The 282,109-nt window shown below is 54.9% G+C and overlaps 3 protein-coding genes across 3 annotated transcripts; 2 read left to right on the plus strand and 1 right to left on the minus strand.

The window, feature by feature from the left end:
* Window positions 1-10,086: 10,086 nt before the first annotated feature.
* Window positions 10,087-165,527, plus strand: ZMIZ1 (zinc finger MIZ-type containing 1). Its single transcript, XM_040976029.1, has 24 exons — window positions 10,087-10,210; window positions 26,251-26,346; window positions 41,203-41,287; window positions 72,937-73,045; window positions 78,474-78,587; window positions 84,528-84,633; window positions 137,576-137,720; window positions 143,599-143,713; window positions 144,252-144,469; window positions 144,999-145,197; window positions 146,139-146,411; window positions 148,844-149,026; window positions 149,790-149,867; window positions 150,245-150,419; window positions 150,836-150,977; window positions 152,449-152,659; window positions 153,877-153,982; window positions 154,626-154,786; window positions 155,609-155,676; window positions 155,862-155,930; window positions 156,290-156,534; window positions 157,451-157,617; window positions 160,238-160,504; window positions 161,699-165,527. Exons 4-24 carry the CDS (start codon window positions 72,986-72,988, stop codon window positions 161,804-161,806), a joined length of 3,210 nt encoding a protein of 1,069 aa, XP_040831963.1. The 5' UTR covers window positions 10,087-10,210; window positions 26,251-26,346; window positions 41,203-41,287; window positions 72,937-72,985; the 3' UTR covers window positions 161,807-165,527.
* Window positions 165,528-188,694: 23,167 nt separating this feature from the next.
* On the plus strand, window positions 188,695-195,219 carry PPIF (peptidylprolyl isomerase F). Its single transcript, XM_040976030.1, has 8 exons — window positions 188,695-188,970; window positions 189,956-189,986; window positions 190,453-190,541; window positions 191,381-191,477; window positions 191,650-191,725; window positions 192,770-193,104; window positions 195,072-195,081; window positions 195,209-195,219. The coding sequence occupies exons 1-6, from the start codon at window positions 188,782-188,784 to the stop codon at window positions 192,903-192,905; spliced, it is 618 nt and encodes a 205-aa protein (XP_040831964.1). The 5' UTR covers window positions 188,695-188,781; the 3' UTR covers window positions 192,906-193,104; window positions 195,072-195,081; window positions 195,209-195,219.
* A 10,026-nt stretch (window positions 195,220-205,245) lies between these two features.
* Window positions 205,246-255,225, minus strand: ZCCHC24 (zinc finger CCHC-type containing 24). The gene is made up of 4 exons (XM_040976031.1): window positions 254,893-255,225; window positions 243,923-244,123; window positions 209,895-210,059; window positions 205,246-205,381 (listed from the first exon to the last, which is right to left on the minus strand). Exons 1-4 carry the CDS (start codon window positions 255,136-255,138, stop codon window positions 205,268-205,270), a joined length of 726 nt encoding a protein of 241 aa, XP_040831965.1. The 5' UTR covers window positions 255,139-255,225; the 3' UTR covers window positions 205,246-205,267.
* Between the last annotated feature and the right edge of the window lie 26,884 nt (window positions 255,226-282,109).

Consider the following 282,109-nt stretch of genomic DNA (forward strand, 5'->3'; position numbering starts at 1 on the left):
TACTGAGGCCAACCAGGGCTGGACACAGAGTGAGCACCAAGCCCCAAGCATGATAGAAATGGCCACTATGCTATCAGGGCTGACCCCACAGGGGGACTGGCAACAGTCCATGTAATAATGCCTTATTCAAAGACAGCATGCCAATGACCCAGTATCCTAGTCTTTCCTGGATGGACATGGTGGTATCAGTGCCTCACTTGGTACATGGATTGTCCCCATGGAGTGGGCATGTGGCCTGTGGGCTGGAAATCCTGGCTGCTGTGTATGCAGCACCGGTCATGGCCTTTTCTCATGTTCTATCTCTCCACCTATGCCCTGGGGAGTCCCCTTGGCCTTCGTGGTGAGGGAATTGTGGCCCAGGGTTGTCGAGAGACCTGCCTGAGGTCACAGAGCCATTCAATACTAGCCATTGTCCATGCCCTCATCTTCTGGCCGTTTCATCCTGCAGTTGCCAAGATAGCTCAGAGCATTTGGTGGATCCTGGCATTTCAGCTTCCTCCATTCATTTAGTCCCTGCTCTGTTCACCCATTTAGGGTCTTTATGTAGCTTTATGGATGAGGCAGACAGCCTGCTTTGCGTTTCACTCAGTTCCTGGTCAGGTGGCTTTTGGCAAGTTCCTTCATTCCATCTCCCAGTGCCTCAGTTTCCTCATCTGTGAAATAGGCATGCATGCCACATGGGGTCTCATGAGGCTCACTGGGCTCAAGATGCAGGTTCTTTGGGCCCACCAGCACTCATTCCACCATTATATGGAACTGCACATGTGAGTTGGCTGGAGCAGCCGCAGGGCATAATGTGTGTGAAGTGGGACACGTGTGTGCACCAAGAAAGAGCCTTCCAGGGGCCTGTAATGTCAGTGGTGCACCGAGTCCCATGGGGCTGTGGAAGAACAGAACTGGGGAGCATCAGAAACACTCACTGTCTTGCAGGCTGCTTGGAGCCAGGCTGGCCAGAGGCAGGCGCAGAGAGCTCTGCCCAAGATCCTTGGCGCAGGGTAATGGCCTATTGTTTGCTGTCTGGTGAGCCTGCCTTACATCGTCTGTCTGCCTGCCTGCCTGCCTGCCTGTCTCTCCTCCCAGCATCTGCCCATACAGTATCTACAGTGTAGTCGCTTAGCTCTGCTCTCAGGCCGTGTGTCTCCGGCCTACCCCAGGACCTATCATGTCATCTCTGGGGCCTAGAGCCCCTGTTTGCACATGCCGGCCCCACCGGGACACACAGATGGCTGCATTATGAATCGCCAGGATTAATCAGCACCCATAGAAGGTCTGCTCTGCAGGCAGCCAGCTGCTCCTCACTAGCAACAGCAGTCCCGGGAGAGCATGTGCTCCGGACTCCACTTCTCAGACCGGGGATGGGAGGCAGGGAGGGGAAGAGGCAGCCAGGGACTCACCCAAGGGGGTTGAGTATAACTCCAGGCCTGCTGACAACCGGGCCATTCCTGTCCTCACTCACATCCTGTAGGCACCCAAGTCATAGGATGTGCTGGGTCCTAGGAGAAGCTTTTTGAGCTAAGGCGGATGGCTCCTGGACTCACTCATTGTTCCCAGGCTAAGGAGTAAGAAGGGCCAGAGGGAGGCAGGGCCCGGGGACAGGGGCCAAGGGTGGCAACTGTCAGCTCTGCTTCACTCTGCCAAACCTGCATACACACAGATGCAAGGCCAGGGCTGTGAATTCCTTCTAAGCACTGTATCCTGGGGACGGATGGGAACGCCTGCAGCAGGCGACTTCTTGATGGATGGAGCTGTTGTGGATGGGCCTAACAACGTCAGCAGAGTGGCAGAGGCACCTCCCACAGCTCTGCAGATGGCTGGCAGCCCACCTGCTCCCCTTGCCTGTGCTTCTGGCCTGGCTTGTGGAGGTGCATGTTTGTGCACACCTGACCCATGTGCTCTGAGCACATTCAAGGCCATCCCTGTGTCAGTGTCGCACACAGCAGGTGTTGTTCTTGGCTCATGCAGCGGCATGACCATGTGCCTAGGCATCCACACATGTGTGCCTGTCTGCCTGCCATGGGCAGCCCCACCCTTTTATCTGCCTGGGACTCTTGGGAGTAGATGTGTGTCAACACCCCCCTGCATGCATACCCCACTTGGGAGTGTGTGCTCAGGCGTCCATGTCAGAGGCATGATGGAGCGCATGTGTAGCATGCATGGGCTTTGCAGCTGCCATCTTGGCCTGTCTTCTGTGAGGCATGCTGTATGCATCACACACTCATGCACACACGTAGGCACACACACACACACACACACACACACACAGTGCCTAAGCTTGGTCCTTGGGCTCGTCAGTCTGACTCTGTCGTTGCCGTTAGGATGACCTGGCTCAGAAGTCCTGCAGAAGTAGAAGGGGGGTCTCATCTGGCCTAAATCCTATCCCTGGGGTGTGGGGAGGGGAGGCTGAGATGGGGAGAAGGGTGCCTGGCCTCAATTCTGCTCCCAAACTGCATCTGCTTCTCCCTGCCACATCTGTAAGCCCACCCTAAATCTGTGCCAGGCCTTAGGAAAAGCCTTATGCCAGGGAAGCAACTTGGGTGAGAATCAGGTTCTGCCACCTGCAGAATGGTGCTGAGTGGCTCTCTCCACCCTGCCATCCTCAGTGCTTGCCCACAGCATCAGTGGGGTTGGCAGCAGTACCCACCGGGGTTACTGTGAGAAGTAAAGGGGCACATAAATGGCTAGAGAAGTCCTGCTGTTTCTTGCATGAGGCCTCGGTTTCCTCATCTGTCACAGCTAGTCATTCTCAGTTGTTGTCGTCTCCTAGGTTGTTTGGAGGATCAGATGAGAAAGGGGTTGGGGATAGAGTGGAGGGGATGGGATGCCACCCACAGCACCTGCTGTAGCTCTGTGCACAGGTGTGGCAGGGCAGGTGCCTGCATCTGAAGTCCCTGTTCTGTTGCAGGTGCAGTTTCCTTCATCTTTTGCATTTCTTTGCACCTTACATCATTCATCTTTTCATCAGGCTGATATGCACCAAGTGGTGCAGCAGAAGGATTCAGAGAAAGGTGTATTTAGCACAGCCAACAGCCTGGTGGTGTGTGTGACTGTCACCGCCAGCCAGTTGCTGCAGTGCAGGTGGCTGCTCAGCCTGGAGCCCCAGGCACAGGCATGCTGAGTGGTGTTCTTCTGGGACATCAGAGGACTGGGCATTCATGAGCTGTCTTCTGTGTGCACCCTTCAGGCCCAGCAGGCCCACCCAAGACCTGGCTCAGGAGAGCTGTCTTGGGGTCCCCAGCTGCCCAATGTTGCCTTGGGACCCAAAGCGGTAGGAACTAATGTCTGGTAACTACTGAGAATCCATCTCCTAGGGTTCAGGGCACTGTGTCCCGGCAGTCACCTGGGTCCCCTGCCTTCCCTAACCTCCTACCACTTCTTTTGGGACACATGGCAGCTGGATTGGCCACTTTGAGAGGAGGCCTAGAAGGGAACATGCTACCTCACCTGAGCCAGGTGAGGAGTGTTCACCCCACCACTGGCCCTAGGACTATCCTTGTGGCTCCATGCAGAAGCTAGGGGCAGTGTCCAGCACATACAGGCTCCCCAGCTATACCTGCTTCGTGCTGGCCACCAGGGTCTAAAGGGGAAGGCAAAGGCCCGCTGCCAGTAGGGTGGATGGAGCCCTGGCATGAAGTTGGAGCTCTGCACTTGCAGGGCAGAGAGGAGGGAGTGTGCTGAAAGAGGAAGCATTCCAGAAGAACCAAAGCAGGGAGGCCAAGTTTACAGCCAGTTCTCTCCCAGAAGACATCTGGGCTACTTTGGCCTGGCTCTTGGTGACCAGTGGCCATAGGGTATGAAGCAGATGGCTGGCAGGGGCAACAGCAGGGAGAGGGGGCGGGGATGCTGTCCACAGGCCTGAGCCAGGGAAGGCCAAGTGGCCCACACAGGCCAGAGCCCAAGACCTTGGCACCAGCTCCTCTGAGCACTCGACTCGAAAGTTAATGATTCATTTGTGGCCAGTTTTTGCTGCCCTTTGCCTGGAAATTCCCAAGCCTGCCCTTTCCCTTGGCTCGGGGAGCCCCAAGAATACAGTCTCATTTACACTGGGCCAAGACTGTCTCACCTGCTCCCCAGGGACTGGCAGTGCAGCTGAGCCCACGAGGAAGGATCAGTTCTGGGTTGTGGACTGGAGGGGAGGGCTGGGGCGTTGATTTGAGTGCAGTTGCAAGGCTAGAGGCCCTTGTCTGACCTCTCTCTGTTGAGGGGGTCCCCCCAAAGGGTGTTCATGATGCCCCTTAATTTAGTTTGGTACACAATTTAGTTCAGTCTAATATATCAAATGCTGCAGCAGTTGTGGGAAGCTAGGGTGGGACCCCAAGAAAGAAAACCTGAGAGCATATGAAAAGGGCTTGGGACATGAAAGCTCAAGGGAGGTCCAGCCATCATGGCATGGCTGGAGTGTGGGGGATCAGAGAGACTTCTAGAAGGGTGAACATGTGGGGAAGGACTTGGAAACCTGGAGGTGGAAGTCAGGGCTGGTCTTTGGTGTGTTTTGGGATTCGGTAGGGAGGGTCACGTGCCCATTCAGTTTCTTCTGCTGGACAGCAGATCTTCTCTAACATTGATGCCACCATGAGATCTCAGTTCTGTCCCAGGCCTTATGCACATGGGGAGGTTGGGCTAGACGAGGAAGGGGTGACAGGTAGCAATTCAGGTGAGGGGTGACAAGGAGCCAGCAGAGCCACATGCCATTGATGTGAGCCTGGGAGGCAGGGGGCTGGCTCATCACTTCAGCCCGCTCAGCTCCATTGGCACTGCCAGGCTTCAGGTGAGCCGAGCAGAGGGGCCGGACTTGGCTTTGGGGACTCTGTTCTTGGCAGGATACAGTTGGACAGGCTGCAGATTGTAAGACCCACAAGGGCTGGTAGGGATCGGGCATTCATGTCTCAGACAGGAAGAGTGGTGGCAGAGGGCACGGGTATGCAGCCCAGGGACCCATCTCCCAGTCCTGGCACACACTCCATTCAGCCCACCCTCCCTGGCTGTCTGGGGCATCTCCTCCAAGCCAAGCACCAGATTCCCCAAGGTCAATCACCTGCATTCTAGGTTGGGAGGGCAGGGTGGGAGGGGGCTGGGGTTCCTTTGTATCTTTCACAACTTTGCAAATTTCCTCTCTTCTGATTATTTCCTGACAGTCCCAGGCGTTGGTGGTAAACAGGCACTCTCCCCAGAATGTTTCCCTCAGACTGCAGCTTTCTCTGGCTAGAGCCCGATCAACACTTGGCAGGGCCTCCTCCCGGCTCCCAGCTCCCGGTTCCTGGCTCCTGGCTTTCGGCTCCCCTGGCTCTTGACTCCCAACTCGAGCCGGAGCTCCAAGCAACCGAAACCTCTTAAGAGGTGTTGGAGAATGAAGAGACCCTCTAGGTGCTGGAACAGGGTCTGGGGCTCCAAGAAGGCATGCCTGGTCCCCCAGGTTTCTTTGTTACTCGCAACAGCCTGGCCTGACCTCTCCCCTCCCTGGGAGCCTCAAATGGCCCCACTTGTGCATGGTCCTTGGGAGTTAAGGCAGATGGTGTCAGATGTCTGCTGGCTCCCACAGACCTGGTGCCGCATTCTTGGCACAGCTCAGCGGCAGCAAAGACCCTGGGCTGCTCTGCCAGGCCCGCCTGTGGCGGCGAGACCAGCAGCGTCTTGGCCCCACAGCCGCTGTGGTCTGCGTCACACTGGCTTAGGTGTCCTGAGTCAGAGCCAGGAAATGGATCTGCCGTGTGTGGGGGGTGGAGATGGAGTCACTGCCGCCTTGCCGGGCAGATGGGGTGAACTCCACCCCTCCTGCTGCTTGTCCACACCTGGAATGTGGGGTGGGTAGGGCGGTGCTTGTCCCCCTGTGTGTCCCTCCTCTGGCCTGGCCTGGCCTGGGTTTGACTAGAGCTTTCAGAAGAGGCTGAAGTCACAGCCTGCTCCGTACTCTACTGCCAGGCCTCAAGCCTCCAACTTGGCATGACCAACAGCTGCCAGTCAAGACAGGCAGGGCTGTGGTTGACAGGAAGGGCGCTGAGACACATGCACAGCTGCCTGCCTTCGCCTCGGGCTGTCCCCCCTCACTTTCTGTGTGGTCTATTCTTCCTATCCAAAAAGTGACGCACATGTAACTTTTCCAGTGACATTCTTCTCGGCCCAGGCTGCCCGCTGCCCACCACCCTCCACCTCTGGCTGTGTCATGTCGTTTTCTCCCTGCAAGGGACTCTCCCTCCGAAAGAGAACAAGTTTGTCTGTGCAACCTGCAGGTCTGATATATAGTAGCAGGCACTCAGTAAAAGTAACCTGGGTTTCATCGGGTGGTGCTGGAGTCTCTTTTTGTTCATGATACCAGGAAGAGGGCAGGCAATGGCACATGGAGAAGCCAACCCCTGATCCTGCTCCCTCCTCGCTGCAGCCTCCTCCCCGTTTCGGGTGCTGGGGGAGATTGTTGGCAGAACCCTCCCCCCCCCCCAATGTCTACCCAGCTCCGCTTTCTTGCCAGCAGGTACTGGTTCCCCGGACTGCCTGAGTGATCACTCCAGAAAACACCCCAGTGGAAACTGCATGAATGATTGATAAGAGCTGAGAGCTGTTTAATTTTTTCCCCCTGTTTAATGGCTATCAATAATTTAATACGCTCTCTGTATGTTTTTAAGAAATAGCACCCATTTTGCCGTCTCCGGTTTAGCAGGCTAAATGATTTAAGTGTTGGAAATGCACTCCAAGGGTGGGGGCTGAGCCAGTCAGAGCTATCTGGAGGCTGAGGATGGGGGTAGGGGGCAGGTTCAAAGCCAGCCTAGGCATCTTGGCCAGGGCCAAGTGTGTGTGCGTGTGTGCGTGTGTGTGTGTGTGTGTGTGTGTGTGTGTGTGTGTGTGTGTGTGAAGGTGGGTAGGAGGGAGGGAAGGAGGAGGGAGGAAAAGGTGGGTAAAAGCCAGTACCTTGGCTATGAGCAAAATAATTGCTCCCCCCCACAGCCTTACTGAGCAGTGGCTGAGCTGCTGGCAGCTTTGCACCCCCTAGGAGGCTGAGCTTTTCTGGATGGCTTTGGCAGGGGTGCCCTGCGTGGTCTAGGAAGGAGCTGTTGGTGCTATCACCAGGGACTGAGAACGTCCTTCCTTTGTCACCACCCACCTGGTCACCAAGTGTCTCCAGGATGGGAGGACCTGGGCAGGGTGGAGGGGGCGTGGAGCATCTGGGATTACTCATCTCTGATCCCAGAGGGAGCTGGGCAATCGTCTGCCCAGGGCTTTCCCCAAAGTTTCCAGGTGCAGGTCACCTGGGGGGGCCCTGGCCTCCCACCGTCAGGGGACAAACCTGGAAGCAGTGATTTTGACCAACTGAGCAAGGTGACTCCATACCAGAGTTTAGCAAATACAGTGTCCAGTGCCTTCTGATGCTAACAGCACCTACAGCCCCCACAGCTGCTTCCCTGTGCTTGCACACCTCTGGGGACCAGGCACCTCAGTATCCCAGGACACAGCAGATATTCCAAATCTGAGTCCCTTCTGAGGTCAGCCCACAGCCTGCTTGGCTGCACTTGTGCGCTGTGTAGTTTTGTCTGCTGCGGCACAGAATGGAGTCCCCAGGGCCTTCCTTTCCCAGGCTGGCCACTTGGGTTTATCTGTGCCTCTGTTGGGCCAGGAGCTTCCTCTCTTTGGCACAGCATGCCTGAGACAGAAGGCAGGCAGGTGACGGGCACACCAAGGGGGCTGTAGCCACCTGCTGCTGACAGGCACTGTGGCTGGCACTGGGGACTCTGAGGAAGACGCTGGCCTATCAAGGGCTTGGACTCTGTAGGAGCAAAAAGCTGTGACTCATTGAAGATCCCTGAGTAGCCCAGGTCTTTCAACTGAAAGGAGGAGAAACTGAGGTTTCAGGGGGCTTCCCTAGGGGCTGCACCTCCATTTGGGACATAATTGGAATTGCAAAGATGAGGTCCAGAGGAACACTAAGGGGATCGGGTACCCCCCTGGAGGCTGTGGGTATGGCTGAGTCACACGGGTGGGTGGGGCTGTCTGCCACGGCAATGCTTCCTGGTCCTCACAAACAGCGTGTGTTAGTAGCAGAAGGTGCATGCTGTGTGACTGCCAGTCTGCCGGGTTTGTTTTCACAGGTAATTATGAGGGGAGGAGGGGGAGTGCATTGTCTACTGATGTCATCAGCCACTGCAGAGTGGGGAGCCCATGAGTCCCTCCCACCCACCCTGTTGGCTGCCAGTGTATCCCCCAACCTCAGCCCTGTGCCCTGAGCCTGGGCCCCCTGGGGGACTGCTGCCCAGGCTGGGGCTGGTATTGCACCTGCCATATGACTACTATGTCCCTCATCTGCTGCAGCCTGCTCTGAGCATCCCAGTCCAGCTATGGGGGGCTCAACCCTGGACAGAAAGAGGGGAGCAGCCTGCCCCTGACCAAGAAGCCTCTGTGTGGACGAGGCCCTGAAGGTCACGGAAGGGATCAGGGAAGTTGTCTGGGGACATGATAGAAAGGGGTGGGCACCCTAGGTGCAGAGACATGAGGGGGGCACTGGTGTGTGCAGGCAGGTGCGTGGAGCCAGTGCCTGGGTGGATAACTGGAAGGGTTTGTTTTTTTCTTTCTATTGAAGTGTGACATTCATGCAGGAGGGTGGTGTTTCTTACATGGGTGGCTCCATGCATTGCTTCCCAGTAACCATGCTTGTTCACCTGTGTACATGGACGCCCCCATGTTCTGGGCGGCCTCAGCCCCTCTCTGTCTTCTGATGGAATACACTGGAGGCAGGGCTCCTCGAGGCCTCCTCTCTGTAACTCCCCAGGCACCACTCTGACAGGATCCTCTGGATCCAGACCAGACTGAGGATGCAGAGAAAGTTGCAAAGACTCCGTGATCATATGGAGTCTGCTGTAAGCCTAGGTTTGCCTCTTCTTGACCTTTAGGAAAATGGGTGTCTTTAGAGTGCTTTCAGCTGTGTCTAGCTTTTTTGTGTCAACACTAAGTTTACCAGATGTATTCATGTGGTTGGCTGCAGTTTCATAGCGTTTCTTCTTAATGCTGGAGGGGGAGCAGGTAATGCACTGTGTGGGCTCACTGCTATGACCGCTCTGTAGGCGAAAGCCATTTGGGAAGCTTTGTTTCTTGGTGAATATGGACTGTGTTGTTGGGAACATTCTGGTGTGTGCCTTTGCATGAACAAATGCATCTGAGTAAGAGATGCTTGCCAGCTGTTCTCAGATGTGGGGGTGCCAATGTGCACCCCAGCAGCCATGTTCAGGAGACCCACACAATGACCTGCAGCCTGGGGAAGGCAGAGCTGTCACACAGAGTGGCACTGCTCAGAATATGACCTCCCCTGGGGACCCTCTCTGCTCTTCCTAGGAGCTGTCTGTCTCTGATGGTTCAGGACAGGGGCAAGCCCAGGGGACCATGGGTTCTGCTCCACCCAGGCCTTTCCTCCCTCTCCCTGTAGGATGGTGGGAGAAAGTGTTTCTTCTTCATCTGAATGTGCTTTAGCAACCTGGCCCCCATATTCTAGAACCTCCCAGGGCCAGGACATGGGGAGGTCCTGGAGGTACCTGTGGACTTTCTGGTTTTGAGGTGTTTCTGTTCTGCTCACTCAGCATCATCACTGTGCCATTCATTCTTGCCTCCACCAAGCAGTCTTTGGCCCTCGCTAACAAGCTAAGGGCATGGAGATTGAAAACATACTCAATTCTGGTGTCTAGGAATTTCATCCAGAGAGAGACTGACCTGCAGAAAGCTAGGGGAGACACAGTCAGCTGGGTCCAAGTACAACGGATAAAGACAGGGAAAGGCAGGTCGGGAAGGGTGCCCAGAAGCTTCAGGGCCATGGTTCGAAGGCCACTAGAACCTGAAGAGACCGAGATGAGTGGGGAGGCAAGCTCAGAGGTCTGGGAGGCCAGCCATGGGCACTGCCAGTGTGGCTCTTGCTGTTGTCCAAGGCTGCCTCTGGGGCCTGACAGGTCACATTTAGGGGGAGAGATGGAGAGTACACCCCATCTCCAGCATAACTCCACTTGGGCGAGCCAGCTCCCTGGATTTGGCTAGATGGGGGTCCTAGGCAAGCGGGAGAGGCAGGGGCTGCTCCCAGGGTCAGGGTGTGGAGCTCACTGACCCCTTTTCTATCTTTGCAGGACTTACACCAGTGGGGCTGGGCTGTACCCAGGCTACTGGGCAGCTGCCTTCTTCACCCAGCAGCCTCCTTTCCTGGAACCCTCCACAGTTTCAAGTCCTGGCCCACTGACAGAGGTGTGAGCAGGTAAGTGGGAGGGACCTGCTGCCAGGGCAGAAGCATGTGCTGTCTCAGATCCAGAGAGCTGAGAGGGTGCGGGCCGGAGCTCTCCGTTTCTGCTTGTGTTTTGGCATTCTCTTCTCTGCAAAGGGTGGATAGGACCCTGACCTGGTCCTAGGACATCTGGTTTTACTCTGATGCTAACTCGCGTGTGACCTCGGGTCACCGTGTCTGTCCTCCCAGCACTGACAGGCATTGGTGTTGGCCATCTAGCCTGACCACAGTACCCATGATGCTATGAGCTCGGGGCTGGCCACCAAATACTGTACTGAGTACTCCACAGTTACTGACATATGTGTTCATGACAAGCCTGTCCTCACCACCAATGTACAGTCAGGTGGGAACTTGCATACACCTGCTGAGCCTGGGACACTGTGAGCTGGGGTCCTTGTTCTCCAGCATGCCAGCCCCTGGACTCCTGGCCACTCTGCCCATTCTGTGACCATAAGTGTCATCAGTATTGTTCAGTCTCAAGGCTAAGGGAGAGGCATTTGTAAGAGTAGTGGCCACTCTTGGTCCAGGTGAATTTGAAGTGGCTCCAACCAGACCTGTCCCCCAGGGTTCCTCCTCAGTGGTCCCTGGCGTACCCTCTAGAGGAATGATGTTGCTGGACAAAGCTCTCTTTCTATCCCCACCTTGTGTCCCCAAGTCTGTATTTGGCACTAAATGTGCCTGACTTACAACATAGGTAATGTGATGCAAGGGAAAGGAAGAGTGTCCTGATAGAGCTAGCCGTGCGACAGCAAGGTGCACAGGCTTCAGAGACTAAGGGGGGCGTGCAGGGGAGCTGGCCCAGAATTGAGGAGTAGCTGGTAGGTGGGAAAGCATGGCAGGATGGGAAGGATGTTGGCCAGGGGATCATGCCACTCTGACTGCGTTTCCAGCCTCCTCCAGCCTCCTCCAGCCCATCTCCCTCTCTACACAGAAATTCTAGTTATCAGGAGTGATTCTAGAGGATTGTAAAGGGCCCCAGCTGTCTGGATTGGGTACTGGTGAGCTACTGAGGGTTCTAAGTCAGGGAGTGCTATCATGGGTGTGTGCTTTAGCCTGACCCCTGTGGCTGACACAGAGGGGCCTTGACTGGATGCAGGGGGACCAGTAGGCTGTCCCTCTCCTGGTGGGTGAGAAGAAGGCTGAGAAATGGACAGAGTTTGCAATGGCTGCTGGGGGTAGGGAGTGATGGTACCTGGTTAGGACAGTGACTGTGATGTGGTGGGGGATCCTGGAAGGCTCCTTGGAGGAGGTAGGTGCAGGTTGCAGCCCACAATATCTCGGAGACATCCACAGTTGTCCTGAGTATGAAGAGAACTTAGATGGCCTTTCTGGGCCTAAGGTTCTCCCTTCAAGTACAGATATACACACAAGCATCTTCATGTGTGTACCTGGGCCTGGGACTTCCTCAACTCACAGGCTGAGCTGTGCCCATGCACCCTGCACACACACATGCTTGTGCAGTGTAGACACACAGTCTCCCGGAATTGGGATCAGCTACTTGGTTGAGAATGTGATCCTGTTAGTAAATGAGGATGGCGACAGCAGAATGGGGTCCTTCTAAGTGTGGGATCCTGTGCACCTACCCGTGAAGGGGAGCCGAGAGAGGGTGAAGTACCTGTGTGGGCTCCACCTGTTTCTTGCCGGCCCAGAAATGCTGGACATGTCTCCTTCACTGTTGGGAACATCAGCTGCCAGGAGCATGAGGATGCCCTCCTCCTTGCCACAGGAGGCTCCATGGGATCAGCATCCAGCTTGTCTTACATTCCAGGGACAGATGCCTGGGCGAGGGCAGGATGCAGTTTCCCTATTGCCCAGTCACTCGGTGGCAGTCAGGGCTCCCCTGACCCACCCCTGCCAACCTCCCAACCTGTCCCTGCATCCCTTGGTGGCCTGGCTTTTCTGTGTTTTTGTGATCTGTCAGGCTTATCCGTGGTGGGGCCTAAAGGAGTGTGCTCTGTTCTGGGCAGAGAGTTCTGCTGGACTGCCTCTTGCCAGCCTGCTTGTTGGTGCCTGGCAGACTCATTCCTGCATGTTACAATTCTCTGGGCCCCCACCTCTCTCTCCTGCAGCAACTACACTTACCTTTTACACCTAGCATTTGGTATCTGGTGCAACCTATTCCCATTTACCAGATAGGAAAATAGAGGCTCAGAAACGCCATTCCCACCCCAAGCTTCTAGGCTATGGTCAAGCCCATGTCATACTTGTGGTAGTGGCAGTGCTAGCCCCTGGGACAGACTCACATTGCTACTTTTTGTAGAGGCTGCAGCCCACGGCCCACGAGAGGTGCCTCTTGGGCCCTGGAGGTCCAGACAGCTGGAGTAGGTAAGTCCCCAGGCCTGTCCATCCTTGCAAGTAGCATGGCTTAGTTCACACAGTCAGTGGGACAGATGTGTGAGATGCTTAAGGTGGGATGAGCTCCACACCAGGTGTCGTGAGAAGGCCCCAGTTAGCCCAGGCCATAATAGCCAGTCTTTGCTGGTCACAGAAGAGGGTACTTTGTCAGGGATATGCCCTACTGTCCCCACATTTGAACAAGGCACACCATTGGTGACTGGGGGAGCAGCCGCTGCCATAATTCCATATCTGGGCACATCGCCATGCCTTTCTTTGTGGCCACAGATTAGTGACTTACCCTCTCTGTGCCCTATTTTCTCTTCTGCAAGGTAAAGGGACTATGAGGCTAGCTTGCTGCAATCCATGGTGCATACCTGCATGGTAGCACCCGGCAGTGGACCAGCCACTTTGTGGTGTGTGCCCAAAAGTGGACACCACATGCATATGAGCACCAGGCTATCCCCAGTGCCCAGTGGGCACACGGGTGTGGGGCTGCACAGTCATCCAAGAAGCAGATAAGAGCGTGCTGGGATTGGGATGGGGCTGAACTTGAGTTTCCCGTACGGCCATCTCAGGCAGCTGTTGCTCCAAGCCCTGTGAGTGGCCGCCAGGGGCGAAGGCCACAGTCCTCTCCCCCGGCAGGGAGTGTGGCCTCCTGCCACCAGTGTCTGTCAGCAGGCTTCCAGGATTACGCACGTGGGTTGAGGACTGACCCAGCCCAGCTCCCAGCAGCACTGGCTGCAACCCAGCCCATGGTCCTGCAGAACTGGGATTCCAGGGTCCACATGTAGCATGCCTGTCAAGTCGACAGTGCCAGCTGAGAATGCAGACTCCCCCTCCCCTCCCTGGCCCTGAGGCTGTTTGTTTGCAGGCTGAAGCCCTTCAAAACCTGCCCTATACCCTGCACCCTGTCCCAGGCCTGGAGCAGAAAGAACCTGTGGCCCACTGCTTGCTCTTTCCTGGCTGCATCAGCAGAGCAGGGCTGTTGTCCTGGTGGGCCCTCCAAGTAGGACTTGCATCCAAGCCCTGGGTCACTGGAGGCCTATTGGGTGACCTTGGTCAAATTACTGCCCCCTCTCTGATCTGTTGTCTGTTGGTCTGTAAAACCAAAGAGTTGGGTCAGGGGTCACCAGCCATAGTCTTCCAGGGCACCAAGAACCCAGGGAACGGGACTGTCCTGTTGTGCAGATGGGCACACTTGAAGCACACAGAGATAAGGTGATTTACCCAGAGGTACAGAGCTGTGGCTGTGATGCCATAATGTTTTGCCACTAGGTCAGTTGGGCACTCCCAGGTCTTTGTATGCTTGCTGAGTAATCCATTCCTTGCATCAGCTGGGGGTAGAACGAGTCCTTGAATCTCAGCAACCTACTGAACATCCTATGAAAGCCAGGAGGGTTGATCTCTGTACCAGCAGGAACAGGGGGCAGGTGCCTTTTAGCCTCTGGGAGGTGGAGTAGGGGGGTTGCACACCAGTGGAAGAGTTAGTCTTCCAGGAGCTGTGAACAGGTACCAGGATTCTAAACAAGAGAGAGCTTGGGGAGTTGGTGGACATTTGGCCATGGATGCTGAGCCCAGGCCTTCTCTCTGGCTACAGAGAGTTGGGCCAGGACTTGTGGTTTTTTGGGGGCCTGGGGCAGGCCCACCCAAGGGCCTAAGGCTGGGTTTTCTAGGGTAGGCTTCACTTTCCTTCTCCCTAGGTCCATGAGATGAGTCCTCCCAAGGGTATGGCTGGCTTAGCCTCCATGCCAAGGGCCACTCATGACAGCGTCAGGCTTGCAAACTGCTGTGGGCACTGAGGATGCCCGGTGCCCTCAGGGGAGTGGCTGTTCTCCACAGCCCTAGGCTCAGCCCAGTATACGTTTGCTGAACCACTGCAGATCCACAGCAGCCTCTCTCTCTTGCCTTGCTGTCATCAGCAGGGTCACAGCCATGGGAGTCTTGGACACCGAGTACCTAATGTTGCACAACCTACCCTGTCCCCTCCCACTTCTCTCTGCCCCAGGCAGTGTGCGCAGCGGTCAGCTCCGGGCCGCTGGCACAGGCTCCTGCTAGGGAAGCCCAGAATTATTTTCTGGAATAATCCAGCAGCCAGCTCATGGCAGGATGGCAGCCACAGCCCCACCCTGACTCATCTCAGCCTCCACACATCAAGGAGGGGCTCATGGAGGCAAAAACAAGAGTCACAGCAGATAGAAGCCTAGCTGGGACACGAACCAAGGATCCAGGCTTTTGGTTAGGCTCCTCAGTGGAACCAGCTAGTGTTTGCTGTTGAGTCAAGGGAGGCAGTGGCAACACACCACCTCACTCCTGTGCCCCAGCAGCTTTAATTAGCTGGGTCTGCCCGTGGTGCTGACATTTACCTGGTGGGAGGAGTGCTGGGCTCTCTTGAAAATGGGGCTAAAAATAACCAGGCCAGGCTTCCAGGGGCCCCTGCAGCGACCTTTCTCGTAGGTGCTGGAAGCTAATTGCTTTGAGAGCTGAGTGCGTGCAACTCCTTGTGGGGCCAGAGAGGCGTTAGGTCTGAGGAAGAGTTTTGCCAGGTCACCTGCCCTGCAGGTAGCAGAGCCTTGGGCCACTGCCCAAACCCTCCAGCCTCTCTCCTCCTCTTCAATCTGTGGGTGCAGTACCTGGAAGCTAACTGCCCTCCCTCCGGGCTGCTTGGGCCACCTCCTGGAGCTTCCACAGTTTCTTCTAGGTTGCCTGGGTACTAAGAGAAGGGCCCATGAGCCCCACCTCCTGGGGGTTATCCGATGCTTAACTCTCGGCCTGCCCCTGGCCTGACCCAGACAAGTACAGTGCAGCCTCCTGCCTCGTACTGCTTGCTCATCCGGTTACACAGGCGACCAAGAGGACGAGTTCAGATCTCTACCCATGTCTGAGCCACTGTGTTCTCGTCTCTGAAATGGGCAGCATCATCTCACCTGGTGTTGCAAGAATGCCTTGAGGCAGGGTGCACAATGTGCCAAGTCTGGAGTAGGCTCCCTCCGACATCCTCCCCAGGCAGGTATGCATTGTGGAGCTTTCCTTTCTCCTGCTGGGTAACCAGACCCTGAAGTCCCACCCCTCACCAGTCAATCACTATGATGTCTGTGGAACAGGAGGGAATGATGCCAGTGTCAGAGGAACTCTCATTCCCTCCCCCATGAACCTGCAGAGAGGCCCACCCTGTCCGTGCGCATGTCCCTTCCCTGTCCTGGGTCACTATGATGATACTTACCAGCATCTTGGCTAGTCAACTGGCTGACTTTGTAGGCAGCTCAGTGGGAGTAGAAGTGTTTTCTGAGTTCTGCATTCACCCAGCTGAAGGAGGAGCCCAAGCCTCATTCCTGCATGCCTTGGTTTCCTCATCTGAAACTGGGCATGATCGTGGTACCCACCACAAAGGGGACTGCATAGAAGAATGTCTGGTACAGCCAGTGCTAGGAACGTGTTAGCGGAGACTTGGAGTAAGACCTGTGCAGGGAGCTGCAGTATTGACTGTGGCCCCTGTTTCATCCAGCCCAAGGTTCCACCCCACTGGCAGCCACATACCAGGAGGGTCTGTCATACGCTCCATGTTCCAGGGAAGGAAATTAAGCACGAGCGCCCTCACATCCCACTTGGACATGAAAGCTGCAGAAAACCAGAGAATTGGTCCCAATCAGTGGCTCAGCAGGTGTGTGTGCATGCATAGGACAGTCCTACTGCCATCCAGACAGTCACTGCCTCCTGGGCCCTCTTCCTGGGCCATCCGGGACACTGGCCACTCTGAGTGCCCTGGCCCCACTTCTAAGATCTCTGAACTCTTGCTTGGCTCAGGGGCTGCTGCTGCTGTTGGGCTTTGGGCACTCTACTTCCTTCCATGACTCTTTTTTCTGTCCCCTCAAAGCCTAGTTCCCCCTGCCCCAGCATCCTCTTGTCCTTCCCCTTGCTAATGGGAGGGGTCTGGACATCCCTGTTGAGACCTCTATGTCCTGCACTGCCCCTCACCGCTCTCCATCCTGCTCTGCTCCCTGGAAATCTCTTCCTTAAAGGGGGGGACGGAGGATGGAAGGAGCCCCGCCCCTAGCTGCAGCCCTAGGGAGATGGCCATTCCAATGCATTGCATGGTGTATTGATGGAGGCACTGCTGACAGAGGACGAAGGTTAGCAGGGGACAGAGCTGAGCTGCTGGTGGCCTACAGTTCCCCCCACCCCCACCCACATCAGGGCTTCCTGGAGGGAAGAGCCTCTGCTCCCCAGGGTCCTGAGTCAACAGCTAAGTCTTCTAGAGACAGCAAGGAGACGCCTGGTTCATCCTCCGTGGGTCTGACAGTTAACTAGTTGATTGCTTTATCTACCCCTGGATCTGGGGCTCCCTACCCTAATTGCCTCCCCCTCTTCCTGTCTCCCAGTCATTTTTTCCAGCTCTCCCGGCTTCCTTCTGTCATCAGGAATGAAGTCTTAATTCTAAGGCTGAACTGAAAGGCCTTCTCCAGCTTCACGAGGCACCCATGGCTACCCAGGCCTTACTCAGGCCATCAGCCCACCCATGCACCAGGGAACTTTGGGGCCCCTGAGTGCCTGCTCTGTGCCTAGCTCATGCCCCAGCCTTGCCCAACATGCAGCAGACCCAGGCTCTGGAGCCCTCTCAGGTGCATTGGCCACCCCATGCCCTGACCTCTCACCCAGACACCCCACCTCTCACATTACTTAGCAGTGAAATTTCTGGGTGCAGTCCAGGTCTCAGCTCCTGGAGGGTGGAAGCACTTAACGCCCCCAGCTTACAGGCAGGCCAGGCCCCGGTGCAAGTGGCAGGCACAGTGTTTTGTGACAGACTCTGGGGGTCATACACAGAGGCCTGTCCTCCTTGCCCCATTGCTTCTTAGCTGGCAGGTGCTCTGCCTCTTGGGGCCCCTGTGGCGTCACTGATGCAGTGTGAGTAATGACACACCCTTCTTCACAAGCTTCAGCAAAGTGACATGTAGAGGGTGTTTACAGGGTCCTAGGACATGCTGAGAATCAACCAGCCAGTTCCTCTCTCACCACCACCATCATCGTCGTCATAACCACCATCATCATCATACCACTAGCACTATCTCGTCATCAGGGCAGGTGGCACCACACCCAGGACACCAGGTGTCTTCAGAGAGCTCCCTGAGGGGGCCCTCCAAGTCTGCCCTCCTTGCCCACTCTTTGGCCTCTGTCCCACCTTGTACCACAACCACACTTCCCAACACCTTGAGCTCCTTGACTCCTGAAACCTGCACTGACTCCTGCCTCCCAGACAGCTGACATGGGTGCCTGGGCCCCAAAGAATGCTTGCAAAGAGTTCATGGGTGGAGCTGAGCTTCTCTAGACAAAGTCACTTGCAAGAACAGCAATGAGCCAGCCAGGCCTTGGGGCCCCAGGTTGTCAAAGCCATTTCCAAGACCTAAGTGGGGAGGTGGGCTGGGGCTGGGGCCCGGCAGCCACTTTGGAGAGGGGTGCTGTTTGCAGGGTGGGCAGTTGCCCCATGTTTTGTTTGCCACTGTCCTCTCCTGCCTCGCAGTTCTCTGTTAAATTGTGTTATTATATTTAAACAAATCAATTCCATTGCAGAGTTTTTCCTGTCCTAATGATGAGTTTGCAGCACAAATGCCATTGATTTCTCACAGCCCTGAAAACCAGTTGATGAATAGCACCAGGCTTGCCTTTGGAGAGGCTCTCAGAGCAGCCTTGTGTACTGTTTCCCAACTTACACCGTCCTCCAGCTCCCGGGCCCACACCTAGCTGCTGTCTGTCCTTCTGTCCGCAGTTGGGGCCACAGGCCAGGGTCCTGGGACAGAGAGGTGGAATGTCATCACTAGGCTGGGATCGGGGGTAGTGGGGAGGGGGCTGGCCCCATTTAGAGATTTTTATTGATTTTGATTTGCGCTAGGGGCACAAATTACAGGGCAGGGAAGTGGTGCAGTGTGATCTTGTCTTCCCCTGCAGTTGGCAGGGAAGGAGGGATGCCAAGAGAGGCAGGTGGCAGTCAGAAACTTGGGCTCCATGGCTAGATATTGCCTGGGTGCAGGGTCAGTAAGCTTCTGAGCTTTTAGAGATCTGAGAGTCGTCCAGGGTTGGGGAGAGCAGGGCAGTGAAATCCAAGGTCATGGCTAAGCCCACAACCTCCTTCACATCCAGGGCTGCCTTTCAGATCCTTGCCCTGAGCATTATGACCCAGGAGGGCTTAGATGGGCTTATATTACTGTGTCCACTTTACAGGCCAGCAGGCTGAGTCAGGGCAGTCTTTGGAGGACCAGAAGGGCTTCTTGTCCTTCATGGGCGAGTTGCTCCAGGCCCTGACTCAGTCCCTGCAGGGGTACAAAATGACAGGGCAGCCACTCTGCCTGCCAGCCTGGTGGCCCGTGGGCTCTCTGTTTGCCCAAGGCCCTGTCATACACCAGAAGGGCTAAGGGGGTCTGCGCAACTACCTGCAGTACATGTGACAGTCGGGCTAGGGTGAAGCAAGAGGGGTAAGTTGGGATGGGGCAAGCTGGGCGGGGCTTTTCCAATCTGAATTTACCAGTGTGGTGATACTCTATGCCCATAAAGCTTTGCCAGATGGGGCCATGTTTGCTGTCTCGCCCACACATTCTGGTGCACACTCTTGTTTTTTAGAGACAAGAATGTGGGGCCCAGAGGCAGGAGCGCGAGGCTGTGGAGGAGCTGGGGGCTAAGACTGGGAGAGGGACAAGCTCCTTGCAGCCCACAGTGCTATCTCCCCTCATCTCCTGGTAGTCAGGGATGAGAGGACCAGCATAGGCCTGGCCCTCAGCAGACCCAGTGTGCTCCCCACATCAGGTTAGACTTCACTCCGAGAGCACTGGCCCAGCTACCTAGTGGCCTGAGGACCTGGGCAAGGGCAGGGTGCATGGGGTAGGGGGAGAGCTAAGAAAAGAGCCAGTGCTGGGTAGGGGTTGCCTCTCTCGGTCTATTCCAACTTTTCCATGGTGGTTGGGGCCCCATCCAGTTCCCAACTTGGCATCTAAGACCCTGATCCCTGCCCATGGCACAGTCAATGTTAAGGAAACACTTCAAAAGACTCATGGAAAATGGAATGAAAACATCAGTTTATTTTGGTGGAAAAAAAAAAAGCTGAAATCTATGCATAGTGTTTTCATGATATTCACTTCCCATGAACTTTTTGAAGACTCCTCATATGCATGGGTTTCAGAAAATTTTGCACCAAAATAAACTGATGCCTTTTAAAGAAAGATTTATTTATTTGAAAGAGAGTCACGGGGGTGGGGTGGGGGGAGAGACAGAAAGAGAGCTTTGATCCACTGTTTCACTCCCCAAATGCCCCACAGTGGCCAACATGCAGCCAAGCCAAAGCCAGGAGCCTTAAACCTCCATCCACGTCTCCTCATGTGGGTGTCCAGAATTCCCAAGCACTTGAGCCAATATCTGTGGATTTCCCAGGTGTGTTAACAGGGAGTTGGATAGGAAGTTGAACAGCTGGGATTCGAACTGGCATCCACATGGGATGTTGCGCCATAGGTAGTGGATGCTGGCCACCAAAACTGATCCTTCAGGGCCCAGTGCGGTAGTTTAGTGGCTAAAGCCCTTGCCTTTCCTGCACCAGAATTCTGCAAGAAGCGGCGGTTCATATCCCGGCTGCTCCATTTCCCATCCAGCTCCCTGCTTGTGGCCTGGGAAAGCAGTAGAGAATGGCCCAGAGCCTTGGGACCCATATAGGAGACTGGGAAGAGGTTCCTGGCTCCTGTCATCAGATTGGCTCAGCTCTAGCTGTTGCAGCAATTTGGGGAGTGAGCCAGCAGACAGAAGATTTTTCTCTCCGTAGATCTGACTTTCCAATAAAATAGACAAAGCTTTAGAAAAAAAATCTTAAAAAAATAATCCCCAAAACTGAACCTTCAGTTGCTTTTTTTTCCCCCATGAGCCCCATGTTTTTTTTTTACCCCCATGAGGGTGAAGGATTTTTGTGTTTCTCAGTGCCTGTGTTTTTGCAGATACTCCTAAACTCAGAAAACTCCTAACCAACCTTCAAGGCCCATCTGAACCTCTTCCTGTCTGCTCCTGCTGCCTCAGTGATGCCCTGAGTGTATTCTTGACGGAGCTGACTGCCTTGGAGCTCCAGGGGGCAAGAAGGAGCCCAGGGCGCAGCTACGAGACGTGTTCCATGGCAGGTCCAAGGACCAGCAGAGAGCAGTGGGGGCTGCAGCTGGGAGAGAGAGCAGGAACAGCTGCTCCCAGCCCTCACTCACGCCACTCCAGTCTACTTCCTGCCAGGGAGGCTGTCCGGGTGACACATGCAGGGGGGCCTGAAATAGACATGGGGCAGTGGTGGTGCGCTTTCACAGCCCAGTGCCTGGCAAGCCCGCTCCCTCCCTTTCCCTGGCCACTGCCCCTGTGGCCACGGCCCCATCCCCCAGCAGTGCCCTGGCCTCGCCCCTGTGTTCCTGTTAACTTCGTATCATAAATAAATTATATAAATAGACTCCCTCTGATTCCTAACAACCCACGGTTTTAAGGCCTGGGGACCCTGCTGCAGGCATAACTGTACTACAGAACCCATCAGCTGCCTAATTACCATTCATTTTGCATTTATTTCTGCTAATTAAAAAGAGAGAAACTCCTAACAACTTTTACGTAAATACTATATTTGTTCTATGTAAAGATGGGATGCTAATTTGCTGGTGATTAGCTGATTAGTTCGTTTTATAGCTGTCACACAGGATGGCCCTGGCGCCCCATCCCTCCCCCACCATGCCGTGCCAGACTCCTGGTCAAGTGTTGGGGGAGGAAATGGGGAGGGCCCCCAAGTGAAGTGAGGCTGATACAGCTGAGAGGAGACTGTGGCCCACCCCGCTGCTTCTATACAAATGGGGAACCTGAGGCACCTCCCATCAGACAGGCACTGAGCTGGATGCCAGCACAGGTGCTTGGCTGCTTCCCCTGGCCTCATCCTGCTAGTGCCAGAAGGACCATGCCAGAGGCTAACTATGGCCGTGGACCAGCTCCAGCCCAAAAGGAGTAGAGTGATAGCCAGCTCTGAACCCATGGCCCTTCTAGAAGTGTCCACCTCCTGCTTCCTGCCCAACATCAAGCTCTGCTCCACTTTGCAGCCCCCTGACTGAACCTAGCAGGAGCCTCTCCCAGCCTGGATGGCAGATCTCTGGATTGACTCCCTAGGGAACACCAGCTCGTGGGAAGGTCTGCATTCTGCATTGTGATATTACATATTTGTTTTCATAAGAATTTAAAAAAAAAAAACAACGTGTGATTAGTATATCACACACTTGCTGTCACCAATCCTATCGCTTTTACATTTGGTTAAGTGAAAGGAAAGTGATTGATTTAAAATAATTTAAAGGAAACCTAGATAAGCACGGTGGAACCTTGACAGCCTGGAACTGAAGCCAGGGCTCATTGGAGGAGGGGAGCAGTCTGTATCAGGTCAGAGGTCAGAGGGCCAGGCACTGAGGTCAGACACAGCAGGCCATCCTTGCATCCATGCCTGGGGCCCCTCCATCAGGCCTTCCTGCTCCAGACCTGCAGGGGGTCAGGAATTTGCCACAAAGAGGAGTCCTGGCCCTTCCCATGGATGGTTGGAATGGTCTGGCTGTAGGGAACCAGGAGGCTTCTGCTGCAGCCAGTGATCAAGTTCTGGTTAGGTCACTTCCTGGGAACCTCCAGACATGGGTCTGTGATCCTCACCAGGCCTCTGCCCCCTTTCTCCCTGGCCAGTCTAATAATGGGAGCATGAGTGGTTTTGAGCAGCCCCAGAGTTCAGGGTCAGAGTTGAAAATCTAGGCTATCCTAGATCTGTGGGCCGACCAGTCCCAGAAGCTGTTTCCTACAACCTCAGTGTCCCCCATCTGTAGAACGAGGTGCTTTGAGCTGATGGGATTCCAGGAGTGACCAGCAGAGAAGCCCCAGAGAGAAGCAGCCCTCAGCCCTCCAGGCCCCCCCAACTGTCGCCACCATATCTATGTAAGGCAATCCTGCCGCCAAGGGCTCTCCAGCTCATCAGCCCTTTTATCGCCCTGGACACAATTAGGGGAAGCCTGAAATCAGGCAGAAGGAAAACAAGGGCACCTGCCCTCCTCCAGGTGCCCAGCCAGCCCATTCCACCCGCCCTGGTGGCCTCCTGGGCCATCCCCAGGCTGCAGGAGGCCTAACATTGGGTCACCCCCACCCCCCACCGACCCAGGCTGCCTTTGAGAAGTCACTTCTCCCTAAGCATGAGAGCTGGACATTGCCACCCCCCTGCCCACACATACATACTGCGATCTCTAGGGTTCCCCAACCAATCCAGCCAGCCCTGGAAAATAGAGGTGGTGCTGTCTCAGCCAACACTGGGGACCCCACTTACTCAGTGATCAGTGCTGGATGCCCAGGGTGTTGGTGTGTCGGGGGTGGTTGAGTGGCTTGTACTCTCCTGCACCTCACCCACTCCCATGGAAATGAAGAAGACAGGAGTAATGAGGGCTAGCCCTGGCACCAGTGCCAGGCAGTTGGTCTGGCGTCCTCTTTCAGCTGTGTGCGTTTGGCTGTGTCGTGCCATCTGTTGAAATGGGTACCAGTACCTACCTCCTATGTGAGAGAAGATACATCCATCTGCAGAAAGACCTTCAAACAGCCCAGCGACCAATCCTTTCATGTTGGATTTTATTACCTTTATCCGCTTCTTCCCTGTTGTGACAAGTGAGCACATACTGGTGGCTCACACGGCTTCACTTCCAGGCCCTTGCCCTGCTTGGCTCCAGCACTGCTGGGAGGAGGGAGTCGGGGAGCTGAGAGCTATAGAGTGTTGTAGGTGGGGAGGGGCAGCGGAGTGCAGTCAGGAGCTTTTCCGCACCCACGTGTTGGAGAAATTATTTAAGGCGGCCTTATGAGAAAGGAGCCTGCCCCTTGAGCCCCTGGGAGTGAGTTAGGATTTCTTCACTGAGTCTGAATGTGACTTTGTCATTTTTGTATATATTTTTTAAGTGGTGTGGGTTTCAGGCCCGGCAAACCGGAAAGGCTCCCGGTTTCTGTTATGGTGATGGTATCCTGTGGCCCAGCTCCACGCTGCCCACCTGGCAGAGCCGACAGGACCAGGATCCTGCCTCTGGGGGTGGGGGGTGGGGACTGGTGGGAACAGAACTTGGGGAGGGGTTTGGGGAGGAGCCTGACTTTTCACTCGAGACAGCTGTGTGACCTACAGCCTCGCTCCTGAGCTGTGGGAGCCCCCAGGAAAGCAGGGGGGGAGGATGGGACTGGGCATGTGTAGGACACACCCAGCCCTGCTGCCTCTCCATGCCCCTGCCCAGTGGGTGGGCAGGCCCCACAGGAAGTTGGCTGCTGAGCCAGAGCAGCCGCTCTGTGGCCAAGGTTGGCGTGTCTGGCTGTATGCCAAACCTGGGGCCATCTCTGCACCTGGAAGAGGCCAGTAAGCAGGGCCAGTGGCTTCAGGCATGTCAGAGAGAGCCAGCCACAGAGGGAGTGGACAGGCCCTTGGCAGGGGGCGGGCCTCAGGGTGGGTGGGTGCCCTGGACCCTCAGTGCCTCCCCTGCCTCCTGTCACCAGGGCCTCTCAGCCAGGGCCCCGACAGGGACATTTATAACTCACAGCTGTGCCGTCCTGGGCCCAACTGACTGTGGTAAACCGATCTGGCTTCAGGAAGTCCTGTCTCCAAGCCACTCCCCGATCCGACCCCCACATTCTCCTTCTCCTCCTGACACCCACATCCTGTTCTCAGCAGGAGAGGCGGCCTGTGAGGTGGGGTGGTGGTGGGGTGTCGGGGGAGGAATTGACTGACCAGTCCCAGGCCTGGCCTGGATCTTCAACCTGTCGGGCCAGGTACCCTGCCTACTCCTGTACACACACACACACACACACACACACACACACACACACACACACACACACACACACACACACACACACACACACACACACACACACACACACACACACACACACACACACACACACACACACACACACACACACACACACACACACACACACACACACACACACACACACACACACACACACACACACACACACACACACACACACACACACACACACACACACACACACACACACACACACACACACACACCCACCCACCCACCCACCCACCCACCCCAACTGCAGAGAGGTCTGGAGGCTCCCAGGGCCCTCAAGAACAGGTAGGGATGTCCCACCCACAGAAGCAGAGTCTCCTTCTGGCCTCTGCTCCCTGCAAGGAGGAGGGGCTGACCCAGAGTCCTTGGCAACTGCCAGGGTCTCCTCCTGGCCACCCTCCCTTGGGGCACCTGCCTGTCCGCCTGCATCCTCAGCTCAAGTAGGGGGTAGGCAGTGGGCTGGCCCAGTGCTTCCTGAAGTCCAGCCACCCAGCATCCCAAAGCTGGGATCTGTTCACCTTTGCAGTCCCACGGTGCCAGCCCTGCTGCTCCCTGCCATCCCAGCTCCTCTGTGTGTCATCTGCCTGAGCTGGGGTCTATGATAAGGCTCTTGAAGAGAGGCAGTACACGGGGCAGATGATGTTTTGTTAATTACGTGTCTATTTGTTCTGAAGTTTTATTTATTTGGAAGGCACAGTTACAGAGAAAATCAAAGACAGAGAAATCTTTCATCCACTGGTTCACATCTCCACGTGACCATAACAGCCAAATCAGGAGCCTGAAACTCCATCTGGGTCTCCTACATGGGTGCAGGGATCCCCAAGCATTTGAGCCATCTTCCATTGCTTTCCCAAGTGCATGAGCAGCAGCTGGTTTGGAAACAGAGTAGCTAGTACTCGAACTAGCACTTACACACAAGATGCGGGTATCACAGGTGGTGGTGGCGGCTTAACCCGCTGTGCCACAACACTAATCCTAGTTATATTGTTACTAAGGCGCGTTAGAAGTAGGTAAGTAGCTTGTGATAGCTTTGGACAAGGACAGATTTTTGGGGGCTGATCAGAGAGAGAGATTTGAAGGTAAATTTTAATGAACTCATCCACCAGGTTGCACTCAGCTCCCACCAAGAATCTTGAAGCGCCCAGGAGAAAGCCTGAAGTTTTAGCAACACAGATGAGGTCACCAGGGTCCTGCTTTGCTCTCAGCTGTTTCTGGGTTTCCTCCTTCCAGCTGAAGCAAAGCAGTCGGCCCTAAACTCCGGCAGGTGGACAGGCAAAGCAGGTGCTGAGCGCGTTTTCCCTAGGTGGCCTGCTCACAAATAAAATGGCTCCACGGGTGGGCCACAGCTCTGGTGAGCAACTCTCATGGAGCAAAGAATTCAAGTAGGGGTCACAGGTTGACTTTGGAAGTGACTGAGGGCTGGCATGTGAGGTAATTCCCTGAAGCCAGGCGCTGGGTGAGAACAGAGCAACAGAGGGCTTCATGTGTGCAACTAAAAATACCGCCCTGCCGGCCTCTCCCGGTCGCCCTGCCCTGGGCTGCCTAGGGAGCCATGGCCTTCTGCTTTTCTCACCAAGAAGGGAAAGAGCACGAAGCCCCCAAGCCCCAGAAGAAACCAAACTTAGGCATTAAAAACACACGCACGCACACTAGGAGGAGTTGGCTTATCGGAGTGTGGCTGGGTGGGGAAGAAACAGGTGGCTCTGATAAATCAGGCCCAAGAGGCCACTGAGATTAGCCTAGTGGTGGGACACAGGTGAGAGGGAGTGCCTGGTTGTATCCCTGGCTGCTCATATGTGTCTTATCTGTCCCCTGTGTATCCAGGAGGAAGTGGAGGTGGCCTGGTGACATCAGGCTAATGCTGCAAGGGGTGTGAGAAGAGGAGCCGCTGTGCACTGCTGAGCTGCCAGACTTGAGAAGGTAACATCATACATACCTCTCACCCCCCGGCCATGTGGCCACCTTGACCTGATACCTGGGGCAGGATGAGGTTGGCAGAGTGGGACATGCCAGGGCTGGGGCAGTGCTATAACTCTGCAGTCTCCCCCTCTTGCTCCTCATGTGGTGTGCATGTCAGTAGAGTGCTTCTGGGGATCAGTTTGTCTGTCTGTGAAATGGGCACTTGATTCTCCACATCCACTTTATCCAGTTCCGAACGCCTCTGTGAATCCTTGCAATCTGACTTCAGTTTAGAATGAAGCCACTGTAGCAGCTTGGCTTGGCTTGACCTCTGGAGTGAAGCCAGGGCACACAGCCCTGGTGAGTGTTGCATTATAAAGGCCACAGGTCAGCAGGAGCAGGCTTGGGAAGAAGGGGCTTTCCAGGGTGTACCTCGCTGGAGCTGTGTGTCCCTGGAGATGTGACTGTGGTCTCTGGCTCAGCGTTCAGGTGTTCTCCAAGGCAGCCCTGGACAGTTGTTGGCATCTGCATTTTCAAACCAGGAAGCTAAGGTGCAGGGAAATGAATGTACCTGCTGGATTCCCACAGGAGCTCCCTGTGTACCAGACAGCTCTACTTGGTCCTGGGGGCCTGTTTGTCTGTCTGGGTGCTGCACGACACTGGGCTCCCCTGGCTTCCCCTGAGAAATCCTGCAGTCGACCCCATGTAATCCCATTAACTTTTTTCCCCTAAGATCTATTTATTTTTATTAGAAAGGCAGATTCACAGAGAGACAGAGAGAAAGATCTTCCATTTGCTGGTTCACTCCCCAAATGACCACAACAGCTAGAACTGAGCCAATGTGAAGCCAGGAACCAGGAGTTTCTTCCGGGTCTGCCATTTGGATGCAGGGTCCCAAGGCTTTGGACCATCCTCCACTGCTTTTCCAGGTCACAAGCAGGGAACTGGATGGGAAATGGAGCAGCCGGGGCACTAACCAGTGCCCATATGGGGTGCAGGGCTAGTCAGTTGAGCCAGCATGCTGGCCCCTCATTGTCTATTGAGTGGCTCTGGTAGAACCCACCCATCCTACCGATCATCCATCCAGTCACCCAGCCATATCTCTCTCTACCCACCACTTTGTTCACCCATCCAGTTCCTGAACTGTCCTTCTTGCTCACCCATGTATCCATGTAGCTGTCCATCATCTATCCTCCCTCTATCCACCATTCCCTCTATTTCACTCATCAGACACTCACTGGCTCTTGCACCAGGTCAGACCTGCTCTAAGGACCAGGTTTTGAAGCTGGGTCAGACACAGCCTTTTCTTGAGAGGATCTGGGGTGGGAGGGAGGCCAACTCGGGACCCCAGAGCTGGGTTCCCTTCCACGAGGGCTGTCTGGTATCTGTCTGCACAAAGTGGAGGTGAGAGGGGCTGTGGGCTGATTCTGCAGCCAAATGCTCAAGAGAGGAGAGGGACCTTGCTCATCTGTTCATCACCCAGGCTTTGTCAGAGAAGATCTCTATAGCCAGAGAGCTCTTGGGTTGGGAGGCACAGGAGCAGAGGAAACAGACAAAACTCCCTGCCCACATGATGCTTACACACTCGAAGATACAGGTATCGTGGATGTGTGAAAAAGCAAACTTGCAATTATGTCAGGTGACGCCAAGTCCTGAAAAAAGTCCAGGTGTTCTATGGCAGGGGTAGTCAAAGAGGGCCTTTGGCAGGTGGCATTGAACTTGCCCTTCATGCAGCAGTGGGAGTGAGCAGTGATATACTCAAGTTCAGAGAAACACAGGGAGCTTTAGGGCTGGAGGCGAAATCAGAGAGAACGCAGCCTGGAGATGGCCAGGCAGCTGGTGTGCAGTCCTGGTAGAGGCACTCGTGGCTTGGACTGGGGTTGGCAGCCAAGAGGTGAGACGCCATTGCAGTCTAAATATAGTCCACAGATGCAGCAGATGCACTTGCTTGTGGATTAGAAGTGAGGGATTAAGAAGAGCAGGGACAGGCGGGGAAGGCTCCTGGGTTCGGGATAGGAGCCAGGGGTGGTCACTTACTCTGCCAGCGGATAACAGCCAGGGGAGGCTGCTTTGGCACACGGAATCTGGGATGCCTTTGAGACACACAGGTGGAGAGGCCGAGCAGGCAGCTGGATAAATGAAGTCTGGAAGGCACAGAGAGAGATGCTGGCTAGAGTTATAAATCTGGGAGATGTTACCCATGGATGGTGTCACAAGCTCCCAAAGCCGATGGAGTCACCTCGAGAGTGGATTAGAGGGTCAGAGCCAGGATCTGAGTCACGTGCATCCATCCTTTAGCAGGGCAGGTGAGGGGTGGGGAACAGGGAGCATCGAGGAGGGGGCAGCAAAGGACACATGCGATTCAGGCAAGCAGAACAGGAAGAGCTGGCTTGGAGTAAGCAGGAAGGTGTTGCTGGGCACAGTGGGGAAAGACAGCATACACAGAGGCCTAGGGACTTGATACATGAGGGATAGAAGAGAGGGAGGGAGTGCCAGAGCATCTACCTCCCACACCTGGCCACCCAGGAGCAAGAGCCTGTGGGTGTCCAGCTAAGCTGTTTGAGCCTATGGCCTGGAATGATGCTGGGAACTACATCCATCCTGAGGTGGCAAGGCATGGGTTAGACCCCCTCAGGTACTCTGGGCCTACTGAGCTATCTTTCTACTCTGTCTGAGATCTGACCCTCCACCTACCTTCCAACCTGTTTGGTGCCAGCCAGCCCTTTGCTAAGCACCTGCAGTGTGCCAGGCCCAGGACTCCGAGCAGGACATCCAGTGATGACGACAGTGAGAGGGTCCCTGGGTCCAGTGGGATGGTGGAAGAGGGACAGGGAAAGAACCTGAAACTTCTGGTAGAGCAGAGAGCATCATTGGCACCTGGCCACGGCTCAGGCATGAGCATGCGTGCATCCCGAGGCCTACCCAGTGCTTTGGGGTCCCCTTGGTCAGGAGAGCTGCAGGAGCAGCGAGGGGTCCAGAGACTTCTCTATGCAGAGAGTCGGGTGAAGCCCCATAGGGTCTTGGGAGTCCTTTCCCAGGACAGAGTCAGGGGAGGTACCCTTCTGGCTGTCGCTGGGTATATAGTGTGTGGCCCGTGGCAGGAGCTGCAGGTAACTCTAGTGTGCCAAGCAGTAATCCGGCGCCTTCAGACTCACTTTCCTTTAAGCCTGTCTCCACGATCCTCTCCCTAAATCCTGCCGCCACCTCGGTCACGACTGGCTAGCCGGGCTGATCTCCTTGGAACAGATGGGTAAATCCGGGCTTGCGTGATGCTACTGCCAAGAGTGGCAGAGAGGAGTTTGCAGCCGGGTCTGCTGGACCCAAAACCCACACTCCTGCCACCTCCCACCTAGTCTCATCCTGGCTGGCAAACCGCCTCAGTGCAGGTGGGGAAACTGAGGCCAAGAGAAGGAAGGATGCATGCCCAGAGCCACACAGCAAGTGAAGAGCGGAAGTGACAGCAGACTGGAGTCTGGTCCTTTTGCCTCCCGCCCTCTGCCCCCAGCAGGTGCAGGAGCCCCAGCCCTCGCTCTGCCCCCTCACTCCACCCGTTCCCCCTGTGTACAACACCCATGATGCTGGGTCCTCCTCATTCAGTTCCAGCTCTGGGTGAAGGCATGGGGCTCCACATCGGGAGGCTCCATTGTGCCTATTGTTTAAATATAGATTACTAATGAAATGCCTTTTCATTGCCTTCCCAGTGAATAGTTTCTGTGTAAAGTTAATTTGCAGTGTTATGTAAATTCTGTTTAACTTCAATCAAGTTTCTAATTATGTTTTTACCGCAGTAATTCCCATTTGATTTGTCATCTCCTGTTAGGTATTTAACGTTCGGTGGGCGGGTTCGCCTTCCCTCTCTGTCTCTCTCGCTTTTCCAAGGCCATCCTCCTCCCCGAGAGGCCTCTGTGTGCCTTTCTCCCTGCTCCTCCCTTCTTTGCCCCCTCTCCACTATCCCTTCATTTCCTCTGCCCCACATCAGCCTCACACTGTCTCTTTCCCTTTCCTTCTCCCAAGTCAGCAACATGCCTCACTCTCCTTCCTGCCCTTTTTCTCACCACTCTCCACCCTCCAGATCCCTGTAGGCCCTTGTCTGGCATTCTCCCTCCTTGTCAGTGCCCACTCAGAGCCCTGCCCTTCCTGAGTTTTCCTCGTAGGGGTTGCTTCGTAGGGTGCTTGGCGCAGATGGAGGCTGAGAGCCGGGCTAGCTGGGTGTGGGTCAGGGCTGAGGGCTCGGTTCCACGATTGGAGGACCAGCCACTGCAGAGGCTGGATGCTGGTTGAACATTGCAAATGCTGAGGTTGTGCTGGGTGGGTCCAGACTCTGCCTGTACCCCTTGGGTTGTTCCTGTGCCCATGTGAGAGCACAGAGCACATGGGCGGTTATCAGGATGCTTTGCTGTGTTTGGGAGTCCTGGCTGGTTCCTCTCTCCATTCCCTGGGTTTCTACGGTACTGTGGTCCAGGAAGGTCACACCTGAGGCCAAACCAGGGTGGGAGCTTGCTATGTGGTGGTCTCCCCAGAACTGGGTCTCAAACTTTATATAGCTGGGGCATAATAAGAAGCTCTGCTGTGGTCAGAGCTGATAAAGCATGTCAGACACAGACCATTGACCCTGGGACAGCATGCCAGCCCCTGGCCTGTGACCTTCCCCAAACACCAGGCTGCTCCTGTCACAGCATGCCCGCCACACCCTTCCTCCCAGCACAGCTCATCCTCAGGGCTTTGGCTTGCAGTCCAGCAGCCAGATCCCACACCATATTGTCCTTGTTCCCACAGGGGCCTTGGCTTTTGCTTGTCCAACCCCATCACTGGGTTTGTGGTTGGGTGAACAATATTCCATGGTGAGCATCTCCCCTCCCCTCAGGTGCCCCTTTGGTCCTGCTCAGCTTCCCATCCACAGAATCTCTGGCACATCCAGGAAGCGGAGAGCAAGTGTTTGTAGAGGGCATTCTTTCAGGTGCACAAGGGCAACCCGGTCGCTTGTCCTGACCCAGCCTAGTCCAGCTGGGCCACATGACCACCTGACCTGCAGCTAGTGTGTGTGTGTGTGTGTGTGTGTGTGTGTGTGTGTGTGTGTGTGTGTGTGTGTCTTTGTCCCTGTACCAAGAAACCATAGGCATCACGTGGTCGCTTCCTTCCCTATTTGTCTAAGTAAGCAGTTCAGGCCAGCTGCAGCAGGGAGCTGTAACAGAGCCATGGGAGAGGCACTCCCCCTGCCCTGGTGCCACCATGGAAATAAGAATGAGCTTGGGCAGCTGGGAGCTCAGGGCCAAGAGCTGGGCTTGTCACAGGGAGACCTAGGCTGGGGGACAGTCTGTCCTTCCCAGACCTGTGACTGTTCCCCTGTCCCCTCAAAGATGAGGGCAGCTCTGGGCCTGATGGCAGAGCCTCCTCCCATTCCATGCTGTTACCAGAAGGAGCCCAGGGGCAACTTCCAGACCACAGAAAGGTGCAGGCATGGACAGTGCCACCCCTGCTGTGACCTTGAAATATGCTCCTCTACCCTAGTCTCGGCCCCTCCCATGTGTCATCACATTATTGAGGAGTGCAACAGATGGGCCTTAGGCACCCACTGTGGGCCAGGGCTTGGGAGAGGCAGGGGTGGAGGATTCAAGGGGCAGGACTATTTGTTTGGGGTCATCTGGACAACTTACAGGTGTCCCATGGACGGAACTGGGCATGTCACTTTCCCACCTGTCAGACAGGAGCCCTGGGACCAGGAATGGTTGTTCAGGACTTGGCTATTTGGGGAGGTCATGGGGTAGCACCATCTCCACAACCCTGTCTCTTGGGTAACTGCAGGCAAGGCCTGGCCCTGTGCATATCCCAGCCCTGCCCACCTGTGTCCCCAGACCCTAAATGAGAAGCTTTGGTTTGGGTCAAGGTCTTCTCCTGGTAAACAAGCGATTGGCCGCCTGGAGGTCAGAGGCCAGAGGTCACTGAGCTTACCAAGGCCCACTTCTGACCCTCTGGAAACTAGTACTTGGGAAGAGGCCTCTGTGGGTTGGCCCTGTCCCCTGGGCTGGGTGGGGCCAGCAGGACAGGAAGCTGAGGGCTGGCTGGAGTACGGGACTCAGGGTGGCCTGGGACTGAGCCAGGGATGAGGCGAAAGCCTTCCTGGCGTGGCCCCAGGGTCACAGCGACACAGGTCACCCTACCTCTGTGAGGGTTACCACCTCCTCCACCAGCCCCAGCAGGAAGCCCTGGCCAGGCCCCACCTTAGTCCCACCCTGTATTTCCTGAGACTAGCGCTTCTCCCACTCCCGTGAGGACTATCACCAGGAATCCTGCCCACTTGGGACAGGAAAGGAGGCACTGACCTCAGACTGGCTGTGCCTCTGACCTGCCCTGACCCCCTCCATGGAAGGACCATACTCCCCTCTTTCCCCCATTCTCTTGGTACCTTTGCTCTTCCTTCACACAACCAGTGACCTAAGGTGACCTGGGTGTCAGAATTCTAGGTCCAGGCATAGACTGGCTTGCTGGCACACCTGCACAGGTCACTTTCCCACTCTGGGCCTAGTTTGTAGGAAGTGGGAGAGGAGGAAGCTCCTCCCAGCTATGAGTGTCCATTGGGGTGGGCTCTTCATAACAAGTTGGGGCACAGAGCTGGCCTAGATGTCTGCTCTGCTCAGGCAGGTGGGTGGTCAATGGGCCGATAGTCCAGAAGCTAGGGAGGGCACAGTGCTGAACAGCAGGCTCCCACCCCTCACCCCATGTCCTCCTTCCTTCCCCACTGCCTCCTGAAGGGCACCCCAGTACGCATGACTCACTCCCACCCAGGCAAGCCAGCCCCAGTTCCACTCAGTGGAACTAGCAACAAATAGCAGCCTAGAGTGATGGCTGGGTCCCCAAGGGGACCAAGAAGAAGGTCAAGATTAGCCTTGACTTTGCATGGGTTAAGATAAACCAGGAAGCCACCTTGAACTCATCAGCAGGGCACCTTGCACCCGAGTGGCCCAGCCCTGGCCCTGTGCCGTGGCGACAGCTCAGATGCTGGCTGTCTCCCTGTTCACCCTTGGAGCTGCAGTGTCTGTACTGTCCCATGAGCTTTTTGGAGGTCACTGCACAGCCCCTGGCTCCTGCCCTGCCTTTCCCAGTCCCCTGTGAACAGGGGCATCCTGGCGGCAGCCAAAGCAAGGTCACGGTTAGGCATGGCCCTTGAAGGTGTTGGAGAGTCTGTGAGACTTCTTCCAAGGAGGAGACATGGATGCCAGGGGAGGAGCTGGTAGCAGGGACACCCAGCACTCACCCAGGCCCTGGTTCCAGGAGTCACATGACTGAGAAAGTTGGTCCAGATGAGCCAGAGCAGCCCTGGGCTCAGGCAAGCCCTGCTGGGGAAGGGAAGACCCCCCACCCCCAACATACACACAGACCGGGGGTCAAAGCGAGCGCTGGCCAGCACCACGCCCCTTGCCTCTTCCTCTGGGTGTGCCTGTGTCCTGCCAGCGTGAGGCTGTCTGGGTTTCCCACTCAGCCCTTGGGTGGGGTGGGCCCTCCCTCTCCTTCCTCCCTCTCCTTCCTCCCTCTGTGGCTTTCTGGCTTTCTGCTCCAACAGGGGAGGGAATAGGAGGCTGTAGCGGACTGTGGGAAGTGAGCCAGGGTGGGGGCACTGGCCGTGGGTGGAGTCACGGGATGGGTGGCCGTGAGTCAGGAATTGCTGGGTCTCTGTGTCATCAGGCTGCTGGCTGAGCCTGTTGCCTCACTCCCTCACCCACAGCTGCGCCCCGCGGGCTGCTTGGCCCAGGGGTGGGTGGAGATGCTGTGCAGTCTGAGAGTGCTGGTTACAGGATGGAGAAGTTAGGCTCCCCGCCCCGGGATGGGTGCCTCCCAAACCAGTGTCAGCTGGGTTGACCCACGACTCTCAGGGCTGGTCACAGGTGAGAATGGACAGGCGATCCACTCAGACCAGCTACATCACGTCTCTATGTGACCTCTCCAGCTGACCAGACTTCCAGGCAAGGTAGGCAGAGGGCAGAGACCCTGGCCCCTGGATGGATCAGCCTGTAGACTCTGGGGCCTAGAATTTGTTTTTAGTTTTGCTCTGCCACTTGTCAGCAGGGGACAAGTGACATTCTATCTCTGTACCTCCATCTCCTCTGGGAAACAGGGGTGCCATCATCCCCTTTGCAGAATTGCAGAGGGGAGAGGCTGGCTGCATCTTGTGTACGTGAGCAGTATGCACTGGGGCAGGCCCTGGCATGGCATTGTGCTGTGGATGGGTCAGCTGCTTCCAGCTTTGGGCTGAGTAGAGTGCCCACCTCTCTTTCTGTCTCCCTCACTGGTCCATCCAGCATACGTCCCAGGGCTCAGGTGCCTACTCAGCACATGGAGATGTGGAGGCTTCAAGATATGGAGAGGGACTCTCCCCAGATCAGGGTCAAAGGCAGGACTGAGCCCCACCTTGGTGCACACAGGATCTTTGGGAAAAATCCCAGTTGACGGGGAGTGTCTTATGTAGTGACAAGTATGGTGGTCAGCACACCCTGAACTCCTTCCTCCCCTGGCCTTCCAGCAGCCCCCAAAGACCACCTGTGAGTGTAGAAACTGCACATGCCCTTGACCCCAGCTTTTCTGAGTACCAGAGACCTGACTCTTGCCCTCACCAACCACTTAAACTTTTTCTACTACCCACCTCCATCCACATTGTACGTTATAGAAACTGAGGCAGGGGGAGGCATGGATTCTTGGCTAAGGCCACGTGGGCTGGAAGCAGCAGAGCTGGGGTTTTGTCCAAGCCTGGATGACATGAGGGCCTCTAGTCAGACCGCCCCCCGCCTCCTGCCAGCAAGAACACCGCTTGCCTTTGTCTGGAGTTTCTAAATCTGGGCCTCGGCCATGACTACAGGCTGGCCAGGCCTGCATGTGGCCAGAAGCCCAAAGGGATGCCTGTTTGAGGAACGTGACCCTTGGGGCTGGCCCTGGCCCAGCAGAGGGCCACTGGGAACACTCCGTGCTGGGCCGGCTGCCTGTGCCACCGACAGTGCTCCATCCATGCCCTTCAGCTCCACGACCTTCCTGTGCCCAGTAAGGATGTGACGTCATGCCTCTGACCTCCAACCCATGAGGGGCCTGAGCCTCCAAGGGTCATGTGACTGAATGCCCTGCCTCCACATCCAGCCACCCACACCAGAGCTACCCTTGTTTCAAGCTTGGCCTCAGGCCTGGCCCAACCCCTGGTTAAGCTGTGTCCCCTCCCCTGCAGGTGACAGGTTTGGACTTCCTGGAACTCTTGTGAGAACCCTGCCAGTTCTTAATAATACAACAAGAGATTTTAAAAATAAACAAACAACCCTCCTGCTTTTATTTACTTATGTTTTAAAATATTTATTTATTTGAAAGACAAAGTCACAGAGAGAAAAAGAGTGATATCTGTCTGCTGGTCCATTCCCCAAATAGCCACAACAATCAGAAAACAGTCTGGAGTTCTCTCTGGTTCTCCCACATGGGTACAAGGGCCCCCAAGCATTTGGACCATCTGCTGCTGCTTTCCCAAGTGCATTAGCAAGGAGCTGGGTTAGAAGCAGAGCAACTGGGAACTGAAGTGACAATATTATGGAACGCTGATGTTGCAGACAGTAGCTTAACCCGTTGTACCACAACACTGGCCCCAGGGATGGGTTGGGGAGGGAGTTTTCCTGCTGGCAGTTCTCCGACAGGTGGGAAGGGTGGAGGGAAAGCAGCCATCCTCAGAGTGGGCAGGGACAAAACTTCAGTGGAGGCTTGAGGATTGAGAATGATGGGTGTCCGGGGCCCTGATTTGGCCCTCTCTGACCCAGATTCCTCTTTGAGTAAGGCAACCCCAGAAATGCAGCAAGCCAGGCTGGGAGAGGGGATTGTGGTCTCTGCACAGGCCCTGCCTGGGGACACAGTTGTCCCTGCTCCCAGATACCACCACGTGCCACCTGCTACCTGGGCTGCGTTCATCTTCAGCATTCTCCTCCAAGCCTCCAGGTCAATCTGGGCCTTTGCCTGGAAGGCTACCGAGGGGATGTTGCCCCAACTCCTGCTCACCAGCCCTTTGGCCCACCTAACCCTAGTCATTCTAGAACCACCACTGCTTGGTTCTTCCTACCTCCTGTTAGGGAGTATGGGCACCCTGGGCAGCCTAAAGATGGTACACATTGTGACCTTGCTCCCACCCCTCCCACTTTCCCTCCACTGGCAGCTCTTGGTGCCCTCACCCTTTCACAGCACCCAGGGTACCATGTTGTGGCCCAACTTTGCAGCATGGTCTTCCCTCAGCACGTGGAACATCCTTGAGGGCCTGGCAGCAAGTACTGGCTCAACTGCCTGTGATCCAGACATGCCAGACCTGCACTTTCCCTCACTAAGGTTGGCTGGATGCAGCCAGGCTCCCTCTGCCTAGTCGGCTTGGAGGATTCCACCCAGGAAGGGGGGCGGGGGTTGTTGCTGGGAGCTCAAGGCTTGTGTCCATGTGGACTGGGCTTGCCTGGGCCGGTGTGGCAAATGTCAGAGTTCCTCCAAGCTCTCAAGCAGGAAGAAAGTCAGGGCTGGTGAACTGAGGGTGCCTTGTGATTCGTAGACCATCCTGCCTAGGGGTTCCCAGGCCCTTAGAACCAGAACCATCTGCTTGCTCAATTTCTTGATTCAGCTCCACTGGGCTCAACTCTGCTGTGTGTGCCTGAAGTAAGGACAAGGTTGCTGTCTTTGTGGTCCTCGTGGCTGGAGAGATAACCAGGCCCTCCCAGTTTTAACTTTACAGGAACAAAGACCCACACTGGCAGAGTATTCTGGAAGTTCAGGGAGGGGGAGGAGAGATCACTATGGGGGGAGGGGGAGCTGTTGGTTATCAGGGAAGGCAGGCTGGAGGAGGTGGTACTTTGGAAGGATGGGCCGAGAGTACCCAGGATGGGGACAGTGATATGGAGCTCCTTGGAGAGGATTGGGGTGCTCTAACTCATTTCTACCATTTACAGGTGAGTGGTTTCTGGTCTGCAAGGGCAACATGATAGCTGCCCGGTGACAGGGAGATATGAAAGTGGAAGGAGGTGGTGGGAGCTGCTAGGATTGCTGAGGAGGTTTCTGGTAGAGGGGGCACTCGCATGTTGGTGTGTGTGGAGAGGAGGGGGTGTCAGCAGCCAGTGTGAGGCACTCAGGCCTGCTGATAGGAGCCCTGACCTGTTCCCTCAGAAGGCATAGTCCCCAACTGCACCCCCACCCTGTGGACAGTGGATCCCCTCTAGCAGGAGTCAAGAGCAGGCCCATGTCTGCTCTCCAAGAACAGCCTGCAGCCTCCCCTGGTGGGTGCATGGCCCGAAGAGCACTCTGCCAAGGCCGCTTCATCCGAAGCTGGTGGGCCTTGGCCTCTGCCAGAGCCCAGCAGCCTGGGTCTAACGCTTTCCCTGGTCTGGTTTGGGGCCCCCAGCTCCATGAGGTCAGGGAACATGTATTCCAGGAATGCAGGAGGCGGGGAAGCCGGCTGGTTTGGATGAGGCTTGGATAACCATCAGGGGTAAATATTTGCCTTGCTCCTGGAGCCAGCGCTGGCCGCCAGAGGACGGGGCCTATCCACAGGGGCACTTAAGGGGATGCAGCCCCACACAGGTCTCAGGGGTGGAAAAACCTCTGCCAGCCCAGAAGAGTCCATGTGGGAGCCAGAAAGGGTCCCCTGGACCCTGGCCACCAGACCAGCAGCTGCAATCTGTGAAGTGAGGATAAGAACAGCTCCTGGGTCTGACTCAAGCCCTAGCACTCACTGTGACAAGGGGAGTAGTCCTGGTCAACTCAGCCAGGACAGCCACTGGTGCGAGTGAAAGCCATGTGGCTGTGCTTCTGGACCCCATTTGGCCACTATGATCTTGAGCCTCCTCTGCGATCCACCTGTCACTGAGGAGTTAAATTCTCCTTCCATTTCACCTGCTTTGACATCTGTGTCTCCTGGAGTCCCCAGATCCCCCAGGACGTGTGTGTATCTTTGTGTGTATGTGTGTGTGTGTCCAGCTGACACCGGGGGAAAGGGTTTGGGACATAAGAGCCACAGGTTCTACTGGCATGACCCCGGCCACTGAACAGCCATGGCTGTCCCCTTCCCGGTGGTCTGTGGGTCAGTCTATGCACCTCACCCCAACCCAACAATGTCCCCCTCTACCAAGCGAGTTGGGAGCCTGGCCCAGTTCCTATATGGGGAAGAGCTGGGAGCTCAGCAGAGTCAAGTGCCTCGTCCAAGGTCATCCAGCAATAAGCAGCCAAGCAGGGGTGTAAACCCAGCTTGGCCAGGGATCCAGCCAGAATTTAGACCCCACCTCCACTGCTGTGTAGGGCAGCTGGTCCCTTAGCTGCAGGCCAAGTGCCACAGCCCACAGCCATCACAGCACTCTTGTCCTGGACACCCTCTGTCTCAGGCACCTCTGCCCTCCTCAAGTTCCGATCTACCTGGTACCTCTACGGGGCCAGAACTAACCCCAGCTCATTTTGGCCAGGTCCCCCGTCCCTCTCCAGGGATCCTTGGAGAATTGGAGAGGGAAAGGAAGGTGAGCGTGATTGGGGCCAGCGGCCTCCCACAGAGCCTAGTTGACCCCCATTTCCTCCGCAGCACACAGTGAGTTCCAGCTTGCAGTCGACACAACTCTGAGTCCCCAGGCTCGCCCCCGAAGTCAGTCCTGAGCCTAAGATATCCCAACTTGGTTGAGGAGTTTGAATATAAGGTGCCTGTCATGGGGAGACCAAATTAAGCCTCTGCCAGCCCCAAGGCTCAGATTGTATCCTGTCCACATCCTTGGAGTGTTCCAGGAGGAGAACAGGACCCCCAAGCCCACGTTGTTTACCCTGTGGTCTGCTCAGGCAGGGAGCCGCACCGAGCCATCTCCTGCTCGTTCTCCCTGGTCTCGCCGGGTGGCCCGGCCCACACAGGTTGTGAGCCCTGGCTGAATGCATGAGGTGGGGTGCATGCTACTGCCTCTGTGTGCACAGCCTTACCCGGGTTTCTCGTGCCACAGGCTGGGCAGAGTGTGGTAGGCACAGAGTGTGCACACACAGAGCCCAAGGGTGGTCCCTCCAGCTGTGTGACCTGAGCAGTTAGAAACCTTCTCCAGCCTTGTGTAGGAGGGGGAAGCTCATTTCTGCCACCTGCATTTCACTGAAGGTTAAGAAATAGACCCCACTGTCTTTCCTGGGTGACCTCAGGTGGCCAGGCAGGGCCTGTATTGCAGTCCTAGAGGCCCCTCGGGTTGCTGTGTGACCTGCACAGGTCCCTCTCTCTGATCTCACCTGGTCCCTTTGCACGGGGCCTGGATGGCCAAGGCTGATAAGAGACAAATGCTGAGCACCATGAGCTAGTGCCTTGAGAGGCAGGATGCGCCAGTGGCATTCCTGGGACCAGGGGATTGACGGGCAGCCTGGGCAACACTCATCCAGAGAGCGAGGACTTTCCGGCTCTGGCTTCCGTCTGAGCTGCCAAAATAATTATTTTTCTCTTTACAAGCTGCTTTGCTGGTCAACTTGTCTCCAGAAGGATAGACCTGGGCCGTGGGTGATGGGAGGCACAGGGCCGATCCAGTTATGTCCCAGCTGCTGTCTTGCTGCACTGACAAGGCCATATGCTGTCCCTCTGCGCTTCAGTTTCCTATTCTGTGAAATGGGAGAACTGGGCTCACTGGGCTGTGTTGTCAAGGTGAACAGTTTGGCAGGGGGATGGGCGGCACACAAGTCAAAGGGGAAGGAGGTAGGGCTAGATTCTGCAGGGATGGAGTTGTAGGGACATTGGGCCAGACACTGGGAGCCCCAGGACATGGGGGCCTGGAGTCCAGTGGTAGCCCCTGTGAGATGCTGCAGGCCTGGCATGCTGTGGATATCCACAACATGTATGAACCTTCAAGGAGACTCCCTCCTTGTTTCTCTGTCCCACCCTGCCATTAGGGCAACTGAGGCAGAGAGGGGCTTCAGAAATGTGTCTGAAGCACACCGTTTAGAAAGAGGTGAAGCCTGTTTGAGATGGACCAGGCTTGTGGCTGAACCCATATCCACATGCCAGGCCTCCATGTTTCTGGCTGAAACCATGGGCACCTGGTACTCCCTGGGAACTCCTGCTGGCTATACACTGAACTGGGACTAGGGCTTGGGCCTCTGCCTGCCCTTTTGTTCCCCGATGGCCTCCCCGTCTCCTTCTGTCCCTTCCATCCGTCCCCACCCCCCAGCAGCCATGGGGCTCTCCCAATCTACAACCTGGGCTGTGACCCTGAGCTGCCCAGATGCTCCTGTGGCTTATGTCTAGGTCCATCCTCTCCATGATGGGCTCTGCCCGCTAGCTCCTCCCACACCCTGCTGCCTTGCCATTTCTTCTGCCATGCAACTCATTCAGAAATCCTTCCACAAGGGGCTAGGGCAGGCTTTTTTCCCCTTGCTTTGAGGTTTCCACATGTACTGTTTACCTAAAATGCTTTCCCTACATCCTGGCCCATCTCTCTTGGGTTCATCCTTTACTTCCCCTGAGGGGGCAAGTAAGAAATTAAAGTCTGAACATCGGGGGCGGTTCCACTTTTAATTGTATGTGTTGGAGTCTGTGCTGGTTGAGGCCCCGCCAGTGTAGAGACCTCTCCCTGTCACAGCCTGAGATGCCCATTGTTTGTTGAATGAAAGAGTGAGGGCCAAGAGTGCCTATGCCTGTGCCTCCTGCCATCCTGCCCACAACTTTGAAAAAGCTGCAGATCCAATTTTGACACCTGTGGCAGCTGAAACCCCCGAGAGCCCGAAGCTTAGCAGGGGTCGCACAGTCAGTCATTAGTGGACCCCGTTAGACTTCTCACCCGTCACACCCTCTCGCAGGTGATGGCTTTTTCTGGCTGCCCGCTTTCCTGTGGGCGGCAGGCTCAGGATCACGGTTCTTGCAGGAGGCTGACCACCTGCTTGTCTTTGTAGGAGGATGGAGCTGGAGTGAGGTGACTGGGCCGCAACCTGCTGACCGGCACATTGCTGGGGCACTGCTGACTGGTGGATCACTGAGGTAGGAGGGCAGCTGGGCTGTTGAGGGTAGAGATAGGACAAGTGCATCCTGATGGGGAAATGGGATGCTGGCCTGCCCTAGGTCTTGGACTTGACCTTGGCCCTCATGAGTACGGGTGGATGCAGGCCACCTGTGCTGGCACCTCACTGTGCCCTGTACAAGTCTCTCCTCTATTCAGCATCCCGGGGCCTTTCTAGGGAGGCTGCTAGAGCCAGGGCGAGGGGCAGGCCTGGCCTCCTTGCGGGCAGCTGTGCAGGGACAGGACATAGCCTGGGTGCATAGAGGGGTGTGATCGCTGCTGGGAAATGCCCAGCCCTTCTCTTGCATGAGCATGCAAGTGGGCGCACCCTGGGATCCTCCAGGGTCGCACTGGGTGGGCAGAAACCCTGAGTCTGCCTCTGTGCCTCAGTTTATTCATCTGTCCAATGGGGAAGGGTTGGTAAAGTCTGGTCCCAGTGCTGCAGTGAGGGAACTGGGCAGCCAGCCCACAACAGACACCTGGAGTTTATCAGCTGCCTCCTCCAAGCACCCCCCTCCCACCCTCTTTCTACTGGCTGGGATGAGTATGTACTGGTCATCTGCCCAACTGGTCCCCCAGGGGCATTGAGCTGCTCAGGGAGCCTCCAGAGGCAGCTGTGGCATGGGGCCCAGAGCCGGGGGCATGTGTTACGCGTGCTGATAACAGCAGCATGTGTTATCACTCCCATGCCTCTCCAAGGTTTCCACACACTTGGCCTTGGGCCAGAGGGTGACCTGGGCAATCTCCACAGCTCAATCCAGAGACCACAGAAATGCTCGTGAAAGATGGGGAGGCCTCATCTATTGCCCTTAGCTTCTCTCCTGGGGCTCCCTGCGGGGGAGGGCGGCAGGACAGGGCTGGGTAAGCTGCAAGGGCCGGCCCTGAGACCAGGGAACCCAGCGGGAGCTTCCTTCCTGTTACAGGAAATCCCGACTCCTGCTTATCACCCATGTGACCTTGGGCCAGTCCCTGTACCTGGTGTAGTTGTTTTGTTCCCTGCCAGCCAGGATGATTTCCAATGTTGCCAGCAGTGCAGGCTGAGGATTCTTAGAAGCCATGAGCGCTTTTAAGTGCTGTGGCTTTGTGCAGCTGCTGCACGCGGGCGCCATGCTCCTTAAATACATATTTCTGCCCGCACGAGTCCCCCAAGGAGGTCTGTTTAATGCCTGAGTCTCCAGAGACCCTGCGTGCTTAAGAAACCCTTAGAGCTCTAAGTGGTGCAGTGGGGATTTGAACTGAGGCCTGTGGGAAGCCTCAGCAGTGCTCAGTGCCATGGGGAGCCAAGCTGGGGCTGCCAGGGCAAGGTGCTTGGGAAACTGCTCACAGTTTCTGCCGTGGGCTGAGGCTGGGGATCCCTCTGCTAATTGTCACGTAACCTTTGCAATTCTCCTTCACGGTGGGTTCTCTTTCCGGATGTTTTTCAAGGTAATTCATTCCCTTTCCAGAAATTGCCAGTGGCGGAGCACTGGGCAGCTGGTCATTAATCATGGGAGCAGCTTCTAGTTTGTTCTTTTTAAGAAGCGAGGAACAGAAAGCCGTGGTGCAAACAGAAAAGGAAAGACACTCACTCCCGGGTCAGGCAGAATCAATACCTCCAGGTTCTGGGGATGGTGACGGTTAGAAGCGGGGGAGTAGGGAGGAGATGGGATGAACGGCACATGCACAGCCCTCCCCCTTCCTCCCTGGGCCTGCCAGGCTATCCATCTGCACCTGCAACCTCAGCCTGAACTCTCCTCTTGACCGTTAGCTGCCTCTAACTTGGAGATCTCTTCTGTGTTTCTCTCTGGACTCAGTTTTGCCACCTGTGCAATGGGTGAAGGGCAGGCATTTGAACCAAAAAGAATTTCATGATTTTTTTTTTCCTCCATCACCTATACATCCCACTGAGAAAGGGAGCAGTTATCTGGGGGTCCTAGTGAGAGAAGAGGGATTCCTGGCTATACTGCATTGTTGCTGCAGCTGTTAACGTGGAATGGGCAGCCAGGGTGGTCGGGCCAGCTCTGTCACTTTCCAGATCGGTAAGGACAGCACAATCTTGCCTAGTGGACTCTGGCAGTGAACTCTTGGGTTGAGTTACACAGGCCAGTCCAGCAGCAGGTGCAGGGGATGGAGTCTGAAGCATCCCAGAGTCATGAGGCCCTCCAGGGTGGTCCCCCAGAAGGTTGGGCAGACCAGGTTGGAGGTGGAGGGGCTGTTCCCTTGGGAGTCCCTTTCCAGAGACCTTTCTTCTAGCCTGGCAGTGCATGGAGCAGGCGTGGAGAAAGATTCAAGCTGGGTGAGGAGAGCTCCTTCAGGGTCCCAGGCTTCAGCCTGATCTATAGGTCACACTGGGGTGGCAGTGACAGCAACCCCCTTTCCTAGGATGTGGACCAGGGTCTTCAGCAGAAGACAGCAGATGGGGAGCACATTCTGTAAGGCCCCCTCCCCTGCTCAAGGGAGCACCATGCGGGAGTCAGAGAAAGGCCCGATGCAGCCCAGCTTCCCCGGTCCCTGCTGTTCCCTCCCTTGGTGTGTCTCTGGACCCTCTTGCAGTGTGTATCTGTGTGTGAGTGCGTATGTGTATGTGTGCACGTGAGTGTGTGTGCATGCAGTGGCTCTCCCCTCTCTGTGTGTCTGTCTCTCTGCGGTTCTCTCCTCTCCAGTACTCTCTTCCTCTCCCATGGGCCCCAGGCAGCCTCACTTCCACCTGCCCTTTGGGAGTATACAAGGAAGCACCCCACAGTGGCAATCCTGGTGATGGGCCATGTAGCCATCAACCCTGCCCATCCCTAGGGCCAGCATGGCCCATGGGGGCTTCTGGCTCCCGTGTGAGGAAGGCAGGAGAGGACGCCTGCACCGCTCCTTCCGGGGGCAGCTGGAAACCTGGCGCTCTTTGGAAGAGTTAATGAAACCCCTGCTGCAATTAAAAGTGAGGTGTGGGGCCCGGCACGGTAACCTAGCAGCTAAAGTCCTCGCCTTGCATGCGCCACGATCCCTTATGGGCGCCAGTTCTAATCCCAGAGGCCCCACTTCCCATCCAGCTCCCTGCTTGTGGCCTGGGAGAGCAGTTAGGGATGGCCCAAATCTTAGGGACTCTGCATCCACGTGGGAGACCCAGAAGAGACTCTGGGTTCCTGGTTTTGGCTCAGCGCAGCTCTAGCCATTGTAGTCAGTAGCTCAAGAGGTGGGTCTGAGACCCCGGCATTCACCTGGATGCCCCCTCCCTCCCCAGGATTATGCCCTCCTTCAGCCCCATCCCTGGCCAGCCTGTCTTCCTGGAAGGGCCTGCTGCATGCCCAGCCGACCTAGCCTGGCATGTGGAGTGGCCGCTCTCTGACCACAGCCACGCCACTTACCGGCATCTTCTGCCTGTACCCTAGGCCTCCCGCTTTCCTGCCCTTCCACCTCTGCACCTTAACCACCTGTAGGTCCCATCTCTGTTGTCGTATGGCTTGACCCCTCTGCAACCATCCTGAACCTGGGCTTCCTTGAAGAATCTCGGACATTGATCTGTATCTGTCTACACCCACCCTGCACCCCCTGGACCCCTACACTTGATCTTAGCCAAAGGCCAAGAAGCGATGACTCCCTGGACTCCTAAGCATTGTCCTCCACACCAAACATCTGTCCTTAACTCTACACCTTTAACCCCCAAGCACTTGTTAGAGCACCTGCCATGTTTTGTGCTTCCAATGGACTATGCATTGGATGGATGCTATGTGCAGAGCACACCTCTCCCCTCTGGGTGCTATGGCAAGGTTGAAATTGGGCACAGTTTTCACATGCACCTTGTATGGTGTTGCCTGCCTGTCTAGTGGGCCACGTGGATTTGTGGGCTCCTAAAGGCCATGGCAAGGAGTCTTCCTACCCCCTGGACACCCAAGGCCACTGTCATGGACGGTGCTTCCTGTGGGCAAGTCCTCTCCCGGCCCTCCCATCTTTATGTTTGGCCTCGAGGGACTGAGCCTTCACCCTTCTCAGGAAAAAACACCTCTTGAGAACCCCCCAACACGTGTCTCCTGCTGGAAGGAGGACCCCCTATTCTGGGCCTGCCGCCCACTCCCTGTTAGCAGTAGGTGTCTCAAGGCTAGCCCTAAGGAGCTTCTACCATCGTCACGGCCACCATTACCCCCAGCCCTATCCCTCTCTGATTGATTCATAGCCCCCTCCAACTGCACTGGGCCACGAGCTCCATTTCTACCAGCTTCCTCTGTTTGCCTCCGTTCAGACAGCATGGCAGGGAATCAAGGAAGGTTCCAGGGCTGGGCTGCCCTCCTTTCATGGGTTCCTTAGCACACAGAGACTAGGACCACAATCCAGGGAGGAGCTTTCTCCTGGAATCTGCAGGGCCTGAAACGCTGAGTTGGAAGCCCTCAGCCCAGTGAAGTGTGCTCTTCTTTCTCAGCCCCACACACCCTCGGCCATTGCTTGTCCTGCCCCTGTAAGCCAGTGTCCACCATACTGCAGCTGGATACGACTCAACTCCTTGCAGGCCCAGGGCAAGCTTGAAGCCACATCCCAGGGCACACATCCCAGCCTAGAGGCCTGAGGAGTGCAGAAAGCCATAGGCACCCAGCCTGCATGTCTTCCACTTCCTCCAGGGAGGGCAGCAACGTTTGGTCTCATCTTCTACTTCCTGTGCTTGGTAGACTGGGCTAAGAAGGCTTCTGAGGCAGCATCATGTGCAACATGGCTCATTCTCACCTTTTCAGCCTCTGTTCTTAGAGTGTCTGGTCAGTTTGGCAGGTCTGTCAGTTCTGGTAGAAATGGCCAGGGCTTCCCAGCCGCCTTCAGTTCTGCTCCAGGAGGCAGCGTGCATCTCCCTTGCAGGACCCTCCCCCACCTCCAGTGCCTCTTATCTTTGGGGGTTGCCTGGGGGAGCCGTGGGAACATCTCTGCTCCTTACCCTCTGTGGAATGTTCCCATGGTGCCACCTCCATCTGCCCCCAACACCTCGGCCAGCAGGATGATCTATCTTAGATGGCTTTCCCTAGGTGGCCCCTCTGAGCTCTGTGGGCTCTCATCTCTCTATCTCCACCACCCCAGCCCCCTGGGGACCAACCCTCTGTTCCCACCACCTGTGCCCCTACCCTGCAGCTGCAGTTCCTTCTCTTTTACCTGGCAGCTCCAGGGTGGCTGAGGATGAAGCCAGGAGGATGTCAGTGAAGTAGAACCTGTAAATAATCAGGATCCCACTATAAAAAGTGATGCCTGGTGTCAGCTGTTTAGGCCATCTCCAGTCACTGATCCTGCAGGGCTGGTACAGCGCACCTCAGACCTGCCCGCAGCTTGAACCCAGCCGTTGCTGGAGGCCTCATCCACCACCTCCATTCACCACTGTTCCACAGTTGGGGACACAGATTAGCATGTTGGCAGGTTGGCATGCGGTTCATGCTGCTTTAGGGACAGTTTCCAGTCCTTGTGCTGTCACCTGCTATCTGGGTGAGTCTGGACATGCTCTTTTGTCTTTTTTCTTCTCTTTATGTAAGATGGGGAGTGCTATTCCCATCCTGATGCCTCCTGCCCTTGAGCTAGGAGCACCTGACTGAGGCTGGCACCCATCAGCTCTGGTACTGGGACACTTCCCTCCCTAGAGACACTGCTTCCCAGGTGCTCCCTAAAGGGTGCAGCAGGCAACTTGCAGGGGATACAGCACTTCTAGACAAGCCACGTGGGGCCCTATTCAAATGCAGATTCTCAGACCCCTAGTCTGCTGGCTGGCTGGCATTGGAACCACTCCTCTGAGGTTTTAACAGATGTCCCCAGTAATATCTGTGATAGGGTTGCTCTGGGACTTACTGGTCACCCACCTAGAGAAGCTGGTCTGGAGGCAGGATCCTGGTCAGCATCATAGCCACCCAGGGCGCATTTGGGTAAGGCCATCCCTCTCCATAGCTGAGCACTTTTCTCTAAAACACCAAGGGTTGAGATGCCCGGTGGGGACTCTGCACCTCAAGGCCTGTGATAATCAGATGGCTGCTTCCTGAAGGCCGCACAGCCTTCAGCTTGGTGGTCCCTGGCCAGCCCAGAGCCCCAGATTAAGGAACCGATGCTACCATATGCTGAATATCCTTTGTGTGGGTTTTCCCAAGAATCCTGTGAATTGGCAAGCAGGGGTGGAGTGCTCTTGGCTCTGTGACTTTGGCTGCAAGCAGAGTGAAGCCACTCAACTGGAGGTATCATGGAGCTGGTTGAATAAGGCCAGCTGGGAGCTGGCATGGAGAGAGGTTGTCCGGCTTCTCCAAGGGGCCTTAGAGTCTGGCCCCCTTTGTCCCAGGGGGAGCTTATGGCACCAGAACAGAAGGGTGACCCTACAGAGATGGTCCAAGTCCTGCAGGTCACTCAGAGAGATGGCAGGCAGTACCGTGAGCGCACTTGGCTCATAGCCTCACCTCTGGGGCCATGCATGCTGCACACCCTTCTGGGACGAGCAGCCCTACCAGGCTGACGCCTTAAGCCCTGCAAAGTGGATGGAGCCCTCTCAGGGTGGCTGCCCAGGAACTGCCTGCTGCTAAACACTGTTCAAGCCTGTCTGAAACAGCAGCCCCCATCTCAGGCCCCAGAGCCTCCCCACTGCCAGGACCACCTCCAAGGAAGGATTCCAGGAGAGTCCGCCCAGAGGGCATTGCCAGAGCTGCCCAAATGAAAAGGCCCTCACACTCTTCTCCCACCCTCCCTCTTTCCACTGACCGCCGGCTCTGGGACTTAATAAGCAGGGGTGGAAACTCGGGCTCTGTCCTAATGAGACCTCGCTGTGTGCTCTGGGTCCTGGCAAGTGATCTGGGGAGGAATTCTTCAGCGCCCACCTGCAGTGATGTCAGGGCCCCAAGGTTCAAGATCTGGGCTGTGCTGTCACTCAGATGATGGACAGAGCTCTCCTCCTGCCACCAGCTTCCTGCTTACATGGCCATCCTTGGATGTGGGGCCTGGGTGGATGGCTCCATCTCCTCCAAGGGTCCTCCTGGGTGCCTGGCACAGGGTCTACTCCCAGGCCTTTGCCCAGTTCATGCCTTTCTGCCTCACTCTCCATTTGCAGCCAACCAGGCTGCAGTTTTGAGTGAGTGCCTCCTGTATGTGCTTGGCTCTTGGGGACAGCAAAGACCTCTGTGCCAGCCCTGGCAGAGCTCAGGGTGCAGGCTGTGTGCAGGAGTGATGGTGGGTTGAGTCAGAGCATTCCTTGGAGAATGAGGGCTTATGGATGACTTCCTGGAGGAGGCAGGTTCAAGTGTATTGACACTCACGGCCTTTTTAGGATTTGGGGCAGGTATTGGTAGCAGCATATTGGCAGCCAGAAGCTGGCCCTTTCTTGGGGCAGGGAGTGGACAGTGAGGGCACAGCTGATGGTATGCAGCTATGGGCAGACTACAGCTGACTGAATGTGTGATTGGCACGGGGTGGTCACTCTAAAAGTGATGGAGGAGGCCCTCCATTCACGCAGATTGGATGAAGGGCACATAGTGGCATACTGGGGTCTGTGGAGTGCCTGAGAAGCCAGCCAGGAACAGCAGGGACAAGGAGAATTGAGTATGAGTCGTAGCAGTGAGGACAACCAGGATGACAGCAGTCCCATGCCCTGTCCCTGACCGAGTAGCAGCTCTTACTATCTGTGTCCTCTGGATGAGGAAACTGAGCCAGAGCAGTTAGGAGAGCAGCCTCAGCTGCTGCAGGTGGCAAAACTAGGAAGGGACTGTGTGTCCCCTGACCAGAACATCCACGCTACCCTGCCTGTCACCCCATCGTCTTGTGCCATCCCCTCTGCTCGCCAGTGCAGGGAGCTTGGGTGCCATGATGTCATCCTTTCAAACTCCAAGAAGGAGAAAGTTACAAAAAAAAAAAAAAAAAGAAAAGCTTGGAATTCTTTCATTGCAGATGTTTACACCGTCTTTCCAGTGTCTTCTAAGCTCTGTGGATAACTTGAATGCCCAGTGGTGGTTGGCGCCCAGACGCATCCCTGGAAACCAGCTGCTGCCAGCCTCGAGTCCGGCAGTTTGCTCATGCAGGTGATTAGATGCTAATGACTCTATGAGTCAGCTAAGCTCAGGACCATGGCCTGTTTCTCCAGTCGGCCAGCTCCACACCCAACAGCAGCAGACCCGAGCCCCCAGGCTGCCTCTGTGTGGAGCTCCGGCTGGGCTCCCTGTGGTCTGGGCCCTTCAGGGAGCTGAGGCACTCCCTCACTGATGCTGGCAGTGATGCAGCCTCTGTACATGCAGAGCAAGGCCAAAGGGTAAGGGGGCGACGTGGTGTCACAGGTGCCAGGGACCCTCACAGAAGTCAAGTGTAGCATGTGGGGGTAGAGGGAGTGGAAAGAGACCTGCAGAGTAATAAGAAAGAAGTTTTATGGTTCCATCAGCAAGAAGAGACAGAACAAGTGGCTTGCTCAAGGCCACACCACCAAGATTTAAGACCCAATCCTGGCTGTCAGTCACCATGTTTTACTCTGGTGTGTGTGTGCTGTGTGTGTGTTGTGTTTGGGGACTTGTAATAGTCAACATGTTAATTAGCACTTGCCACTGTTAGTTGTTGTATATTACTGAATGTGATTTTCATAGACAACCTGTTTTGGAAAGCAAGCGAACTAAGAAACAGCAAAGTTAGGTCACACATCTATGGTTGTACAGCCACTGGAGGGTAAGGACTGATTTTAAACTCAGTTCCATCCTCTTGTCAAGTGCGAGCCTTCAGCCACATCTATGGCACAGAGCCCCTAGCCAGCTGGAGCGACAGAGGAGGGGTGGGAGGACATGGTGGAGTTTGCCCGCTTGGACTTGATGTGTAATCTTTAAATCCCTGACCTCCCGAAAGTCCAGAGGTGGGGAGCTAGCCAGGTAAGGCTGGGAGTAAGAGTGGTGCTCACATCCGGCTGATATGGCTGTGGTGGCTAGGTCCCACCTGCCAGGTGATGGAGTGAACTCCGGGCCTCCCCCAACCCCCAGCCAGGTAAGGTCTGCTGCAGGGCTGACTGGGGCCTGTGGGGGAGGCGATGGTGGGCCCGAGAGCAGTGCATGGGTGAAGATAGAGGCATCAAGTCCTGAGTTCCCAGGGAGCTGCTACAGGCAGAAGAGCAAGTAGGAGAGACATGGGATGAGGCCTCTGGCAGGGGGAGGTGGGGGAGCCAGTGGAGGCTCTGGTGAGGGGACGCATCCAGGCCATGTTTCTCCTGTGGCTTGCATCTGAACATAGTGTGCCAGCCAGAGGCTGTAGGCTGACAGGAGAATAGTTCTGCTCTCCTAGGTGCTGGCGGGGAAGGGATGCAGGCATGGTGTGGGGATCCCTGTGCCCTGGGGATGTCCCTGCAGAGTGGCGTATAACCACTGAATCTCAGGCATAGTTCAGAAAGGGGGTGCAGTGGGAGGCTGGAGCCCCCAGACCACTGTGGACACGGGGAATGAGGGTAGAGAGTGAATTTTGGAAGACAAGTGGAGTCAGAGGCTAGCAGATCTGTGGGGAAACTGGGTCCTGGAGGTGAGAAATGGCAGTGCGTCTTAACTGCAGGCTCATGGTAGAGTGGGGAGCAGCAGCCCAGCTCTGGCTCCTGCGTCTATTCCCTTCCCCTTCTGGGTTCAGGCTGAGGTACAAAGGCTTTAGAGGTGGACGTGAAGGAGACAAGGTCTGTGTGCATGTGTGTCACCTGGGGCACCTCCCCAGGCTGTGCAGGTGCACAGCATGGGTGTCTTGGCAGGAGACTGGGGACTTCTTCCTAGATGGAAGCATCACAGCTCTCTATCAGGGAAGGAGACTGCTGGTGTCTGTGCATCTTCCTCTCACATTAGACTCCGAAGAAAGTTTGCAGCATCTGGAAGGGTATGGAACCATTGCATCCGCAGTGAACTCTTCCTGTTTCTGGCCAGCCGGCCACCTTCTTGCCCGTCACTTCGGCCTCTCCATCCATCTGCCTGCATTGTGCCTGTTCCGCTTCCCTCTGTGTATGGCCCATCTCACTTTCAGCATTGCTCCACCTGCCCAGTTCTTTGTCTCCTTCCCCACCTCTCTTCTTTGAGTCTGTCCTGCCCAAGCAGTTAGGGGCTGCACAACCCCAGGGGGCACCCTTCCTGGCATCCATATTGTGCCATGTCTTGGCAGCTGGTTTATCACGTCCTCTGGGCACTGACTCATCTCTGAATTCCTGTGTTATGTCCTTCCCTCTTCAGTCACGTTCTTTTTTCTGTCACTGGGCTTGGGCCGTTCCCACTCCCAGGAGGGAAGCCTGGCTCCCCAGAAGCCTGCCAGCAGGAGGGCCACCTGCAGCCCATGTCAGTCAGGAGTGCCCACCGGCTGCCCAGGTACCCAGATTCTGCAAAGGGGCTCTTGTCCTGGCTGCACGGAGACCTGGCCGTCACCTGGCTGGGAAGAGGCTCCTGTCTGGGAGCGGGGATGCATTGGCCAGGAAGAGGCTGAGAGGGGTCAGTCCATGGAAACTACCAACAAGCGAGGGATTATGTTCCCTGAGAATGTGTCCTTTGTCTGGGCCTCTAGCAAGGCGGGGAGTCCCAGCAAGTGAGAAAGAGGACACAAGGGAGGGCCCTGTGTGTGTAGGACTGGGGCTGGAAGACTCAGTGGCTCCAGGAGCCTGCAGGGGCCCGGCCCTGCCTCCTGTCCTCCTTAAACATGTCATCCATGCGTGACAAGTGGGAAGAATTCCCAAGCAGAGCCCCCTGCCCAGCTGCCACCCCTCCGTCATTCTGTGGATGCTTATTTAGCACCTACTGTGCTCGGGCACTCTTCCAAGTGTTTGGGGAAGGCAGCTCCTGGCGCCACAGAGCAGGCAGTCCGCTGGAAAGGGAGGCAGTACACGGATGAGCTCCAGGTCTTCCCAGCTCACACCTGTCCCTGACCAGGCAGCTGGGGGTCTTCAGGCTCACGGCAGTGAGGGTGCACAGGCTAAGCTCCTCCTTTGTGCCAGGGCACAGCCTGCTGCCCGACAGCATCATTCCAGGCACTTTAGTGTATCCTGACTGAGGGAATCCAGTATCAGCTCAGCAGGAATTTGCCAGAAGCACTTGGGGATTGGAGAGGCCGGCTAGATCTGTTTGGAGGCAAAGCTTCGGGACAGTTCCGGACACTGGCAGTAGTCCCAACAGCAGTTTTGAGCAGCGGCAGTCGTGGAGAGGACAGCTTTGTGGTCAGAGGTGCCTACTTTGTTTGCCAGCCATGTGACCCCTATGGGCTTCGGCCTCCCCATCTGTACACTGTGAAGGAAGGATAGAGAGCCCTGCTCCTGCTTCATGGCATCAGAAGGATGCGGTCAGGTGTGTGGTGGTGGTGACCAGTTGCCATGGTCACTCAGTCTCACCATGCTAGAATCCATCAGTGTAGGATGAGATCCTTCTTGGTTTGTTAATCATCTAGTGATACTAGGAAGCCCGTGCCTCAGTTTCTCCACCAGTCCTAGAAGAGGGTAGGGCTGCTTGATGGGGAGCAAGGAGCCACAGGACAGAGTTGGCTAACACACAACTGGGCCAACTCTGCTGCCAGCAAGCCATGGCCAGAACTGTTGGGAGGAGAGCCCCGGGGGTCCCGTCTTGCAGCTTCGCAGCTGCAAAAGGCCCTGGGCTTGCTCATGGCACAGCAGGGCCCGTGGGGCACAGGCCCTGCTCACAGTGTTTGGCAGGGACCTGTACATTGAAAACATGAAGTTTCCTGTTGGAGGCCGGCACAGGGCTGGACGTGGTATGGCCTTGGAAAGCTGGCCCTGCTCCCCACAGCACCACCACACAAACAGTGGAAAAGTGAAGCCTTTTTGAGTCTGTGTTTCCACTGTAAACAGGGGGGTGGAAGCTGGCCCCTGGTTCCTGTTTCTGCCCTGGCCAGGCTCCTCCACCCTGTCTTTGGAAGACCTCAGCTGCCTCCTCCACCCCAGACAGCAGCCACCCCCGCCACCCCATCGTTGGAGAAGCCTTGTGACCCCAATGCATGGAGTCTCACAAGCCCATTAGTCCTATGAGGAGAGAAGGGCAGGTGAACACCTAGGCACAGAGAGGTAGCGGTACTTGCCGAAAGTCACACAGCAAAGGGAGGGCAGGCTTGGACCCCCTCTCTCCCTCCTGCCCTGGAGGGAGGCCTTGGTGAAGTCCTCCCCATACCCAGCATGGTGGGCAGCACAGCACAAGTAGCACTGAGTGGAAGTGACTTACCAAGTTTGAACTTTAATGGCATCATTTTATTTTCCTCGTCAGAAAGTCATGAGTGCATATTAGAAACAGCGTGGAGGTCATAGACAAGTGAAAGAAGAAAAATAAAACTGCCCATAATCCTTGCCCTGAGATTCAGCCTGGCCCACATGCTGGCATACATCCCTCTAGTCACTTTCTGATTTTCTTTTTTCTCTTTTATTGTCTTAGGACCAGGATTCAGGGTCAGTCAACGTCTCCAGAAAATGTCTGGCCACACAGAGGGGCTCACCTAAAGGCCATAGAGTCTCTATATTCCCTTGTGGTCAGCTGCCCCATGGCCTGGGAAGGGAGGAAACACTGTGGGGAGCCCCAGAGGGTAGAAGCCATGACCATGAGGCTTAGTTCATGGTGAAGTGGCCTGGCCTGCGTTCCTTGCTGTAGAGCTCAGTGACTCATCCTTCGTGTGACCCTGGTTTTGTGGAACTAGTATTTCCATCTGTAAAATGGGCAGATGGGCCTATTCGAGCTGCTGGGTAGCTCGCTGGAGGAGAGGAGGGGGGCCTGCTTGCTGGCTGCCTGAGACTGACGCACCCAGGCATCCCTGCACTGATCATGCCCATAAGCAGACCCTGAGTGCCTGCCTACTGTGTGCAGGTGTTGGTGTCAGGTTGATGTGACTCCTCCTTCTTCTAGGTAGTAGCCTCTCCCTGCCCTGTTGATCTGAAAACCCACCCAGCCTCACTCCTCCCAGACCCCCTCCCCAGGCAGGATCTGGAGCCCAGCTGGGTACAAGGAGCGGTGGTGGAGCAGGGAGGAGGCACGGGCGTCCCAGGAGGAGCCATCTCCAGCTCCACCAGCCCCCGCCCACGTCCTTGGTGGCCTGCAGACAGCTTTATGGGGGACGGGCTGAGGCTGTCTCCGTCCTGGCAGGTTTATTTCTTCATTTCAAGCCCTGCTCTTAGTTTTCCATGCTGGCTCCCCCTGCCCTCTATCTGTCAGTCCAGACAGGAGAGAGGTGCCCTGGCCCTTGAGGTGATTGAGTTATGGGGGTGGTGGGGAGAGTGGGGAGACAGGCCAGTGCTTTCTGCCTGACTGTTGTTGGCCTCCTACCCTTAGAGAGGGGATTGGGGGAGGCCTGTGGTGACGGTCACTGTGGCTCTTCTGAGTCCTATCCTCCGCCCTGCCTAGACCTTGCTGAGGTCTTGATTTTACCTGCAGAGGAATGGGTGGGTCTCCACTCAGACCCAGTAGAAAGAAGAGAAGAGACGCTGACACTTGCACAGCACACCAGGCTGTGTGCATAAGCCCTGTAGCCACAGCTGCAAGTTAAGTGAAAGAGGGACTGTTTCCAGGCCTCCCCTCTCTAGCCAGGGCTCAAAGAGGGACTGTTCCCCGGGAGCCGCAGCCACAGGTAAGGGCTCATTTTTTTCTTTTCTTTTCTTTTTTTTTGCAATTGGGAGTTGTGCCCAGTACAAACTCTCTCTCCTGTGGGTTCCTGGGGGACAGGAGTCCTGCATGGACTCCTGGGGACTGCAGAAGCCCAGACCCTAAGATAGGACCCACACTTAGTGCTTGAAATGAGAGCCTGAAGGGGTGTAGTCTGTAGCTCTAGACACGCATTCAGAAATGCACCCTGTTCAGCCCGGTGTGTGTTTGTACCACCTCTTGCTGTGGGTGGCACTGAGTTGGATATCATCTGCCTGCTTGCACAGAAGCTCCCTGACCTGATATTGCCCGGCCACACCCCTGTGGCCAAGGGCTGCGAGTGGTGGCCCCAGGTGCCAGCTCCTTCCCGCCAGTGGCTGTTCCTGTGCCGATCAGGCCCCCTCTCTCGCTGGCTCTCTATCCAATCTGCCTCTTCCCCCTCTCTCTGCGCCGCTCCGCACTCCAGCTCATGGAAATGAAAAACACATTGGCTTCATTATCCCTGGATTGAATGAGCAAGGTTGCCATGGCGACAGCCATCTCAGGCCTGCGAGGGGGCAGGGAAGAGGCTGGCGAGGCCGAGGCAAGTGGGGACCGGGCAGCGGGTGAGCAGGCGGGCCGGCCAGGCAGGCCGCAGGGACAATTGGTACGCGTGACATCTGCCCTCTCTCGGGGATCTCAACTTCCGGTCACCATTCTGCGGCAGAGACAGCCAGACAGGGACCTAGCAAGCAGCCACATCCTCCACTGACCTGTCCTCTGTCCACCTGGCCTACTGCCTGCCCATTTGTGCTCTTCCTGAGGAGAGTAGAGGTCTCCATGGGTGGAGGCTGGCCCTGAGCCCACCACATCCCCTAGGGTCAAGATGATGGAGACAGTGAGGGAACAGAGACAATGGGAAACCAGGACAGGGCAGGCATCCTCAGCAGGACCCTCCATGTAATCTAGACACGTCAGGTATCACGACCAGTGAGGCCCCATTCCGGGGGCTGAGGTACCCGTAGGTACCTTTCAGACTTGGCTGGTTGGAGAAGCCCAGGGAAGAACCTGACTGTAGTTTCGCCCTTGGCCCCAGCTCAGTCCCAGCATTCTGGGTCAACACACCTGCACGCTCGACCTCTCTCAGCCCTAGCTTCTGCTGTGCCCATGGACCCCCGCCTGTGTGGTGCCTAACCTAGTCCCATCTCACACTTAGGAAGCTGAGGCCCAAGCAGCCTCACCAGCCCCATGGAGCTATACCGAGGCTCCACGTGGCCTGGACACAGAGACTGGGAGGGAATGGGTGCAAGGGCAGACAGCTGCCTGAGAATCCTAATGGCCTTAGTGGGAAGAGCTCCTAGATGGGGATGGGGTGGTACAAGTTGCCTTCTCTTTCAGCATCCATAAATGGCCATGATCCAGGGGCCATGCCCAAAGACAGGCCGGGGAGACAGGTGGTAGGACTGGGGTATGGCTGGCACTGAGCCTGTCCCCTGCCTAGGGGTGCAGAATACCAAGACACATGCCTCCCAGGGCAACCCTGGGGTTCCTACGAAGTTACCTGCCTGCCAGCTAGCATCAGCTTCTAAGGGTTCATTCTAGGGTGTAAAGTCCTCAGGCCCGCCAGCAGGACCGAGGCAGGGCCCCGGGAACCAGGTTGCTTATAGCCCACAGACCCCAAACTGTAGCCACCCAGAGCCTTGGCCAGCCTGCCTTAGGGTCCCAACCTTCAGCTGGCCAGGGCTCTGGGCCTTGTCCTGCGGAGAAGTGGACAGCCTCAGGCCCTGGGGCCTAGTGCCCTCCCTCGCCCTCTCCTCTCTTATCCGTCCTCTGCCCACAAGCCACAGTCCCTATGGCATTTGTCCCCCGCCCTGCCATTGAACTCTCCTGACTGGGCGGCTGTGTGTCCTGGGGCCCGCCTTCCAGCCACCACCGTGGCCACTGCACTGTCCTCCACCCGCCTTGTGAGGGCAGCTGCTAGGCAAGGCTGTCATTCGCCCTGCCTGGATTATAGGTTTGGGGCCAAGGGTGTCTGAGCTGGAGGAAGAACCGCAGCACATCCTGGTGCTGGGCCAGAGGACGCCTTCTGGGACGGCTGGTGGGGAGGAACTGGCTCCCGGGGCTGGTTGGATTCCGCTGGGGATTCTTGTCACTGAGTGTTACCGGAACTTGTGTGTGTGTGTGTGTGTGTCAGTTCACATGTGCACGTGTGTGCCTCTCCTGAGGGTCCAAGCCTTTTTCTACTTGCGTGATTCAATCCTTCTAACAGTCCAGGGGACAAGACCAGCTTGTTTTCCAGATTTAAAAATCAAGAGAGAAAACTCAGAAAGGGCAGTAGAGTGGCCTGGGTCCCATAGGTTAAGGCGGAGTTGGGGTGACACCAGCTGCTGGCCCCCCTCTTCCCAGGGGCAGGGACAGCAGGCCCTGGCTGTCGGGGAGTGAATGTGCATCCCTCAACCGCAGGCCCCAGACCTGCATGTGGAGGGGACAGTGTGTGGCCGCACTCGTATGGTGTAGAGTAAGGAAGAACCAGAAATCCCTGCCTGTGGTTCAGAGCTGTAAGAAGTGGGATGGGGGGCCCGGCGCGGTGGCGCAGTGGTTAAGGTCCTCGCCTTGCACGCCTGGGATCCCATATGGGCGCCGGTTCTAGTCCCGGCAGTCCCACTTCCCTTCCAGCTCCCTGCCTGTGGCCTGGGAAAGCAGTCGAGGACAGCCCAAAGCCTTGGGAACCTGCACCCATGTGGGAGACCCGGAAGAGGCTCCTGGCTTCGGATCGGCATAGTATTGGCCCGTTGCGCTCACTTGGGGAATGAATCATCGGACGGAAGATCTTCCTCTCTGTCTCTCCTCTCTGTATATCCGCCTTTCCAATAAAAAATAATAAAAAAATAAATCTTTAAAAAAAAAAAAAAAGAAATGGGATGGGGTAAATTATCAGTGAGGTGACCTCAACCAGCCCAGACCCCTCTATGGGTGAGGGGACAAGGATCTGAGAGTCCCCAAGGAGTCTGAGGACCACCCCACTAGGATTCAAGAGGATACAAGCAGTGGTTCCAAAGTCTGTGTCCCAAGTCGCACCACCTGCATGAGCCTCCAAGGGTCGTCCCTTATATACAGGCGGTTAAACTGGAAGCACTGGTACCCTGTGTGGTGCGTGAGGGCTTTTCATCACATTCTCCCTCTTTTCCACCTTGGATCCATAGCTGTCACTGTCCACAGCAAGGGTCAGCAATAGGCAGTCAGTATTGGGGTGTGCTGGTAAGGAGGGACCCCTCACTGTGTCTCCCTGAGCCATGATGGGCAAAGCTGCACCCACCTGGAGTCCCCACTGCCCATTCCCGCGGCCCCTTTCAGTCCCCGAGGAGCAGCAAGGGTGCGGGAGCCGTGGCTGGGGGGCGGCCTGCCTGTTCTCGGGAATTCACGACGTGTCTGCCTGTCACAAGTATCTCGATAAGGAAGATTTGTGAGTGAGATTTGCAATTCTGCTTTCTCAGAGGGTTATAAATCAGCCACATGCACACCCTGGATGCGGCACAGGTCTGAGGTGCACACGCACACACACATTCGCAGACACCGGCCAGGTCCTGCCTGATGGTCCCTGGGGCAGGAGCAAGAGCTCTCCAGGGAATGGAACATCTCAGGCCTTGACAGGGACCCAGTCCCATGGGAATCCAGGACTGGAGGCTGGGAGGCAGGGTGACCCTGTGGTTAGAGGAGCAGTGTGTCACATCGATTGTGATTGTTAGTCTGGCTGGTTTCAAATCTTGACCTTGTGGCTTTACGAGCTGTGGTGCCTTGGCCATGTCTCAGTCTTCCATTCTGTGAAATGGAATGAACGCCAGCACAAAGTGGGAGCCACGGAGGACTTGGCTGTCACCCTTGTCACCGTCAGCGAAGAGTGCACTTGGGTTTTGGTGTTGTACCAGGGCTTGAATCCCAGCTCTGCCGCTTGCTGGCTATGTGAACGGGGGCTCGTACATGGTGCCCTCAGAGCCTCCAGTTCCTTATCCTTGCACTCGCTGTCATTTTGTACTTCCTAAAGTTGTTTGAACTTCAGGGGGAGAAGGGCTATCCTGGGGGGCAAGTTGAGCATTGAGGAGCACCATGGTGGCTGGGGCTGCTGCTCCGCAGCTTGCAGGTGGCTTTGTTTTGCAGCCTGCTTTCCAGTTGGGACCAGAGGGGGGCAGCATGAAGACCAGTCACAGGAGATTTCTGAAACCTGTGTCTCTTTCCATCCCCTGAAAAGAAACCCCTAACCAGAGTAGCCCTCTCTACCCCAACTCTCCTCGTTTCCTCTCACAGCCATGTGTATAGCATAGTATGAGAGCAGGCCTCGGGGACCAGCAGGTACACCTCTCAGTTCTGCCATGCGCTTATGGGGTAGCCTTGGACAAGTCACTTAACCCCTCTCCTCACTCCAGTGAAGGATAATGGGGGCTGCCTCTCTGGGCAGCTCAAGAGCAGGTTAAATGAGATAATGTGCACAGAGCACTTAGCACAGCTCCTGGCCGCAGCCAGGGTAAGTGCTCTACTAAAGTGCAAGCCGCCTCCTCTGCGCTTTGAAACTCATGCTCATGGGCGTGTCCCTCCTCTACCTGATGCACTTTCCGCGTCTTTCCGGGCCAGACAGCCTTATATTTCTCTCTAGGAAGATGGACATTAAATATAGGTACTTCTGGAGCCCTGTGTGCAAGTGGGGCTGCAGCCTCGTGCCTGCATACCTTCACAGCTGCTCTGCTGTGACTGGCTGAAGGCACCTTGCAGGCAGCCCAGCCTCTCGCTGTTCATTGCCTCCCACCCCAGAGCCTCCACTGCTCCTGCTCTGGGTCCTCGGGTGCTGTCAGATGCAGGCTTGTTTCCAAGCTGTTGCTTGGCATTTTTACCTGCTCAGCCGTAAAAGCCCTGGAAAGCAATGAATCTGGGGATGAGTAGCTACTTGCTCAAGTGCAGGTTGGGGGCAGGGAGGGAGCTGGGACTCATGCCCATATTTTTGCAGAGCCGACATTTTTGCACCTCTCCCACCCAGCTCACCACTTCCCCGGGCGAGCAGGATGCCGCAGCCTTGGCCATGGACGATGGTCGGCCGGGAGCATCCCAGGCCAAACCTTCTTGGTCTCCTGGCAGAACTTTGGAGGCTGGGCTTCTGTGTTGCCGGGGAAACCAGTGTGTTCCCTGGAAAGGAAACCACAGGGCTTTGGCTGTGAAGACATCCCCTATACTTCCTCCCCCCACCAAAAAAAAAAAAAGAAATGAATTCCCTCCCAGGCTGGTTCCCCTAAAGCTGTTGGGTCTGCAGCATCCTGCCTGCTCCCCGAGCCTGCTGAAATGGGAGGAATCGCAGTCTGCCCTGACCTTGTCTTCTCACCTCTTTTTTAAACACGCTGCTGTAGCACAAGGACATGTTTTGTTTATCTTCCTTGCACGCCACCTGGGGCTCTAGGTTCTTCTCTCCTCTTGGTGATGGGAGCCAGAAGGGAAGAGATGGCCACGTTGTTGGTTTTGTTGTGGTGGTGGTTGTTGTTGTTGGTGGTGGTTTTTTTGCTTGGCATTCAGTTGTCAACAGAAATAAACCAAGCAGGTCTATATTTGGAAAGCAGGGGGTCTTAACTACCATCACATCACTGGGACCAGGGGCAGGTCGGAGCTCTTGCAGCCCCTTGTAGAACAGGCTGGAAATGTGGTCTGCAGATTTTCAAAATGAACTCATAGTTGGTGGCATTCGAGGTGGTGCGGGTAGGGGCAGTTGTGGAGCAGCCTCTTCTGGGCTCACTGTGACTTTTTTTCCATGCCGTGGGATGATGCCATGAGAAGATGCTGCAGAAAGAGACAGCCCCCACCCCCAGCCCAAAGCAGGTGCGGTGTGGGGCGGGGGGCCACGTGGCCGCATCTCATGCCTGTCGGTCCTATAATACCTGGGCACAGAGGCAGGGAACTCTGCATCCTGTGATTCCGACAGGAGCTAGGGCTCCAGGCAGGTTTGGAGATTGCTTAGCAGAAGAGAGTCGGGACTCGCAGCTGGGCCCAGGTGCCCACCACGGGTTACCCTTAGAGACCTGCAAAACAGCAGAGAGAAACGTGGCCAATGCTTGCCTTCAGGGCCCTGGATGTTTGTGGAGCGATTCCATGGGGGAGGAAGGGGAGCTGGGAGCCCTTGGGACTTGGGGTCCCCAAGCCAGGCACGCCTCTGTCACCACAGCTAAGTAGCTGCCAGGGACCTGCCTCCTGGCTTCAGCTCCCTGACCATTGTGAGCAGTTTTTCCACCTATAAGGAGCTCTCCATCTCTAAGTCATTTTTGACAAAGCCTGTCCCTGCATTTATTTCCATGGGGAAAAAAAGCATGCATCTGCCTTTTTCCGCTTACCGCAAGCATGGCGTGTGAGCATCAGCATGCTCCAGGGGGTCCGATCCAGAAAGAGCCCTGGGCAGCAGCTGGGTTAGCTGGCCAACAGGTTCCCTGGAGAACCTGGGCTAGGGTTCCCAGTCATTGCCAACCCCGTTCCGAGGTTCCTAGCAGATCTTTCTTGTGGGTTCCGGAATCCCTGCAGATCTCACTATTAGCGTGAGGTTCTCAGAGTAGAGTAAACTAATGAATTACCGCATGATTACACAGCACATAATTAACTTTGTAATTAATATGCAACTGCCACTTAAGCTAAAACACTGCTTATAGAGACGTACGGCAATAGTAAATCACAGGTCAGAAATAGCACTTTGGAATTTTCAAAAGAAAGAGCATAAGCAGGGAGTCACTTAAGGCAGCAGGGCGAGTTAATTAAAAAGCAGATGAATTGTGCCATGGCTGCCTTATCTTGGGGTGTACGCCTTTAAGAAAGACCCGCACACTGCCCTATGGAGCTGACCAACCAGGCCTGGTCAAAAGGACACTGGCCATGCGGATTCATTTCCAACATAAGCCAGGCCTTCTCTCCCACCCCTTTGTCTGGGCTCTCTGCCCAGCCACACTGCCCCTGCTGGGGGGGTTAGCATTCCCTCCTGCCTTGAGGCCTATGGCCCCACCTCTCCTCCTCCAGGACGCCTGCCTGGGGACCTCTGCCTGCCTTGAACCCAGGCTTCCCCTGCCCACAGGTGGTGCGATGTGGCTTCAGCCAGACTTCAGGCACTCCACCCCATCCTTAGTTTAAGCCTCCGCCAGCCTGTGACGCAGCAGGACTAGGCCAGGGCCTCTGCAAGGAGTGATACACAGCAGCCCCCACTGCCCAGCAGTGTCCCTGGCATATCCCATGACCTCTCTGGGCTTCCCTCTCCCGCTTGGCCAAGTCAGAGTGAGCACTCATGACAGGATGTGTGCAGAGAGGGTTGGTGTCCCTACCACCTCTTCCTGTGTCTTCCTCGGGGAGGGAAGGGGCTCGGGAGTGGTGGGGGCGGGAGCAAATGTCTTTGCCAACAGGCCCAACTCCTTCAGGAACAGAAGAGATGGGTGTGAGGAGGCTAATCAACCCGTTGGTGGCTACATCACCATAGATGGTGCCCACCATGTCAGCAGCACACCTGGCTCTGTGCCCCTCCCGACAGCCACAGCAGTCATTGCTCAAGAGGACCAGAGAAGGACAGTCTCCCCAGGCAAAAACACCTTGACATTCCAGGAAGTGTTTTGGGTCCCGCTCCTGGCCTGGGCCAGGCTTGCTGGGGAGAGTCCCTGGAGCGGGGGAGCTGCAGGTAGGCTCCTGGCTGCTGGTGTTCGTCTGAGACAGTGGGAGCAGCTGGGCATGGATTGGATCAACACCCAATCTTTCTGTGACTTCAACTTCCCAGTGTTTGGCCACCCCTCCCACCTTGCAGTGCAGACTGTCCACCTGCTTCAGGTCAGCACTTCTCAGAACAAGGTGTGGGGAACACTGTGGCTGAGGGCTCTTTAAATGCAACTCACACACAGGGAGTCTTGCTGTCTAGTACCTACAGGCAGGGCCGGCTATCCAGAGGCCTGCATGTGGAAGCCCAACAGCTTCCCTCCATCACAGTGCCAAGGCACCGCCCGCAGGGCCTGGCCTCCAAGAGATGGTTCTTGGTGAAGTCCCTACCCCCATGTGACAGTGACTGCGCCAGCCTTCCTTCCCCTTGGAGTTTTCCATGACTGGCCTTTGCTACTAAGCCAAGTCTGTCCAAAGCCCCAGCATGTGTCATGACTCGTGGGCGTGGGTCCTCGGTTCCCCCTGAACCACCTGCGACCTCTGAGGGGCACTGAGCTCAGGGTGTGTGCATCTGCCAGGTGGTGGAGGGGGCAGTGCCTGCTCCCTCCATGAAGAATGGGACCCTTTCTTTGACTCTTGCTGTGTTTCCCAAGATGCTGCTGCAAAAGTAGTCTGAGCAATAGCTGTTGGGTTAGTTTTTTTTTTTTTAAGATTTTTTTTTTTAAATTGCAAAGTCAGATATAGAGAGAGAGAGGAGAGAAAGAGAAATATCTTCTGTCCGATGATTCACACCCCAAGTGACAGCAATAGCCAGTGCTATGCCAATCCAAAGCCAGGAGCCAGGAACTTCTTCTATGTCTTCCAAGCAGGTACAGGGTCCCAAGGCTTTGGGCCATCTTCAACTGCTTTCCCAGGCCACAAGCAGGGAGCTGAATGGGAAGTGGAGCTGCTGGGATTAGAACCGGTGTCCATATGGGATCCTGGCATGTTCAAGGCTAGGACTTTAGCCGCTAGGCCACAGCGCTGGGCCCATTGTTGGGTTAGTTGTTTTTTTTTTTTTTTAAGATTTATTTTTATTATTTTTTATTGGAAAGGTGGATATACAGAGAGGAGATACAGAGAGGAAGGAAGATCTTCCGTCCGATGATTCACTACCCAAGTGAGCCGCAACGGGCCGATACTATGCCGATCTGAAGCTAGGAGCCTCTTCCGGGTCTCCCACGCGGGTGCAGGGTCCCAAAGCTTTGGGCCGTCCTCCACTGCTTTCCCAGGCCACAGGCAGGGAGCTGGAAGGGAAGCCGGGCTGCCGGGATTAGAACCGGCGCCCATATGGGATCCCGGGCGTGCAAGGCGAGGACCTTAACCACTTGCGCCACCGCGCCGGGCCCATGTTGGGTTAGTTTTAAAGGCTGGAAGTCCCAGTTCCCAGGAGTGGTAGCATTTGATGCTCCCAAGCCACAGCTGCCCCCTCTGACGTTTCTTCCCTCTGATGATGATGATGATGATGTGATAAGGTGATAAAGTCCTCCTGGACTCCTAAGCTCAGGAAACCTGGTTTCACAGCAGCCAGACTAGTTTCTTACTCAGCACTTCACTGAATGGCACAGCTGGCTTTAGGGTTCGGATTATTACTGCTTCCAGTTTATTATACCTGAGGAGCCAGAGGCACACGGAGGACACGGAAGCCAGCATGTGCACAGGGCGTAAGACCAAAGAGACTGTTGCCCTTGACCGCTAAGCTGCACTGCCTGTCCAGGGGCCAGGAGAAGTCACAGCCCCAAAGTACTGGGCAAACTGTAGAGTGCTTTGCACAGTTGGTTATCTAGCCCCCGTGCTAGAAGCATCTAGCATGAGTTTTGTGTTTCTGCTGTCAGCAGCCGGTAAGGAAGTATTAGCATGTCTTGTTGGCATGTGGAGGGTCCCAATGATGAGGCATCATCCCCCTGGGTGGTCTCAGACTCACAGACTTCCTGAACGTAGGCCAAGTGCTGGGGCCAGACCCTGTGACATGCTTCCCCCCAGCGGGAAGACGTTCTGCAGAGAAGGGACAGAGTTGGGACCACACAGGGCATCTCCCCAGGGATATGGGGCATCCATCCCCAGCAGACTGGCCTGGGTGCCCTAGGCGGGGTCAGGGGTGAAGAGAGAGCCAGGAAGCTTAGGAAAGTTGGTCTTCTCCCCAGCAGATAGGGCTTGGGTGTGGGAGCCTCAAGGAGCCTCTCCAAGTTAGGATGTACCCCTGATTCCCACTCCAGACTGCGCCTTCCTTGGCCGCGGGTGTTTGGTAAGGTCTGAGCACATCTCCCAATCCCCCCCACCCAGAACTAAGCCATAAGGACCATTCCCCCAGACTTCCTACCACTCTCAGCACAAGCAAATGCCTGCTTTCTAAGGACTGTCTCCCTGATGGTGTGGACATTCAAATTATTTTTATTAGAAAGGCAGATTTACATAGGGAAATAAAAATAGGGGAGAATGATCTTCCATTTGTTGGTTCGCTCCCTAAATGGCCTCAACGGCCAGAGCTGAGCCAGAGCTGAAGCCAAGAGCTAGGAGCTTCTTCTGGGTCTCCCCTTTGGGTGCAGGGTCCCCAGGCCTTGGACCGTCCTCTACTGCCTACCCAGGCCACAAGCAGGGAGCTGGAAGTAGGGCAGCTGGGATACAAACCAGTGCCCATACGGATCCCAGTGCTTATAGGTGGAGGACTAGCCTGTTGAGCCACAGTGCCAGCCCCTCAAGTATTTTAAAGTTCTCCTCGCAGCTAATACGAACACACCAAAGCAGGACATGTGCAGAGCGAGTAGAAATGAAAGCCTAAGCTCGAAAAGAGCAGCTGTGTGACTGGACAAAACCCAGGTTGAGCCTTACATTTCTCATCTGTGAAATGGGTTAGTCCAGGGCACTTGGAGAGTGAGAGGGTCTGCAGCCTGTCTGAGTTGCCTGAGGGTCCCTTTCATGGGACTCAACTTGAAAAGAGCCTACGGATGAGGGTCCAGGGTCGGGAATGAGCATCTGCTGTTGGTGCCAGGTGGTTAAGAATGCCTGTGCAGAAGGGCAGGTCATGGATCGGCTGGACATGTCTGAACTCAGGATATGCTGTGACTGATCAGCCATGCCTGCCATGGGTCCTGGAGGTGGCAGTGGTGTCTGCACTACAGGGCACATCACAGCCCTGCCACCCTTGTGCCAGGCTTGTCCCAGGGGCATGCCCTTGGCCCTGACCCGTCTGCCATCCTGTGGGATGCATGTGGTCAGAGGCAGGCTTTGGGGAGTAAGTAAGAACATCTGAGAGATTTGCAGTCATCTGGAGGGCATCGGCGGTGGCCAGGGAGCCCTGCCCCCCCCAGCTTTGTTCCCCATCCCCCACCACCCCTACGTTCTCTGAGGGTCTTTGGGCACCTTACTGCCTTCCTTGTGTCCTGGCATGTAAGCCTTTGGAATCACAGACAAGAGCCTCATGGTGAGCTGTGTGCTAGGCGATTGCATGAGCCTGACCATCCTGGGAGGAGCTTGTGGCCTGGGCCCAATGCTGGACACCATCAGGCACGCCTGAGACCCCACCCGCATCCGCAGCTCCTCATCACGGCCAGCGAGGGTCACCTTCTCACACTCAGCCAGGATCAGCGAAGGCAGCCGCTGCCTGCGGAATGCAGGCCTGCCACATTCCCCTGCCACACGGTGTGGCTTTGTGCTCGGGTTAACGTTCCCATCCTGGGTGCTGGCTCTGGTCAGCAGTGCAGCTGTATGTCTCTCTCTGCTGGAGCTCTCTGGGTCTCAAGTCCTCTCTCTGTAGCATGCGGATGGCAATGGGTACAGCACAGCAGTCCCCAGACACTGGGAAGGGCTCATGGAGCCCATGGCACCCATAGGCTCAGCAGGTGTTGGACTTCTCTCTCTCTCAGGGAACAGTAGGTAGGGATGAGAAGAAATCCAGGAGGCCTTGTCCAAGGGAGCATTTGCGATGGAGGTAGCTCACTGTGACGTCAGGGATGAGGAGTGTGCCTGCAGGATAGAAGGCAGGAGTGGCCACCAGGCCATGGCCTGGACCTATAAGGTAGTGAGTGCTCTAAGGGAGGAGGCACAGCCCAGGGCAGCTGAGATGGCCACCTCGTGGGGGATAGGGCAGTGGGATGAAAGCTTTGCCAGGGCCATGCCAGGGAATGACCATCACTGTGTTTAGGTGCACTGCGAGGTCACAGGGCACTTCCACTCTGTAATGTCAAGTGCTGCCTGCTGTTGCCCCTGCCTGACCTTGGGAATCCCTGTGGACCAGGATACAAAGTACAGGAAATGAAGTCCAGCAGAGACAGAGCCCCAAGGATGAGGCCGCAGCCTGGGGACCTCCGAGGCCAAGTGTTGTGGACTCAGAGCTGCGTATGGAAAAACCGGGTCCAAATCTAGGATTCTGTCTTCTGAAATTCCAGTCCCTCATTGGCTGTGCTGACTCAGCACCTTAGCCCCATTGGAGAGATTGGAGCCTTCCTGCTGGAGGGGAGAAGACCCAAGTCCGGAAGGCCCCGCCCCATGAGCAGTGGCAAGCAGCTGCCTGGGGCTGCCTCTCCCCTTCTCACCTCCTTCCTCTTCCCCAAGGTGGAGCCCAAAGTCAGTGTCCTCTATGCTTGTTCCACCATGCCTTCTGCCTGCACCTCTTGCCCGTGTGCCTGGTGCAAGCTACAGCTGAGTGGAAGGGGTGATCCCAGGCGGCTCCCAGACCCTCTGAGCATCCCTGTGAGATGAGGAGGGTGTGAGGCCAGACTATGGCCACTTGCACTTGTTCCAGCGTTTCTGCAGCCCACCTAGGTCTGCCTGCCATTCTGCCTCCTTGAACCACAGGACCAGCATCAGGCCTCAGTGGACGCATGCGTGTCATGGACTGACAGGCTTGTACTTGCCATCACACATGCTGTTCCCCATTGACCCAATGTTATAGAATTATAACAACATTTATGAACTCACCAGAAACCACTGTCCTCAGTGCAGCTGAGTTCTGGGATTCTTCGCTCTTGCTCCTGCCCTGGTCACGCATGTCAGAAACACCTGCAGGGTGCCAGGCCCTGGAGTTCAGGGGACTATGATAGGAGACATTGCAGCTGGTGGGGGAGATGGGTGCAAAGGCACCGACTGGGCTAGTGCCACCAGCATGGGTGTACAGGGCAGAGGCTGAAGGTATGGGAAGCCAAGAAAGATGTATTGGAGGGGCTGGGTATCAGGGGCTGAGCGACAGTCAATGTGGACTTGGGGGCCTTTAGAGCACCATGTCAGAGTCAGGGAGCACTCCAGTCCCCCTAGAGTGGTGGTGAGAAGGTGGGAGCAGGCTGCCACTAGGGGTAGTGGGGACTCGGCTAACATGGATGCTGACAGATGACTGCTGAAACTGGAGCTCACAGTATGGTCCCTCTCAGAGTCTGGGCAGTGAGGGCACTGTCTGGAACCCCCAGGCTGAGGACTCCCCGCCACCAGCATGCTAGCCCAGGAGCTAGCCCAGCCCCTGCTCTCCCAGCCCTGCTGCCGCTGCCCTGCCTGAGAGATCCGAGCTGCAGATGTGTGCCATGGTTGGATCATCTCTGTACCTCACTGCTCACACAGCTCCCCAGAGACCCGCCTCTTGCCTGTGCAAGCTGTCAGAAGCTGCACATGTACCAGCCTCCGGTGTGTGAACATACCTGCTCTGAGTGTGCAGAGTGGCACGTCAGTGAGTGCTTGTCCCAACGCATGCTGTGTGTGAGGAACTGCGTCACTGGCTGCACGTGTGACGTGTCCCATGTGACCTGGCAGCCCTCAAGTGGGGAAAAGTCATACAGGCAGGTGTCTAGGAAGCCATTCGCTGAAGGTTTCCCTGCTGCCTCCTGGGAGTTGCCCACAGGGTCCCCTGGGCCCTGGAAGGAGCCCAGCAAGGGCCATTCACCTGCCACAGGGCCCAGACCATCTGGGAACTTACTTAATGAGAACAGCCAGCATTATGTCTGTCTCCCTCTGCCTCCCACCGTGAGACCAGACATTCCTCACCTCCATCCAACAGCTAATTTGCATGTTGGCCCCTGCAGGCCCTCCTCCAGGAGTTGGAAAGACCCGTGTCCTGGAACTCCCCCAAGAATGGTTGAACGCACTTGGGCATCAGGTGCATTAAAAAGTATGTGGGTATGGCAGGGTGGGGGCACCCTGGGAGAATGGCTGTCCCTGAGCTCCCTGGGCCTGGACAAGGTCCCTGCCGGTCTGCTGTGGGGCAGGTGTTGCCATTTCTCAGCCCAGTGTTTTCTCAGCTACCAGAGCTTCCAACTCAGAAACTGTAGGTACTGTTGGAGTTGGGGCCCCCAAGTCTGCTGAGAAACTTGGAGCCTAGCAGCTCCCCTCGCATGGTGCAAAGGTTGCTGATGCTTCGGAGCCTGGCCAGAGTGGAGGGGTGGGGGAGTGTCCCTTGATGGAGCCCAGCCTGTGTTCAGAGGCAGCCGGGCAGCAGCAAGCGCTGCAGATGCACGCGGAAAGGATAGCAGGGAGTTCAAGGATTTGTAGCGCCTTGTAAAAGGCTTAAAGGCAGCAGCCGGCCGAGTAGGGCTCCTGTGGCAGAGGGCGACCTCTGCTGGCCGCCTGACACTTGCCATTTCCAGCACCTGGCCGCCTGGTCTGGGGGAGTCGTCCCCCTCTCCCTGCTGGGGCTGGCACAGCCTTTGCACATGTTGGGTGGAATGCAGAGCGCATCTCTGTGGACCCAGTCACAGCCCAAGGTGGGAACAGCCAGGAGGTCAGGCCACCAGTCCTTGAGGAGTGGGAAGGATAAGTTCCGCTTTCAGCCTCCTGGCTGGGTGAGCATGGGAGAGGAGATTCACCACTTGGAGCTTTTCAGGATTCAGAAACCAAGCTCTGCCCGAGGCCTGAGTGTAGCAAGTGCGACGCAAGGACTCCAGCCCCTGTCCCACCCCATCCACCCCATGCCTCCTCCAGCCATATACCTCTCCATGCCCTAGACTCCTCACTCAGCTTGCAAAGGCTTGGTCGCTCCTCACTCTGGGGACTATAGGCTTCTGTCCCACCCACTCCTGGTGTTTATAACCCCAACTTCACTGCTGGTCTCAGCCGTTTGAACACACGTGTCCACTGCGGATACCTCCTCCATCTGCCCCATGTATCCTTTTATAGACTAAGGGATACAGGTTGCCTAGTTGTCTCTGGGATCTGTGCTGCCAGCTGCATATCCCGTCTCCTCCCCGCCACCCCAGTCATGCAGGGGTCCTGGGACACCGCCACCTTCACTGGGCTCTGACCAACTGCAATTCTGGTCTGGGAGGAAAGCTCCTGAGGTCTGGACCCTTCTGTTCTGCACTCCAAGGGGCAGAAACCCAGGGGCCGGCACAACATTCCTCCCGCCCCAGCTGAGGAGCTGCAGGTACTTTCTGGGGAGAGAAAGCCAAGGAAGGTCTTGGATGGCACCTGGAACCTGCCACCAGCCCACCAGTCTCCAGCCCTCTGGGCGCTTTAGGCTTGCCAACACCGCCCCCTGCTGGCTGGCTCAGCACTGCATGGCCTTTGTCCGGGTTGGCTGCGGTTGCTGCCTTGGGTGCCGGGGTGAAGCTCACGCAGGCGTGAGTTTCTTTGTATTTCCCTGTGTGCTTCTCAAACCAGGAACTGACTCAGACCTTGGTTTAGTTGGTCCCTTTGCTTCAGCCTTCCTTTCCTGGCTGTTTTGAAAATCACAGTCTTGTATTGAGGCCCGAGCAGCCAGTATGCACCCACACACGGCACGGACCAGACTCTTTGCTGCCCTCTGTACCACATAGTGCCTGGAAGACCACCAGGGCTCCTTGGCTCCCCTGGGGGGGCGGCTGGCACTTGGATGGCATCCCCACAGGTGGCTGTGGCTTGCTCTTGCTTCCCCATGGCAGTGCCTGGCCCCAGGGCCCTTGGTCGTAGGTGTGCTAGCTGGGGCTGTGTGCAGGTAAACTCGGAAGGAAGGAGTCTGTCCCTAATTGGAGGGGACCTGTGAGATGAGAGGGGGAGGTGCATCCTCCCCGCCACCTTTCCCTCAACACACACCTTTCCCTCCTCTCCTGCCTGGCAATACCACAGCAGCCTCCAGCATAGCCTCTTGGCCCCTTCTTACTCCCTGGCTAAAGGCAAAGCCAGCATTCTGGAACCAGCCCTCACCCAACAAGCATCATGTGATGTAAGCCTCAGTGTGGATTGCTGCAACAGTGTCCACCTGTGCCCCAGAGCCTGCACCTGACTCCTAAGGAGAACACAACCAGTCATGGCCTAACAGGTGCCCTGCTGGGGATACACGCTTGGATCTAGAACTCTTGGAATTCAAAGAAATAGTTTCGTTATCATCTCTTCCTGTCCCTCTGGTCTGGCATAGGAGCCTGGATAAAGTATTTTCTGAGAGAGTAGAAGCATGGGCAGGTGGTAAGTGGAAACTAAAGATGCTTAAGTGAAAGGAAGGGAGAGTGGGAGAGTATGGATGACCTGTGGGTTAGACCAAGGATGACAGTGCAGCTCGATGTTGTGTGTGATGGGTGGCAGTGGAAGTCGAAGGAACAACCGTGACACAGTGTGCACCCTGAGCCTCTTGCGGGAAAGCTCCAAGATGGAGCATGCTGAGAAATTCCAGCGCCCAAACCAGCCACAACACCACCCCCCGAGAGTATGTCCTCATTAATTCACACACATGCAAGGTGCTGGCGTGCACCTGCGCTTCTCACAGTGCTGCTTGTGGCATTGGCCATGTACACACAGCTCCGGGCTCCCTGTCCTCCTGGGCGGAGGACAGAGCACCACGCCCAGCAGGGTTTTGAGAAGATAGAGCCATGCGTCTTCCATCCCTTTGGAATACTGCACTGGCATTTCGAAATGAAAGGGCTCTCTATGTGTCCATGTACAATGAACTTGGAGATGTATTATTAAGAGGGAAGAAGCAAGGTCAGGTGGCACATGTGGATAGTTGCTGCTGTTCGAATCGAAGCAGACAGGGTGGCGGACAGCACACATCGCTCCTCAATGCTGGGAGGGGAGACAGGACGAGGGCGGCAGTTCTCCCAGGAAGACGCTGCACTGAGGCTGGGGACTGGGCTGTGACTGTTCCCTAGAGGTTTTTATGCATTTCAAAAGGCTGTTAATTTACCTCGGAGACAGGCAGAACTTCCATCTTCCCCATTCACCCCCTAAAGCTCACAGGGAAGGGCCAGGGCTGGGCCAGACCAAAGCCAGAAGCCCAGATGCTATCCAGCTCCCAGGTAGGGACCAGGGACCCAGCTTCCCGAGTCATCACTGGCTGCCCCTCAGGGTGCACATTAGCAGGAAGCTGCAATCAGGAGAGGGTGCTGGGACTTGAACCCAGGTTCTCTGATGCACTAAGCCCACAGCACCCCACAGACTTTTGGCCTTTTGAACCCAGCAGTGAATTTACCTTTTCAAGCAGCAATGGGACTAGGAGTTATGTAGTCAAGAAGCCCGTGGGCAGAAGCAGGGTTTTCCTGCCAAGGAAAAGCGGCCAGGCTGTGCTGTTGGATCCCTTGAGGGATTGATGCTAACTGTTTGGGACTTGGCACATCTTGGGGACTCAGTTTCCTCGGCTGTAAAGTGGGGAGACATTCATAGCCTTACAGAGAGGACATGGAGGGTGAAGGCCCAAATGCAGGTGACAAATATACATGAGACCTTCAAGGGCATGGCCAGGGATGGTGGGGGCGGCACTGGGGCCAGTGTGGGAGTGTAACAGAGAGGACTGGGGGTCTTGTACCTGCTGTCCAGCATACAGATGTGACGATACTCTGTAGCTTGTGGCATCCACTGCGTATGGGAGGAAAGCCAAGGACTCCTGGACCAAGGGTGGACCAAAGCTGTACCAGCTCTTGGAACCCTCCCTTCCTGAGCCCCGTGGTGCAGAAGGACCAGAGTCCCCCGCCCCACTCAGCATGCCCACAAGGCTCAAATGCTCAGTGACGGCGCACCCATGGGTGGGCTGAGGGCCGGTAATTGGGAGTCCTGACCCCACACTGGGCTCAGACACCAGCCAGCTGCCTCTCACTGAACCTCCTCTTAGCGTCCCTGCCTGGGGCCAAGTCCCACCTTCCTTCTTTCCCAAGAGGACAAAGTGACAACGCTGGAGCCACGTGGGATCTGGCACAAGTGTGTGATCCCTGTGGTAGGAGAGCTGATGTTGAGGCTGCAGTGATGTTAGTGGCAGGCCATGCCCCATGCATGCATGAGTGCGTACGTACGTGCCAGTGTCCCGACGTGTACACATTGCTGCATCGTGGGAGCTCGCCCTGAACCAAGAATCCAGCGCGTGGTACAAAACACATACACTTCGTGTGCACCTCATAACATCTGGCACCCTCACAGGCCACATGCAGGGAGCAGCCAGTAATGCCTCCTGTCAGCCCTGTGTGCCTTCCACGTGGCCCTAGAGGGACGAGCAAGGGGAAGTAGGGCCTCTGGTGTGAGGTCGGCAGGCCTGGTGCCACCCTGACCCATCTGTCCTCTCTCCACAGGCTGGACCACGTTCATGGCTCTCGGGTAGAACTCAGTGAAACGGCCAGAATGAATTCTATGGACAGGCACATCCAGCAGACCAATGACCGACTGCAGTGCATCAAGCAGGTGAGTGTGGCCGGCGTGGTGAGGGCAAGGAACAGCAAATGGGCGTGGCTGGGCTGGTGAGGGACGGGCAGAACAGGTAGGTGTGGCTGGGCTGGCAAGGGCAGGGCAAAGCAGAAGTACAGGCTGGGCTGCATAAAGGTGAGGGTGGGCGAGGGCAACCATCACCACGCAAGGGGAGGCACCGCCCACGCTGGCATCACAAGCCCCTGGTTTCAAGGCTGCTACTGTCCTTTCCCAGCTGTGTAGCTTTAGGCCACTGTGGTGACCCCTCTGGTCTCTGCTGTGAGGACGTGGTATCCACATAGCTAACCCATCACTCCCTCCCCTTCTGCTCGGCCGTTCTCTGCAGAAGTACATTTCACAGGAAGGGAAACTGAGGCAGGGAGGATAAATAGTTCCATGCTCAGCCCTGCTGGCGTGTGGTGGATATGCTCATCGGGCACCCTCAAGGAAGGGTGTCCCACCCCCCTGCCTGGGAGGGCTGGCGAGGAGCTGGGCTGGTGGGAGAGATACTGGGGCAGAGGTCACAGAGTCCCATGCTGAGAGCCAGGGCCCTGGTGCAGGCTCCCCAAGGTGCCAGTCTCAGGGAACTGAGGCTGCTGTGTCGCATGGGGCCGGGGATTCTCTCATTAGCATCCAGTAGAGCAGTCTGGGCAGCCTGGGTGAGGACTGAGGGGAGGAAATTGAAGAAGCCTTGTTACAGATTGAACCCAGCCGGAGAGCTCTCCCCAGAGCCAATTATGCGCCTGTGCTCATGGCCATGGAATAGAAACCAGACACTGCTCTCCCCCTCCCAGGCAGGCACGGCTCTGCCTTTGACCCAGTTCCTGCTGCCTGTGCCTCAGCAGGCAGTGACCCTTGCCCCTGGCAGTCCGGTCATGCCCCAGTCTGGGAGCTCCTCCGGGTGCCAGGCACGCTGCTCCTGCACCCAGCTCTGAGTCACCAGGAATGCAGCTGCCCTTCCCTCCTAGGGCCCACCCCTGAGTCCAGCATGAGTTCCCCAGCTCCCATGTCCTCATCAGTGAGCCTGAGGCCCGAGCCTAGCACTCAGAAGCTGCATCTGTAAAATGGGCATTCTATTGAATTGACTTGTGGCCAGTGAGCATGGAGCCCCAGCCCAGCCCTGCATGTGTGCGCGTGCGCACACTGGCCTCTGCCTCAGGAGCAGCCCGCACTGAGTTTGGTGAGCATGCCAGGCTCTCCTAGTGTACCCTTCGTGCCCCGCATCCCTCCTCCCACACCTCCCATCACACACAGATGGGGGTACTGGCCGTGGGCTGTTCACGCTGGCTGAGAACTGTGGATTCTCAGACCTGACCTCAACAGAGAGGCCTGTGCCTCCGCGCTGGCCGTCTGTGAAGGACGTGTCCCTGCGGTGGACCTTGGGCTGCCACTGACACCTCACAGCCTTGGACTCTGTCTCAGCTCTGTGGCGCAGCCTGTGCACCCGGGTTCTCGCCGCTCCTGGTTCCTTACGAGGTCAGCTGCTTTCCCTCCACCCCCAGACTCACGGTATGGAGACAATCATTTCCGCCTCATGCACCCCCATTCAGAAGCCATGCACACCTCTGACTCCGTGTGGGGAGCCTGCAAGGTCCCATTCCTGCCCCCGGATTTGCCCTGAGCTCAGATGCTGCCTGGCGCTCAGCATCCTCTCCCAGCCTGTTCTCCCTTGGGCTATAGGACCAGCAGGACCTATGTGTCCCACTGAAGCTATACCACATTCACCATCCCCTCCGTTTAAAAAAACATTTATTTGAAAATAAATAATGGCAATGAAGGTGAGAAAGAGACAGGGATCTTCCAATTACTGGTTCGCTCCCCAAAGGTCCACAATAACCAGGGACTGGGCCAGGCTGAAGCCAGAAGCCAAGAGCTTCGTCCAGGTCTTCCACGTGGGTACAGGAGCCCTAGCAGTTGGTCCATCCTCTACTGCTTTCCCAGGCTCATTAGCAGGGAGTTGGATAGGAAGTGGAGCAGCTCGGACATGAACTGGTGCCCACGGGGGTGCTGGACCTCAAGATGCTAAGGCTTTCACCTCTCAGTCAGCAGAAGCCAACAGAAAACCCAGCCCCGTGTGGGGAGGGCCAGTCAGCTAGATGGATGCATCAGGCTGTATGGGTGGATGGATGAACAAATCGGTTAGATCGGCGGGTGATGCTAGAGTAAATGGCTGCATGGGTGAAGGGATAGATTAACTTTTGGATGAATGAGTGGAAAAAATAGATGAATGAGTAGATGGGTGAGTAATGAATAAAGTAATGAATGGATGAGTGAGTTGTTGGGTAAGTGAATGGATTCATTTTGGATGGGTGAATGGATGGATGGATGGGCTCGTGGGAGGACGGGTGACCATAAGGACCATTTGGTTCACAGATGGACTAAGAAGATGAATTCATCCCTTCAGAGTAGCTGGTCCCTGATCGGGGTGTTGGTGTGTCTTGCCCCAATAAACTCGGCAGCCACTGCATAGAAACAAAATCACTAAGCCTTCAGATAGGGACAGGGCATAAGTGTCCAGCAGAGGCTGCGGCCAGGGCTCCTGTGAAACAGTGACTCCCGGGAGCGTTCCCATGCCTGCCTATCTAGGGCTGCCTGCTCTTGCCCTCACCCAGTGCTGGCCCCTCCACGCTCCACAAGGCCCCGGGCCAGGTTTCTAGCCTCCTCAGTAGTTAGACCATCCTGGATAGTTACTTGTCATGTGCATCCGTGGTAGGCAGGAGGGGTGTCCCCAGCCTGTGCCAGTCTTTAGGGTTTCAAAAGTACTGTTCCCTCCCCCGAGGCTTTCCTGAGCGATACAAGAGGCCTTAGCGAGCCCGTGCACAGACAGCAACAGCAGTCTCCCACACCTGCTGTCACATCTCCCTCACCTATCTTGCTTCTCCCCAGCTGTGCGGCAGCCCTGCAAGCTGTCACCACCCCACCCTGCAGGTGAGGCCTGTGGAGTTCTGTAATGTCCTGAGGACTGCGGGCCCCATGGCTGAGACAGGGCGTGGACCAGTGTGACTTGCACCTGTAAAGGGAGATCTCCTGATCTCCCCGTGTCTTGGCACTGCAGACACCTTGAGAGTCAGACAGGTGCACAGACAGGGCAGGGGGCATGGCCAGGGTGGCGGCAGAGCAGGTGTGCCACAGACCATCTGAGGGTGTGCCTAATGTTCTTTCACCTGCTGGCTGGGGTGAGGGCAAAGGGCCTTGGAGACCGGCAAGAGATGGAAGGTGGGGTGCTCATGTAGTGCATCAAGGCGGGGCCCCTGAGACAGGCTCCCAGAGGTTGCTCACAAACTCCAAGCCCTGGAGTGGGTACAGCGGCCACCTGTGGGCATGTGACTCTGAGAGTAGCCCACAATGGCTGCTGACCCTGCTAATTGGATGTGACATCATGTAAATAAACGGAACAACTCAGTTAGCAGAGGGGCAGGAGTCTGTCAGGCAGGAACGAGCTAATTTGCACAACTTCACACGTGGAGCCCAGATGCTGCCATGGCCTGTGCGGGTGGCACATTGCGCGGGCAGGCAGGGCAAGGGCAGGCAGCAGAGGTGAGCATGCCTCTCCACACATAGGGTCCTCTTGCTTTGTGCAAGTCAAGTGCGGTGCAAGGGGTGGCACTGTTACAGAGGGGCCGGAGCTGAGAGCTTTCCTTCAGGTGGAAAGAGGACCCTCTGAGAGGAGCCAGCCCCCTGGCTCAGGGCAACACAAGGTGGGACCACCCCATGTGCCATGCTTGCACCCGCACCCCAGGCCCATGATGCAGGCCGTGTTGTTGTTCGTTGGCTTTCTCTCCAGTATAGAGATTTATTCATTTTCATTTCAAAGGCAGATTTACAAAGAGAAGGAGAGACAGAAAGAAAGATCTTCCATCAGCGAGTTCATTCCCCAAATGGCCACAACAGCTGGAGCTGAGCCAGTTTAAAGCCAGGAGCCGCAACCCTCTTCCAGGTCTCCCATGTGGATGCAGGGTCCCAAGGCTTTTGGGCTGTCCTCTACTTCTTTCCCAGGCCACAAACAGGGAACTGGATGAAAGTGGAGCGGCCAGGACCTAAACAGGTGCACGAACCACGTGAAAGCACCACAGAACTGTAAACAAAACAAAAGCAGCTCCCCGCCAACATGCCCTGCTGTGTCATGCCCATCTCACTGACGGGCTGAGGCCACCAAAGGTGACAGGACTGGCCTAGGCAGGGGGAGGCCTGTGGGGGATGCACAGCACACTCTGTTCCCACCCAGTTCTAGCACCTGCAGCTGCTGGGCCCTTGCCCACCTTGGCTATGAAGCCCAGAATGCTGCTGGGGGGTCAGAGCCACTGCCCCAGGTGTCTCCCAGCTCCAAGGTGACAGGGACCTTGGGAGGTACCACAGCTGGTCTACACACTGCCCCCAGGAACATGTATTCTCTTGAGGATACATGGAGGTTACAGCGAGTCACCCATGGGCTAGGGTCCCAGACCTGCCCTCTCTCTCTCTGTGCTCTGCTTTCCAGACAAGTCATTCATCTCACAGACTCGTGACAGATTCAGGGAGCCTGGGAAAATAGGATAGCTTTGGCCTGGGAGCCACCCTGCCCTGTAGCCCTGGGGCCTAGGCCTGAAGCACATTTGGGGAATACTGCCAAACATTCTTACCCCACAGCTGAGGTCTTTGGATTCAGAGTGTGAAGGGCCCACGTTCAGGCCTGAACCCTCCCCAGCAAGGGCAGCAGCCCCTGAGCCGAGGCTGTGTGGCCTGGGCATGCACGCTCACTAAGCCACACATATACCCGCACCAAATAACGCTACCAAAACACTGTGTCGGGAGCTCGCTGCCCACCCTTTGGGCTGCTCAGAAGGCCGAGCTGATGGGAGTTCACACCTGGGGTTGAGTGGGGCAGGGAGGGCACCACAAGTTAAGCCACTGTCTGTGACTCTGGTGTCCCAAATGCAAGTCCAAGTTCCTCTTGTTCCACTTTTGATCCAGCGCTATGAGCACATCTAGAAAGCAGAACATGATCTGTGTGCTTGAACCCCTGCACCCACATGGGAGACCAGGAAAATCTCCTGGCTTCTGACTGGCCCATGTGAGGAATGAATCATGGGTGGAAGAGATCTCTCTCACAAACAAATAAAAATTAAAAAGAACAAAAGAAAGGAAGGAATCTTCAGCCTGTTCCATATCAGGGAGATGCTGCCATGGCAGCCAGATGGTGCCAGGCAGCCCCGAGAGAGGAGTTTCCCTCCCATCAGGAGACCCCTGAGTAACCAGCGCCCCTGGCTCTCTCTAGACCTTGGTCTTCCTGACTTCCTAGTAAGGCTGCAACTCCGCATTCCACCACGGTGGGGCGGGGCATGCAGGCGGAGGGCAGGTGGGTGAGGAGCTGGAGCAAGCTTGGTGGCTGTGACCCACCTCACGGGCTTCCCACAGCCTCACACGGCCTCCTCTTCTTCCCTTACAGCACCTCCAGAATCCTGCCAACTTCCACAATGCCGCCACGGAGCTGCTGGACTGGTGTGGGGACCCACGGGCCTTCCAGCGACCCTTTGAGCAGAGCCTCATGGGCTGCCTGACGGTGAGTTCATGCCTACTCTGCTCAGCCTGGGATCAGCAGCAGGGACCAGCTAGGGCTCCAGGGCATGCCAACTGCTGGGGAAGCCTCGAGGGGGGAAGAGGAGAGAGAGAGAGAGCGCCCCACCTCCATGTGCTCACCCCCACCCCAGGAGGGGGTCCTTGCTCTTGATAGGAGACATATGGGTGGGGGTGGGGGGGTCGGTGTTCCATGAAAAACAGAGAAACTGTCACCCATGCGGGCAGCATATCTTGCATTCTTTGTAGAGTCTCCCTCCATCTCTATGTAGTGACCCCGTGTGATGTCTGTCTGTCTGGTCAAATACACCTGTGCCGATCCCACTTTGATCAGGTCTGATCCATTCTGCTAAGTCCTCAGAAAGCAAAGGAGACCAGCAAGCTCCTTAGGGATGACTGGGGAAACCATAGACGAGGAGAAGGCAGCACAGGACGGAGCCTTTGCTGCCCGGGCCATGGAATGGGCACGGCAGCAAGGAAAGGAACCACTGGCTCCCATGCCATTGTTTGCCCAGCAGCTGCAGCCAGCAAGAGCCATGCAGGCCTGTGGAACGTCAGGTGCAGAGGCCCTGGCGTGCAGCAGTACCAGATCCAGAGGCCACTGGAGAGGAGAGGAAAGGAGGATGGCTTGTTGGCTGCCACACCACAGCCTGCGGATAGCCACAACTTCGAGGGCCAGCAAGCCCTGGGGGGAGAGTGGATGCATTGCTCACCCCCAAGCTTCGAGAGCAGTGGCCAAAAAGATGGCACTGAACAGGCCAGAGCCCAGAGGAAACACCAGGGGCTGAGGAAACAACAAAACCCTGTCCTCAGCCTGAGGCTGAGTGGGCCTGCCAGCCTCAAGGAGTCCACTCGAAGTGGTGTAGGCAGGGGTCCCATGACCTTCTCACTCTAATTCCCAAAGTCCCATAGCCTCAGCAGGGGGCCAGACGGTCTTGTCTCTTAGGGATGCCAGATGGGTACAGTACCCTGACCCTCTGGGGGCACCTCTGTGTGTCTTCCCCTCCCCCTCCTCCCATTCCCTCCAATCCTGTTTGTGGAATCCTGGTTTGGGCTAAGCCCGGGGACTGGGCCGGATGTTGCCAGCAGCGTCCTTGCTCCCAGGCTGATTGGGACCTGTCCCTAGGCCCTGTCACTCATCTGTCTGTTCCACAAACATTCGCTGAGTCCCTGCTGTGAGCAAGGGCTGGGCAGTCTCCTGAGGAATGCAGGCAGGGGCAGGTCAAGCTGTGTGGCCAGAGGCACGGAGTCAGCTCTCCTGGGCCTCTCCCATAGCACCCAGCAGAAGGCTGACCTGACTGTGAGGCCCAGGAGATCCAGGGGCAGAAGGGACATGGGACAGCTGTCACCAAAAATACTGTTGGGGCTTAGGGTAGTTTCCTGGCCTGCCACCACAACCTTGGGTCAGTCCTTGCAGATGGACAGGGAAGGAACCACCAGTCCCACTTTATCACCAAGACAACCAAAAGAAGGAGGCAGCTTATAGCTATTCTGGGCTGCTAGGAATGACCCCCCAGGGGACCCCTGGACACTGCTGCCAGTCCCCACTTTCCTCTCCCCAGTGCTGCCCAGGAGGAAGGGCAGATGTGATCAAAGAGCCCACAGGACTAGGAGAGGGCAGTGGTTAGACCACCCACCAACACACACATGCATCAGTACACGTGTGTGCACACATGCAGGGGTGCACACATGTGCATGCACACACCCCCTCCTATCCAAGTGACAGCGCATCCCTTCTGGCAGCTGCAGTCCCCTGGGTAACCTTCCCAGTTCCCCTGGCCGGAGCTCACTCTGAGGACAGACATGAAAAGCACGTAGCCCTGGCAGCCAAGGGAGTCTTTTTTTTTTTTTTTAATTGCTTTCTCCCCCCCCCCTCCCCTTTTTTTAAAATAATCTTACTTATTTGATTAGGGTACAAAGGGTCGGGGGCTACAGGAAAGTGGGTAATACTATTGCTTTCACACTAATATCATTTTTTCCCCTGTATCTGGGGTCAGGGGAGAAACAAAGGGAAAAACCGCACCCAGCCTCCCTCCCATCCCAGGTCCCCGATGTGAGGCACGCTCCAAGGGTCCTGCTCAAGCAGTTTTAATAGTTCAACAGTTCTGAATTGCTGCCAATCTCGCCATTCCAATTGCAAAGAAACCTATTCAGAATTCACTGGCTGACATAGTCTCTTCATGGTTGGGGTTCTGAAATCAGCAATTCAGTTGGAGGGATCTCCAAAGAAACTTCAGCTGAGATGACCCCAAACCTGATTCTTATGTCAGTTTGCCAGTACAGGGTCTGGCACAGTCCGTCGCCCCAATCAGCTTATGCACATGCTGGTGGTTGCAATTGCTGGGTCAGTTGTGTTTCCAGCCCTGTCTTCCACTTGAACCAATGGCTGTTGTAGTCCAGCTCGATCCTACCCACTTCATACTCGGACCTCACACAAACCAGTAGGAGCTGCAGCCTGGTTGGGGTGACTCCCCATAACCCCCACCAGGCCTGCTCCCTACCCTGGTCAAGAGAGCCATTTTTACCACCCCAGCTTGGAGCAGCAGCTGTGGAAGGGACCCCCAGGGTGTCGGCAGCCCTGTAATCCCCAGGCACACACAAGTGCAGGCGCTAGAGGAGAAGGGGTTCCTCCCAAGGGGCAGGGCATTGGTCCTGAGCTGCCACTGCCCCTTCGGGACCAGCCCCTTCCTGACCCCGCCAGGGTCTCCCTCCTGGCCCTTCCTCCAGCACATGGACTGAGCCACCACTCTGGGTGTCCCCTGACAAAATCTGGCCCCTCCAGACCTGAGGGGGAACAGGCTCAGGAGAACACATGGGCTGATGGGAAGCACACAGTCAGCTCCTCAGCGGCCTCCTGCCTGTCCCCAGCAGAAACCCAGTCTTCCGTTGCTGCTGCTCAGGCCCCCGCATGCCCCTTCAGCAGGGTGCCTGATCCTGGCCTGTGGTCCCAGCAAGGAGGGCTTTTGGTACCCATTTCACAGATGAGGAAACTGAGGCCTAGACAGGTCCCATAGCACTCGCTAGAAACACAGCCTTAGTCTCTGACTGCCAAACTGCAGCAGCCCCAAGGACAGGTGCCCCAAGTGCCACCACCTTGTTGAGTGCAGCAGTGAAGCAGATATGAGGGCTCTGCGCAACACGGTTTAGGATACAGGTGCTACCAGGACATAGAGACCATCAGAAGTCACACACACACACACACACACACACACACACATCTCCCCTTCCTCTGTGTCGTGCCTTGAGAGAGGAGAGGAAGTTAAAGCTCGGAGAAGTTTAGTGACCTGTATCCCAGAGAAGGTGGAATAGGGGCAGAGCATGGGGCTGATACCCCTGCAAGTCTTCTGTGTCAGCCAGAAAGGCCTTGGGGTTCAGTTATCCCACACAGAACTTTCTCCAGCTTGTCTCAGGTAGCCTGCCCTGCTTCCTGCCTGCAGACTCCCTGCCTTCCACAGTGCACCCCCACTTTGAGCCTAACTGGCTGTAGAACCTCAAGCAGGTCCCCTCTCTAGACTCCCTGGGCTGGGGTCTGGGTGCTTGTGTTTGCCAAACCCAACCAACACACACTGGCCTGTGTCACTTGCCTCCTGGGCTGGACCTGCAGAGCCTTGGGGAGCCAGCAGAGGGCAGCAGTACTGCAGCCACTCACCTCTGCCCTCTGAAGGTTGGAGGGGGAGTTTCCTGTCCCCTGGGAAAGAGAGCGGGCTTCTCAAATCATGAGCTGCTCCCCTGGCCAGCCCACTGTCTCCACCACTGCCTGTCATAGGGATGCTTACAAGAAGCCCTGGGCAGCCAGGGACTGGCAGCACAGGAAGGCCCCTAGGGCCAGCTTTGCTTTGCTGTGCCACTCCGGGCTGTGACCCCAAGCCAGGTCTTGTCTTCTTTGTCAGGAGCCAATGGCCCTTCTGCATGCCAGGGCTTAGGGGCCTGGGTGACAGCAGACACTCCCTGCTCCTTTCCCCATGAGCCCTTGCAGCCTGCACACAGCACCAGCTACCTCTTGCTCAACTTTTCCATTGTTGTGACAACCAGAGCAACAGGATTAGCCAGTATTGACCCTGTGCACAGGGACCTTTGCCTTCGTGCCCTGGCCCCAGAGCCCTCAGGGTCCTTGCACAGCCAGGCCTTAACCCTTTTCTGCTCTGAAAAAGACTTGGCAGCCAGCCCGCCCCTTGCTCCTTTTGAAGCCGGTGGTTGTCACACCCGACTCTCACTGTGAGAAGCTGATTGCAAATGAAGCTTGCACTTGGTCCCCAGACCTGGCCACCATTGTGCTTCTCTGAGCACCGACCTGTCCCATCAACAGCCATGTCACTGTGGCATTAGTCCTGTCATACCTGCTGAGGCTCCTGGCGGCCATCCCTCAGCTGTCACCGCAGAGGGGGTGGGGCTGGGATCCATGTCTGAGCTACAGCTCCTGCTACTGCCCAGAAAGTATCTACCTGCACAGTGGAAATAATCCCCAAGTAGGCCACGAGGACCCTGGGGTATCTGGGATAGAGGGGCAAACCGAGCATATGGGGAGAGGCCTGGAAAGTAGGTGATGTCTACATGCGAGACTTTAAACACTCTAACCTAACCAGGCTTGCACATTAGCCCGAGCTGGGTCTCTCTTGCGGGGTGGGGAAGGAAGGAGGATGAATGGAGATGCTGAGCTACACAGAGGGGCCCCAGAGCCAAGCCTGTGGCCTCTCGAGACTCCTCCCAGTGCCTGTGGAGCAGGTGGTCCATGGGGGGCCCTGACGCCCCAGCCATCCCCGGCACAGAAGTCCCAGCCCTGCTACAGCTGGGCGCTCCCTTCCGCACTCAGCCATAGCCACCCCAGCTGCTTTCCGCAATCGACGCCATTTTCCCAGCTCCTTCCTTCTTAATAAGGAAACCTAATTTCCCTGCAGTTAATGAGGAAGGCGGGTGGGAGGGAGCCGATCTGGCAGTCACAGGACACCTGGGAACGAGTTGGGATGGAGGCACGCCAGATGGGCATGAGCCGGCAGTGCCACTCACGGGTCCCCCACTGCCCACCCCCCCAGGGACTGGCACCCCTCCCAGCCTCCTGCCTCTCACCTCCCAACCCAGCTTCTGAGCTTCCCAGGGAGGCGGGTAAGACCTTTGGGCTCCTTCTGTAGATGTTCCCTCTGCCCGGCCTCCCTGCTTTGGCACTGGAGACATCCCAGCTCCAGGGCAGGGGTGCGGGGACATCCTACATGCTGGCTGTGTCCGAAACCATTAGATCTGGACCTGCCAAGACAACTGCAAGCAGGACTCAAAAATCACTCTATCGCAGGTTGATCTTTAAGCGGATGATGCTGTATGGCCCGTGAATGAGGCTCTAAATATCCAAATGGTTCTTGCCAGGGCCTCAAGGGCTGTAGGCTGCCTGGCAACAGATGCATGCCAGAGCAGCAGTCAGAGCCCCACGCCATGCCAGGCAAGCTGGCATGGACTGCCCCGTCCAAAGCTCTAGGAGTACAGGACAGGTGTAGGAGGGGCAAAGCTAGGATCCCACCACGGGCTGTGGGAGCTCAGGAGTGATGGGGATGCAGAGGGCATGGTGGGCATGAGAGAATTCCCTGGTGGTGGTAGGCAGTAGATTGAAGAGCTGGTTACACAGGCTGAGCCGCAATCCTGGTCTGGACTGCTCCAAAGGGGATGGCACAGCATCCTCTGCCCACTTCCAGAATGTGCTGAGTCTGAAAAGCAGCAGGTTCTGTTTGTGGCCTTGGGGTTGGGCCCATGAGCAGAGAGGGCCCACCGTTGGCTGAGGGACTAGCTGAATGAGGCACGAACTCTGTTTGGACTTGGGGACCTGCCTCAGCCTACCCACCTCTCCTGTTCCACCTGTGCAATGGGCACACCCACTCACTGTGGTCACAGAGGCTTTGTGGGTGGTGATTCATCCTCGCCCTTCTTCCTCTCTTACCCTTAGGTGGTCAGCCGGGTGGCAGCCCAGCAAGGCTTTGACCTGGACCTTGGCTACAGACTGCTGGCTGTGTGTGCCGCGAACAGGGACAAGTTCACTCCCAAGTCTGCTGGTAGGTGTCTGTCAGGGGCTCCAGAAATGACCCACAATGGTAGGGAGGGAACTGCATGCTAACCGGGCTGTCGGCAGCCACCTTGCTTCACTTAGGTAGGGATGAACCTCCAGGGGGGAGTAGCTGGGCCAGCAGACGCTGGAGCCAGCAGTGGGGCTGTGGCATGTCTATGCTAGGGTATAAGTGTGTTATGGAGAGCTGGTGCATGCCTTGGGCCAACAAGGGGCCAGAGGCAGGCCACACCACCAGCAGGCACTGTGCTGTTTGAGCAAGGCTCCAAGGTTGGGAGCAGGTGTAACTCTGTGTTCAGGGCCACACACAATGGTCTCATTCCATTACCATACTTTCCACTGGCATAAGCACCCTAGCCAGTCACACCCCCATTTTACAGACAAGGAAGCTGAGGCTTAGGGCTTCCCAGATCTCACAGCTGCAAAGCTGCACGCTTGAGTCAGCAGCAGGGTATTGTCCTTGGTGGCTGTGTCGCAGCATGAGGCACGCCGATCTCTCATTTGCCTTCTGCCAGTGAGGTTTGAAGCCCCTGGACTGTACAGCATTACACCTGCTCCCAACCTTGGAGCCTTGCTTAGCCAGCAGGCAAGCGCTAAGCCAGGCAGGCCTGTAACTTGCTGCGGCCATCACATCTAACCTCACGATACCTGTTTGAAAAGGCAGACACGTCATGAGACTTTCCTGGTTGGCTGGGGACATGGTCAGTCCCAGATGTAACATCAAGTGTCCAGCCTAGGTTTATTTTTGCATTACTGGTATGCTTTATTGCATGCAGCAGTTGCAAGAGGGAAAAAAAAATGACTTCCCTTGTCCTACGATGACTTAACATTGCTCAAGGTGCTGTCAGGTTTTTACTGAGCTTTCCACCTGACCTGTTGGGTGCACTCCTTTCATTACTTCTCTTCATTAGACTTGGCTAGCATGCTCACCACTGTCAAAAATAAAGAGAGAGGGAGTGCAGTTTGTTGATGGGTTTACCTGGGGACATAGACTAAATCCAGGACCCGGCATGATGGTTTCATGGCTAAATCCTCACCTTATAAGTGACAACATTGTATATGGGCTGCTTGGGAGTTCATGACCCAGCAGCTTCACTTCCCATCCAGCTCCCTGCTTGTGGCCTGGGAAAGCAGTAGTGCATGGTCCTAAGCCTTGGGATCTTACACCCAAGTGGGAGACCCAGAAGCTCCTGGTTCCTGGCTCTGGATTGGCGCAACGTCGGGCAGCCATTTGGGGAGTGAACAAGCAGATGGAAGATCAGATCTACCTTTCCAATAGAAATAAATCAATCTTTTTAAAAAAAAAAAAAAAAAAAGAAAGAAAAGAAAACTATAAATTCTTACATTTGAGAGGTCTTCAGAAATTCATCAAATTGAGTATGAAAAGTTGTCGTCATCAAAATAAGCTTATCTTTTCATTCTGTTTTCCACATAGTTTTTGGAGTGAGTGCATTTGCAAAAGATACATTTTCAGAGAATGTAAAGATCAATTCTTTGTGTATGTGAAAGCCACCATGAGAAAGAGAAAGGGCAGAGGGAAGATCCTCCACCCACTAGTTCACTCTCCAAATGGCCACAGCAGCCAGGGCTGGGTCAGGTCGAAGCCAGGAGCCTGGAGCTCCACCCAGGGCTCCCACGTGGGTGGCAGAGGCCCACGCACTTGTGCTGTCTCCTGCTGCCTCCCAGACGCATTAGCAGGATGCTAGATGGAAAGCAGAGCTGGAACTTGGTTCCAGGCATTGTGGTACAGGATACTGGTGTGATTAGTGGCGACTTTAACCTCTGCTTCACAGTACCGCTGTGTCAGTCCTGCTTCTGTGTCTAGAAACATCCTTCATGAAAACGCTCATAAGACAGCTCACAATGTGTTTCCCTAAGCCTACTCAGCCCAGGACTTGGTGGCCAAGGGAAGCCTGCGTCCTTCTCTGTGTTTACAGCTGTATGTGTTAAATTGTGCTTCACTCATTGAAAAGAGGGGATGGCGGTTGGGAAAGTCTTCCTGACTGGTAACTCCCACCGCCTGCATTGGGAGATTGCCCTTGTTCTGATAGTGTTCAGTGTAGTAATAACTGAAGTCCATAACAACTTGGACAACATAAAAGTCGCTACTTTTCAAACAGCCGTGCGTCTCTTGAGTGTCTGTTGTGAGCGGGGGTACCTGCCAAGGCTGCAATTCCGAGGGCAAGCCAAGAACAGTTGGGGCATTTGCAGTTTGGAGCCAGGGTCATCGAGTTCTGGCTACAGAGGATGTGCCACATGAGCTAGAGAGCCTGGGACTGGCTCCAGGAACACTTGGTGCAGAGAGGGGATACTGCGCAGTGTCCAGAGGAAAGCATTGATCACGTCCTGAGAGGTGTGCATGTGTGTGTGAAACCTGTGCATGTGAAAGGTCCTGGGTACCCAGGGAATGTTGTTGGGAGATGTGGGGGCAGGGCATCCTGGGAATGAGGAAGGCTTTCCTGGACCTGCAGGTTGAGAAAGAGTGAAGTGAAGAAAAGGAGGAAGTGCCTCTTGGCAGGATATGGGAGCAGCCTGTGCAAAGGCCCTGGGGTGGAAGCACAGCTGAGCAGGGCAGTGGTGCTGGGACTGGAAGAAGGTGACATGTGGCAGGGGTGAGGTTGGCACGGCAGCAGCCCCTGAGCAAGCAGGGCCCATCTCAAAAGTTGCAGTCTCTGTTCCAGAGTCATGGAAACCTGGCTTAATTTGTGTTCTCTGTGGCCACCAATGCACAACAGACTATACAGAAAGGCTGATGCGGGTGCAGGGTGCCTGGGCTGGCAGATATTGGAGAGATGAGGGTGAGGGTGATGGTGGCTGGACCAGGAGGAGTGGATTGGAGTGACAACAAAGCGGTATTTCCAAGGCAAAACCAAGCGTGAAAAAGCACAGCCCAAGAGATTGAAGGAAACCAGAACATTCCATCAACCTAGTGAGCCCAGTGTGTGGGGGCACCCACACACACACACCTGGGAGGAGGAGGAACTCGCACGGAGGTCTCTGCAGCCCGTGCCAGGCTAGCATGTGTTGGCATTCTATGTTTTGCCACCCACCACAACCAGTGCAATGAGATAGTGGGTATCATCTCCGATTATAGTGAGGAAGCTGATGTTCAGAGAGGCCCTGCCATTTGCCTGAGGCCACACAGCACCTGAACGTTAAGGCAGGGAGCTAAACTCTGCCCTCTGCCCTTCCCATCCCCACAATCTGAAGAGCTGGCCACGGACATGGGTTTAGGGCCGCCTGCAGCCACTGTAAATATGAAGGTTGAATGGTTTGCTCGGGGCAGGCAGGGCGGTGAGATGGGCAGGCGCTATGGGGAGCCCAGCAGGGACTGCAAGTTCCAGAAGCATCTCCAGCTCTGGGTCCCTCTTGCCCACGTTACCCTCCCACTCCCAGGCTGCCTAATGAGAAGACCTAATGAGGTTCAAGGTGACAGTGTGAGGGTGGGCTGAGAGTGGACAACCAGGGCGCCAGCCCCTCTGTGTGCGTGGGTGTGGGACCAGCAGCAACCTGCCCCAGAATGCGCAGCTTCGGGCTTGCATCTCAGCAGTCATGGTGGGAGCAATGTCTGGCCATGGCCTCTCAGCCAGGCCTCAATGGTTAGAGCTTGCCCTGGGTGCACTGAGCCACCAACTGAGACCTTGTCACCCCTCTGCCTGACTCCGTGCCCGCCTGAGCCCCGACTCTGAACTTGCAACCCCCTACTCCTTACTCTCCGAGGGCCTCTAGTGTCTGTTGCTCTCGGTGTAGTCCCTTCCAGCAGCCCTTGTTCATCTCTAGCTTTTCTTCTGCCTATCTGGGTGTCTCCATGGCTCACACTCTCTTGTGTACATAGTGTGTGGGCCGTGGGATATCCATGCGTGGCACCTGTGACCCTGTGGTGTGCATTTCCGTGTGTGTGTGTGTGTGTGTGTGTGCATATCTCTGCCTATGTGCATGTGTTTGTGTGGGCAGATTCAAAACCACGTGCTTCTGTGTGGCCGTGTGTGGCTGTAGGAGGATGGTTGTGTATGGCTGGTCTGGGTGCTGTGCATGGGTGTGTGGCGTATGGGGGTGTGGGGCTGCTGGCTGTGTATGCCGTGTAGTGTGCAGCTGTGTGCTGGGGGGGTGTGTCTGGTAATGTGTGGGGGTGCATGATGTGGGGGGGGGTGTATGGTTGGGGTGGGCCTATGTGCAGGCTCTGTTTCTGTGCGTTTGCCCGCGTGCGCACCCCGCCCCCATCCCTCCTCCGTCTGCCTCCTGCCCCTTCTCCTTTTGCAGGCCGGGGCTGGTGGGCGGGATGAGCTCATGCCGGCAGAAAGGAGGGGAGAGGTGCTTTGTCAGGCGCGCTGGCGGCGAGCCGGACTAGGCACGCACACGGCGCCGGGGGGCTGCGGCGCAGGAGCCGGCCGGGCAGTGCTGCGCAGGTTGTGCGGCAGCGTGTTTGGGAGACAGTAGCGGGGAGCGCGCAGGAGCGGGAGCGCAGTGTGGACGTTGCCGCAGCCGCCCAGGCAGGCGCCTCCACGTGCGCCCCTCCGATATACCCAGCCCCCAGCTCTTTGTTCTGGCGCAGCCTTTAGCCTCTGTGCGCGCACACACGAGCGCACGGGAGCACGCGTCGTCGCGCGCGCACGCACCGGCCAAATCCTCCGTGGGAGGCTCTTGGGGAGTCTGCTGCGCACCCCCGCCCCAGCCCTTGCAGAAGGTCGCTTGCCCCCAGACTGCACCTGGGGGTCTCCCCTTAATAGCCTGCCCCGCCCCCTCCCACCACCGGTACCAGCCCTAAGCGACTTTGCAGCCTGCGCCGAGATGTCTGCCTCCTTTTGCACTGTGTGCTCCCACACCTGCTGGCCGCGTGGGCGCTCAGCATCAGGCAAGCAGTCGCCATGCCCTGCTCTCAAGAGCGCTCTGGATGCCTCTGTTGCTGTCCACGCGTGCACAAACCTGTGTGGCCTCAGCTGACCCTTGTGAGCAGCCAGTGATGTGATAAAAATAGTTGGACTGGGGGAGGTAGGGATGCCGCCATCGGGGATCCCTCCTCAAAGCCAGCAAAGCCAGGGGAAGCCTGGGATGCCCACTGCCTTCCTGGCACCCTTCCTGTCGCCCCCAGATAGGTCACCAGTGGCTCTGGGCTATCCCTCGGTGCACTTGGCAAAGTTAGAATGTAGGGCTGCCAGCAGGGATGGGAGCTGCAGGAGTGGGCAGAGCTGGAAGAGGCAAATCCCAGCACCCAAATGCAGGAGGAAAGAGGCCAGTCTTCCTTAAGGCAAGTGGAGGGTGAGTGTCCATTGCAGAGCCTGGCACCCGGGCCCTGCACGTGGCCCCAGATATCTGCGGTCAGCCTGCCCTGTGGTTTTTAAAATGCATATTAATTGCTTGCTTTTGCTCTGGGGGGAGATGGCACTGTTGCATCAAATGCCTGGCTTCCTTTCACTGGGAGCCTTGGCCCCACATCCCCTACACACCACTGTCACTGCCAGCTGGGGCCAAGTGCTGGGCTCCCAGTGCCCTGCCTCCTCCCACCCTATTGTCTTACATCACCACATTTCCCACAGTTGGAGAGCAGCCGGACGCGGTGGACGGATGCGGTCCTGCCCTGTGTCCTCAGGATGCCCTCCCATTGCCACTCAGCAGTCTGAGCCTGGGCACCTAGAGTGGAAAAGCAGGCACAGCAGAATTAGTGCACGTTGTACCCGCCCCCATGTCTCCTCCCTTCCTCACCAAGAGGTGTCAGCAGCTGAGGGGAGCCTGAACTGACACCTGCCCTGCCTCCCCTTCTCCACTCTTCCAGCCAACCTGAGAGGGGCAAGAATCCCAATCAAGCACATAATGGGGTCCCAACCTCATCCCTCCCTATCTGTGGCCTGCGGTCTGCGGCAGAGTTTGGGGAGTGGTTCAGACCTTCCCTGGAACCTTTGATTCCTTGGCATGTGGAAGGCCTTGACCCTCAGGGCACTGAATGGAGTGAGGGTCCCGCCTTTGATAGAGAGTTGGCAGGGGACGCAGCCAGTTCTTTTCCCTTCCTTCCACCTGCATGGCTGCTCAGGTCATGGGCAGGTAGGAGGCCCTGAGCTGCTGTTTTCCCTTTGTCTTGGAAAGCTGGTTCTGCTGCCACCTGGCGTGGTGGGGGGGGGGGGTAGCTCTCAGACGCCCATGATGGTGAGCACCCTCCTGGCCTCAGTGCCTGGCTGCTGTCCTTCACACCTTCCCTCCCTCCCCACTGGAGTTTCCCTCCCAGCCCGCTCTCTGCCTCCGCCTTCCCATCATTGGGAGGACAAATGGCCTCATTCAGGGACACCCTGCCAGAGCTGCCTATCCAAGACGGAGCTGTGCGTCGCTCTGCATGAAAGCCAGCTCGTGGATACCCAGAGAGCAAGCGGGATTGGTGGGTGCCAGCTGCAGGAGATTTGTGACCGGTGGCTGCCCCCCTCCCCATGACAGCAGGCAGGCAGGACCTTGCCCTTGAAATACCAGGCTGCTTGGCAGGCTGGGGCACCTTTTCAAGGCCAGGAGAGATTTCCTCCTGGATGCAGTTCCTACCCCGCCCCCTACTTCTGAGCTCTGCTGAATGAGACTGTGGGGGCAGGACTTGGCTTCCTTCCTGCTGCTTGGCCCACCCCCTCCGCTCTAGGTCAAGGCCCCCTGGCTAGGGTCGTGGGTTTCAACCCCAGGAGCCTCCTGGGAACTGGCTGGAGTTAGAGCTGTGCAGTGGAGAAAGACCTGTTCCTATGGGGGGCCCCTCCTACTCCCACGCACTGTGAAAGAGATGCCCTGGGGCTCTTGTGGGCGTGCCCAGTGATGGAGGAAGAACTGGCCGGAAAAGGGACAGCCCTGGTATAGGTCACGTAGTCAGATGCCCACCCCTTCTGAGTGATCTCGAGGGGCAAGCCGTCCTGAAGCAGTGGCCCTGAGGGATGAGGCCTGGGATCTGGTGGCTTCTGTGTGCTCTTGGGCCTCTCCCCCAAAGACAGGAGACCATGTGACAGGGTCTGTGGCCACAGCACTGTTCCCAGGCTGAGGCGCTGGAGGAGGGATGGCCGGCTGATCCCAGGGATGCTGGAATGGACAATGAGGGCAGATGTGGAAGCAGCTTCCATGTCTGTGGGGGGTGGGGTGGGTGGGGAACTGGGCATACCTTGATGGCTCTGGACCGCAACCGCATGCAATTGCTTGGGAGACCCCATGAGGGCTTCCTAGAAGGATGTCAGGGTGGTTGGGGTGCTAGACCACAAAGCCTTGGTGTGCGGAGGCACGGCTGACCGGGTAGCACTTCAGAGTGTCCACAGCTCTCCGGGCCGGGCGGGGCTGGGACACCTTGCGTTGTTTCCCACACTGTCTGCGGGGACCCACATGTTCTGCCTTTAAGCCGAAGCAGCTGCGGTCTCCACGTGGGTTTCTGCCAAGCTTACTCGGGGCTGGCAGGGGTGGAGTGAGTCTCTCAGCCTGTCTCCTGGCTGGCTCAGCAGTTTCCCTGCAGTCCTGGCGACAGGCCCCTGCGTGTTGGGAGGCCATTTTTCCTGTCTGCCTCTTATTTCCAGGATTAGCTCAGCACTTCCCTCCCTCCCAACCCTCTCCTCCTGTTTCGCCCTCCCCCCCCCCAAAAAAAAAAGCCGGAGAGTTCAAGGACATGGAGGTCTAAGGCCCAGCCAGTGGGATCTGCGTTCCAAGCCTGTCCTGAATAACAGCAGAAGGCTGAGGCCATCCCTGAGCCCCCTCGTGCAGCCTGCCTGGAGGCTGAGGCAGGGACACATGTAACAGGGGCCAAGCCTGTCTGTGTGTCTGGGGGGCAGCGGTGCAGGGTGTGTGAGTATTGAGGTCCCCCTGATGCAAGCCTGCAGTGGAGCTGCCAGTGCTAATCAAATCCCGGGTACCAGAGGACCCAAAAGAACACAAACTGCCAAGTGGTGGACACAGGATGGGGTAGGGCAGCAGTCAGGGCACCACAGGGTGGAGGCACAAAGAAGGCAGATGCGTGTTCAACAGCTGGAGCCTAGACTCATTCTCTGCCCATGGAAAGGGCAGTGAGCAGCTTGACACAAAGGATGAAAGACTGCTGAATACCAAATGCAGACTTGGTTATTAGAAATGGCAATATCCCAGAACCTACACTGTGGTATAGCAGGTTAAGCCAATACCTGTGATGCCAGTATGCATAGAGGTGCCAGTTCGAGTCCCTGCTACTTCACTTTCAATCCAGCTGCCTGCTAATGTGCCTGGGGAAGCAGCAGAGGATGACTCAGGTGGGATTTCCGACAATGATCTATCTGGCTCAGCTCCTGCCATTGCAGCCGTTGAGAAGTGAGACAGCAGGTAGAAGATCTCCCTCTCTTTAACTCTGTCTTTCAAATAAATAGATCTTTTAAAAGAAAAATTGTGGGTCCTGCACCATAGCCTAGCAGCTAAAGTTCTCTCCTTGCACACGCCGTGATCCCATATGGGAGCCAGTTGGTATCCCAGCAGCCCAGTTTCCAATCCAGCTCCTTGTTTGTGGCCTGGGAAAGCAATCGAGATGGCCCAAAGCCTTGGGACCTTGCATCCACATGAGAGACCCAGAGGAGGCTCCTGGCTTTGGATCAGTTCAGCTCTGGCCATGGTGGCTGCTTGGGGCGTGAACAAGCAAATGAAGATCTTCCTCTCTGTCTCTTCTTCTCTCTGTATATCTGACTTTCCAATAAAATTAAAATAAATATTTTAAAAAAGGAAGAAAGAAAGAATATTTGTGGGGCTGGTGCAATGGTGTAGTGGGTTAAGCTGCCACTTGGAATTCGAGCATCTCTCATTAGTGCTGGCTTGAGTCCCAAATGCTTTACTTCTGATGGGAAAGCAACAGAGGCTGGCCCAAGTCATTGGACTGCTGCCACTCTTGTTGAACACCTGGGTGGAGTTCCAAGCTCCTGGCTTTAGCCTGGCCCAGCACTGGGGGCATCTGAATGAACCAGAGGATGGAAGATTCTCCATGTGTCTCCGTCGAGCTCTGTAACTCTGACTTTCTTTTCTTTTTTTTTTTTTTTCAAGATTTATTTTATTTTTATTGGAAAGGCGGATATACAGAGAGAGGAAGATCTTCCGTTTGATGATTCACTCCCCAAGTTAGCACAACGGCCGATGCTATGCCGATCCAAAGCCAGGAGCCTCTTCCGGGTCTCCCATGCGGGTGCAGGGTCCCAAAGCTTTGGGCTGTCCTCGACTGCTTTCCTGGGCCACAGGCAGGGAGCTGGAAGGGAAGCGGGGCTGCCGGGATTAGAACCGGCACCCATATGGGATCCCGGGCATGCAAGGCGAGGACCTTAACCACTGTGCCATTGCGCCAGGCCCAACTCTGACTTTCAAAATAAATATAGGTATCTTTTTTTAAAAGTTGCAATATCCCAAAGATGAGAATAGCTGATGCCTTCCTCACTGGGACCCAGGACTACCTAAAGCCATCCTGACACCTCAATGCATATCATTGGTGTCAGAGAAAATGATAACAAATTGGAAGAAATGGGCCGTGGAAGGGCAGTGGTCAGCACCTGGTGTAGCTGTTGAGCATGCTGGATGATTTGGGTGCCCGTCCTGCCCTGGTAGGTTCCGATGTCAGCCACAGAACCCTGGAGTAGGCTGTGTCCTGCCCTACATCAGCTTCTTCCACCCTCCAGGGCATCTGTACCATTCGAAGGCTGCAGAAAGAAAGATGAGGTCGTGGGAGTGAGAATTCCTCCTACAGTTAAAAAAAATATGTATGAAACAGGAATTTTTAGCCTGCATGCTGCCAAAGCAAGCACCAAAACAGGAATTTTCAGGGGCTAGCACGGTTATTAGCATCTAGTTCCAGGCTTACCCCACACTCTGCTCAGGGCCCCCTGCTAGATAAATGCAACGCACACAGTCACTGCTTGTGGCGTTGGAAGTAATACACGAATCCTCACACTATGGCAAGAGGTGACAGTCACGCTACACACACGACAGCCCTGTACCTGCCTCCTCGTATGGGGAGTCTTCCAGGCAACCTCAGTCCCATTGTAAGGAAGATGCTCTGAGAGGTGAGCAGGTGGACCCAGCGTGGGGACCAGAAGTAGAACCAGAATCCTGGGCCAGGGCAGATCTGGCCATCTACAAGTTGTCACAAAGTTGTGCCCTGAGAGAGCTGTGGCTGCCTCTGTCAGCCTCCCGACTCAGCGTGGCACCCAGGACCCAGGTGTCCTGCCCAAATGGTGCCCCCTCCACTGCCACCCGGGGGTGCCCCGAGGATGCCATGGTTTAATAAAGCCATCAGTAGCAATTAATTGCACAGAGCATGAGCCAGGTAAGAGGATTAAGGAAGCCCGAGCTTTGGTTTTAAGATGGAGCTTAGCGTTCTCGCCCCCAGAGGAGGGATTTCAAGGGATTGGAGGGTGTGAGAGTGAAATGGAGCAGGGGCTTGGCAGGAAGCAGGCGAGTTGGTTGTGGGGACTGTTTTTAGCAAGCATGGCAAGGCACAGCGTTGCAAATCCCATCTGGGTCCGACAGACAGGAATTAGGGGTGGTGTGGTTATCATCAGGTCTGGGCTGTTTAGATGTGTGAGGCCAGGGTAGGTCAGGGGAGGGCGTCTGGATCGGGAAGGAAAGCAGTTCTGTAGTGCCATGCAGCTGCAGTGCAGACCCTTGCATCTCACATGGTGAGCAAACGGAGGTTTAGAAAGAACCAGTGACTTGACCAAGGCTACTTGGCTAGAAGGATCCGGGTGGTGATCCAAGTGAGAGGATTTGACCCTGAGGTTGCCCCTTGCTGCTACCAGCAGGTGAAGATGAAGTCCTGGGGAGGACAGGCTCACCGCTCCAGGGAGCTGCCAATCTCCCCTGAACAGCTTGCAGGTGGAAACACTGAGTGTTGCACAACGGTTTGTCCTTGCTGGGAGGTGAAGCACCCTCCCTCCTGTCTTCGCACTCATTCCACTCTCTGTGTCCCATGAGTGCTGAGTGGCAGAGCACCTCCGGGGGGGCCCCCAATCCAAGCATGTTTCTCTGGAAATTACTCAGCTGTTTTCGCCAAGAGGAGAAGTAGTTCAGAGCCTGGAGGGTGGAGCAGCCTGCCAGGGGCTGTGAATCCTGCTCAGCTCCATGACCTTGGAGCTGGGACACTCCTGTGCCGTGGTTCTCCCATGTGCTGAAAGGGGGTGATCCTCAGGCCTGCGGTATAGACACAGGAGTTGGTACACGTGCAGTCCTCACAACAGGGTGTGGTGTCTAGTGGGTGCTTTGGGTATGTTCACAGGGTCATCCCAACATGGGGCAGGACAGTGGGTCATGTCAGGCCTTCTGGAGATGCCTTGCACACCTGCAGGTCTCACAGAACCCCGGGCTCTGGGGAATGTGGAATTAAGTAGGGCCAAGGTCGATGCCAGCCTTGCCCATATCCAAACGAGTAGGAGCTGAGTGGGAGCCTGTTAACTGGGGCATGGCCCCTACCCTAGGAAAGCTGGCTCTGCAGCCAGAAGCCCTGGGCTGTTTCAGAGCCTGCACGAGAGGCTGCGGGGACCTGGCCCGTGTTCCCTCTCTGTCCGGAGTCTCTGTCTCCCTAGGTTTTTCCAGACACCCTTTCCAGTGTTCTTTCAGACTGGCAGGAGGAAGGAAGTTCTTCCTTCATGCATGGCACTGTGCTGTATATTTTATGAGCATCGTTGCTGGTCCTCCAGACAGCCCAGCCCATCCTGTTGATTGAGAAACTGATACTGCAGCCGAGTTCTTGACCGGGCCAGAGGAACTCAGACCCGTTTACGTAAGGAGGTCTGAGAGCCGTGGGTGTGATTGACTCTGAGTGCAAGAATGTCTGCATCCTTGAGACTGGGAAGGAGGGCACAGGCCCGGCCAGCCCCGACTCCTAATCTAGTGCTCCTGCCAGTCCTGCCTGGCCATGCCTCCTTTCACTGCATCAGACTCACTGTGCGTGCCTCTCACCCATCCCTAGTGCCCAGTTGGCACCCAGGGAGCAGAGAGGAAGGCTCTGGCCAGCATCTCCCTGCCCTCTGGCCAAGCCTGAGCTGCCCAGGTGAGGCCTAGGGGATTGGGACTGGCTCTGGAAGCTGTGATCTCAGCACCTGCTTGCCTCTCTGCCCCTGAGACCTGGACAGGTGGAGCTCAGAACTGGGAACCAAAGTGTGGGCAGTGGAGGGCAGGAGGTCCTTGTAGTTGCTTCTGGGTCAGGCTCCTGTTCTCTGTTCACCTGAACCACCTCCGCACTGGGCCTTCCCCCGATGTTGCCCTTCTGGCCTCTCCTGAACCAATGGGTTCAAAGGTCAAAGTTCAGGCTGCCCTCTGGAAGGGGCTCTTCCGTGCATCACCTGATCCTTCAGTCCTACTCTGTGATCCCGACTCTTGAACCTGCTGGCAGTGTGACTTGATGCCAGTCCTCTTCCAAGCTCGGGATCCAGGGGATCTAAAATCCAGGTCTCCTGGGGCTGGAGTGACAGCGATTGTGTTTCCGTGGCAACCCAGCTGTCTCCCAAGGGACCATCTGGCTCGCATCACCCAAGGCAAGGTGCTGCCCAGGCAACCAGGTGTTTGTGTTTTGCACAAGAAACTGCAGGGTGACAGTTCCTCCTCACAGGGGACCGGGTGGTGGCCAGGCAGGTGGCGGCAGGTGGGAAAGAAGCCGAATCACAGTGGCCATGCCAGCAGCTGCCTTTACTGTTTCTGGGCCCAGGGAGAAACGGAACTCAGAGCTTGGGAACCCTGGCCAACGGCTCCTCCTTGCATAGTCAGTAGCAGTCCCTGACGTGTTGAGGCTGGCCAGGTGGCAAACACTGCCCCAAGGCTGGGCTCCCGTAAGGAATTCCAGAGGACCCAGTCTCACCTGTTTGGGATGAAGAGACACTATTGTCTCTGGCAGGAAACAGGAATTACTAGGTTGTGCTGGGGGAGGGAATGAGCCGTCTGCCTCTCCAACAGGCACGTAATTATAATGACAGGAGAAAGGGCGAGGGATAAGCTGAGTTGGACCCAAGCGCCTGGGTACCTATTATGTGGGCACTCAGGATGGGCACTTAGGAGATGTCTGTGTCCTTCAGCAGTTCACAGCCCCGGGCTGGGCACAGAACGAGTGGGGGAGAGGAGGGAGGGGGCAGCACCTGGAAGCCCCCTCCTCCTAGGCCAGTCATTCCCAGCAAGCTGTTTCCAGCTCACACTGGGTCAGGAAAATGAAGGGCAACTCTTGGCCGTCTTTGTCCCTTTATGCAGGAGAATTCCTTTGACACCCGAGGCTCAGAGAGGTGAAGTCCCATGCCCACAGCCACTGGGTCTGCTGCACCCTGGCAGGATGACCCTCTGAGCTGAGCAGAACACACTGTCTGCCCTTCTCCCTGTCTGCCTCCCTCTCTGCTTCTGCTTCTTTCCCTCTCTCTCCCTCCCACTTATCCTTTGTCTCACCCCTCTCCCCTTGGGACTGCAGCGCCCTGCTCCCCTGCTGCTGGCTGCTGGCTGCAGCCCAGCTCAGCCCAGAAGTCCACTGCAGCCTCAGCTCGCCTGTCCGGCGCCCCGCCCCCCCCCCCCCCCCCCCCACTGTCCACAGGGCACGCTGCCCCGGCGCCTTGTGTGTGTGCACATCCCCAGGAATGCCTGCAGCTCTTGAGCTCCAGGAGGGCCCCCCTTCCAAGCTCCCTCCACTGAGGAAGTGACATAATTGCACAGCTCCCCGTTTCCTGCGGGCTCCGTGTGGTCGGGAGCCCACTCTCAGATGTGTGCCCCAGATGTTTAGAATCACTTCCTCTCAATTAAGCGTCTGCCAGGAGGCCGGGAGGCGAGGGGCCTACGTCTGTACAATCCGTGCTTGGTGGAGAGAAAATGGGAGAGAAAATGTTTGGCGCATGCAGGCGGCGGGCAATGGGTGTGCTGTGGAGATGCCTGTGGGCTTGACCACAGGCCCAGGTGGAAGGAGGCACCCCGTGGTCCCCAGGGAGAAGAACTGTGTGCCCACCACTCGCCTGAGGGGGGGGGATCGAGGCAGAAACAGGGCCTCTGTGTCTGATTCTTCCCCCCACTCCCAACAGAAAGAAGCCATGAGAGGAGAAAAAAAACGTCAAAGACCTGGCCACCATAAAGAGAGGGTGCAGGATGCCAAGGGGGTCAGTGGGTCTGAGGCTGAGCTTCAGGGTTCTGACCTTGGGTGGAAGGGACTGCCTTAGCATGTGTCCAACGTATGTGTCACACAGCCAGGCTTCTTGTCTGTAGACAGAGAAGTGTGGCTTTGGGAAAAAGGGAAGTCCCTTGTCCCCAAACAGGGCTACCACTGCCCAGGGAGCCACATGAGGCCTGGCTCAGCTCAGAACTGCTTGGATCTCAATTCTGTGAAAAAAACACTGGTTTGGATTTGTTTGTTAAGTTTTTTTGGTTTTGTTTATTGTTTTTTTTGTTTTGTTTTGCTTTGTTTTGTTTTGTTTTTAATGGGAAAGGCAGATTTACAGAGAGGAGAGACAGAGAGAAAGATCCTCCATCCACTGATTCACTCCCTGAGTGGCCACAACAACCAGAACTGAGCCAGTCCGAATCCAGGAGCTTCTTCCAGGTCTCCCTTGTGTGTACAGGAATCAAGGCTTTGGGCCATCCTCTACTGTTTTTCCAGGCCATAAGCAGGGAGCTGGATGGAAAGTGGAGCAGTCAGGACACAGACCAGAGCCCATATGGTATCCCAGCAGGGATTAGCCAACTGAGCCATTGCACTGGGCCCAAGACTCTGGTTTTTAATGTTGTCAGCACCTCTTCTGTAAGAGCCCGCACTGAACAAGCCAGCTGCAGCTGAGTGGGTCAGCTCTCTCCATGACCAGCGGGAACACCAGACCTCAGTCCCTTGGGAAACAAAGCCAGGGCAGCTGGACCAATAACTTAGGGGAGGGCCAGGCTCTCCATCTACAGAGAATCTTGGGGAAGTGGTCTTACATCCCACTCTTGCTTTTACTGCTGAGCGGCCTGGAAGAGCTGACCTAACTTCTCTGAGCCTTGGCTGTCACATCAGAAAATGGGCTAAGGATTCCTGCCTCCCAGGGTTGTAGGTGTGGAAGGTGTAAAGGATGGGTATGGGGAAGCTGTGCTCTGCATGTGGTCCAAGCTTAGCACCTGCTGGCCATGTCCCATGACCAACCCAGCAGGTCTGTGGAGGGAAGATCCCTGAGGCAGGAAGAACCTGGTATGGGGCAGGGGGGGAGGGATACATATGTCTGAGACAGCAGAGGGGAGCAGGAGGGCAGTACCTATTGCAGAACAGGAAGTGTGTCATGCGTCAGTTTTGTTCACTGTCATAGTAACTACCGTGTTACTTTTAACAGTCTGATACTGATGTTATAATGCACAGAGCTTTTCAGAGCCACTTGGCCCAGCCCCCTGTTTTTATCTGAGCGAGACTGGCACCTTCCTTGTGCAGAATCAGGACTGGCACATTAGAATGCCCACCACTAACATTCCTCTCATTGCTACTGTGATTACTGGCATTGCTATTGCTAGTGCTAGCACCATCCTGCTCCTTCAATACTGTCATTATCATAGTGCTACCGGTGGGACATCTTGGCCCTGAAACCACAAACTGTCCAGTTCTAAGGCTTTCTGAACCCTGACCTGATGCCACAGGTGGAAAACTCTACGTCTGACCTCATACGATGGGTCTCCATAGAAATACAGGTGCACAAAAAATGCTGAATAGCCTTACCTTCAGAAGGTCGGCACTGTGGCATAGCAAGTTAGTGCCAGCTTGGGAGGTTTACATTCTGGAAAGGAGTGCCTGTTTGAGTCCTGGCTGCTCCACTTCCAGTCCAGCTTCCTGCTAATGTACTTTGGAGGCAACTGGTGATAGCTAACATATTTGGGTTCTTACCATCCCTGTGGGAGACCCGGGTGGAACTGCAGGCACCTGACTTTGTCCTGGCCAACCCTACTTGTTGCAGGCATTTGGGAAGTTGGGGAGTGAACCAGTGAATAAAAGATCCTTTCTCTCTCTCCCTCCCCATCTCCCCCTGCCTACTGTCACCCTGCCTTTCAAGTAAGCAAATAAATTTCAATGCTTTAAAAAAATTACCTTCACACACTATATATGTATATACACACATATACATTATATATATACACAGATACATTATATATATATATATATATATATATAATTAATGCTGTGTTTAAACTTGTGTCCTCTCTCCAGGATGTTTCATTTGTATATGCAAACAGACCAGAAACTCAGAAAAATCCCAAATAGCAAACACTTAGGATTCAATCTGTGCTACTCCTCATCTGTTAAGGAGTTAAACTTTTATTGAGTCCTTACCACATTCCAGATGCCGGACAGAATACCGCACAAACATCCTCCCCTTTCATCTTTGTGAAAATATTAAGAAGCAGAGGCCCAGGAGTGGCTAATTGCCTGCCCAAGGCCACCCAACTCGCAAGAGAAGGGGCTAGAATTCCGAGCCAAGAAGCTCCAGACCCAGCACACCTGGGTTCCGGGTCCAACTGCCTTTTTAGGAGGCTCAGAAGGCCCGGAAGCATGCGAGCCTGGAGGCATTCCAGCAGCTGGACCGCTATGTGAGGAGCCCCACTCGGAGGACCTAGCATCTCTGTCCCGCCTTCCTTGGTGAGGCCAGAAACTCCACTGTTGGCACCCGCTGCTCTGCATTCCCTCATTTCCCTGTAAGTGAGCCTTCCTTGTTCATTCACATCCCAGACTCAGTCGGTTCTGGCCATCTTGGTGAGCTGGAAATGCTGAGCTCAGGCACGATGTGGCCTCTAAAGCCTGCAGCTCCAAGCCCCCCAGAGAGCAGAGCAGGGAACCTGTCCTGCCCAGAATGTGTCACCCCTATGACTCTGAGCAGGGGGTACCCTGTTCAGCCCTGGTATAATCCCCAAGGCCCAGGGCAGCAATAGCAGCAAAACAACAGAAGATCTAGACAAGACCCAGGCTTTAGAGTTGAGAGGTTCTATGGTCCTCATCCCCAGCTCCTAGGCTGGGGAATGACGAAGGAGCTGGACTGCCTGGAGAGGAGGTGGTTGGTGGGGCAGTGGATGTTCACTGGATGTGCAAGGAACCCACAAGATTCATCCCTCTATCCCTCAGTGCCTCTGGGTTCTGATCCGTACAATGGATTCACCACCAGCACCTGACCTAGGCACTGCAGGCATCAGTGAGTTTAAGGGAGTGAAGGTTCAGGTTCCATGTGTGCCTGGGGGTGGAATCTGAAGGCTGCCTCTTGGCTCCTGGCCCCCCTAGCCGGACACCCAGGCCTATGTTGGTACCTACCAGTCATTCCTTCATGCAATTAGGTAATTAGGCCAAATTCAATTACACACCACACTCCCAGGTCTGTCTGGGACTGGAGGAGGTTTGGGGTGGGGGGCAAAGCACAAGAGCCTTGGCTTGGTTTCCAGAGCTGAGCCTCCACACCTGTGGGGGGGGGTAAGGCATGGGGGAGGCCGTGTTATCAGCTCTCTTACCCCATCTGAATCCATTCAGCTATTCTAACAGAACGCCCAGGGCGGGGTGATTTATGATAAGGGATGCATTCTGCGGGCCAGCCCCTGGAGGCTGTGAAGGCCAGGGCCAGGGTGGGGCCAACTCTGGGGCTGGTGCAGGAAAACCTTTTCCTCTGCCCTGATGCTTTCCTGCTGCGCCACCACCTTCGCATTCCTCCTCCACATGGCAGTCAGAATACAGGATCCCTTCAAGCTGCTGCTCTGTGGACCCCAATCCCTGCTTGTTCTAAGGCCCCAGCTCTGTGTTCCCCTGGCTGTGGGAATTTCATAGCAACCCATCCATGTTGTAGAATAATGCTGGAGGCCAGGTCTAAGACCCTCCCTCCCCGCCCCAAAGCTGCCCTTCCCTCTTCTGGAGGGCGGAGCCCAGACTGCTGGCCCCAGGGCTGGCCTTCCTTTTTGAGTTCAGTGAGGGTCCTGGTACTCCATGCACCTAAAAAGCCCCAAGATGGATGATGATCAGGCTGGAAAGGCAGGAATAGGGCTCAGCTGCCTGCTGCCCCAGGCCCTGCAGGCTGATACCCAGCTGGGGAAGGTTTGGAGACAGGGGTGAAAATGAATGGTCAGATTCCCCTTTTAGAAAGTTCCAGCATGTGCAAAGGACCTAGGACCGAAGCAGAAAAAAAATAGACAGAGGCTGGAGCCAGTGCCAGGACAGAAGCGTGCTGGGGTGGAGGTGTGGTGAGAGCGAAGGGAAAGCAGTGGCTGGTGACTATCCAGCAGTGCCCACTGTCCATGGCCTTCCCTGGGCCTCAAACCTACTTGGTGACCTGGGGTTGTTTGGGGATTGACTCATGACTTAACTGTTTTTGAAGGATGGTACACAAGGCCTCTGGGGACAAGAGTTTTAACTTTTTGGACTTAAGAATTCCAACATGGGAGTGGCCTTACTGGGCTTTTCTTCTAATCACAAGAATCCTAACATACTACTTGTAACATGATCAAGGAATATAGAAAACTACGAAGGCAGAAAAACTGAAATCCCATCCCTGTGGGATCCTGACTTGGTGGAGCTCCACTAGTCATTCAGCAAACATGTGTTGAGTCCCATATTATGTGCCAGACTTTATAAAGCTGCCAGAGATACGCAATGGCGTATCAGGTTAATCCTCCATCTGCTAGAACCAGCGTCCCCTGTAGGTGCCTGTTCGGGTCCCAGATCTCTCCTTCCCATTCAGCGCCCTGCTTATGTCCTGAGAAAGCAGCTGAGGATGGTCCAAGTGTCTGGGCCCTCACCCACGTGTGGGAGACCCAGAAGAAGCTCCTGACTTCAGGTTGGCTCAGCGCCAGCCATTGCAGCCATCTGGGGAGTACACTAATAGATGGAAGATCTTTCTCTGTCTGTCTTTTGCTCTGTAAATCTGCCTTCCAAATTGAAAACTGGGGCGGGGCGGGGCGGGGGGGGGGGGACGCCAAAGATATAACAGTGAAGAACACAGGCAAAGTTCTGCCTTTACGGGGTCGTGGTTTCCCAAACATCAGACCTGTTGCAGATGCACAAGAGTGGGACCATGCTGGACCTGCCTCTTTGGTAGCCGTTTCTTTGCCTTGGCACAGGGGTCAGTCTCTTGGTAGCTCTTGCCTGGCTGCTTCTGTGTCCACCTGCTCCAGTATTTACAGGGAACTGGAGGGGTCAGCACAGTAGCCATACTTCCTGTGCAGCCAGACATTGCGAGACTCTCTCCACCATGGCTGCATTCATGGTCCTTACCATGTGGGGAAGCTGGGGCCCAGAGAGGGGCAGTGGCTTGCACTTGATTACCCAGCAAGTCACAGACCTGTCCCTGGGAGGTGCTGATCTGGGTTGAGAACTTGGGCGTACTGTCTGCCAAGCTTAGCACTGCAGATCCTGATTTCAGCACCAAGCCACCCGCTCTCCGTCCTGCCCCAATAGCCAAACCTGGGTTCCCCCCAGACAACCTGGAGTATGTGGCCTGTCTGCTCCTGCCCAGATCACCTAGGGGTGGAACATACAGGGGACCAAGCCATGCCTCCCCTGGGCTCACAGACCTGGAATGTGGCCTGGAAGGGAGCAGGCACTGGGACATGTCCTCCCACACAGACTTGTCCAGAGAGGAGGGAGGGAAGGCAGTGAGAGTGCTGAACGTCCCAGGAAACATTCATGGGTGAAACTGCCACATTGCTGAGGGGCTCAGCACACATCTCAGCCATCTTTCCTGTCCACGTACCTGTCCTGGTACCCCAGAGCATGCCCTTGATCTCAGGCCCAGGAGAACACAGCTTGGGGTCACAGACAAAGCCAAGAGTCCCAGCTTTTTAATTCCAACTTTGTCAGTTATTTGTTGTGTGGCTGGAGTCTTCCATGCCTCATTTTCCCCCTCTGAAAGGTGAGACGAGGGACTGTGCATTCGAAAGCTAAACTGTGCCTTTGGTGGGGGAAAAGACTGAACAAGACAAGGCTAGCAAGGCTCGGGACACACTGGGTCAGATTGCAGCCCTGCCTAGTCGGCCAGCCCCAGCCAGATCATCAATGTGACCTCAAGTCTTTTCCCTACCCCATGCTTCACTTCCTTCCTCTGCAAAGTGAACTGTGGGCTGTTGGAACAGGCTTATGTCTGGGGAGTGTCAGGAGAGGAACTGGGCTGCCCCAGTCCAGACACAGGGCCTTACAGTGCAGCCAACCAGCCAGGCAGGAAGGCAAATGGCGCCTGCTACTTGCAGGGAACTTATGTCTTTCCAGCCCTGGGATCACCCAGAAGTCCTTGTCAAAGCCAAGTCCTGGGAGAAGTCCTAAAATCCCAGGACCTGCTGAGACACAGACATCCGAGCTGCCTGGGCATCCCTTTTGCCCCAAAGGCCACTGCAGAAATCCATGGGAAGAGACGGGAGCTGCGTGACGCTGACTGCCTCTGCCTGGGAATGATCCCATGCTCCACCCTGGGGCAGCAGGTCCAGGATAGGGGCCATGGCACCATCACTGATCTGGGAGGCTGTGATTTTCCACTGTGCATTCATTCACTCATTCATTCAGGCAGGCAGCTGGTCCTTCTCTGCATTTGCCTGGCTGATCTACCAGGCATGTTTTATTTTTAAACATTTATTTATTTGAAAGTCAATTACAGAGAGAGGTCTTTCATTTGCTGGTTCACTCCCCAAATGGCTGCATTGGCTGGAGCTGGGGCAGACTGGAGCCTAGAGCGAGGAACTTCTTACAGGTCTCCCACAAGGTACAGGAGGAGCTCAAGGATTTGGGCTATCTTATGCTGTTTTCCCAGGCACATGAGCAGAGAGCTAGATTGGAAGTACAGCAGCGGGGACTTGAACCAGTGTCTATAAAGGATGCTGGCCGTACAGATGGCTTAACCACTGTGCTACAGCATTGGGACATTTTAGGTTCTGTCGGTGTAACAGGTTCCTGTTCATATATAGCCTTTTTAGAGAGAGGGATAGTGCTAACCATGGTAGATAATTGAAATGTCCCAGTTACACATGCTAAGCCACATCTTCAAGGGGCCGTTGCAGCTGTGGGGGGCTTCCATGTGACCCAGAGGAAGTGACAGGTGAGCCTGGGCTCTCGGGGGAAGAGCCACCCTGGAGGTGTACCTGGCACCTTTGCAAACCGAAGACCATGCGGCCAAGCAGGGTGAAGCAAACAGGGCTGGGAGGAACTGGAGTCAGAGGTCCCACTAGTCCTACACTGAGCTAGAACAGCTAGAAGAATGGCAAGCTGGGACTGAGGGTTCAGCAGGACCATCTGTACTCCTTGATGGGGGTTGGTACAGAGCACACTGCCTGCTCACTTGGAAGGCCAGGGTCATGGGGTGGCCAGGTCCAGCTTTCTCTGAAGGCCCCAGGACTTGCTCCAGGCCCCTGTGCCAACTTGCTGGCTGGCAGCAGAAGTGGTGTTGTCTCTTCCCTGTGACATTCTCCCCCAGGGGGGCTGACGTGTCTGTCTCAGTGTCCAAAGTTCCTGTTTTTGTCAGCCAAGACAAGGACTCACTCTAATGGCCTCGTGGTACTGAATCATCAGCCAGCCTCCTCTTTGCAAATAAGGTCACATTCACAGGTGCTGAGGGGTGGCCCCCCAGTTACCCGCCCCCAACCCTGTGGCTTTTCATCCTGTCAAGGTAAATTGTTCATCTTTCCTTTGGTCTTCTTTGGGTAGTTTTGCTCCCACGCCACCAAGGACAAGGGAGGGGCCTCCAAGTCCAAGTGCACCCCTTCCCTGCAGGGTGGCTCCTCACTTATTGGTGTAGTGTGGTCAGTGTCCCCCGCCCCTCCCGTGCTAGCCCCTGGGGAGCTCCACAGCACAAGGCCGCCGCTCTGCCCCCAGCGGCATGCAACTTGGGACAGGCAACTTTCTAAGGCGGAAGTTCTCAGAGACCACTTCCTCCTCTAGTTCCTGGGTCTCCTTCTTACCCCCACCCACTCCCATTGTCCTGCAGCCTGACAGGAAGCTTTCCTGGCTCTCCTAAGCTGGCAACTGTAAGGGCTTCTCAGAGGTGCCCAGTGGAGGTTGGGGCGGGATTTCACAATGAAGCAATTATGGGATTCAGACAGGAGACATACAGACTTCTGCAAGGACAGCCTGGGTGTGGGGTGATCGGCCCTGCCCAAGGCTCACGCCAGGAGCAGGAGTAGGGTGCAGGCCGGGGGCGTGGGGATTTTAGTGTACATTGAGGTCCCAACTCCCTGGTTAGGTGGGTCCCTGGGCAACTCGGAATGTCAAATAGATGATGAGGATGTGAAACATGAAAAAGGAAACAAAGCGAAAAACCATGTCAGAGGTGTAATATGAGCTGCTGGACTGCATGCAGGATAGTCTAGGGGACAGGAGCGCTTGTCCCTCTGACTGTGGGCACCCTCCTCATCTGGTCCTGCAAGTCCCACCTTGGGGGCACAGGTCTAGTGTGATGGCTTCCAGTGTAGACTCTGCAGCCGGAGGGCCCAGCATATCATTTTTCTTTAGCAAGTCTCCAAAACCAGTGTGTTTATGGCCCTGTTGGTGACAGGGGTATGGTACAGTGGGAATCCTGGATGGTTGATACCTGAAAAGGGGCTGGAACTGTGCCTGGCAAACCAGCGAGCACTCAGTTGTCGTAAGTTCCACAATGAAACTGGGAGAAGAGAGACCCAGATGCAGGCTGGAGCCCCCAACTCTGTATCCCCCAATTGTGGGCAGGGTGCTGAGTCTCGAAGGGAGAGGAGTGTCTTTGTGCATATGTGTTGGGGTGGTTGGGGAGGGTTGAGAAAGCACTGGCTGGTCCCTTTGCTCTTCAGGCTAAAAGAAAAGCCCTGAGAAAGGATGGAGGGGTGGTCTGTGGAGGGCTTGATACAGGTGCAGGGCGATGGGACTCCATGGCCAGGTCTGTCTAGTGGCTCTGAGCCCCGACACTCAGAGAAGGCTCCAGAGCCTGGAGGTGGAGGACCCAGTCAGCTCCCCAGGTACACGTGTGTACAGTTATGAACACCACCTCGGCCTCCTGGTCCATGCTGGTGGTTTCAGCCCACACGGGTGGCATACCACATCATCAGGATCCTTGCTAAAATCTGTTAGACCTGTGTGGCTCAGAACCCCAGCATCTGCTCGGGGTTCCTGGTTGCACCTGTGTCCTGGCAGAGGGAGCTGCTCCTGCCTTCTTTTCATCCCAGGCTTCCCAGCCCACAAAGCTTTACTCTGGGAGGCCATGTAGTCCAGAGCCACTTTTGACCACTGAGTGACCTGCACCCTCCACGCCCTGGCTTTTTTTGTTGTTGTTGTTGTTTCCTTTGCTGCCTCCCGCCTCTGCACCCAAGGGCATGCAGTCCTGGAGGCCTCTCCTGTTGTAGCTGAGCTATGGAACCCTGGAGGAGGCCCCTCTTCCGTATTTCTTCCACCCCAGCTGGATCCCCGCAGGGCCCTCTGCCATGGCTCACAGAAGTGGGTTCCGGCTGGCAGACTCCTGCAGCTGGAGGATGTCCCTCTGGCACGAGTGAACGAGCCAGCCAGCCATCCTCCTGGCTGCCGAGAGCACTGTGATTTATCGTCGGCTGCTCCTCGGCAGAGCCCACAGCGGCCTGCAGTTCAAATACCCACGAGGAAAGCCACCGGCTGTTGATCCCGCACCAGGCCTCCTGAGCGCTGGTGGGCATTCATCAAGGCCTCAAGCAGGGGCCTGTGCACGCCCTTTCTTCTTCCTCCCAAGTCATTCCCCCCAGGGCCATGCCCCTCGCCAGGTCACCCAGAGAACTGGCCTGAGTGCCTGCAAGCTGAGGTGGAGTGCGCCTTTGTCTGCTGATCCTTATCAAGACAGGCGCCCTAAGGGGGGGCTGGTGAGTGGCAGCTCCTGGCCCCAGGCTTTAGGGCAATCTGTGGAAGCTGGAGCAGTGCAGTTGGAACCTGGTGGGAAGCTGGGAAGAAACCCTTCAAAAGCCAGCACTGGCTGGAGTGTCCATGTTCGTGTGGACTCAGAGGAAGCACCCAACTTGCAAATTCCCAAGTGGGCCAAAGAGGGACTCAGCCCCTGGTAGGGGGTGGGTAGAAATTAGTATGTAAAAACCCCAGGGGGCTTCCTGAGCCGGCTGCCCCAAGGATGCTTGAAAACAATTTGTTTTCCTAATTATGCAAATCTGCTGGTGGAGAGTATTTGCTTTGGGGGAGGGGACCTCCAAGGGGGGAAAATGTGAGAGCCCTGAGCCCCAGGCTGTGGAGCTTGGGACAGCTCAGTTCTTTTTGCCAGCTCTGCCGTGCATCTCTGAGTGGTGTCTCTGGGAATAGTTGGAGGCGAGGTGGGGAGGCCAGCTGTGCTGCTGGTGGTTTTGGGTAGCGCCTTCAGGTGTGGATCTCTAGATCTCAGCTCAATTCCAAGTTGAACCGATTCTGGCTCAACTCAATTCTCTGATTAGTGTGGAGGGCCACACAAATCCCAGCCTCCAACAGGTCATGCCCACATGGTATCAAGAATGGGTACCAAAGTCCCAAAAGCAAGTGCGGTTAGCTGCTTACAAAGAGCAAAGGATCTGATTAAAGCTGTGCACCACTGGCAGGTGCGGGAGGGTGGGGGTGGGGGTGGGGGCGCGAGGGTCCTGGGAACCTCGAAGGAAACATGAGGGAGCAGCGTTCTGGCTATAGGAGGCCTTCACAGTTTGGATTGTGGCTAATAGAGACCAAGGCCCAGAAGTCAGGTTAGCGGCAGAAACTAGGTCTGAAGAAATCTCTTCTCCTGTCCCCCAATAATTTGAACTTTGGGTGATTTGCCTGGAAGACATGCAAGTGGAAGAGAATCTTCATTCAGCTCCCCCAACGCCTGTGGGACTGCTCAGGGGGGCGGGGCCACCAAGTGGCTCTGGAAGTGAAAGGCCACCCTAACCTAAGGCGGCCGGTGGAGGTGCCTGGAATTTTTGCAGAGCAGGAGGGAAGTCCTGGGCCTTGGCTACCCTGCGGGCTGGCCCTGCAGGAAGAGATGCCTATTAATCTCTCCTGCTGGAAACTACCTCTTGTCCAAAAAGGCTGCACGTTTTGAAGTATGAATTAATCCATTTATCCAGTTCCTTGGAGGGAAGGCCTGTGACAACTGCATTTCCAAATGCCATCCCCAAAAGTGATATTTCAAGTGGCAGTGGGTGGGATTAGAGCCTGCTAACGATTTATGTCAAACAAGGAGCAAGAATATAATTTCTCACTAAGTGATGTGTCACAGCCACTTCCAGGGCGAGCAGCAGTGCAGGGGGGCAAAATTTAGGGGCCCAGCAGCCGCTCCCACCACGAAAAGGGGCTAAGGGAACCTGACCCGTTCCAGGTGTTTGGCAGGACAGCCACTACACAGGTGAAGACAGGGCTGCTTGCCTTTCCCTAATGTGGTGGTGGTGGGGGGGGGGTCGCAGGCCTCGCTTGCCTAATTGGAGCAGTGAGGTCACCCTTCAACAACTTTCACTAGCAGGTGGGTGGGGCGAGCTATGAAACCTTAGTTTTCTCCCTAAGGGTGATGGGAGGTGAAAGCGAGTGGGTTTCACAGAGGAGGAGTTGAGGAGCTGAGCTTGCAGCCTGGAGTCCTTGCGGATAGCAGGCTGGAAGGAAGAGACCATGGCCACCACAGGATGCAATGTCAGGAAGGCCCCGCTCCCAGGCGAGGCGGGGCCGTGCAGAGCGCGCAGCTGCCGCCCCCGCTGTCCCTCCCACAGCCCGCTCCTTGCCACAGGAAGGCTCCGAAGTCAGGGAACCCGAGCCAAAGTGTGCACGTTCATCCTGTCCTGGGCCCGCGCTCGGGAGGGGGGCAGAGGTGGCAGGCGGTCCCTGTGCCAGGGAAGCGAGATGCCAGGCCACCTTCCTTCTCTTATCACCCCCAGGACCATAAACCCGTTCCAAAAAATCCTGCTAACTAAGGTTGTCTCTGGCTCACCCCCACCCCGCCCCCAGCCCGGCCCCTCCCCACTCCTCCCCTTCCCCCGGGCCTCCTCCAGCCCTGTGGCCTCTCCACCCCCACCCCTGCCTGGGACCCTCATTAGCATGGCCACTTGGGAGCGATTTCTGGGAGGCGGGAGACACCCGAAGTCAGTGGCCGTCAGCGCCTTGGCGGAGTCCCCCTCGGGCGACAGCACGCCGGGAGTCCCACTCGCACAAGTGTTGCTTCCAATTAATTGCCTAGGCGGGGGAAGGGAGTAGGCCTGGTCGCCGCCCCCGTCCGGAGGCTTGAGTGCTGCTCGACGGGTCGTGCGTTGGCTCGGCGGCGGCGGCGTGCACCAGCACCACCCCTGCGTGCAAGTTTGAAATGTGAGCTGCCTCCGATCTCTACTCGCTCGCGCTCCCTCGCAGCCAAGTGGCAGGGCCGGCGGTCGGCGCGCACGAGTGAGTTCGGGCGCCGGGCTGGAGCAGGGGTGCGGGGAGTGGGGGTGAGGGGGAGGCTGACGGGGAGGCTAGCAAAGCGGGGAGGGCGCGCGCAAGCCAGGGCTCCCGGGAGACGCCGAGGCAGGTCTGCTCGCCTTTCATCTTCCTCCTGCGCTCCTCCTCCTCCCGCCCCTCCCCCCCTACACAGCGTGCACGGCCTCCCCCCACTCCGCCCCGAGCCCCCAGCCCTACGCGGGCACACGCAGGGTGGGTGGTCACGCCTAAAGGGTCCGGGAGCGCCGAGCTGAACGCGCGAGCCGTGGGAAGTTTCTCCGGCGCGCCCCGTGCGCCCCCCCTCCCCGCGCGCCCCCGGCCCATCCCCGTCCCCGGAGGGCTGTCGCCTGCGCCTGGGCGCGCGGCTGGCTGCCTCCTCGGCGGCGGCGGCCCCATTAGCGGAGCCTCTGCCTGTGATTGGCTTCGCCCGGGAAGCTGGAGACGGGCGATGAATAATTGATGTGTGCGGTGCGGTAGCCGGACGGCGGCGGCGGTGGCGGGCAGCAGCGAGCGGGAGCGCGGGAGTCGGAGCGCCCTCGGAGCGGGCAGCGCGGAGCGAGCGGGCGCCGGAGCCGCCCGGGCCCCCGCGCTGCCGCCGCTGCCGCCGCCGCCCGGGCGCGGAGCGGGGATGCAGGCGGCGCTCGCTGCCTGCGCGCAGCCTTTGTTCGGCGCGGGCTGAACCCTGCCCCGGAGTCGCTCTCTCGGGCCGCCGCCGTAGCCGGTCGGGCCCCAGACCCCTCGGGCGCTAGGGCGGAACCACAGCCGCCACAACTTCCAGGTAAGTGCGGGGCCGGAGGGTGGGCGCCGGCAGGGCGCCCGTGGCCGGGCCGCGCTCCCAGCAGGCGCGCGGGTGCGTGTGCGTGCCTGTGTGTGACAGAGGCCAGTGCATTGTGGGTAGCGCCGTGTGCTGCATGGTGGCGGCCTCGGGCTGGGCTGCGCCGGCCGCCCCACCGTGCGCGCACAGAGGGGCTACGGCGGGACCTCGGCGGGCAGGACGCTCCCACGCCCCCTCGGCTCCTGAAGGCCAGGTGGACGTTGTGTAGGGACTCGTTCTCCCGCTGCTTTGGTGGCGCAAAACAGCCTCTGCCAGGAAGCCTTTGGCTGTGGGTCCTTAACTTTAGGCTGCGCCTTTGTCAGAATGCGGCCCTGATGCTGGGAGGAGTACCTGGAGACCCTAGGGTCTCCCCCTTGGCGGCCTGGCGCCCTCCACAGAGGTGGTGGGTGCAGGATAGCCTTGTGACAAGTGTGTGTGCGCGCGCGAGGGGAAAAAGCTGCAGCAGGAGAGGGCTGGGGTCTACAGCAGAGGGCAGGAGGCGCTGCCTGGAGCCAGGCCCCGCACGTGTTGATGGAGACCTGGGAGAGAAGCTTTCTCAGAGGACTGTGGAGGACCCGAGGTCCCCGCACATGTGACTTTGGTGTTGGTGTCTTGCAAGTGGTAGCACCTGGAGCGCAAAGATAGACCCTTATTTCCCGAGTCCAACTGGACACCGACTGGAGGTGGGATGGGTGGCACCTCTTTGCATGGCCTCAGGAGATGGTCATTCTCACGGTGGCACCTGGTGGGTGCCTGCCCTTGACCATCAGGCAGGATTGCTAGCTGGGCACAGCTGGTGCCTCTCTGCTTCTTGGCAGAGATATGGCCAGACAGTAAGAAAGGCTGTACCACCCGAAAATCAGGGTAAGCCGTCCAGATGGTGCACAGAGACCAGTGTCAGAGTTCTGGGTGCACACCCCATCATCTGATCCACTTAAGTGCCCAAGGTCTCATCTCATGGGAACAGGACTGAGTGTTGGGGTCCACGTGGCTGCGAGGAAGCCTTCTCCCCTTTTCTGTGCGTATTAGCCAGGCAGTGACTACCCTTCAGTGAGCTGGATCTAAGGTCCCTTCTGAGCTATTTTTACCCTGAACTTCCTTCATGAGAAACCACCAAACAGCAACGCTTTGGTGAGAATCTGGGTTTTTACCGGAAGCAGCAGGCAGCCTGCTCGGAGTTTGAGGCTTACTTCATCATAATGTTGCCTGTGCTCCCCCACGCAGTCCTGCCATCACTCCGAGCTCCTCTTCGTCTCCTCTCTCTGCTGCCTCTTAACTTCTTCTCATAGCCTGTATCCTCGGGAACCTGGAGTCCCAATTTCCAGAGGGAAAACCAAGGTGTCAAGACCCCTGCACCCTCCTGCCTCCCCTCCTCCTCCCTGTTGTAGGAGACAGGAAACTAGGCATGGCACTTGCTGGAGCAAGGCCTTGACTGTAGGCGAGCTCCTGGAAGGCAGGGGCTGTGTGTTACTCATCACCGACTCCTCGGTGCCAGCCACAGGGGCTGGCAGGTGGTGGGCGCGGTGATGGCTTGAGACTGTGTGAGCAAACGCTGGGCTGTGAGAATGGGGAAGTGACCCAGGAGGGATCAGAAAAAACATTACTGGCAAGGCATCTACAAGGCCCCCAGCCCTGTGCTCGGTCCTTGAGAGTCACCAGCCAAAGTGGGAAAGGCTCTCGCCAAAACTTTCACCCTAAGTCTCCCTCCCCCCCGGGGGGGGGGTGCTTTCCCCCACAGCTCACTCTGCATCACTACCCAGGGAGTAAGGGGTGGAACAATTGTATCTACTGGAGGATACCACCCCGTGTGGTAGCCATCAACCACGTGTGGCTCTTTGTGAACTTTAATGGATCCAGGGTGAAAGTTGGGTTTCTCCTTGGAACGTTTTGCACCTGCCACACTTCGTGTGTTCATTGATCACCTGAACCTCTGAGCTGCCAGATCACAGAATGTGCACACAATGACTGCAAGTTCCATCAGCCAGCTCTAACCTGCCCAGTGGAGCCCTGAGCCCACAGGTGTCTGTCAAGTAGAGGGCCCTATGTATGCTCAGCATTGTGGTCCTTCTGTGGGGGAGTAGGGACCACCCCATGCTCCCAGGAGTTAGGCGAGGTCTGCATTCTGCTTTGCAACCCGTGGTGGTCTGGGGAGCACAGGTGAGCAGTGGTCTCAGGGGCAACCTGGGCCTTTCCTGAGGATGGCACGTTGGTGCCAACAGGAGTCAGCTCCCGTGAAGTCATCCATTGATCAGGCAGCTGAGCCAGCTCCCCAGGAACAGAGTTGTGAGCTAGAAAGAGGGGGTGAGGCTTTCCCAGCCAGAGAGTTGTTTATCCTGATGGAAGCCGCTTGGGTCCCTGAGGGAGGAGCCAGGGTGCTCTTTGCATTGTGCCAGAGAGGGGTGCAGGCCCCAGTGCTCCTGGGTAAGGTAGGAAAAGATGTATGGATGTTTGGTACCAGATGCCTTGCCAGGGCCTGGCCCCTCATGCCATGGGGTGATTGACGGGGGGCACACACCCTTGGGCTCGCCAGAAGCTGCAGCTGCCGAGGAAACTCTCCCAGGGCCTGGCAGAGTACCCGCACCCCGCCCCCACTCCCTCAGGGAGCTTGCTCTGGGAAAAACAAGGCCCCCACCCTGGAAGCACTGGCAGCTTCTGGGGAGCTCCCTGGCCGGTAACCACAGGCAGGGAAAGACGACCAGCCGGCTGCCCGGCAGAGCAGAGGCACTTCCTGCCCCCAAGGTCATGGCAGCAGGGCAGGCCTGGATGGGGCCAGTGCCCTCTCGCTGTCCTCTGCAAATCCCATTGTGAGCTGCAAGTTTATTATCGTGCCTGCTGCTCTTGCTTCCTGCTCTTAGCTGCCAAGGGGAGGTGAGTTTGCCTGTGGCCTATGTCTGTTGTCTGTGTCCTCAGATGCCCACCTCTTGCCCATGCCCCCATTCCCCAACAGCAAGCTCACTGAAGCCTCCAGCTCTCACGGAGGGGTGAGGTGAGCCCCCAAGCTGACCAGGGGACTAGCACAGCTGTCAGGATGGGGTTTTGACAATACCCTCAAGGTTCCCATTCTTCCTTAGCAAGGAAATGTTGCCATTCACAACCCCAGCACCTGTGCCTCTCCCCAGAACCAGGCAGAACCACCCTGGTTTCCCAAACTGACCACATGTTCTTACACACTGATTTTGTGAATCTGGGGGCCTGGCAGCCGGCCACAGCTAAGAACATACACGTCAGGATCCTGGGTTGGCTTTGAGGATGGCATGTCCCCTCTTTTGGGGTACCACAGCCCCAGTTTCTGCTCAGAGCTAGCTCCCACGGTTCTTACCACTGCCCCCTGCCTGTACCTTGGCATGAGGCCCAAGGAAATCTTGGGTGCTTTGGTGAAGGCAGTACAGAGGGTTTGGCCAGGGTACCCCCGTTCCCATGGAGGGTGTGGTTGCATGGTTCTGGGGTTCAGCTTTGGCTTTGTAGAGCTTCGCAGCTCATCCCAATGCTGTTGATGTAGGCCTAGCCCTCGAGTGATACTATCAGTGGGGCTTGTGCCAAATTAGTGTGCGACCTTTTGGCAAGACACTTCCCGCCTGAGGGGGCCCCCGGGGTTTTTTTCGTCTCTGGACTGGGGACCTTGCTGTGTCATATCCCTTTGTCTCATCTCTGAAACAGACCCCACTGCAGGGTGTCAGCCAGGGCCCAGTGCTAGCTAGACACGGGGCGGATGGACCCCTGCCTTTGGGTGCCATGCCCAATGTGCAGGTCTCAGGAGTACAGGAGAATACTAAGGTACAGCAGGCGAAGTCCTATGCTGTTGAAGGGAGATGGGGGAAGGAAGATGAGTGACTTCAGGCTTAGAGTGGTCTGGAATTCCATCCGAGTGGAACTTGATTTTGCAAATGGGTAGGATTGGGGTATAGGGCGAGAAGAGGGCCAGGGAGAGGTGTGGCAGTTGATGGAGGATGAAGGGCAGGTAGGAATCCAAGTGTGGAAGTGGGGAGGCGGTGTGCTCTTGCGGGAATGTCCGTGATTCTGCTGACGCAATGGAAAGCCTTGTCTTGTTGCAGGGTTCCTGTTTTGTAGGCACCCCAGGGTTGGGGAGGGGGAGACAAGGGACAGACAGGAGCACTGGGAACTTGTCCAGATCTGGCTGCTCAGCTCTGACCTGTCCCCGGTGAAAGCAGACTTTCTGCTGTTGGTGGCGTGCCAGGTGCTTGATAGATGCCAATTAAATGACCCATCCAGAGTGCGAAGCCATGGTAGCTGGGCTCCCAGGAAGCATCTGAGTGGCTGAGGCCTTGGCCCCAAGACAGCTGTGGCTTCCCAAGTTGGCTGTGCGATGTCAGAGAGCCCCCTCCCTGCCGCCATTGCTTGGGGTCCTCACATCTTGTTTGCTGCAATGTGACACAGCCACCATTAGCTCCATATGGCTGTAGAAATAAGTGTGAATGAGAGAGTAACTTCTCATTTCCTCAGTCCCAGGAACTGCTCTTAGCCGCCCCTCGGAACTGGGGGCTGCCCTTCTGCATGGGGTGGCCACGGAACCTTGCCTTTGGGGACAGAAAGTGCTGTGCCTGCAGGGTAGACTCACCATGGCTCCATGGGGCTTTAGTTGGCAGGGGGTGGGGAGCTGCTTCCCTGCCAAGTACTTCTAGGGGCTGTAATGACCTCTGCCCCCATACCCACAGCCTAAAGGACCTCCTTGCTCCAATCTACAGGCCCCTGAAAATGGGGCCAGCCAGGGTCCTCCCAGAGATGGCATTGGAGTCATTATGAAACCCACATCTGCCCTTTACTGGGTGATGGGCTACGTCACCTCCTTCTTGCAGGAGCCTTGCCTGGTGTTGTGCCTTCTGCCTGGGCAAAGCTGCTGTGGGGAAGGCCCAGAGGTGGGACCACAGTGTCTGGCACCCAGTCATTGCTTAATGAGTGGCAGCTGTCATCGCTGGCAATCGGACTCCAGTCCTTGCTTGAGCTCCCAAACTGGCTGGGTTTTCGGTGTCTCTACCTGATAGAATGGGTCGTCTCCTGGCCCAGCTCCCCTGTCAGGTCCCCTGAGCTGCAGCATCCTCTTTGGTAAGGTGGCCTCTCACCTGGCCTTAAAGGACAAGAGACTGCTGTTTGGGGGGCTAAGGGGAAGGATCTTCTTCCCTCATTTCTGTGGGAGAGGGGGGTAGATGAGTGTGCGCATCGTCTCTGTGTGCTGGGACATCCCAGTGTGAGTCCCAGCTCGAGAGGAAGTATGTGGGGGGCTGGCGTATACACACCCACTTTCATTTCCCTCTGGGGAACCAGCCGGACTCAGCCCCGTGGCCTCCTGAAGCTCACTGGTGGGGGCTGTGTGCAAGAACCTCCGGGCGGTGTAAGGTAAGCCCCAGGCTTGGGGCAGAGGGTTTGGGAGTTGATCCTGATGGTGGACGATCTCTTAGGTGGAGGACCTTGGCTCTTAGCCAGGCTTCCCAGGGGAACCCTTCACTGGGAGGAGGCTCTGGGGTGGGGAGGGGGAGGAACGATCCTAGGAGCCAAGACACCTATTCATGCGCTCCGACCTGACACCTGCTGTGTGCTTCGCGTTGGGCAGCCAAAAGACAGGCAACTCAGTTCTCTGGCTGGGCCTTGGGGAACCGGCCTTGGGGAACTGGACAAAGACTTAGTGTAGGGAGAGTGCAGAAGCCGCACAAGGCTACTTCTTGGAGGGCAGGTGAGTACTGGGGGAAATTCTAGGGGTTCCCCTCAAGTGAGTTTAGAGAGGGAATTCCAGGTTGGAAGCCCATGGCTGGGGCAGAGAGGGGCTAACACCCCTCTGCCCTCAGAAGCCCCCGTGAGTCTTTCTCACCAGCACCCTCTTCCTTACCTTTCTATAGTGGCACTCCACCTGTCAGTGTGCCTCAGTTTCCTCACATGCAGAATGGGACAACAGCACCCATCTCAGAGGGCCGTGGGAGGGTTAGGAGTATGGGTCCAGGAACTGGTCAGCTCTGTGTGACTGTCATCAACTATCCTTACTGCTATCACAGATGAGGCTGTTTGTGTTTTTGCAAGGCCTACTCCTCTGGGGACCTCAGAATTATGCCTTATAGCCCCAGCCACCCCCCCACATTTGCATTTGTGGGGGTGCCTTTACTTCCCTGCAAGCACTGGCCTGGGAGGGTCAATGCTCTGACTGTCACTTCCCCTGAGAAATCTTGGCCCTGGAGCAAGGATGAAGACCTTGTCCTGGACTGTCGGGGTAGCAGCATTCAAAGCAGCTCACCCCACACCTTTACCCCTCTGCCCTAGTTCACTCACAAGAGCCAGGGTATGGGTGACTTCTAGTGACAGTTGGGGGCCAGCCTCAGGGCAGCCACCAGCCCTGGCATCCCTAGTTGGTCTTGGGAAATGGAAGCAAGTCCTCGGCCCAAGTGTACACCTGCCTTGCCTCGTACTAGAGCTGCCCAAGGCATCAGTAGGCAACAGGCACATGTGGGGTGGTGGGGGAATGCACAGAGCTAAGCGCAGCTGCCTGCCCCCACCCTTACCCCAGCACCTCCTGGGGAACTGAGTCCTCCTGCAGAGCACACACTCGGCCTGGAATTAAGCCTCCCCAGCATCAGGCTGATCAGAACCCCGTAATCCTCTCAGCCTTGCCTGGTGTTGTGCCTTCTGCAAGAAATACCTTCAGTGACCTGGATAAAACCCCTCTCCTCAGGTGACAGCCTCCTGGGGTTTCTTCCCAGGCTGCTCTGGAGGATGGGGGTCTCCCCTACATATGATGCCCTGTGGACTCCAGCCCCTGAGTAGGTTGACCCAGACCAGGCACCTTTACCCAGCCTCACCCCATGCAGGTGATCTTCAGTTCGAGATTGCTCTCTGCTGCCTGGCAGTTTCTTCAGCCACCTCTTCTGTAAAATACTGTACCCTCAGGCAGGCCCTGCTGGAAAGATAGGATCCCCCAGTGTACACATGCCCTGCCCCCCGAGATGTGCTGCCCAGGACCCCAGCTACACACTCTTCCTGCTTGTGCCCCTTCTGAGAGACGTACCTGCAACCTCAAGCAGGTGCATAGCACTGGATGCAGCCTTCAGTTTGTGCAGGAAGATCAAGTTCTTCAAGTGTATCAGTCTAGCTTGGTCACATTGGTGTGTTCGTCATCCGGGCAGCCAAATCATCCATACCAGTTTATTTTTTGAGTGAGTGAATGAACAAAGGAAGCATTGGCTTGGGGTGGAGTCCCTGCACTACCCTCTCCCCCAGGAGCCTAAAGTTCCAGAAGTAAGGTGTTAGGGGTCAAATGGAGTGAGTGAGTACCGGAGAAATTCAAGCTGCAACATTTGCTGGGGATCCAGGAGATTGGCTTGTGTACATGTGTACGTTTAAATCACATGGAAAGCAGTGGGACAGGTGTGTGTTCATGTGCAGATGTGGGGGTCTTTGCCACACTGGCTGGTGTGGGATCAGGGTATAGGGCAGTATCCTTGGGAGTGTGAGTGATATGTGAAGGGCCATGGGGAGCTTAAATGGCGTGTGTGTTAAGGTGTAGCAATTCTTGATCCTTCTGGGACCACCCTATGGGTTAGGGAGAGGTGGGGCTGGGCTGGGTGACTTTGGGCAAGGTACACAGTCTTCACATTCAGATGCAAGGATGCTCAGAGTGGTGGGCTCGAGACTGCGGTGGCACCGTCACCCCCAGTGCAGCAGCTATGCTGTGTTTATGCAGCTGCGACAAGGAATGCAAGTCCCACCATGCACCTGCCCCAGCCTAGCTCAGGCTAGTCTGAGCCCTGCCCTGCTGGAGGTGGCCAGTAGCACCCCATTCCACTGCCCTGCACTCCAGAGCCTGGGGGAGGGGACCAGGTGGGCAGGCTCCGCAGAGCTGACCCCACAGGTAGCAGGGCCCCGACAGTCCCTCCCGTCTTCGGGAAGATGACGGCCACCTCCCAGACTTTCAAGAAAGGATATCCCAAAGCTTCCTGAAGTCTGCCCTGATATCCACAGCTTCCCCCTCTCTGGTGGCAGGAGAATTTTGTGGTTATTTGAGTGCAGCCTACAGCGAGAGAAAACCTGCAGGCTGTTTTGATAACAAGAGCACTTACAGGATCAAGAAACCATCTGCCTGCCACTGCTGACAAGAGGTCAGGACCCTTACTTCCCCCATCTGAGAAATGGGCGTGGGGGATGCAGGAGGGGTGGAGCTGAGGCAACAGTTCTGGCCTTCTACCCCAGGCTCTGAGCCTTCAGTGCCCAGCAGGGGACACCTGAAAGGTCCAAGCTCCATTTCCTTGATGGAGCCTGAGGGGACGTTTTCATGTCCAGCGCTCTTACTAGGGAGGAGGTTGACTCTGTGATCCCCCAAAAACACCCGGTAGGCAGTATCTGACATGTCCCTGGGCCCCCAACACGCAGTCTGCGTTTAGAAAAACCTCATTAAACTCGCTGGCATTCCCTTTGTTTTTAATACAGAATAGCTCCCTTCAGACACCTGGTCCCTGGGGAGAGAAGTCACTTGGAAGGTTGTCCAGCCGCTTCTTGACATGCCCTGCTGAGCCCTTAATTAGGCAGCCAAGGGCACCCCAGTTCAGAGTGGGCATGGTTCTGGTGGGGGGGTGGCCTCAGGGGTTCTAGAGAGCCTGGGGATGCTGCTTGTTGCTCTGCTGTATTTGGGATCAGAATGGGGGTGGGCTGGCCGCCTCCAGGGATGACTGTCATCTAGGAGAGCGGGTTTGAGGGAGGCCACCTAGGTAGGTGTGGACTGGGCCTGGTGGAATGATGCGTGCATTGCGGTCAGGGTGGCATTCCATGCTGTGTGACGTGGGAAGGGTGGCTTAGGTGGTAGAGAGGATCTGAGCAGCGGTGGGCTTGTGCAACCCCAACAACACCTGGTCTCTTCCACATTTTCAGATGTCCCTCTTCTTAGGGAGGGCAGGGCGTGTTGCTGACATGTTGCCTTGCAGCCAAGCTCTGCTCTGCCTGCCTGCTTGTGCCCCTCGGGGCTACTGGCCTCCAGCAGGTGCAGATTCAGCCATCAGGTGCCCGTGGCTGCCCTGAAAGGCAGTGCCCCTCTGCCCAGCCTGGGCTTGTTTCCCCTTGACCTCTTGGGAGGTTTGAGTTTCTGCCCACCGGGTGGGCTGGCTGCTCCCCTGCACCCGCAGGTGCCATCTGCCACCTTGTAGCCAGCTGGTAGGTAGAGGGCCTCAGAGCAGGGGCCAAGGGAAGGAAGGCACATCCCCAATGGGGGAGGGGAGTCAGGGAGGGGCCTCCTACCCTGAGGGGGCAGGTAGTGCCTGGCCTGCCAGCTGGCCCCTGGGCTGTCTGCACCTTGCAGTCAGCATAGGCGTGAGCAGGTGTGGTAACATGTGGGTGTGCAGGAGGGGTCCCCTTGGCTTTCCACAGGTGTGAGTAGGGTCCCACTGGACATTCCCATGTGTCCGTGACTGACCACTTGCCCCTGACCTAGTCGCTGTGTCCCTCATAGTCTGCCCCCTGTCTGCTGAGCCTGAGGCTTGACTGCCTTTGAACCGCCTTCTCCCCTACACCCCTACACACACACACACACACACACACACACACAGGGTTACTCTGCTTAATTTCATTTTCCCAGGGCTCCAACTCACAGAAATCAACCCTCCTCCCCACCCCAGCACTTTTTTTTTTTTTTTAACAAGCCTGCCGGGAAACAATAGTGAATTCCGCATCGATCATAAACAGAAGTGATTACCATACAATTACAGCCTGAACCATCAGCCCGCATGCAATCACGGAGCTGCATTGTAAATCGGAAGACAATTGCCTGTGGAATTACCCCCAAATTGGTTTAAGTGGCAACAAAGGAGTGTTGGCATTTTGGGGAGGGCTAGGTCTGGCTGCAGACATCCCCATTGGGCTTGGGGAGCTTCTGGGTCCCCTCCTTGGCACTGAGTAAGTGACTTGCATAGGGTAGCTGCCTGCTACCTCCGACCTCCCCATTCCTTCCCCTTCAGTTGTGGTTCCTTGCCCATCTTACAGTTTGTTATATACTTACTGGTACTTGTGCGTGAGTGGTTTGGTGGTAAATCTGAGGGTAGGACCCGCCCTGGGCTTCCTGGTGCCCTCATTTCTGGCTCTCCTCACACGGCACATCGCAGCCAGAGCATCCCATGTCTCTCCCTCTGACAGCTGCAGTGTGTCCACATGTCCCTCCTGGCCACTGAGGACAGCTAAAGGCCACAACGCCCAGCCAGCTGGTGACTGCCCCTGTGGCAGGTTGCCACCAAGGGGCCTGCTTCCACCTGTGCTCCTGCAAGAAGTCCACAAGCAGAAGGGTAGGAGGCTGAGTGGAAAGATTGTACTGTTAAAACTCAGGTGACAGGGCCTGGTGCGATAGTGTAGTGGTTAAAGTCCTCACCTTGAGTGCGCCAGGATCCCATATGGTTGCCAGTTCATATTCCGGCAGCCCTGCTTCCCGTCCAGCTCCCTGCTTGTGGCCTGGGAAAGCAGTCAAGGATGGCCCAAAGCCTTGGGACCCTGCATCCACATGGGAAACCTGGAGGAGCTCCTGGCTCCTGGCTTTAGATTGGCTCAGCTCCAGGCTTTGCGGTCATTGGGGAGTGAACTATTGGACGAAGGATCTTCCTCTCTGTCTCTCCTCCTCTCTGTATATCTGCCTTTCCAATAAAAATAAATAAATCTTTAAAAAAAAAAACAAAACCTCAGGTGACAGCTCACCTGTGTTCTCCCACATGGCCCCAAACCCAGATTGCCTCTGCCTCTCCCAGAAGGGTTTACACATGTTTGTGACTTCGCTCCTATTCCTTATCAAGGAAGGCAGCTTCCTCCAGCTCCCACACCACAGGGGGATGAAGAGGGATCTTCAGGGTACCTGTTGGAGTACATGTTCCAAAGTGGTCGGCTCTGCTAATTTAGGGTCCCACCTTGGTCTCTGGCCAGCCCCAAGTACTCAGCAAGGCCGTTCAGTTTAAGCAAGTCCCAGCAAGCGAGCTCTCTCCTATCGCATGGATTCTACTCCCAGGTCACAGGTCACATCCCCTGTCATTGCACCGCAGGCTCAGAAGGGGACCCATCCTTTGTGGGTGCCACTAGGCTCCCTTTCAGGCTTCTGCCAGCAAGAGCTGGCTTGGGCCCTGGTCCAGGCCCTGTGTCCCACTGCCCTGTGCTCTTGGGGAATCCCATTGTTAACTTGGGCTTGATCTGGAAGTCAGGGCTGGGCTTGGCTGCCTCTGGACTCGCACTTCCTCAGTACCAACATGGAGAGGAGATGGACACAGGCAGGCAGCTGGTGCCTGCTTGCTAGGAGCCCTGCCCTCACCATCCACTGGTTCACTCCCCAAATGGCCACAGTGACCCTGACTGTGCCACCCCAAAGCCATGAACCTGAAACTCTATCCAGATCTCAAATGTGGGTGGCAGTTGGGTCATCTTCTCGGGCACATTAGCAGGCAGTCAGATCAGAAGTGGAGCTGCCAGGATTTGAACCGGTGCCAGTAGGGGATGTTGACATTGCGGGTGGTGGCTTAGGCCACTGTGCTGCAACACCAGCCCCCCTCCCCTTTGTTTTTGTTTAAATCAGAAGTCTGCTCACCTCACTGAACTCTGAGGACCCCTGGGCTGTCTGTGCTTTCAGCTCAGGGCCCATCAGATGATGGTGTAGCTGTGGTCTTCGCTCAGATATGGAGCTTGGGGAGATGTCTCTTTGGTGTGTTCGTCTGTCATGGGCCAAGGTTTCAGGAAGCATCCAGCAGAGACTTTGCATGGTGTGCATGACAACTCTGAAAAGGTGACAACCACAGGACCTGCACCATCCAGCCCTGAAGTCCACGGTGCCCCGTGGCACTTCACAACAAAAAGTTGAACTCGGCTCCTTGACCATGTGCCAGGTGCCTCAGAGCTATGCAGGGCTTGTACGTTGGGGGACAGCACAAACCTAGAACGTCATCACTGCAGAAAATCTGTGGCAGTGCCACACTGTGTCGTCATCCTATTTCCCAGGGGGAATGTGGAGGGAGCGCTTCCACCTAACTAGGTGTCCAAGCCTTGCCCAACTCAGGCCATGGGCCCCTGAGGCAAGCCCTAGACTAGGCACCTGGGGTCCGTGGAATGGACCCCATGGACCCCAGTGGCTGGAATGAGTGAGGGGACAGGTGCTGCCTGTTGGAAGCCTTAGGTGGGAGAGGGGAGCGGGGAAGGGACTGAGCTTCCCTACTGGTGGCGTCTGCACTGTAGGCAGAGAGAGCCAGCTGCTGAGGAGTGATGGATGGCCCCTCTGCTGAGATAAATGTGGCAGTCAAGGTAATCGGATTGTGTGTGACGGTCTAATTTGTAGGCGAGGGTGGGAGCACCCAGCCATGCCTCGCCCCAGCCGCCCGTGTTAGCTTAATCAAATGCCCAGTATTTAAATGCCTGGGCCTCCATGACAGATGATGTGAACTTCCATAAATGCTCTTGCCCCACCGAGCAAACCCAGCATCCCCATGCCCTGCCAGGTTCTTGGGCTCGTGTGTGTGTGTTTGGTTTGGGGATTTTTTTTTTTTTTTCCTGCCTGGGTTATCTCTGTATGGAGCACAGAGATTCCTTCTGTCTGTTTGAGGTCTTTGGTTGTTCATGGAGGAGGAGGCCAGAGCTAGAAGAGGTATGAAGGAACGCTGCCTTCTCCCTCTTTGGAGGAGCTTTTCTGGGTTCCTGCTGCATAGTCCTGGGGTATGTGAGGGGCCCTCCTCTCCTGCACACTGCAGCCTGGTTTCGCCATGCACTGTAGGAGCTTCTGTCTAAGGCCACTCTCCCTATTCGTTGGTCCCTTGCCTTCTCCCAGCCAGGGTGTTTGGGTATACCAGAAGTCGTCTTCATGAGTGGAGATGAGTCAGTGTTTTCTGACCACCACTGACTTGTCTTTCTGAAGAATTGTTCTTGACCACAAGGGCACAGTCTTGTAGACTTGTTTATCTTGTGCTCTGTGGCGTGAGGTAGGGGTTCAATTTCCAGGCCAGCAGATCTGAGCGCTGACCATCCGTTATGTGTCCCAGATGAGGCTGGATCCTCGGGAGAGCCAATCAGGTGGTAGAATCTCATTATACCCCTTCTCCCCAACACCGAATAAGGGGAACTGGGTGACAAGGATGGGGTCCAATAAGACTTTTGCAGCACAAGCTGGTTTTCTGCTTCTGCATATTTTTTCTTCACTTAAAAGGCAGAATTGCGTAGAAACACACAAGAAACCTTGCTTCCATTGATTCCCTCCTCAGATAGCTATGATGGCCAGGGTTACCTCAAGCCAAAGCCAGAAGCCTAGAACTCCATCCAAGTCTTCCACGTGGGGTCCAAGGGCCCAAGCACTTGGGCTGTCTTCCACTGCTTTGTGAGGTGCATTAGCAGGAAGCTAGAGTAGAAACGGAGTGGCCAGGACTCGGACTTGGTGCTCCCGAGGGAAGCTGGGAATTGCAGGTGGCAGCTTTATCTACTACACCCCAATGGCACCTATTTCTCATCACATTGTGCATGCCTCTTCCAAAGAACACTCCAGAGCCTACAAGTGGGATGGTGAGGCAGAAGCACCCAGGTAGGGGAGAAACTGCCAGCGGAGGTGGGCCAAGACCCCCGTTGTGGCCCTGTAAGGGAGATGTAGCTTTCTGAGAATGGATTTGCATATTGCTTGTGGAAAGAAAAAGCACCAGTTGATTACATTACCCAGGTCCCAGGCTGCTGGCTGTCTCTGCAGGCCGGCCTTGGGCAGGTTCCCTAGCCTCTCAAAGCTCCCGTTTCCTCCTCGGAAATGGGGGCTGTTCTCCATTTCACGGCACTGCCAGGAAAGCCAGCGGAGAAGAATGTGTCGAGTTTCTGCCTGACTTGCGGTGGACTTTCCTGAGGACGTGTCCCCAGGTGACCTGACTCTTAGAGCAAGAAAAGTATGTGTTCCTGTCTTAATATTCTCCAGGGACTTGAGACTCCCTGACCCCCTGATTCCCTGACCCCAGTCCAGTCTGGCATCCCAGGGGTAGTTGGGTTGGCTCCAGGCTCCCAGCTGCCCACCATTCCCCAACCCTTCTGCATGGTCAATAGTGTGACCATTATTCATACAGCACGTGGAGTGGGAGAAAAGGCAACACCAGGATGGCAGACAAGGGCGTTGGGGCTAGGCGATCTCCTGTCTCGGGTAAAGCAGGTGCCAGGCTGTGTGTGTGTGTGTGTAGAGAGGGGACAAGTCTGGGATTCAGAGGCTCCAAGAGAAAAAACGGTTACACACATACCCCAACATTTGTTTTGCCCAGGTCAACCAATCGCCTAGCCTGCCCAGTATCCCTGCTTGCCCTCATGTTGCCTTTTATCCCGCCCCATGTGCCATGTGAATTTGTCATGGCCTCCATTGGAGGCAGAAGGCTGGGAGCTGTTTCCTTCAGGGAGAGAGCAGGCACTAGAGGGGGAGGAGAAAGGAGAGCTGCTGCATGGTGATTAAACACTGCAGAGGCATCAACAAATGATGCCCGCCTCCCTGCTCCCTGCTCCAGTTCATGGAGCTGGGCCTGCAGATGGCCCAGGCTGCTGCTCTATGCCCAGGAACCCACAGGGACCCTGAGCCCTGCAGCCCCCCCACCCAATCCTTGCATCTACTCTGTGAGGTGGGTCGCACAGGGCACGTGGGGTCACCCAGCCAGCCAGTGAGGGAGCTGCCAGCTACCAGGGGATGGCAGCAGTTACCTCACAAAATAGAAGCTTTAATTAGGTCATGCGTGCAGGGTGCTTGGAGCAGAGCCTTGTCTGAAGTAAGATCTGCATCTGAAACTACTGATATGGTCACCCTGTTAACATCTGCATATCTTCATGGGCCAGGTTCACATCCAGGAGAAGAAGCAGGTGTACACTGCCTGGGATCACACCCACTCTACCCTGTAGATAGAATCAGGGCTCCATCCCTTTCAGGCTCTCGCCCCCAGGGTTCTTCCTCCTGTCTGACAGGCCACTGTGAGAGAATCTAGGGTCAGAGCTCCAGAGCCTTGAAGGCAAAGGGCACAAGGGATGTTGGAGTGGACTGCAGGGCATTCGCACCAGAAGCTCGCAAGCACTGTGCAACAGCAGGAGAAACAGCCGAGTGCTTCCTTCCATAGCCAATTCACGCCCACACAGAGCACCTGCTTGCTGCCAGGCCCTGAGCCCACCCGTCCTTTTGTCCAGGGCACTGGTTCTCAGAGTGAACTCCTGGGACCAGCATCATCTGGAAACTGGCTTAGAAGGGCATGTTGTTTGCTTCAGCTCCAGTCCCTATCGAATCAGAAACTGCTGGGGGTAAGCCTCAAGAATGCCAGCATTCTTGTGAGACCCAAGCCTTCCAGGTGATGCTCATGCCTGGGAGAGATTGAGACCTCTGCATCCAGACTGCAGGTGTGCCCAGACATCATCCTGAATAGCAGGTGGTGCCAGAAAGCACTGAATGCAAATGGGATTTTTAAAAAGATCGCTTTTATTGGAAATGCAGATTGGAAAGGCAGATCAGATTTATACAGAGAAGGAGAGACAAAGATCTTCCTTCTGCTGGTTCAGTCCCCAAATGGCCACAATGGTCAGAGTTGAGCTGATTCAAAGCCAGGATCCAGGAGCTTCTGCCAGGTCTCCCACACAGGTGCAGAGTCCCAAGGTTTTGAGCCATCCTCTACTGCTTTCACAGGCCACAAGCAGGAGCTGGATGGGAAGTGAAGCAGCCGGGAGGAATCAGTGCCCATCAGGGATCCTAGTGGTTGCAAGGAGAAGATTTTGTCACTATGCTATCATACCAGGCCCACTAATGGAATTTTTTTTTAATTCTTATAAAATAATTTTTATTGCAATAAGCCAATAGGATATTTAGAGACCTCACTGAAAAATTGTTTCAACAAGTAAAGGTTGTGTCTCTGTAGAGAGAGAAGGCTTCTCATTTCCTGTTCCTGCCCCCACCTCCTATAAATTCATTCTGTGTCAGGGTTTCTGCCAATGTCACTGACTTGTGCTTAACGTAAATCACTGGATAATGTGCAGAAAGAATGATGGTCATTCTCCAGAATGTGCTAGGGACACCTGCTCTTTAAAAGGAAGAGTCCAGTGGACTGAATGCTGTTTAGGGAAACAGGGTCATTCACTTGGTGGCAAGCCCCACTAGACACCTCAATAGGTGGGAACAGCTGGATGTGGTAGTTTTCAGGATTCAGTTAAATATCCACACTTGTGGCTCTCTGAACAACTGGTAGGAGGTCTAGACACGTGGCCTGTGCAGGTCGGCGGGCGCCCTTGCTGGGTGAGCAGCCTCCAGAAGGCCCATCTCCCTGTGGTAGACAGAAAACCCATTTGAAGTTTGTCACCTCCCACAGAGAGGGGGTCAGGGAAGGTACGACACTCTACCAGCTGCGTGTTTGAGGCTGGCAGACAGGCAGAGACGTGTGCCAGGCTTCTCCTGCCCTCCAAATGCTGGTGTGATCCCCCCCAACAAGGAGGCAGGGGTGATTCCAGGTGCAGGGATGCCTTGAGGTTAACTAAATCAGGATCCGATCAGCCAGGAGAAGCGGGCTAGGATAGGGCACGGCACAAAAAAGCCTGGGTGACAGGTTTTCCCGGAGTCTCTTGTCTCAACGAGTGGCGGGTAACCTGATCCCAGCCTCAGGAGCAGAGGAGAGGGTGTGGGGCGTGCACCTCACACACGCTTCATGCACCTGTTACTGTGGTGCCCACCTTGAGTCTGGACAGCTTTCTAGATGGTTCCTTCGTAGGCACACAAAGTGCCCTGGGTTGGACATTCCTGCAGGGCTCATTCTAAGAACTGAAATGCCAGGATGGTCAGGCTCACCAGGAAGAGTCAAAGGCTTGGGATGGGACGCAGGGGCCCTCCAAGCTCACTCAGTGCCTGACTTCATGATCTGATCTCATCATCAAGGACAGCCAGCCAGGCCTTTACTTGGGAGGCCTCAGTGACAAGTCCATGACCAGGAAGGAATGGGTTTCTGCAACCCTCTTGTTGCCTCCCAACTCCCTGCAGGTGAGCAGTAGGCGCTGGCGTTTGGCCCTGAGGATGCAATGGACGTGCAGGATGGGCTGGCTGCTGCTGGAATGAGGTTGGCAGAGCGCTGGAGTTCCCAGCTACAGCAGGCGTGGTTCACTTCTCACCTTGCTGGTCACACCAGTGTTGACTCAGGTCCCACTGGACATAAGAGGATGGGGAGCACCATCACCTCTCTGGTCTTCTGACCTCATCCCCAGGCGCTGCCATGGCGCTCTTGGCTTCTCCTATGCTCCTTGCAGGGGCAAAGACTGTTGGCCTTCGCCACACAGATACATTGGCACATTCTTGGGTCCTAACATCTGTCTTATTAGGAATACTTCTCCCAGCCCAGGAGGCCTCCTAGCCTCAATTCATCGTCAGAGCTATGTGCTGCAAAAGGGGGCACATGGGCCCATTGCCAGGGCTCTGAAAGTAGAGGTGGTGGCAGCCCTGCCCCCTCTGGGCCATTGCCCCTCTCTGACTTTGCTATTGATGCTGGCTGCTCTCCAGTACCCCTTACCTTTGTCCTTGCCCACAAATACCCATCCCTGGAGTCAGGTGACACAAGCTGCCACAGATGTGCCAAGAGGCAGGGCATCTGGCATCCCCACTAGGGGCCTCCTGAGGGCCTGTGAACCAGTGCCTTGCAAGGCTGCAGTATCTGATAGCTCAGGTGCCTGCTTTGGCCAGCACATTGGTAAAAAAGGCATAGCAGGCATTGGTAAGCACGGCAGCCCCAGAAAGCATTTTCCACCTGAACTTGTGTATGTATGGGGCAGGGGTGTCACTTGCCACCCAGGAAGATCAAGATGATCGTGTGAGGTGGAGGGGAGTTTTCCAGGCCAGGAGTTTTATCTCAAGTCCCAAGAAGCTCAGCTGACCTGCTAGGTAGGTGCCTGCACCCTGCTCAGCAGGTCCAGCCTGGCCAGGTGAGGGGCAGCCAAACCAGTTTGGGGAACAGCCCTGCAGGCTCCAAGGTCCTCTAGAGTTCAGCATTGGATGAGTTCAGGACCTTGAGACTCCCAGCTGCTGCCAGCTGGGACGCCCTCGGGCAGAGGCTTGGGTGCTGCAGCTGTGTTCTGGGAAACAGGGACAACCCCTGGACCTGAAGACCTTCCCAGGACAGAGAAGCCGAGAGGGCTGGGCAGGACCAGTCTGGAGCCTCCCAGGATGTTGCAGCCTTGCCAGGCATCCTTGCAGAAGGGGTGTACGGGAAGAGAAGGGACCAAGCAGAAATGGACAGTCATCTGCAGCCAAAGGTCCTGCTGACCCTTGTTTCGCTTTTCTTACCCACACAGCAGGGAGCAGAGTGTGATAACAATTTAGCAAACTGGGAGCCAGTGGAAGTCAAGGTTGCCTGTTGCAGCATGGGAAGATATTTGCCTACCCCACCTCAGGACAAGTGTCCTGATTTTACTTCCCAGAGGTCAGCTGAGTCTCGCTGATCCATTCCTCCCAGGAATGAAGTTTTCAGTGATGAGTCATGCCCTGACCCCTCTGAGGCCCCAGACACAGAGGCTGCTGGGTGGGTGCTGCCTTCTGGGGCTCCCATGGCCCAGGTCTCAGGCATGTCAGCTATGGGGCCTCATTGAGCCCCCTGGCACCTGGGAAAGGTGAGCCTCACAGGTGGCAGGAAGGAAAAAGGCTTTTGCCGACAGCATCTGAGGGACTGCAAAGGTCCAGAGAGAGATGTCCCTGCGGCGAGCTCACAGACTTAGGGAGGGCTGTGCCTTGCAGAGGAAGGGAGGTTGCCTAAGTCACATACAAGACCAAGTGAGATGCTGTGGTGATGCGAGTCCCCCTGAGCAAGGCGCAGGTGGGAGACACAGAGCTGTCTCCAGGAATGCACCAGCATGCAGGTGTGATGCCTGTGGCATGATAGTGGCTGGCTCTGATGGGACAGAGGCTACCAAGCAGTTGAGTAGGGCCTGTGTCCCCAGGGAGCCTTCCAGCAGGGTTGTTTCCCATTGAACAGACTCAGGGCCCCACTGGTTCAGAAGCCTGCTTTGAGCCAGGCCGGGTCTTCCCCATCCCCCTTGGGGGCCAACCCTCCTGTCCTCCACCACAGTCACGTGCTTCCGGTGCTGTTTCCTCCTGGGCGGAGTTGACCCCCAGGACCGGCAGGCCAGGGAGGGTCTCTTTTTCCACTTCTGGGGGCACCCCCAGCAAAGGCAGGAAACCCAGCCCCGGAGCCTCAGCCCAGAGCTGGGCACAGTGACAATGTCCCAAAGGTCCTATTCTCCCAGGGCATGGGCAGACTACCCAGCCCGGTCGGGAGCAAAGCAGCAAGTTTAGGAACCCTGCTGCTGGATCTGCAGTGAGCCAGGAGCTGAGAGGGTCACATTCTGCCCGCTGCATCGTCCTCCCCATGACAGGTCCCTTGGTGCAAGTGGGGCACAAGTGTGGAGTGTGGAGCCCCTGCACCCCACAACTCCTAAGACGGCCCACCTGGCACTGTTGGTGAGGCAGGAGCTGGCAGCTGTTGGGGTGAGTTCCTTGGGGTCTACACTGCCCAGGACAAGGTGTCTGCAGGGAAAAACCTGGGTGGGTACCCTGTTGAGGGCCAAGGTAAAGGAGATGGGGCCACGTGAGGCTTTCTTACGTATTTGTATGATCCTTGTGGAGCTGAGGGAGAGAGGTGGTGCTGGAGGAGATGAGGGCCTGGCCATCCTAAAGGGAGCAGGTGCACAGTAAGGAGAGTGGAAACAATATATAGCAATTTGTTGTTATATAATGCTCTGGGCAGGCCAGGTTGTGTGTGCGTGTGCTTGTATAATCCTCCTCCTCACTCTGGAGCTGGGGTGTGACCTCAGGTGACCTTGGCAAGCAAGAATTCACAATCTCCTGCCTCCCCGAGGTCCAGCTGGGACCCTTGGCCTCACGGCCTGCCACATCTCCCCGCCTGCCAGAAAGATGTGGAGACAGGCCCAGGCCTGCTTGTCTGAAACCTGGGTCCTGCCCACCTCCCCCACGCTTTGCTCTGTCTTCTGTGCAGCTGTCTGCAACCAAGACTTGGTGTGTGAAAAGTGAAGGAGGAAGATCAGAGGTTGGAAGAGCATGATCTGGGCACAGTGGCAGCATCTCCAGGGAGCCCTGCGTGAGATGCAGGCAGCCACAAAGGTGCTGTTAACACAGGCACCAGCGCAAGCCTGTGGGTGGAGAACCGCCAAGGCACATCTGGTTCTGCAGACTCTTACCTCCTGCCGTGACTCCATGTGCCCTTTGATGGAGGGTGGGTTGTGTTGGGTGACAGTTCCCATCTCTAGGCACATCTCCCCAGGGGGGCTGCAGTCAGGCCTAGCCAGGACACCAGAGCATGGTTCTGCCTACCTCATCCAGGTTCCCGTTGCCCCGTGTTGCGTGCATGTCTGTCTCTGCCGGCCTCGCTATGTGTCTATTTCTGGTTGTGATTCGTGTCTGTTAGTCACGCCGGCGGCTGAGCAGGTGCTACCCTCCTTGCTGGCTGCTGAGGCTGACGTCCCAGCATAGCCCCCACTCATGCCGTGGAGGCCCCATCTCCCCACTCCCCAGCCCGCAGCCCAGGCAGACATCCAAGAGGTGACCAGGATGCATTTGTGCGAAACAGCTCCTGACCACCTTGCAAAGGGTGCATTACCAGGAGGCTGATTTGGAGTAAGGAAAATGGTCAGCTGCCCCTGTCCTGACTTGGGGGATAGCCAGTGAGGAGAGAGGGACAAGACAGCAGAGGGAGGGTGCGACCTATTTTCCCCTGGTGACTGCAGGTGCTGGGGGTGTGGAGCCAGAGGGCCTGGCTCTCCTGTCCATCGCAGCAGTTGGGGTACCCACTCCTGACCAGCTTCTGTACCCTGAGGTCCTTCTCTAGGAATGGAACCTGTTGTGCCCTTCTGTCACTTGGAGGGTCTTGTGTGACCATAATAACTGATGGGGCAGAAGCACTTGAAAATATGTCACAAGTGATTTTATTGGGAGATGGAACCCCATTTGTATCCTCCCAGGGTTCTTTTGGCCATGTCCTGCCCTTCCCTGCCTAGTGCCGTCAACAAGGGACACACACATACCACCCATCACACCACTGACTATAAGACTTGGTGCTGCTTGTAGAAAACCTAGTCTGCGAGTTAAGCTCCAGGCATGGAGGGAGCTAACAGGAACCCTTAATGTCTCTTGTAGCTCTTGTGCAGACAGCAGGCTGCTGCTTGCTGGTGGAGCTGACCTTGACTGTCTGGATCTTGGCTGCTGAAAGCCAGGGCTCTGTGGTGCCAACAGAAATGCCAGGCCTGAGTGTGGGCTGTGGTGGACCCTGAGGCCCTGCTCTTGCTGCAGGAGCCCAAGGGAACTTGAGGAAGCAGAAATGGCTTCCTTCTGGGGCCCCATGTGCCCTCCCCCTGGCTGTAGCAAAAATGCAACTGCCTGAAGACAGGGAATGGATTTTTGCTGTGCCTCAAATCAGGACACCTCACTGTGGCCTTGGGTGGCGGCTCACCAAGGAAAACAGGAAGGTCCCCGTTGTCTGCCAGAGGGCCTGGCCTGAGGGACAGCAGGTCCTACGCCCATCCCGTGGAAACTTCTGGAGCTTTGTGTGTGCCCAGGACGCTGGCTCCGTTGCCTGCCATGCTCTGATCAGAAGTGACAGAGCTGCCCACGCCTCTTAGCCATTGTTCTGTGCATTCCTCTGCCGACCAAGGCTGATGATGCCTTCTGTTACTGCATGCATCTGGCACTGATTGTATGAGCCTGTCATTGTGCCTGCATTCCAGGGTGGCAACTCAGCTCATCCCCTGGGAGAGGAGGCTGCTGGAGGTGCTGGAAGGGTCAGCTTGAGGGGTCCCACGGAAGCAGGTAGAGCCAGGATCATGTCTGGTGGGTTTCCTCTTGGGGCCATTCTTCATCAGCTGCTGTGATGCTCTGTGACATCACTGGGGCATGGGGTCCCTGGGCTTTGCACTTCCTACATAGACCTTCTGGATTGAGCAATAATATTAATCTGAACCCCTCTGTGGAAGCCCATTTTACAGATGGGAGACATGAGTCCCAACAGTGAAGCAGTCTGTAAAATCTCAGGCTCTGTCTGTGGACTTCAGGGCCAGCATATGCAGCCATCACTGCTCCTGGTTCTTCTGCCGTCATTCCCCACTCCCCTGCCGGGCCTGGTGTGGGCACTGGTGCCCCCTGGGAGCTAGGAAGGTGTCCTAGACGAAGAAGCATTAGAGATGAGCCCTGTAGAAGCACACGTTCAGTGAAGGGTCTCTGTGGAAGCCAAGAAGAGGCATGGGGTCACATGATGTCCAGAGGTGGGTCTGGAGCCCACTGGGCAAAGGCACTTGCTGGGAACAGCGGGCATTTGCTCTGCTGAGACCACCGGCCAGGCCACGACCTGCCTTGCAGACACTGCTTTAAACACTTGCTGGGGCACTCATGTCATCTAAACATCACCCCCCTAAGGAGCAGCTGTTATTTGATCATGCCATTTGTCCATGGTCATGCAGCACTGTAAATCCTTCACCTGGGCCTCAATCCCAAACCATCAAGGTCCTTGGGTCTGAACCACAGGGCAGATCTCTCCGCAAAGATCAGGCTGGGTGAACGTCAAGGTTGCCCCAGCCCACCAGGCTTTGCACATCCTCCTGAGTGGCTTGGACTTTGCAGTGGGTGCCATTCAGGGTTTCAGTGAAGGCCCCAACCAGGGACTCTGCATGCAGATACACTTCGCTGGTCTTTGTCAAATGACTATGCAGTGAGTGGCCAAATACCTTGGAGCCTGAGATGTGTGGGAACCTGGTAACAAGGGTGATGAGTCAGACTAGGCCTGCTGAGTTGACACTGAGATGATGGGGAGTGCTTGGAAACCAGACTTGAGACCCAGATTTGGCATTTGGGGTCTGAAGCCTTTGTCCATTGCCTGGGCTCCAGCTGTGAGCATCTTGAGGTCAGCTGGAAGAGCTTGAGGCCCTTGACATGGTGCCTGGAGGCACTGGGGAGGGTGGTGGGGAATGGGGCTTGGTGCAGAGCCCAGCTTCCTACCAGGATTCCCTGACAACTCATTGCACATCTGCTTACGGCATAACTCCCCCTCTAGTGTGGGATTGTGTGTGTGGGTCTTTAGGGATCACCCTAGGCACTGGGAAAGATGGATTTGCGCTAGATGTGCCCAGCACAGATCTCACTACTACAGAGGCCCGGCCCAGAGGTGCTAGTTCAGCTGCACCATCAGCCCCAGGAGAGGGGTCCAGCCTGCCTCTGCTCACAGCAGCCCCCTACCTGCTGGTTTCTGACAGGCAAAGCCCCCTCCCCCACCCACAGACGCACACTCTGACACCCAGATTGCTAAGGGTCCAAGGAGAATGCACGTCGGAGCCCACAAGCCTCTGCACGCCCCCTCAGCACGTGCTGTGGTTCTCAGCTCCACCAAGGGCGACCACGGTTCTGAGTGCTATGTGCAGGGGCCTTGTGCTCTGGACTGCAGCCAGCCAGCCCAGTCCCATAAGGGAAAGCAGAAGCATTGCCCAAGGCCATCTTGTGATGCATTCAGCTGTGCTTCTTGTGTGAAAAGGGGGGAGTGCTCTCAGGCCAGTGCTGTCAGCACCCAAAGTAGAGCTCAGGGGACGAGGTGAGGGCGGGTTTTCCCAGCAGTCCAAGGGCCACGCCTCGCCCCATCTATCTTCAGACAGGGCTCAGGGTGAGACTAGCTTCCCTCCCGTTGCCAGCACACCCTGGCACATCACACCACGCCCTCCTGCCCCGCCCACCTCATCCTGGGGCTAGTCATGCCCCACCCGGCATGCACATAGGTCAAAGGCAGGTCAGACCCATGCAGGGATTCCCAGCTTGGACTGGCACCCCCAGCCTATGTTGTTTTGCAATTGAACAGGCCTCCACCTGCTTCTCTGACAGTGCCCAGACACCGTGTTGGGCTGCAGATTGCTGCGGGTTGTGGTTAAGCGTTAACTTTGGAACCCCTTGTGTTGGTTGGCACCACTACATTCAGGGCTGTCCATAAGCCCCTTTGTGGCCAGCCTTGGGGGGGGGTGAGGGGTGGTGGGTCCTCCCCTTCAACTCCCCCTTCTTTCTTCCTTGGTTAGAATGTGGCCTTGCCAGCAGCTGTGCTGAGTTGTGGCTATCACACACACATCACGCCTGCCTGCCACAAAGTCAGGCTGCCGTGTTCCCTTCACGGAAAGCCACTCCACTAGGATGTCCTTGGCCAGGCAGGCGGCGGCCCGTGACATTGGAGGAAAGCCCCGAATCCCCCATGGTGCTCCCGCCCCCCTGCCTGGCACAGAGGAGTGAGGGCTGGGAGGGGCGGGGTGGGCAGCAGGCGGCGCCATCTGCGGCCATCCTTTGTGCTGGCAAGAGAGCCGGCCCTCCATTGCTGCGATCCGCTGGGCCTCGTGCCTGGCGTGCAAATGAGTTTCCAGATGCCCAGTGTCTCCGCACGAGCAGCCGTAACTAAGGAGCCTGGGAGAACGATCTGAAAACTCGTTTTTGCTTGCTGCAGGTGTGGGCTGGGGTCCTCTTACAGTGGCGTTTGTCAGGTGAGGGGCCTCTCCTCTCACACAAGGTGACCTTGTGGAGAGGGCTTGGCTGTATCTTTGTAGCCTGAGACCATCCAGGAAGGAGAAGCAGGTGCCTCCATAGAAGATCTGTGGTTGAGCATCTCTGCATTCTGCATCATCCCAGCAGGTGTATTCAGCAGTCATGGTTTTTCCACTTGGGATTTCAAGGGGAAAGGGACCCTCCCTAATCCAGGATCTGGACAGCCTAAAATGACAACCATATCCAGACCCTCCTGGTCTCTGTGCATGTTGGCTCTGCCCCTAGGACCTCTTGAGCTCAGTGGGGCCTAAGGGGGTATCTTCATTGAATGTCAGGACTGGGAGGCTCTGAGCACTTGAAGGTTTGGCTTCTTGCAGGGTCTCTTTTCCTCCCTTCCTGTCTGGTGCAGACACTCACTGGGGGGTTACGATGAATCCTCCTGCCTGAGCCTGCATCTGTTCATTTTGTAGAATGGGAAATTATAGCAGCTAATACCCAGCTTCCTGTCGGGCCAATGCAAATGCGTGTTGTATTGTGTCCAGGGGTGGGCCTCTTAAAGGAAGGTTGGCTGAGCAGATGTGGTCCAGACAGTCCCTGGCCATGCCCTGCAGCACTCTGTTGGATGTGGCAGGAGTGGGCCATTTGCTGAGTCAAGGTCAACCTTTGAGCTTCTGCTTAGCGTCCACAGATTTCTTCCAATTCTGGGAAGGAGTGTAGGGAAAATCTTTCCACTCTCCTTATTCCTAAGCAACCTGAGGCCCAGCCTCTCTACCTCCATCTCTGCACCCCAAATCTCAGCTCTGCAAAGCTCTGGAAGGACCTGCCAGCGTGGTGGCCAACTGGTACACATGGACCTCAGCAGTGCCACTGGCCCCTGATGGCCACCTCGGGATGATGAAGTAGGAAGGAAGACCCCTCATGCCCCCAGTACTTTGTTCCTGACAGACCCTCTCCACCTTGCTGTGCATGGCTCTTGTGTCCTGTTTGGGGTGCCCAGAACCCTCTGCTCCAAAATTCTTTGTCCTCACAAATATTTGTGTCCAGGTGCGCAGATAGCTGGAAAGAATGCGCTGCTACATGAGTGTTTGCTAGGTGGAATTTCACAGGGAGCCCTGTGGATTGGGTCTAAGCCTTGTGATTTTTAATGCCACCCACGGGAGGAGCCACATTTGAGCTAACCAATGGGCAGCAAGCCGTGTGTTAGGTTCCTTGGGTGCTGTATGTGAAATGCTCCATTTTACAGCAGGGAACACCAAGGCCTCTCCGGGCTCTAAGGGTTCTGAGATTGTCCTATGAATTTCAGAATCCAGGTCGGTGTCAGCAACTGCTGGTGCAGAGAGGGTGTGTGTGGTGGCCAGGGTGCTCACTGACCGTCCTCTTCTTCCCCGCAGCGCTACTGTCCTCCTGGTGTGAAGAACTCGGCCGCCTGCTGCTGCTGCGGCATCAGAAGAGCCGCCAGAGCGACGCCCCTGGGAAACTCCCCATGCAGCCCCCCCTCAACTCCATGAGCTCCATGAAACCCACTCTGTCACACAGGTGAGGGGGCCGAGGGGACAGGGCCTCTAGAGAGGTGACAGGGGAGGGGCTCGGAGGGCTTAGGGGAAGGTAGATGGGTTTTGCATCATCTGAAATGCACTTGCTAATCTCTCAGATCCATGAGGCTCTCCCCTAGCCTGCCTGCTTTGTCCCGTTAGGCAGGGGGGGGTGTTGGCACACCAAGTCCCAGGCTCCCAGCCTGACAGTCAACGGTGGGGGGAGGAGTTGGATATCCTGAACTCAGGACCTTCCCGAGCAGGCTCTTGGGTAAACTTAGAGAAATGAGAGGTAGACCAGAGCCACCAGCAGCCAGGGTCCCAGGCAGGAGGCGGGCATGGTTGGCTGGAAGCAGTGAGGCCAGACACTGAACAAGTGGCCCAGCCAGCAATGTCCCTGGTTCATCATCTCCTGAGTCCCTTACCGAGTTGGGGCAACTCTGTGCCAACACTCTTGCAGGCTGACCCTGCACTCACAAGGCCTGTCGTGTGCCCACGCTCCCTGGGTGCACCCCTGCTAAGGACCGGGAGGGGTATTTGCAGTCAGAGTTCTGCTCTCATTATCTAGCGCGACCGAGCGGAGGGACCTGCGGTCTGGAGCACGCAGCAGGCAGCCTTGGGTCACCCCGACAAGGCGCTGCCCGCAACTCAGGTGCCAGCCATGCTTTATAAATCAAATTAGAGGCTTGTTGACTCCTGGAGTTGCAAAGAACCTTAGCACTTAGTCGGGGGCCGGCGCCCTGCCTGGGCAGGATGGCTCCTGACACGTGGTTACCTGCCTCGGTCAGAAGTGCTTTGTGCCACAGGCAGCCTGTCACCACCCAGGGTCACTGCCTCGCTGGATTCCAGACCTGACTGCTGACAGCTCCAGCTGCCTCTCTCCTGCAGTTGTGTGCCTGTCCCTTGTGGGCTGGCATGGAGCCAGGGTAGTTTTTTGTGGTGCAACCCTTTGGTTGGCATTTAGAATCTTGGTCCTTTCATGTTCGATGACTGCGCCTCCCCCTCTGTTGGCTGTCCCTTTCTCCCAAGCATCCCGGCTGCAGGAATGTCCACACACGTTTTAGGGGGTGGAGGCATCACCCCTGCTCCAGAGAAGCCAACCCTGCCGCCGCCCCCCTTCCTCCCCTTGCTCCTGGCTCGGCTGCAAATCCCAGGACATCTTTGAACATAGCTGGGATCAAGTTAAGAACTAAGAGAATACTGCAGGATTGGAGTTGGAGGGCAGGTGACAGGACTGGACCTGGAGTTCAGAAGGAGGGCTGGCTACTTAGGAGGCTATCTGGAGGCAGGAAGATCTAGACCTTGAAGGACGTTGGGCTGAGAGTGAGCAGGTGTGATTTGTGAATTTAAACAGGTTTTCTGAGAAGTGCTTGGGGTTGCTCTCTAGCGCTGCCACCCCAAGTTCAGCTCCCTGGGTTAGGTCTCTTAGGAAGTAGTCTGAGAACTCCAGCATCACTCTGGCATGCTACTCCATGGCCTTTTGAAAGCAGAAGAGACCCAGGTTTAAGGTAGGAAAGTGACCTGCCCAGGAACACACAGCTCTCCAGGGTCAGAGCTGGGCACTCAACAACACACCGTGCCTTGCTGGACACCCAAAGGCAGTGGGTGTTGGCGTCTAGTAATTAGCCCGGTTTGAAAAGAAAGCCATCCATCCTTCCACCTGAGGTCAATTGGGACTGGGGAGTACCAGCAGCCAGAACCCCTGGCCCTTAACTCAGGCCTGAGACCCGTGGGGCTGACTCTGACTGCCTGTAGGAGCCGTGCTTTTACCCAGGGCAAGCCTCCGTGGTGTGCTGGGCTGCTCTGGCGTGGCCATCATCTTGCTAGCCCCTCATGTGCCCACGGCAGAGTGGGTGGGGAGCCCTCCTCCACGTGTCTCAGTATGGCTTGTCTCAGTATCTCCTCACAACAGTTGTGTCGCGTGGAGCAGGGGACCCCAGCTCAGAGCTGAGACCAAGTGCCCTGGGATGCTCAGATATGCAGCTTGGAGGACTCTGGCTGTTTGAAGTTTGTTGGGAGCAGAGGGGTGGTCTTGTCTGCAGGTTCTGAGGGTTGAGAGTGAGGATAAATGCAGAGCCCCAAGGCTTAGGGCCCCCACCTCCACCTCTAGAGACAGCAGGATCAGCACTTGGCGGTGACCGTAGTCACCAGGGCTGATGCCATGATCCAGGGCTCTGTGTCGGGACCTGACCTGGGCTGCCCCTCCAGGTGAGGCCCTCATACTCTCTAAGGCCATTTGGGAGGGTCGTCCAGGCCAGAGTTCCAGAACACTCCAGGGGAACTAGGGAGGCCAGGAGAGGCCTTGGGGTGTCCCAGCCAGTAACTGGGCAACAGGACACTTGCCATATCCCCATGGTGGTGCAGACTCGATGCCCACATGGATCCCTCCATGCCTTCCTCTCCCAGGTTTTTTAATGAGCCGTTTGTGATTAGCATGTTGTCCGTTTACAAATCAGCGCTGCAAAGGTAATTAAGAGCCTAATAAATCTGGTTTGTGCTGTTAATTTGATTACAATCAAAGCCAGCTTGAGCAGGGGAAGACTCCAAGATCAAGGGTGGCCACTCTTCCTCTTCCAGGGGCATGATCGAGGCTGGGGGTGGGGGACCCAGGGGAGAGATTCCTGGGCAGAGGAAGCCCCCGTGCCCCTGGGAGTAGTAGGTGGGGTCATGAACCGAGGGGTGGGCTGCTGAGGAGCGGAGTGGAGCTGCAGTTCTGCTGCCTTCCAGCCGGGGGCCTCAGTCATCCCTTTCTTCTCCCTGTGCCTGAGTTTCTGCCTGCATCCAAGGGCCTGTGTGCTTGTGGCCGCTTCTGTGACCTGGTGCCATCACACTCATGTGTTCGTTCACTGCTGGCCAACAGAGGAGCCAGGACCTGGCCCTTCTGGGCCCCGAGTGCCAGTACCCTGGAGGCAGGTGCTGGGCGCACCAGTTCATGACTTCATTCCTTCCCAGCATTCCTCCAGTAACCTGCACAAGCAGGTGCTGTTGTTCAGTAGATGCTCCTTGAGCTCCATGGGTGTGTGAAGATGGCTCCTGGGGCAGAAGGAAAAAGGGCAGGGCTATCCTGGGAGCCCCAGCAATGTGCAGAGGCCGATGTGTCAGGGCTTCCTGGAGGAGGTGGCTTCTGGAGGCACCTAGGCAGGATGAGAGGGGCAATTCAGGCCCATTGGGAGTCCTTGGGTAAGCACAGGTGCAGAGATAGGCTGTAGCTGCCCCCAGGTTAGGACTCTTGGCAGGTTGTTAAGGACTCCCCAGGGGGCTCTGGCTGTGGTGTCTGTGTGGGAGGGGGACAGCTTATGGCCCAAAACCAGGCCCCAGAGGGTGAGAGGGGTGTACAAAGGGGAGTGGGCGTCTGAGCTGCAGGCTAGACCGTGCTGATCTGAGGTGAGGGAGAGACAGTCTCAGGAGCTCCTTCCCAGCACACAAACACAACACACACACGGAGTGCCCCTAGGCCAGGGGCCGTTTGGGGACTTAGAAGCTCATTCACAGGCCCTGCAAAATTATCAACTCAAAAAACAGATCTGTCATAAAGTTAGTGAATTTCCAAGTCCCACTCTGGCAGGGCCAGAGCTGATGATTTCCGGGGCCACATGTTCCCCAACCCCTGATGAACCATTCTCTAGGTCACCTCTGTTGCTCCCTCCTTTCTCCCCAGCCAGGCTTCTACCTCTGCTAGCAAGCAGTCCAAGAGCCAGGCAGCCCCTAGGGGAGGGAGGTTGTCCAGTCAAAAGGGGCAAGGCCAGTGGTTGTGGTGGGCCAGTGGGGGCGGGGCCGCGGCTGCCACAACAGGAGCCTTCTTCCCCCCAGATGAGTCACAGCCATCGGTGCAACTGCCACTTCTGCTTCTGTAGCAGGTGCATGTGGCGACAAAGCCAGCTCTGAGTCCACCCCTCCAGGTACACGTGTGCGGCCATGTGCCAGCAGGGCCCAGGGTGTGGGTACACGTCCTGTCTCCCAATGTTCATGTGCCTGCCATGTGTGCAAGAACCTTCCAGCCAGCCAGGGCATGATGCCCAGTTTGGGAACACGGATGAATGCTGCTTCTCACCGAGGTTAGGGGAGCGGGGGTGAAACAGGAAGGAGCCGGTTTCCGCCCACAAGGCCCACCCACGGAGCTGCAGGGTACTTGGGAGCTTGTTGTTTGTGGACCTCAAACACAGCGTTCCCGATGAGCCGGGACCTCCTTGCCGAGGTGACCAGCTATCAGCTGCTGCCCCCCAGTCCCAGTAGAGATTGTGGGGGAACTCTGCCAGGTTCCAGAGGGCTCCCAAGTAGTAGTGGCTGGGGTGATCTGTTTCCTGAGCTGGACCACACAAGTTCTGGGACAGGACCTTGCATCTGCACTGGATATTGAGTGGAACTGCAGGTTGCTAGGGTCACAGGGACAATAGTTAGAGCAAAAGATAGTTTCTGGCTTGTGTTAAGTTACAGTTGGGAATGTTGCCCAGCCCACCCAGGCAGGATACGAGCCCCATGCATGTATAGATGCATATAGAATTTATTTATTTGAAAGACACAGTGACACAGCAAGAGATCTTCCATCCATCGATTCATTCCCCAAAATGTCAGGGACTGGGGTAATATCTACAATAGAAAGAGTTGGGCTGCTTACTGCCTGTGTAGCTGAGGGACCACCTGCCCGTTCAGAGCCCCAGAGGCCTGAGAAAACCAGAGCATCCCTGAGTGCAGCACCTTTGTGGGTGCAGCAGCTCCAGCTGTGTGTGTGTGTGTGTGTTGGGGTAGGAGCTCTGCAGCAGGGTAGGAGGGCTGGGTACGTGAAGTCTGCTCAAGTTCAGCAAAGGGGGAAAGCCATCCATCGGGCTTGGAGAATGTGTCTTACCAGAAGCTAGCCTGCTTCTTTGCCCAGAAGTGTCCACTTTGAGAACACCTGTGCAGCAGTTGGAAGGTGGAGGGATGGGAAGGTAGGGGGGCGGCACACAGCCCCTGGAATTGTGCTCAATGGCAGGAGCCCACTCAGCCAACCCTAAACCTGCAGGCCATGCAGACAGGAGGGGGGAGGACAGCCTCAGCCCCCCACTCTAGCACCCTTCTCCCTTTGCCACCCGCTTGGATCTACAGAGCCCCACTATGGCACCAGGACAGTTAGTGGCAGACCTGGATAAATGCTCTTTGCAGGTCTCAGCACAGAGCTAAGATCTGAGGTTAAGTCCTTATGTGTGGGACAGGGTGGGCTTCCTGGGGAGGCGTCTGTCCCAAGACATGATGGGCACTGTGGAGCATGATGACCAAGTCCAAGAGTAGCTCCTAGGCTAAATGGGGCTGGGGCGGTGGGGGCGGCTCACCGAGTCAGTGATTTCGAGTTTGAGTGTGGACTTGGCCTCATACACAAGGAAGCCACGGAGGACTTCATGCACAGGCTCTCAGGTGATCAAGGGAGGAGATGAGCTCAGAGGATGTGCAAGAGACAACGTAGGAGGTGGGGCAGCATTGCCCAGGGTCAGGAGGAATGGGTGACGCAGGGAAGCGTATGTTCCATAGGCCAGCCACAGGACTTGGGGAGCCAGACCCTCACGGTCCTCACTGAAGGGGGGCCTGGTCGTTCTGAGGCAGAGGGAGTGAAGGGGAGCCCAGCTCCTCTTCAAAGGCCTCTTGGAGCCAGAACTAGGGCTTAGGGAGACCCCGTCCCACGTTGCTGGCTTAGGAGTGCATCCTGCAAACTCTGAGCTGAGGTGACACACAGTGTGACGGCCTCCATGGTAGAGTTAGAGAAGCCGTGTCCCAGCAGGTGCACCTCTGCTGTGTCAGACCTCTGACAGGCCTAAGTGGCACCCCTAGACAGTGTGCGAGCTGCCAAGCTCTGGCCAAGCCTGCACTCACTGGCCCCTAAGACTCTGTTCTCTCTCTCCCTCCCTCCGCAGTGATGGGTCCTTCCCCTATGACTCTGTCCCTTGGCAGCAAAACACCAACCAGCCTCCCGGCTCCCTGTCCGTGGTCACCACTGTTTGGGGAGTGACCAACACATCCCAGAGCCAGGTAAGAGCAGGGGCAGGCGGGTGGCAGGAGGGATCCTCTCCCAGCCACAGGATGCCATGCCATCCGCTTCCCTCTCAGATTCTGTCCCCACTGTGGGATGCAGGAAGGGCCTGCCCTTCCTTAGGGGCTTGGTCCCTGGGGACTGTCTCTTCCTCCTCTCATGACCTTCCAGGAGGAGTGGCTGCCCTTGACATGTGACAATGTGGCAGAGGGTTTTTCTCTATCCCATGTGGACTTGGTCCAACAGAGTGGCCCAGAGCAGAGTCCCATGAAACATTCTGACAGTCCCAATGCTTAGCCCCAGGCTTCTCTGCCCACCTTGGCCATAGCCATATAGAAGTCCCAGGGCTGGAGGGTGCCAGTGACCTTAACGCAAGCCCCCCACCTCCCCACCAACACACAACCTCTGCATGGCCCTGACTGTCCGCCCCACACCACTACCTCATGTACCACCTGCTTTTCTCCCTCCTCGCCTCCAACACGACCATGTGGGTACCTGGGGTTGCAGCCCTGTGACATTCTCTCAACCTGCCCCCAGGTCCTTGGGAACCCCATGGCCAATGCCAACAACCCCATGAATCCAGGCGGCAACCCCATGGCATCAGGCATGACCACCAGCAACCCCGGCCTCAACTCCCCGCAATTTGCTGGGCAGCAGCAGCAGTTCCCGGCCAAGGCCGGCCCCGCGCAGCCCTACATCCAGCAGAGCATGTACGGCCGGCCCAACTACCCCGGCAGTGGGGGTTTTGGTGCCAGGTGAGTGCTGACCCTGATTTCCTCAAGCCACCCAGGTGGGAGGAGCCAGTTTATATCCCAGCTCTGTGTTCCCAGACCCTACTAGCATGGAGAAGCTCTGTCCCTGGTTTCTAGTGGCCCTTGGTCCCAGGAGGGATGAAAAAGCTTCTTTTCTGCTTTGAGTATAAACTTGGAGACAGGGAATGGGCTACCTTGGAAAAGATAGCTGGATAGTGAGACAGGTCAACCAGTTGCCCAAAAACAATTGAAGCTATCTGTTCTGTCTTGCTGGGGTATGTATGGAAGCAGAGCTGTCCAATACTGGGAGTTCCTCTATCCCAAGAAAAGGAAGGAAGGAACTACAGGGGCATGAAGTGGGCTGGGTACAGCCAAGCAGGAACACCCACTGGCCTTCAGCACCCAGCACAGGCTCCAAGGTCACAGCAGCTGGCTGCTCACCCAGTCCTGGGAAGCCCATGTTCCCACTCAGAGCTTGTCACAGGTCCCTCTGCAGACCCAAACTCTAACTCTTGCATCCTTTCCCACGCAGTTACCCTGGGGGTCCTAGCGCCCCTGCCGGCATGGGCATCCCTCCTCACACCAGGCCACCTGCTGACTTTACACAGCCGGCAGCAGCCGCTGCAGCAGCAGCAGTGGCGGCAGCGGCAGCCACAGCCACGGCCACGGCCACAGCCACCGTGGCAGCCTTGCAAGAGACGCAGAACAAGGACATGAACCAGTATGGACCGGTAAGGACCCCCACCCATCCTGGTGCAGTCTGTGAGGTGGACAGTCCCTGGGGGAATCAGAGGCAGGGTGTTGGTGAAAATGGGGAACTGGTGGTGTGAGGGTGTGGGTGTATTTGGGTTTTTGTAGAAGTTCATGCAGGGGCGTATGCGTGGGTGTGGCAGTGTAGTTTGGTGTGGCAGATAACTAGGGTGTGTGTGTGTGTGTGTGTGTGTGTGTGTGTGTGTGTGTTTGTGTTTGGAATGAGCTTCCAGATTGCTCCCTGGGCGTCCTGCTTATGGGAGCACAGACCCTGTTCCCAGTCTGTCCCTCAAGTGGTCTCTGGGACCATTGTTGTCCTGGCCTTCCTCACCACACCCCAACCCTACTCCCCAGGTCTTCTAAAGGATGGAGGGGATGGGAGGAGAGCCGGAGTCCCCAGAGGAGTGCAAGGCAGGGGCGGGCAGGCAGCAGGGCCGTGGGAGGAGCTGGAAGCCAGGGTCCAGCTGAACTTTGCAGGTGGGAGGAGTGTTTCCATTGGCAGGGGGACCTGCAGTGGGACCACGGTTTCCAGACACCAAGGTTCAATCTCCTTGGGGCTCCTACCTCCATCCTCATCCACCTCCACCCTCCGTGCCCTTCCCAGTCCCTGCACCTCCTCCTCTATTCCCTGCCTGCCCCTCCTCCCCCCTGAAATGCTGCCTGCGCACTGGAGTGACTGCGCCCCACCCCCTAACACCCCTGAGCGGCATCTTTCCTGTGCAGCCTGCAGAGGGCAGCAGCAAGCTCCCTCCCAGGACAGCCTTCTCCTGGGGTCTGTCCACCAGCAGCCACACAGGAAAATGCCCCTTCTCTCAACCCACCCCCCCCCCACCCTTCCCTTCCTGCACTTTCAATGCATGTGGCATTTTATTCTTTTTTTTTTCTTCTTCTTCTCCCGTTGAAGGTCTGTTCCTCTTTCCAGATGGGTCCCACCCAGGCGTATAACAGCCAATTCATGAACCAGCCCGGGCCACGGGGGCCTGCCTCCATGGGGGGCAGCATGAACCCTGCCAGCATGGCGGCTGGCATGACGCCCTCGGGGATGAGCGGCCCTCCCATGGGCATGAACCAGCCCCGGCCGCCCGGCATCAGCCCCTTTGGCACACATGGGCAGCGGATGCCCCAGCAGACCTACCCGGGCCCCCGGCCCCAGTCCCTTCCCATTCAGAGCCTAAAGAGGCCGTACCCAGGAGAGGTGAGTACAGGGGCAGATAGGTGAGGAGGTGGGAGGCCCAGGCTGCAGGCTGCAGGACGCAAGGGCTGTGGGCAATGCTTTAGAAGGGGCCTGGCACCACCTCCAGAACCAGGATCTTGGGGCGGGAGTCAGCATTCCTGGGTTTGACACCTGGCCCTGCTAAAGCTTTTGAGCGAGTTCTACTCTTAACCTGGGCCCTTGCCGAGTCGTGTTTGTGCTCCTTGGTGAACTCCGGCTTCCGACCCATCCTCCGGCCTGCCCCCTGCTGAAGAGCTTGCTCATGAAGTGTTCTGTCTCTGGCCAGCAGGTGGAGCTGATGAGCAAGCAGTAGCTGCTGTTACTGCTGCCTGCCGGTCCTGGCTTGGGCACTGGCTGGGTGATGCAACCCTGGGGTTGTTCAAGGGTTGTTCATGCCCTTGAGAAGGTTTCCACCTCCTCCCCGCCACAGAGTGAGCACAGAAAAAACCCTTTCCCTGCATAAAGCTGGGCACATGCAGCAAGTGCCCAGGAAGCAGGTAGTGAGTTCTGTGCTTGTCCTTTAGTGGTCACTTGCTCTCCCGCTGCACGCCACATGGCCTCTTGGGCTGTCCAGCCAGCTGAGCCAAGGTGTTGGGAAGACTTAGGAAAGTGTGGAGCCCTCACCTTGAGACTGTAGCAGGCCAGTAAAGGATTTTTTTTTTTTTTGCTTTGCTTTCAGTTATGTTTATTTGAATGGCAGAGAGCATCCCATTTGCAGAATCATTCCCTCCCCCACCCCCCAAGTGCCTTCAGAAACTGAGGGAAGGTCCCGTGTGGGCGAGCATTAGCAGGGAGCTGGAATTAGGAGCTAGACCGTATTCTTGTAGGGGCGTGCAGATGTCTTCATCGGTTAGCCTAGCCACCCACCACCCCAGGACTTAAAAGCGTCCTAAGCAGGGGCCCGGGTGTCCAGGGCCCCCAACACACAGACAATAAGTTGGCAGCTCCTGTGGGCCCATCCGGGTACCTGGGGGCGGGTTGAGTTCCCCAGCAGCAGCCAGTCGGTACTGCTCAGCCTTGAAGCCCCTGGCTGAGTCTGGGGTCCCAGCCCTCTGCTTACGCACCCTTTCTCAGAACAACTTGCTCTTCCTTTCTGGTCTCAGGACCGTGGCCTTGAGCTTGGCCTGGCAGTGGGTTTAGACTCCGAAGACCTCAAGTTCCTGGATGGACAGGTCCGTGCAGTGTCCCTTTAGTGTCCACCCTGGCATGGGCTGGGTGTCTCAGCAACTGCAGAGGCATCCTCAGCTCAAGATAGGGACAGCAGGGGCTTCTTCCGTCACCCAGGTGGCTGTGTCAAGCCTTGCCCCTTGCCTCCCAACCCCCAGGCCCTGGCTATCCTCGGGGGGACCATGAGCTGCCACTCTTCCTCACATCCCCCCAGCTCCTTGTGACTCCCATGAGAACCCCACAGAGAGAGCCTCAGAGGGCTTCAGGGCTCCCTCAGCTCACACTGCCTGCCTCCCCACCTGACTGCCCAGGAATGCACCTGCTGTCCCTCAGAATGTTGAGCTGCTCAGTCCTAGCGCCATCTTGCATCTACCCCAACGCGGACTCACTTGCTGTCAGACTCCTGGACATTTGGGCCCATCACCCTCTTCATGGTGTGCTGTTACTGCCTAGCTAAAACTGTCTGGCTCTGGCAGTGCCTCCCAGGAGCCCCAGCCCGACCCATCCTGCGTTTGAATGGGCCGCCCGGAGTCAAGGCTCCTGGTCCCTCATAAATCTCATCTCTTTAGCCTGGTGGGCAACTGCTTCCATCTGTCTGGTGATGGAAGTCACAGTCAGGCAAAGTAGCTGCTGCGTTGCAGCCTCATGAGTTGCAGGATGTCCTTCCGTGTTGGTGCCATTGGGCACCTACTCTGAGGCCCTTCATTTGGGGCCCTTGTGAGCACATGCTGACTAAGGGCCTCCCCCTCACCAACCCCTGAGGCAGTGTCCAGCTGCACCTGTAAGCCTAGAGTGCCAGATTCCCATGTAAGCAGAAAGGTGGCTGTAGGTGGCACTGTTGGCTGTTCTTACGCAGCGCCTCTCTCGGATGGAGTGGTCTCTGTGCAGCAGCCAGTCTCTTCCAGGCTCTGCCCAGCCAGGGTGTGGTCTGTCCTTTGAAGGTGAGACAGCCCCACACATAGAGCCTCAGGATACAGCCACATGGCCTTCCTATTGTTCACATTCCTTGGTTGCACTGAGGTATATAAGCTGGAGCCACGGGCTAGAGAAAGACGGAGAAGGGCTGGAAAGTGCAGAGCCCCCATCCCAATGGCACAGGCAAGTGGCTACAGGTGTCCTTGGAAAGAAGTGGGCAATGAGTCAAGCAGACTGGGCGTCAGTTAGGGCCAGGAAAGATTTGGGGCATCAGAGGTATGCCCTGGCAGGTCACTGATGACTTTCCCCATGTCCTTTATCTGCCACCACAGCCCAATTATGGAAACCAGCAATACGGACCAAACAGCCAGTTCCCCACCCAGCCAGGCCAGTACCCCACGCCCAACCCTCCAAGGCCGCTCACCTCTCCCAACTACCCCGGGCAAAGGATGCCGAGCCAGCCCAGCACCGGGCAATACCCGCCCCCCACGGTCAACATGGGGCAGTATTACAAGGTGAGTTGCACCCACGGCTGTCTCCCAAGCCCCTCATCCTGCCTGCGTGAGCCCTGAGGATATTGAGGGGCAGTTGGGCAAGCGGGCGTTCCTGGATGTACCTGTATAGTCAGAGCTGAGTATGTCCCTGTGTGGTCAGAGCTGATTTTGTTCCTGTCCTCCTGGGGCTCGAGGCTCTTCCATTTCTGATGGGCGACAGGCACAAGAAACACAGTGAACCAAGCCCGTTGGCAGAAGCCACGCCCCCTGCATGTGACAGTACCAGCTTTGAAGCCAGGACTGTAGGCCATAACGTGGAATCTTTTTTTGAAACCTCAGTGCGTGAGTGTAAGCGATGCTGAATGTGCCCATCTCTGTCGCCGTGAAGGGCCACCTTGGATTCTGCTGGATGTTCTTTCCCCATCGAGCATCGGGGAGGCGTTGTGTCACTGTGGAAATAATCCCGGAGTGACTGTTTTCGGGCACATGGACTTGTTCTTTTTTTTCTGAAATACATTCTCAGGGAGATATGTCACTATTTGACATGTATCTCACCAGCTTCTATTCCGGCACTTCAGAATCTGTGAGCTCCACTTGCTGTGGTTACTTTGTAAACTCTTTGGCTACACAAAAAGCTGTGCATGGAAAGAGGCTGGATGCTGGCCAGCCCCACCCCACCCCCAGCATCCCCACTCCACTGTAGGTTTCCCCCAGCAGGAGGGAGAGCAGAGTCTGGCGGTTTGCTGCCTGCCATCCAAAGCCTTGATTCTCTCGTTTCTCACAGCCAGAACAGTTTAATGGACAAAACAACACCTTCTCTGGAAGCAGTTACAGCAGCTATAGCCAAGGGAACGTCAACAGGGTATGTGTCAACTTCTGCTGTGAAAGTTCCCACCATAGACATTTGCTGCATTTTGGGGTTCCCGCTTTCCTGGGGAAGCAGGCATCTTGGTGGTGAGGTGCTGGGGGTGCACACATGGGCAAAATGGATCAGACAAGTCCTTGCCACTTGAGCCTTAGTCTACCCACTTAAAAATGGGCAGAGATGTTGTATCCACCTGACACCAGAGAAGCTCATGTAGGAGATGGGTGGCCCTTCCAAGGCCCACTGTCTTTTGGGGGAGGGATTCCCCAGGGTCAGGGAGAGCTCCTCCTGCTGGCAGAGTGTGGTACAGGTCCATAGCCACGGCTCCTCCTTCCCACACAATCACATGACCTGAGTGTGTTTTCTCTCTGCAGCCTCCCAGGCCGGTTCCTGTGGCAAATTACCCCCACTCACCTGTCCCAGGAAACCCCACGCCCCCCATGACCCCAGGGAGCAGCATCCCTCCCTACCTGTCCCCCAGCCAAGACGTCAAACCCCCCTTCCCACCTGATATCAAGCCAAATATGAGCGCCCTGCCGCCTCCCCCAGGTGAGAACCTGTGCCCTGCCTCATGCTGCCTGGAACAGCTCCACAGGGTTGCCTGCAGGTGGCGGGGTGGGGTGCATATGCAGAACAGACAGGAGGACTAGAGAGCAGAGGGACAGTCAGGGTAGGGATTGGGCTGCCTGCCCCCTTTCTCAGCACGTGCCCAGGTGGCTGGAGGCCAGAACGAAAGTCAGCTCCCAGCTGCAGAAGGGGACAGAAGGAGGCTCCTCGGCAGTAGCTGGTGGGGGTGAGGCTGGGGCATTTGCAGAGCAAGGGGTTCTAGTGGAGAAGAGGGGAGGCCCAGCAGGATGGGGTCAGATATCTGCACCTGGCCTCTGGCTGCACATCAGTGTGGGTGAGCAAACCCCACCCACCAAACAAGTCCCGGAGTGGCTTACCCGGCTCCTCTCCCTACCCAGCCAACCACAACGATGAGCTGCGGCTCACCTTCCCCGTGCGGGACGGTGTGGTGCTGGAGCCCTTCCGCCTGGAGCACAACCTGGCCGTCAGCAACCACGTGTTCCACCTGCGGCCCACGGTCCACCAGACACTGATGTGGAGGTGAGTGCTGGGCTCTGCCCTCACAGGGTACTGCGCACAAGGTGGCAGGGGCTGTGCGCCCGTCAGGCCAGTCCTGAGTGCTGAAGCAGCTGTTTATGGATCGGCCAGCTGAGACTGCTCGGGGCATCCTCGTTCCACATGCAAGTGTCTGGGTTCTCGTTTCCCCTCCGCTTCTGTTCCTGCTGCCTGCTGATGTGCAACCCGGGAGGCAGCAGATGATGGGTCAGGCGCTCAAGTCTCTGTCACCCACTGTGTTGGGAGTCTCAGATGTGCTTCTAGACTTCCAGCCCCACCCCAGCTGTGGTGGGCACTTGGGGGAGTGAACCAGCTCGAGCGAGGTCTCTTGTCTGCACCTTTCAGATATCCCAATAAAAAAGAGAAAGGAGAGTGAGATGGGAAAGGCATTTCAGAGCCAAAGGCTGAGGAGGATGCTCTTGGCTTAGTCCATACTTGGCAGTCAGGAAAGGGTGGTCATGACTTTGAGTGTGATCTCCTGCCTCGATGAGAGCCAGCATGCAGCATGGTCTGCTTTGGCCTTGGGAAGAGGCACTGCTCTCCATCTTTGACAGGCATGAGCAGTGAGAGCAGAGTCGTCGATCAGCGCCTGTGTGTTCTCATGGCTAGCCAGGGGCTGGCCTGACACCACAGCCCAGGCCTGCAGGAGGACCAGTTCCCTGCATTTCTCCCCGCTCAGTCCTTCCTCGGACAAGGATCTGTCTGACCCTGGTTGGGACTAGGGGTGCTGTGTCTACCCTTTACTGCCCCCAGCTTCCCAGAAAGTGCCTTAGGGACTAGAGGGGGACCCACACTGGGCATGTGCTCATTTGTCCTCACACACACACATGTACTCTCGCCCCTTGTCACCACCTCCCCCAGGCTGAGCTGGCCGCAGCAAGACCGCAAGAGCAAGCTGGCTTGGATGTCCAAGATACTTAGGCAGGAGGACACAAGGACGGGCCCTGTGTAGCCTGCTGGGCGAACGGGAGCCCCTCTCTTCACCTAGCAGTGCCCTTGACCTGGTGAAGGGGCAGCCTGCTGCCTGCATGGTTGTCCTGCATATGTGGTTACTTCCAGGGTCCCAGTTGCCTTTGCCAGCACATGCTCAGCAGAGGTGGCCTGGGTTGGGGGACTGCTCCCCTTGGGGATCTGAAGTTGGCTGAACCTGCTTCACAGCTGGTTTTATCAGCTGAGCATCTGTCCTGGGGGTCGACCACTTACCTCTGCAGAAGGGCACCCTGGGGACAGACAGCAAGCAGAGCTACACAGCATGTGCTGGATGGAAATGGCAGGGCAGTGTGTACCAGGCTGGCCTTTGATCGGAAACGTGTGAGGGGCTCTCTGCAGGCTACAAGGGACAAGCCCAGGCTGGGGGAGGGAGAAGCCATGGTGGGGGACACAGGTAGCAGTGCCCTCCAAGGTGCTTGAAGCCCTCCCCCGACCCTCACCCCACCTCATCTCCACCACACCCTAGGTCTGACCTGGAGCTGCAGTTCAAGTGCTACCATCACGAGGACCGGCAGATGAACACCAACTGGCCAGCCTCGGTGCAGGTCAGCGTCAACGCCACGCCCCTCACCATCGAGCGTGGCGACAACAAGACCTCACACAAGCCCCTGCACCTGAAGCATGTGTGCCAGCCAGGCCGCAACACCATCCAGATCACCGTCACCGCCTGCTGCTGTGTGAGTGCCACGCACTGGCCCCTCCTGCAGGCCCCGCACCATCTCCTGGGTGCCCCTGCCCTCCTTCACAGCCGGCCCAGACACCGTGCCCCTCCTCCTCCTATACCTGTGCACCTGTTTCCCATCCCTGCTACTTTGGTCCCCTTCCATCCCAACAGAGGAGATCCCGGTGGAGTTCTGGACCCCTAGCATTGGCCTGGCCCAGCCCTGACTGTTGTGGGCACTTTTTTTTTAGGGAGTGAACCAGCAGGTAGAAAAAAAAATCTTTGGTCTCTCTATTCCGGTCGCTCTACCTTATAATAAATAGATTAATGAACAAATGTTGAAAATAAAAATGTGGCCACTCCTTAGGTGTGTGCAGGCCAAAGCCACTGTACCCTGGCTTTACACATGTGGCCTCTTCCTGTTTGTGCCCATCCCCCCATACTCCTCCAGGCACCTGCCCCCCATCTTTTATTCCTGAATCTCTCTGTACCCTCCAAAGTTCTGTTCTGCTCTTTCCTCATCTCTCGGAAGTGTTCCTGCTGTGACTGCCCCAGCTCCCCTGAACACAGGGCTGACTCACCCTTCTTCACCCAACCCTGATGTCCTAATCCTTGTGTGTCTGCACCTGTCCTTCAAAGTAGCTCGTGCAACTGGGACCATGTCCCTCCTGCCAGCCTCCCACTTCCTCCCCGAGACCGCAGAACCTGGCACACAGTCAGCTTGCCGGGCAGACTTGCAAGGAAGCACCCAGCCTGCCTTGTTGTGCTGGCTTCCCTGGAAATGCTGCAATGCTGGGACTGACATAAGGAGGGGCATCAGGGCCAGATATGAGCATCCCAGGACTGCAGATCACTGGGGAGCCCCCAGGGGGTGGTTAGAATGTGCAATCCTGGAAGGCTTCTCAGCAGTGAAGATGGAACTGAGTCCCCTGAGGTCAGAAAGCAGAGTGGACTTCAGGCTTGAGACCACGTATCCCTAAACCTCCCCAGGCTGGGGTGGTGTGTGAGTGAGTGAGTGAGTGAGTGTGTGTGTGTGTGTGTGTGTGTGTGTGTGTGTGTGTGTGTGTGTCTCCAAGCCCCTCTTGTTAGCCTAGAGCAGAGGCAGAGTGGCGACCCCTGCCTGGTGCCCGGGCTCTGAAAGGACACAGCCTGGCTTCAGAGACTCCCGGCTCCTGCAGCGACGTCTCTGATGGTTGTGGGAACTGGGTCTGACCATGCCTCTCTCTCCTACAGTCCCACCTGTTTGTGCTGCAGCTGGTGCACAGGCCCTCTGTCCGCTCTGTGCTGCAAGGCCTCCTTAAGAAACGCCTCCTGCCGGCAGAGCACTGCATCACGAAAAGTGAGTTGGTGGGGACCCAGCGGGTCACTGCTCTCATCTTGGGCTGACCTTTGGCTCCTGAATCCCAGTGCCCGTTCTTTCTTGTTGGCTGTTATGATGCTCAAATGCACTTGTAGGGCTCAGTGGGGATTCTGTGACCTGCCCAGTTACATGACACCCACAGCCAACAGAAACAACATGTCATGGTTAAGACAAGCCAGGTGGGCTTCCTGGAGGAGGTGATCGCCCAAGCCAGGAATGTACTGAGAGATAAGCTCAGAGACTGGTTCCAGACTGGGATCCTTGCCTCAGCAGCAACTGCTCAAGGTCTAGTGGAGGGCGAGGCTTAGCTTAGAATCTACCCTCACAGACCCAGTGAATCAGACCAGGCAGGACCAGCCTCTGTCTCCATCAGCTTTGCATGGAGTCACTCCTGCCTAATGAAGGCCTATTGTGCAGTGCCTCCTCCCCAAGCCAGTGCCCTACACATGTGTCGCCAAGGTGAGCTGCCATCTGGGTCACATATAGTCTGAGCTGAGGCCTGGGGCACATGTACTTGTCCTTCAGTGGACCCCACCAGGGAACCGTAAGGATGGGTAGAGCCCCAGGAAGAAGTGGGAGATTGCAGAGCACCCCTCAGCTGCCCATGCCTCCCCCCCTGCAGTCAAGCGCAATTTCAGCAGCGTGGCTGCCTCGTCCGGCAGCACGGCCCTCAGTGGGGAGGACGGCGTGGAGCAGACGGCCATCAAGGTTTCTCTGAAGTGCCCCATCACATTCCGACGCATCCAGCTGCCTGCCCGTGGCCACGACTGCAAGCACGTCCAGGTGAGCCTTGCTTGTACCAACCCCCAGGGCCCACAGCTGGGGCTGGAGGGATACTGAGGCCCGTAACTGACCCTTAAGGATGAACTGGCCATCAGCCGCTGCCTTCACACCCTCACGAGCAATCATTTATCTTTTGATCTCAGGCTGTAGGCTGGCCATGCCCCAGGCAAGATGTCAGGGGCTTGTCCAGGTGCCAGGGCTCACTCAGGACCCCAGAGCAGGGCACCTGCTGTGTGTGTCCAGGCCCTTGGCCCAAGCAGGTGCTGCTCAGCAACTGCCTGTGGCTGTCACAGCTGGGGCAGGTGGTGATAGGAGGGTGTGCAGTCTGGGGGCGGGGGGGGGCGCACTCGCTAGCATTGCTGGCTTAGGAAATGTCTCCTAGGGGCAGGATGCATGCAGAGGGGCTGGGCCACCCTCCTCGCCTCTACATCTGCACATAGCCTGGCCCCAGGGCTTCCCAGTGGGAGAATGTCATGGGCACAGTGACTTGGTCAGATGTGCCCTCCGTGCCTGGACCAGGCTACTCTGACCTTAAAAGAGGGACTATTGTGGGATCAGAGCAGGTGAGCAGGCCTGAGTGGAGGGTTTCTTGGAGGAGAATTCATCTGGGGCATGGAGGGTGGCACAGGGATGCCGCCACTGGGCACACCATTCAGGAGTCTGGCCGGTTCTTCATGGGACCTGCAAAGAGCGACCCGGTTTTCATGCCCCCTGCCCTGAGTCTCTCCCACCACCTCCCCTCTGCCTGCCCTCCCTGGCAGCATGGTGCCTGGCAAGTTGCCCTGTTGCTCTTGGTCTCACCCGCCTGTCTGTCTTCTACAGTGCTTTGACCTGGAGTCGTACCTGCAGCTGAATTGTGAGCGAGGCACCTGGAGGTGTCCTGTGTGCAAGTGAGTGATGAGGCCCACCCCGGAGCACGGTTTCCTCCACCCACCACACAGGGCTGTGGGCAGCCACCTGTGCTTCCAGCAGTTACCAGCAGTGGGGCCAAGCCTTCGCTGGTCACAGGGAGGGCAGGGCTGCCCCTCTGCCCTTGTATCGAGGACCCCAGGCTAAACTCCCTTTCCTTTTCCAGTAAAACTGCTCTCCTCGAGGGCCTGGAGGTGGACCAGTACATGTGGGGGATCCTGAACGCCATCCAACAGTAAGTGCGCCCCAGACAGGGGCATGCGGGGAGTTGGGAGGGGGCAGTGAGAATGCAGCCTGAGCTGAGGCGGGTGAACACACAGACAGCCCTGACCACCCTAGAGCCCTCAGCTGTCTGCTCTTAACCTTGGGGCTCTGAGGAACACAGCTGTTCCCCCGGTGGGAGACTTGAGCCCAACTGCCCTGGCCTTGCCCACCTGCAGGCTTGTCCTAGGCCTGATCTCCATAGCTCTCAGGGTGTAGGTCAAGCAGCATGCTCTGAGATTTCAGCATGGGCCTTGGCACAGATGCCTGTGTGTGTATCCGGGACCTGGCCTCTCTGAGTCCTAGCTGTGTTCCTACCCTCTCACACTCCAGCTCCGAATTCGAAGAAGTCACCATCGACCCCACGTGCAGCTGGCGGCCGGTGCCCATCAAGTCAGACCTGCACATCAAGGACGACCCCGACGGCATCCCCTCCAAGCGCTTCAAGACCATGAGCCCCAGCCAGATGATCATGCCCAATGTCATGGAGATGATTGCAGCCCTGGGCCCTGGCCCATCCCCCTACCCGCTCCCACCACCCCCTGGGGGCACCAACAACAGCGACTATAGCAGCCAAGGTGGGTAAGGTCAGGCCAGGAACTGGGGGCTCAGGGCAAATGGAGGGCAGGTGATGGCAGCCAAAGTGTGCAGTAAGAAGAAAGCAGAGGTGGTACACCGCACATGGGCCCTGCTGCTATAGCCAACCTATATTGCCAAGTTACACAGGTGCCAGCTCATCCCTGCCAGTTCTCATTGAGGCTGCTCACACACACACACGGGATTCTAGGCCCTTCCCAAGACCCTCTGTGTCTTTCTGTAGTGTCTGTATAGTCCCTACCCCATGCAGTTTTCCCACCCATCCAAGGACAGAAGGAGCTACAGCAAAACTATGGCCACCAAGGTTGCTGTCACTGGCCTTTACTCACCTGCTACCCAGACCATGCTTCATCCTTATACCCTTGGTTCCTATACAGCAGCCCAACCTCAAGCCCCAGGGGTTCTGGGTCCCCAGGCCATGAGCGGGCCCAGCAGCACCCCCAGCATGCTCATGCTGGGTCTCTTGCCATTGCCTCATGGCAGAGGACAGGGAGGAGGCCAGATGGCTGGCTTTTGACGTCATCCTTGTGAATCTGACGTGGCTTTCTCTAGCACTTGGCAGAACCTGGCTGCCCACCATGGACTGGGCTCTTCTTGGCTACAAAATGCAGCCCATGGGGACAGAGCTTAGCAGATCCTGTCAAGTTCTGCCTGCTTCTGCATCCTTTGCCCCTGCAGGAGCCTTGCGTGTCCACTCTCCCATCTCTGCATGTCCTTCATAATAGAGCAGCTCACATACTGGGATACCCAGGCTGGGATGAGGCTGCTACATGGCACAGCCCAGGAACTCAAGGCTGTAGATGCCAACCCCAAGGCAGAGGACCTGGTTTTAGCTTTGACAAACTCCCAGCTCTTCTTTCTGCTCAACCATCTTTTCCTGTCTCGTTCCCTCCATAGGCAACAATTACCAGGGCCATGGCAACTTCGATTTCCCCCACGGGAACCCCGGAGGGACATCCATGAATGACTTCATGCACGGGCCCCCCCAGCTCTCCCATCCCCCAGACATGCCCAACAACATGGCCGCCCTCGAGAAGCCCCTCAGCCACCCCATGCAGGAAGCTGTGAGTACCTGCCCCTCACCCTTGAGCACCTCTCACCGTCCTCAGCACTTCCCCCACCCCTGTTGGCCGCTCTGCAGATCTAATGGAGCAGCCCCCTTCCAGGCAGAGGTGGTGCTAAAAATTAGATCTGAGGCTCAAAGGAGACAGGCTGGACCAGGAACTTGGGCTGTTCACCCATAGGAGATCAGATTCTGTGGCCATTGGGTGGGCCTCTGGCTGCTCCCGGACACACATGCACTATTATTGCCCACTCACTTTGCATGCTTCTAGCCACCCAGAGTCATGTCCCACATGCAGGCCTGAATCCCACCTGCAGAAAGAAATGCTAGCGAGTCCCATTTGCCTGCTGGCAGGGCCTCCATGGCCTGTGCCACATGCCATGTTGCTGGAGGAAGCCCCTTCCATGCTTGCCCCAGACTTCCATGGGCTTCCTGCTGTGTGGAGGGCTGCAGGAGGAGGCACAGCTTGAAAGGCCTCTTCCGGTGAGCCCTGGATGCATCCACACAGGGTAGTTAAGCTGGGGTAGAGGAGCAGATTTAGGAGGCTGACTGTGCTCAGGAAGGCAGGACCCAGGAGAAGAAGATCAGCTGGGGCTTGGGGGAAACTGAGGCCTCTTCCATCAGGAGGTGTGGCTTTCCCCAAGGACCTGGCAGTGATTGGCAGTGGGCTGGCTGGGGCATTGGTACCCGGAAGGCTTCTCAGCAGCCTTCTCCATTGCTTTGAGAGGCCCAGAAAGATGCGACAGTAGGATTGTTATGTTGTGCACATCTGATGCTGACTGGCCCTGCCTTAGGCCCAGGGCTGCCCTGGGGGCTGGTAGGTATCAGCCTTTCGCTGAGACCTGAGACCACCCCCTCCCCCCCAGGATGCCAGGTGGCAAATGCCTCAGCATTTGGGCTGGTGTTTGCGAGTTACTCCATGCCCCGTAAGGCTTTTCCTCTGGCCCTTGTCCCTTAGCCATGCCCCTAGCATCCTGTGCCTAGGTGACACCTGGACCCCTCCCCAACCCATACCCCAGACCTTTGACATGTGGGAAAACAGCCATGGGAACACCATGTGCTTCCTGTCCCCAACAAGGCTTGCTCCTGCCTCTGTGGGTTCTGCTGCCGGGGTTCTGTGCAGTGAGACCTGCGTCTGTGGGCTGACTTCAGAATACCCACACCCACCCCACCACAATGCTGCCTACCTAGGTCCTATGCTTCGTCATTTCTGAGCTCTGGCCAGAGGGCAGCCTGTATACCTGTGCCAGGTGCCATGGAATGCAGTCACAGGTAGATCTGGACCCCAGCTGACAGCAACTGGACTCCCAACTGAGCAGGAACGCACAGGGAGCAGCCAGAAGGCCCTAACCAGGCCCTGACCTGCCCAGGCACTCTCCCCTGCCACACCGTGGTTGAGAGGTGCACGAGCAAGGCGCACAGAACACTTGCTACTTTGAGTCTCAGAGATGTGGCAGCCAGTGCTGAGGTCAAGGGGACAGCCACCGTCAGAAGGTTCAGGACATGCTTGTCCTGAGTTGGGCAGATCACAGGGGTGGGGAGCCACTCACTGCTGCTGCACCCTCAGGCCTGAGTCAGTCCACACTGAGAGATGGAAGCCATGGTGACCCCCTTCTCGTGTCCCCTTGGCCTCTCCATCCCTACCATCAAGCAGAATCGGGCCTTGTTTTCAGGGTCTGGGGCTGGAAGGATGCTGTATAGCCTGGCTAGACCCTGTAGCCAGGGCCAGGTCCCAAGGGGGCAGCTTTGGGAGACACGGGTGGAGGAAGTAGGATGTGCGGAACAGCGTGGAGGGCTCTGTTGCCTTTCCCACGGCCACGGAGAAACGTGGGAGTGCTTTCTGTGTGGCAAAGAGGGAGGAAACTGGTGGGCTCAGGAAGCCTGGTCCAGGGAGTAGCATGGTGTGCGAGAGAGACCCTCCCTGGCAGAGGGTGAGAGTGGGTATGCTCGGAGTGGAGAAGGGGGCCAATAGTTCCCCAGCCCTGGACCCTCCCATTTTCCGGTGTGGCACCCGCCAGAGAGGTACCAGCCCCAGCCTCAGCAGGGAGCTCCTTCATAAATCATCCTATGGAATCCCCCATGTCCTTGGAGACCTGGAATCCTTGGCACCACTGGCGGATGGCGCACCTCTGAGGCCTTGAGCACCCAGCATCACTCCCAGATGGGAGCTCCTAGGATCAGGGGACTTGGGGGAGAAGGGCGCAGACCCCATCCTGAGCTGCACACCTGCCCATGCTGTGTGTCTGTGTCTGCTCTCCGCCACCCAGCTGGCGGGGCCCAGGGCCTGCACCACGCTGCCACTGCCGGCCACAGCCCCTCACCACCACCACCAGGGGAGCATGTCCATTTTGCTTCTCCATCCCGCCCTTGCTGTTGTTTGTTGTGGTGCCAATGTCCAGGGCGGGGTGGCCGAGCGGCCAGGCCGGTCTCCCGGGCCTCCACTTCGGAGAAGGCCTCTGTGTGCATGTGTTTCGGCCCGCGGGGAGCACAGGGCCATGCATAGCAGGACTGTGTCAGGGGTGCATACCGCCCCAGTCGTGTCGGGCGTCACTGTCTCCAGGCATCCGTGGCTGAGCCGCGTCACCTCACCTCTCTCTCTCCCGCTCTCTCCTCCTCCACAGATGCCACACGCTGGCAGCTCTGACCAGCCCCATCCCTCCATACAACAAGGTTTGCACGTTCCACACCCCAGCAACCAGTCAGGGCCTCCATTACATCACAGTGGGGCTCCTCCTCCTCCTCCTCCTTCCTCCCAGCCTCCCCGGCAGCCGCCACAGGCCGCTCCCAGCAGCCATCCACACAGCGACCTGACCTTTAACCCCTCCTCAGCCTTAGAGGGTCAGGCCGGAGCGCAGGGAGCATCCGACATGCCGGAGCCTTCGCTGGATGTAAGTTGGGGGTTACCACTTGCCTTGGCCCGGGACCTGCCCGAGAAAAGGGGGAGGGTGTTGAGGGATCATGGAGGACATGGGTGGGTAGTGGGTTGGCCCCCCCCATCAGTGCCCTCTGATTCCCAAGCCAGGCAGCCCCAACTAGAGTGCAAGTGCCACCAAGATGCTCACCCTTGCCACCCCCTCCTGACCACCCGTGGCCACCATCCTGTTCCCTAGTCCCAGCCCATCTCACACCCAAGACCTTCCAGACTCCACCAGGGTCCTCTCCCTCCCCTCAGGTTGAGCTTGCCCTTCTTGTGTCTGCCACCCTCTCTGGCCCCAGGCAGGGCAGGGGCTGGAGTGACAGGGCCCCTCTGTCTGTCATGCTGGTGGTGTGTGTGTGTGTGGTGTGTGTGTGTGTGTGTGCGCATGTGTGTGTGTCTGTCTCCAGTTCTCTTGTCCACATGTGTGCATGCCCTGCTTGCGCTTGCTCCATTGCTCACTCCAGGGTACCCCGCCCTGTGCCAGGGCAAGGGTGGGGAAGGGGAAGGGGGCGAGGAAGTGGGAGGGGTGGCATGGGCAGGAGAGGACAGCTGGAGACCTGAGCCATCTAGAGGAGGGCGTGTATGATGGTGGCTGGACATAGTCCCTCCCTGCCAGTGCCCAGGCCCACCTGGGAGCTGGGACTGTGCCCACCCCACACCCTTTGCTCTCACTGGAATCCTGCTCACAGGGCTCACTGTGCAGACCCAACTTTGAGACTTGCAGGCATAAACAGGTCACAGGGCAGATAGAGGGACAGTCCGTCACCTAGGCCAGTCACAGGCGTGTCCACCACCTCCTGACCAGGAACAAGCTCTAGGGAGGACCCGGGGGTTAGGGGAGAAGGAACTGAAGGGACCATATGGCTCCTCAGAGACCCGTGGCTGCTCGTGGCATGACCCAAGGGGGGCAGTGGACACTGAGCAAGAAGGAATCCCGCTTGACTTGCCCTGGGACCTACCCAGCTCTTCTGGGCCCAGTCCAGCCTAGGTTTCAGCAGCTGGGTTGAATTCATAGTGAGAGTGGTGGGTGAGCGCGCACAGTGGGTAGGCCTACTGGCGAGGTGCAGGGGCTAGATTGTTGGGGGCAGGGGACAGGTGGAGGGAAGGTACATGGCCACATCCCAAGCCACCCATCATCTGGATATCTATGCATCTTCTCTTCCAGCTCCTTCCAGAACTCACCAACCCTGACGAGCTCCTCTCCTACTTGGACCCCCCCGACCTGCCAAGCAATAGTAACGATGACCTCCTGTCCCTCTTTGAGAACAACTGAAGGCCATCCCCGCTGGGGCCAGTCCTCCCTTACCACTCAGCCTCCTACCCCGTCTGCCCTACATGCTCTCCTCCCGGGAGCCCGGGCCTTTGGCTCAGTCTCCCTCGCCCAGAGGCGCAGGCCTAGGGCCGGGGAGCCCTCCCCTGCTGCAACCTCGATGTGGATGTGGAGGAGGCCGTGTGGAGCTGCGGCCCACCTCCTGCCTGTCGGCCCTGGGCCTGGGCCCACGCTCTGAGCAGGCCCCGAAGACAACCCCCTAAGGGGGACCCGGCCCTGCGAGAGGTGCCCGGCAGCGGCAGTAGCACTGACAGCTTCTGGTCCCTGTGGGAGCCGACTCTAGGTGACCTTCCAGTGTGCCCCAAAGTTCTTCCATTTTCTAGACTGTAACCCTCCCTGCTTCCTGGCCCAGAGCCTCCTTCAAGTGACTGTGGAGCCTGAGAGAAAGGGCTCCCCTACCCTGAAATCCAAGGGTGGGGGCCCAGACCTTGGAGGAGCAGTGACAGTGGTGGCAGGGAGATCAGCCTGCCCACCACCACCACCACCAAAAAGCACAAACCTCTGGGAAGGAACATCTCTCAGGGGTCAGGGGTCCTTGGGTTGACCCCTGACCTCTAAGCCAAGCCACCCTGACAGCACTCTCAGACCGTGAAGAAGGACATGCTTGTGTGTTTGACAGAGGGTCTGCCCACTCCTGCTTGGGGACTGGTGGGAAAGGGGCTCAGGGCTTGCCCAGAACCAGGACAGTGCGTGGAGCAAAGTGTGGGGGTGGGGGGGAAGCATGACCTTCCGAGTCAGACCAGCACCGGGCCTTGGAGGGCAGAGAGCACGGATGGACCCAGTTGGGAGCGTGTCCTTGGGTGGAGAACTGGGGGCTGCTTGCCAGCTGGTGTCACACTTGCAGCTTTGCCCACCCCACCCCCACCCCCAATTTTTAAGCAGTGACAATTATGTTGGACTTGGACAGAAAGTAAATAATTTCTCCATGTATTCAGTTTCTGCTTCACCCAGCGCCCCTCCCCCCCCGTACCCACCCTTCCAAGACTGTGCTAGGGGGTACCTGTTTCCCTGTGTGTCTTGGTTCTCTTGATCAGAGGGACGGCAGCGAGGCAAAGGAGGCACAGGGGTCCCGGATGTCTGCAGCCTCTGTCCGTCTGTGCCTGTGCCCAGGGCTGTGTCCATTGCCGTGCGTCCCATGGCTGCCTCGGACACTGCCCTTGGCCGCCAGCCTTGCCTCCCCTTTCTTTCGAGTCTACCCTGACTATAGAGGTCGTTCTTGCTTCAGCGGGGACGGCTTTTGGTCTTCCCTTCCCTGCCCAGCTCAGTCTGGCCTTGCCCTCCTCGGGGAGCGTGTCCTGAGTCTGCCTGTGTCCCAGGCTCGTGGGTTGCTCCCCTGAGCTGCACAGCCCGTGGTTAACATCGGGACCGTCCACTCACTTGGGTCCTGTCTGTAAATTCTTTGCGCCCTTCCCTGCTGCCGCCTGCTGGGCCCTTTCCCGGCCAGCATCCTCGGTCACTGTCGGTCTCCTGTCCCTCCTCATGGTGGGTGGTCCCCAGCACTCCTGTGTACCGGGAAGGTGGCCCCAGCTGCTGACTTCAGTAACAGCCCTTGGCACAAGGTTCTCTGTTGGAGTTGTCATTGTCCCCACTCCACCCTTACCTACTACCCCCCTTTTTTTTTCCTCTGTCCCGTTTGTTGAGGTTTTCCCAGATAGCGTTCAGTATGCAAATCAATTATTTTAAGAAATGCTTTTTGTAAATATCTTTGTGAATATTTTAGTATCGTCTTTGATAATATTCAACATTTTCATGACCTGGTTATAGCCTTTGCTGGTGTTTTTAAAATACCTGACTCAATGACAAAAACTGAGTCCTTCTGTTTTCTTTCTTTCTTCCTTCTTATTTTTTTAAAAAAACAAAACAAAAACAAAAAAGCAACCAGGGCTATTGTACAGATGAGGGACATCCGGGTGAGTGGCTGCACTGGGGGGCCAGGAAGCCAGGTGACCACTGTCCCAAGCCATCTCCAAGCCAGCTATTGCTGGGCAGCTTGTAGCCCTATAGCTGGCCATGCTCTGTGTTGGACCATCTGCCCCAGCCACACTTGGCAGACACCTGCCTTCCAAGCTTCCACTCCCTGCCATTTGATGCTTGGCCCAATGTGACTTTTCCAGGTTCTTGCCTGGCAGGTTCTTGCCCTGCTATGCCTAGACAGACTCTACTCATAGGTCTATCTATGGCTTCCCAGTGCCCAAGGCTATATGCTCGCCAAAGCACGGGCTCCCCCAACCCCAGTCATCTCTGGCCTTGGCACCTGACACTAGCCCCTGGGTCCCTTCCCAAGCAGGCCTCTCTACCAGCAAGTTCATCCAAGAGAGGCTGGACCCGGATCGTGGTGCCTGAAGCTCCCTAGTACTTGGGGCGGGAAGTGGGGGATTGTCCTCTTCCAGGGTGACCTTGGGGTACAAAGGCAAAGTCAAGAAGGGTGGGGATTCAGGCAGGCTGCCACAGGAGCCAGCAACAAGAGGCAGCGTGTCAGCAAGGCAGGCACAAGCCTGAGAAGACAACTGCCCATCCTTCCAGATTCCCGCCTTCAGCCCTAAGTCACCTTGGCGGGGGGAGGGAAAGAAAAACAAGACCTTGGCAAGCCACCCTGTGGGACAAGCATCGATCCAACCCCCAGGTCCATTTCTGCCGCCACTCGCCAGCCAGCAAACCAGTCCGCCAGGCAGAGAGCAGGCAGTCACCCCCATCTTCTTGGTTTGAAGCTTTATCTGTGTTCCATGTTCTGTAGCCATTTTATTTAAAAAAAAAAAAAAACAAAAAACTTGTAGCCCTTGTTCCTTAATGGAAGCCCCCCACCCCAACCCCCACAAAACCACAGGCGTTCCCCAACTGGGGTTGGGGGAGACACCCGGGCCTGCCTCATCCGGACAAGAAAATATCAGCAGCATGATCCCAAGGGATGTGTGTACATATGTAAATGAGAAATAGACACGTCAACAGATGCATTCTTTTCTCTCGGAATGTGTATTGTTTTTATTTTACAAGACAAAACAAAAAAAAAGAGGCTTGGAACTCCATCTTACGTGGAAAAACTAGATCTCGTTTGTTAGTGTTTGTGAGCTCTCCACGTTTGTCTCACTCATGTAATATACTCGGCCCCCTGTGTGGAAAAGGTTTTTGTTTTTTGTTTTTCTTTTGACTTACATGTACTATTTAGCCGCAGCGTGCTTGTCCTGCCACCTGTGTAATTTCTAGGGTGCTATGGAAAACAATGAGAAGCAACTGGGGACTTCAGAAGAAAATTGTAACCAAATTCACACTTTGTATAATTTTTGATATCATGATCGCAGATGATGTCATGTGCACACATCGACACCCCCGCCAGTGCAGCCTGAAAGTGACAGCCACAGGAACCCTCATTCGTCCTTGTACGTTGTCTCTACAATGCAATCATTTCATACCCTCGACTGGTCAGAAAACTAATTGTGATTTCTAGTCTTGCAAAGCTGTATGTAGTTAGATGATGTGGCGACCTCTAATATTTATCTAATAAATATGTATTCAGATGAAACCTGTATATTAGGTGTTCATGTGGTTATTTTGTATTTAAAGATCAGATTATTTGACTATTGCTAGACATTTCTATACTCTGTTGTAACACTGAGGTATCTCATTTGCCCATGTTAATTTTTTTCTAAATAAATGGACAAAAAATGAAGGTTTGACCGGTCAGCTATTTTGTGGATGGTAAGGGCTGGTTTGGGTCTTATTCTTGTGTGCCAATCTGCTGCCCCTGCCCTGTCACCCTGATGGACACACACGGAAGCTGCCAAGGCCTCTAGGTGTTACTGAGTCACCTAGAACCCAGGAAGAGGGCAGTGGGTGGGCACAGGGAGAATGAGCCTTGGGGAGTGGGATCCAGATGGGGCCAGGTCCTTACATGGTCCTGGGAGCTCATGCCATCAGTGGCTCAGGCTGTCCAGTGATGGCAGGTCTTAAGGCCCTTTGTGGGTTTAAGGACCAAGGCCCCAGAGGGAGGGCTCTGAAGCATTTAGGGCTGGACAGAGATGGCACAGCTAGGTTCTATAGTTAAGCAGGCCCCAACTCTGGCTGCCTGCGTCTGACCCCCTCCAAGGAGAGCTTTCCATGGGGGCTCTGCTTCCTGGGGGCCCTCTCCAGGCTATGTCTCTGACCCTCCTTACAGTTTCAGCACCCAGCATACCCCCATGTACCCTCAGGCTCACTGATCCCAGTTTCCAGAAAGTGACTGATGGTCAGAATCTAGCGGCCAATCATTCTCATACCTCAGCCTGCTTCCCCCGCAACAGATAGAACTGGGAGTCATACAGGTACCCCCAGAATGTACAGTGTGTACCCAGGGACCTTTGTGTGCAGGGGTCAGCAGGTATAAGGCACAGGTGCCCCCAATGTCCTCCAACTCTGGGTCTCTTGAGGGTGACCAGAGTTTCTCTGTGGGGTGGGAGATGGAAGATGGGCAGGAGGGAACTTCTTGGCAGTGCTGAGCTGTGGGCACCGGGCAGAAGGCATAATCGTTCCTTCCAGAAGGTGGTATTAGCATCAGCGAGAGCCTCCTAAGAGGGCTAGCCCAGCCTGCAGGTGCCTCAGAATGAGCTCTGCATGTTCTAATGCCTTTGATGAGAATCAAGCAAGAGGGGGCCAGTGCTGTGGTCTAGCAAATAAAGCCACTGCCTGCAACCCTGACAATCCATATGGGCACCAGGCATGTCCTGGCTCTTCCATTTCTGATCCAGCTCCCTGCTAATGGCCTGGGAAAGGCAGTGGAGGCTGGCCCAAGTGGTTTGGATCCTCACCACCCATACAGGAGACTTGGCTCCTGGCTTCTCTCTGTCCTAGCCCTCTAGCTATTGGCAGCCAATTGGGGATTGAAGCTCTCTCTGTGTAACCCTTGACTTCCAAATAATAAATAAATCTTTATAAAAATGAGGAGAGCGAATCAAGCAGGAAACCTCTGGGTACTCCCTGCAGAGCTTGGAGGGGGACATGCCTGGGATGCACACTGCAAGGCAGAAGGGAAGAGGGTGGGCATGCTTGCTCATGTGCACATGGGCCTGGTGAGTCAAGCATGCTAACTGACTTCTATTTATTCATGTATTTATTTGAGACACAGAGCTCCCATCTGCTGGTTCACTCCCCAGCTACCTGCAAGGATGAAGACGATGCTTGGGCCAGGTCAGGCCAACCTGAAAGCTGACAACTCAGTTAAGATCAAGGTAGGTGGCAGAAATCCAATCTCTTGAACTGTCATCATTGCTTACCAGGGTCTGCATGAGCAAGCAGCTGGAGTCAGGGGCATCAAGCCCAGATGCAGTAACATGGGATGCAGGCAACTGAACCACTGAGCCCAGGACCCAACTCCATGGTGCTCATTCTTGGTTGCAAGTTGTGGTGGAGAACAATGCACCTGTCATTGCCCAAAAGGGAGGTCCCCGGGGCACAGGTTGGTCAGGGCGTTTTGCCACTAGCAACAGACAGCAAGTCTGGGTCCCTGAGGGAAGTTGAAAGCCTAGGAAGGAATCTTGGAAAGCAAGCTGGGGACAGACAGAAGCCTGTGCCAGTGGGCCTCAGTACAGGCACTGCCAACGGCTTCCTCAAGGCGCATCCAGGAAAGAATGAATCCAGCTTGTTTCTGCCTTGTCCTCATGTCACATGCTGCACGGAGGCAGCTGATGGGTCAAGTTGGGGGTTCCAGGCAAACCTGTTCCCCCCAACCCTCAGACATTGGCTTCCAGGGGTGAGACAATCTACAGGAAGATGTCCCAAAGGGCTCTTAGGTTTACACCTGGGCTCAGTGACTGGATCCAGCAAGTTCAAGGTCAAGCGACTACATTACGAATGATTACATGAGCACCTACATCATAGCTTCACTTTTGCCTCTGGGCCCACAAACCCTAAAGTATCAACTCTGTGATGCTTCAGAAAGAGGTTTGGGAGCAGGAGTGTTTATGACACTCCTTGGGAAGTCTGTGCCCTCTCTTAGAGAACCTCCATTAAGCTTGTTCTGTTTCCAGTAGCAGATACTAAGTACCTGGAAGGCAGCAAGAGTGACAATTCAAGCACTCACGCCCCTACCACCCAGGTAGGAAACCTGGATTGTGGACATTTGGGGAGAGAATCAGCGTTCTTGCCAAGTAAATTTTTCGGTCGGGGCTGGCAGGCTAATCCTCTACCTTTGACTCTGGCGTCCTGCATGGATGCTGATTCAATTCCAGACTGCTCAACTTCTGATCCAACTCTCTGCTGATGGCCTGGGAAAACAGCAGGGCATCAGGCTCAAGTCCTTGAGCCCTGCACCCACATGGGAGACAAAGAAGAAACTCCTGGCTCCTGGCTTCAGACTGGCTCAGCTCTGGCCATTGTGGCCATTTGGGGAATGAATCAGTAGGTGGAAGATGTCTCTGTGTGTGTGTGTGTGTGTGTGTGTGTGTGTGTGTGTGTGTGTGTGTGTGTGTGTAATTCTAACTTTCAAGTAAAAAATAAATACATTTTAAAAAATAAATATATAAATTTTGGGCAAACTTTGCAGACCTGTAACTGCCAATAGGCTCAGGCTCCTGGGTTCTATATTTTTTTAAGATTGATTTATTTTTATTGAAAAGGCAGATATATAGAGAGGAGGAGAGACAAAGAGGAAAATCTTCCATCCGATGGTTTACTTCCAAGTGGCTGTGATGGCTAGAGCAAAGCCAATCTGAAGCCAGGAGCCAGGAGCTTCTTCAGGGTTTCCCATGTGGGTGCAGGGTCCCAAAGTTTTGGGCCATTCTCAACTGCTTTCCCAGGCCACAGTCATGGAGCTGGATTGGAAACGGGGCTGCCGGGATTAGAACCGGTGCCCATATGGGATCCTGGCACGTTCAAGGCGAGGACTTTAACTGCTACGTTATTGCACCCAACCCATCCTGGGTTATGTTGACTTATGAAAACAGATGCAGAGAAAGACTTCCTCCAAAACAAGTCAGAGTACTTGCAGAATGAGAGAGATGGCTGATGGTCAGACATGACAGAGGTGTGTGTGTGTGTTTAAAGGTGGGCTGTCACTTCTCCCTGAGGAACAAACCCAGGAACTGAAGTGGCGTGATTTGGAACAGGTGTACCGCACTGTCCTTGCCAGGAGATGGAGGAGTTACTTGGCGATGCACACTCAGAGCAGAGTGCAGTAGACGGCTTCTCGCCATTGGGAGTCAAGGCAAGTGTTGGGAAGAAAGTCATGTTGATGTCAAAGGGAGCAAGGCCGATGGCTCTCACAGGGCCAAGCACCTGCAGCACCCCAGGTACCAAGTCCAGTTCTTGGAATCAGCCATGCAGAGAGGGAGAGGTGCCCACGGGGTCCTGGCTGCTCAAGGCCAGCTATCTCCAATCCGATCCTGGCAGTTGGGACTCCAGGCCTGAGTTAGGACAGCCTCAGGATGGCTTTAGCCAGCAAGCTGGGGTGGCCTGGGCTACCTGAGTCCCCTCAAGGACTAGCAGGTCAAGGGCTGGAGCCTCTACTCAAGGGGACAGTCTCCTGGGCCCGGAGAGGTGGCCACCAGCTGTGATCCCTGAATGAGCCAGACGCCTGCTGCCCAGATGTGTACAGGTGGAGGAGCAGGACGAGAACCTGTGAGCCCTCCCCTCCAGCTCTGGGGTCAGGAAGGAGACACTCTGACCCAGGGTCCCCTCCAGGGGTCCCAGGACTTGATACCAGTAAGTGGTGGTGGGTAACAGAAATATCCTCCCTCCAAAACTGGAGACTATGAGAATGTCCCCAGGTGGGCAATCCCCTCCCTACCCTCAGCGCCCGGGCAAGTAAAAAGAGGAGGCAGCTGGGGCTGCTATGGGACCAGACTAGAAGGTGCAAGGAGGAGCAGTCACACTGCAGGCCTGGGAGGGGAGGGTCCCAGTGCGGGATGCTGTGAGTCATCCTTACCACATGAGCGTCGCTCACACCCCCTTGGCTTCCTTCAGATGGATCCTCTCCTGGTAGCTGCCCTGGTCAACTGCCTGCCTCCAGGGACAAGATGCTCAGGTGTGGCTGACTCACCTAAGACAGGCTGACAGCCACAACCTGAGTAGTGAAATAACAGGCAATACCATGACGTAGTGACTTCCCCAGGGCAAACTATGAACATGGCTGAGCCTGGAAATATTTTCCTATGAGGGAACACTCATCCTCAGCCATCAGAAAGCTAAGCAGCCAGCCTAAGGTAGGAAGTGAGAGGCCTGCTTCCTGCCCCAGTTCTTCAGCTATCCTCCTAGTGCCTCACAGCCTCATCTGGGCAGCAGGCATCCTGCCTTCTCATCTCTTCTCCCAAGCTCCTCACTGGAAGGGCAGGGGAGGTGTGGCAAAGGGAGCAGATGAGACCATAGCTGTGAAAGGGTTCTAGAGACGGTGGTGGACAGTGCAGATGCAGACATTGTCCTTATTCTGACACCCAGGAGAGCCAGGCCTGGTCCCTGCTCTCAGAGTTCCCAACCTTACCACCCAGATCTGCTGTTGATTTGTGAATATTCACATGAATCACATGAATCAGGGTTGAAATGGAAGAGTATAACGGTACAACCTGGTGGAGTGGTACCATGGCATAGCATGTTAACTCTAAGCCTGTGTACCAGCATTCCATAGGGTACCAGTTTGAGTCCTGGCTGCTCCACTTCCAATCTAGCTCCCTGATGGTGGCAGCTGTGAAAGCAACAAAAAATGGTCCAAGTCCTTTGTTCCGTGCACACATGTGGGAGCAACAGATCGTGTGCCTGGCTTCAGACCAGCTCAGCTCTGGCTGTTACAGCCATTTGCGGAATGAACCAACAAATAGAAGATTTCTCTCCTTGTGCCTTCTCAAAAGATATATTTTTTAAAAAAAGATATATTTATTTTATTGGGAAGTCAGATTTACACAAAGAAGGAGGGACAGAGAGAAATATCTTCCATCCACTGGTTCACTCCCCAAATGGCTGTAATAGCCAGAGCCCAGCTCATCCGAAGCCAGGACCCAGGAGCTTCTTCCATATCTCCCTTGTGAGTACAGGGTCCCAAGGATTTGGGCCGTCCTCTACTGCTTTCCCAGGCCACAAGCAGGGAGCTGGTTGGGAAGTGGAACAGCCAGGATATGAACCAACACCCATATGAGATGTCAGCACTTGAAGGCAAAGGATTAGCCAATTGAACCATCAAGCCAGCCCTAATACTCTGTTTCTCTCTTTGTAAATCTGCTTTTCAAATAAATGTAGCTAAGTTTTTCTAAAGTACCCTGGGAATGTAGAGACCAGCAGGACAACAGCTGGAGTTTAAGGCTTCATTTACTCGATGCACGCCCTCCTCTCCTTCTTGCTGCGTGTTCAGTTCATACACTACAGGTGCTAATAACTGCTTGGTGGACACAGGGACAGAGGAGGGAGGAGCGAAGGATCAGCTGAGCTGTGGTGCACAGGCTGAGGCAGGAAGAGAGAACAGCAGGTGGAAGCACGCAGCGGCGAGTGCCCTGTGTACAGGGCGCGGAGAAGGGGCGGGATCCTGGGACAGGGTGAAAAATTATAGAACGAGAGCATCCCATGGTCACCGGTCGGGTTAGATTGACCCTCCTCCCCTAAGAAGGAACCAGGTCCTGGAAACTGGGCCCCATAAAAAGAGGAACCAATTTCCAATAAATAAGTTCAACTGCAACTCTAACTCTAGACATGCTCAACTTGGCTCTGACCTGCTTAATGTAACTTCTGTAACCCCTTGCTTGCTTGCCAGTGAAAAGGCCACCAGGATGTGGTTTTGTTGTTGTTGTTTTCCCTTTAGGAACTCACTACAATGTCAGCTTAGGGCTGCCTCCTTCAGATCTGTTCTGAGTAGGGGCAGTCGCCACCTGGCTGACTAAGACCCCCTATACTCCAAGTTGACTTTGCCCCATAGCAATCCCAGACCTTCATGAAACAGAGGTGATGTTGGGGAATTCAGGATGCTGTAAGCAGCTGCCGGGAGCAGCTAGATATGACCAGGGCAGGGTGGCGGGTGGGGGGATCTGCAAAAGCCTGCTTTAGTAAGGGGCTGGTGCTATGCCATACTGGGCGAATCTGTTGCCTGTGACTCTGGCATTCCATACTGGTGCGGGTTCAAATCTGAACTGCTTCACTTCAGATCCAGCTCCCTGTTAACGTGCCTGGGAAAGTCAGTGGAAGATATCTTTGATGCTTGGGCCCCTGATACTCATGTGAGAAGCCCCGAAGGAGCTCTTGGCTGCAGGGGACATCGTCAAATGAGTTGACAGATCAAGATCTGTTTCTCTCTGTCTCTCTCCATCTCTTTGTCTCTCCCTGTAACTTGGACTTTCAAATAAATAAATAAATAAGTCCTTAAAGGAGCAGTTGTGTTGAGATACAATTCCCAGGCCACACGATTCACCCAGGTAAAGTGCCTGATCCAGCAGCATCAGATGTACTTACCAGCACAACTGGAGAATATTTGTGATATCCCCCAAAAAGAGGCCCAAGGGGCCAGCACTGTGGTTCATTCGGTTCAGCTACCATCTGTAACACTGACATTCCCATATCAGGGTGCTGGTTGGAGTTCTGGTTTCTCTGATTCTGATCCAGCTCCCTGCTAACACGCCTGGACAAGAAGCAGATGTGGGTCCAAATGCCTGGCCCCTGCACCCACGTGGCAGACATGGACAGAATTCCAGGCTCCTGACTTCTGCTTGCCCAGCCCTGGTCATTGTGACCATGTGGTAAGTGAACCAGCAATAGAAGATCTCTCTCAGTCTCTTCCTCTTTCCACCACGCTGTCTTTCAAATAAATAAAATAATCTTAAAAAAAAAAAACAAAAACTCCAGGGGCCAGCACCATAGCAAAGTGGTTGGGTCTCCACCTACGGTGCTGGCATCCCATGTGGGTGCCAATTTGAGTCCCAGTTGCTCCACTTCTCATTCAGCTCTCTGCTGATGGACTAGGAGGTAGTAGAAGATGGCTCAAAGCCTTGGGACCCTGCACCCACACAGGAGACCTGGAAGAAATTCCTGGCTCCTGGCTTTGGATTGGTTCAATTCCAGCCATTGCAACCATTTTTTTTTTTTTAACTGTTGTGGTTTGACCATGGGCATTTTTAAAAAAGATTTATTTTATTTTTATTGGAAAGTAAGATATACAGAGAGAAGCAGAGATAGAGAGGAAGAGCTTCTGATGATTCACTCCCCAAATGGCTGTAACAACCAGCGCTGTGCTGAACTGAAGCCAGGAGTCAGGAACTTGTTCTGAGTCTCCCACGCAGGTGCAGGGTCCCAAGGCTTTGGACCATTCTCAACTGCTTTCCCAGGCCACAGGCAGAGAGCTGGATGGAAAGCAGGGCTGGATGGAACCAGTGCCCATATGGGATCTTGGCATGTTCAAGGTGAGGACCTTAGCCACTAGGCCATTGCACTGGGCCCATTGCAACCATTTGGAGAATAAATTAGTGGATGGAAGATTCTCTCTCTCTCTCATATTATCTCTCTGTAATTCTACCTTTTATATCAAAATAAATAAATCTTCAAGAAAATGTAGATGCTTCTACCCATTAACAACCAGCTTCCAATCACCTTATACCTTCAGCCCTGGGCAAGCACTAACTCACTTTCTCTCTGTAGCTTTAGCTGGTCGGGATACTTCCTAGAAATGGAATCACACTGTGTGGCCTTGGAGGTCAGTTGCTTTCACTCAGCATGGCATTTTCAGGATTCATTTTTATTAGGATAAGCATTCTTTTTTATTGCTAAGTAATATTCTACCACTGGCTTTCACACATTTTGCTTAATCCTTTCAGCCACTGATGGAAATTCAGATTTAGATGTATTAAAAAAAAGATCATGTGATGCGTAAAATGAACAAGTTGATAAGAGCAAATGTTAGCTTGGCTGTGGAACAATTAGAATTTTCACACATTATCAGTGAGAGTTCATGGCAGTCCAAGTGTCTTGAAAAAGTCAGGAAGTTTCTTACAAAGGTAAGCCTATGTCTATTATATATCCCAGACACTGAACATATAAGTATTTTGCCCAAGAAAAGTAAAGACAAATTGGCACATAAAAGTTTACACCAGTGGCCATAGCAGCGATGTTCATTGTGGTCAAGAACTAGAAACAGGTCCGGCGCTGTGGCTTAGTGGTTAAAGTCCTCACCTTGAACATGCCGGTTCTAATCCCGGCAGCTCCACTTCCCATCCAGCTCCCTACTTGTGGCCTAGGAAAGCAGTCAGGGACAGCACAAAGCCTTGGGACCCTGCACCCGCGTGGGAGACCCAGAAGAGACTCCTAGCTTCTGGCTTCGGATCGGCTCAGCTCCAGCTGTTGTGGTCACTTGGGGAGTGAATTATCAGATGGACGATCCTCCTCTCTGTCTCTCCTCCTCTCTGTATATCTGATTTTCCAATAAAAATAAATAAATCTTAAAAATAACTAGAAACAGCAAAAGCAGGGGCTATCATTGTGGAATATCAGGTAGAGTTGTCATTGGTTCAAGTTCTGATTGTTCCATTTCCCACCCAGCTTGTGTTAACATGCCTGGGAGAGCAGGGAAATATGACTCACATCCTTAGGCCCCTGCACACACATGGGACACCTACCTGGCTTTGGACTAGCCCAACTCCAGCCATTGTAGCCATTTGCAAAGTGAACCACCAGATGAAAGATCTCTCATTCTCTCGCTTCCCTTATCCCCTCTGTAAATTCTGCCTTTCAAATAGCTAAATGAATCTTTTTAAAACATTTATTTGTTTGTTTATTTGGAAAGGCAGATTTACAGAGAGGAGAGACAGAGAGAAATATCTTCCATCTGCTGGTTTCCTCTCCAAGTGTCCATAATGGCCAGAGCAGAGCTGAGCCGATCTGAAGCCAGGGCCCAAGAGCTTCTTTCAGGTCTCCCATGTGGGTTGAGGGTCCCGAGGCTTTGGGCTGTCCTCCACTGCTTTCCAAGACCACAGGCAGCAGGAGTGGATAGAAGTGGAGCTGTGGAGACACGAACTGGTGCCTATATGGAATCCCAGCACATGCAAGGCAATGATTTAGCCCCTGAGCCCTCTGCCAGCCCCAGATAAATAAATCTTAGAAAAGAAAGAGCCACAGTGTCCACCACCAGCAGAATGAATCGATAAATAGAACTGTGTTCACAAGATAGAGGTTTAACCCAACAGCGAAGGTTACAAAAGGCAGATGCAGGTACAAACCATGAGGTGGAATAAAAGAAACCAGATATGAAGGAGTAAGACTGTGGAATTACTGCAGAATTCCAGTTTGTCTGAAACTTGAGCACCTACTGATCTCATTTGTGGGGCTACAAGTCAGCCCAGAGGTAGTTTAGGGCACTGGCTGGGCAACTGGCCCTTTGCAGATAATAGACTCTTTCTGGAGCTCGACTGGGCGTGTACATTTGTCAAGTCTTTAACAGCCACCCTTAGCCTCTGTGCATTTCACTGACCATCCATGATAACGGAGGAGGCTGGACCAGCGGCTAGGGCTGGAGCACGGGCAGGGGCCTCCTACAGTCCCCAGGGTGAGGGGCTGCAGCACAGGAATGCAAGATGGATGAGTGGGACACTGCCCCGCTCCCCAGCCTGGAAGGAATGGGGTCTGAGGGGAGAGGGTGGAAGTGCGGCTGAGTCACTGCTGCCTGCCTTGCCACCTGTGTCTGTTCCCTGCTTTTGGGCTGTGACCCAGAGGCCTTCCAAGCCATCACCTGTGTCATCACCTTGTGCTCCATGACTCACAGGAGGAGCAGCCCTGGTGACTTCAGCACCCCCCCCCCGGGGGGGATCAGCACATGGAACCTTCCAGCTTTCTGAGTGTGCCTGTGGGGCTGAGGGGAGGGGAAAGAACAAGAGGAGAGATAGGGAGAGGAGGGAGGGGAGGAGAGGGGATGAGGGTCCTGGCTAGCCAGCTCGCTCGTGGCGGTGCAGGGAAGGAAGGAGGCTTGGGGTCCCCAGGGAACCCTTGGTACCAGCACTGAGAACCACCTGGGTGGTGTTGCTCCACTCACGATAACAGGAGACAAGGGCGGGACCTGTGAAGGCAGGGGAGCTCAGGAGGATGTCACAGCACACATTCAGGGCAGCAGGAAGGTGCAGGAGCCCTTGGTCTGCTTCCCCTCTGTGTGCCTGGGAAGGTGAAGGGCGGAACCAGCAGGGAAGTCCCAGGGGTATGTCACCTGTTGACACCTGCCCAGCCCTCTGCTTCCCTCAGCAGCAGCCTCCCCACGCACCATCCGCCCAGCCCCTCCCTATTCTCACACTAGGACACAAGTTCTTAAAATCTTCCCTTGAGTGGCCATGCTGGATCCTGAGAATGGATATCTTTGAAAGCTGACATGATCCTCCCACTTCTGTGCGGGGAGTCTGGATGCTTCCAGAAAACATGTCTGTTTCTGCCTTTGGTCTGGTCATCGAGGTGCTTGTTAGGATGCCCGCAGCCTGTGACAGTCACCTGAGTTGGAATCCGTGCCGACCCCAGCTTCCCGCCAATGCAGGCCCTTGGAGGCCGTGGGATGGCTCAAGGAGCTGCATTCCTGCCACCCCTGTGCAAGCCCTGGAGCTCCTAGCGGCCGGCTTCAGCCTGAGTTGTAGGCTGTCCGGGCAGTTTTTCCAGCCTGGACTTCTTATGAACATTTATCTCAAATACACGGGTGGCAGGTGTACTCATTTCTCTTGCACAGAGGGCTGGGAGTGAGTGGAGTTTCTGGAACAGAGACAAGCATAGTTTTCGCTTTACTAGACGACTGCCTCACAGGTTTCCGTCATGATTGTACACTCCCAGCGGCAACGCAGGAACTTCCGCTTCCAGCATGTCCTCATCAGCCCTTCCTAATTGTGGCTCTTCGAGTGGAGACAGAACGGTGGCTCCTGGGCCTTTGGTTTTTTTCCCTGATGACTGATGCTGCTACGTCGCTTCTCATGGGTGTGTGCATCATACGGAGGGGTGTGTATGTGTGTGGGTGGGAGGGGCACAGAGAGAGAGAGAGAGAGAGTTTGCCCAAGTTTCTGGCCACCATTTCCTGGGCTGTCTACCTTTTTTTCATTGAGTTCTAGGAGTATTTTGTATGTACCGGAGATGAACTTCTGGCAGATAGAGGCCTTGTCAATGTCTTATTCCCATTGTAATGTTCTTCTTTTTTACATATTTATTTTTTTTTTTATTGGAAAGGCAGATTTACAGAGAGAAGGAGAGACAAAGATCTTCCATCCACTGGTTTACTACCCAAAGGCCATAACCGCCAGAGTTGAAGCCAGGAGTCAGAAGCTTCTTCCGGGTCTCCCACTTGGATGCAGTGGCCCAAGGCCTTGCACCATCCTCCACTGCTCTCTAGAGCCATCAGCAAAGAGCTGGATGGGAAGTGGAGCAATCAGGGCACAAACCAGTGTCCATATGGGATGCTGGCACTTGCAGGTAGAGGATTAGCCTGTTGAGTCACCAAGCTGGCCCCCTGTAGCTTTAATGTTAATCGTGTGTGTGTGTGTGTGTGTGTGTGTGTGTGTGTGTGTACAGTACTGCTAATAAAGTCTAAGTTGTCTCCTTTTTTATTTTAGAAAACCTACTCATGTATTTGAAAGGCAGAGTTAGAGAAAGGGAGAGCTCTTCAATCTGCTGGTTCACTCCCCAAATGGCTGCAATGATCAAATGCACAAGGCTGAAGCCAGGACCTGGAACTCCATCTGGGTGTCCCATGTGGGTGGCAGGGATCCAAGTACTTGGACCATCTTCTGCTCCTTTCCCAGGTGCATTAGCTGGGAGCCAGACTGGAAGTGGAGTAACCAGGACTCGAACCAGAGTCCATATGGGATGCTGGCATTATCGGCATTGCAGGCAGCAGCTTCAATCTCCATGCCACAATGACAGACCCCCACCTTTTCCTCGTCTGTTTAGTGCCTTTTGCATCATTTGTTAGGAAAGCATTGAGACATCTAGGTTGAAGCCCTCCAAGGCACTAGTGATCCCCTGGGGAGGGAGACACAGCCTGCACAGACCCTTGACAACTCCTGTTCATTTCCATGTTGTCGTGGAGTCTGCAGCTTGCATCCCACACCCCCTGCACCCTCTGTACAGTTGTGCCTGTTCTGTGACACTCCTTCCCGCTCCTGCAGGGGTCACAGCTGCCACAACTCTGAGCTGTGGACATAAAAGATGACTCTCACCTCCTTTCCTTTAGACCCTTGACCTTTGGTAACGCGGCCTGACATGAAGGGCATCCCTGATTCACTGTTGGCTTAAGTCCTGCTCAGGGCCAGCCTGTACTTAGGTTATCTCCAGCCAGGGGAGCCACCCTCCTCTGTTGCTGGCAGATCTGCTGGGAGTGTTTCAAAGCTGTTCCTGAGGCTCTAGCAGCCAAGCCCGGCAGCTGAGAGGCAGGCAGGGGGCCTGAGTAGCAGGGGTCAGGACAGGCAGGGCAGGCAGATTGGGACATGAAGAGTGTGAGCAAGGGGTGGTAGGGCATACAAGCTTCCCTTGCTGGCTTACAGACAGAGTAGACTCCAGTCAGATGGGAGTCTGGGGGCTTGAGCTGGGCTTAGGACCAATTAATAAGCTCCTCTCCACCTTGCACCTGCGAGGCCCCCTTCTCGCCTTGAGTCCCCAACCTTGCACACACAGTCAGCTTTCCAGCCTGGGAGCCTGCTGCCTCCCTTACCCTGACCATGACCCTGACCAAAGCATGACAAACAACCCATGGACTAGCCCTGTCTTCAACTGGCCAGGACCTGGCTGCCCCTCTGAAACCCAAGAACCATCCTCTGCCGCCCTGCCCCAGTGGGCCCAGCTCCCTTGCTGCAGGGACACTGGGCTTTTATTGTAGGCGATGGCTCTGTGGATGGCCCCAATGGATTAGGCTGGCACCGCGCCTCCGGGAGAGACCTAAAGTCTCAGTAAACAAGGCCTGGGGGCAGTGGCCAGGAGCCCAGAGGCAGGGTCAAAGTCAGGGTGCATGAGTAGACAAGCAGGTCCAGCCCTCCCATCCTCTCCCCTGCATACAGAGTGCTTTCCTGTCCAGGCGCTGCTCCCCTTCCTGTTCCCCTAACCCAGCAGAGCACCTGCGAGCCTGCCCTCTTCTGTCATCACTTGCGGGGGCAGAGTCCCCAGCTGTTGTCCCCCTTCCTGGCCATGTGCTTAAACTAACAGGCAGATCTGGGCTGAGACAGACCTGCCATATGTGTTAGTGATTCATCAGAAATTCTTACTGATTTCATATCTTTCTGGAGATTACATGTTAGGGATTTTATTTGGGGGTGGGGGAAGGTGATTCTCAGTGTTAAGAATTATGACCCAAACCTGGTTGGGTGTAGCTCCTTTAAAAGGAGCCCTGTCTCAAAATTAAGCCATGTGAGGGGTTCATGCATCCCAAGACCGGAAGCCATAGCACCCTGCCACAAGCAGTTGCTGGCTGAAAGCACAGCTCTGCCTGGATGGGGAGACCCGGAGTTCAGCCGGGCAGGCTCTGTGCCCCCTGTAGATAGCTGAGCGTTCTCCGGGATGCCACCCCAGGGCCGTCCAAAAAGAGTTAGGTGCTTACAGGGCCAATGCTCAATCACTGCACATGGGTCTTGCACTCAACAACCCACCCCTTCTGTGGACACTCCCCTGCCCTCTGGGGTCTGTCCTTTCTGATGACTGACGGTTTATATTTTGCATTTGGTGATCCGCTGATCATTCCCTCCCTGTGTTTCTGATCACGGTGCTCATGTTCTTCGGTCGACTGGTGTGAATTATGTATGGAAGTCACACACACATACACACACTTCACAGATGGTTGTCTTGGCTGGTAGACAGCCCTCTTAATCATTGAATAGTTATAAATTCTGGTCCACAAATATAAGGATGCAAGAAACATTGAACTAAACTGACTTTTCTCTAAATGACCTGCATTTCTGCTTCAAGGTCAGTGAGTGGAGAGAAGATCCTTTCTCTGTCTTTTCCCCTCAGTATTGCCACCTGGGGTTGGGGACATCTGTGGAAGCTGTCCCTGGTGTCTCTGGGTGTCTCTGGTGGTCCTTGTTTGCACCTGGCTTGGGCCCTTTTGCACAGTCCCTTCTGTCATTTCCTTAGCCAACTACAAGACCCGGGGGTCCCTCTCTGCCTCTTGGGCCACCCTTGCTCCCCTGGCTGGGGAGGAAGGGGTGCTGGGAGACTCACCCACGAAGTCATGCCACGCCATGTTGCTAACACCACCAAGGAAGACCAGCTCCGAATGCGCTTTCCCCAGAACTTACTCAGAAACACAGCCTGGAGGTTTGGCTTTTGGGTTCCTCTGAGTGCCCTCATTTTGCTCTTAGGGTCCCTGTCTCCCCCTCTTTCCTTCCGACATAGTTTCCAGCAGGTGGGGGATGGGTGAAGGCAGTGGCTTGGTGGGCACACCGGTTGAGCAACCAGACCTAGTTTCCAGACCAACTTTAAAACTTCCAAGCCAGGCAGGCACCTTCTTGTTGCTATTTCTGAAGCCCACCTGCCCCAAAGCCTGGCGGGCAGGGGGAAGCATGGAAACCCAGGCTGCTCTGCCCCATCACCTCCACGGTGCCCCCTGAAGGGCAGATGTTTAAAATAAACCACCGAACAGTTCCAAGTCTATTCCAGCCTCTTATTTTATTTTTGTCTGTGCTTCGAAAACTTCCTTTTGGAACCTAAAACTGTGCATCAGCAGTCTGTTTTTGGCTTTGAGGGCTTCATGCTGCATTTCACTCATCGATGTGCTGGGGCTGGGCCTGCAGGTTGGGGCATCCCATCTCAGAGTTCAATTTTGAGTGTGGCGCTCAAAACTAGCCTCCAGCAAATGCACACCCTGGAGGCAGCAGATGATGGCTCAAACGCTTGGGTCTCTGCCACCCCGGGAGACTTGGCTGAAGTTCTCAGCTCCCAAGCAGCACGAGCTTAGCAGGAAGGTATCGTAGTCTCATAACTAGAAGGAACCTCCTGGGGCACCTGGTGCCACCACCTGCCCAGAGCTGACCTCTCCTCTGGGGCATCTCGGCTTGGGATCTCTCACACACCTGCCACCTGGGGAGCCCACTATCCCAAGTACCATTCTGCATTCCTGCCAACCGATGGGACAGGGTTATCTAAAGTAACTCCTGTCTGGCTCCTGCTGGTCCTGGGCAGGCCTGTGGAGTCTAGGATGGGGGTGGGAGGGGATGCTCCCGGTATAGCCTGTAACTCTGTGGAGCTGACTTCATGTCCACCACAGCTCTTCTGTAGTGAACATAGATGTTAGAGCTTTCACCCTTCCTTGCCTCCCTGGGCCTTCAGCTGCACTCACTGAGCTGTCCCCAGGAGCTGGGGCCTCTGCAGGGCCCCTATCTTGGGAATCCCACCTGTGGGCCACTCAGCTGCTGGAGCCTTTGCTTATCTACCACTTGAGATCTTTGTCTCACACATGGAGGAAGCTTCTCCCAGGCTTCCCTGCTGCTTTTTTTAAAAACTCAGTTTGTTTTCATTTTTGAAAGTCTGATTTTACAGAGAAAGAGAGAGAGAGAGGGATATCTTCCATCTGCTGGTTCACTTCCAATATCGGTACACCAGCCAGAGCTGAGCTGGCACACATTGCTAGTGTCACGGGCAGAGAGGATTAGCTTGATGTACCACCATGCCAGCTCTACTGCTGATCTTTTGTACTGAAATTTGGCAACAAGAGAGATGGTGGCACAGGCCAGATCCCTTATAGGCACTGGTTCATGTCCTGGCTACTCCACTTCCCAACCAGCTCCTTGCTTGTGGCCTGGGAAAGCAGTTGAGGACGGCCCAAAGCTTTGGGACCCTGCACCCACATGGGAGACCTGGAGGAGGCTCCTGACTCCTGGCTTCTAATTGGCTCTACTCTGGTGGTTGTGACCATGTGGGGAGTGAACGAGCAGATGGAAGATCTTTCTGTCTCTCCTTCTCTCTGTAAATCTCCTTTCCAATAAAAACAAAAAACAAAAAGAAAACAAAGTCCTCTTGTGACAGAGTAAGAAAGGAAAGCGGACTGCAGGCTATTTGCTTTCTTGCAGTCTCAGAGTAGGGAACCCAGGCTCAGGAATGGAGTCCTTCAGGCTTGGCAAAGGGCTCAGGGGCTGGCTCACAGGCTGCCCAGCACTCTGATGCTGTCCTGAAATACTGCTGAATAAGCCACCACAGCCCACACTAAGGTGGGACCCTGGGGTTGATCTGGGCTGTGTTTGTGTCCTTTCTGTGTTGACTCTGGGCGGGAGCTGTGGACACAGACTCCACGGGTTTGTTTGAGTGTTGCTGAGCCGTCCTGTCGAAGGTCATGCCTGTAGACCTGGAGCCAACAGCTAACTGCCAACAGCTGACTGTCTGGAGCATGTAGACCCAGCCAGTGCAGGAGAGGGCATGTCTGGCTGTAGGTCCAGCTCAGCCACCCTGTGGGGACTGCAAACCTTCCCTGGGAGGGGGGCAGTTTCACAAGGACTGCTAGTTTGGCTTGTGGCTCTCAGCACAATGTCAGCCCAGCTGGAGGGACAGCGTTTGCTTTGGGTGCAATCCATTCCCAAGAGGCATTCCTGGAAGCCACCGACTCCTAAGGAAAGCCACCCGCTCAGCTGGAGTTGGGTCATCCTAGTGTGATTTCAGATCTGCCTGGGCTGCATACTTTTGCTTCTAAAATGGGGATTGTGACCTTGGTGGTGCTGGGCTTCTTCAAGGCTTATATGTGCACAACCCAACACATAGTCCTAACAGGAGGCACCATCCCCAAAGCCCTGTTTTGCCCTGTTCTCATGCAGACTTCTTTCATTCACCTTCAGAGGAGCGAGACCAGGAGAGCCAGCCCACGTCTTCCCCAAGGCAAGGCAAGGAAGTGCTGTGTTGTGGCACTGGTTCTCCTTGACTGTGCCTGTGACATGATTCTGGGGGAGGGCACCAAGGTGACCAGCTGCAGACAGTGCATTGGGCAGGGAGGGGTGGGTTGCAGCTCGTGGTCCATCTCTTGCTGCACATGAGTGATCAGACAGACGGTGGCAATGTGAAATGACAAACACAGCATCTCACGGTTCCTGTGGACCAGGGCACCAGGTGTGGGCTTGTTGGGGTTCCTGGCTCAGATCTCTTGAGGACTAGAGGATTTAGTCTTTTTTTTTTCATGATGTATTTATTTATTTTGAAAGTTAGGGAGACAGAGATAAGAGAGTTCTTATATCTATTGGTTCTTTCCCCAGATGGCTGGGACTAGGCCAGACTGAAGCCAAGAGTCAGGAACTGTAGCTGCAAGACTCACATAGGATACCATCCCAGGGTACAGCACCATTCACTCAAAAATACCCCTTCCTGCTGACCCACCCAGCCAGGGCTGGCATCCCTTCATCTACTTGTTTACCGAGTCTTCCAAATTATCAAGGCCTTTGGCCACAGCACTAGCCTTACCATGAGCAGCTCCACAGGCTATGCACTGTCGGCCCCTTGGCAAAAGGGAAGCCTAGAAGGCAAGCAGCTAACATGCAGCTAACCAGCCAGCCGCCTCCCCGAACTCACGGGGTTGCTTGAGCATCGGTCCAGGGGCCTCTCTGCGGCCAGCCCTGAGACTCTGAGCCTGCCCTTAAGCAGCCATGCTTCCCTCTATCACCCCCATCACCCTATGCTGGCTCATTACCATGTTAGCCTTTTGCAAGATCTTTGGATTTATTTTTCCAATTTAAAATATTTACTTTAAAAAATCTTTTTAAAAAAAGATTTATTGTAAGGGCGCAGCTTTGATAGCCTAGTGGCTAAATTCTTTACCTTGCACACCAAGGATCCCATATGGGCACCAGTTCATGTCCCAATTGCTCCACTTCCCATCCAGCTCCCTGCTTGTGGCCTGGGAAAACAATGGAGGATGTCCCAAAGCCTTGGGACCCTGCACCCACGTGGGAAGAGGCTCCTGGCTCCTGACTTCGGATTAGCTCAACTCTGGTGGTTGCGACCATTTGGGGAGTGAACCAGAAGATGGAAGATCTTTCTGTCTCTGTATCTCCTTCACTCTGAAAATCTGCCTTTCCAATAAAAATAAATAAATCTTTTTTAAAAACATATTTTTTAATCTTTAAAAAATTTTTTAAACTTTTTTTTAAAAGATTTATTTATTTATACTGGAAGAGCAGATCAGATTTATGGATAGAAGGAAAGACAGGGAGAAAAGATCCTCCATCCACTGATTCACTCCCCAAATGGCCACAACTGCCAGGCCCGAGTTGATCTGAAGCCAGGAGCCTCCTCTGGGTCTCTCATATGGATGCAGGGTCCCAAGACTTTGGGCCATCCTTTACTGGTTTCCCAGGCCACAGGCAGGGAGCTGGGTAGAAAATGGAGCAGCCAGGACACGAACTGATGCGTATACAGGACTCTGGCGCTCACAAGAGGCCGATTAGCCAATTGAACAATCATCCCAGGCCAAAATTTTCTGCCTTTTAAACACTTAATGGCACCGCCCTCCCCACCTCTCGAGAAGTGAGCTCAGATAAGGTCTGGGCAGAGGTGGGGGTGAAGATGTGGAGGTGTGTGTGAATGCCTCCATGTGTACAGCAGTCACCCCTTCCCCTGAGGCCTTCCTCCCAGGCCCTCCCTAACTCTTTTCTCTTGGGGAACTTCTCCGGAAACTTCCTCAGCTCCAGTGCCGCCCTGATCACAGGACGCTAAACCAGAAGGGAGCTGAGTTTCTGGAAGCTGTGGCCACACAGGCAGGTTGGGCAAGAGCCTGGCAGCTGCAGGGTGAGCCACATCCTGTCTGGCCCTGCCCAGCTTTGCTGGCTGCCTCCCCTCCAAGGGGACCACAGCTACCTAGCACCCACACAGGCGACTCTCAAAAGCCAGCTGGACTCTGCAAGGAGCGTTTTCCCCATCTTCACGTGGGGTCTCTCTCTGTGCCCACACAGCCTTGATCCTAAAAGCCAGCAAGCTAGTCCGGTGCAGTGCCTGGGGAGACTACAGGGCCACACTCTAGGGAGCAAGGCATCTGCCTCTCTTGTTTTCAACAACTCTATTTCATTAGGCACTACTCTTTTAAAACGTATTTCTTTATTCCCATTATATTGGGAAGCTTGACACACACACACACACTCAGAGATGGGCAAGAAGAGAGATTTTCTAGCTTTCGATTCACTCCCCAAATGCCCACAACAGTTGGGGCCAGGGTCAGGGATGGGGCTGGTTAAAGGCAAGAACTCAGAACCTCATCAGGTCTTTCATATGGACAACAAGAACTCAGGTGCTTGGCCCAGCCTCTGTGTGCTTCAACAAGAAGATGGATGGGAAGCAGATTAGCTGGGACTCAAGCCAAGCACACACACAAGGGCGTCAGCCATTCCAAGTGATAACCTAAGTGCTATGTGCCTTGCTTGTCCCTGGCTTGCTCTCACACGAGCCTCTTTCCTGGGCTTTAGGTCAGCTAGATACTCTCTTGGAACCCCCAGGCCTCACACAGGGCCAGCAGCAATGGAACCCAAGCCTTTTTCTTTGTCAAAGACCCCTGTCTACACAAGCAGGTCAAGTATATCACCTGGTGACAGACACTGACAATGATCCGAGCCTTTGTGATGATCTTATTGGTGGGGATGACCCTGTGGCTTAGTAGGTAACACTGCAGCCTGCAGTACCAGCATCTCCTTTGGGTGCTAGTTTGTGTCCCCGCTGCTTGCAGTTCTGATCCAGCTCCCTGCTAATGGTCTGGGAAAACAGCTGAGGATGGCCCCTGCACCCACATGGATAACCAGAAAGAAGCTCCTGGCTTCAGATAGGCTCAGCTCTAGATGTGGCCATTTGTGAAGTGGACCAGTCAATGGAAGATGGTCTCTGTCTGTGCCTCTCCCTCGGTATGACTCTCTTAAACTCTCTCTTTTAAAAAAAGATTTATTTATTATCAGATTTATGGAGAGAAGGAAGGACAGAAAGATGTTCCATCTGCTGGTTCACTCCCCAAATGGTCCCAATGTCTGGAGCTGAGCTGATCCAAAGCCAGGAGTCAGTAGCTTCTATTGGGTTTCCCACATGGATGCAGGGCCCCAAGGCTTTGGGCCAACCTCTGCTGCTTACCCAGACAACAAGCAGGGAGCTGGATGGGAAGTGAAGCAGCTGGGACGTGGACCAGTGCCCATACGGGATCCTAGCACTTTCAAGAGGGAGGATTTAGCCATTGAGCCATTGTGCCAGGCCCAAGCAAATACAATTTTAAAAAACAAAAGTCCCATGGATGCTCACAAGTGGATCAGCTTCCTGCTCCCTGCAGTTCCTGCCAGGCATCTCCAGGGTAAGCCTTGCTTCCTGGAAACTGCCATCCTGTACTGGTTACTGTCCTTGACCTTCTGTGACTCTAGGGCAAAGCTCTGAGCCCAGCACACAGTGGGTGCTCTGAACCCTGCCTTTGGAACAACCCTTCCAGCCAGGGTCCCCAGGATAGTGGAGAGAGGGGCTGGTTCTACTCAGCTGTGTGACCAAAGGCTGCCCCTGTCCCTCTCTGAGCCTCAGTTACCACCTCTCTGTGCAGTAGACATCAGAACATGTGTGCGAGGTCTCCTCTAGGTGCTGGCTGTGTTAATGGCAAATCTGGCGTTTAATTTAATTTCTGCATTACTTCCTCCCATTTGAAAATTAGATTGGTGTGAAACTCCAAGTGTTTAACATGTCATGAAAAGAATGAGAGGATCTGTTCCACAGGGCTGGACCCACAACCACCTACAATACCAGCTGGCCTGGTGGCACAGCCATCCCTCTGACCCAGGACCTGCCTTGGCCAGGTGGACGGGGCACCTACCCCCTACTTCCTGTGGCTGACCAGCTTGCTTGCTATTGTCACTACCTGGCTCCCCCACACACACACCTGACTTTGTAGCCCTTGAACTTGAATCTGATCCCAGCACGGCCCGCCTGCTCCCCAAAGGTGTCGTCACAGGTTCCCTGGGTGACCAAAGCCATCAGTGCCTGGGCGGAGTGGCAAGATATGTTGCTGTTTCTGAGGCTGACACACTGTAAACAGGCATCAGGTCACAGCTAACACCTGTTGCATGTCACCTGGGCGTGCTCAGCCCAAGCCCTGAGGACAGTGCCAGCAGGGAAGACGTCAGAGCTGAACGTCCAGGCAAGAGGGTGTCTTCCCGGACCCCAACAGGAAGTGGACATGGTGCCTGACTTTCTAAGCAAGGTGGAAAGTGCGGCAGCAAGGGAGGAGCTGGTTCCCATTCCAGGGTCCCCCACCACGGATGTCCCCCACCACAGATCACCCACAATGACAGCTCTCAGTCTGTCCCCAACATGGTCAACATCACTGCTTTTCTGGAAGGTTCCCTGGCCTGTCCTGGGCTCACCTGTTGCCATCTTTGTGTCTCATACTCGGTCATGCCCAGGCCTACTCCCCCTGTGCCACGAACTCCTCATCTCCCTTCCTGTACCCCCCACATGCTGCCTTGCTCTGCCACTGTCCATAGCTCATCTCTCATGCCCTCCCCACCCTGTCCCAGTTCCAGAGTTCCAGTTCTGTGGTGTCAGTGAGGAGAGCCTGGCGTGCAGTAGCCCCCGAAATTGAAGTCAGCTAGCTGGATCCCAGCTCCAACATTCTGCCCTTGGACACTCCCCTTCCTCCCAGCTCTCGGGCCATCTACGAGGTGAGGCTGCCTTGGACACTATGGGGGTGAGGAGGCACACTCGGCTGACCTGTCCCCAGGATAGGGCTGCTTGGGTTCCATGGGGAGGGGGGCAAACCGAGGCCTCCCCCAAGCAGGCTGAGGGGCTGCCAGGCACTGCTGCTCCTCTTGGTGTGACTGACAGCTGCGTCAGAGTAGGCCTTTAGCAAGTGTCAGTGCAAGGCTCCTGAGCTGGTGTTCCCTCCAGGATCAACTGTGCCACCTGCGTGGGCAGAAGTGGGGGCTGGCTGAGGAAGGAGCAGGTGGGCTTCTCACTGAGGCCTGCTCAGTTCAGGACACAGAGGGCAAAGCGGGGTTGCATCCTGTACTGGGTCCTGGGGTGCCACTGTCAAGGCTTTGCCCTGCTGTGTCCCCTGTCCCTCCTCCCCACCTCCTACAGTCACCCTTCCTTCCCCTGAGGTCTGCTGGGAGTTCTGTTCCAACATGACTGCTGGTGGGAGGCCGGCCAGCCTCCACCTGGGCTGGAAGGACCACAGCTGTCACTCAGGGGGAGGAGGCAGGACAGGGAAACTGACCTGGTTCTGTAGGGGTGGGACGGGTCGGGGAGCCCAGCCGAGGCAGGACTGGCCCAGGCTGTTTCCAGTCTTGGGGCCTGTCCAGAAACACCTGGGTGAGGACCGGCAGGGCGGGTGGTGGTTCCCCTGGGAGGTGTCTCTGCTTCTCTGCTTCCTCCCACTCTGCTGGCCTCTCACCAGTCCCGCCTCTGAGCTGCAGCTTTCTCCCCGTGACTCTCACACCATCCATGGCTCCCCAGTGCCACCCACAAGGCCAGAGCTCGGTCCGGTGGCAAGGTTCTCTGGGATGGGACTTCGGGTTTGTGATCAGGAGCCTGGCCTTTCCTCCTGACCTCTACCAGTGCTGGGTCTCCGGCTGTGCGCCCTGTCCCTCAGACATGTGTCCAGGCTCTTCCCGAGGACAAAGCCATGAGGGACATCAGAAGCCCCTCCATGTGTACAGAACCCGAAGGCAGACTCGTGTTATATTAACTTCGCTTAGAAACTCACCGGGGCTTGCTTGTCAGAGTCGGCCACGTTTCAGGCTTTCCTTCTTTCAAACTTTCCTGGGACCCTCACTTACATAAGCGGTACCTGCTGGTTTCCGGTGGGGGCGTGTTCCAAGGACTCGGCTGCGCTGCTCGCTGCGGCCGGCAGGAGTCGCCCGTGCGCGGCCCGGAGGGGGCGGGACCAGGCGGTCCTTAAAGGCGCCTGCGCGGGGCAGCCAGGGACTGGGCTTCCCGAGCGCACGCGGCCGCGCGCCCTGCTTTGGGTCCTGCTGGGTGTCCTGCTGCGTGTCCTGCTGCGTCCTCCGCCCCTCCGCCCCTCGCCCCTCGCCGCCGCCTCCCGCTCCCCCACGTCTGCCATGCTGGCCCTGCGCTGCAGCCACCGCCTGCTCGGCCTGCTCCCCGGCCCGCGCTGGGCGCCCCTGCGCCTCCCGGCAGCCCGCGCCTGCAGCGGCGGCCGCGACTCGTCTCCTTCGTCCACGGGGAACCCGCTGGTGTACCTGGACGTGGACGCTGACGGGCAGCGGCTCGGCCGCGTGGTGCTGGAGGTGAGAGCGCTCGGCCCGACGGGGCCGACGCGGGAGAGCCATTGGGAGCCGCTGTGCCTGGCGCGCAGGGTGACCTTGGCCAGCCGCTTTCCGGGCTGTGGGCCTCCTCCATTGCCCGCTCTCTGAGAGGGGGCATCGGACTGGTGCCTGGCAGCTTCATCTGGAGCCGTGGAGGCCGGAGGGAGGGCAGGTGTGGGGCAGAAGCCAGAGGGCCTGGGGTAGCGGGGGCTGGCTGAGGCCCTCCAGCCCAGACCCGGAGCTCCGAGGAGGGCGTGGGGCGATCGGGGCGCTGAGCAGTGGGGGCTCCCGCCACCCCTCAAGGCCCTTTGGAGGGACAGGCAGCACCCTGTCGTCCTCCTGGAGAGGGGTCGAGGCGCGACACTTGCTGTGCTTCCATCTGGTGGCCCTTTGGAAAGCCACATAAAAAGTTGTCAAAGTCACAGGAAGGCCTCCGGCTGCTCTGTGGACGGAGGGGACCAGTGATGGGTGACGTTCTGCTTTCCCCAAAGCCCCGGACTGTGCGTCTTTAGCCTTGCTTTATTTGGGAAATTGGGGAGCACCTGAGCAGCTGGTTTGGCCCAAGTCCTCCCCCACCCCCAGGCCTCTTCTGGTTCCCATCTGTGCCCTGGGGAGCTTGGATCTGCTGTGTCCGGGCTCTCCGCCCCCAAGTCTCTTGATGCTTTGGGCCCAGGGGTGCTGGTTCTGTCCCAGGAAGTGAGCCAGGATGGCGTGTTACCCCCTTGGGGCAGATGAGGCCCCGAGGCCATTTCCTGCACCCCCCTGCATTCCCTGGGTTCCCTCTGGGCTTGAGGAAGCAGCTGCCAGGAATGATAGCTGCCCAGCTGCCTCCCACGGGGTGGGCAGTAACAGGAATGGAATGGCCACGTGGTGGCCCGGCACACCCCTTTGGCCAGTGTGGGTGTCTGTGGTGCCTCAAAACTTCCTGCTTGCTTCCATCCTAATCATCATTTCTCGTTTTCTGCAGCTGAAGGCCGATGTGGTTCCCAAGACAGCAGGTGAGTTGGGGCCTGGGCAGAGTCAGGTGTGGGCTGCTTAGCAGAGTGGGGCTTGGAGACCGTACCATACGCCCCGGGGCCTCAGCCACTGGGTCTCCTGGGGACAGCTTGGGTACCTCTCTGGGCTTCGCTGTGGGGCTCTGGTTAGTAGCTGGGAGCCTCAGACTCGGTGGAAAGCTTGTGTGGGTTGCCTGGAGACACTGCCTCCCTCTGGCCATCTAGTGATGGTAGGGGTGGGGTTAGTGGGACTGCTGGCCCTGGACTCCCTGCCCCTCTGAGCTGTGCAGTGTAGCGGGAACAGATGCACTTGTCATGGGCAAGGACTTACACAGCGAACAAGGGCCAGACAGAGCCAGGAGGTGGGCCAGAGACTTTCCGGGAGCACGGCGGGGCACTGGCTGTTACAGGGCTGGCCTGGCGCTGGGCCCTGGCTGACTCGATCTGCATCTCTCTCTCCACTTCTCAGAGAACTTCCGAGCCCTGTGCACTGGCGAGAAGGGCTTTGGCTACAGAGGGTCTACCTTTCACAGGGTAATCCCGTCCTTCATGTGCCAGGTAACGGGGTACGCTCTGGGCCTCCGGGAGAGGGGGCAGGAGGGAGGTAGCAGGAGCTGCCAGGGGTGCATTAGGTCACGGGCAAACAAGCAGGAGCATGGTTCCCTACACTGCTCTATACCACTCCCTCTGAGAGGCCATGGCTTGTCCAGGCTGCCCTGGAAGCCGCAGGGCAGAGCTGCAGGCTGGCCCTTGGCCAGCTAGGCTGTGGCTTGAAGCAGGCAAGGAGAGGCAGGCTTGGGGTGTAGCTGTGCATGGAAGGTGGGGCCACCTGATTTCAGCAGCTCGTGGAAGTCCATCTCTGATCTGGGTCCCGAGTGTCCCCTGAGCTTGTGACCTGGGAATGAATGTACAGATGGTGGGGGCGGGGAGAGGGAAGACAGGACTCTGGCAGGAAGGCACCTGTCTGATCTTGCAGCCTCTTCGCCCAGAACAGGGCATTGATCTGGGTCAAATGAACCATGGAGATTGCCTGATGCTCAAAAGTGCTTTGTAGCAGAGGCATGGGAGGGGTGTGTGGATCTTGCCTGGGGGTCGGGACCTGGGCTGTGTAGGGGCTGTCCTCTATCCCCTGGCTTCTAAGGTTTTCTGGGTCCCTAGGAATCAACTCATGTCCTTTTGTGCCCGGATACCGGAAGCCAGCGTAGTTAATAGAGCAGCAACTATTTAAATGCCTTTTTCTGTTGTTACTGCTGGTGTTCCTTGTTACCGTATGTGCCCTTATGTCACTGAGTGTGTGTTACGTCCTTAGTCGGAGGGGTGTGTTTGTAGCTGGGTGGGCTGGGCGGCTGCCCCACCAGCTCCGTGACAAGTCCTCAGGGTGTGTGTCCTGTATGCAGGCCGGCGACTTCACCAACCACAATGGCACAGGCGGCAAGTCCATCTACGGGAGCCGCTTTCCCGATGAGAACTTCACACTGAAGCATGTGGGGCCAGGTGCGTGGGCCCTGTTCCTCCTAGGCTGCCGCCCTGAGACCCCATGCCCCGGGGAGCAGGTCCTTGGGCCCTGATTGTTCTCCGGGTCCTGGGGTCCTTCATGCCTGCATGTCCTCACTGTGTGTTTTGCCCCATGTTCTTCGGGAGGACTCACTCCTGCTTGTTTTGGCAGGTGTCCTGTCTATGGCCAACGCAGGCCCCAACACCAATGGCTCCCAGTTCTTCATTTGCACCATAAAGACAGACTGGTGAGTGCCCTGCTAGGCCTGATGGGAACCTGAGGTGGCCCTGCAGAGAGGGCCAGGCAGAATGTAACTGGGAGAGTGACTCTCGGCTGTACGTGTATGTGTGTGTGTGTGTGTGTGTGTGTGTGTGTGTGTGTGTGTGTGAGTGTGTGTGAGAGAGAAAGTGAGCAATGGCACAGGCATCCTAGTGTTGCTCTTGGCTGGAATGGTACACACACGTGGGGTCCTGTATCAGCTGTGTTTGGGAGATGCTGTTGAACGTGGGAGGCCTCAGGATGGCCTGGAGCAGGAGCCTTTACACCTGGTGTTTTCCAGGCCCTGGAATGGCCTTGACCCTGGGCTGTGCCTCGTAGCATAGCAGCTTGCCATGCAGCTGGTGGCTGCATAGCTTTGTAGATAGTTGCCAGCCCTGTAGAGCTCTCTTGCACTCAGGCCATGGGGTCAAGACTGCATCCTCTCTGGTCGTCTGATCTGAGTCCCCAGTGTTCTGGGGCACCGGGCTGAGGGCACAGCAGCGGCTGGGGGAAGACCAAAGCCTGTTTCCAGGACTCTTCGAGACCTAGGTGTGGGCCAGACATGTTGCAAAGCAGAGAAGATGTGGCCCGCAGGGTTGGGTGGGCCTCTGCCCTCCCACTGTGGCTTCCCTGACAGTTCTGCTCAAGGCCAAGCTGGAGCTGGACTCGGGGGCGGCGGGGGGCCCCCACCAGCTCCCCAGTGGGTGTGGCCCGGGTTGTCTGTCCTGTCACCACTTGGGCACCACCCAACTCGTGATTGTTGTGATGCCTCCGTTTGTATAAACTTCTTGCTTCTTCATAGCTGTTTGGTGTCCTGCCACCTCCTAGTGCGGAGTTCACTTTTCATAGATGAGGGCTCGGGTCGGGTGCTGCCATGTGCAGGACAAGGAGATGGCGTGAGAGTGGCCGAATGTATTGCAACAGCCGGGGGAGCAGCAGGGCTTGCTGGCAAGGCTGGGGCGGTGGGTGGCTGCCTGGGGGTGATGCTGTCCCCCAATTGGGGCCTGCTCACCCGACTCTCCCGTGTTCACAGGCTGGACGGCAAGCACGTGGTGTTTGGCCACGTCAAGGAGGGTATGGAAGTGGTAAAGAAGATTGAGGCTCTGGGCTCCAGGAGTGGCAAGACATCCAAGAAGATTGTCATCTCGGACTGCGGCCAGCTGAGCTAATCATCAGCCTCCGGCACCCGACACAGGCACCAGGGTGTGTCGGCTCACAGGCAGATGTGCCCGTGTCCGGAAGGGCTGTCTGCAATCTTTCCACTGGTCGCAGGCCACCACTCATGGCTCCCGACATCCTCCAGCATCCGCCCCTCCTCTGTTTTAGGGGGCATCCATCCAGGATATTGTGTCACCTGCCTGCTCACCTGTGCCTTGGGCCCCAGCGGAGGTGATGGCTTAGCATGGGGGCCAAGGTGCCCACCTGGTCACCTCCATAGGCGACAGCCCACTGCTGTGACATGACTGAAATTCCTCCAAAATGGCCGTTTCCAGCTGGGACTGCCTGGAAATGAAGCTGTGACATCGCTCTGTGGGTCTGGAGCCATGGGGTCCCAGAGCTTTGCTTTTGAAATACAACTCAGGGTGTTGGTGAAGAATTCCCTTCCCCTTAGCCAACCCCATGGCCGAGGCCCGTCCTCAGTACTGTGAATCCCGTTGATCTGCTGCTGTCTTTGAGGAGGGTTTGGTGGGGTGGAAGCTGTCGAATTTGGGAAAAAACTTATGTGAGCTGGCCCCAGTCCATGGGAATGTGTTGAATCAAACAAATCCACTGGCAGTACCTACACAATATTTCTGGAATGGTCACATGTGTTCACCTTAGATTTGATAATAGATGCTATTTTCTATAAGTTGTGTGTGTGGTATTGAAATGTTCAGAGCCAGCCTTTATTTATTGAGTTTTGCTGTCTGTTGGGCACAGCATGTGACTAGCTCTCTGTGCTGCTGGATTCGCAGGGAGGGCAGGGCTGGCTGGGCTGTGGGGCACCTGGTGGTTCAGCAGGAAGCTCTTAGAGGAGGGATTGCACTTCTGGTTGGGGTAGATCCATCCCCCAAGAGGCTGTCGCCATGTTTCTGAGCCAAGAAGTCTATTGCTGCACCCAGGAGAGCATTAACACTGGATAAGGGGAAGAGAGGGACCCGAGGGCTTGTTCCAAATATCAGGATACCGTTCTTTTTACGCATGCATGTCCAGTTGCATGGAAACTGATAAATTACAAATTCAAAAAATGCCATGACTCCGGACTCTCCAGACTCACACGTCTTTTTCAGTGATATGAGAAATGAGAGTCTCTTACGGCTGTGTGGCACTTTCAGGTTTGACTCTGACATACGATGTGTCCATCCCGTCTTCTCGGTCGCCCTGCCATTCTAGTGTCCCTGAGATGCCGCCACTGGGCCTCCGAGGGCTCCAACTTCAACTCGGCTGGTTGTGAAGTTGCTGTGTGCCACAGGTTGCCTCACACACTATTCCCCCTGGCTGGGAATCCTCCAAGGGCACAGCCACATCTCCAGATTCCATCATGGTGGACTTATTTCTGGACACCACGGCCATTCCTGGTATCAGTTCTAGACATTCAGGGTCTAGACAGGAGGCTGGAACAACATGGGGAAGTGTAAGGAAAAGTATTGCATCCCAATGGCTTTGATAACTTGCTAAAGGGAAGAAAGGAGTGAAGGCTAAAGAATCCAGCGCCCTCAGCTGACAGAGCTTGGTATAACCCCAAACCAGGCGCTGCTAGGGGCAGGGTGTTAGCTGTGAACCCTACGGTACCCTAGACCATTCATGTAGTAATCAACATGGTTCAACTTAAATCCATCGTATTGCTATTTGTCTTCTATGTATCCTGTCTGCCTTTCATTCTTTTTGCATCGTTGGATTGATCCTTGTTTCCAAAGCAGCTACATTTTTATCTCCACTGTTAATACATTTTCCGTGATCTCTGCAGGGGATACTGTAGTATTCAACATATCACAGACCGCCTGCAAATGCTATTGCACCACTTTACAAATGGTGTAAGAATTTCTGGATCAAATGGTATACTTAATTTTTAAAAATTGTCAAGCCATTTTTTGCCACCTACGTGTGAGGATTCCAATTTCTCCACATCCACACCAGCTCTTGCTATTATCTTTTTATCCTATGCATCCTGGCAGATGCGGACTGATATCTCACTATGGTTTTGATTTTTTTTTTAAAAAAAGACATGTTTTGTTTATTTGAAAGAGTTACAGAAAGAGAGATGGAGAGAGAGAGAAAGATCTTGCGTCCACTGGTTCACTCCTCTAATGGCTGCCATGCTGGAGCTAGACCAGGCTGAAGTCAGGAGCCTGGAGCCTCTTCCAGGTCTCCCACATGGGTGCAGCAAACTGAGCACTTTAGGCTGTCTTCTGCTGCCTTTTCAGGCCGTTGACAAGGAGCTGGATCAGCCAGCTCTTGGAACAGTGCCCACATGGGGTGCTGGCGTCACCAGCTTTGCCTGCTACATCACAGTGCCAGCTGAAATCTTTACATTTGATGGAGCTCATATTACATAAGGTTTTTAGCAGCACCTTTTCTATCTTCTATTTCAAAAGTAAAGTAAAATCAGTTGTGTGTGGTGCCGTCTTCCCCCGTGGTTAGTTCCTGCTGTGGCTAGGCCGTGATGTCCCCGGCAGCAACAGCCGTGAGAGATGCTGGGCCCTTTAAGAGGCAGCACCTGCTGGAAGACATGGCCCTCAGGAGAACTAAGATGCTGTCCCAGAGTGCGTGAAGAAGCCAAGTCAACCTGACCTCTGACCGCTGACCCCTGAATCGCTCAATTTCTCATCTGATGTGGCAAGCCACGTGCTGACCCAGCTGACCCTCACCAGGGCTGGGCAGATGCACCTGCCACCCTCTTGAATTGCAGCACTGAGATCTGAATCCAGCTTTTCTCTCTCTATGGCACCCAGACTAGCTCTTCTCTGACAGAAACCAAAGTGAACTGCAGCCTCTCTTTCTGGAACAGTCTTCAGGCTGCTGCTCTGAGGGCTGGGCGGTGCTGTGGCCTCTAACCTTCCTGGCTGTCCCGACCCTGTGTGGAACCTACAGCCTGCGTGTGAGGCGGGGCAGAGGCAGCTGGGACCTCTGTATGCTTGGCTTGGCTCCGGAGCTTGTCTTGTGAGAGTTAGGGCTGGATGTAGGGAGGAGCCCCCCGTCTCAGAATCAGAAACACCACCTTGGCATTGAGCAGACGACAGCCGCCTTGGCTCTGGATGAGGCTCCCCGACTGGGATGGAAGGGAGAGCGGAGCCTGGGCCACCATCACCTGGAGCGACACTTCTACCAAGCTGGTAGAAATGTGATTAAGAGGAGAAAAAAAAAATGACTTTTAAAAACAGTGCTTCAAAAGAGTTATGAAATGAGTTATCCAATAAAGGACCACAGCCAGATGAATGCGCCAACAGGGAACAGTGAGGAGGACGACGTGACAGACCACAAAGCATGTCAAATACGACTCTGCACACGACTGTTGAGCGACTCCTCTCCCATACAGGTGCGTCCACCGGTAGCAAGTTGCAGTTTTCTCACATAACCACCAGGGGGCGGCAGGTACAAACGAGAGGAGCTTGCTCCCATAGCTGTACCAGGCTGGGGTCACGTTCCCAGGGAAAGATCAGTTACACGCTGGGCAAGGATCCCGCACCAGGGAAACAGAGGAAGAAGCCCCGTCAGAACTGGGTGGACAGGATGAGGTGCCTGGGCAGGGGAGGGGCATGGCCTATGGGTAGGGGGTACAAGTGGAGGGTAGGGGTGTGTGGGGAGGGAAGCTCCAGGGGCTGGGGAGTGACAGGTTCCCCTTTCAGAGGCAGCCTGGGCTCAGGTGCCCCTAGTAGCTAAGGGTTCTGGAGCAGGGCCCTGTGCTCATACTTGGCCACCCTGTCCCCTTTCCTGTCCACACTGGCCCTCCTATAGTGGACAGGTAAGTAAACCTTCCCACTTCACAAGGAGAAGGAAGCTTAACGTGACAGCTGTGGCTCAGGGTCCAGCCCATGTGACCCCATGCCTGATGGTAGGGGCTGCAGCTGACACCATGGTCCTGGACCTAGCAGGCAGGACGGGGACGCCAGACCACCCGTAGGCTGTAGGGGCTGGGGCTGGAGATGTTAGGAGGCAGCAGCCAGCAGAGCTGAAATAAGAAGTGCTGCCTAGCTCCCAGCCCAGGACGGACCTATTTCACCTCCTGGCCTCAGCTGAGCTGTGTGGGCAGGAGGCTGTTCGCCCAGGGCTGCCCAGGGAGACAGAGCCCAGGCGCTGGCCTGGTCGGCTTGCTTGGACACCTGTCTCTCACAGAAGCAGGCCTGCCCCTGGGAAGTTTTGAGGGATGCAGGTGGAAGGAAGTTTGGGGTGATGTGTGTGGGCCAGGCCTGGCTTCCATCAGTGATCAGATAATACACACAGCCCAGTGGCTGGAGCGGCAGAGGGCTTGGTGGGTGCTGTTCTGATGCTCATGTACTGCTTTCTTCTGTATCCAGCCCCCTGTCTCGGGCATGGGGGACATGAGATGGGACCTGAACATCCTGTGAGGCGGGGAGCAGGACTGCAGGGTGCTGGGTTTAAGAGGAGTTGGAGACACGGATACAGGCACACACATCGCACACGTGCACATACAGTTACTTGTCTCCTCCCCAGCATAGACACACGGGAAGAGGTGAGCCAGGGGCCAGGGACCCAGTTCCCAGCTCCCTGCTGCAGCTGTTGCTGTCATTTTGCCAGCTTCAGTATGACAGGCTCCCAGCCCTGCTCCTGCAATGCCCTGAGACAAAGCTCTGATGTGGCCTCTGCCACCCAGGCGCACTGCCCTAGGGGACAGCCATGCCTCTCCCCAGGGCCCCAGGGCAGTGCCCACCCCATGCTGCACTGAATGGGAGCATCTTCCAGTGTGTCCCTGCTGGGCTGGCCAGCGGCCCAGGGCTTGGCCCCTCCCGCCTCCCTGGGGTCCACAAGTTGTGACAGGTCCCCGCAAATCTGCTTCACTTCTGGGATTGAGTTTCCTCGCCCTCCAGAGGGAGTACCGGCTGAGGCCCAGTACAGGGTGTGTGAGTGTGTGTGTGAGTATGTGTGTGTGTGTGCACTAGTACATGTGAATGCAGGGGTGGATGTGTCTGCTTGGTATGTGTGGTTGTGAGTACAGGGTTGGATGTGTGTGCTTTGTGTGTGGTGTCGTGAATACAAGGATAGATGTGTGTGTGGTTGTATGATTGTGTCAGTACCTGTGAGTGTGAGGGTTTGTGACTGAGCTAGTGTGCTTGTATGTGTTAGTGTGTGTAGTTGTGTTATGTGTGAGTGCAAGGGTGGAGTGTGTGTGTGTGTTGGGCTGGGGCCCTGTGAACTGCCTCCCCACCTCTTCTGGGAATCCTGCCTGGGGATCCATGTGGGGGAGGCGGGGGGGAGGCGTCAGCAGGGCTCCCGGGCCCGAGGACAGACTGTTCCTGGCTTGACCCAGAGCTCTGGGGGAGCTGCCAGCATGCCTGACTTGGAGAGGCGGGAAGGCTACCCCCGCCACCCTGGGTGCCACCCATCTCCACCCCTTCTTCTCCAAGACACTGCAGGAGAGAGACACACAGCGGTGTGATGGGTGGTAGCAGGGGAGTGGGGGGTATTTGGACACCCATCCTGGGTGTTCCAGGTAATGGGAACCTTCCTCAGGGCACTCCACCTGGCCCTCAGGAGACCCTGGGGACCCCAATCAGCTGGGGGAAAAGCCAGGAACATGGAGATCCACCTTGCACTGTGGCAGGTGCACACAGGCACGGGGCAGGGAGGCCCAGGGTAAGGGAGGAACCCCATGCCCCAGCACAGGACGTCAGGCCTCTCTGGGGCTGTCTTCACCTGCTGCCCTACACTGGCTCATCCTGGGGTGGCTAGAAAGCTGGAAGAGGCTAGGCCTCCCTCTGGATCCAGTGTTCATGCCCAGATGGTGGCCTGGTGCTAGGGCTTTCACACGCCGTAGCAGGGGGGAAAGAGTAGCCATCACTGAGCTGCCTTTGGCACTTGCTTGGCTGTTCATGGCAAACCCCTGGGTGTGAAGATGGATCCCAGCTCCCAGCCACATGCTCTGAGAAGGACTCAGCCAACAAGTCCTTGTGCTGTGGCAGTTGGCTCCATGTCCCTTTGAATGCCTGCAGCTGGGCCCAACACAGGCAGCAGCTACCTGCCCCGCTCACTTCCCTTCCACCCGACTGGTCTCCTTGTCCTTTGAGAGCCCTCTTCCCCTCCCAACCTGGGGCCCTGACTCCTGAGATCCTGTCCCCTGCTGGGGGGCAGGGGGAACAGCTTGGCCAAGCCTCTGGCCAAGCCTCTTAAGGCTCCTGGTGCCTCCCTTCCTAGTGGACTTGGCTCCTTCCTCTGCCCTCAGCAGTGACAGCTGCCTCTGGCCATGGCCATGAAGTTCAACCGGAAATCTTTCCTGGGCAGGGGAATTACCGGCTTGCAGAGCTCTCAGAGATGTTGAAATGTAGGCAGTGATGGACTTGGGTTTGTTTTCTTTGCGTGAAACACAAAGGAAAACAAACCGGCAGGCGCACGCACACTCAGGGCAAGGCCTTGGCTCGCACTGAGGGGCTGGGTCAGGACTCCAGGGGTACCCTGGGGGTCCCAGGAGCCAAGCAGAGCGCTAGGTCTCAGGCTCATTGGGCTGCTGTGTGGGCACAGGAAGTATCCCCAAGGGAGCGGGGGCTCCAAGAGGCACAGAAAACAGCTCCTTCACCGCGTGCCACGCTCCCTGTCCTCACCCCTGCAAGCTGGCAGGTGCCTGTTGGGGACTTCTCTGCCCTCCTCTATGGGCTGCACACTCCTTGGTACTCAGGCCAGCACTGGCTCTGCCTGCGGTTCTTAAGGGGGTAGACATCCAGAGTGATTTTTCTTTATGCCAATAAGCAGGGAAAGTGGGCCCTCTTTCTGCAGTAGAGCCTGTTCCAGCCCCATGGACTTGGGACATTGTATGTATGTTTATTTTAGGATGTTGTGGTGCAGCAGGTTAGAACTGCCACCCGGTTCTAACCATGGGGCTGGTGCCATGGTTCAACAGACTGATCCTCTACTTGCAGGTGTCAGTTTCTCACATGGGCGCCAGTTCCTGTCTCGGCTGCTCCACTTCCCATCCAGCTCCTTGCTTGGGGCCTGGGAAAGTGGCAGAGAAGGGCTCAGGTCCTTGGGTCCCTGCATCCGTATGTGAGATCTGAATGAAGCTCCTGGCTCCTGGCTTTGGATTGGCTCAGTTCTGGCTATTGTAGCCATTTGGGGGAGTGAACCAGCAGAAGGAAGATTTCTCTGCCTCTCCTTTTCTCTGTAAATCTGCCTTTCAGATAAAAGTAAATAAATCTTAGAAAAAACTAAAGCTGTCATCTGCAATACCAGGATCCCATGTGAGTGCCAGTTTGAGTCCTGGCTGCTTCATTTCTGTGCTCTTTGCAAATGCACCTGGGAAAGCAGTGAGGGTCTCTGTCACTCATGTGGGAGACATGCAAGGTGGTCCTGGCTGGTGGCTTCAGCTTGGCTTGGTTCTGACCATTGCAGTCGTTTTGGAAGTAAAGATCTTTCCACGCCCTCCTCCCCCCCCACCCCCGCCAGCTCTCCCTGTAATTCTGCTTTTTCAAATAAAGGTATTTTTTTAAAAAGGATTTATTTATTTATTGGAAAGTCAGATATACAGAGAGGAGGAGAGACAGAGAGGAAGATCTTCTGTCAGATGATTCACTCCCCAAGTGAGCGCAACGGCCGATGCTATGCCGATCCGAAGCCAGGATCCAGGAACTTCATCCGGGTCTCCCACACGGGTGCAGGGTCCCAAGGCTTTGGGCCATCCTCGACTGCTTTCCCAGGCCACAAGCAGGGAGCTGGAAGGGAAGTGGAGCTGCCGGGATTAGAACTGGCGCCCATATGGGATCCTGGTGCGTTCAAGGCGAGGACCTTAGCCGCTAGGCCACGCCACTGGGCCCCTCAAATAAAGGTATTTTTAAAAAAGACTTATTAGAATGACAGAGAAAGGGAGAGCAGAGAGATCTTCCATCTACTGGTTCACCACAGCAGCCAGGTGACCCACACACTCAGGCTCTCTCTGCTGCTCTCCCAGGTGCATCAGCAGGGAGCTGGATTGGAAGTGGAGCAGTGGGGATGCAGGAGGCTGGCATCACCAGGGGTGGCTTGGCTGTGAGCTTCCTCCTCTTGGGAGAAATCAGGGGCTGGCTCACAGCTGCTTTAATATGGAGTCTGGTAGCTGCCAAGACTTCAATATTGGACAATGTTCTGTAACCACAGAGACTCACAGCTTTCCTCCATGGACTGGGTGGGTTGATTCTCAATAGCAACTGGCTGAAAGTGAAGGCCAGGTGTTGTCCAGAGGGGGCTGGGGGGCTGGGATCCCGCGTGTCTCCGCTGACCTCACCCCTGGACATCATGCACCTTAGGAATCACCTCAACAACCAACACTTCTTAACCTCAGGTTGGGCTCGGGGGTGGGCTTTAAAAACCAGAGGATACCCCAGACCCATTTCCCAGTCTCTGGGCTGGGGCCCGTGATGAATACTGGGGAGCTTCTGGGTTGAGTGTCTGCTGGTGACAGGAGAGGGGCTCCCTGATGCCCCTCCCTTGGATACTATTTATTCAGTATCATGCCAAGTACCTGGGTCCCAGATGCAGGGCTGGGCCAGAGGGGCACGTGCAAGCACAGGGTGGGAACCCAGGGCTGTGGATTCGCGCCTATATATGGAGTCCCACAGCCAAGCTAACACATGACCTAATCTGCTGACAGTCTCACCCAGGCTGGGGCCCAATCTGGAGAGTGGCTCACCTGCCCCCTCCGCCCCTGCGGAGGGAGTTCCCTCGTGGGCAGAGAGGGGCTGGGAGGGCTGGTGGGGGACAGGACACAGTGATCCAGACTGGGAGAGCCACAGGGCAGCTGCAGTCCCTGCCTCCCCCGCTGTCATGCGAATGACCACTTTCTCTGTTTGACCAAGGACACACAAGAACCCAGTTTGTTTTTCAAAGTCCGTTTAATACAACATGAAAAGGCTAGTGTCTATAGGAAAAGCTGTATACAGATTTTCCAGGAATAAGGCACACGACGGAATGCCATCCCAGGGGCAGCCTCCCAGCTGCGCCCATGGGCTATGTTTGTCTTCTGAGCTGGACACACACGTATTAATAGACACAAACACGGACAGAGTCATCGCACGGAAATGGGGAAGGCCAGCTGGCCATACGGCCGTCTGGAGCGATGAATCCCGTGCCACCGGTCCACTTGCTCCCCTTGCCGATGGCTGGAACACCCCCAAGCTGCAGAGTTAGTTGTGGCACTGGGCTATGATGTAGTGAGGTTGGATTAAATAGTCGTTAGAGTCAATTCAAGTCGGTTAGACACAGGTGTCAGGGCTCATGGACAAATCTAAGTTCAAAGAGCCCAGGCTTGGTTCAGAGAGGGTAAGGACGAGCCTGCCTCCTGCCCCCCCTTTTCTCTTTGACCCTTGCTGCCTGCGAGCGCCCCACAACACAAGTCAAACTGAGGGGGCTGGCAGGCCACAAAGGGGCAAACGGTCACACATTTCTGCTTCCCTTGCTCCCTCTCTGCCCGCCCCACAGAAGTCATAAAACAGCAATTACAAAGTAAGTACGTGCAAGGGATTACAAGGTTGTGTTGGTTATCCAAAACCAGAAGAGGCACAAACAGGTCACCAGTCCCTTTTCCACTGTGTTATCTAACACCTAGTGTCCCTTCAAAAGAAAAAGGCAATACTTTCCAAAAATACACATATGTATAAATACAGGACAAGAACATATTAATACTTCTAAATACTTGAAGAATATGCTGGCTACTTAATACTGATATTTTCATCCAAGGCAACACAGGATAATAACAACATGACTTTAAGAATTCCAAAGACTTTTTTTCTCATCAGAATTATGTACCAACCTCATATAATATTCTATGTAGACAATATTTCCTTCTTCATGTAGTTCAGTTGCAGACTTTTTACAGACCAAAGCATAGTTAAAAAAAAAAAACAGTAACAGGAAAAAGAGCAGTTTTCTCACCATAAATATTTCCTCACAACTCAACCAGAGGTTTGTAAAAAGACTTCCAGGAATCTTTGATATTCTATGGCCCTTCTGGGATTCAAAGTTTTGAAAATGCCTCTTTTTGTTTCTTCAACATCAAAAGTCAGGCAATTCTATTTTTCTTTTTTTCTTTTTCTTTTTTAAAAATACCCTCATCAAATATATACAGACAAAGCAAAATCACTGTGAACATTTTTTTGGGGGGGGAAAGCTACCAAATTCAGTTTTGTAAGAAATACCGGTCATCATGCAGAAATTTTCACATCTATGAATTTTTTTTTCAAAATACACACATAGTACTTTTTTTAAAAAAAGGAATTCTGTGTCAAGTATAACTCAAAATAAATACAAATTCACAAGTCGAGCTATCAAATACTTCATATGGGGTAAACAACATTCTCTTCCCACTAGATCGCTAGATCTGTAACAGCCAGCGATTGTCCCTTCGGAACATCCTAAAACCACACACGTTCTCATCCATGGGCCCTCCCAGCCTCTGAGCACTTAACTCTCACAGTACCTAGCCCAGGCAGGGGTGGCTCTTGCTGTCCCACACAGCCCCCAGATTTACCTAGCATGAGGCAAGGGATAGTGAGCCTGGAGGCTGCTATCGGCTAGAGGACGACCACGCCCCCCCCCCGGGGTGACAGCGCTGTGCAGATGATAGGACCCCAAGGCCAGAAGGACCTGGTCCAAGCTGACAAGTGGGTGCCAGCTGGACAAGCCCACTGCTCTAGCCGATCTCTTGTGGCCTGTGCAGCCTGGGTTCTCTTCTGCCTATGTAGCAGGTGCATGTAGCCCCGGGCCAGGGCCCCTTGGCTGGTTTTGTTGGTTCAGGCGTTTGTGTTCACCCTCTGTTTACAGGGTCTGCTACTGTTTCCTGTGGGATGACTGACAGCGACAGCTCCTTCCCGGGGTGCAGAAGCCTTGGCCCAGAGCTGCCCCAGCTCACCCTGACGGACCCGGAGCTGCTGTCCAGGGAGCAGAAGAGCCAGGGCAGTGCCCAGGGGTGGCTGGAACCCAGCTGGAGGGCTTGCCCTTCCCCAATTCCCCACCCCCTTTCCTGCCCCGGGGTGGGGTGGGGTGCTGCTGGGACACTCACCCCACGTCCTCACTTACACTCGAGACCTCTGCTTCACGCTTCACTCTAACTCCTCTACTGCACAAAGCATTTTCATTTGAAAACAAAAGGCCGCCGAGTACCAGGCAGGCATCCATCGGCCTTGGTAAACATTGAATCTCATGCCCGTTTTGTGGTCTGCTTTTTTTTTTTTTTTTCTTCCCTTTCCCATAGAGGCACAATGTCGGGACAAAGTCAAGGGGCCCAGCCGTGCTGGCCAGTTCCTGCCAGCACTCCCTTGGAAGAGACAGAAGATGGCACTTCTTGCTGGGGGTGGGAGGTGAGGTGGGGGTCCTGCCTGCAGTCATCGCCCCCTTCTTCCAAATGCAAAGTTCTGCAGCTTACCTCTGGGCTGTGCATGCAGGGACTGGGGAGGCCCAGGTGAGTAGTGGTGGTAATGGCACCCAGGGCAAGGCAGGGTGCTCCAGGGCAGGGCAGGGTAGGGAGCAGGAGGGATCAGGGGAAGATGGGGAGGGGTGCAGGCTCTTCATTCCTTCCCCCTAACCTCTGCCTGTCCCTGGTGCCACTCTCCAAATGGAGTTCTTTATTCTTGGAGAGATGACACTCCTCTGGCCTCCAGACTCTCCCAGTGCCTCTCACTAAAACTAGGTTCCAAGGCCAGAAGCCCTGGTCCAAGCTGACAGAGCCAGGCCAGTGTCCTCCCTGTCCAGGTGGCTTCCTGGCTGGGATCACCACCTGCATCAAGGCCTGTGCATCCCATGGGAGAGGAGGGGCCTGACAGAAGGGGCAGGAGGAGGGGGCAAGATGGGATACAGCCCAGGACCTAGGGTTTCCATGCTCCTGACCTTGGCCTCTCTGGGTCTGTGGGGGGTGGGTGTGCAGCTCACCAGTGCACTGCCAGTGACATCAGAGGTGGGCGTGGTCTGGGCCCTCCTGTGGGCAGGGCCAAAAAGGAGCCACTGCCTGGTGGCAGCTGCACCTACAACAGGAACAGGTTTCTGTCCATTGCGCTTGCTGACAGCACTAGGGCAAGGAGGCAAGGCTGGGTGACCTGCAAGATTCTGGGATTCACAGTAAATTTAGTGCACTTGTGGCCAATGCAAGGCTGACACCCCAAAGGGGATCTCAGAGAAGTCTAAGGGGAGGAAGGAACCCCCAAAACTGGGCACTGACTCCTGTGCCCCCCCCCATACCCAAATGGAGCCCCGGAGGTACCCTCCTCCCACCCCCATGGGGCCACAAGGTCAGCAACACTGTCAACACACAGAACAAGGATCAGGAGCCCCCAGACCCAGGGTACACGCAGCAGGGGGCTGTCTTTTCGGGCTGGCAGGAGGATGGCTGTGGGTAGGCCACTGGGCAGGTGGGCGGCGGTCACTGCACACGGCGGCAGTAGTAGCCCAGGACCTTGCACTTCTCGCACAGGTGCTGTGGGTGCTCCTTGCTCTGGTCTGACACGTCCAGGCCGTCTGGCTTCTCTAGGGGTCTCTGTACAGAGCAGGAGGACGGGGGCCCAAGGAGGCAGGGGAGAGAGAGAGAAAGGGAGAGAAAGAGTGAGGCAGAGAGGATCTGTAGCCAGAAACCACTCTGCCAAGGTCCCAGGGCGCTCTTCCTGCCTCCTGCCTGTGGTCTGTCTCCAGGGCTGAGGCCCTGGGTGCCATGGTTTTACCTCCAGAAGCTTGGGGGCACGCAACATTTGGCTCTCCCCATGACCTGAAGCTCACAAAAATCCAGCACCCAGCACCCCTTCCTGGAGCTCCCAGTTGCAGCCATGCCAACTCAGGCTGCCTTGGGAGCCATGGTAGGCTGTTCACAACCTTCACTCCACAGGTGCAGCCAAATGCATCCAGCCCACATCCGGGGCCTGGCCCTGCTCAGTGAGTCATTGCACCAACAGGACCTCACTGTTTTCTTTTTTAAAAGATTTATTTATTTTTTATTGAAAGGCAGATTTACAGAGAGAAGGAGAGACAGAGAGAAAGATCTTCCATCTGTTGGTTCACTCCTCAAGTGGCCGCAACAGCTGGAACTGAGCTGAGCTGATCCGAAGCCAGGAGCCAGGAGCTTCTTCCGGGTCCCAAGGCTTTGGGCCATCCTCTACTGCTTTCCCAGACCACAGGGAACTGGAAGGGGAGTGGAGCATCCAGGACACAAACCAGTGCTATATGGGATCCTGGTGCATACAAGTCAAGGATTTAGCCACTAGACTACCGCACTGGGCCCAACTTTGGTGTTTCTTAATGGGAACATGGAGGTAGCCCAGGTGACTGGCCACTTGCTCGCCACGTGACTCAGGGAGTCTTACTGTCCACTCCTGGGAAATGGACTGTTCACAGTGCTTCACTGGCAGGGTTTTAATGTTTGTGAATGGGGTGGTGTTGGATGTGGACCAATTTCAGTCTGTCCCCTGCCCCCTCTTCTGCCCTTCCTTTCTGGGATCTCCAACACCAAGAAAGCCGTGTTTCCTAGAACATGCACACAAGCCCCTGTGAGCCCCTCTGGAGTAAGGGGTCTTTTGGCTGGGGCAGAGCAATACTTTGCTCTCCAACAATAGCCCCACCCCCATGTGGCAGAGAGCAAGGGCACTGGTGAGGGAGCCGTGGGACACGGGAACTTGTGCCAGTGACTGTGACCCACAGAGGGCTGAGGAATGGTTGCCACTTGGCTGGACTGTGAGCCTCTCAGAGGCACTGGTACCTAGAGGGGTGATGGTGAGCATGGAGGGGATCTGATCACAGCATCATAAAGCCCATGGCTGAGCATCTGGGCTTGTGCTCCCAGAGGAAAGATGTGGGAAAGGTGGGGTACCAGGGCCACTGCTGTGGTGCAGTATGTTAAGCTGTCACTTGGCAATTCTGGCATCCTGTAAGGGCACTGGTTTGAGTCCTGGCTGCTGTACTTTGCACCCAGCTCCCTGCTAATGCACCCAGGAAAGCAATAGCAGGTGGTCCACGTGCTTGGGTCCCTGACATTCACATGGGAGTCCCAGACGGGGTTCTGGGCTTCTGGCCTTGGCCTCAGCCAACCCTGGCCATTGTGGCCATCTGGAGGAGTGAGCCAGCAGATGGAAGATCTTTTTCCTTCTCTCTGTCAATCTGCCTTTCAAACAAACGAATCTTAAAATGGTGGAGGGTTGTCTCAAGGGGCATTCAGATGGCTAGCTTCTCTGTCCAGACTTCACACAGGCCATGGGGAGGAGAGAGAGTTTGACCTCACTTCTCAGACCTAGGCTTCCAGGCCAGCTCTGCCTGCTACAGAGCTGTGTGACCTGGGACTGGCCTCCTGACTCCTCTGAACCTCCACCTCACCATCTATGAAGGGGATGTTGAGGTTATTCTCAGAAAGTGTGAGAAAGCATTACCTATGGAAGTTGTGCATATTTGTTCTTAAGAGGAGGGGACGCTGGCTGGCACAGGGTAAAAGTCGAAGGAGGTATTTCAAGGTGACAGGGCCTAGGAAGGTCATATCCCTGCTTTCCCAGACGCCCCCGGCACCTGCAGTAGCCATGGAGCTGAGGAGCTTCCTGTCTGCATCCTAAGAGAGACCTTCTGACTGGGGAATGGGGTGCACTCAGCTCCTGGGACTCTCATCCCAGACATCCCAGCCATGCAGGGGCCTCACGGCTCCTTTGTGAGGCTCCCCTCTATCAGACCAAGGCCAAGCCTGGCTTCTAGTGCCTTCCACCATTCCATCCAGCCCTGCTGCTCAGGGCCCCCTCTGTGAAGTGGCTTTCCAGAAGAAACTGAGACTCCATTAAAGATCTCGAGTGTGTGTATGTGTTCTCCAGCTGCCTTCCACCTCCATGCTGTGGGGGCCCTGATGGTGGCTCTCACTCCCACTCTACACTCCATCTCAGATCTGGCATGCTCAGATCCCTGGCTCCTGAGCCGTGGGCAGCACTCACCCTCCTCCAGCACTGCTCCCTGTGTTTGTGGAGGTGCCTTCCTGTACTGGTATAGTTTTCTCCCTTAGGAAGTCATGAGTCCCTGGTGGGCTGCACATGGCCAGCCTCAGTGTCCATCCCCTGGACCTTCATCCTAGGAGCTGACAAAAGTCAGTAGGCTCCGTGGTGGAGGCTGTCTCTGGTTTGTCTTGAAGATTGTTCTGGGGGCCAGGATGGTGGTGCAGTGAGTTAAGCTGACGTCTGCCATGCCAACATCTCACATAAGGGTGCTGGTTTGAGTCTCAGCTGCTCTACTTGACATCCACCTCTCTGCTAATGGCCTGGGAGAGCAGTGCAGGATGGGGCAAGCTCGTGGGACTCAGCATCTGCGTGGGAGACCTGGAAGAGGCTCCTGGCTCCCTGTTTCAGATCAGCCCAGCTCTGACTGTTTCAGCTATTTGAATGGACTAGTAGACGGAAGATCTCTCTGTTTCTCTTTCTTTGCAACTCTGCCTCTCAAATAAAACATAAATCATTTTTAAAAATTAATATTCACTTAAGAATATTAGGAATATTCATTTAGGTTCATCCATTTCCTAGGGTTTGTATCTGTTTTTGATAGAGAAACAAATGAGATGATTATCTTGAAGTACTTTAGAACCATAATGAGAGGCTGCTGTTGTGATGCAGCTGGCTGAGTCATGTGCTGCAGCACCAACATTTCATATCAGAACACTGGTTCAAGTCCCAGCTGCTCCACTTCCCATCCAGCTCCCTCCTAATACACCTGGGACAGCAGCAGAAGACAGTCCAAGTGATTGGGGCCCTGCACCCACGTGGGAGACCTGGATGCTGTTCCATGCTCCTGCCTTCAGCCTGGCCCAGCCCTGGCCATAGTGGCCATTTGGGATGTGAACCAAATGACAGATGATTCCTCAATCTCTCTCTCTGTCTCTGTCTCTCTCTCTTTTTCTCATGCTGCCTTTCAAGTAAATCAATCCATCTTTATCACCATAAGGAATTCTACAAGACTTGGTCATTGCTGTGTAAGCTTCAGCAAGCCACTTAATCTCTTTGGCTCAACTTTCTCCTCCATAAAACGGGGTTCATAAGCGAGCTGGCTGGATAAGTTTGCTGGGAAGAGAAACGAAGGCAATGCCCGTAGGATGATGAGATTAATGACCACTGCAGGAAAGGCCCTGGAAACACAGGGCAGTATTGCCCTCATGTGCCATCACTGTCACGATGTGGGGCAGAGGGACCAGGAGCCCTAGTGGGCAGGGTCTTGCTCTCATCCGAGCTAGGTCCATGGCCTTATTAACACCACTCCTCTGAGGACCATTGGGCGAGGCGGCACCTGGGGGGTAAACGATCAGGAGGATTCCCCACCTCTCAGCAGCTGGGACCACCCCCACACCCTGCAGTGTTTTCTTCTGGAGGGGTCTGCAGGGCCTACAGCCGGGAGCTGCCCCAGCTGGAACCTGACAGGAAACAGATGTGAGGGTTGTATCCGGGGTGAGGGAGGACAGCCTGGGTCAGACTAGTGGCGGGATCACTCCAGCCCTCTCCCACCCCCAGTAGGAGAGGTCCTGAGCATTCCCCTCCCATCAGCTCTTCAAAGGCTCCTGACTGCTGGGAAGATGGGAGGGGGCACACCTCACCCCGCCTCAGTACCCCCTTCTGTCATGGCCTCTCTGCAGGAAGAAAAATTCTGAGAATCTGCAAGGAGAGTCTGGGCACTGGGCATAGGTGATCCCTTGAAGTAGGCTGCTCTGGTGACCCATGTATGTCCCACCTCTGCCAGGTGCCTCAGTGCCCTTCTGCCCACAGTAGGTGTTCGGTGAATGCTGGTGAGATGACAGGGAGGGGAGGAAGAATAGCCATGTGTGCTGGCAAGATGCCGGGGAATGCTGGGGACAGGGAGGCTGTGCTTGGGCTGAGCCTGGCAGGATGGAGGTGAGGCCACGGGCTCCCCTCTCCTTCACCCTATCTCGGATGACACAAGTGAAGACCAAATTGGAGTAAGCAAGGAACAAATAAACAGGGAGGGTCGCCCAAGCAGGGGAAGAGCCACCCTCTGGGGAGTTATTGGGGGAACTCGGCCACCTGCCCGCTTACCTGCTTGTGTGGGTACACGTTGATGTGGCACTTGATGCACTCCTGCCCCATGTTGGCCCATGAATTGCCGCTCATCCATTTTCTCTTGCACTTGGGGCACTTGTACTCACCGAAGCAGCGCTTTTTGCCCTGGTATGGTGTCAGGCCCTCACCTTTGGGGCGTGCCTGTGGGACAAGAGGGAAGCAGATACAGGGGACAGGATGTAGGAGGCCAGGGAGATGCCCTCCTGGGGTCCCCCCACAGCCTCTGCTGTCAGCCTTCAAGTCCCCAGTCTGCCTCCATGTGGCACCTTCTGGACACACTCCCCCATGCTACTCCTTCCCCTGTTTGAGCAGACATGGAATCCATGGCTGGGAGGTCTGCCTGGGGTGCCTTCTTAAGACAGATGTCATGAAGGGGCAGCTGGAGGCAGTGTGGACCTGCATGTAGCTGCTTATGGCTCCTCGGGTGCTGCTGTTGAAACAGTTACAGAAGAAACCACGCGGGCACAGAAATTGGTGTACACTGAGAATGAACTCCCCCTTGTCCCTGCTATGGCCTCACGCTCCCTTACCTGGAGGCCAACTTTCTCTCTCTGAGACCACCCTGAGGAAGAACTTGACCTTCACAAGTACACTTATGCACACATACATGAATGGAAACAAGTTGGAGGTCTTGTTCTAGCTTCCTTTTTTCCTTTCTAATCTAATAGATCTTGGAATCCCCCATCCAGGACAAGCAGAGCTGTCACACCGTGCTGTAGGCCAGTCCACCATACAAGGTCAGGTTCACAGTGACGCCACAATACATCACTCTTTCTAAACATCTAGTAGTTTTCATTCTTTTGTTATTCCCAGCAAGGTTACGACGACTGTGTGTATGTTGTACATGTGTGGGTATTTCCCAGGATACATTTCTAGAAGCTGGGCCAGTGAGCATACGCACTGCTCACTTGTGACGAAAACACCAAATTGTCAGAGCCCTCCCACGCTGCAGGTGAGCAGGGCAGCATAGTACATCACCCAGCGACAGAGCTTCCTTACTGCCACACCGACAGGGAGAACATCCTGGCACAGTGGTGGCTCTTGGCTGGGATGTCGGTCACCATGAGCCAGGCGCAGTCTCCCTGCGCATACCACAACCGTCTGTGTTCACTGCATGAACTGTTTTCTGATTTGTTTTTCCTGCGAGTTTATATTTTCTTGCTAATTTGTAGCTACACCTCATATAGGAGCATCTCCTGCACACAGTTTTTAGAAACAATTTGATTCACAGATCCTGCACTGCACCCATTTAAAATGGGCACCTGACTGGTTTCACTGCATGGTCCATGTTGTACCATCATCACCACAGTCTCATTTTTCAAAGTATTTGTCACTTTCATAAATAGCCCTCCACCCCATAATAGTTCTTCCGTATCTCCTCCTAAATATCTCATATCCCACCCAGCCCTAGGCAACCACTAGCATACAGTCCATCTTAATTTCCCTCCTGAGATATAAATGAGCCATGGCCATGTTTTCCCTTCTGTGTATGACTCCTTTCACTGAGTGGGAGGTTTCCAAAGCTCAACTCTGTCACAGCACATACAGTACTTCATCCCTTTCTGTTGCCAAATAATACCTCACCACGAGAACCTGCCATGATCTACAGACCCATTCTTTAGATTGGGTAAATAGATTTTGGACTACAGAGTGTTTTTATAAGCCATATTAATTACATCCATTTCTGAACAAGGGAGACTTCACACATACATGGGAGCACATGGGTCTAGAAGCCTTGCTGACCAGGGTCAGGGTGGCTGGTCCACCAGGCCAATTGCATACACATCTTCCTCATCTTCTCTGTGCCTACCAGCCGTTCACTACTTGACCCGGCACCTAGGGCTAGAATCCACCTGCTAGCCCTCAAGTCCCACCTTGCACAGAGACTTGGGGACCTCACCGAGTTTCAGAAGCCCCAGGCTGTGTCACAGCTGGTTTCTGCAGTAACACTTTCCCCAGAGGAGCACTCATCGATGATATCCAGAGGAGGAGTGCTCTCGGAGTCCCCAGGATACGGAAATGCACACTTGCTCAAAACAGACATCAGCATTGCACGAGCACTTCCTCCCATAGACTTCAAATCATCCTTAGCTTATTTGTAACACCGAATACAGTGTTGATGCTATGCCAACAGTGGCCACCCTGCCTTGTTGGAACAACAGATGCAATTTTTGTGCTTTTATTCCTTGGTGGGTGGAGCCCACAGCTGTGGGGTACATGGGGCAGAAGGCTGCGTGTCAGCCGCAGAGTTTGGGCTACTAGCTTCTAGTTTTGGGCTGTGATCTTGAGCAGGTTGGCAAAGGCAATCACCACAGAGGGTAAGGCTGTTGTGGACTTAGGTGGGCTGAGACCTCCAAATCCAGGAGCTGAACCCTGCTCCCCCTCCCCACCAGGCGCCCTCAGTCTTGACTAGTGTGCATGGGGCAGTGCAGCGACACCCACAAAAAACCGATTCTTCCCTTTTTTGCCCTTACCAGAATCTTGGGCAAAAGTCGCAAAGGGAAGGAAGGGATGGAGGGCACAAATCTCAACTTACAAAGTGACAATAGCACCACTCTGATCTTTGAGCTGGCTTGGAAGACACTGTCCAACTGTCAGAGGGAAGCTAGTTATGCCAAGGAGGACATGGAGGGTGCAACCAGTTTGTAGCAGAGGGGTGATTTTGTCTGAAGTCGCTGTAGGTCTCAGGCTAGTGGGGGCTCCCCTGCCCAACCTGGTGCCTCAGCCTCCCTTCTCTTGCCATTCCTAAGAAAAGTTCATGCTGGGCTCACTCTGCCACATTCCTGCCTCCAGAGGGCTTTACTTCAACCCCATCACAAGGGTTTATACAGGGATGGGAGGAACCAGACACACGGTAACTGGAGTGGAGGGAATATGGGGTCTGTTGCCAGCCAGGCCCACTCTGAGGTCTGAGTCTGCAGGTCCTGGGGTCAGAGAGCTACCACAATGCTGAAGCTATGCCAGCCTGCTTGTCAGAGGAACGATGGCAAGAAAAAAGGCTGCACAGGTTCAGTGCACATGCACTATCTGAGTTTCCATAGCCAGGGCAAAGGGCAAAGGTCAAAGTGTCAGAGGGAGGGGTCAAGTCAGCCCTGGACACAGACTGCAAAATCATTTCCCACTGGTCTCCCCTTCAGCAATGACCAGGAAGAAGATTCAGGCAGAAAAAGGAGACAGAGCATAGGCCAAGAGCCAGGATAAAGGAGAAGCATGAGGGCTGGGCCAGGAAACATGGCTCCAGGTGCGGTTAGAGGGGTGGCCGCCCTGCAGCAGCCCATCGGGGCCCAGTGATGGGATACCCGGCCTCCTGTGGGAAAATCCAGCTCGGACACTGTGGTGCATGTCCCAGAGGCCAGCCTCCCAGCCTATCTGTGGGACCTGGGGCCAGTTGCTCAGTATTTCTGCAGCTTGCTAATGACACAGCTGCCAGCCCTGGCTATGATGCGTGTGTGTGTGTGTGTGTGTGTGTGTGTGTGTGTGTGTGTGTGTGTGCACGCACATGAAGCTCCTGGCTCAGGGCCTCCCACAGAGTTGGTGCTCAGCGGCCAGTAAGCAGCACCTTCCTGAGACCAGTCAAGGGATCCAGGGTGACCCAGAGGTATGGGCTGAGGCCCATGGCACAAGGAAGAAGATGCTAGAAAACAGGAAGGGAAGCCTGGTGTCGGGCTCTCTACCCCTGGCTTTGGAAGGTGACAAAGGCTGATGGTTGTTGCTTTATGAAACTCTCAAGGAAGGACCTAGAAAAACAAAAGGAAGGCCACAATAGCCCTGGAGACATGGCTAGCAGGAGAAAATGAAGAGGAGTGGCGTTCTTGTGCTAGGCTCTGAGGCCGAGCTGGTCCCTCTTCAAGTCTGACCAGAACCCTGCACAGTGGGAAACAGCAGCACTCCGTTTCACAGACAGTAAGACTAAGGTGCAGGAAGGGACAGGACTTGTCAAAGAGCCTCCATGTGTGTGAAAGGCTTTCTGGGTGCATGTCCGCTGTCACCCCCAGTGCGTCTGTTTCAGGAGGCTGAAGCCAGCACTGGGCAAGAGAGATACCAGCCCCTCAGCCCACCCTGCCCCACCCCAGCAGGGAATTCTATAAGACTGCGAATCCTGCCCCATCCAGCCTGGGGTCAGTGGTCAACAGGCAGAGTGGCCAGAAGGGCCACTGGCCTGGGGCCAGCCTGCGTCACATCCTGTAACGATTTGGTGCCAGCCATGTTGTCTGTGCTCACAGAGGCGCACCTGTCAAAACAGCAGCAGATTTGCTCAAGTGCTTGGGGCCCTGTACCCACGTGGGAGATACGCAGAAGTTCCATGGTTCCTGGCTGTGCTTGCCTCAGCTCTGGCTGTTGCAGTCTTCTGGGGAGTGAACCATTGGGCAGAAGACCTCTCTGTCTCTCCTTCTTTCTGTAATTGCCTTTTAGATTAAAAAGGAAAAAAGGTATAAATTTCAAAAAAAAAATGAGAGGACGGAATGAAGAGGATGATTGTCAGGCTACTTCCGCAGGCCCCTCCTGCCCACTAGGGGGTGCCCTGTGCTTTTTCAAGGTGAGAGCCTGCATGGAATGAATATGATGGCTCTGCCACCGCCTCCCTTGGGTGCCCGCAGGGTGTTGGGCCTGGGCTGGTCTCATGGTTTTCAAGCTAAGAATTCACTTGTTGGACCTGGCGCAATGGCTCAGTGACTAAAGTGCTCATGTTGCATGTGCCGGGATCCCATATGGGCACTGGTTCGTGTCCGGGATGCTCCACTTCCATTCCAATTCCCTCCTTGTGGCATGGGAAAGCAGTAGGGGATGGCCCAAAACCTTGGGGATCTGCACCCCCATGGGAGACCTGGAAGAAGCTCCTGGCTTCTGGCGTTGGATTGACTCAGCTCTGGCTGTTGTGGCCATTTAGGGAGTGAAACTGTGGATGGAGGACCTTTCTCTCTGTTTCTCTTTCTGTAAATCTTCCTTTCCAATAAAAAATAAATACATATTAAAAAAAATTTTACTTGCCACCATCTCCTTTACTCCCTCTATCCCACCTGCTTCCCCAGGTTTATGGGACAGGAGTCTCCTACATACAGAAGACCCTATGGTCTTTGCTAATTTCAGGAGGACATTGAACCCAGGAGGGCAGCTGAGGGCTGTGCCCTCTCAGTGCATTCAGGTCAGATTCAGCCCTAAGGAGCACGGCCTCTGCTCCTGGGTCCTGTTACACCTGTGGGCTTTCCCCACGTTCAGGTTTGCCAACTGTGCCTCCCCAGGAGGGCAGGTAGGCTGGAGAAGCAGCTGATGTTCTAGCTGTAAGTCTTGTTGGGACCAGGCCCTACAGGTCTAACCAAGACTGGGTCCATATGTCAGATGAGAACCCTGAGGCACGATATGGCCACGTAGCATGCCCAAGGCTACACTGCCAGGAAATGGGAGGATCCAGATGGGAAGCCAGGCATCTGACTCAGGCCACTTTCTCAACCGTGATGGAGAGAAAGTTTGACAGGAAGGAGGGCACCTGCCAAACGGGGGAGGGGACAGACAGGAAGGGGCTGCTGACATGGACCTCTTTCTCCTGCCCCTGCCCTTTTCTTGGCATGTCCCCATGTCCAGAATGAAGGGTGGGATGGGCTGCTGTCATCGTGTGCCTGACAACCCCATTGTGCCGCCCTTGGTGGGGAAGAGCAAACTGGTCCCACCGTGCACCCAGCTGGAGCCAAAAGCAGCAGGTGAAGAAGAGACAGCCTGCAGCCTGCCCCGTTCCTTCCCAGAGTGGGGCTTAAGGTGGCCTTTAGACTGGCTTCAGCAAAGCAGCAGAGGCGAGGGGTGGCGTGGCCAGGTCCCTACTTATCTATCACGCATCCGAGGAGGCCCAGGGGGCCTCGGCCTCCAGCACAGATAGCGGGATCAAGAGGCATAGAAACTTCCTGTCATGAGTCTTGTGCCTCTCTCCCTGCTCTTCTTGAAGCTGGGGCAGTGGAGGGGTCATGGGGCCAGGGATCGGGGCAGGCTGGGTCCTGCTTCACCTCGACCTTCATCTGCTGACACCCTTGGCACCCAGAGCAACCAGGATGAGAGATTTAGAATACAAGCCTGTTCCAAGGACAGCAGACCTTACATCTGACCTCTGACTCCAAGTGACAGCTTAGAGTGCACCAGCCCCTGTGGAAAATTCCAGGCCTATGGAAAATAAAGGAATTCTCTATCTTCAAGGAGCGCAGTCCAGGACTTTGAAAGGGGCCAGCCGTGGGACATTTCCACTGATCGCAGACCACATCAATCACAGATGCCCCTGGCTAGATGCTGGTATGCTCAAGTCCAAGTCTGACCCACACCCATGGATGGAGACATGCAGGCCACATGTCATTGGGACAGAAACCACACAAGTGAACTGAGTGACAAGCCTGGGGTAACGCACCATGAGCAATGATTTCTGATTGATGCAACAGCTCTCATGTAGGGAAGCTGGGGGCCCTGCAAAGATCCTGATACTCCATTCACACACACATGCATATGTGCACACTGTTCTGCAAGTGGAAGGTCTGGCAGCTGCAGGCTCCATAGAGACCCCTGGGGAGGAAGTGGCAGGCAGAGGGACAGGTGGGGTGGGCCTGCTGGCGGGGAGGGGGCGCCTCAAGGGTTCCCTTGTCTGAGGACAGATTCCTGGTCTCCTGGTCTCTTGGTCTCCCCACTTCCCAGGCCCCATTCTCTGCTGCAGCCCAGCAGGGGCCCAAACAGCCCAACCTCCTAGCCACCCCTCCCAGGCACCCCAAGTGACTGCAAAAAATGCCATCGTGGTTCCACAACACTGGGGTTTGTCACTGTGCTTGTGGACAATGGGAGCTTTCACAGTGACAGGAAAAGACCTCAGGAAAGCTCGGGGAGGGGGGCACTGAGTGGGGGAGAGGGGAAGGGAGGGAAGAGACTGAGATAGAGAGAACAAGGGTGGAGTTCCAGAAATGGCCAGGGCAGGGGTGAGGGGCAGCAGGGATAGAGAGAGCAGAGGAAGCAGGAAGGAGCAGAGGAGACAGCTGAGTGACAAGCAGAGAGCCAACTCAGGAAAGAAACCTGAGGGATGTGGAGCCTGGCAGGGGCAAGTGGACCCCCCCCCAAGTCCCTAGGACCCTGCCCTGAGCAGCCCTGCTTGCACCTGTGAGGCCCCCACCTCGCTGCAGCTCCTGTCTCCATCCCCCACCTGCACCCCCAGGCCTGGTGGGCTGAAGTCATCCCAGGCAGGAGGCTTTGCAAAGCAAGGCTACGACCACATGAACAGCCACTCCCTGAGTTCTCTGTTTCCTGTCCCTGGCAAACCAATGTACACTGCAGAGGGCGGGGAAGGGAAGAGGGGCCGGTCGGGAAGGGCGGAAAACATCCGAATCACGGTGCCTGCACAACACCCGGGCTTCCTCTCTGCGCGTGACTGTGGCCACGGCGGCCATGGCAGCTACAGGGCTGGCTGTGACTTGGTTGCAGGTGCCTCTCCTGGGAACCATGTGGCCTCCTCTGTGGCTCTCCAGGCCCTGCAAGGTCTCCTCTGGGGGGTAGGGTCCCCCATGTATGCACTCAGCCTTGTCTTCTGACCATGCCCCACTCTCCTGCCCTATGCAGCCACAGCCCTGGTTCTAATGGGCAGTCTCCCCAAGTCCTCTCACATGTAGAACACCCATCTCTGTGTGACTAAGAGGACACCTGCAACAACCCAAAGTTCCATGTTGCCTCAAACCCTGCTCTAGCCAGTGACGACAGCCAGGTATCCTACCCCAGGCAAGCTGGGAGGACTCTCCCATCACAGGACCTCACGCCCCGGTCCATGTCCCTAGGCTAGATGTCCACCTAACTCCCACCATCCATACCACCACCTCCTGCAGAAGGCCTGGTTCCCTCAACTCCCAGGGGAGCCACTTGCTTGACGCCAAGCCACATCCTCCCCTGACCCAGCCTCCAGTGTGCCAGGCCCAGAATTCACCTGGAAGTGGAAGAGATTTCACCAACCACCATGCTGTTGTCCACCAGCCTTTGTATGTGTGCATATGTGTGTGCGAGTGCACATATTCAGGACCCTCTAGGTGTCTCAAGGCACCAGGCCTTGGGCTGCAGCGGGCAGAGGGGAAGGACACGAAGGGTGCAGTGTGGAGCAAGAGGGTAAGGTCCCGGGGTAGGAAGTGACTAGGCTGGGGCTGATCCTCATGTGAACCGTGTCCACCCCCCGGGAGCCCTAGAAGGGCTATGATGGCTGCTGGGACAGCTGCCTCGGGCTGGCCGGCCCCTGGCCCTGCTGCATCCAACGCTGCTCCCAGCGAGGCCTGGCCCAGCTGAGACCAGCCCAGCACTACCTGGCTGGAGTGAAAGGCTGTGCCCAACTCTCATGGGGAGAGGTTACAAGGAGGTGAGGCCCCTGCTCCGGTGGCAAAAAAGGCTTTAGGGTGAGGGCCAAAGCCTGGGAGGAGGGGATGGGGAACTCAGCTCAAAATAGTGATGGGGGAAGGGTGTGGAGGGTGGCCAAGTGCCAGAAAAGAAATGCGATCTGCTTTGGCCGGCAGAATGCTGCAGTCAGCAATTTGGGGCCACTCTGGCAGGATCCCGGAGGCTGGGGCTCCCATGGCTGCCTGGCGCGAGGCTGTGGGCCTGCTTGCCTTCCAGCTCCAGCTCCGCCCCCTCATAAATCACCTCCCCTTTCTGGGCCACAGAGTGGGAAAGAAGACACATACAAGCTTTCCACCTCTGAGAGCTCCCAGCAGGTGAGTGCCAGGGGCTAGCAGGGCTAAGCACCTGCTGCGTGCCTGCTGGCTGAGCACTGGGCTCCAGGCTTCCTTAAGAGCCTCTCTCCAGGTGAGGCCCAGAGGGATTAGGTCACCTGCCTGACAAAGCAAATGAACTGTGTGCCTAGAACCCTGGTCTTTGTGGCTGCTGTCTGGCTCCTTCATCCCTGAGTGCGTATCTGACAGTGGAGCGTGTTAGCTGGCTTCTGGGTCACCTGTGATAACTCTAAGTGGGCATAGCAGGCTCTATGACTGGAACAGGTGCTTGGCTGCTTTCCCCATAGTTCCATGGGGTCGGCTGACCGTGGCTATGGGAGAACAAGCACTCAGCACACACCTGCCCAGCTCTTCTGGATTTTTCCAGAGGGTTCTAGGGAGAAAGCAAAGCTGACATTTCCCACTCCTGAGGGTCAGGTTTCTGTTGAACCTTCTCCACTAGGGTGGGGGGTAGGGGCAAGTGCATTCCTTGCAGGAGGCAGGGTGGGGAGCTGTGCCCCAGCGGTCAGCACCTCCCACTCAGACCCCAGCTGTAAAGCCTGTGGGCAGGGTCACCACTGGCTATCTGGTATGCCAGTCTCCTACAGGTGCCAACTTCAAGACACAGAGAGGTTGGAGGTCTGGGTGAGGTCACACAGTCAGTCAGTGGCTTAGCTGGAAGTCTCACCATTGTCCTGTTTGTGGACAGCCCCATCTGACCATGGTTCTGAGAAGGGAGGAGGCAGGGCAGGTACACATTCCAAGGCCTGGTAGCCCGACTGGTAGCATCCATTCTCACCTCCACATTTGCACACCCCAGTCCCATTGCCTGGTGCACCCTGCCTCCCAGTCAAACCCAATGGAAGCCATACTTCCTCCTGGAAGCTTCCCATCTGCCTGTCTGGGCTCTGTGGGGCCCCTTACACTGTGTGGCAAGCGGTATGCACACTCTGCAATCTATGTACAGGGCTCCTTTGCTGGCAGAGCCAGTTCAGACATGCTAATACAGAGGTGACCCAGGCAGATGCAGGCCCTGAGCTGCCCTGGGCCCCTGTCTCAGAAGAGTACTCCCACCGAAGGGGAAGGGATGGCCAGGCATGGTACAAAAACCTCACTTCATCCATGCAGTAACCGCTGGGGCAAGGTGGAGGGAGGGGACAGAGGCAGTGGGGGTCCGTGGCCCCCATTCATTCCCAAGCTACACAAAGTGAAATCTGCATCCTTCTTTCTAACCCTGGATATCCCAAGTCCTTCATTCCTAACAGGTTCTTCCTGGCTCCCATGTGAATTTGTATCAGAACCATGGGGTGGGGAACATTGCTAGGACATAGCCTGCTGCCCCCCCACCCCCCATTTCTGGACTCTGGTTCCAAGGATCCTGAGTGAGCCTGGAAGTGGTGTCTTTAACAAATTCCTGATGGTGGGGGTCCAGGAACCAGACAGCCGTACACGGTACAGATCACAGTCTGGGACAGTTTGGAGTGTGGGTCAGTCTGTCTTCTCAGATGCCCAATCTACAGCCTGGGAAACGGAAGCACGCAGAGGGCAAGTTAGAGACAGGGCTGGGAACAGAGCCCAGCACTGTTCACCCAGGAGCTAGGTGGCCTGTGGGCCAAGCAGTCCTGTGTGGGGAGGCAGGGACATCTCTCAAACAGAAGGACTAGCCAAGGTAGCGGTGGCAGCAGCGAGGTGCTGGTGAGGGCTGGCTGGCTGTCCTGGCCCCAACCCAAACCTGTGACTCTTGAGCATCTGGAAATCATCACCAGGAACAATGCTCATGGAGCAGGAGTCCAGCCTGCCTGCTCAGGGGCTCCAGCCCTGTCTGTCCAGGGGAGTGAAGGAACGCAGGGCCTGCAGGCACCTCCTGCCCCCGCCTCCACCACCAATGTTTGCCTTGGCATTGGCACGCACAGTTCCCAGCAGGCCCAGCTGTCAGGAAAAGTCAGCCCCGAGCTGCAGACATGAGGACTGCTAGCCAGAGTGGGTGCCTGGAAGCCTGGACAGAAGCCAGGAGACCCTCAGTTTAACTTCCTGCTCTGCTTGCAGAATCCTTGGCTCAGGACACATTGGGCCTCAGTTTCGCAGCAGGGAGCTCAGGCACTGCCCTGGCTGGGCTGGCTGCTCACTATACACTGGCATCTGCCAGCTTGGACCAGGCTGTCCCTCAGTGGTCCCCCTTGTGTTCTACAGGCCAGCAGGGGCCACAGAGTGGGGAAGAACCAGGTCATCATGCACATCTCCCACAGATATGTACTGGGTTCCCACTACCCGTAAGGCCCTAGGGTGGGGTGGTGATAAGCCAGGCATGGTGATAAGCTCTAGACGAGTGCCATGAGCAGTGAATGCCAGGGCAGAGGCAAATGGGCCCCGTTCTTTAGATACCACAGGACAGGGTCTATCCAGAACAGTCTGATCCACTTTCAGCTTCAGATGGCTTACAACTTAGATTGTGCAAAGATGGGTGTCTCGGACCCGGTGGCGTGGCCTAGCGGCTAAAGTTCTCACCTTGAACGCGCCAGGATCCCATATGGGCACCAGTTTTAGACCCGGCAGCTCCACTTCCCATCCAGCTCCCTGCTTGTGGCCTGGGAAAGCAGTCGGGGATGGCCCAAGGCCTTGGGACCCTGCACCTACATGGGAGACCTGGAGGAGGTTCCTAGCTCCTGGCTCCAGATCGGCGCAGCACCGGCCGTTGCGGTCACTTGGGGAGTCAACCATTGGACGGAAGAGCTTCCTCTCTGTCTCTACTCCTCTCTGTATATCTGACTTTGTAATGAAAATAAAATAAATCTTTAAAGAAAAAAAAGGTGGGTGTCTAACCTTCCTCCGGCCACTCCACCACCAGCCCTGACTCAATGTCCCCAACATGTTCTGTAGCCTGGGAAAGTTCCTTCCCCATGTGCCACCCAGGAAAGGTATCCTCCCATGACTTGCATTATCTGCAAGAGCAATGGTTACCTTACCATAGCCAGGGAACTAGAGGTGGCAAGGAGGCCATAATCTGTGTGGCACTCCCAGCCACAGCATCTGCTTGAGATCCTTCAGGGGCAAGCGTGCCACCAGCAGGTGGTACACAGGATTGAGAGGCAGAGATTGTGTCCTGGCATAGGTAAGGACCTGGCCACTGTTTCCCCCACCTCTGGGTCCATGGTAGATGCCAGTTCTTATCCTGTTTTTGTCACACGTGCTTTCAACATATGACTCTGGAGCAGGTGTTTGGCATGGCAGTTTAAGCTGCCATTTGGGATGGTTGTATTTCATATTTGAAAGCTTGCTTTTGAGTCCTGGTTCTTCTGCTTCCAACCCAGCTACCTGCCAAGGTATACCCTGGGAAGCAGCAGCCGGCCCAGCTCCAGGCAGCTGTTTTAGACACTTGCAGAGTGGACCAGCAAAAATAAATAAATAAATAAATAAATAAATAAATAAATAAATAACATAAAAATAAATGCATTCATTAAAAAAAAGATTGGCCATGGAGGCAGGTGCTCAACGCAGGGAGGACATATCCCATCTCAGAATTTATATTACACCTCCACTTGTAATGCCAGCTTCCTGCTCTTGCATATGTTGGGAGGCCACAAATGATGGCGCAAGTGCTTGGGTCCCTGCCACTCATGAGGAAGACCTCAGTAAAAGTTGCAGGCTTCTTACATCAGCGTGGCCTAGTCCTGGCTGTACTAGACATGTGGGATTTGCGAGTGGAATGGACTAGGGGTTGCACGACTGTTCTCTGCCTGGCTCTTTGTCTCACCTTTCAAATAAAATGAAAACATAAAACCTGAAAAAGCCATGGCCCCTCTGTGACTCTCCATCTGGGAAGGCTACCCCACAAGCCCCTACACTTTATGGTCTCTGCTACAAGCACCCTGGATGCATCCCTTGGCCTGTATATCTGCTGTTTCCACCCCAGTTCCCTATTCCCAGACAGATCCAAGTCCCTGAATGTGGCAGAGCAGGAAAAGATGGATGAAGAAGGGCCTCATATACATGGCTATCAGCCTGGGCTAGGAGTGGGAGGAGGGGAGAGGGCGAGGCCTGGGGCAGGGGGCGGGCCGTGGCCTGGTCACTTCCTGGACAAGCATGGTGTTGATGTTCCTGCTCCTCAGTGTGGTCATTGTCCCTGGCAGGCTGGAGAGGCGGCTCAATGGGGCCTCTGTCCCTTTCTGTGCAGGCCAGCCTGGCTCAGTGGCAGCTCAGCCAGGGCAGCTGGGAGACGAGCGCTGAGACTTCCTGTCCTGCTGGGAGTGTTTAGAAGGGAGACAGGAGGAGGGGCTCAAGACAAGCACCCATCTGTGTCCCCTTAGAGAAGGGCTGCCCAGCTGGGGGAGGGGACGGGAGTTGGGAGAGCCAGCCCCTGTATCCTGGGAGCTGTCAGGCCAGGCACATCCTTGCCTCACCTCGGGCCTTGCACCTGCTGTTCCCGCCTCTGCTAGAAATATTTCCCCTCCAGATCCGTAAGCCATTTGTTCCCAAATTGTTATGTGTCTATTCAAGTTATTACATCTTCTCAATGCTATATGACCTAACACCGTAGGTATAACCATGTGTCATAAACAACTGTCACTCCCTTAAGTCTCCTGCGTTTCTTCCTTGTATTTGTTTCTCACGTATGGTCCTGGTAGACCAGCACATGGCAAGTGCTCAGTGACTGCGTGATGACCAAGCAGATGACAGGAATGCACGTGGATCCTGACCTACACACCAGGGGATGGGCCCCGCAGGAGCACAGTCCCATGCTAGGTGAGTCTGTGACCAGGCTGGCTGCATGGATTCGTGGGGTCTGCAGAGCAAACCTGGAGAAGTGGACATGGAAAGGTTTCCCTGCAGCTGAAACATTTGGTGCAAAGCATCAGAGGTGGGCAGGGAGCACTGGGGGGTTAGGTCTTACCAGCCAGCACAGGCCAGCCCTCTGGAGCACAGGGGTGGATTTTAGCTCAGGACTAACAGGCAGCAGCCAAAGGCTGAGGATTGGGGCTGGCATGGCCTGCCTGGCACTCTAAGGACTCTCAGGCCACACATGGAGAACGGAGGAACTGGATCGTGTGAGGGTATCAGTCTGAGGCTTTGGCCCCAGCAGTGGGAGGGGTGATGGCCGGGCAAAGGGAGGCAGAGAGACAGTGTGGTATGAGTCCAGGGACAGACAGAAGGTGAAGTCAACAGGAGTTGGGCTAGCCTTGGGGGAGGAGTTGTTAGCGCTTAAGGATCATTCTAAGATGTGAGGCTTCAAGCATTCTGCAAAGCTGTGGTGCCAGGCAGGCATCACCTCCTGGCCAGTGACAGTCCTGTTTCAGGTTGAAGACAAGACGGACCAAGCCACACCTCAGCAGTGATGGATGGAAGGAGATCTGGCTACCCCAGTGTAGCTGGCAAGCGTGACAGATGGGACAGACTGGCCAGTGACCACCTGTCTGGCATCTGTCCCCTCATTACCTGAGCCTGTGCAAGGTGCCCTAGGGGGCAGGACCACCTCAAAGCTTACACACACACACACACACACACACACACACACACACACACACATTCCCCTAGAAGTGAGCCTATTGGCTCAGATTAGACAGGCCTAACTAGCAATAGGCAGGTCACAAGAAAGTAGCCATGCAGGCAGGCCCAGGTCTTCTCTCACTGTTCCAAATTGACTTCCAAGTTCCCAAACAACTCTTCAGAGCCAAGAAAGAGGAACTACGGAAGAGGTGTTCAGTCTACAGTGGAAGAAAACCCAGGAGGGAGAAGATGAAGCTGGGGACTGGAGAAAGAGGCAGCTCAGGCCTCCTGAGATGTACTGTGCACACACAGCACACAGTACACACTGCACACATATAATACACGGTACACACCAATATCTAGTACACAATACACACTATGCACATAGCACACGGTATATACTGCACAGACACAGCACAGAGTACACAACACACAGTAAACAGTACACATAGCACAGAGTACATACTGCACAACTACAGTACACAGTACACACTGCACACACACAGTATACTACACACAACACACACAGTACACACTACACATTGCACACACAGTACATTCTGCACACACCAGCTATGTTGCACATGTAGTACACACATTGCACATACCACACACACAGTATCCAGTACATATCACACATAGCATACACACCACATATAGCATACACACTGTATTCACACCCTACATACTGACACACCACACACAGCACACACTACACCCACACACTGCATGCACACAGCCATGCTTCTCCTGAGGACTGGCCCCTTCAGACTCTGCTAGATTCTGCCTGTTGCTCCTGCCCCTGGCTCACACCCAGCACTGCAGAAAGCCAGGAGTTCAGGCATGGAAGGGGCCTCCTGGGAAGCCCTAGGTGCAATGGCACTTGGATTGCCCACACAGGGGTCCTGAGCCGGTATACAGCACTGGGCCCATGGGGTAACTGGTCCGCAGCCACACATGCACACATGGAATGCCCTGTAGCATGCCACCTTGGCACACATCTGGGATGACCTGCAGGCTCTGCTGTAAGCCAGTAGCCACTCTGGGTCTCCAGGGGAGGTGGTTTGCTGCAAGCCTCCCTGGTCCCAGTGGACATCAGCATGAACCTCTGTATAAATGGACACAGACCCCATGTGTAGGGCACATGTGCCTGGGTGTGTGGAGTTCCACAGACCCATAGCCATACAGAACCTACAAGCATCAGTAGGGTGGGGGTGGTGCAGGGCCCTGCAGCCACAGGCAGCTCTGGATTTCCAAAAATGATTAAAAAAAAATTGCTAGAGGAGATTCACCTTCGCAGTCAGACACACCTGCATCAGAGTGTCTGCACGTGAAATCCAGCCCCAGCTCCTGCTGCAGTCACTTGCTGATGCGTGTGTGTGTGTGTGTGTGTGTGTGTATGTGTAGCATAGGAGAGGGAGGGTGTGATGGCTCAAAGAACTGTGTCCCTGACACTCACAGGAAAGACCTGGGTTGAGTTTCTGGGTTCCCTGACCATCCTAGCAGCTGCAGGCATTTGGGAAATAAACCCGCAAATGGGAGCTCTCCTCTGTTGGGGGAGAATCAAACTGAAGGAGAAAAATGGGAAACCACACTCTTCTGCAAAATGCCTTTCTGCTTCCCCGGTCCTGGGCTGCTAGCAGAGCCCTGGCCATGGAACTCTGGAGACCCAGGTTTGAATCCTGGTTCTGCTCTGCACCAGCAGGGAGAATTTAAGTCTCTGGATCTCCTGAGCCCTAGTTTTGAAGAACTCTGATGACCTCACAAATGCAAAGTGCTTGGTGTGGAGCTGAAGGCTACTTTAGGGGAGGAAATAGGGCTAGCATCAACACCCGCAGCACCAGGATGTGGGTACCTGCCGATGCAGCCTTAGAGGTCAGAGGTCAATGTCTTCATTCCTCTCTACCCCATCAGCATTGGACTGCAGCAGGTTAAATTGTCATCAGCCTTTGGAAAACTTCCTGGGAAATCACTGAAATCCGCAATTTCACCCTCTGTATAAACATAAGTCACTCCACGCAGTTTGCTTCAGTAAACACAAGCTCTTGTGCAAGACCCTCTCTGCCAAGCATGGTGAGCTGGCAGTGGTGTGCCCTCTGTGCCTCCTGGTACCCCAGCTTTTCCCATAAGGGGATCCTGTTCCCTCCTCCCAGTGGCTTCACGAATGACCACTCACCGGCCCCCAGCATGGCATGGCCTGGCTCTTCCTAGTCCACCCTCCGCCTCCTGGGGTAGTAAAATAGAAACCAGTGAAGGTGAGCAGGTAGGAAAACAGCTCCAGGAGGTCACATGGGGACAGGGAGAGCCCCCTGCCCTGCCCCACTGCCTTGGGGCCTGGCGATATCAGGAGGCCATAGGCTGCAGGTGTATCATCCTGCATCCCAGGGTCCCAGACACCTCAGAGGAGTCTGCAGTCATTAGAAAGCTCAAAGCCAGGACTGGCTAGAAGGCATCCCACTGGAGGGAGTCAGGGGCGCTGGTTCCATCAGTGAGGGCACCTATTCCTTTGGGGCCTTGGAGCTGCCATCTGCAATCAGGATTCTGTATACGTGTGGGCAGGAGAAAGCTGAAGGCTGGGAGGGGCTCCTCATGCAACAAGCTTCATGTGTCTGGGCCCACCCTGGCACCCCAGAACTTGGGCATTCTGGGAGTTGGGGCAAATACTGGGGCCAGTTCAGAGAGGTTGCCAGGTGCCTAGCAAGTGAGCCCCTTGTACCTGCTCCATCTTCCACTGCTCTGTTGCCCACACTGGAGGAAGGGCCCTGGGATGGAGAGCTCCCACAGAGTCTCTGTTGGCTCCCTCCTCCACCACACTTCCTCACCACAAGCAGGGCATGGCATGTGTCCCCTGATCACACATCCCCACCTTTTTTCTGGGAGATGAAGGCCAGCCCCAGGCCTTGGGCTGCCAACTGCCCAGATAGCATGACAGCTCCTAGACTCCTGGAATCCTGAATTGTACACAACGTGTCACTGGAACTTGGGTTCCGGGAATCATTTGCACTCATCACGTGTTCAATGGTCATAGACTGCAACAGAGCTGGACAACAGCTCTCTGGAACACAGCCCCATGTGGAAGGGCTCAGAAGCCCACAGTCTGGCCATGGGATGATTCCAGAACCACAGACTCTTGGAATCCCTCACGCAGAACGTCCATGCGTCAGAATCCTCCTAGCTTCCCAGAATAAAGCTCTGGAATCACACTATCTCTGCGGTTTGGGGTTGTAGCTCACACACTGAAAGGAGGGGGACCCCAAGAATGAGTCTCCAGGACCCTTTTCCTCCTTGCATTCCAGCACTCACAAGGTCTCATGCACAGCCCACCTCTCAGCTGTGCCACAGGCCAGGTGCTTTTGCCAGCCATGCAGCAGAAATCACCTGCACAGTTTAAAACTCCCAATGTCCTTGGCTGGGCCTACCCCTGCTCTACTGAACCAACATTTCCAGCAGCAGCAAGGAACCCAACAAAAACACCAGGGGATTCTCGTGTGCAGTCACAGGGGATGATCACACAGGGGCAGAGAGAGACTACAAGTACCTGACCCGAGGACACACAGCAGGTTGATCCCCCATGCCTCTTCTTTCCTCTGCCTAGACCTGGTTGGTATTGTCTATAGTCACTGCCTCTTCCAGGGGTAGTTGCAGCAGACCAGGGCACCATGGAGCTGTGCACAAAGCTGGCCCCTCCACACTATGCTCTCTTCCTCTAACCTATGTAGGTAGGTAAGTAGGGCTGAGGCTCCCTGGGGACCCTTGAGTACCTGATCCAGTCTCCACACCCTGAACTAATGGTAGGGGTGAAGGGGGCTGGAAGGTGGCAGGGGTGAAGGGAGCTGGAAGGTGGCCAGATCCCAGAGTGAAGTTCACTGGGTTCAAGTCCTAGCAACAGCCTTGGCTGCTGGGGTCCTGGGATGACACCCTCAGGCTCTTGAGGATGTCAGTGGCTGCAAGAACCCGGCCCTGGCCCTAGGCCTAAGGAACATGGTCAAGGCTTGCTGCCTGCCTCTTCTGTGCTCCCCAGCCTTGCTGTGCTCACTTCTTTCTGTCTTCCTCATGTGTGTAGGAGAGCCACATTTTTAAATCGTGCCTGCTTAGGAATGTAGCCAAGTTGTAGGACCCTGAACAGTCGCTCCCCCCTTTCTGTGCCTTATGTATCCCCTCTGCCTCTCGGGAGTCCTGACAGGGCCCAGTACAGAGGGCCAAGTGAGTCAGCCTTTGCAGGGCAGTGCCTGGGACCCAGTGAGTGCTCCCTGCCAGCGTTAGGGGCTGAGTGGTCAATGGCATCTCTGTGGCACCCACCTCCAGCTCGGCCTCGGATGCTGGCAGCACACACTGGTGCAGCATTAGCTGCAGGTGCCCATATTGGGCGCTCCCTGGTTGCTAAGGTTCAGAGCTCAGGGATTTCCTGGCCACTACTCCCTAGTGGAAGATCTCAGTGAAAGTAGAAATAAAGAATATTCAGCTGGTTGTGCAGGGTGTTTGGGGATGGCAGAGGTGGAGTGACGTCACATGCAGAGAGCTTAGAAGGCTCCATGTGAGCATCACTGGGCACAGGTGGCACATCTCAGGCAGGAGTTAGCCCTTATCATGGCACTAGCAAGGCTGCCCCCTGAGCCTAGAGAATGAGCCATGGCTCCCACGCAAAAGTGGAGCCAGCAGAGAAGGCTAGGCCCTGTGGCCACCCTCAGTAGGCCTGATGCTAACCAGCTATGAGACTCTGGGCAAGTGCCTCAACCTCTCTCTGCTACTGTCACAAAAGGAAAGCAGAAAGGCTGGCAGGATGGGAGGGAGAGATGGTGGGGAGGGGCAGGTGACCTACAGACAGCCTCCCCAGGCAAGGGGTGAGGTTGTGGTGAGCAGTGAGGAGAGGGTGCTGGGAAACCCAAGCATACTTGTGTGACTGGTCAAGCAGCCACTTGCAATGTCAGCTTTCTGTATCAGAATGCTGGTTTGAGTTCTGGCTGCTCCACTTTTGATTCAGCTCCCTGCTAATGTGCCTGGGAAAGCAGTATCGATGGCCCATGTGCTTGGACCCCTGCCATTCACATGGGAGACCTGAATGGAGTTCCTGGCTCCTGGCCTACCTATGGCTGTTGTGGGCATTTGTGGAGTGAACCAACAGACAGAAGATCTCTCTCTCTCCCTGCTTTTCAAATCAATCAATCAATCTCAAAAACAACAAAAAGGAAAGCCAGGCCTGAGAGATGTCTGATTTTTTTCCAGTTCCCAACTGGATCCAGGTGTATTTCTTCCTATATCTGTACCTCATTCCTCTTAGGCCCAAATCTTGGAGCATTGGGGAGAGGGTGCTGTGAGGGGAGTTAAGACCCCCAAAGGCAGGACAGATTGGTGCAGCCCGCTGCCAGGCCCTGGCCAGTGTGTCTCACATTCCAGATAGAATCATAGGCTGTATGAAGCATCAACCACACAGGCCGTGTGCTGTGTGGCCACCCCAGGCACAGTAGGGAGGGGAGATGGCAGCCACCACAGGAGCGCAGGGCAGGGGGCTAGGTGGGCAGCTCCTGGCTCCAGCCCACTGTAGAAGCCACACCCTCTCTCTCACCCCCAGTCAGCTCAGCAAACATGTCCGTTTCCTGGCAAGGCCGCCTTATGACTCCCAAGTCAGACAGGGCTCAATAAATCCAGATGGCCCAGAAGGACCCCAGAGATGATCTCCAAAAGATAGTCCTTTCAGGGCCCGGCATGATAGTGTAGTGGTTAAGGTCCTCGCTTTGCACGCACTAGGAATGCATATGGGCACCGGTTCTGACCCTGGCAGCTCCACTTTCCATCCAGCTCCCTGCTTGTGGCCTGGAGAGCAGTTGAGGATGGCCCAAAGCCTTGGGACCCTGCACCCATGTTGGAGACTTGGAGGAGGTTCCTGGCTCCTGGCTTCCACTGGCCGTTGTGGTTACTTGGGGAATGAATCATTAGCTGGAGGATCTTCCTCTCTGACTCTCCTCCTCTCTGTATATCTGACTTTGCAATAAAAATAAAAAAATCTTAAAAAAAAAAAAGATAGTCCCTTCAGCTAGGCTGGCAGAAGTTGGGGAAAGTGAGCAGACTCCCGGTTGCGGCCTTGGTTCATGACAGTTCCTGCAGTGGGAGAGGGCTCCACAGAATTCAGACAGCTAATGGTGGGACCCCTGCCTGGGGCCCAGGCTCCAGGAGAATCCACTAAAAGAACGTGAGAAACCGCTGTGGACAAGCAAACCAGGAGTGGGCTGAAGGAGCTGGTGGTATAAGCAGGGTTTACAGCAAAAAGGCTTTGGACCCAGGCTGGCTGGGGAAGACTCCCTGAGAGAGGTGGAAGCAAGCTGAATCCTGAAAGAGAGACAGGAAAAAGAGGTTAAAGGAAAGGCCACGAGGTGGCAGGGGCCAAACACAAAGGCTGGAGAGGCCTGGGCATGCAGTGAGTGTACACACGTGTGCTGAAGCAGTTGTTGAAGTGGAGCAGGGGAGAGAAGAGGGGAGGGCTTGGGGCCTGTTGCACCCCATGCTATGTCACTCAGCTCACATGAACTCCTGCACCAGGCTTGAAGCCTTGTGCGTTACCTGTGAGGACAGAGACAGCCTGGGAGGTCCAGTAGCAGGACCAGGAGCAACCCCGGTGACAGCTGCCCTGTGCTGCATGCTGGCAGATGTCAAGGATGGGATCAGAAGCTTTGTCTCCCCCTTTCCCCCACAGAAGTGGCAGTCTGCTATAACGTGGTGGACCCATTTTGCAGATGTCTGGAAGACATGGTACAAGCTAGCCAATGTCACACAGTCCGGATTCTCCTGTTCTCATTGAGGTCGAGAGAGGACCAACGCACTGTCCAGCCAGAGCCTTCCGCAGAGCCACACAGCCAGCTCCACCTTGCAGTATTTCAAGGTAAAAATGAGCTCTGTGAGAAATGCAGACCAAGAGCCTGGCCTATGGGAGGCCCTGGCAGGTGAGGAATTAGCAAAATGAGTGAGCAAGTGCTTCTGGTATTCAGAAGAGGACTGTCTCCCTGCCCCCTAGAGCTTGGTGGACAGGAGAAATTACAGAAGGCTGCTTGGAGGAGGTGATAGGGTCTAAGATGTAGCAGCTCTGCTCCAGTGCTAAGTCTTGCAGGTATGCTTGGCTCTCAGGCTCTGCCAGCTTTCCTGTATTCCAGGGGCCCAGAGAAGGTGAGGACATCAAGTTTTATGATTCCTGGGGTGGGGGGCTTCTAATTGCCATCTGTGACCCTTTCAAAAGAAGAACTGGCAGCTGAGGATGTGGAACCGGAGCTCCTAGGCTCTTTCCTGCCAGGCGTGAGGCAGCAGGAAGGATGTCAAAGTGGCTGCCTCTGAGCCTACACCCTGCACCCCGCCCCCGGCAGCTGCTCTCACTTGTCGGTGCCAGAGGGAGCACTTGGCAAGCCAGTTCCTCTTCCTGGGCCAGCTGATGGGAGCCAGCAGCTCACAGGTACCTTGTCACCCCCTCCTCCCAGAGCACCTACCCTCAGCACCCAGGCTCAGAGGGAACCAGCCTAGGTGATCCCCAAAGTCATGAGAGCCTTCCCAGGTCCCTGACATTTCAGATAGACTCCCAGACACAGTAACAACAGCAGTCAACAGAGTCATACACATTGTGGATGCTTGGTGTCAGGCCCTCTTGTGAGCAACTCTTATAGCCTCACAGCGTCCCACTTCCCTGCTCCACCCCAAGCAGGAATCTTCACATCTTGATTTTAAACTGAACACTGGGGCTTTGAAAGATGGGGTGACCTTTCCCAAAGGCCTCCGGCCAGTAAGAGGCTGAGGGGTAGGGTGGGCATGGCTGGAGGTCAGACATTGGACATTGGCAGGCTGCTTTTAGGAGGTGCATTCATAGCTCTGGCACTGCAAGGAAAGGACTTTGAAAGGGAGCAGAAGGAAAGAGTTTGAGGCCATAACACTGAGCCTGAGGTACTTCCCGACCATGAGCACCCACGCCAAAGCCACCACCTGCTAACAAGCAGCAGGACTGACGCCCCCAGCAGCACCCGTCCCAGCTAACATTCCCCGAGTGCTATTCATGCCAGGGCCTGTGCCAAGTGCCAGTACAGCCTAGCCCAGACCCCTCAGCCTATGAGGTGGACAATGAAGCCCTCTGCAATAGTCTTGGTTCCCTTCCACACCCCTACCCTGGGCCCACAGTATCATAGAAAGATGCTCCCCAGATTCAGTTCCTTTTCCCAACTTGCCTTCCTTTCTCTCTGGATTTTCTAGAACATATCCTCCCAGACCAGATACCTGCACAGGCTGATTTCTGTGACTATAACAAAATACCCGAAGCTGGGGACCTACCCAGACAAGGGATTGATTGAGCTCACACGCTGGCAGTGTGTGGCACTGGTGTAGGGCAAGGCCTGGTGCAAGCTCATATCCAGAAGCAAGACATCACAGGCAAGACAAGAAGTACGAGAGAGGGGCAGGATCAGGGACCTTTTCCTGAGAACTAAGCAGGGGAACCACAAGAAACACCTTAACCACTTGCATGGCCAGGGCCCCAGGGACCGATCCACTCCCCCTAGGCCCTGCCTCCTAAACCACCACTCTGAGTGTCAAGCTTTTAACACAGGAACCTTTGGAGACCCTGGCCAAACCACGTCCCAATCACAGCAGCTCTGAGGAGGTCAATGTTATAGACCCTTTGAGGCTGAGAATCTTTCACATGTACCTGCATAGGTGACGATCAAGTGCAAAGTTGTCCCTATCGGACAGTTTCCCCACATGGCTCAGCTCTGGCCTGAGTCCCAGGCCTGTCTTCTGTGAAGGAAATCATGTCTCAGAGTGGCAGAGACAGGGCCAGGGGAGAAGGAGGGGTCCTGGGCCAGCCTCCCCTTTCCACTGTGGTCTTGCCTTTGCACATACCCACTGCCTCTCTGGGCTTCAGCTGTTCTAGAAGTTCATTCTCTTCCTGGCTCTATTTTGCTTCTTCTTTTGCAATCTCCAAGAAACCCGAGCTGCCAGATGGGTGGGGGCGACGGCTGTTTTCTGTCTGACATCTGGATTGCATTAGTGGCCTGGGGGCCGGGCTGGGGCACACTGACTTGGGATGGCAGCTCCCCTGGGCTCTGCCCTCCCCTAACCTCTCCTGGGAAGTGCAGGTGACAACACCCGCAGGCCTTCCTCCACAGAGTCACTGATAACTCCCCCAACACACACACACACCCACACACACATCTGAGAGTGTCTTGGGGTGGTGCTTGCTGAGGACTTGGGAGAATTCTTCCCCCCTGGAGTCAGTGCTAGAAGGATGACTGCCAGGCAGGGTGGAGCTAGGCCTGACCACCAGCAAGGGCAGGGGGAGGACTTAGGAAAAGGATGTGTGTCCACGGCATACCCCTGCGATTCCCACCCCAGCTCTCACCCTCACTCCTGCAGAAATCAAGGCATGCAGCCCAGAGAGGCTGACTGGCATGCCTTTTTTTTTTTTTTTTTTCAACTGGAACTCTGGTCTTTTGACTACAAATTTGAGATTTCCCTTTAACTCCACAAGCACTCTGCCTCAGCAGCATCGGTCTCCTCGCTGTTGGTGTGCGGGCCCTGTCTTCTGGATGCATTGTTTTTGAATGTCCTATCCCACATATCACAGGTCACAGGCATGTTTGCCTGCTCCCCTTCCTCCATAAAATTATTAAACATTCATTAGCTTTCCTAGGGCCAGTACTGTGGCACAGTAAATTAAATTTGTGAAAATGCAGCGCATGTTTAAAATCTAGCTGCTCTGCTTCTGCTCCAGCTCCTTGCTAATGTGTCTGGAAAGCAGCAGAAGATGGTCCAAGTGCATGAACTCCTGCACCTATGTGGGAGACCGGGAAAAAGTTCCTAAGTGTGGTCACAGAACAATCTAACTCCATCCTCTTGGAGAGTGAATAAGGAGATGGCAGATTTCTCTCATCTCCCATACTCTCCCAACCCTCTATCTTTCAAATAAATAAATCTTTTAAAAATTATCTTACCCAATTGCTTTTTTCTAAAGATGAATAGCCAGGAGGGATTCATAAGTAGATGTGCATGATTCTGGCATTTACTTTAAATTATTTATTTATTTTTATTTGAAAGGTAGATTTACAGAGAGAAGGAGAGATGGAAAGAGCTTCTGGCTACTGATTCATTCCTTAAATAGCCACAACAGCCAGAGGTTAGCTGATCCCAAGCCAGGAGCCAGGAACTTCTTGGATCTCCCATGCGGGTACAGAGTCCCAATGCTTTGGGACGTCCTTGACTGCTTTCCCAGGCCACAAGCAGGGAGCTGGATGGGAAGTGGAGCAGCCAGGACATGAACCAGCACCCATATAGGATCCTGGCTCCTGTAAGGTGAGGATTTAGCCATTGAGCTATTGTGCCAGGCCTCTTTATTTGGTTTTAAAATAAATACAGGTGAAAGCATTCCTTGGGACCCCTGAGGATCTTCCAGTCCCCTGGCAGAGCCCCCACACGGTCCCTTGTGAAGAAGCCAACCTGGTACATACACGGTCAAAGTTCCCTGCGACCTTCTTCATGGGCTCTGTCTCAGATCTGACCAGCACCAGGAGAGTGGCATCCTTGAAGGCACACACCTGCCTAGCGTGGAACAGGTGCTCAGAGGGAGTCGGTGAAGGTGAACCCACCTTCCCTGGCAGCCACCTCCACGATGCAATAGCCCTTCTCAATGCCTTTTCCCTGTGCATTCCCCACATCCTGACTCAGGTATCTCAGAGATGGGGCTCTTTCTGAAAGTCGGCCCCTTCCCACCTGCCTCTGCATATCCTGCCTCATGTTGAGTCTCATCACCTCCTTTTTAGTGTCATGGGCGGGTCTGCTCTGCAGCCCTGGCTCCAACATGCCACCAGCCTGAGCCTTCAAACTGCCAGCGCCAGCATGTCACCTGAAACCCCTGCCTGGCTTCTCCCTGCCCTTCAGACACAGTCCAAGTTTGAGCAACCAGCCCTTAGGCCCTTCCCCTCCTGCTGCAGTCACATCTCTCCACCCCCACAGCGGCAGCACCAGCCTTCCTGGTCGCCTGGAAAAGTTCCTCCTGTTATTTATGTGCTCGTTGAGAAGCCTGCCACCCCCTCCCTGCGTGCCACACACACCCCTCCAAGCTGGCAAATGCAGCTGACTCAGAACATGACAGTGCTGCCCCAGTCCTCACAGCCCTGCTCCAGCAGTGTGCAGAGACCATTACAACCAGCCCAGTGAGTGGCAGGGCAGGCTAGGCACACACCATCACACTTCTGAAGTCATCAGGCTTTTGGCTGCCACCAGAGCTGCCAAGTCCCAAGTCCACCCACCTTGACCTCCCTGACTATCCTAGGCCAACAGACACCCTACAGCCAGGCCAGCAGGGGAATCTAGTAGGCATGCTGATCTGGCCAGCCCAGACCCCACATGGCTTCTGACCACACTGCCCTTATCCGTCTGTATTCCCAGAAACTTCTCTTTTTAAAGGACCCCAACTTGTGCAAATGATATGAATGATCCCAGCCTCAATGCTAAAGGTAGTGGCAGGATGGCAAGGACAAAACGTGGGCTCTAGAACCAAGAGGGCTTGATCCAGTTCCAGCATTGGGGGGATCTTAGGCATTTGCTTCTTGGGCCTCCATCTTATCATTCAGCAACTGGGGGTCACTATGGTTCCTACTGAGAGCTACATAAAGTAATGCAGGAAACACTTGACCCCCAATGCCTACAGACTCATACTCATTTTGCAAGGAGAGACTGCACTTCTGTGCAGGGTCCCTAGCATCTTCTGTCTCTATTCTGGGGCTCCTGGTCTCCCCCAAAATTACCTCTGGGACATGTGAGGGGCCTAGGCAGTCTGAGGCAGTGGGCTCTCAAAACTGCTATCCTATGCTTAAGGTAAGAGAATAATTGGCTAACAAGTTCCAAGCTGAAGGTTCCTGTGTCTACTGCTAGGGCCCTGGCTGTGAGTGCATTAACCTTTGGTTCCCTCTCACCTTCCTCAGATCCCTGGAGCCCTTAAGGGAAGCTTTAGTCATTAAGGTCCCTTTAAAACTCATTCCAGGGGCCTGGTGCAATAGCTCAATGGCTAAATCCTTCCCTGCAAGCACCCAGATCCCATATGGGTGCTGATTCATGTTCCGGCTTCTCCACTTCACATCCAGCCCCCTGTCTGTGTCCTGAGAAAGTAGCAAAGGACCAAGTCCTTGGGTCCCGGCACCCACACGAGACCTGAATGAAGTTCCTGGTTTCTTGCTTTGGATTGGCTCAGCCTGGCCATTACAGCCATTTGGGAAGGGGACCCAGTGGATAGACGATCTCTCTCTGTTTTGCTATCTCCTTCTCTCTGTAACTCTGCCTTTAAAATGAAATTAAATAAATATTTTTGAAAAGTGAATTTGTTAATACCATCAAAAGGCAGGTATTTCCAGCTTAGGCAACAAAAAATAATATTCAACTATATGCCATCTATAGGATATAAATATTCAATTCAAACACATGAACAGATAAAAAAACACAAGAATGGGAGAAGACTTATGTCTTAAATAGCAATTGTTAAGCTGGTTGGGGGCAGGCACAGTTGGTGTAATACTTAAGTTGCCACTTGGGACATCTACATCACATTTCTGAGTGCTTGGGTAAGACTTACAGCTCTTCAGCCTGTGATTCAACTTCCTGCTAATGTACATCGTGGGAGCTAGTGCAGGAAGATTCCAGTATTCACATCCCTGTTACCCACATGGGAGACCTGGACAGAGCTCCAGGCACCCAACTTTGGCCTAGCCCAACGCTGGTTGCTGTGGGTACTTCATAAATGAATCAGCAGATGGGTGATCTTGCTCTGCCTTTCAGTGTGTGTTTGTCTCTCTCGGCTTTCAAATAAAACGGAAACAAACACTCCACACCAAATAAAGCTAGCTCTATTGATGTTAGACTTTAAAACAAAAAACATTACTATGGGTAAGGTTAAGTATTTTATGCTGATAAAAGGCTCAACCCATTAGGAAGATACAACAATTATGAATACAGGTGCATCTAGTGACAGAGCACTATAATATTTGAAGCAATTGACAGAACTGAAGAAAAATCGGATAATTCAATGATAATTGTTGGAAACTTCAAAATCTCCACTTAAATAGCATAAAATAGTCAAAATACCAACAAGGCAACAAAAGATACAAATTACACTATAAGCCGACTGGACTGATAAGACATCCAAAGAAAATGCCATTAACAGTAGCAGAATTTTCTTTACCATTGTACATAAAACATTCTGCAGGACACCCAATGTGCTAGGCTCTGAAATAGACTGAAATAAATTTAAAATGACCAAATAATAAAAAAGATATTCTATGGCCACAATGGAATAAAGTTGAAATCACTAAAAGATATTTCGGTAACTTACAACTATGTATAATCAAATATGTATATCAAACCACAAGCTCTTAAAAAACCAGTAGATTGGGCCCGGCACAGTCGCGCAGTGGTTAAGGTCCTCGCCTTGCATGCTCGGGATCCCATATGGGCGCCGGTTCTATCCCGGCAGCCCCGTTTCCCTTCCAGCTTCCTGCCTGTGGCCCGGGAAAGCAGTTGAGGACGGCCCAAAGCTTTGGGACCCTGCACCCGCGTGGGAGACCCAGACCCTGCACCCGCGTGGGAGACCCCGAAGAGGCTCCTGGCTTCGGACCAGCATAGCATCGGCCGTTGCGCTCGCTTGGGGAGTGAATCATCGGACGGAAGATCTTCCTCTCTGTCTCTCCTCTCTGTATATCTGCCTTTCCAATAAAAAAATAATAAAAATAAATCTTTAAAAAAAACCCAGTAGATCAAAGAGAAAATCACAGTGAAAACAAGAAAAAATCTTTATGATAAATGAAAACAAGTATGAAACATACCAAAAGTCAGGGCAGGTGCTATGGGGCAGTATGACATGCCATTGCCTAGGACAGGCCGACATCCCAAATTAGAGTGCTGGTTCAAGTCCCAGCTACTCCACTTCTAATCCAGCTCCCTGCCAGTATACCTGGAAAGGAAGTGGATGGCAGCCTGAGTACTAGGGCCCCTGCCACCCAAGTGGGAGATGCAAATGGAATTCCAGGCTCCTGGTTTTGACCTAGTGTAGCCCTGGTTATTGTGGGCACTTGGGGAGTGAGTCAGTATATGGAAGACCTCTTTCTCTCTCTCTCTCCCACAACCCAATCATGGTGCCTTAAAAATTAATCAATCAATAAATCTCAACAACCATAACAAAGTTTATAGGACACAACCCAAAGAGAAGCTTATAGCTGTGGGTATGTTAGTAATGTAGCCTTTCAGATCAAGAAATCAGAAAGAACAGCAAACTAAACCCAAAATCAGTTGGCAGAAGGAAATAATAAAGACTGGTGGGAAACCAAGAACAAGAACTCAAAGACCGATGCTCAGACTAACATTACGATAGCCAAGATGGGACTTGATTGCCTCCAGTGATGAGTGAACGGATAAATCAAATGTGGGTCTAGCCATTCAGTCGAGAATTCTTTGGCCTTAAAAAGGACTGACACATGCTACAGAATGGAAGAACCATGGGGACAAGGTGCTGAGTGAGATTAAGCCAGCCACCAAAGGACAACATTGGTGTGACTCCACTGACATGAGGTACCTGGAAGAGTCAAATTCATAAAGACCAGAAGTACAAGAGGCTGCCAGGGGCTGGCGGGGAGAAGAGGAGTTACTGCTGACTGGGCACAAAAGTTCAGATTTACAAGAGAAAAGAGCTCTGTGGGGGTGAGTGTCTGGCCTGGCAGTGAAAACCTACTTAAGATGTCCACTTCCTGTATCAGAGGCTCTGGCTTAGGTGCCTGGCTCTGGCTCCTGACTCTAGATTCCTGTTGATGAAGATGCTGGGGGGCAGGAACCATTGTTCACATTACTGGGTTCTTGCCTGGACTGAGTTCACAGATCTCAGCCACAGCCTGGCCCAGCCCTGGCTGTTTTGGGTGTCTGGTAGTAGCAGTAGGGGAAGTAAACCAGGGAATAGGAGCTTTTCTCTTGCCCAGTCTTTCTCTCTTTCATTCTGTGTGTGTGTGTGTGTGTGTACATACCTTGCAAATGAATATTAACAGTTCTGTGGTTGCAAAGTGGTAGTACATTGTACAACAATGAGAATGTATTTAATGCTATTGAACCACATATTTAAAATGATTAAGATGCTAGCTTCTATGTTATGTGTATTTTACTATATTCTAAAATAAATAAATTAGATGCATGGTTGAATGTCACTTGAGATGTCCACATTCCATTTTGGAGAGCCCTGATTTAAATCCTGGCTCTGATTTTGATTCCAGCTCCCTGCTAACACACAGCCCTGGAGGCAGCAGATGATGAAGGTCCAAGTCCTTGAGTCCCTGCACCATGTGGGAATCCAGTAACTTGAGGATCCAGCTCCTGAACTTGGCCTGCTCCAGTTTTTATAGGCATTTGGGAAGTTAACTAGCCAATGAAAGAGCTCTTTCTCACTTTCAAGTAAAATTGAAAATAAATAAACATAAAATTTCAAAAATAAAGAAATTAGACAGGGCTGACATTGTGGCACAATAGGTTAAGTCTCTGACTGCAATGCTGGCATCCTCTATGAGCACAGATTCTAGTTTTGGCTACTCTACTGTGATCCAGGTCCCTGCTGATGTGCCTGGGAAAACAGGGTAAAATGACCCAAGTGTTTTGGCTCCAAACCCAGGTGGGAGACCTGAGTGGAGTCCCAGGCTCCTGATTTTGGGCTAACCTAGGCCATACCAATGTGGCCACTTGAGGAGTACACCAATGATAAAAAAATCTCTGTCTATTCCTCCTTCCTCCCCCCCTTTTCTCCCTCTCTTCTTTCCTCTCCTTCTGTAATTCTTCCTTTCAAATAAATTAAAAAAATGACCTTTTTTTTTTTTAAGAAAAAGGAGAGAGATTACAGTGGAAAATAGTGAAATTGAGAATAGAAAAACAATAGAGAAAATGAACTGGGCCAGAAGTTGATTCTATGAAAAGTTCAACAAAATAAACAAATCTTTAGTCAGAATGTCCAAGAACTAGAGAAGACTCAGATTACAACTGGAAAATAAAAAGGAGGGAACACTGTTACTGACCTTAAAGAAATCCCAAGGACTACAAGAGAAGACCCTAAACAAATATATGACAACAGGTTAGGTGCAATAGAAAATTTCAAGAAACATAAGCTATGGTAAATCAATTGAGCAGATTCAGAGAGGATGAAGTAAAAGAAGGGCCTACCCAGAGGACTTTACATATGCATTCCACCAAATTGTAAATGTTAATACTGAGTTTTCAAGAACTTTCTAGAGGGGCCTGGCACAATAACCTAGTGGCTAAATCCTTGGCTTGCAACTGCTAGGATCCCATATAGGCGCTTATTTATGTCCTTGCTGCTCCACTTCCCATCCAGCTCCCTGTGGCCTGGGAAAGCAGTAGAAGATGGCTCAAAGCCTTGGGACCCTGCATCCATGTGGGAGACCAGGAAGAAGCTCCTGCCTCCTGGCTTGGGATTGGCTCAACTTTGGCCGCTGCAGCCACTTGGGGAGTGAACCAGCAGATGGAAGCTCTGACTCTGTCTCTCTGTGGATCTGACTTTCTAATAAAAGTAAAACAAATCTTAAAAAAATTCTTCTAGGATTGGAGCAGGAAGAAACATTTTCCAAACTGTAGACATGGAAAGACCTAGAAATCACCATGCTAAGTGCAAGAAGTCAGTTATCAAAGGTTGTCCCATGATTGCATATACATAAAGCTTCCAGAAGAGGCAAATCTATACAGACAATAAGTGGAGGTGTGCTTGCCAGGGCCTGGAAAATCTGGTATTAAAGAGTATAAAGCTCTGGGGGTGGCACAAGAGTGTAGTAAGTCTCCTCCTGTTGCACTGATATCATGGATGACAGTTCTGGTCTGGGCTGCTTCATTCTCATCCAGCTCCATGTTAATGGCCTGGGAAAACAGCAGAGGATGGCCCAGAGGATGGGCTCCTACAACCATGTGGGCAACTTGGAAGAAGCTCCTGGCTGCTAGCATCAGCCCAACTCAACTACAGCCATTGCAGCCATATGCGGAATGAACCAGCAGATGAAAGGTCTCTTCTTCTCCCCCTCTCTCTTTGTAACTCTTTAAATAAATAAATCTCAGAAACAAAAGAGTATGAAGTTCAACTTGAAGGTGATACAAATGTTCTACAGTCACTGAACTATATACATTAAGTGGGTGGATTCTATGAGAAATGAGTTGTATCTCATTAGAGCATTTTTAAAAGAGTATTCTACTTTGATGCATTATGGGCATGAATTCTGACCTAGTATTTCCTTTGAAACACATTGGGAGACTTGATGCAAGCATTCTCTGTGGGAAGTACCTGAGACGGTGCAGGTGTCAGACAGTGAGGGGCACAGAGGTGACTCAAGCCCAGCACCTGTCCCTGGAGCTCATGGGTGGGATTCTGTAAAATCCCAGCTTGCCACAATGCCTGTTACAGGAACCCAAAGGAGAGCATAAGCACACTGCCAGCCAACACCTGATGAGAACTGTGATGGGTCTGGCACTGCATATCACTCCTGCCATGTTCATCACACACTCACCACAGACCCCTCCCCAGCCCCTGGCCATGTCAGTGATCTGCCAACTTCTGTCCTCCCACTGCCTCAGGAGCCTTGCCATAGCCCTGCTTGGGAGAGGACAAGGAAGAAGCCCTCACTCAGCCTCGAAAGAAACAGAAGCTGAACAGGGATGCTGCAGAGAGCAAAAAACATGGGGCTGCTGTGGTAACGAGGGTTCCCAAGCATGTGGGCCCACTTCCCAGCACTGAACTCTCTGCAGCTCTGTTGCTGCTGTAAGCTGGGGCCACTCCTTGGAGGTCTGCCACGGAGGCCACACAGCCAGTGTCATCATGTTACCCTCCCAAAGCAGCTGCAAGAGCTCGGTTCCCAGCTGTAGAGAAGGCAACGGGAGCACATACATTCACACTCATACCTTCACAGACTCCTGTGCCTCTGGCTCACCATCTATTATGTTTAGAAATCCTCCACACAGGGCCGATGCCATGGTTCAACTGGCTTATTCTCCACCTTCAAACACTGGTATCCTATATGGGCACTGGTTCATGTCGTGGCTGCTCCACTTCCCATCCAGCTCCCTGCTTGTAGCCTGAGAAAGCAGTAGAGGATGGCACAAAGCCTTGGGATTCTGCAACTGCATGGGAGATCCAAAGGAAGCTCTTGGTTCCCAGCTTCAGATCAGCTCTTCTCTGGCCATTGCCACTAAGAAAGTAAACCAGTGGATGGAAGACCTTCCTCTCCTTCTCCTTCTCTCTGTAACTCTGTCTTTCTAGTAAAAATAAATAACTCTTTAAAAGAAAAGTGAAGGGAAGAGAAAAAAAATCAGTTACACTGGGTGGGGGGGCACTCTTACATTTTCCAAGTCTTCCTTCTCCAGAAAGCCTTCCTGAACTGCCAGCCAGGGTGCCTGTCCTGGTGTGTCTGAATGTCATCTGCCTGCTTAGCAATGCTGGTTGTTGGGACAGGTGGCTGTTAGAACAGGGCATACAAAGCTACTCAGAAAGCACTGGGCACCATCCTCTCCTCCTGCCCTACCCATGACCTAGGCCACACTGTAAGATGCTGTTGTGAATGACTGTGTGGACATGAGGGGCTGCTGCAGGAAGGCCTTGAGGACCAACTTGGAGAACCTGCATGAGGGGGACTCTTGCTGACTGCTTGTACTAAAACCAGGGATGCTGGGCCAGGGGCAGAGGACAGGCTCCAGTGGGGCTGCTCCCATCACCCAGGGGTCTAGGTCCAGGGGGCACAAGCCACACAGACCATCCAGGGAACTTGGGCGAGTGCAGATCTGGGGAGGGTCCAAGATGGAGCTGTTTTCACTTGCCCCAGGAGACACCCTGTGAGGGACATGGCTGTTCTGAGCTGAGTGCCACAAGCACATCTAGCATCCTGCTCTCCCCACTCCACAATGGTCCTGGAAGGACCTGGTTCCACCCAGCCCCGCCCCCACACCTCCCACATCTGGAGGAGAATATGACAGAGGTCTTGGAAGTTTCCAGAATTCCAGTCTTGTTACATATAGAAAAGAAAAGCAGTGCCACACTATAAAAGAGCAAGTTGGAAAATATGAACAATAATGGGAGCAGAAATCACGCATCATCACGCCTGCCACTGAGAACAGCTGCTAACCTTTCTCCCTGGGTGTGAAAGTCATGGCCAGCAGTGAGTCAGGGGCCAATCCCTAGGGGCCTGGGCCTCGGAGCCACACCCAGCCATGGAGATGTGGTCAATGAGCCACAACGGGTGGAGGTTGGGGGCTGCTCCCAACACCCTGCTGGCCTCCTTCCAGAGAGAGGGAGGCAGGGAGAGAGAGAGAGAGAGAGAGAGAGAGAGAGAGAGAGAGATGCCCAGCTCCAGAGTGCCACAGCCTCTTGCCCAGTCCTCTCCTGGGGGCACACAGGCGAGGGGGGAGCGTTGGCAGGGGGGCTGCCAAGGCCCTGCTCCTCCTGCTAGCCAGGGCTGAGGAGGCAGAGGTGGGGTCTTGGGGAAGAGTGTGCACGTGTGCATTCCTGGCCTGGAGCCCGCATTCCTTCCTTGTGAATGTGAGGAGCCTGCTGGCCCATCTTGCCCCACAGGAAGATGGCTGCAGAGCCTGGAAGGGCCGGCAGCTCTTGGTGGTAGTGGTGGGGAAGCGATGCTGGGGTGCAGGAGTACCTGCCCATAGAATGCTGAGCAACCAGCACAGGCCCAAGTGGGGGCCTCTGCCTGCTGTGCATGAGTGAGGAAATCAACAGGTAAAGTGCCACTCTTCCTGTCTGCCTTCCCGCCTCCCCTGCCAGGCTGACTGCCTTACCTGGGGGCAGTCCTTGATGTAGTGTCCTTTGTTGAAACACAGGTGGCACAGGTAGTTGGGAGGGGGCCGCTTGCTGGGCTTGCGGGCCTCCGAGGTGAGGTTCAGGTCTGAGAAGTGCTCGGTGAGGGAGCTGAGGCCGTCGGCGATGTTGTTGAGGGAGCCGTAGGGCGAGGCGCTCTTGTACACACTGCTGCTCAGCGCCTGGGGAGGGAGAGAGGAGGCACACATACACACACACAGTCATTTGCAGCCACAGTCTGAGCAAAGGTGGGGGTGGGGGTATCCTCAGCCCTTCACCCCACCCTACACACCCAACACCCACAAGTTTTCATGGCACCTTTGGCTGTCTCCTCCAGGAGCCAGTGTGCAAATCCCACCTCTAGCAGTGTGTCCATGGTCCTGTCTGTAAAATGGAAATAACCTTAGCTCCCCAGTTGCTGGGAGGCCAAAATGAGGACAGGAGTCGGGACCTGCTCAGCATAAGATGATGATGATGATGACGACTGTCATAATTATTACTACTTGTCCTTAACACACTACCTTGAGGCCAGTGAGTACAGTTAGAAAGTCACCTGGCAGGCCTAGGGCCCCTAAGCTAGCTGAGGGAGGGATCTGAGGCAAGTGGCTGCTGACTCAGTTTCCTCACATGGCCAGAAAGAGGCCCTGCAGTGAGTGTCCATGGCACAAAGTTATGCTGTCTGATTGGGGACCACCTCGGGTCACCGTCTGAGCCCACAGGAGCTGGAGGAGTGGCCTTGTTACCCTCCCTACCATGACAGGAACCAGACAACTCGCCGAGATGCGGCCCAGGCCCCGTCCTAGTATACACAGCCTCTATTTATAGGCGTCCCGGGCTCCGGGCCTCCCGGTGCACTGGAATTCAATGAAGGTGGGGCTGTGGCCACAGGCTCCCCTGTCTGGGGCCAAGGCCAAGCCTGGAGAGAGGGAGGCAGCTTCCCCAGGAGGAACAGTGCCAGGCCCGTGTAGGGGGCATCTCCTGGCCTCAGTTCAACTGCCCCAAAGGGCCAACTGACGGGGTTCAGCTCTACTCTGTGGTATGTGTGTGTGGAAGGGTTCTTGGCTGAACGAAGGGGAGCTGAGCATTGCTCAGTGTAGGAAGAGGAGGGAGGGGGCTGAGAGCTCCTTCTGGGGTGGGGTGGGAACTCAGACACCCTTCTGTACTCTTCCCATAGGCATCCTCAGCCTGTGCCCCCTGTGGTTTCTCTGTTTAGGGGTCTGCCATTCCCTTTTGTCATCCTCAGACACCTTGCAGTGTGATCCTGGCCCAGCCATTTCGCTCTCTGGACCTCTGTTATTGCACACAGGGACTGGGTGGGTCACAAAAACCATTCCACACCAGCAGTTGCACCATGAAAGCCAGGGTCGGTAGAGGACACCATGCGAACCTCCAGGCTCAGCCTGCAGGGGACTCCAGCTCTTAATGAACCCCAGATGGGGGAGGTCCCCCAGAAAGGGGCAGAGTCACCCAGTCCTGGAGGTGTAGGAGCCAGCAGCTGGCCTTACAGGCTTGGGGGTGTTACATAGGGATGAGCTCTTGTGATGGCAGCTGCTGCGGACCCCATATCTTTGGGTCTCTTCTCCAGCATGGGAAACTTTGCATATTCAAATAGCTGGCCCTCACCACAACCCTGTGAATCACTGTCCCCATTTCACATGCAGACCCATGTGTCCCCAGCTTGATTGGAAGAACCTGCAACAAACACAGTTTCCTGGGCCCCTATCTCAGCTCTACCCAAAGCAGCCACCTGGGACAGAGAGGGTCAGGAATCTGCATTCTTTGGTAAAACAGCCATAGTACATGTGTCCAGTGGTGGTAAATTGGCTTTGTACTGCAGCCACCAACACCAACCATGAGAACTTTATCATCTTCCAAAATCTGAAAGTCAGTGCTCACCCAACATGATTGCCAGGCACCCACCACCACCACTATACACACACACACACACCACCATTCAACTACAGCCAGCCTGGCTCTGTGTGGCCCTGGGAGTCCCTGGACTACCCAGGCAAGGAAACCCAACCCTACTTACACCCCCGCAACTGGGGGTCAGGGTCAGGGAAATGGAGAGGCCATGGGCCCAGCCTCACAGAGAGAAGTTCATCCAAACAAGAAACTTGAAGATCCCAGGGGGGTGACTCAGCTCCGTGACTAGGAACTGCGATTTCACAAAGAACAGCCTTCTTACTTTCTTTTTTTTCCCTCTCTCTTGCAAGTCCACGGGAATGGAGGCTGTTTTGGCAGTAGATTGTCAAGAGGAAGGGGAAGTTTTGTGGTGCCAGAAAGTGCACTAATTACACCCTGAAAAGCGTCTCCCCCGCCTTGTGGCCACACTCCCCTGCCCACGGATGGCTCTTGGGCATCCTGGGGGCTGCCAAAGGCCCTGAACAGCCTGCCGTTCAGGTTTCTCCATGCTCCATGCCCCATGTCCCATTGCTGCTGCAGAAGGCTCAGAGCCAAGCCCCTGCCCATGGACAGCTCCATGGTCAGAAAAATACAAAAGCCAGAGCTGCCCCAAACCCCATCCCTGGACCAATCCCCTTTACCTCCAGCGCCCTGCAGCCTGTTCCAGTCAATTGCTCCAGTTCCCTGCTCCCAGCCCCACATCAAAACAAATACTACCTGGTAGCTAAAAGGGCAGAAGCGTGTGGGTCAGTTTACCAACCATCCCTCCCAGGTCACAGGTGGAGAGACTGAGGCCCAGCTCTTCAGGGCACCCAGCCAGGCTCAAGGGCCAGGAGTCCCGCTTCCCCCGCAGCAAGGGGTGGGTGGGGCCGCAAGCCATTTCCTGCTGGCAGCTGTGCTTGAGCTCAGGCCATGGAGGTGAAAGGCGAAATGGTCTCCCAGCTGTTTGCATGGTCTGGAGACACGGGACAGGCAGAGGTCAGGACACACAGAGCTCTGTCCCCTCTGGCAGGGAGCTGGGGCCTGGCTGCTTGGCTTTCCTATCTCTAAAATTAAGAGAACAAATGTGGGCGTTCCTACAGTCTGGCCTTCACAAATGCTCCAGGTACCCACAGCCCAGCCCCAGGAACCAAGAGCATTTCATCAATGCAGGCAGGGCCTCTGCTCCCACCACCTGCAGCTGGAGGGCGGGGCTGGCATCCAGGCCTTCCTCCCTCCCAACTCTGGACCTGCCTGGCTGCTCCTGGGGAGTCCCCATGGGGTGAATGAGCTCCTTGCTCTCCAGTTCTACACTTGGGACTCCATCTCTCTATGTTTATCCAAACCCTCTTCAAGACTAGGCTCCTGAGCTCCTGGAACTAGTACCATCCCCTACTCCTGACTCCAAGGAATGGCACAAAAATGCGAAGGCAGGTGCTCCTAAGCTAGGACTCCCTGACACTTCAGCAAGCAGCAGGGACCCCAACAACTTGGCTGCAGTCACTGCTGCTCATGTCTGTGATGACCTTGGGCATGGACAGTTGCTGGTGGGCCAGGGGCCCGATCCTCCTGGATAAGCAAGGTGACAGCTGTAAACTGTCACCCTGGATCTGGCTGCCCTGGGCCCTGGCAGGAAGTAAAAGCCTCTGGACATAGAGGCCATCTTTCCTTCCTCCCCGCCCAGTGATCCCCACCACTAGCAGAAAGCACTGGATCCTCAAGCCACATCTGGGGGACCAAATGTTCCCCTGACGCCCATTGCTGGAATTTCTCCAAACTTCCTCAATGACTCTGGGCAAAGCTCAGAAGGAAGAGCTGACAGCGATGGTGTATTTGGATTGTGCTGTGGGTTACACTTCGGGAGATGGGAGATCCTCTCCCTTTCTTAGCTCCCGTATTCTTGGCAAGAACTTTCTGGGCACAGGCACTATATCTCCCCGAATGATGGAGCTATAAGCTGAGGCTCAGAGAGGCTGAGAAAGCTGCCCAACGTACCACCAGCACTTGGCTGAGCAGCAATTCACACCCAGATCTGACTGTCTCTTGTATCACAGCCCCAATAGAGCCTGTACAGTTTGGCATCCCTCTTACTGGAAGGGAACCCAGGGGAAGCTACCAGAGTGACATCATACATTAACCCCCTGAGCTCTGGTAAGGTGAGGCACCAGCTGCTTAGAGCTGTGCCTGGGGACAGTGGTTCCACCAAGGAACATGGAGAGCGGACCCCAGAACAGGTGGCCAAGTCAGGCTTCCCTTCCCACCATGCACCTCACCCCAGTCCAGGATAGCCAGAGGGTGCAACAGGGGAAGGGATACAGGGACTGAGAAAAGTCCAGAAGAAAAAGAGACTCCTACAGATGGGGCAGAACCACATCAGGGAGCAGGGACAGCAGCAACATGCACAGGTAAGGGCATGGCAGTGAGTGAGACCTTTGAGAAGACAGCAGCAACCTGGGCAGGGTGGCCAGACAGGTTCAGTCCCTAGGAAGCCTGGCCAGAGCAGGTGCTGAGTCCTGGAGAAGGAATTTCCTGATTCTGGACCCAGCTCTGTGTAGCTCCGGGGTCCTTATCCCCCCCCCTCGCCCCCCACAAAGTCACCACCCCCACTGCAATGTGCATACACATGAGAAAAGAATCCATATACATCACACATGGCCCCAGGCCTTCTCCTGAGGGGTCTGCACTTGCACCTTCAGGGCCTATCTAGAGATCAGCACACACACGCCTCAGGTACACAAATGCAAGTGGACGTGACTAGGCTCAGGGAGAGAAAGGAGGCAACTGTGGGCAAAGAAGTGGGTTGACGGGAAACAAAGCTGCCCTTGGCATGAAGCTGCCCTGGGACATGCTGGGCTACAGGTTCTGTACCCATTTCCCAGAACACTGGGCCAGGAAGGTATGGTGCCAGCCAGGACAGGGCAGCATGTAAATCACATATTCCTACACATACCCCAGAAATCAAGATGTCTAAATTAATTAGTTCACATTCTCTTGGGAGGAAGGAGACAAAAAGAGGACAGCTCAAGGGGTTAAGGAAACAGACAGGGGCCACAGGCCAAAACAGAGAAGACCAAGGGGCTCCCTTCCCCATTCGCCTGCTAGGAGCATCACAGCCACACATCCTCTGCCCATCTAGCACTGAGAGCAGGGTATCTTTCACGGCCACAATCTAAGTAAGCTGAGAATTGAAGCTGAGAATTCCAGGACCACAAACAACCTTAACATTCAGCCAGCCTGGGCTATCACTGAGGCTTGGCCTCCAGGGGCTCTGATCCAGGAATCCACTGGTGGCAAGGGTATCCACAGTTCCCCAAAAGTCATAAGGCACCTGGGAGTGTTGTGCAGGAACTCTAGTTGTCCTGGAATTCTTCAAGGGGTCATCGCCAAAGAAGGTGAAGGATCAGGAGCACGTTGAAGCCTCCATTGGGGTGGGAGGAGGGATATTTCAACTCAGATAATCCGTCCTTCCATCTGTCTGCCTGCCTGTCTGTACATTCATCCACTAAACATTCAGTGTGCAGCTCCTGTGCCCTGGCATCGGCTGAGCATAAGATGCCAGCATGGTTCCACGGGAAGAGACTGAATTTCCATGACTGTCAGAATGCTGACAACTGAAGTCTTGAGACACACATGGGCATGGCAAGACCTAGTGTCAGGACACACTTCCCCTGATGCCTGTCACAGCCACAGGACAGGGGTCTGCTCCCCTGACAGCTGGAACAAGTCCTTCTTAAAAGAAGCATCTTTATGTCACAGAGGAGTGGCTGGAATCTGTCCAGAGCACAAGGGCAGGGAATGGCATTTTAGGGAGAAGTCATAGCAAGTGTAGACATGTAAAGGAATGGGGAGGCTTGGTGCTATCAGAAGCTGCAAGTAGACAGATGGTCAGGGGAGGACTGAATGAGCCATCAAACACCACCTGATACACACAGAGAACTGATCACGTGGGTGAGACCCAGGCTGGCTTCCTGGGTCTGCCCCCGACTGAGCAAATGCATCACCTTCACCAGGAATAACCTGAGTCTCCCTGTCTGGTGCAGAGGGTTCCTACACTTGGGATGTGATGTGGCAACAAAAGCACCACAATGCATCCAGCGTCTACCTCTTAGGCTTCTCCCACACCAGGCCAGCCAAAGCAGGGACATGTCAGAAATCCAGTGTCCACGACCAAAGTTCTCCACTCCTCAAAAGTTCTGAGCATGGACAAAATGCCATAGGCACTGAGGCTTGCTAAGGTGCCCCTGGTTCCTGCCCACCCTGTTCTCAGGCCCAGGGCACAACGCAAGGGAGAGCTGAGATGAGGACTAACTGCAGAGCAGGTTCCAGGGGAAACTTGATAGCCGGGACACAGTTCTTCATCTAACTCTGCCACTGACCTGCGGGGAACCTTGTGGGGCCTCTGTTTTCTCATCTGTAAGGTCGGTACCCTAAGGAAAGAGATGTCCAGACCACAGCACCCCCTAATAAGAGCAAGTGACTGCTGTCCAAGGGTCCTCCTCTAAGTGCTGTCTCTGACACAAATTATCTGTGTTCTCTGTACCACATGAGGTGAGCCCCCCACCCACATGGCCATTTTTCCTTCATGGAGGGAAGGTCAGGCTGCCTTGGCCAACGGCCTCTCAAAGAGTGGTCCTTCCTTCAGGCTGCCCAGCAGTTGCCTTGGAGGGATGGGCAGGGGGAATCTTCCCAAGTTCCAGGCTGGGCAGGATGGGCCATTCCTCACAAGGCCCAGGGCCATCCTGCCCTCACCCTCTACCCCAAACACACAGCCCACCCCAACCCAGGCACCAAACAAAGGCTCCTGGGGGCGTGGCACGGTAGACTAGCAGCTAAAGTCCTCGCCTTGCACGTGCTGAGATCCCATATGGGCACCAGTTCTAATCCCGATGGTCCTGCTTCCCATCTAGCTCCCTGTTAGTGGCCTGGGAAAGCAGTCAAGGATGGCCCAGAGCCTTGGGACCCTGCACCCGCATGGGAGACCAGAAGAGGCTCCAGGTTCCTGGCTTCAGAATGGTACAGCACCAGTAGTTGCAGCCGCTTGGGGAGTGAATCAATGGATGGAAGATCTTTCTGTCTCTCCTCTCTGTAAGTCTGCCTTTCCAATTAAAATTAATGAATAAATGAATAAATCTTTTACATTTTTTTTTCAAATTGAAAAAAAAAAGGCTGCTGGGAGCCAGCTTCAGAGACAGAATCCCACTTTCAGGCTCCACCAGGCCAACAGCCGCCTTGGACAGAGGCTCTGTCTTAGCCACCTGCAGTGCTAAGACACTATTTCACCCACACCTTTAGGCTCACAGAGGGAGACACATGCAGCCCCAGGCCTGGAGGCTCACATAGGGTGCTCTCCATGAAACTCCGTGGACACTTTCACTGCCATCTTGCAGTCTCTAAGCAGCAAAGAGGAGGGGGTCTTCGGTGCCACAGTACATGGTGCCCGGTCCAGAGAGGGCACCTGTGTCACCAGCTCTCACCAAGAGCTTCCTAAAGGCAGGAGGTGCCCACTAAGGGACGTGGCTGCTTTGGGATGCAGTCCCCCACGGGCCTGGAGATTCTTGGGAGGACACTAGCAGGTGGCCAATAGCAAAGTCACTCTGGTCAAAAAGCTTAGTGGATTTGGTAGTGCAGGCCTTCTCAGAGCCTTTACAGGGCCAGCAATCTCCAGGGCAGGATTTGGCACTTCCCAAATGTTATTTGGCTCCTAACACTCACAAAGTAGGGGCCACACTTTCCTGTAACTTCTACCCCCAGGGAAGGGGGAGAAAAATGACTGAAGAGCTCCCTGGAGAGGAGTTGGGAGAGGGCTTGGATGAGGCAGGGGGCTGCACACCCATCTTGAGGGGCCCAAGGGGTGGTGCTGAGAGAAGCAGGAATTCCACTTTCCCAGAGGTGGAATCCCATAGTCCCTGCACTGCTGCGAATTTAAATTCCAAACAAAACTTGGCAGGGAAGACCCCATGCACGCCAACCCCTGTCTCCACACCCCCATCCCACTCCTCAGAGCTGTGTTCCTTGAGTACCTGGAGGGGAGGGAGGGAGGGAGAGAGAGAGAGAGAAAGAGAGAGACCTCAGCCAGTGCCTCAGGAATCTCTGGGCAAAGAGGTACAGCAGCTGCCCCAGATCTAATTCTGAAACTGAGCTTCTAGCTTCCAGATACATCAACCTTGCAAGCAACTGTACAAAGTGCCAAGGCCTGCTTTCAGGTCACCTCCTGGCACTTGCTGTGGCACTTGTACGTGAACTCTAGCACCTCCCTCTTTGTTCCCAGGATTGGCATGCCACTCAGAGCTCTCTGGCTGAGCTTCAACGTTGAGAGCTGAGGTTCCAGGGGGGTACAATGGGCTTCTGTGCCCCCATGTCCTCACTGCTCCTCACCCACCCCCCACCCCTCATCCCAGCTGCATTCATGGGGTTTTGCTATTGTGGTGGGTGCAGGAGGGGGTGGGCTCTTGGCACAGGGGCTGGCGCAGACGGGCCATGGTCAGTGGTCAGCATGCAAGTCACATCCGCAGGCACTGCCACCAGGCCTACCAGGCCTTGCACAGAATGGCGACTGACGCTCCTGGGCCCCTGGGGTTCCCCCTGACCCTGCCATGAAGAGTCCCCTGCAGCCCACAGACGGTTGGGCTTCCTCTCCAACCAGCCCCCTTTGTGGTGTTGAGGTGGGGGTATTTTTCTTGTCTTCTCAGCCAGTTGCTATTTGGAGCCATATTAGGTCAATGGCTAAGCCCTTGGGCGCAGGAAAGGCCCGTCCCCAGGAGCACAGCTGGGGCTCTGAGAGGGTTTAGGATGGGTGGGTGGAGAGGGGTGAGGGAATGAGCATAAATGAGACACAGCCTTCCAGAAGTCAGCAGGCACGACTCTCGAGCTCCTGGCCTGTGCATATCAGAGCAGCTCCTTTGTCTTCCCAAGCCCACCCCCACCTCTGATCCCTGGCTTGTCTGCAGGCACACTCCCAACACATTTCCCTGAGATGGCAGGAATAGAGTTTAGATGGGTAAACTGAGGTTCAAACAGGGACCAGCAACTCCCCAAAGTCAGGCCTGTAGGTATTTTCCCACCTTGTCCTAGGGACTGACTTCTCTACTTCTCCCACACTGCACCTTTTTGTGGGGAAACTGAGGCAGGCCACAACAGAGCCACAGGAGGTGAGGCTTCCTGAGTCCCAGCTAGAATCCTGGACACCAGGAACATCCAATGAGAGCACAATATCCTATGCCCACAGGGGCCTCATTAGGGCCCATGCGCCTCAGGCCCAGCCAGGACACACACACACACACACACACACACACACACACACACAGGTGGGAGCAGAGAGACACTTGCAGGGGCTCAGAGAGTCATGATTGTCTCCTGCCTGGATGAGGGGCTCCCACAGTTGCCCTCCTCCTAGTCACCCACACCTTCCCTACCAAACTGCCTAGTCTGTCTTCCTTTCCACAGCCCCACTGCCTGCCTGCCCCCACTGCCTGTCTGCTATGGGCCGTGCCTCCCCCAGGGCGTGCACAGAACTCAACAAATGTTTGCTGAGAGAATAAACAACTGAGACAAACCAGATACCCAAGCAACTCCCCACATGGGGAGGGGTCGGGAGAGGGGAGAGCCTCCCAAGCAACAGTCACCTGCAGCAAGCTCCTTGGAAAGGCGGCAAAAATCTCTTACAAGAAACAAAGTTGCCAGGCCAGGAAACAGAGAGAGAGAGAGAGAGAGAGAGAGAGAGAGCCCTTCACTCTTTACAAAGAGCTCTGACACACACAGGCCTGGCACCCAAGCTGCCTCTCCAGACTCATCCTCCCTCCACTCCACCCACTTCTACCAGCACGGGTCAACAGGTCAGCCCTGGAAGTAAGGTCCTGAGCTAGCATGTCCCATGCTCATATCCAACCCCCCACCCCAGGAAACAGGGGCCAAGCAGATGCCATCTATGAGCCCTCTGCCTCCCACTCTCATCTACTGTGCACCCTGGCAGCCGTAGGGCTCCTCCCGCCACCCAGTCAGAACTCACAGTCCTCATGTGTCCAGGCCAGCGGCCTCCACCCCTGTACTTTCACAGGGAGAGCTGCCCACCACAAGTGGAGACAGTGAGGGCCAAGGCTGGGTGTTTGTTATTCCCAAATCAGACAGGAGAAAGTGCCAGCCCATGAGGAGGAGGCAGCAGCAAGAGGAGGGCACCTGGGCAAGGTCTGGATAAGACCCCTCAGGGACAGAGTTGGGAGGTCAGCCATCTGTGTATTTATCTAGCTGGGAAGAAGGCCGTGAGCAGCCACTTTGTAACCGAATCCACCAAAGGGCCAGACTTTGCAACACAAGCGGTGCAGGTTTCTTAGGCAGGAGGCAGCTGGGGCAGCTGGAACCTCTCCCCTCTATCTTGCTTGTCCCCCTCCCAAGAGCTCAAGAGGATTTCCCTTTCATTTCCTTCCAGGCTAGGAGGGCAGGGGACAGCCCAGTCTGCTGGGTCAAGCCCCCCAGAAACCACTTCCTATGTTGGCTGGGGGAGGGCCAGCAACTGGAGGATATATCTGGGGTCCCAGGGTGGGAAGTGCAGGCACCATGCCCAGTCACTGTTCTCCGAGGACCTGAGGACCACCGAGGTTGGAGGAGAAAAGAATGGAGGCCATCCTTGCTCCTCCCTCCATGGAATCAGCCAGGAGGGGACAGGGCTGGGCGTGGGAAGGACGCTGGGAAGGGGAGCTCCCCGCCCTGGCCGCACCCGGCTGTTTGGAGAGACTCCGGAGACACTCGCCCACAACCCTCCTTCCCAACCCTCCGACACCGCGCCCTCAGCCCCCCTACGATCAGAACGCGTCGGGCCAAGAGGGCCCTGCCCGAGGTCTGAACTACTCCGGGTCGGGCTCAGCTCGGCCAGGAGGTGACGCGCTCCCGGCGCCCCGAGGACCTCGGCGGCGTTTGGCAAAGCTGAACGGAGCCAAGCCCAGCCGGGCCAGGCCTGGCAATGCGAAGTCGGCAGGGGACCGGGCCAGGAAGAACCGGGAAGCTAGAATGTGGCCCAGAGCAGCTAGATGCGGGACCAGAGGAGTGGTGGAGTTGGGGCGCGCAGGGCACCCACCTCTCCGCGCTGCAGCTGGAAGAAGCTGTTGAGATAGCTGGAGTGCAGGGGCGAGCCCAGCTGCTCCGGGCGACCCTTGCCGAAGGCCAGCTCCGGGGGTGCGGCGCCGGCGGGAGGCTCGGGCCGGAAGGCATCGAAGGCACTGGCTTGGTGCGTGTCCTGCAGCGACAGGTAGACCCAGTTGAGCAGCTGGGCCGGCTGGTACACCGAGGCGGTGCTTGTGTCGATGGCCGACAGCAGGCTCATTTTGCTGCGGCGGGGCCGGCCCCTCCCCGGCCGCCCGCTCGCGCCCCCCGCCCTCCAGCGGAGGGGCGGGCACCGGGGAGCCTGCGCCCACTGCCAGCCGCCGGGGGCCCGACGGCGATCGCCCTGCGCCCCGCCGCTGCCCGCCGCCGCCGCCGCCGCCTCCCCCCGACTGCAGCCGGGCGCGCGCGGGCGGAGGAAGGAGGCAGCGAAAGTTGGGCAGGAAACTTTGGGCCCCGCCCCGCCGCGCCGCCCGCCTCGTCCCGCCCCGCGATCCGCTATCTGCCTCGGCGCTGACCCCTTCGGTGGCCGCCCCGGGGGCGGGGTCCACGGAGGTCCCGCCCTGCCCGGCTCCCCGTCCTCCACCTCCATTGGCTGTTCCATGGAAGGGGGCTGGTCGGTGGGGGGAGAGCGGTGCTCATCTGCATGTGTACTGGGCGGTGTGGCCACGCCCGTGGGCGGTCCCCTCGCCAGCCCTGCTTCGCTCCCCGCCCGGTGCACCCGGACCCCCAGAGCTTGCGGCGAGCTCGGTACCTTTCAGGCCCCATCAATCTCGCCTCGCTCGCTTCGCCTGCCCTCCTTCCCCACGACCTCCTCGGCCCCTCTCTAGAGCTGGCGTCTCCGGGCGCTCCCGTCTTTCTTTCTGTCCCGCCGACCGAATCTGCGTTTTCGCCCGCGACCCTCGTAGGCACTCGCGCGTCCCGCTCCCTCCCCTCGCTATCTCCCTAGGACCCTCCCCCTCCCACTAATTCCTTCCAGCTGCAGAATCGCTTCGCGGCCCGGCTGCGCCCAGGGGGGCCGGGTTCCTGTCCCGGGAAGGACACCCGCCCCCTTCCCTCCACCCCCTCTCCCTTCTCCTATTTCTCCTGAGGGCCCCGCCTCGCTTCTCGCCCCTCTTCCCCTGGCTCCGACCCCAGCCCCAGCCCTTCTCCAGTGCAGTTGGAACCCCATTCCCAAGCCAGGGTACCCGGGAGAGGCGGCTGTCACCCAACAACTCGGAAACAACCCGGCTAGGTAGGTTAGATCAGCGTGGGGGAGCCCTGGCCCGAGAGCCCCGCTAACAGCGGGGAGCTAAGCATGGTCTCCGAGAGAACTGAGCAGCAGGGCCCGGTGGCGCGGTGCCTACCCAAGCAGCATTGACTACCGGGCAGGGACACCAGGTTCGCCTCTCCCACCAACTCCAGCTTGCCCCATCCCCCAAGCCACCTGCCCCTTGGGTTCGAAGTTCCAGACCCGCCACTTTTGCAGCCGAGTGATCTCTGAGTGGCTCTCGCCTCTGCGGGGAAGGCCACTTCCCGCTGTGGGAGAGAAGCTTACCTGTGGTCCTGTCCCCGAGGTGTTTGAGGGCTGGTCCAGGTGCTTTAAGAAGCTCTGGACTCTGAGCTTGCGAGGCCAGGCATCTAAGCACATCAGGGAGCTCCTGAACCAGAAGAGCCCTCTTAGAGGACCAGGTGCTGCCCGTTCCCACTGGCCTAGTGCCCTTCCCATCTCCATGTTACCTGAGAAAACAATTTGCAATAGTCAATACAAAGTTTATACCGACCATAAAAATATCTGTATGCATTGAGGGCACAACTGTATCATAGGAGTACCTTTTATGCTTTTTAAAAAAATATATTTATTTAATATTTATCTATTTATGTTGAAAAATTCAGATTTATAGTGAGAAGGAGAGAGAGAAAGAAAGATTATCTGTCCACTGGTTCACTCCCAAAGTGGCCACAATAGCTACAGCTGAGCCAATCCAAAGCCAGGAACTTCTTCCAGGTCTCCCATGTGGGTGCAGGGTGCCAAAAGCTTGGGCCATCTCATCTGCTTTCCCAGGCCACAAGCAGGGAGCTGGATGGGAAGTGGAGCAGCTGGGACATGAACACTGATGCCCATATGGGATCACAGCACATGCAAGACATGGATTTAACCTCTCGGCTATCACACTGGACCCTATGCTTTTTTTTTTCTTTAAGATTTATTTATTTCATATTTGAAAGGCAGATGTGGAGAGAGAGAAGAATCTTCTATCCTCTGGTTATTCCTCAAATGGCTGCAATTTCTGGAGCAGGGCTGGGCTAGACTCTGAAGCCAGGAGCCTGAAGCTTTATCTAGGTCTCTCATGTTGGATGCAGAGGCCCAAGAGTTTGGGTCATCAGCTCCCTTCCCAGGCACACTAGCAGGGAACTGGATCAGAAGGTGGAGCAGACAGAACTTGAATTAGTGTCCCTATGGGATGTCATCATCACAGTCAGAGGCTTAAGTCCCCAGTATCCTCTATGGTTTTAAGCAGTGTTAAACCAATCTGCTTCAAGAGAAGGGAGTTGTCTGTTGAGAATAAATGTGTCATAACTGAACTGTGAGAGGCTGAGAGACCCACAGAGAACAATGGAGCCAGGGACAGAACACACTCGAAGCTTCTGATTCAAGTTCCCCCATGCCAGGGTCAGAGTGAACTTAGGAGCCAGCAACCCAATCCAGATCCCCCACACGGGCAGCAGAGACAACCACCTGAGCTGTCAGTGCTGCCACTCAAGGCGCACCCTGTTAGGGAGCTGGAGTTAGAGACCAAACCAAGCAGGCAATCCTGATTTCCTAACCACCAGGCTCAACACCTGCCCATGGCAAAACCCAGACTTCATGTGTGCCAGGCTGCCGCTGGCCTTGAGCTTCCAAAGGACAGGCTGGACTGAGACCTTCCCTGGATCTCAAAGCTCAAAGCTGCTGAACAGAGAGCGATATCTTCCACTCACAAGTACACAGCTGGGCTGCCCAGAGGAGGCTTAGCACAGTCAGTTGCAGCCCAGAGCTTCCTGTCTCTGCTCCCACTCACCTTCCAGATGAAGGTAACCTCATGCTGTTGCAGTGCCGACATTTGCCCCCTAGTGTGGGTTTCAAAAGCAAATAGGACACTGGGTTAATGTAATCACTAGATGGCAAGGTCGAGCCCAGAACCAAGAACTTTTACGGGTCTCAGCTGCAGACAAAGGGTCTGATACCTGCTTAGGTCCTGCCCAGACCTTCAGAGTAATTTGATGCTGTGAGGGTGTGTGTCGTCACTGGTGACCCCGTAGATGACCTCTGCCACTCATGCCCATACCCGCGTAGTTCCTACATCTCACTTGTAGATAGATAGTAGATGATCAGGACTAGCTGCTGGTCAGTGAATGGTTGGGGAGATGGAAGGACAAGTGGGCAGATTACATTCCCCTTGGAAGTCTATATATTAACCTTAGAAATCTAAATGGGTTTGTTTGTTTAGTTTGTACTTTTCCCCTCTGCTTGCTTGCAGCACACCTGATCCATACATGGACTCTGTACTCATAAGGTGATCAATAAATGTGAACAGCTGATAGGCAGTTTGGATAGCAGCTCAATGACCTGAAGTCACCCTTCAGCAGGCCACTGGGGGTGTGGGTACCAAAAGACTCTGAGATAACACCTGTTATGAGATAGGCACAGGGGAATTATTGGTGTGGGTGACCAGACGGATATCAGGCCAGAAGCTTAGGTCAGGCCTAATTTTGTGCTCCCTCCTCTGATGTGTACACATAAGAAAGCTTGCACTTAAAACATGAGACATGCTAGCCCAGGCCCTCACTTCAAAGACAGGAGGCCCCATGGCCCAGGAAAAGGAGGAACAAAGATTTGCTGGGGTCACTATGGAAGCCAGATAGGGATGCCACCTGCTTTTGATCTACCACCATGCCCTTCCTTGGCCAATCTGCCAGTCTCTTGGTGAGGCAACTCTAGCCACGTGTAGTATTCTCAGAACAGCATATAAGACATGGCCCTGTCCCTTCCCTGTCTGGTGACTCCAGCAACCCCATGATCTCCAATATAGGATAATGGAGAAAAGAAATTTGGCCAAGTCTGGGCCCTCTCTGTCAACTTCAGATTTCCCAGTGATCAAACAGGAATGGTGATTCCATCCTCAGGAGCCTCTGTGATAGTGACTTAGCAAGGTCAGGTCAGGATAGGGAGGAAGGTGGTTTCCTGGCCATCAATAAGCAGCTTTGCATGCGTGTGTGTGTATGTAGGGGGCAGGGTGGTAGAAGTGGCCTTGATCATTTTAATCATACTCCATAACGGGCAGCACTGAGCCCAGAGAAGCAGCAGGGCTGTGTGACGGAATGAAGGTGCAGATGGAATTGCCACTCCACTCACCTCTTAGCCTTCCCTTCCTACTTAGAAGCTTTCCTTGGCTGGATAAACATTCAAACATCCAAAAGTTGTAATATTCAAAGTCTTTGTGGCCCTTCCCCCAACCCCTGGCCTCACCATCTAATAAACTGACCTTTCCTTACACCTGCAAGGCCTTCTGGCCTCCGTGCCTTTGCACATGTTGTTTCCACTACCAGGAAGAGCCTCCTCTTTCAGTCTTTCTGTAAGTGTTTTCTCACCCTCTAAGGCTCAGATGCAACAATTACTTTCTCCAAGAAGACTTCGTGCACAAACTCCACTGCCCTCCCACCCCCATCAGCCCTCTAAACCCTTGTTTATGCTTGACCACAGGCTGTGTGTCTGGTACTAGGACATTTGTGTCCTCCCATTCTGCCTGGCACCATCCCTAAGCTCCCCTGGAGCTGTCTAACCCAGCCTCGGATCAGATCAAGGCCCCCTATTTACTTAAGGAATGAATAGATAAACTCAGAATGCTCTTGTGGTTTGCAGACACAGATGCGGGAGACTATTGTAATGATCTGGAACATTCCAAGATTGCAGGGGCTGCAGCAGAGACAATGAGCCTCATGGAGCACCCATGGCCTCCTGTCATGGTTTGAATGTGTTCCCCCCAAACTTCAGGGATAGGACACTTAGCTCACAATACATCTGTGCTCAGAGGTAGGTAGATTAAGAGACAAAGAAAGGAGTTGAGTCCTTGTCTCAGGAGTAGATTACTTTTTTAAGATTTATTTTTATTGCAAAGTCAAATCAAAGAGAGAAGGAGAGACAGAAAGATCCTCCATCTGCTGGTTCACTCCCAAAGTGACCACAATGGCCGCAGCTGAGCCAATTCACAGCTAGGAACCAAAGCCAGAAGCTTCTTGTGGATCTCCCAAGCAGGCACATGGCTCCAAGGCTTTGGGCCATCCTCAACTGCTTTCCCAGGCCACAAGCAGGGAGAAGGAAAGGAAGTGGAACAGCTGGGACACAAACTGGTGCCCAAATGAGATCTTGGCACATGCAAGGAAAGACTTTAGCCACTAGGTTTATCATTCCAGGCCCTCAGGAGTGGATTTATTAGTGGGAGAATAAATTACTTCCTGCCAATGTGATGATGCTTTCTAGAAAAGCTCACATCTTCCTAGGTGGGCAGTGTGCTCCCAGGACCTAACCCTAAACCTAGCTTTTCTAGAAAGACTAGTCTGCATTGTGGGAGGGAGTTAATTCACTCACTGGATGAATTACCAGGAGGACTGCTTACAAGGAGCAGTCCTGATGCTTCCTCTCTTGAGCACATGCCCACTTATACTTTCTACTCCCCCACCATGCTGCAATGCAGCACATGACTGAGAAATTGTCCCGGCCATCATACTACCTGATATGGTTTATCTACCCCAAAGTTTCTGTGTACTAGAAGCTTGGTCGCCTTGTGTGGTATGGAATGGTGGGACTTTTAAGAGGCGGAACTAGTGGAAGGTAGTTGGGTCGGGGTGAATCCATCATTATGAGTGGATGAATGCTCTCTTGTGGAAGTGGGTCTTAGCTCAAGGGGTTGGGCTAGTTCTCATGAGAGCAGGTCATTGCAAAACAAGGCCACTCATGCCCTCGGTCCCTTCTGCATGCAATGATGTCACTCTTCCCTTTGTACCATCCTGTGACACAGCCAGAGAGCCCTCACCAGGACATAGATGCTACCCTGTTTCTGACCCTCCAGCCACCAACACTGTAGGCCAAATAAGCCTCTTTACTATATCAGTTACCACCTCAGGTATTTTGTTAGTGCCTTTCCTAACACCACTAAATCCCAGCTTTCTCCAGCAAAGTACCCCCACCTGCCCAGGATCCTGTCTGGATACACTGTCTCACCCCAGCAGAGTCACAGTTTCCCCACCGTTCCTGGTCTGGTCCTTGTGACTGATCTTGGGTTTAATCAGCTTTGGGATGTGGCTTGTGGGAGAAGCATTGATAAAAAGGGGGTTGAGGGTCAAAGGTCGGGGAGGGATGGCCTCAGCTTGTCTCCCATAGGAGTTGCATTTGTCTGCAGCTCAGAAGGGGGACCTGATTTGGGATCCTTCACTCTACTTGACTATGCCAAGGAGAGGATCCTCAAGCTCTCTATTGCTCACCATTCCCAGAAAGCCTTGGTATTTCAGACATGGAATGGATGTAATGATAGAGTGAGCAGTCTTGGGTTTGTTCAGGACGTTGGAAATTGGAGTTGGAGCCTGGAATCTTATCCTGTGTCCCAAAGCTGTAGAGCTGTATTTACTCGTCAGGATTCCCTAAACAGTAGCAACTATTCAGTCAACACTTGCGCTGTATTGTTACCAGTCATGGCAGATGCGCGGGGCACAAAGAGGATGCACACAACTGTGGTGCAAAGAATGTGCTGTTCTCCATAAGGAACTTGGACATCTGAAGATCTCACTCTCTGCAGGGCATCCCAGACCCCATCTCCTACAGATACCAAGCATAATTTGAAGTGGTAGGGGGCCCATGCTGTGGCTGGTCTCCCAGAATTGGGGCTGAGAAATGGGGAGCCTCCAAAGAGTATTAAAGGAAGGAAAGGCATGGTTAATATGTGCTCCTGGCTACAGAGTGGAGCTTGGGCTGGATGGGGAGGACCTAGTGAGCAGGACACTGGAGGGTAGTGATCCAGTCATCAGGAATTCACCAAGCACCTGCTTTCTGCAAGCACTGTGCAGGGCCTGGAGATCAACAGTCAACCCAATTCTCACCAACCTATGCCCTCAATAACTCCCATTTTGCTAGAGGGATCCATTCAATTAGTAATTCAAATAAATAGAAGGAGAAACATGTGAAGTAGGGATAGAGGAGGAGAAAAGTCCACAGTCATTATTTTAGATGAGGAAGCCATGGTCTTCTCTGAGGGGCTGGCAAGTGAAGATCCGAATGAGATGAAGGAGTAAAGCTGTGGGACAAAGTGCATTCCAGCCAGACAATCAGTAAGTTCAAAGGTGTTGGGGTGTCCTGGGACTCCAAGGGGGTGTGTCTACAAGCCATGGAGATGTATGAACTGAGGGGCTGGCTTAGGAGAGTAAAGAAGAGATTTGGTGCCAGCTTTGTGGCACAGTTAAGTCACCATTTACAATCCTGGCATCCCACGTGGGAGCGATGCTGAGCCCCAGCTGCTCTGCGGCCAATCTGTACCCTTGCTAATGTCCCTGGGAAGTAGCAGGTGTGGGCTCAAGCACTTGGGCCTCTGTCATCCACCTGAGAGGCCTGAATGGAGTTCCTGGCTCCTGGCAACATCCCGACCCAGCCAGAACTGGTATAGCTATTTGGGAAATGAACCAACAGATGAAAGATTTCTTTCTTTCTTCTCCTTACACATACACATATAAATATATTATATCTATTTATAATTATAATTATAATGTATATATTTATAATTATTATATATATATTTAAAGATTAATTTATTTTCATTGGGAAGACAGATTTACCAAGAGAAGGAAATATATAGAGAGGAAGATCTTCCATCTTATGATTCTCTCCCGAAGTAGCTGGAATGGCCAGAGCTGAGCCAACCTAAAACCAGGAACCAGGAGCTTCTTACCAGTCTCCCATGCGGGTACAGGGTCCCAAGGCTTTGAGCTGGCCTCGACTGACTTCCCAGGCCACAAGCAGGGAGCTGGATGGGATGACAGTCTGCTGGGATTAGAACCAGCACCCATATGGGATCCCTGGGTGTGCAAGGCGAGGACTTTAGCTGCTAGGCTACCACACCAGGCCCGGGCCTCATCCTATTTGTTACCACATGATGCTGTGATATCACACACACAAATACTCTTAGAACATTCCAAATAGACAAAAGGTAGAAATACCCCCACTGCCTATCAACTGATGAATGGGTAAAGAGGTATGAGGATTATCCAGCTATAAAAATGGCCTGAGAACTGATGGCTACTACAACTTCTGACTAAGTCTCACAAACTTGATGGTAAATGAGAAAAACAATGCACGAAAGGTTAAATTTTGTAGGAAACTGCTGACAGACATGTTTGGAACTGGCAAATCTGTAGACACAGAAAGCAGCTGACCAGATGTCAGGGCTGGAAAATGCTGGGAGAACAGTAATTGACTACTCCTGGGTATGGCATAATGAAATGTTCTGGAATTGGATAGTAGTGATGGCTGCACATTTCTGCAAATGCACAATAAACAGCCAATTGGTCATCTCAATGTGAAAAATTCTATGTATGTGAATTATATTTTCATTTAAAAAAAGGAAAACCGAGCAAATACCAGGTCATGGCAAGAGATGGCCTCTCTGGCGCCCCCTGTGGATAATTACGGATTTTGGTGCCACCATCTTGTCCTGGAAGGGCAAAATAGCTGGAACATGGAACAATAACCCTGTCATAGCAGCTAGAGCAAAAGGGAAGGTTTGCCAGATGCATGCAGGAATGTCTCATGGTGTCTAAGGGCAAGCAGTGCAGGGCTTGAAAGAGAGTGGGAACAGGACAAAGCTCCTGGATGGGCCAAGACAAGATCAAAGGCCAGGAGCTTCCTCCAGGTTTCCCAATGTGGATGCAGGGACTCAGGCACTTAGACCATCTTCCACTGCTTTCCCAGGCCATTATCAGGATGTTGGGTAGGAAGTAGAACAGTGGGGACTTAAACTGGCACCCATGTTGCATGCTATGTTGCAGGTGGTGGTTTAGCTTGCTAACAATGCTGGCCTTCTGTTCCTCTTACATGCTAAAAATAGTTTGTATCTTCAAGCTGGGGGACAAGACAAGACTGAAGAACACTTGAATCTTGGATTCAAATATGCTGTGTTTTTTGTCTCTATGTCTGTGTGAGGGGCTTGTTCTGTCACTGCAAATTGGGCTTTCACCACGTGACTGGATCCACCTCAGTGTACCCTGGAGAAGGAGGGAGGGATTCTTCTACTTCAACTGTGAGGAATTTGAGAGCAGAGCCTCTCTGACTCAGCCTGGGCCATGAGGTCAATAGGTGTCCAGGGATGGCAGATAAACCTGAAGAAGTCATGACTGCCTATGTGTTGCTATGGTAACCCCTTGGGTGTGGGTCAGCTGGGATACAGAATCAGAAATCATTCAACAGATACTGATAATTAGGGGAGCATCAGAAAATGCCTTTGCCAAGAAAGTACCATGATGTGCACACTTGTCGTAGGCACACCTGTGGTAAGCACACCTGTGGTAGGCATGCCTGTGGCAGGAATGGCTGTGGTAGGCAAGGCTGCGATAGGCACACCTCTGAAAGGCACACCTATGGTAGGCATGGCTGTGATAGGCACAGACAGGGGAAACTGAGGTTCTGAAAGGCCGTGGCACTTAAACAGAGCAGGGTTCACTGCCAAACTCTCATTCCCCGACTCCTTTCATTATCCTGTCTGCCCCTGCCTTTGCACACTTCTTGTGGCAGCAGTCAAGGCTAGGGTGAGGCAGGGCATGAATGGGAGCAGTGGAGGCTCAGGGATTACAGCTTCAGGCCACATGCAAAGGGCTAGCCCCAGTTCCCGCGGGAGTCGGTGGAGTGAGGGGCAGCGGAGTGTATATCGTGGAAGTCACATCCTCCACATAAGCACAATCACGAGGGCCCCACAGCTCTTCCCTGGGACGGAGGCCATTTGTTTCTGAGCCATAAACTGCTGGCTGACCTGGAGCCCAGCCAATGCTTCCAGGGGAAAACCTCATTGGATGCCCCCACTCCCAGCTCCCAGAAGCCTGTTCTCCCTGCTCTCCCTGCTCCATGCAACAGGCTCTTGTGTGAGACCCCAGCTGTGGAGACAGGCCTGGGCGGGGTCTGTCTGCTGCAGAGAGCCAGTTCAGAGAAACGTAATCACTGTTTCCACATCCCTGTGGGCCTCAGCCGCAAAGCAGACAAAGCAGATGTGCCCTGGGTCCCCCTGACAACAGACAGGGTCAGGCCCAGTGGGAGAAGACACAGGACAGAATGTTCCAGCATAATGTGGGAGATACTTGTAGTGGTTACAGATACCTCCAGAACAGATGTGGGATCCAGGGCCTGGCACAATGGGTCAATGGCTAAAACCTTACCTTGCATGTGTTGGGATCTCATGTGGGCACCAGTTCATGTCCCAGCTGCACCATTTCCCATCCAGCTCCCTGCTTGTGGCCTGGGAAAGCAGTAGAGGATGGCCCAAAGCCTGGGATCCTTGTTCCTACGTAGAAGACGCTGAGTCTGCTCATGGCTCTTGGGCCTTGGTAGAACTCAGCTCCATCTGTCCACTGTGGCCATTAGGGGAGTGGACTGGCAGATGGAAGCTATTTATCACTGTCTCTCCTTCTCTCTGGAAATATAACCTGCCTTTCCAATAAAAATAAATAAATCTCAAACAAATGTGGGCCCTGCTGTGGCTCCGCTGTGTTGGAGGTGGATGAGCTGAGATCAGAGGTCACGGGGTAGGGTGGGGAACACGTGAGGAGCTGCAGCATTAGAGGTGGGCAGAGCTATGGGACATTTGTAGCCTCTTCCAGCCTGGAGCGCCCAGGTTTCTGAACCTCCTCATCTTCTAAGCTTTATTTCTGCCCTACTCTTATCCCTTGCTCTAGGAATGCTTCTAGGATGACTTGCCTTCTGCTCCATGTCCTCCTCTCTACGTTGCCAGCATTCTGGAACAACTGACACGCTATCCTCATGGGCCTGAACCATCCCTACACAGTCCTGGTGAGGTCCCAGTTGACCTTTGCCAATCAACATGGTTGGAAGAAGCATAGGCTGTTGTTCTAGGAGAAGAAACCTGGAGAAAAAGCACTCATGAGCATCCTTAGAGAGATGACAGGATTACTGCATACATGGACCTCAAAGAAGAAGTTACAACAAATAAGCTACAGAAAGCAAAAATGAGTCCTTAGAAATTCAACATGTAACAACAACAATAAACAATAACAACAATAATCAATGGATTCAGAAAATGAAAAGACATGCCAATGACTGGGAGAAAGTGTTTGCAAAAACATACAACCTGTAAGGACTTGTATCCAAAGAACTCCTTAAAGCTCAACAGTAAGAAAATGAACACCCAAATAAACAACAAGTACAATACCTGCTCCCTGGACACACACCTCCTCAGGGAAGATGTGCAGATGAAAAGCTGCAAATGGAGATATTCACCCATCAGAAATCTTCATAGAACTACAAATTAAGATGACAATGGTCTAGCACTTAAGCCTAAGCCGGGGTCGGGACGCTCACATCCCATTTTAGGGTGTCTGGGTCCCAGTCCCTGCTCTGTTTCCGGTTGTAGCTTCCTGCGAATGTGCATCCTGAGAGGCAGCAGGGGATGGCTCACTGGTCCCTGACACCCCAGTGAGAGCCCTGGAGCAGGTTCCTGGCTCCTGGCTTCAGTCTGGCTCAGCTCTGGTTGTTGCAAACATTTAAAGAGTGAACCAACAGATGGGGATGTGCGTTCTCTCTCTCTTTCTCATCAAATTTCAGAAAATAGCAGTGAGAATCCAAAACCTCATGATGCCAAATACTGGTGACAACATGAAGCAACAGGGACTCTCTTTCAGTTAGTGCTGTTGAGAATACAAAACAACTGAACTACTCTGGGAGACATTCTAGAATTTTTTTTACTAAGCTGTTAAACTGGTGGTTATCACATGACCCAGAGATGGTGCTTCTCGGTACTCACCCAAGAGAGCTAAAGATGTCCTCCTGACAACTGGCACATGATTATTGTAGCAACTTTCCTGTGCATAACTGGAAGTAACCAAGATGTTCTTTAATAGGTGAGTAGCTGAATAACACCTGGTATTCTCACACTGTGGATTATTTCACTCAGCATTAAAAAAAAAAAAGTATGCTACCACGCCATGAAAAAGCAGGGAGGACACTTAAATGCATATTAGTAAATGAAAGAAATCATCTTCAAAAGGTTCTAGGATCCTAACCGCGTGGCATTCTGGGAAGGGTCAGACCTTAGTGATGATTCTACCTGTAGTTCCAGGATTTGAGGAGGAAATGATGAAACAAAACAGCAGTAGGTGGCATACATTTATCATAAACCTTTAGAATGCACAACACAAAAAGGGAGTCCTAATTAATAATAAAAAAGGGAGACACTAATTAATAATAACACATCCAGATCAGCCCATCCTTTGGAACAGAGGTACCACCCTAATGCAAATAGTGAATAATGAGGAACCTATATGTGGGGGAAGCATAGTATATGGAAAGGGAAATACATAGAAGTCTTGATACTTCTTGCTTAACCTTCCTATAAATGTGAAATTGCTATAAAAATAAGATCTAGTAACTTTTAAATAGTATAAGTAATTTTTAAAAGGGACTGATGTCATGAGGAAGGAAATGAAATTGAGAAACTTCCAGGAAAGAGAGAGGGGGAGAAAAAAGCAGAGATTTAGAAATCAGAAAAGATGAGAAATGCCAAAGACCATTTCAAGGCACAACTTCTGAGTAATATGAATCAGAGAGAAAATGCTAGGGAGAAAAGACATGAATTCCCCAATCAAAAAGGTCTTGAGTGCCACGCACATGACACCAAGATGATGACCCGATGAAATGTCAGAACCCAAAGCAGAGAAGGTACTTTAAGACTACAGAGACATGAGGCAGCTTACACACAAAGAGCTGTCATCGCAATGGCTTTAGGCTTCACCACGGCATGCAGAAGGCCAGTGCAGGCAGGTCTTACAGACTTTGAGGGGAGAAAATTCTATGCCCAGCTAAGCTATCAATTAAGTGTCAGGGTAGAAATAGAATATTTTTGGTTATTTGCTGCCAGTCAGTGTGGGAACCAAGGAGAAAGACAGGGGACCTGGAAAGCAGATTTAACACAGGAGAGATAAGGATCAAAGGCCAAAAATGCTGTGGTCAGCTGTGCTGTGGACTTGGAGAGCAGTTAGTCAAAGAGGACCCCATTGGAAAGGTCAAGGTGGATGGCTGGGTCTCTGGACATGGCCAAATGCACCAAAAGAAGATTCACACGGCTGAGTTAGAGTATTGGTGCTTGCAGATAAAGCAAAGTACACCAAGAATTTAAAACAACAAGTAAAAAACACAATAATTATTAATTCTCATGGAGTGAAATACTGTTCAAATGAGAAGTGACCGACTTCATGGGTGTGTTAGCATGCGGTGTTTACATAACTGTAACAGACAGGAATCCTGGAAATGGTACTAACTGAAGCTGTGACACAGCCATGCTGGAGAATAGGGTGGTTTAGGAAGTGTGTGTGTGTGTGTGTGTGTGTGTGAGAGAGAGAGAGAAAGGGAGGGAGGGAGGGAGAGGACAGAGGAGATGGGGGTCAGGAAGGGAGTGGGAGGAGAGTATATCAAAGAGGCCAGAAGGCAATTGTCAAGACTTAACTGGGAAATTCATAAAGCATCAGCATGGGCAAGTTTCATGGAAGTAAATGCGGAGATAATTGTTTAAGAGTGGACAGTGGTTGTCTCTTGGCAGAAAGAAAAAAAGAAGGAAAGAAATAGCGGGGACAGGGTAGTTTCTGTTGTCAAAAAAGAGAATAATTTTTTTCAACTGTATACATGGAAGAGTGGAATGGAGTCTTTTTTTCTAAGATTTTTTTTTTTATTATAAAGTCAGATACACAGAGAGAAGGTGAGACAGAGAGGAAGATCTTTCATCTGATGATTCACTCCCCAAGCAGTCGCAATGGCCAGAGCTGAGCCTATCCAAAGCCAGGAACCAGAAACTTCTTCCCATTCTCCCATGCTGGTGTAGGGTCCCAAGGCTTTTTGCTGTTGTTGACTGCTCTCTAAGGCCACAGGCAGGGAGCTGGATGGAAAGCAGGGCTGCTGGGACTAGCACCAGTGCCCATATGGGATCCTGGCGCATGCAAGGCAAGGACTGTAATCACTAGGCTACCGCGCCAGGCCCAAGTGGAAAGGAGTCTTACACATAGACTGTGCACCTGCTCTGAGCCAGCCCTTTTCCAGACACTTTTCACACTTTGCCTCTTTGTATCCCTCACCTCTGCAAAGACCGTACTGTGTGACCCCTGTTATCCAGGGGAGGAAAGAGGCCCGGAAACTCTACAAACCTGCCTGCGGACACACAGCTTGTGAGAGATCTGTCCAGTCAGTTGGTCTGCGTCAGTCTGTCTCCCTGCTCTGACCCCTCTGGGCAGCTCTCACCAGGATGTTATTTTTCTTGTGAGCTAGTTCCTGTAAGGAGGAAGGGTCCGGTCTCAGCTCCAAAGTCTTCCTCCAGCCCCTGCAGACTTGAGAACATAACTCTGTCAGTGACTTAATTCAATCCAGATGGAAGGCTCCACTTGGCTGTTGAAGTATGCCTATGGGGAATGCTGAGATTTGCAGATAAGTCCTGGGATGAAGGAGGGGCCCAAGGAAGCAGGAAGGTGACAGAACATGAAGGCAGGAGATGGAAGAGTCATTTAGAGATGAATTTGAAGCTGATCTACTTGCCTCCTCCACAATGGTCAGGGCATGTAGCCAGGACTTGGGGCTTCAGGACACCAGCCTAGAATCTCAGAGGTGCGCACGCTCCACCCATGCATGGTTTCCCCCACACACTCTACAATGCCCAGTGGCAGGCATAGGGGCAGCAGCTGGAGGACAGGGCTGAATCGGACACCAACTTCCACTTTAAGGAGTTCCCAGGGGAGGACAAGAGGGACTCACAACTGAACAACTAAGTAAGTAAGATCCAGCAGGATCACAAAGGAGCAGCACAGGAGAGGCAGGAACAGAGGATGGAGGGGGCAGAAGAGCGGGATAGTTATGGAGGGATTGACCTTGGGCTGGGTCATGAGAAGTGAGTCACTGTGGCCCAAATGCATGGGGAGCCATAGAGTGCAGGTGAGAAGGATTCCCATTTCCCAGATGCCCACAAATCGCTGTGACTGTAGTGGGGTTAGGGCTGCAAGCCAGGAACTCAATCCATGTCTTCCACATGGGAGGCAGGCGCTATCATGTTAAGGCACAAGGACTATTGTTCTACAAAGCTGGAGTGAGAAGTCAGAGCTGGGATTGGGCCCCTGTGTGCTCTCATGTAGGACAAAGGTAGATTGCTACCAGCTAAACATCCACTCCTGTATTTAAAAATGAAAGAAAGAATGGAGTAGGGGCTGGTGTTGTGGCACAGTGGGTTGGGTTGCTGTCTATGATGCCAGCATTTAGTATGGATGCACCATTCAATTCTTGGCTGTTCCACCTGCAGTCCAGCTCCCTGGAAATGAGTCTAGGAAAGCAGCAGCAGATGATTCAAGTACTTGGGCCCCCGAACTCATGTGGTAGACTTAAATGGACTTCCAGGTTCCTGGTGTAGGCCTGGTACAGCCTCTGGCCATTGTGCCATTTGGGAATTGAACCAGTGAGTTCTGTGTGAGATCTCTGTCTCTCTGTTGCTCACCCCCTTTCTGTAACTCTGGCTTCTGAATAGTAAATAAATCTTAAACAAACAAACAAAAACAAAGAGAGAGAGAGAAAGAAATATTACATAGGGTTATTGATGGAAAATAAGATTCTTAGATCAAACTGCCCCTTCCACAGATTTACTTCCCCAACGTGACCTCTTTTAATTATTCGTGCTCTTGTTTATTTAGGAAGTTAGCTCTAAGACTGAACAAAATCCTTACAGATTCTTTTTCTTTTAAGATTTACTTATTTTTATTGCAAAGTCAGATATATATAGATAGATATCCTCTCTCTCTCTATATATATATATAGACCCACACTTACATATATATATACATATATATGTATACATATATATATATATAGAGAGAGAGAGAGAGGAGAGATAGAAAGGAAGATCTTCCATCCACAGGTTCACTCCCCAAGTGGCTACAATGGCTTGGAGCTAAGCCGATCCAAAGCCAGGAGCCAGGAGCTCTTCCGGATTTCTCATGCGGGCACAGGTTCCCAAGGCTTTGGACCGTCATCGACCACTTTCCCAGGCCACAAGCAGGGAGCTCAATGGGAAGCAGGGCTGCTGGGATTAGAACCAGTGCCCATATGGGATCCTGGAGCATTCAAGGTGTGAGGACTTAAACTGCTAGTCCACCACGTCAGGCCCTAATTCAATTTTCTAGAAACTTTTTTAAGTCTCTGCATATACCTTCACTTCTATGTCTCTTCTTGCTCTCTTCAATACCTGAATGACGATGTATGAGCATTAAAGCTATAACTCCTCTGCCTTATCTTGTATTTCCTCTTTCTTACATTTATTTCTATAATGTCAAGACGGTTGATATTTACATTCTGTCCTTTAATCACCACTAAGTGTCTTTGCTTTGTCTACGGGTTACTTTTAAAGATCAAAAAACAGTGATTACATTCTTGGGACTATGTAAATATTACTTAGCATGAAATCACCACGTTATAATTAAATGTTCTTTCTTGCCTTTTTATCTTGTAGCTTATAGCTGTCCTTTTTTCCTTGTGTTGCTGTATTTTACTCTATCCTTAAGTCCTTTTAGTGTCTGAAGGATAAAATGACAAGTATGTTGTTTGTACATTATCATCTCCTCCAGCCAGGCATTTTTGGCCACTTGGGTTTCTGTTCTGTGTCCTCAATTGGTTACCTGGGATAAGAGAAATTCTTTGTCTACCCTTTGGGCCTCTGAAATGCATTTGGAATTAAACATGGAATGATCATTTTCATTGTTTTTTTTTCTTTTTTAAATATTTCATTTATTGGAAAGTCAGATATACAGAGAGGAGGAGAGACAGAGAGGAAGATCTTCCGTCCGATGATTCACTCCCCAAGTGAGCACAACAGCCGATGCTATGCCGATCCGAAGCCAGGAGCCAGGAACTTCTTCCGGGCATCCCACACGAGTACAGGGTCCCAAGGCTTTTGGGCTGTCCTCGACTGCTTTCCCAGGCCAGAAGCAGGGAGCTGGATGGGAAGTGGAGCTGCCAGGATTAGAACTGGCGCCCATATGGGATCCCGGCGCGTTCAAGGCGAGGACTTTAGCCATGCCGCCAGGCCCGTTTTCTATCTAAAGGTGGCAATCCTCACCATGCCTTCCGATACTCATGCACAGGCCTATTTGCCCCTGCATCCATAATGAGATCATTTTGTGTAAATGAGCATCAATTTCTTATTTCTAGTTGGCCTTTCTTCTCTTAAGTGCTCTTGTGCACCTCCTGATTGAGCACAGTTTTTTTTTTCCTGGAGTTTCTGACCATCTGGCCTCTCTGTGCTCCCTGGGCTAGCCTTGCAGAGATGTGAAAGTCACCTTTTCCTTGGATCCTTACTCTGTGGAGTGCACTTGCAGATTTTTCTCTTGTTGCCCCTACCGCACAGGTCCCCACCCTTCCCCACCCCCTCAGTCCTGTTCACAGGACAGTGCCTCCCACCCCAGACCATCCATCCAGTGCACAGAGCAGACACCGATGGGCAGCCTGAGATAATGCTATATTCTTAAATCTTCATAAGCTCTTAGTCCTTGCAGTACAGAAAATGACAGCAATGATGCCTCCCTTTCATTTACAATACCAGGTCATTATCTTATACAAAATATCTATTGCAAGCTCAGAACTGGCTCTTTGCCTTCATGCTCAATTAGAAACCAGTCCTTGGCACAGATCTGTACTCACAGCAGGTGCACAAGCTCCCACCGGAGAACGCAAGCTGCCTTGTGGGAAGATTTTCTTTCATTTATACAAAATAGAAAAATTGAGCACAATCCAGTGAATTTCCCACAGATTAAAAATTTTTTTAACTTAGTGAACCTTATTCTGAAAGTTTGTTTCTTTTCTTTATTTCAGTTTTAAAATAAAAATGTTGATAGTAAAATTTTTATTAAAAATGTTTTAAAGGGGACTAGTACTTTGGCATATCTGGTTAACCTGCCACTTGGCATGCTGGTATCCCATATGTGTACAGGTTCAAGTCCTAGCTGCTCCACTTCCCATCCAGCTCCCTGCTAATATCCCTGGGAAAGCAGGGGAGAATGGTCCAAGTCCTTGGGTCCCTGCACCCACATGGGAGACCCAGAAATAGCTCTTGGCTTCAGCCCCAGTGGCTCAGCCCTAGCCACTGCAGCCACCTGGGAAGTGACCCAGCAGAAGTTCTCCTGCCTTTCCAATAAATAAACAAATCTTTGGGCCCGGCACAGCGGCCTAGTGGTTAAAATTCCTCACCTTGAATGCGCTGAGATCCCAAATGGGTGCTGGTTCTAATCCCAGCAGCCCTGCTTCCTATCTAGCTTCCTGCTTGTGACCTGGGAAAACAGTTGAGGACAGCCCTTGGGACCCTGTGCCCACATGGGAGACCTGGAGGAAGTTTCTGTCTCCTGGCTTTGGATCGACGCAGCACCAGCTGTTGTGGTCACTTGGAAAGTGAACATTGGATGGAAGATCTTCCTTTCTGTCTCTCCTCCTCTCTGTATATCTGATTTGCAATATAAAAAAATCTTTAAAAAATGAACACATCTTTAACCAAAAATTGTTTACAAAATGATGAGTCATATACATTCAAAGCCTTGAAGAACCATACTTTGGGAAATCAAGAGCGTGGCTGAGACACCACTTTAATGAACATCCTGGGAAAATGTGTAAATATTTTCGGGTTTACTACCTGCTCAGCATGCAGGCCGTCTCTGTCTGCTCTCTGCTGCTGTAATACCTCTGATGATCATGTGTAAGGAATGGACGTTTAGGCAACTCCTGGTCCTGGAGCCTGGGACGTCCAGGAACCTAGGACTGGCATGGGTGACAGCCTCCTGGCTGCATCATGGCATGGCCAAGGGCATCACCTGGTGGGGTAGAGCAGGCTGCCAGCTTGGGCGCTTTCCTTTTTCCTCAGACAGCTGCTAACACCAGCCTGGGGCCCTGCCTTCCTCAAATCCTCATTACCTCCTGATGTCTCCAAATGCCACGAACATTTCATTTTCATTTCCAAACACATGACCTTTTAGGGCACACATCAAAACACAGCCAAAAACTGGGCCCCATTTGGCCAACAAGGTTAGAGAATGAAGATCCAGGTGCTGCCTGGCTTGAGCCAAAGTGACTCCATGTTCCCTGAGCAGTCCCCTTTGCTGAGAACTGTGATGAACCGGCCAGTGGTGAGCAGGAGGAAGCGTTGACAGATGAGATGGTGGGCTGGAGAGGGTCTGGGGCCAACCTGGTGGGAGTGGCTGCAGGAACATTTAGTTATGTTCAGACGAACCCTTTGGGCTGCAGACAGCAGTGGGGTACAGGGGATGCACTGGAGAGGAGCGTTGAGGGGCTGGGGTCTGGCAAGCTGAGTTCTGAGGACCTCCGTCTGCGTGCGGTATAGGCAGGCTGGGTCTGTTGCACACGGGATCTGCATATGTAACAAGTTTATAGCTAACGCCAGGGCCCCAGGGGGCCACCCTGGGAGAAACTGGAGTGTGGATGAGGCAATACCGAGGAACAGAGGTCTGGACAGCACAGCTCTGGGCAGCGTTCCTGAACCAGCAGCCCCGGGACTAAAAGGCTCCCAGCTGCAGCCCCGGCAGCTCCCCGCTCCTGGCTCAGAGGGGTGAAGGGCGGGTGGAGGTGGGGAGCCGTTCGTCTTCCCCCTGGTGTCAGAAACGAGGCACTGCAGGTCCGGTGCTTACCCGCGTCTACACCCAAGTGCATTGAGGATCCTGCGCCCCTTCCAGAAAGCCTCTCCAAGCTTCCCAGCCTCTCTGTGCCCCACGTCTGAAACACACCTCATTCCCCCGCTGCTCGCCTCGTGGTCCCGGAATTGGTCGTTATTAGAGTTTACGAGAAAACGCAGGGTGCACATAGCTTTGTTTCAGTGGTAGGGAACCCCGGCCTGGGTCAGCCCTCTCAAAAGAGGCTCAGAAAGACTGCAGCCAAGAAGCAAACCCACTAGACAGAACCAGCTGGGAGGAAGGTGCGCGGGAGTGCTCCCACCTTGAGTCACACCTGCACAGCAGGTAGACACCCAGAGCCAGCTGCCATGTGTCTTCGTGGATGCTGCAGACTCACGAGGATCAGATGTCAGTGACCCAGTGAGACAAGAGACAAGAGGACAGGCAACACATGGGAGGGGGTGGGCAGGGATGCGTCCCAGAAGCCGCCCTACATCAGCAGACCCCTTGATACAGGAAAGATCCGCTTGCTTGGCCAAGCCTGGAACTCTCCCACCCCTCCCTGGCTGCTGACTAATGTCTTAGGGATGCAAGAGGCTGGGCGAAGGCTGTGGCCAGGGAACCCTGGGAGGGCCAAGTCACAGGATCTTGAGCAGAAGTGAGAACAACAAAAGCCACTGACTTGGGCGTGGGTGACTGGGCGGGGAGATGACATTTCCTTGGTCCCCTGATGTTAGGCATTGTCATGTGACTATCTTTGGCCAATGAAATGTGAGCAGTTGCTTTAACAGCCACTGAGCGGCTGGCCCCATCCTATGCTACTGCTAAGGCATTTAGGAGACAGGGCTGATGTCTGGGTGAAGCCTGATTTGGCCCGGATCCCTGAACAACTAGACCCCTACTTTCTGTGCTGCTCCTATAATGTGAGCAAGGAATAAAACTGGGGGCTGGTGCTGTGGCATAACAGATAAAGTTGCAATTTGTGGTGCTGGCATTCCATATGGGCACAGGACTGACTCCCAGCTGCTCTACTTCCCATCCAGCTCCCTGATAATTCACTTAGGAAAGCAGCAAAGGATGGCCCAAGTGCTTGGGCTCTTGTGACCCACATAGGAGATTCAGAAGAAGCTCCAGGCAACTTCAGAAGAAGCTCCATGGCAACTCCAGCTGTTGCAGCCATTTGGGGAGTGAACCAGCAAATGGAATCTCTCTCTCTCCTTTATTATTATTGTTATTATTATTTTTAAATAGTGTTTACATAGTTGATCAGGGTGGGAAGGATCAAGGGTTAGGGGAAAATGGGTGAGACCATTGTTTCCAAATGCTCTTTGTATTTTTCCTGTATCTGGGGAAAGGAGGAAGACAAGTGGAGAAGCCACATCCAGCCTCCCAACCACCCCAGTACCCAGGGATGGGGAATGGCCACTGGATATCAACTTGGGGACCCCAATGTGAAGCATGTTCTGAGGGTTCTGCTCAAGTGGTTTCTATAGTTCTGAAATACTGTTTTTCTCGTTAATCCAGGGATGAGGAAATCTTTGCAAGGTCCATTAGCTGACATAGTCCACCTCAGAGTCTCCATTCACCCAGATATTTGCTGTCATCACTTGGCTAAGGTAGTTCATCAGTTTGTTCTTTCCTCCTTCCTCTGCTATGGTACCAGATGTCCCAGACCCCAACAGGCTGCCATATCCTCCATGTGCCTCTGGGTATAGTGTGCATTGTTCCATCTTTTCCATCGAGGAGGCCCAGTTCTGACCCATGCCCTCTATGGTCAATCCAATGATCCTGGACGTGAGCCCCAGGTCCCCACACACTCCCACCTGTGCTGTCCCTCAGACTCCTTGTAAGCCCAAACTCCCAAACCCTCACAAGTGTCCAATTCAGGCCACACTGGGTCCCCTCCAGAACAAATCCACCTGGCTCCCTCCATGCAGGCTGGCCAAAAGACCCAGGACTGGTGACCCAGGCCTCACCAGACCCACCTGACCTGTGGAGCTCACAGCTTGACTCCCACTGTGTTGGTGTCTATCTCTCGTTATCTCAAGATTCAGAACTAGCCTTACTACTAATGAGAGAATCTCTATAGGTAAATTACCTAACTTCTCTGGGCCTGTCTTCTCAAACAGGATCAATATAATAAGACTGACCTGACCTTCAGGCAGTTATGTAAGAATCAGAGAGGGGCAGGTGTTGCAGCATGGTGGGTGAGCTGTAGCAGAGATGCCTGAATGAACCCTGTGTCAGAATGTGGGTGTTGGACCCTGCCTCTGCCTCTAATCTAGTATTCTGTGATGTGCATCCTGGGAGGAAGCAGGTGGTGGCTCATGTGCTTGGGCCTCTGCCACCTCCATGGAAGACCTGGATGGAGTTCCTGGCCTCTGGCTTCCACTTGGCACAGCCCCAACTGCTGTGGACATTTGGGAAGTGAACCAACACATGGAAGATGACTCTGTGTGTGCATGAGTGTTTTGTGTCTGTGCCTGTCACTAAAACAAAGAGCCATCACCTTCTTGATGGCTCCTGGGCCTAGAAAGCTGTTCTTCCTGGTTTGGTCTCTCCTCACCCTCACCTCCTTCAGATTCATGAGCCTGGGGGAGGGGAAGACATTTCTGGAATGAGTTTCCAGGCGCTCTGTGCCATGGCTGTTTTGTGGTCTGTGTCTCAGGACTGCTGGTAACCCTTCCTGAGCCCCCAGCCAGGGTGCAGCTGTCTGCTCCCTGTCCCTCATTGTCGGGGGGCTGCCCATAGGGACTGCAAGAAAGGGAAGCTGATTCCAGGCTGCAGATGTTCAGAGCTCTGAGAGGACTGCTAAACTAATCCTGAGGCTGCTGGTGAGACTGGGCCCCAGCCTCCGAAGTGGGCTTTCCAGGGCCCCTCCTTCCCAGTCCTGCCTGCTGGCTGCCTAGGTTGGGCTCCAATTTCCAAGGTCTCCAGCCCAGGAGCAGCTGCCTCCCTCCCCATCCCTGTCTTCATATCTCCTCTTTTCTTTCCCCAAGACAGGGTCAGAGAGCACAGCCTCAGCCACCTGAGGTTTCTCTTGTCTTTTAACTCCTAGACATGTTTCCTGTTGCGTTCCCTTTGGCCAAAAATCTTAGACTTTGCTTTGATGTTCAGATTTCTACCTATCCCAGGAAGCACCTTCGGCCCCTGTGGTGGGGTAGGGCTGCACTTGGAGTAGGGACCTCTTGGTGGGGCAGCGCCCTGCTCCCCTGCACTAACCATTTTCCCGGTCTCTCCCCCTCCTCCCAGATCCCCAAACAACCCCTCACTGACCCTTCTTTCCAGTCCCCTGCATGATTTCCAGGCAGAATGGTATGCCTGTAGAGGGGTTTGATCTCCAATAGGGTTCTGTTTTCTTTCTCTTCGACAAATACTGGAAACGAAGAACCAGAGAGGGTGAGGAACTTGACTGGTTCTGGGAAACAGGAGATGGCAAACGCAGGATCTGAGCCCAGCTGTGGGGATACCAGGGCTGTGCTCTTTCTCTGCCTGGAAAAAAGGCCCTGACCAGTCCCCCAGCCTGGGGGCAGGCAGGGCAGCTCAGAAACTGGGCCTGATCAGGAGGCCCATTTGAGCAGGACAGGTGTGGATACCTCTTTTATCACTCAAATTCCATGCTGGGGGTGACTCTGAGAAGACAGGTGGGTGGATATTGTTCCTATGTGGCCATCTACCTCCCCTGGTCATTCCCCCTCCCCCTCCAAAAAACCAGGGACCTCAGCCAAGGTAGAAATCTTCTGGACCTACATGGGGACTCTCTCAGGTTTCTGCTAAGATACTCTAAAAGGGTCCTTTTGACTTTGCAGAGTCCCAGTCCTTAGATAATAAAGGAGACCCCAAATGTTGGGCAGCATCACCCCTTAATCCTAAGGAGCTAATCATTCATGATAGGATTCCAGGACCGGAGAGAAAGCCCATGGCCCATGGGGGCCACAGTCTGATGTCCCAGGACCCCTTGCCATACTGGGTTTTCAGCATGGTGTAATGAAGGAGCATTAGACGGGCCGTAGGATCTGGGCCCCAACAGAGCTCTGCATGGACTGCTCCCTGCAACTCCGGGACCCCGGGATCCCCCTTTCACCAAAGTATCCTGAAGAAATAAATGCTGCAGGCCTGCCGAGGACTCCAGCTAGGCTGGGATGGCTCAGGACCCTGTGCAGCTTTATTCTACTCGAAGTTGCTCACTTCTGGTTCTGGACTGCTCACCAGGTCTGCTTCCTGACCCATGTCAGGCCTCACTTTATGTGTGGGGACAACACCTGTGCAGCCTGCAGGACCTGTAGACTTCCTTTGCCTCTCCAGCCTTGCTCCATTTCTGTTTCAATCCTCCCTGTGTCCTGGTCTTTTGCCACCCAGGCCTGTTCCTTCCCTAGGTCTCAGATTCAGGAGTCCGTTACTACATCACCTGGTAGTGTTTCCCAATCTGGAAACACTGCTGCTGCTTGAAATGGCTTGAAATCCAGCACCTTTCCTACCAACCATGTGCCCTTGAACGGGTCCTCTGAGTTCTGTCATTTGTGAAGTTGGAACGCAACAGTGCACTTGTTCTGAATGCTCCCTCTAAGCCAGGCTGAAAGCCAAGTCCTTGCCACAAGCCAGTGATAGGAAGGAAGGTACCTCTTTCACAATGGACTTGAGAAAGCACTCACTGGCAGAGGGGTGGCGCACATTCAGAAAGGGACTGGTATACAGTAAGTGCTTAATCAGTGGGGGACTATTGCATTACAACTGGTGAAACATGAGGGGGCAGTGATTCAGCAGGAGGTGACCTGAGAGGCCAGCGCCTGCAGTCAAAGCTGGCTTGGAATGGAAGAAGTATAGTAGAGGAGACTGGCATGTGGGCCAGCTGTGCGACCTCTAAAGGCAGCAGAGGCCAGGGAGAGGGAGAGGGAGTAAGCATTCTGGGGCTACCACATCAGGCCTGACTCTTCAAAGGTCAAAATGAGGGGTCGGGAGGACTCTAGTCTTGTGGGAGGAGACAGCAATGGGGCAAGGGGTTACTGAGAAAGTCATTGCAAGCGTGGGTCTGTTCTAAATCCAGCTTGGAGGCCAGATGCGATAGCTCAATGGGCTAATCCTCTCCTTGTAAGTGCTGGGATCCCATATAGGCACCAATTTGTGTCTTGACTGCTCAACTTCCCTTCCAGCTCCTTCCTTATGGCCTAGGAAAGCAGTAGAAGATGGCCTAAAGCATTGGGATCCTACATCTGCATAGGAGACTGGGAAGAAGTTCCTGGCTCCTGGCTTTGGATCAGCTCAACTCTGGCCATTGCAGCCACTTGGGGAGTAAACCAGCAGACAGCTCTTTATCTCTGTCTCTCTTCTCTGTAGATCTGCTTTCCAATGCAAATAAATAAATCTTAAAGGAAAAAATGTGTGTGTGTGTGTGTGTGTGTGTGTGTGTGTGTAGAGAGAGAGAGAGAGTGAGAGAGAAAGAATCCAGCTTGTCCCTCCCATGTGATGCATGTTGCACAGCTTCCCCACCACTACGAAGGCCCTCCCGGATGCAGTTCTTTGACCTTGACCTTCCCAGCTTTCAGAAGTGCAAGAAACACAGTTCTGTCTACATTCCCCTGGAGTCAGGCATTCTGTTCCAGCAACAGAAAACAGACTCAGCAAAAAGCCTGAAGGAGGAAGTATGGCTCTGCTACTTAACTCTTCAGGGTAAGTGCTGCCTCTTGTGAAATGCCTGCCAATGTTTGCATGGGACTGGCCTGGCCTGTCCAGCCTGTTCCTCCTCCAATGACCATGAGGGCTCCCATGAGTCTATGCCCCTAACATTGCTTTGACTTTTATTTGGAACCCATACCCCTGCACAAGGTCAAAGAGGATAGGGAAAGACCAGGAATGGGGAAGGTAAGGAGAAGGGTGAGGATGAGGCTGAGCTCTTGCAGAACTTTTTGAAAGCTGCTATTGGATGGTCACTGGAGTCCAACAGTGTCCCAAACCTACCTGTGTCTCAGCCACACTGCATCTCACCTGAGGCTCACCTGGGGCTAAGCAGGTGTCCCCAAAGCTGAGCTGGTGCCCCATCCAAATTCTTATTTCCAGCAGGAATAGGCCTGGGGCAAGCATGGAGGGGCTGGCTAACTCCAAAGCAGCCAAGGGAGCAAACAAGTATGTCGGCTCCTGCCAGCCAGCCTTCAGGCCACAAAAGGGCCAGCCTGGGTCTGAGTTGGAGCTTCCAGGCACCACTTCCAGCCTCTCTTCTCCACCCGAGTTCTCTGACAGGTGGCCATGGGATCCAGTGGGCACCAGATCTACAAAAAGGGTTTTACCTGAAACCCCAAGGGAGGCAAACACACCAACATTTTGGATTCCTCCTGGCTCAGGCAAACACTTCAGCTACTGGGTTCTCCTGTAGGGGATGATGGTTTGATGGCTTTGTCCTAAGAAAGGGTTTACATTTCTCCCCAAACACCCAGTCCGCAGGCCTGGCTTCAGGCCCTTTTAGCATGTAATACATGTGACTTGAACCCTGGCTCCCAGTCCAGATCCGAATAGGGGGTTGCCCCATCCCCATTAACCTTCAATTGTCTTGCCAGACTTGAGCTAAATAAAGTCAATTCTTGGCCCACACTTCTGTCCCTATAAACTGAATGCATTCTTCCCACCCCATTCTCCCTTCTATCCACTGCTGTGTCTTCCCACTGGGCCTTGCAAGGAGACAGTGAAAGAGCTTCTGTCCTCAGCCTCCAAGCCCTGACCTGGCCCCTAAGTGGGGGAATGAGGCCTCACACCTGGACCCTTGTGTGGGGCTCCTTCCCTGCCTCCCAGGCACATTCATGCTTTCTGAGCCCCTGCTACATGGTGCAAGGCCATCGTCTACGTGCAAGACCAGAAACATGCTCCCTGCCTTGCCCCTCAACCCATGATGCTCACATTCTAGGGAGGGGAGACACACAGTGATGACACAGGGAGGAAGTCCACGCTGACTGGTTGATGCATGCAGGGAGGGCGCCAGGAGGAGAATGGGGGCAGGGCATGCAGTGCAGGCAGAGATGGAGGTCAGAATAGGTGTTTCTGAGAGGATGACAGCTCCGAGTTTGGCAGCACTCCAGGCCTGCTAGCTCAGGGTTCTGGCTCCCTGTTTCATGGGATACCGTGAGCCGCATCTGGGGACTGTGACCTGTGCTCAACCTCAGCATGTGCACAACTGGGGACACACATGTCCTCTCTTTATCTTGCTAGGGGGAGCTTTGTATCTACCACGTAAGATGTCCACATTCCACATCAGAGGACCTGGATGGGTTTGATCCCTGGCTCAGCTGGTT

Source organism: Ochotona curzoniae, unplaced genomic scaffold, assembly GCF_017591425.1.
Source record: "Ochotona curzoniae isolate NIBS_2020 unplaced genomic scaffold, NIBS_Ocur_1.0 contig_2692, whole genome shotgun sequence".
NCBI classification, from domain to species: Eukaryota; Metazoa; Chordata; class Mammalia; order Lagomorpha; family Ochotonidae; genus Ochotona; species Ochotona curzoniae.

What these genes read in the sequence shown, in the direction of transcription:
- ZMIZ1 (XM_040976029.1), top strand. Translation starts at nt 72,986, where the DNA reads ATGAATTCTATGGACAGGCACATCCAGCAGACCAATGACCGACTGCAG. An exon ending in CCGTCACCGCCTGCTGCTGT is followed by an intron (nt 152,660 to 153,876) that starts GTGAGTGCCACG and finishes TCTCTCCTACAG; the next exon opens with TCCCACCTGTTTGTGCTGCA. An exon ending in TGCCGGAGCCTTCGCTGGAT is followed by an intron (nt 160,505 to 161,698) that starts GTAAGTTGGGGG and finishes CTTCTCTTCCAG; the next exon opens with CTCCTTCCAGAACTCACCAA.
- PPIF (XM_040976030.1), top strand. Translation starts at nt 188,782, where the DNA reads ATGCTGGCCCTGCGCTGCAGCCACCGCCTGCTCGGCCTGCTCCCCGGC. An exon ending in TCGGCCGCGTGGTGCTGGAG is followed by an intron (nt 188,971 to 189,955) that starts GTGAGAGCGCTC and finishes CGTTTTCTGCAG; the next exon opens with CTGAAGGCCGATGTGGTTCC. An exon ending in TCCCGTCCTTCATGTGCCAG is followed by an intron (nt 190,542 to 191,380) that starts GTAACGGGGTAC and finishes TCCTGTATGCAG; the next exon opens with GCCGGCGACTTCACCAACCA.
- ZCCHC24 (XM_040976031.1), bottom strand. Translation starts at nt 255,138, where the DNA reads ATGAGCCTGCTGTCGGCCATCGACACAAGCACCGCCTCGGTGTACCAG. An exon ending in ACATCAAGGACTGCCCCCAG is followed by an intron (nt 210,060 to 243,922) that starts GTAAGGCAGTCA and finishes CTTGTCCCACAG; the next exon opens with GCACGCCCCAAAGGTGAGGG. An exon ending in ACGTGTACCCACACAAGCAG is followed by an intron (nt 205,382 to 209,894) that starts GTAAGCGGGCAG and finishes TGCTCTGTACAG; the next exon opens with AGACCCCTAGAGAAGCCAGA.